This window comes from Carassius gibelio, chromosome B1, assembly GCF_023724105.1.
Source record: "Carassius gibelio isolate Cgi1373 ecotype wild population from Czech Republic chromosome B1, carGib1.2-hapl.c, whole genome shotgun sequence".
NCBI classification, from domain to species: Eukaryota; Metazoa; Chordata; class Actinopteri; order Cypriniformes; family Cyprinidae; genus Carassius; species Carassius gibelio.
In genome coordinates this window covers 26,904,027-27,192,384 of record NC_068396.1, presented here as the reverse complement: position 1 = coordinate 27,192,384, position 288,358 = coordinate 26,904,027, and the positions used below count along the sequence as shown (strand labels likewise).

General features: G+C 37.3%; 15 protein-coding genes and 2 non-coding genes across 28 annotated transcripts in view; 11 read left to right on the top strand and 6 right to left on the bottom strand.

Annotated features, from left to right (window-relative positions):
• LOC127948757 (EVI5-like protein) overlaps positions 1-21,167 on the bottom strand; it is a 44,959-nt gene extending 23,792 nt beyond the window's left edge. Inside the window, exons 1-15 of one of the 2 annotated variants that reach the window (XM_052545437.1) lie at positions 20,921-21,148; positions 10,171-10,539; positions 7,297-7,486; positions 6,940-7,164; positions 6,585-6,659; positions 6,352-6,477; positions 5,945-6,088; positions 5,419-5,508; positions 5,221-5,318; positions 5,041-5,101; positions 4,550-4,603; positions 4,056-4,088; positions 3,329-3,469; positions 412-528; positions 94-234 (exon numbers count right to left, since the gene is read on the bottom strand). In XM_052545437.1, coding sequence (XP_052401397.1) covers positions 94-234; positions 412-528; positions 3,329-3,469; positions 4,056-4,088; positions 4,550-4,603; positions 5,041-5,101; positions 5,221-5,318; positions 5,419-5,508; positions 5,945-6,088; positions 6,352-6,477; positions 6,585-6,659; positions 6,940-7,164; positions 7,297-7,486; positions 10,171-10,412 — 1,737 coding nt within the window. In that variant the 5' untranslated portion in view covers positions 10,413-10,539; positions 20,921-21,148. Of the gene's footprint in view, positions 1-93; positions 235-411; positions 529-3,328; positions 3,470-4,055; positions 4,089-4,549; positions 4,604-5,040; positions 5,102-5,220; positions 5,319-5,418; positions 5,509-5,944; positions 6,089-6,351; positions 6,478-6,584; positions 6,660-6,939; positions 7,165-7,296; positions 7,487-10,170; positions 10,540-20,920 lie in introns of both variants that reach the window. The other variant, XM_052545436.1, reaches the window with a different exon arrangement.
• A 795-nt stretch (positions 21,168-21,962) lies between these two features.
• On the top strand, positions 21,963-27,895 carry LOC127948756 (ATP-dependent RNA helicase DDX39A-like). Of its 2 annotated transcripts, none has more exons than XM_052545435.1 (10): positions 21,963-22,123; positions 22,854-23,069; positions 23,380-23,507; positions 24,101-24,377; positions 24,471-24,589; positions 24,726-24,857; positions 24,935-25,044; positions 25,129-25,273; positions 25,395-25,542; positions 27,624-27,895. In XM_052545435.1, the coding sequence occupies exons 2-10, from the start codon at positions 22,862-22,864 to the stop codon at positions 27,638-27,640; spliced, it is 1,284 nt and encodes a 427-aa protein (XP_052401395.1). In that variant the 5' UTR covers positions 21,963-22,123; positions 22,854-22,861; the 3' UTR covers positions 27,641-27,895. The 2 variants fall into 2 exon arrangements, with proteins under 2 accessions (XP_052401395.1, XP_052401394.1); XM_052545434.1 differs by having other exon boundaries at positions 22,851-23,069.
• Positions 27,896-60,081: 32,186 nt separating this feature from the next.
• Positions 60,082-63,828, top strand: LOC127948529 (uncharacterized). Its single transcript, XM_052545006.1, has 9 exons — positions 60,082-60,184; positions 60,538-60,596; positions 61,044-61,447; positions 61,671-61,729; positions 61,926-62,080; positions 62,230-62,393; positions 62,512-62,570; positions 62,727-62,887; positions 63,151-63,828. The coding sequence occupies exons 2-9, from the start codon at positions 60,557-60,559 to the stop codon at positions 63,234-63,236; spliced, it is 1,128 nt and encodes a 375-aa protein (XP_052400966.1). The 5' UTR covers positions 60,082-60,184; positions 60,538-60,556; the 3' UTR covers positions 63,237-63,828.
• Positions 63,829-75,435: 11,607 nt separating this feature from the next.
• Positions 75,436-99,575, bottom strand: LOC127948342 (UPF0687 protein C20orf27 homolog). Of its 2 annotated transcripts, XM_052544765.1 has the most exons (7): positions 99,388-99,575; positions 97,493-97,584; positions 97,097-97,230; positions 96,829-96,979; positions 95,474-95,599; positions 94,974-95,069; positions 75,436-76,364 (listed from the first exon to the last, which is right to left on the bottom strand). In XM_052544765.1, exons 2-6 carry the CDS (start codon positions 97,509-97,511, stop codon positions 94,999-95,001), a joined length of 501 nt encoding a protein of 166 aa, XP_052400725.1. In that variant the 5' UTR covers positions 97,512-97,584; positions 99,388-99,575; the 3' UTR covers positions 75,436-76,364; positions 94,974-94,998. The 2 variants fall into 2 exon arrangements, with proteins under 2 accessions (XP_052400725.1, XP_052400724.1); XM_052544764.1 differs by lacking the exon at positions 75,436-76,364 and having other exon boundaries at positions 94,335-95,069; positions 99,388-99,571.
• A 2,625-nt stretch (positions 99,576-102,200) lies between these two features.
• On the bottom strand, positions 102,201-111,845 carry LOC127948572 (E3 ubiquitin-protein ligase TRIM21-like). 2 transcript variants are annotated; one of them, XM_052545070.1, is made up of 8 exons: positions 111,776-111,845; positions 108,725-109,331; positions 108,519-108,614; positions 105,958-106,191; positions 105,647-105,794; positions 103,679-103,723; positions 103,424-103,450; positions 102,201-103,312 (listed from the first exon to the last, which is right to left on the bottom strand). In XM_052545070.1, exons 2-8 carry the CDS (start codon positions 109,322-109,324, stop codon positions 102,747-102,749), a joined length of 1,716 nt encoding a protein of 571 aa, XP_052401030.1. In that variant the 5' UTR covers positions 109,325-109,331; positions 111,776-111,845; the 3' UTR covers positions 102,201-102,746. The 2 variants fall into 2 exon arrangements, with proteins under 2 accessions (XP_052401030.1, XP_052401031.1); XM_052545071.1 differs by lacking the exon at positions 103,424-103,450.
• Positions 111,846-117,351: 5,506 nt separating this feature from the next.
• Positions 117,352-119,362, bottom strand: LOC127948482 (uncharacterized). Its single transcript, XM_052544937.1, has 2 exons — positions 119,208-119,362; positions 117,352-118,820 (listed from the first exon to the last, which is right to left on the bottom strand). The coding sequence occupies exons 1-2, from the start codon at positions 119,230-119,232 to the stop codon at positions 117,502-117,504; spliced, it is 1,344 nt and encodes a 447-aa protein (XP_052400897.1). The 5' UTR covers positions 119,233-119,362; the 3' UTR covers positions 117,352-117,501.
• Positions 119,363-119,997: 635 nt separating this feature from the next.
• On the top strand, positions 119,998-124,891 carry LOC127949150 (40S ribosomal protein S6). Its single transcript, XM_052546113.1, has 6 exons — positions 119,998-120,119; positions 120,577-120,708; positions 121,810-122,020; positions 123,673-123,819; positions 124,394-124,551; positions 124,755-124,891. Exons 1-6 carry the CDS (start codon positions 120,114-120,116, stop codon positions 124,848-124,850), a joined length of 750 nt encoding a protein of 249 aa, XP_052402073.1. The 5' UTR covers positions 119,998-120,113; the 3' UTR covers positions 124,851-124,891.
• Positions 124,892-128,112: 3,221 nt separating this feature from the next.
• LOC127948375 (WD40 repeat-containing protein SMU1-like) lies at positions 128,113-138,758 on the top strand. Its single transcript, XM_052544804.1, has 7 exons — positions 128,113-128,138; positions 128,532-128,781; positions 128,910-129,038; positions 130,185-130,246; positions 137,652-137,781; positions 137,879-138,046; positions 138,459-138,758. The coding sequence occupies exons 1-7, from the start codon at positions 128,113-128,115 to the stop codon at positions 138,660-138,662; spliced, it is 969 nt and encodes a 322-aa protein (XP_052400764.1). The 3' UTR covers positions 138,663-138,758.
• Positions 138,759-145,072: 6,314 nt separating this feature from the next.
• LOC127949359 (dnaJ homolog subfamily A member 1) lies at positions 145,073-150,706 on the bottom strand. Of its 2 annotated transcripts, XM_052546472.1 has the most exons (9): positions 150,538-150,706; positions 150,023-150,177; positions 149,648-149,828; positions 149,271-149,375; positions 148,389-148,616; positions 148,180-148,294; positions 147,184-147,299; positions 146,398-146,498; positions 145,073-145,514 (listed from the first exon to the last, which is right to left on the bottom strand). In XM_052546472.1, the coding sequence occupies exons 2-9, from the start codon at positions 150,152-150,154 to the stop codon at positions 145,290-145,292; spliced, it is 1,203 nt and encodes a 400-aa protein (XP_052402432.1). In that variant the 5' UTR covers positions 150,155-150,177; positions 150,538-150,706; the 3' UTR covers positions 145,073-145,289. The 2 variants fall into 2 exon arrangements, 1 of the variants encoding a protein (XP_052402432.1); XR_008152291.1 differs by lacking the exon at positions 147,184-147,299 and having other exon boundaries at positions 145,365-145,514.
• A 286-nt stretch (positions 150,707-150,992) lies between these two features.
• On the bottom strand, positions 150,993-151,065 carry trnak-uuu (transfer RNA lysine (anticodon UUU)). The gene has a single exon. It is a non-coding gene; the product is annotated as a tRNA-Lys (tRNA).
• A 224-nt stretch (positions 151,066-151,289) lies between these two features.
• On the top strand, positions 151,290-151,362 carry trnat-ugu (transfer RNA threonine (anticodon UGU)). The gene has a single exon. It is a non-coding gene; the product is annotated as a tRNA-Thr (tRNA).
• Positions 151,363-153,731: 2,369 nt separating this feature from the next.
• LOC127949309 (E3 ubiquitin-protein ligase DTX4) lies at positions 153,732-171,572 on the top strand. The gene is made up of 9 exons (XM_052546408.1): positions 153,732-154,039; positions 154,174-154,388; positions 161,933-162,968; positions 166,465-166,529; positions 166,638-166,799; positions 167,103-167,164; positions 168,226-168,546; positions 168,702-168,791; positions 169,775-171,572. Coding segments are annotated over exons 1-9 (2,181 nt in total). The 5' UTR covers positions 153,732-154,037; the 3' UTR covers positions 170,003-171,572.
• A 29,413-nt stretch (positions 171,573-200,985) lies between these two features.
• Positions 200,986-217,700, top strand: LOC127948374 (uncharacterized). The gene is made up of 47 exons (XM_052544803.1): positions 200,986-201,051; positions 201,143-201,204; positions 201,404-201,562; positions 201,665-201,816; positions 201,921-202,042; positions 203,138-203,199; positions 203,399-203,557; positions 203,666-203,820; positions 203,925-204,046; positions 204,138-204,199; positions 204,406-204,564; positions 204,670-204,824; positions 204,929-205,050; positions 205,142-205,203; positions 205,403-205,561; positions 205,670-205,824; positions 206,923-207,044; positions 207,135-207,196; positions 207,403-207,561; positions 207,667-207,821; positions 207,926-208,047; positions 208,139-208,200; positions 208,403-208,561; positions 208,662-208,816; positions 208,921-209,042; positions 209,134-209,195; positions 209,403-209,561; positions 209,667-209,821; positions 213,050-213,171; positions 213,281-213,342; positions 213,469-213,569; positions 213,687-213,738; positions 213,829-213,998; positions 214,162-214,283; positions 214,413-214,474; positions 214,612-214,715; positions 214,823-214,874; positions 214,965-215,134; positions 215,284-215,405; positions 215,540-215,601; positions 215,739-215,830; positions 215,943-215,994; positions 216,107-216,288; positions 216,457-216,578; positions 216,668-216,729; positions 216,886-217,126; positions 217,320-217,700. The coding sequence occupies exons 1-47, from the start codon at positions 200,986-200,988 to the stop codon at positions 217,422-217,424; spliced, it is 5,484 nt and encodes a 1,827-aa protein (XP_052400763.1). The 3' UTR covers positions 217,425-217,700.
• A 36,633-nt stretch (positions 217,701-254,333) lies between these two features.
• Positions 254,334-265,175, top strand: LOC127948373 (uncharacterized). The gene is made up of 41 exons (XM_052544802.1): positions 254,334-254,338; positions 254,648-254,806; positions 254,905-255,059; positions 255,187-255,308; positions 255,402-255,463; positions 255,624-255,782; positions 255,882-256,036; positions 256,152-256,273; positions 256,369-256,430; positions 256,578-256,736; positions 256,837-256,991; positions 257,119-257,240; positions 257,334-257,395; positions 257,558-257,716; positions 257,816-257,970; positions 258,086-258,207; positions 258,303-258,364; positions 258,512-258,670; positions 258,771-258,925; positions 259,053-259,174; positions 259,268-259,329; positions 259,494-259,652; positions 259,752-259,906; positions 260,022-260,143; positions 260,238-260,299; positions 260,465-260,623; positions 260,725-260,879; positions 260,997-261,118; positions 261,203-261,264; positions 261,400-261,500; positions 261,577-261,619; positions 261,709-261,887; positions 262,065-262,186; positions 262,311-262,375; positions 262,511-262,614; positions 263,241-263,274; positions 263,367-263,545; positions 263,791-263,906; positions 264,001-264,056; positions 264,212-264,443; positions 264,584-265,175. Exons 1-41 carry the CDS (start codon positions 254,334-254,336, stop codon positions 264,677-264,679), a joined length of 4,818 nt encoding a protein of 1,605 aa, XP_052400762.1. The 3' UTR covers positions 264,680-265,175.
• A 970-nt stretch (positions 265,176-266,145) lies between these two features.
• LOC127949250 (zinc finger and SCAN domain-containing protein 5B) lies at positions 266,146-271,984 on the top strand. Its single transcript, XM_052546299.1, has 8 exons — positions 266,146-266,554; positions 266,681-266,790; positions 267,273-267,375; positions 267,875-267,972; positions 268,883-268,985; positions 269,304-269,395; positions 269,831-269,888; positions 270,002-271,984. Exons 1-8 carry the CDS (start codon positions 266,155-266,157, stop codon positions 270,763-270,765), a joined length of 1,728 nt encoding a protein of 575 aa, XP_052402259.1. The 5' UTR covers positions 266,146-266,154; the 3' UTR covers positions 270,766-271,984.
• Positions 271,985-273,647: 1,663 nt separating this feature from the next.
• Positions 273,648-278,215, top strand: LOC127949248 (mannosyl-oligosaccharide glucosidase). 7 transcript variants are annotated; one of them, XM_052546292.1, is made up of 6 exons: positions 273,648-273,748; positions 274,118-274,287; positions 274,374-274,519; positions 274,629-274,852; positions 275,633-275,826; positions 276,137-278,215. In XM_052546292.1, the coding sequence occupies exons 2-6, from the start codon at positions 274,205-274,207 to the stop codon at positions 277,899-277,901; spliced, it is 2,412 nt and encodes an 803-aa protein (XP_052402252.1). In that variant the 5' UTR covers positions 273,648-273,748; positions 274,118-274,204; the 3' UTR covers positions 277,902-278,215. The 7 variants fall into 7 exon arrangements, with proteins under 7 accessions (XP_052402252.1, XP_052402248.1, XP_052402255.1 ...); XM_052546295.1 differs by having other exon boundaries at positions 273,665-273,735; XM_052546291.1 differs by lacking the exon at positions 273,648-273,748 and adding an exon at positions 273,817-273,849.
• Positions 278,216-284,414: 6,199 nt separating this feature from the next.
• Positions 284,415-287,953, top strand: LOC127949253 (early growth response protein 1-A-like). The gene is made up of 2 exons (XM_052546302.1): positions 284,415-285,036; positions 285,226-287,953. Exons 1-2 carry the CDS (start codon positions 284,880-284,882, stop codon positions 286,488-286,490), a joined length of 1,422 nt encoding a protein of 473 aa, XP_052402262.1. The 5' UTR covers positions 284,415-284,879; the 3' UTR covers positions 286,491-287,953.
• Positions 287,954-288,358: the final 405 nt, after the last annotated feature.

Below are 288,358 nucleotides of genomic sequence, written 5' to 3'. Positions count from 1 at the left end.
GATCCATTTTTGCCTTCTGAAATTTGAAAATGAAACTTTTTTTATGAATGCCAAAAAAATAGAGTTAGGTAGGTTTGTATAGAGCCTCTGCACCTGCCAGCAGTGGTTGAGATCAGTAACGGCCTCTTGCATCTCTCTGAAGGAGCGCAGAGTCTCCTGCTCTCTCAGTTTCACCAGCTTCAGCTCCTCCTGCAGCTGAGCTACATTGATTTCATCCGGCAGAGAGCTGTTCCTCTGTAACACACAAATAATATTCCATTAAGCACTGTTCAAAAATAAACTGTTTCATTTATCATTTGTATGTGCCCAAGCTGTATCATCACCGCTGATCTAATTATCACCACTGGGGCAAACATTTCATGTCATACTTCAACATTTCTATTGAAGAGTCAAAGACACACATGCACACACCTTTTCGAGATCAAGCACTTTGTCCTGCATTTCTTTCAGAGCACCGAGTAGTTCTGCCTCCTGTAGACGAGACTGTTCCAACTGAGTCTGCAGCCCACTCACAAACTCTTCTGTATACTGCAGAGAGACAAATTGGATAGAAACACCAGTGACTGCAGAGTAGGCTATAATGGCTACCATTACATCACATTCACTTATATCTAAACATAGTGTAACAGATATATAAGGATTAAGCACAAAAACACTGGACATTTCATTGGCCTAATAGTTTTTATATTGTACAAACCGTAATTTTCAAGCCCTAACCCTACCTTTCCCACAAAACTTCCTGCTATTTTAGATTTTATAAAAGCTTCATTTTGTATTATTTACTGTATAAGCTTGTTTCCTAATGGGGAGAAAAAAAATACCCACAAAGTAGATCAACCTATTTGCAAAATGCATTTGTTATTGAACATTGGTGTTACATTATTAATATCACTGTTTGTCACCATTCTGTTAAAGGTATAAGCCAGCCAAGGTGTAAGTGTCTAATAACAGCCCCCTGTTAATATAACTGTAACACAGTAGGCCTCTAGACCCTTACCTCCAAAAATAACAATTTCAGCCTCTTTTGCATTTCCAAAGAATTTTAAGATTATGTATGAAAAACAACAGTCATTCTGTAAGTGTCTACTCATAGCAACAGATGTGCATTTGGAAATTTATTTAGTTAATTTTAGCATTATCTATCACTGAAGCAGCAGTGTTGATGTGACTGTGCTTCTGCTGTGTTATGTGTGCATATACTGTGGCCTACCAGAGGGGGCTGTGGCCTGCCCTGGAGACTTGTGTGAACACTAGTTCCCACGGACTTTTACTTCTGTTTTTCTTACCTCCCTCCATGCTTTCCAGTCACTTCATCATACCCGTATTACTCAGATGTTTCAATCACAGAGACTCTCGCTTATTATACCTCTTTGTACTTGAAAAGTCTTAACAAAAAGACTGGACCTTTCGTGGAAATGAACCTTTCACAAGAGAAAACAAGCACTGCTAGAGATCCAGACTGCTTATGACATTTCACTAAATGCTAACAATTCTAAATTTAAATTAAATTGTGTAGGTCAGTATGTGTATATATATATATATATATATATATATATATATATATATATATATATATATGTATGTGTGTGTGTGTGTGTATATATGTATGATGTGAAATGTAGACCACAAATAACATTTCATATCAACCACAGTGAGCCCCTTTGCTCCGGTTAATGAAACCAGATTCATCAGATTTAGGTCGAATAAGCAGCATAAACACTCTTATATATACTAAATCCCTGTCGGATCTAACCTGGAGAGTGTTTTTATTTTTATTTTACAGGAAAAACCAAGAATAAATGTACAACCCTTTAAAACAGTTTAATAACTGGTATAAAAGAAGTGATGTTTGAGTATTTCAATGATGAGTACATGCAGATTTTTTCCCGATTTTTGTGAAAGTGAACTGAATGCTGCATTTTTACATCTGAAACGTGTTCGCTTTTAGTGTGTGCACACAGAAAAACACACAATACCAAACTCTGTTGCCTCTTCTTACATTTAAATGGTTGAAAATGAATTAAACTAAAATTAAAGACTTAGAAACACATGCATCAGGTCACGATGGTTAAACTAATTTATGAATCACATGCATGCTGAACCGCGGGGCCTGGTCAGTACAGATCACAGATCAACTTCAAGCCGTTGAACCCCAAGCTACATTAACACAAATATGGAATATAGGAAAAAACAGCTTACAAAAAGGTTAGCTGCACATGGTACACTAGTTCTGTTGACATCAGCATGGCTATTGGACCGTGGTCAATTTTAAGTGTAACACAGGAAACTGCATATGATGCTCTTCACAGCTCACACTCAACATGACACACACCACACCCTGACATCTTCTCACACATGCCATTGACACCTAAAAAAAAAAAAAAATTCAAAAATATCCCATTTGCAAGATATTGAGGCTTTGACATCCATTCTTTTAACTTGTAACTTGTAGGATGATGAAATAATTTAAATTATTATGATGGGTTCAAACAGTCAACTTGGTACTAACAGTCATTTTCATAAATCTTACCTTAAAAGAATCACTGACCTGTCAGTGACCCAGTTTAGGGTAATTCTGCCGTGTGAAAGCAGATCATTTGACTAAGAACAGCCTGCAGCCATGTGTACAGCAAATATAAAGATGGTTAAAAAAATAAAAACATTTATATGACATGTGACTTTGCTCAGTTTTCTGGGAAACTGCATGATCTCACATTGCATCTTTATTAGAGAGATTTTTTTCCTCGTAATCAACTGCTGTATTACTTTTCTGTTAAATAATAATTTAATAGGAGGTATCCTCAAAAGGATGAAGTCAAGCTGCAGTTGATTTTCAGCTAAAAAGTAAACGTTTTTGTCGTTTTTGGTCAAAGGATGTGATTGCTGTGTCTGTTTCACACTGCACACATAAGCAGTGATAAAGTATTACCGGAAGAGCAGGTCAACTTTGCAGTGCTTTCACGCTGACAGTTCTTCAGAGCTTACTGGGTTACTACCTTGATTATTTCACAGCTGTAACAGCCATAAATTCTTAAATGTCAAATGAGAAATAAGGTAAACCGCTTAAATCATCTATATTCAATCAGACCTGTGTGTCTGCTGGGCTTTGTGCCACATGTTCCAGATGCAGTGGCAGACGTCTTTTTCAAACGATGGGTGAGCAGTTCACTCCAGTCATTTAATGTAATTCCATAAAAGGCTATATTTAAAAAGACTTCACGAAAATGTTTGTGTGGCATTTTAGCTACATTTTCTGCTGAGGTCAGCTGAGTGCAGCAAAAATAGTCTCAGCACTGAAACCAGCTTGTAGCTATGCGTCTGCTGTTACCTTGTGTTGCTGAAGTTCACGTATGGTGTCCTGCGCCTTCTCCAGACTCTCACTGGCTGTGTAACACTGCTGCCGAACCACAGCCAGTTCACGCTTAATAACATAGTTCTCCTCTGCCTCCTGGGCTCGTGTAACCTGACCCTGAGTCAAGAGAAATAGCGTAAGTTTCTTCTTGGGAGATTTGTCTTTTCACTCACTGTTAAGGGGAGATAAGTATGACATTCCAATCAAAGTGATGAGACGGGCTACATGCAATGATAAATCTGCTTCTTTAAACCAAAGAAGAAATCTGATCAATTCAAGAATCAAAAGAATCCCACTGAAGTTTGGAATTTGATGAATTACATGATAAAATCTGAAAATGCCACCGGACCTAATACGGAGCCCTGATGCACACCTATGTATCCGCATCCCACATGCAAGGCTAAACTGCCAGTAGAGAGTGTCAGGGTTAACTTTCATTTGGAGTACCTCATAGCCATTGTTACAGCGATACAGACAAGTGAGCTGTCAAGGCAGTGATGAGAAACACAGAAAAACAAATAACCACTTTTCATGCAGCAGGCCCATTCTCAGAATTTTGTGGAGGAGGCAGCACAGGGGCAGGAAAAAAGAGTGGATTATAGGAGGAATCGTGGAAGGTCAAAGAGAAGAAGAATATGATTGAGTAATGGGAAGAGAAAAGGCAGGAAGGGATAAGTGAGCAGATGGCTTGACAGTACTGTACCTGAATCAACCTGTCTGCTAATGCAGCACTCTCCTACAACACCGTAAGAAAAGGAAGAAAAGGGAAAGAAAGGGACAGAAAGAAGAAAGAGAGGTAGGAAAAAATGGATGAGCAAAAAGGTGTGGAAAACCACACACACACGTGAAGAGAAGTAAAAGGAAACATATTTAAAAGTTGAGTAGGAAAAAATTCAAGGTGGTGAAGGATTGTAAAAGTATAAAACATATAAAAGTACAGAATGAGAGTGTGTTTGTGGTGAAAATTGTGGGGAAGTAATTTCAACAGAGGAAGGCAGATAAAAACAAAACAGATGAGACTACAAAAAAAATTACCATTAGGAAAGAGGCAATACAGCTGAGCCTCTGAAAATCTACACGCTAAAATTTTTTACATGACTCACATAATAAAGATATTTACAATGTTGACTCAAACACAAACTAATCAAGGTTTTCTATTTTAAGTTCATGCATATTGGTTTGAAGAAACCATCTCACTTTTTCCAGTGTCTCAATCCTCTGCTTCAGTAGTCTATTTTCTGTACGTAGTCTCTGTTCAAATGAAAGGGCAAGAAATATTTTTAATTTATTTTTTATTTAAAAAGCAAATGATTGAAAACATAAAAGAAACTGAATATAAAGAAAATTATGTTTTTCATCAAATGGTTATATCATTTTATTTGAGCTTTATTTAATTACCAAAAATGTTAAAATGTCAAAAACTTTAATATCTATAATAAATGATGGAGAAATGTTTTCCATTTTTATGGAATATTTATTTATAAATCAATCCCAAATGGGGCATTTAATGACAGCAAAGGTACATACATATTTTTTACAGTAAAATGTAATCCTTAATGAAGCTCAAGAGAAATATAATTGGATAAAGCCATACGTACAAACAAAATTTACATTTTAGTCACCAAACTAGCTGAACCAAGGTTTTGAGCAATATATGTGCCATTATATCTAAACGCACATATACAGACCTTAATTTCAATCTGTTCCTCCATCTCTTTGTTCTTAATAGTGGTATATTCCTTTTCTAACCTGCGGACGAAAAGACAACAACTGAATTTGGAGAAGCACTAAACTTTATTTTATTTACTGTGAATCTCCCTTTACTTTTTACTCTCAGATCGCTCAATTCAATTTTCAAGATCACTCACTTCTTCATTCTTTTGGGATTGTATTTGACTTGATAAGCCCGTAGGATCATCTTATCTGGGCAGCTATCAAACTGATGCGGAATCACCTTCTGAAAGTGCTGTGGTGAGATTGTTAAACAAACGTCAGGTGTTGCTGTTGTTGATTATGGTGCATGTATAACACATTGATGTACATAGCAGAGATGATTTTCCTCTAACCTGTGACATTCCCTCCATGTCTAGCTGTATGAGGTCTGTCTGGTTGTACTGCAATATCGCTATTCCAACTCGGAATATGATCTCCAGACCCTGAGAACACAACACATAGCATTCATACAGTCATACACTAACAACTACAACAAATGCTCACACCATAGTATATTCATTTCTCTAATAAGTTCTAACAACCTCTAGATGCATTCACACCTTTGAAAAAAAAACTGAAAACCTGCATGCAACACATACAGTAAACACAAATTCCGCACTTGATAGTCTTTATATATTATGGTGGGGACTTTCCATTGACTTTACTCTTGCCATAATATTGACTTTACCCTTTCACTTTAGCCGCACACAATATGTGTTCTTCACACATTCAGGTTGATTAGGTCATAGTGCAACTACAAAAACTACCATTTGTCCTGTAGAGTTTTTCAGATGTTGCTAACTTCCGGGAACATTTGGTCCAAAGTATGCAGTCAAGTCAGCAACATGCAAATACACACCAACTCTCTTGTGTCCATACCTCGTACATAAAGATGTCAAAGATACGTGTAGCTATTGGGAGGGGCAGGAAGGTGAGGAAGAGTGTAAGAAACCAGGACGAGGCATACATAGATGTATGGAAACTCTGAGAGCGGAAATGAATGTTCAGCTCCGGCAAATGCTCCTGATCACAGAGATAAAAACATGATAACAGTAAAACAACAACAATAAAATAAACTATACCGTGAAAGACATTCGATAAATATGCTTTTGAGAAGAAGCAAATGGATTGCCTGTTGACTGTGTCTAAGAACTATAAATCTGTTGCCTCCTTGTGGACAAACATGGCACTACTCCAGACATCTTGGCATGCAGTATGAAATATATACAAGAAACTTCTTAGCCTAATTTTTATTAGCCCGGATTCTATAAAGTACTCCTCCTTACCTGTAGCAAGTGTTCAAACTGGTAGATGCACAGACCCAGCTCAGCCATGCTGGGTTTAAACAACTCTCTAAGCCTGTACTCCTGCATTAGTCTGACAAACACACAGAAGGCCTCCTCCTCCGGCATCTACAAACACGCAATGAAAGGTGAATTTGGTGTATGCAAAGTTCGGCTCACAGACATTTCTTTATCTTACTTTAGTTCATTATGATAAGCAAAATGCAGAAGCAAACCTGCATAAGTAGCAATCCTACGATGAAGGCACTACCCTGACAATAACCAACCTCACGGTCCACAAGAGAATATGCCTGTGTGAGATCAAGAAACATATTAAAATTCTAGTATATATATATATATATATATATATATATATATATATATATATATATATATATATATATATATATATGAACTCTAGGGGAACTCTTTATTTATAGATACTTTTTTGTTATCAGTGTGAAACTTACTTTTTGCAAATTGTTCAATTTTTGTTCAATAAACCACTATTCACACTTTCTTTCATTTGCTCTACCGTGTCTCCACTTTATCTCTGATCTTTCTTTCAGCACCCATTTCTGTCTTTCTCACCTTCATGACATTAAACAGAACTTCCTGTCCCAGGCTGTCCTGGCCTTTGAAGAAGTCGTGCTCTGGATACGTGCGGGCAATATCTCTGCGTATGAGTTTTTCACAGGGTGAGGACATCTTTAAGAGTTCAGAGTACTGATTCTTTACTGGCATGTCAGTGGCATTACATAATAACTGCCAAACGATTGCTCGGAAATGATGAGGAATGCCTTTTCTTATTAGCTCCTGCAGATAGAGAGAGGGTAAGGTAGAAAATAAGAGATGAATGTACAAGTTTCAGATCCTTTGCTTAGCGTCTATGATGTGGGTTAACACATTGTCATTCAGATTCTGAATGAAAAAGAACCAATCAATCACCTTCAGAAGTTTGTCTTTCTTTCGTCTCCACTCGTCCCACTCATTGACGATCCTTCCCCACAGGATCCAAGTGTCTTCCTCCAGATGGGACAGGTTAGAAGATGCAGATGAGCTTGAGACCAGAGAGGAGCCACTATTCCTCCGAGATCCACTCATCGAGCGCATGGATTTGGAATCTGCTTCTAGCAACCTGAACGCAGCACAACACACCGAGATCAGGCTTCACAAACGCTAGTGCAGCCTCGTGGTTGAAGATCTGGGCTGCTACCCAAAAGGAAGTGGGTTCAAATTCTGTAAGGGAGGTTAAACCTATACTATTGTTCAGAGGTCCAGGGTTTATAAGATAGTATTCCAAGACACATTCAATTCAGCAAGGGCACAATAAATCAATAAAGTAAAAGTGACATACATAAAAAGCTGTACCTTTAAATGTTCTATTAATTAATAGTCATATTATAATGATTTCTGAAGGATCATTTGACACTGAAGTAGTAATGGTTGCTGAAAATTCAGCTTTGCCATCACAGGAATAATGAATACAAAATTGTTAATTTTTTTGTAATTTTTTTAATACAAAAAATTAATTAATTGCAATGATATTTCATAATATTACTGTTTTGACAGTTTAAATACTGTAAGGTGAGACTGCATCTCAAAAGTAACAAAGCACTGAGCTTATTGTGATTTATTGGATGGGATGTGCGCTACAAGTAATGTTCTGTTCAGACCTCAACTGAAAACAGCCTAGACTTGAACATTTTTGGGATTTAAGCATCGATATTGGTTCATCAAAATGAGAATCGATTAAATTCGAGAAACAATATTTTTAACCCTTGTTGCTAGGTGGTTGGAATATCAAAAGAGCCCACCACAGAGCCTCCATTATAGACGATTTCATCGGGCGCCAGGCACGTGCCTGGCCCTAAGTTAACTTTCGGTCTGTGTTGTGTATATCAGTCTGGCTAGCGGTGCCGTCTACAAACGCAGTTAAAGTCAAGGTGATGAGTAGACTGAAGTTGTGCTGTGGGATGTGTTTCCCATACATTTATTTAATTTTGGAGACTCGCCACGATTTTAAAACTGATCGATTTTCCAAAAGGCTTCATTGAATAAACATGAGTAACGTTACGTACTGCACGTTTAATAATAATAATTCCTTACATTTAAATGTTTAAATATCAAAACGAGGCACGGGTGTTTTTATATCACTATTTCTGAAGGACTTGCATGTTATATGCCTGATAACGCAGCATTTGTGAGCGTAGCTCTGCTTTGTTTACAGCTGTTACTGGGGAAACCTCTATTTGTCGCGCTTTGTGCATCTCCCGCTCGGAAATAGTCCACCTGATTTACGCAGCAAACATATTTTGTTTGTTATATAAAAAAAATCTACTCTAAAGGGACTTGGCTGTTGTTATTGATTCTATTTGGAAGTCTACCGGAAGTTAAATTAGGGCCACAAAAGCGCGCATGCACAGTAATGTTTGTTTGTGTTGTTGCCGTTGGAACCGTCTATATTCTGGCACCTAGATATGTCTTGGGTCCCTCCTTCAAATGTAGGAGCATACTCATACTGATTTCGGTCAAATTTTGCTACGCAAACAGTCTCTCGTCCACTGTCAATAGTGTAGTGATTTATAAAGCACAGCTCACACAGAAACCAAGCAGCATTCTGTTGTTCAAAACAGCGAATTCATGTGAAAAACGTGCGCAAAAATTTCCAATCCCATTGATTGCTATTGAAATGACTGGATTCCGCTTGCAAAATGTCATCATGCAACTGTAAATGTGACTTTTACTGCATGAGATATTTTTGCCTGTTTTATCATCTAGAAGGCAAACATAAATGAAAAAGTCTGATCACTCCTAAAGTATGTCAAATGTCCAAAGCCCTGTGTGGGACACAAAGTCTAAGTATGAGTAATAGTAAAAGACCACTAAGCACAACACAAATGCTTCTTTATTACACATCTGTTGACTTCCTTGGATTCAAAATACTGTATTTCAGCTAAACTATATCGGCTGAATCATAGCATGTTAATGCCTTGTGAAACCTCTAGGAATCTCGGCGATCTCTAGGACAGAAGTACAGAGGATGTTTAAACAAATTTCTACGACTGCAGCTTAAATGGCCAATTGAATTCTACATTCAGCATGGCAACTGTTGCTATTGTAGTTGCCAGGTAACCTCCACAACTGATTAATAGTGAAAGCTTATGACATATCAGCTGTTACAGGAAGAGAAGCTTCACTGCTACGAGTTTGCTACTCACAGGTCAAATGATAAACCACACACATAGCTTTCTGTCTCAAGCATGCATGGTGTTTTATGAGGCGTTGCTACCTTCAGGGATGTCAAGTATCAAAGCGCAACACACTATGCGTGTCTGCATGACATTTGCTCTGTGCAGTAACCCATTTGCTCGCCCTGATGCAGTTTCAAATGCTCACAGATTCGAAACCATTTTTTTTAATGCAAAATGTGATTTATAAAACATTTCCTGGCTGCTGCTTTTTAATATATTCAAAGTGACTGGGAACTGGGCCTATCAATCCCTGAAATTACAAAAAGGTACCATACGTGCATCAAGAAAAATATATAAAAATGATACCCTTTTGAAGTCATAGCTTTGTGTGAGTAACTTAAAAAAAAAAAAGCAAAAGAAAAAAATTAGGTTGTCATTCTTCCTTTTCTGCGAGCTGTTAACCACTGAGACCAGATCACTGAATTTTAATCAGATAAATCAGATTTGTGAACAAATCATTAAGATTAAGGAATGTTAAGAATGTATTTTTAAGAATAAAGGTAACCAAGTCATTGACTTCCAAAAAATATTCACAAACTGTTTTGTGTGTACGTTACTCTTGTGTTACCTGTTCTGCTCCTCCAGTTTAGCCAGGAGCTCGAGCTCATCTGGACTGAGGTTCTCGGAGTCAGCCGGGGAGGCTGCTGGGGCAGAGAGCGCAGCATCATGGGAACTGGAGTCTGGACTGAGCACTGGGCTGCCAGCTAAAGGAGGGTCAGTTTCCAGTCCGGGGGGCGAGCTGAGGTCCTCCAGCTGAACAGAACCCGCCATCCCTCCCTCTCTCTCTGGGCTGCTGCTAGGGCTTGACATGACGGAGGAACCCAGGACAGGAAAGGTCAAGCAGTGACGTGGGGACTTGGAAGGATACTACAGGGTTCTTGGCACCGTGGATGTAAACAGGCCTCCTTGAAGATATGTATTTTAGGACTGGGTTAATCTGTGGAAAAGAGGGACGTGAGGAAGTGTGCTCATAATACACTTAAGAAAATCTCTGAGAAAATCTGTCAACTCCACATGTCTCAAATTTGGCTTTTGCAACTAGCGCCGATTTGTCCAGACTGTTTAAAAATCTGGTCAAAAGTTGTGTAGTGTATTCCAATCTTACATCTATTCCACCTCATATTTAAATGGGAGATGACGTGCAAAGCAAACCTGTGAAGCTGTTTGAATACAACCAAGAAGAAAAATGACTGTACAGCATTTGTGATCTGTGTAAGCGTTTTGCACTGCATAACAACAACAAGCTATTTGTGCATCCTACAACAAACCACAGACACAAATGGAGCAGCCACAACCTAAGTCATTAAAGACAGAGAGGGAATGCACATTATATTTAGAGTAATGGGCGGATGACAGAGGAATAACAAGCACACATTACTAAATTACAAAAGACAGACAAATAAGTTGTGTTTTCCGCAAAGGAACATTAAACTTTAGAGTTTGGTAAGCCCTGTTTGAGTTTGGAATAGAAATAAACCGTGTTTCTCTAGTTTCACATAGTCAGACTGACTAATCAGTAACAGGTCTGGTCTACACTGAAACTTATTCTAGCCAATAACCGCCAAATAGACAGGAAAAAAACCACAGCTCGTTTTGTTTTTACGTGACATTTAGGGGCAGGGTTATCTGAAACCATAACAGAACATAACAGAATAATAGACTGACAGAGAAAAAAAATACAATAATGCTGTGGCGGTTATACAGAAACCAAAATGCTTACATATACTGAATAAATACTCATCTTTTGGTAGACAGTTTTTATAGTGGATCTTGTTAACCTTTTACCAAGTGCCTAAAAAACTTGGGGTTGGTAGAATTTTGAATTTTTTTTGTTATATATTTAGCTAGATGTATTTAATCAAAACACAGTAAAGCTGTAAAACTGTGAAATGTTATTAGAATTTTAAATAAGTGTCTTTTAAAATGTAATTTATTTCTGTAAAAGCTGATTTTACTTTACTACAGCGATTCCTCTAGTCTTCAGGGTCACATGATCCTTCAGAAATCATTCTAATATTGCTGCTCAAGAAACATTTCTTATTATTACTGTAGAAAACAGATGTGCTTAATAGTTTTTGTGGAAAAAATCCTTTTCAGGATTTCTGTATACAGCATTTATTTGAAATTTGTAACATTATAAATGTCTTCATTGTCACTTTTATCAATTTAATGTGTTCATTGTGAATGAAAGGAGTACTTTCTTTTTCTATATACAAATAAATAAATAAAAAATCTTACAAAGTCCCAAAGTTTTAAACTGTAATTTATCTTTTAAAATGATGCCATAAAGCTGCTAAACCTCTGAAAATACACTGATTACTTCATTCTCAACAGCACTCATATCTAACCAATTCCTTGCCATTCTGAACGTAATATGCACCAGAAAGTCATTAGACGTCTATAAGAGCTAGGGGTGTAATGGTTCTTTGTTAAAAGAAAAAAAAAAAAAAAGGGAAAAGAGAATAACCGGACTCGCTCCCTTAGGTTTGTATTTGTACCGTGGTTAATCTCTGATTATTTATTACTTTTGCCAAAGAAAACCAGGCATCAAATGCAAATTGTGTGTTGTTCTGCAAGCTCGACTGCTAGATGGCACAGTCGACTACAGGAACACAGCAGAGCAGATGGTGTTTGAATCTATATGTCTGGTACATATATGAAGAAGCGGCAGCAGTGTTAACAAATAGACTAACATTTATAAGCATTTATAAACGTGCTACGAACTGTACCAAAACCATGACCCCAAAACCCCAATGCAATCTATGGGGTGACACTATTACTAACTATTATTACTATTACTACTACTACGACTATTACTAACACGTTGGCTGTTTATTAGTAGGCCTACTCATAAAGCACATATTCTGCATGACCTACATCCCTAATCCTACACAATAACTAAATTACCTTTATAAACAGTAATTACCAGATGATTGAGGCAAAAGTCTTAATAGTTAGTTAATATTGAGAATTGGACCTTAAAATAAAGTGTGACCTTTGACTCCTACACATACTGATTTAAAATAAATAAATAAATAAAACAAAACCGTATACTTCGAATGCACTGTAAGTCACTTTAAATAAAAGTCTTCCAATAGCATACATGTAAATGTAAAATGCAAATGTCCAAAACTTGCCACAGGCATAGACGTCTACCTCTAACACGCGCACACATCAAACCACTTATTCTTCCAGGAGCGAGAACGCAATAGAAACAGAAAGATAACCCACAGCTTAAAATAAAGTACAAGATGAAACCTTTTTAAACAAAGTAAACACACACTGTGGACAACGGCAGCATTCATGTTAGCGGAGCAGTCCAATCAAAAGGACCATTAACAAGCGCATGAATAAAAATCCCCCCCTGATCAAGAAACACACACAGACAAACACACTCTCATCTCCAGTCAGTCGACGCAGTGCAGCCACAACCAAACACAACAGCTTCGTACTGAACCTAGCAGTAACCTCTGTGTAGGCAGCGGGAACGGAAAGACAATCAAAATATGTGGTTTGAAAATTACCTTTAATAAAACTGATGATGCAAGATCTTTATCCACATCAGAATAGAAAATTGCCATCATCACTATTGTGATTTTTGTGTGTTATATATAATAATTTGTTTTCATTTCAAATCTGAAGTGTGCATTTTTGTGTGATCTTTGCATCTTTGTAGTTGCATTTACTTTTGGTGCCAGTAGTGCCGCAGAAATGGCTCTTTTAACCAAAGAGAAAAATGCAGTGTCTGTGTAGCACAGCCACAATGCAGATCGACAGCAAGTCACAACAGTCTCCCATATTCAAAGACACTGCTATGAGAAACTCCGTCACTGTAAAATCGTAGATCAAATGCAGCTGAAGCACATAAATTCACACTCAGAAAAATTCAAATAAATGGACACTTGAAATAGAAATAATTGAACAGATGCAAAGGCCTTATCTCGGTAATGGTACAGAAAAACTGTTTGTGGTCTCTGTGTGTAAGTGTTTAGTCACTGAATACAATAATAGCACTGTGTTTTCTGCATCTGTCTCCGTCTTCTCCTGATGAGCAGCAGAAGTGTGGTTATTGTAGCTCTTAGCTCAGTGTCAATCACACACTCCCTTCCCCCACACGCTTTCAAACACAGACCTCCAAACCTCAATCTCGCTCTCTGTACAATCACCTACATTCTTCATTGACAACCTTCAACAACACCATGCAAAATGTACTTTTCGCCATTCCAGTGGCTGGGGAACATCTGCATCATTTAATATATGCACTATCATTTTAAAAATACTGTATTTAATAAAATGAATTTTTTTTATAGCTAAGTGCTATTCTTTTAAATTTTCTATTTACTAAAGAATCCTGAAAAAAACTATTGTAACAGTTATTTTCACAAAAAAATATTAAGCAGCACAACATAAGAAATGTTTCTTGAGCAGCAAAGCGGCATATTAGAATGATTTCTGAAGGATCATGTGACACTAAAGACTAGAGTAATGATTCTGAAAATTCAGCTTTCATCACAGTAATACATTTGATTTAAAAATATTTGAAAATAGGCAAGACCTAAATTAAACGGTTATAATATTTCACAGTGTAACTGTATTTTTGATCAATGCACGCTTGGGGAGCATACATGCTTCAATGAACTTGTCTTGTCAGTGTTTGTTACAAGTGTCACCTAGATCTGATGTACTTGAAGGAATTACTATAAATAGAAATGTTATATCAGCACTCTATACTGACACCTATTGGTGTGGGCACAGCAGAAAACAACAACAACAAACAACAGTATTCTGTTTCCAATGCTAAAGCAGAAATGCATTTATCACCCATGATTACTTTACTAAAAAAAATACAAGATAACTGAGTATATTCGGCAGATCATGTGATGTCAACATGGCAGGCATGTAGAGTGATGTAGAATAATGTTATGTCACTTGAGCCGTTGATTTTTTTCAAAGGAGTCATGAACTGCCTCTGCTTTTATTTTGAACTGTTTTCTGAGGTCCACTTATAATGTTACAAGATTTTTACATTAAACATAGGTCAAAAGTAGTAGGTTATTTTCTAGCCTGTTTTTGAACCTCTCATCTGAGCGCTCTGTTTGAATAGGCGTGGAGGAGTGTGGACTCGGAAGTAAACACCCACTGTTATGACTGGCTTACACTTTGACACACCACCGTTTTGCTGAGGATTTCTAAATTGCCTAAAATAACCATGTTTTAGCTGTTTGAACTGCATGGATTGATCGTTGTATGACATCACAGTACCGTGAGGATAGAGAGCCGGGGTTTTGAATCGCTGTCGCTGTGCTTTGATTGTTATTTTAGGCAATTTAGAAATCCTGGGCAGAACATGGAAGTGGAAATGGGAAGTGGCACATCTGGTCACCTTATTAAATATAAAGTTAATCCACTCTTTCAAACATTGAAATCAAAAAGAAAACCAATGCAAAGACTGCACTGCACAGTGTCTTGTTTTCTTCGGCTAATCTTTATCCTAGACCTGCGCATTCGCCTCTCTCGTAAACACTACAAGCTCGAATGGGTGGGCGGGGCTAAACAGGCAGCGCTGTAGAAGCAGGCGTTGATCTTCTGTGGAGGTGGTGTTTAGACACAATAATTACGTTTTGGCATATTGGCTTCAATATAAACTGTTTTTAGACTGTGTTTAAACTTGTACATTTTTTTTTTATAAAATACTTATACCAGTTGCACAGTTTAAATTGTGAAGTGCATGCACTAAAAAGTTGACAGAATGTACTTTCTGTACTTGTTTTGCACTGCTTCAGTTACATACAGGCCTACATGTGTTCATTTAATAAAAAGCAGTAAGTGATCGTGATCCCCTTGTCTAGAACTGCTTAAATTAGCTGTCTAATCTAAATTGTTTTTGATTTTTTTTTTTTTAATGGGCCAAAGAAAATCATGTTTTTTTTTATTATTTAAATGCAAATGCAAACATATAGAGATATATATCGAATATCATAAAAATTTTGACAATATCGAGATATAATTTTTTTTTAATATTTTGCCCAGCTAATAATTCTGTAACTAAAAACTAATTCTGTGTCAACTTAAAGTTAAGATGATCAGTAACACAGACAGACATACACACAAAAACACACCTAAATACACAAACATACACGCAGCTCCAAACAAAGACATCTTAGAACAAACCACGTCATGCATCATAGGCGTGGACCAATTGTTCTGTATGACTCAAACATCACACAATAGCTTTAGCTTCACCATGGAGCTCCAATGCCCTGTGTGACATTCCACGATCATTGAGCTCGTAGAGGCGCACATGAACACACCCTCTTCACCATAGTTGCCCTTCACAAAGACAGCAAATGACTCACACACAGACTTGACTGAAGAGCTGACATGGTAATTTAGGGTGAACAATTATTCAGTCAATCTAGGCATAAAATGGTCAATCACTGGAATAATTGGAGGAAGAATTGCATTACATGTCTGCTCTGTTGCACAAATGTTACATTGCATTAAGTGGTTTGAGAAAACAAGGAGGGACAATATTGCATAAACATAAGTACTGTAATGGCTTACCTGGTAAGACCAAAAGAGCATGAGGGCTAGCATGGCACATGGGTCCATAGAATGAGAAAACAGATTATTCATATTCAGAGACCCTGATAAAATGTCACTCTCAGGAGCCAGCTATGTTTACATGTACATTAGTTAGTATAAAGTAGGATTATTAGCATATATTCTCAAATAAAAAAAATCTTATGACAGCAATGACTTAACCATGACCATAGCTTTTCAAGGGCAGGTCTACTTGTTCCAAGTTGGAAAAGTTATTTCAAATGCAATTAATTATCACTCAGAAAACAGAAAGCACAAGCTTTTTTATCAGGTTGTTATACTGGAGCACTGAATATAAAGGTAGAATACAAAATGTACCCAAGGACACCGTAAAAAAGATTTTTAAAACTTGTATTATTGCAGAATTTCAGTCTTTGAAAAAACATTCTTGAAAAAAATGTAATTGTTACTTGACATTTCTTTGTACTCAGATGTCAAATTTACAAGCAATTTCTGAGTGCAAAATAGTTTCTACACCAATAGTTTTTTCAGTGTGTCAAGAAGTTGAACAGTCGACAATCAAATTTTCCCTGATATTTTGAGATAATAGCTAAAATGTACAAAAACATTTTTTTATATAATGTTCTGATCTCAAAACCTCCAAATTCATCATGAAATTCAGGGCTCGACAGGTGGATTTTGTGAAGGGGCAAGTGAGAGAGAATATGAATGAATCAGCCGTTTGAACGAATCAGTTGAATCAATGATTCACTCATTAAGACAGTGACTTTCCACCACCTACTGGTGGTTTAATTTCATATTTAAAATATAATTGCATTTTTTCCAACATTTCATATTTGTATGTCAAAAAAGTAAAACATTAATCTAATAACATTATTTATGCATTTGGGCAGATTCTTTCATCAATTACTCACACTCAAATTGTTCCAAACCTGTATGGATTTCTTTCTTCTGTTAAGTGCACAAGAAGATATGTTAAATAATGTTGATACTTGATGGTGGCCCTTGACTTTCATGGTATGGTATAAGTCAGTGGCTGCCGTCACGTTTGAGTAAATGAAGACAGAATTGGGGTTAGGGTAGTCTCGCGTAGCCAGACCTTCAGACTGAAGTTCTGGAATTCATGGTTGGTTTTATTGGCCAAGACCCGTCCATGAGGCCATTTGACCAACATGTCAAACAACCAATCACAATTTGTTTAGTTTATCGTCACGTTTCGAGGTGTGGCAATGTCGCCACAATAACAGACCAATCCAATGAAAACTAATATGTCCTCTTCTTATCCAGATCTATATGCTGTGTTCTGGTAATGTGTGAACTTCACATTATTCGAAGCACACTTGCTGTCCATTAATCACAAAAAGCTTTTTGATAAAGTATCAGCTTTAAAATTATGCCAAATTCATAACGTAAATCTTTTTTTTTTTTTTTTTGAGCCCTGAAACATGCTAAATAAAATCTACCACAACAATGGGGACAACCACAGTCATAAAAAACACACACACACACACACGCACACACACACACACGCACACACACACACACACACACACACACACACACATACACATACACATACACATACACATACACATACACACACACACACACAAAATATATATTAGGCTATGACACAGAAAATAAAATTAGGTTAATAAACATATTAGAGGGCAGAAAAAGAATCTGCTAAGAACTAAGAGCAGCTGCAGTGAATTTAAATTAGTATGTAAAGTAAAACCCAACAAACAGCAGCAGCCAAGCAGAGACGGATGGAAACAGGAAAACATAAGTACAGGTCCGTTATGATTGTCATGGCTGAGGAGCCGCAGCTGCTCTGAAGCAAAGTTATCATCTCTCTATTGGACACACACGAAATGTTCAAAACACATGCAGGGTTAGCCCAGCCTTCAGACTCTGGTGCTGTTTGAAATGATGACGTGGAGTCAGCCAGCAGCTATAAAAGTGTGACAAAGCCAAAACACTTAAACACAGATCCAGAAAGGAAAAGAGAGATAGAGCGAGTAAAAGAGGCTGCAGAGGGTGGCTAATGGCTTTCTCTCTGGCTCTCTTGGGCATGTGTAGCCTACTGCATAACGTCTTGTTTGTCCTGATGAAAATACAACAGCAGCCCTATCAGTTAAACATTCACATTTCACATGACCGATCTAACACACCCGTAAATATGTTTTTTTTGACGTCATAAAAAAAAGACTAAAGTGCAGCTCTTAAAATAAAAATGATGTCCACTACTTATTTATACAATGGCAAATCCAACTAGTTTTAAGTTACATGGAGAAATCTGTTAATATGTCCTTAATGACGCAGAATCCAGTGGAAGTATGTGGCTGTCTTCTGCTCATGGGTGCCAAATTCTGGAAAATTGGGCGGCAGTCACCCAAGCTGTAAATGCCATTGGACTAATTACTCTGCAGGCGCAAGACACCAGCAGAAAGGCCTAAATACTAATATATACTTGTAATAATGTCTATATTACTATCTATTGCCTCAGAGTCAGAACACACTGATTTTCAATGGCCAACAAAAGAGAAAGACACCTTTTCCCCCACAGAATGGTGCAGTATAGACAACTACCAACATGGGCTTAACCAGCCAATACTTAAACCTGGAGAGATCATATGCATTTCCAGGTAATCTCGGTTTGGACTGTAATTATTGACTGTAATATCTACCAAACTAGCCTGACTCCAAAAAGTATAGTAATTGTTAAGCTGGGACCTCAAGCAAATAACAGTCTACTCAGATGTTCACAGCTGTCAGATTGTGTAGAAGAGCAGGGCTGTAACTACCATAGACGTAATGTAACTGTGTCTCTTAACTGTGCTTGTCAATGTCAAAATGCCTGGATGGCCAATCAAATCAAAGAAGGTGGCTTCACTGTTTACAGAAGCAAAGCATGAATTCCAATGTGAGGCTTCAGTTCTAAAAGTAAATGTGAGGTTAGATTATCTAAACATTTAATTTGACAACTGTTTTAGGATAGAAATGTTAAACAACCAATAGTAATAAATCCAGTTACCCCATATACCCCAAATATTTTTTGAGTGTGAAATTTAGCAGTTTTGAACCGAAAATATAGACTGTTGTTTACAACTCATGAATTAAGTGATGAGAGAAGATTAACGGCATATTAGGCCGAATCATGAGGTCACGATTACCTCATCAGGCCTTGCTGATGTTACAGTGGTTAAGAAGTTTTGCTCTCACAGATTTTGTGACTTTGTTAACATCTGGAATGGAGCATGACATCACATTCCAAAACAAATGGATACATGAAAGGGTTAAAGGGATAGTCCGTCCAGAAATAAAAATGCTGTCATCAGTTACTCACCCTCATGCCATTCCAAACTTATATCACTTTCTTTTTTTTGTGGAACATAAAAGATGATATTTTGAAGAATGATGGCAATCAAACGGTTTCAGTTCCCTTTAACATCTATTTTAGTTTATATAACTGAAATCAATAGGAACTGAAACTCTCTGGTTACCAGTATTCTTCAGTTTATATTATTTTATGTTTCGCAGAAGACGGAAAGTCATACAGGTTTGGAATGACATGAGAAGGCATAAATGAAGACTAGAACTATCTCTTTAAGCTATAAAGCTCCAGTTTAACGCCAGCTACATAGCCAACTGCAATGACATCACTGTCAAAGAATTATCACCATATCCACTTCTTTTGGACAAAAAGTAAATAATTCGAAAAATGAATAGGCTAAACACAACATCAGCATGGGATCCACACACCTTTTTTTCTCAGCTGTTAGCAAAACCACAGTCTATTCATTAAACAGAGTCAAACAAACTCTCCTCCCTACCAAAACATGTAATCACTGTCCTTAATCATTAGTAAGCCAGGCAAGAGCCACATACTTAATCTCTTAAACTGTGATTCATGACACACCAAAATGAAAGACCATAACAGCTCATGCAAACATATTTTCCTTTGGTTGGTCCAAAATGTCCACAAAAAATACACTGTGACAAATGACAAAAAGGAAATGAGCATAATCCATGACAGTTTGATGCATGTTTTAGCTTTAATATCGAGACACTGAAAATAAAATGAAGCCATAACAGGCCATTCAGGTCTTTCAAGAAGCTAGAAGACCAAAAAGGCCTAAATTAGCAATAACCGTTGTTTCAACGAATGTAATGCAATCTCAGTAGGCTACTAGTGTATAATAAAGGCTTCAGTCTGGACTCAGCTAACCCTCATGCAAAAGTACCACCAGGGGGATGCCAGCTCTTACTATAGGTGTTACGAATCCATTATTAGCAACATATTACTTTTGCTTTTAATTTAGTTATTTTTTTGTGCAAAAATAAAAAAATAAGCTATTTTGGTTGTGCAGCGTTATGAAATTAAATTCAAAAGCCATTGCAAAGGAGGAAGGCTACGTTGTATTCAAAGAACAGTTGTATTTAAACGCACAGTGTATTTTGGTGCCTTAAATTAGGTCATAATCACATCTGTTTCCGTGTAAAATAATAAGGGTGTGGATGATGATTTTTCCCCGTGGCAACTCGCCGATGGGCAAGCAGGCAAAGAGAGATGGTCCAGAGAGATGGGAGCATGAGAGCGATGCGCTGGAATTTCCCCGCTTTTTCCTAGACTGCCTCTAATCCCGATTAGCATGGTAAAACAAACGTTGTACACAAATGGATGGGTGCACACATAATGGTCCAGCGACCACACACTGTTAGTGATGGAAAATGCATAGAGCAAAGCCCACCTGAATTTGTCTCTCATTACCCAAGCGCCTCCTGCGATCTTGCCATATTAAAGATGATCGGTCACAAAACCGCCAGCTATCGGCAATCCTTTTCTGTACGAAGCCGCTGGACCACTACGGTAAGTCGGGAAATGAATACGGAACCATTTTGGACATAGTGGATGTGGATGCTCATTTAGAGGAAAATATGAGTCGTCAGGGCGAGCTTCCTCAAGGAGAGCTGCGGTCGACGCCTACAAGAGAAAATCCCGCCCAGGTCCCGTCTGCTAGTTTGACCGTAATTTAATAGAAATGCCGGAATACATAATCATAAACTGTTCAATTATAATAAATACACGTGGAAATCAATTCATATTTGGCTATGTTTACCGATTATTTGACCCTTTCGTTCAAAATGAACCATAGTGCAATGTTCTAACGTCAGCGGATCTCTTGTGATTGACAAGCATTCGACCAATAGGATGATACACTAGAGGAACGCTCAAGATTGACAGCTCATTCCACCAATCGGTTATTTTTCTTAATCTCCGCCACAGTGGGTAGCGGGCAGGTGATGTTGCGGTGTTGATTGGAGTAATTAAAAAATTGTAACAAATTTGATTTTTTTTGTCTGGCTTACCTTCTGAAGACAGTGATAGCCGAAATTATTACACTATTTTCACCAGCTAAAAAAAAAGAAGAAGAAGAAAAAAAAAGAAGTGTGTCAGTAGGAAATATTAGTTCACATTTCCGAACATTAATTTCGACATTAATTGTAATAATACAGTGAGCTTTTTGTTGGCACGAGGAGTCTGAAGCATCTGGAGACTTTGCCACAGTTCCTCTATCCATCTTTTACGTGAGCATGTTTGTTTTCTGTGATACTTATTTTAATACTGAGGATTTCATAATTTACACATGCTGAAAAAATCAAGCTGACAATTTTACATTGACATTTTATCATCGTAGTCCTAAAATCAGAACGCATATAGTGACATCGTGTGGACACATTAGTATAAAGGCTGACGACTGGTATTTGAACAGGCCCACAACATTGACGCGGTTATCTGTTACCCAATCGCAAGCATGCTCTGTGTCTCATCCATTATTGACGTTGAATACAGCCAATAGGAAAGCTTAGTTTTTATTTCCGGGGAGCGCTCTAAACTTAAGGCCTAATCCGCACGATTCGCAAGAGCCGACGTTCATTACCAACATCGAAAGGTAATTTGTTTCGTTTGTACCTTTAATAACTCTGATTTGTTACATGTGTTATAGTCAATAGTACTCACTTCTGGTTTTAACTTCCTTTTAGTAATAAACCTTAAGTGTTTTAAAAAATAACACAGTTGTAGACTCCTCGCGTTTCTCTACGTTAGCCGCGCAGCCTGAAAGGCTCAAAGCCGACATGCAAAAACGAAAGCGAACAGAGTCGTATTTCATTCTTCACGTGTATCACAAGACTTCATAGTCATATATATTATAGGTACTTTTGAAAAAAAAAAACGTTTTGGAACGCTCGTTTAGATCAGGAGATCGGTTTCGATGAGACAGCGGATGCGGCTCTATTGTCTGAATGGTAACATTACTAAACTGGCTAAATCAATCGAAGCTTGTTTTACATCTATCGCAACTTGTATTATGTAGGTTTTTGCCCTACAGAGACCAATATTTTAAAAAGAGCAATATAAGTGATAATTTATGGATAACTTCGAGCAGTTTGGATAAAGCTTCATAATTTAATTTCCATTCATTAGTTAACGCTCATGCTGCAAAACATTGAACAGCATTTTTTTGTCCTGTAAATTTTTCTCAGTGTAAATGATTTTATATTTGCCTAATTACTGTAGATCATGTTTATATATTGATCAGTATCTTTGACGTAACTTTTATTTCTTTTTCTTTTGTTTTTAAATTATTTTATTTTACATATTTATGTTTCCCTAATCAGTAGAAGTTACCATGGCAGAGACCGATGTTGATAATGAGCTGTTGGACTATGAGGAAGACGAGGAGCCACAGACTGCCGTGGACAGTGCAGTCCCAGCAGGCAAGAAGGAGGTGAAAGGCTCCTACGTCTCCATCCACAGCTCCGGCTTCCGAGATTTCCTCCTGAAGCCGGAGCTGCTCCGTGCGATCGTCGACTGTGGCTTTGAGCATCCTTCTGAGGGTGAGGATTTATGTGACGTCTTTAAGAGTTTTAGAGTACACTGCTGTGTAAAAATCGGTCTAGTATGTCTATAATATGAGTAGCAGTGTATAGAGTTATTTAAAAGGGCTTTGTGAGCATGTATGGCCTCCATATTCAGTTACATCAAGAACATCCAAGTACCGAGTTCTTTTAAACTTAAATCCAGATTAAGGTGCAAACACAAATGTATTGATCCCGATGGGAAATCATGTTCACAATGTCTTGGTTTCATTGCAATTGTGTTAACATAATGTTATGTTTAGTATTAAAATGTATGTTCTTTCTTCAGTCCAGCATGAGTGCATTCCACAAGCCATCTTGGGTATGGATATCCTGTGCCAGGCGAAATCTGGAATGGGAAAAACTGCCGTGTTTGTGCTTGCCACACTTCAGCAGATTGAGCCAGTGGATGGGCAGGTGTGTGTTCATAAAGCTGGATCTTGGAAACTCAATATTAGGGTTTTCCTTTCTATTTGTATAAACCAAAATGACATGAGCTTTGCTAGCTTGTAAACTAACAGTCAAAAGTTTTGAAGTCATTAAATTAATTTAAACGCAAGTACAGTACAATTAAAATAAAAATAATATTGTGAAAAACTCATTTATTCCTGTGATGGCAAAGAAAAATTTTCAGCAGCCATTTCTCAAGTCTTCAGTGTCAAATGATCCTTTAGAAATCATTTTGTTCGTCTGATTCGGTGCTTAATTATTATTGGTACTCATTATTGTTATTGTTTATCATTTATAATTATAGTTATATGGTTATGCAAACCAGTAAACCTAGAATGTTTTAGGATTTTATAACATTTTCAGACTTGGTTTGACACTGATCTCCAAAACAGTTCTGTTCAGCATTAAATCGTCACACTTGAAGAACTTGAATAACCAGCAGTGGTTTCTTATGCTGTTGCAGACTTCTACTTTGGATAAAGACTATTATGAGATCTTGTTGTAGTTATGTATGTTAAGTTAACAAATTTTCAGCCGTTTTATCATTTTCTTCTCTGCAGGTTTCGGTGTTGGTTATGTGCCACACACGTGAACTGGCCTTTCAGATCAGTAAAGAGTATGAGCGCTTCTCCAAGTACATGTCCAGCGTTAAGTGTGCGGTCTTCTTCGGTGGTTTGTCCATAAAGAAGGATGAGGAAGTGTTAAAGAAGAGTTGCCCTCACATTGTAGTGGGAACACCAGGAAGAATCCTTGCCCTCATTCGCAACAAGACCTTGAACCTCAAAAATGTCAAACACTTTGTGTTGGATGAATGCGACAAGATGCTGGAGCAGCTAGGTGCGTTTGATTTTATCATGCATGAACCAGTTTACAGAGCTGGATTTTTTCCCCATTCACCAGAGGAGTAATTGTGTGTGATTTGCATATTAGATATGAGACGGGATGTCCAGGAGATTTTCAGACTGACCCCCCACGAGAAGCAGTGCATGATGTTCAGCGCCACATTAAGCAAAGAGATCAGACCGGTCTGTCGCAAATTCATGCAAGATGTGAGTCATCCTTTCTTTTTTGTTTACAGTTTTAATTTGGCTCGTGCAGCTTAATCTGTGGATGTGGCTACTTCCTTCCAAAACTGTGAACGGTGTTCTGAATTCTAAAGTGTTTATTTATTTATTTTTTTTGTAGCCAATGGAGGTGTTTGTTGATGACGAGACTAAGCTTACCCTGCATGGTCTTCAGCAATACTACGTTAAACTGAAGGACAGTGAAAAGAACCGCAAGCTATTTGATCTGCTTGACGTTCTCGAGTTCAACCAGGTAATTGTTGTTTCATCACATTTTTACAGTCCTTGACCTTGAATGTCAGCTCAACGGTTTGTTTTGATGATTTGTAGGTGGTGATATTTGTCAAGTCAGTTCCACGATGCGTGGCTCTGTCTCAGCTGTTGGTTGAACAGAACTTCCCTGCTATTGCGATCCACAGGGGAATGGCTCAGGAAGAAAGGTGAGACATTTGTTAAACCTATAATCTTGAAATGGATTGGTTGGAAAAAATGCTGAAATCATTTCTCTTTCTCTTTTCATGCAGATTGTCACGGTATCAACAGTTCAAAGATTTTCAACGGCGGATCCTGGTGGCTACGAATCTGTTTGGTCGTGGGATGGATATCGAGCGTGTTAATATTGTTTTCAACTATGACATGCCCGAAGACTCAGACACGTACCTACACAGGGTATTTATGCATGTTCTACTTTTCATCAAAACTTAGAAGTGTAATGACAACTGTCCAGGGCTGGGGTTGGAAAAATGCAAAACTCTACATTGTTAAACTCTCTTATCCTCATTCCTTTCAGGTTGCTCGTGCTGGTAGGTTTGGTACAAAAGGATTGGCCGTCACCTTTGTATCAGATGAGACGGATGCAAAGATCCTGAATGATGTGCAGGACCGTTTTGAAGTCAACGTCGCGGAGTTGCCTGAGGAAATCGACATCTCCACTTACAGTAAGAAAAACGATCTATTCTGAGTGTCAGCTTGACTTATCTCTAGTTTAAAGGATTAATTTACTCCCAAATTCAAATTTCCTGATTATTTACTTGCATCCATAACGTCCAAAATGATTTTTGAGAAAAAACACATTTCAGGATTTTTCATAGGGATGCCCCCCTACTAGTTGATTAACCGTTTGCAAGAATTGTATTAGTTTGTACCAAAATTGTATTAATCGCAGAAAAAACAAAAACAAACACACAGGCAAAGTCACGCAGATCGTTAACGGCTGGTCTATGTGTAAAGGCCTGTTCACACCAAGCACGATAACTATAAAGATAACGATAAAGATATAGTTCTAAAAATCGTTCTCAATATTAAAAAAATAGCAGAGTCTACACCACAACTATAACGATAAAGGCAAAGAGAAACGATATCGTTGGAATCACTTTCAGCACGATTTTCTTTTTCTGATGAACGATAAAAACATTGCCGACCAATCAGAATCAATCCTGCTGTACTGAGCTCGAGAATTTAAAGCAGCAGACGCGCGTCCGCTTAGAATACCCAGACAATATTGTTCGCTGGTGTGGACGCTAATATCGTTATCTTTATAGTTATTGTTCTTGGTGTGCACAGGCCTTAATACTGTACATCGGGCAGGACATCCAAACGCATTCATCAATGTCAAATATGGCTTATCATCTGAAATATGTTTGTTAGCAGTGACTTTACATGGCCGCTCAGTCTGATGTTAATCAAAAAATTTGTGTGCTGTTCAAGTGTCTCTGTGGAGTCTGAAAGATGGAGGCGCAGTCACTTGCTCTAAAAGTATTCCGTCATTTTTGCTCATACAGATAAGAGTAATGCATCTTTCAAATTTGTAAAGACTGTTTATTTTTGTGCACTCACAATAATAACATTAATAACACATTGCGCTTTTGTAAAGTAATGAAAGCAACAGATTGCGCTTTCTATCGTCTCAGTCCCTGTGAAATGGGCCGTAAACGCTATAAAAAAAAATCTATAGAGAGTGAAATGTCTATTTTCAAATAAACCAATTTAAATGGAAGACCGATATTCACAAATTATATAATCTGTATTAAACATGCATTCAGGTGCATCACTACTGCAAGAGATGACGAGTCAGTGATGCCTTTTCATCCCTTAACTGAGAACAAAGAAAGCATTAGACTAGTTTATCAATGAATTATTAAACAGTTAATGCAGCCTCAATACTGTTTTATCCGGTCACATTCATAATCATTAGGTTACTTCTGACGGTGTGCCGTGACAAGCTTTATATGTGCACTTGAGCACTTTATTAGGCTCATTATTATGATTTAAATGGTTTATTTATAAACGTGCTATAAGTCGACTACTAGACAACTAGACAAATCTTTAAGAAGGGTTGAAGGTCTCTACACAATCTTGGCCAAGGAATAAGGGTCTTATTTAGCAAAATTATTCATTTTCCAATCAAAATATGTACTCTTTAACCACAAATGCTCATCTTGCACTACCTCTGCGATGCTCGTTGGCGACTTCACACATTATGTAATCATATTGGAAAAAGTCACGTGTGGTTAAGTTTTCATCTGTTTACTGTGGTACAGAAAGGTAGAGTGGGGGGGGAACTCAATCTCATTTTCTCCTCCAACTTCAAAATGTCTAACTACATTGGTTTACCTTAACTTTTTTTTTTTTGCAAAGGACTTTGCATGCTTGCTTTCTAAACACTGAGTTTGCAGCTTTGCCTACATCATGCATCGTGATTGTAATGCTTGAAGTTCAAATACATTTTTATTTATTCTAGAAAATGACTGATTGTTTTGCTAGATAAGACCCTTATTCAAAGGGTCTTATCTAGCCATTATCTAGCTCTTATTCAGCCATTTGAAGCTGCATTGAAACCTCAATTTGTATGTTCAACCCTTTGAAGAAAAATCCTGAAATGTTTTCATTAAACCTCAGTTTGTTTTTAAATGAAGACAACTAATTTAAGAAGTCTCAAGTTTTTCTAGTTTTTATTTCTAATATAAATGTACTGTTACAGCTTGCTCCCTAATGTTTTCCTCCCTTTCTTTTTCTCCAGTTGAGCAGTCCAGATGAGCCAGATGTGTGCTGAAGGGGTGGGGGCTGTGGTCCAGCTCTCCCTATTTGTGTCTCCGTGTAGTTTTCTGTGACAGCGGGAAGAGAGAACCGCCAAGTTTTATTTTCATATGATCATGCCCAAAAAGCCTCTTCTCCGTTTGTGTACTTTATTTTATTGTTCCAGGGGATTGGTTGGGAATCCTTTTTTACCTGTCAAGTGTGTTTGTTTGAGAATTAAAAACATTTTATACTAAATAAAATGTCTGTGCAGTATTTCTGAAGTGATTCAAAGGTGAAGTTTCTTCTTTTTTTTTTTTTTTTTTTTTTTTTTTTTTGCTAAAATGCATGTTTTGATGCTATCGATGGTTTCATCAGTTAACTTCTGGTCTGTGTTTGATCATCAGTCTGTCTATGGCACTGGCTACAAATGGTGATGAGTAGACTGAAGCTGGGCTACATTTATTTGTGGCACTCGCCAAAATATCAAAACTGACTGATTTTCCAAAAGGTTTTGTTGAATAAACAGGAGCATGTACCGCACTTAAAGACATTTTTTCCTGGCACTTCTTCCTGAGAGTTCTCTGTACCTTTTTTTTTTTTTTCTCTCCAAGAACTTTTCTCTTTTTTCAAAAATGTTATTCTTTTGATAACTATTGCTAGCTAACATTAGTGTGCGGTACCAAACTCGGCCACCAGGTGCCTATGTAAACAAATGCTTCTTTGAATAATTTGCAATAATAAATACAGAAGAGTCAGGTTTAGAGTGAATTTGGGTAACATTTAATGTCTGAGTGAAATAGCATGGTTAAAGATTTTGGAAACTTGTTAAGGTTTGACACATAGACTTGATAAAAACTGGTTTGACAACACCAACATGAATTTTGGTAACTGACAATTCTGCACGAAACGTGGTCGGGTAATGGATTCTGGTAACCTTTAATTGTGCCTGTCAGATTTGGTTACCCTGGTTTCTGTGTCATGAAGTCATGCAAATAGTTCATGCCAACGCTTTTTAGCAATGCCACGGCAAAAAAAAAAAAAAAAAAAAAGGTAATAAAAAAGTTTCTGTAAACCTTCTATTCTCACACTAAAATGTGTCAATCTAGCTGTAAAAATATCAATACCGTAATATAATTGAAAATGGCAAAACCATGTGCCTAATAATGATCAAATATTTAAGTGGGGACTTCTATCCATCAAAGGCTTTATGCTCATCACAAGATGGTGCCAGAGGCCTGTTCTACCCTGCTTTTGTTAAAGACAGAGAGGGAGAGGCTGTGCTGCGATATCAATCAATCAATCACCTTTATTTATATAGTGCTTTAAACAAAATACATTGCGCCAAAGCACTGAACAACATTCATTTGGAAAACAGTGTCTCAATAATGCAAAATGATAGTTAAAGGCAGTTCATCATTGAATTCATTGATGTCATCTCTGTTCAGTTGAAATAGTGTCTGTTTTAATTTGCAATCAAGTCAACGATATCGCTGTAGATGAAGTGACCCCAACTAAGCAAGCCAGAGGCGACAGCGGCAAGGAACCGAAACTCCATCGGTGACAGAATGGAGAAAAAAACCTTGGGAGAAACCAGGCTCAGTTGGGGGGCCAGTTCTCCTCTGACCAAACGAAACCAGTAGTTCAATTCGATAGCGATAGTTTACACGTACTCACTGAGGATGCAATCTGAAGTGAAGTGAAAGTGTGAAAGTGACATACAGCCAGGTATGGTGACCCATACTCAGAATTTGTGCATTTCACTGATCTAAAGTGCACACACACACACACTGTGAACACACACCCAGAGCAGTGGGCAGCCGTTTATGCTGTGGCACCCAGGGAGCAGTTGGGGGTTCAGTGCCTTGCTCAAGGGCATCTCAGTCGTGGTATTGCCAGCCCAAGACTCAAACCCACAACCCTAGGGTTAGGAGTCAAACTCTCTAACCACTAGGCCACGACTTCCCCCATCTGTTGAGATTCACTTCACTTATCAAAAAACATTAATTTAGTCCAGTCCATCAGTTAACATCTTGTGAAGTCCAAAACAATGTTTCCACCATGTGAAAAAGCCCATGTTGTCTTCTCGCATTACAATCCATTGACAGATTTGTGTAAAATTGCACTGTATTCCCTCGCAAACAGGGCTTGATCAGTGCATGTTTCTCTCCTGATTCAGATTATATGGCTTTTTTACTGAAAAAAATCAGAGGACTCCTGTTTTTGTATGTTAGGGGCACACTTCGTATAGCTCTTGCAACATCATTCTGCCTATAGAGACCGTAGTCCAATCCAAATGTCAGTATTCAGAAATATTTGTTTTATAAAACCCCAATGTATAGCTACAATTATTTTAATTGACAAAGTAAAAGTGTCACCTGCAGAGGGAGCAAAGACATGAGATGATATAAAAGTAATGGAACCCTTAGAAATAAGGCAAGTTTTAGTTGGATGAAAGATATGGCTGTCACATGTTGTTCTGGGTTTTCCTTATTTGGTCTTTCCTGTGCCTGTCTTCTTCATGTGTATTAGTTCCCAGCTGTGTATCATTAGTTACTTTGCTCCCAGGTGTGTCCCACTGTGTATATTTAAAGTGTTCCCAGTCCTTAGTTTGCTTTGTCTGCTGTTGAATGTCAAGTTACGTAAAGGTTGAGTGTCTTCAGTTCCTGTATAGGCCTGCTGATGATTAAAGTCTATTTCTGAAGTATTCTCCTGCGTCTCCTTACTCCTTCCCGAGTGAACCGTGACAATGACGTTAGTAGGCTAATGAGTATTTTTATTATTTAAAACAATGAGCTCTATTTGCTTTTACTGGCATTTATCTATCTGAGCCTTTTCTGTATTAGACAGAAGTGAAGTACACACAATAAAAATGCTTCAACATAATTTAAAATCACCCCCCACCCCCCATACAAGTTAAATGTATGTAAGCAACAACAGTAGTTTTTATGGCCCTGGACAGGTAAAAAAAAAAAAAAAAAAAAAACAACACTTGTGCCAGATAAAAGTGGTGTTCAGCAGCTCTTGTCTATTGGTTATGACTGAGGCCAAAATAAAATCTTTTAACACGTTTGTGCTAAATTGCAAATTTGCTGTTTAATTTTTTTTCGAGGAAAAACAAAATATTGCTGACTCATTTTTTCAGTCACGAGTCTATCCAGTTTTTGCCAAATGACATCATCCTCCCTCTTTAGTCCCTCCCTCTAAAACCACCTACTACTGACTAGTAACAATAACTTGTTTGATGGGTTGACAAGGAGCTAAAGAATAATGACTGATAAGCAATGCCATGTTCCACCCTAAATGCATGCTTAAAAACCAAACAGCTCAACAGGGAAAAAACTGCACTCATGTGATTTGTTTGCATTTCTGAGGCAATGTGTCCCCCCCACAGACCTAAGAGTATAGAAATCTTGACTATGTTAATAAGTATTTTATACCTGATGTTATTAGATGTATCAGTATTTTTTGACTGTAGTTTTACAGTTTGGTGGTTAGTTACGGTTTAGTGTGCCACATCACAAACATTTCAAGCTGTTTTGACCTTTTCCCCCCAACAAATATATAAATCACAAAAAACAGTCATAAGGGTAAACTTTTTATTTATTTATTTTTTATTGAGATGTATACATCATCTAAAAGCTGAATACATTTTGTTATGATAGGAACATATTTGGCTGAGCTATCTGAAAATCTGGAATAAATAAATACAATTCTAAATATTGAGAAAATCACCTTTAAAGTTGTCCAAATGAAGTTCTTAGCAATGCATGAAAAAAACAAAAACAAAAACAAAACAAGGAGACCCGGAGGGAGGTGGAATGGTGGAGGATCAGAAAGTTCAGGGGGCCAGGGCAGTGCTGACAGAGCAGGAATCCAGGGTGGAGCAGGTGGAACTGGAGCCCACCACAGCCGAGCAGATGGGACCGAAGCCCACTAGGGCGGAGCAGAGGACCAACACAGCCAAGCCGACGAGAAAGAAGCCCACCAGGGCGGAGCCGAGGACCACCACAGCCGAGCCAATGGCACAGGAGAGCAAGTCTGGTCATATAGGACTGAAATAGAGACCATGAACAGGTTAATGGCGGCCTTGATGAGAGGGTAGATGGCCTCCAAAGGTTCTGCAAAACAACAGGCTGAGAGAACATTGCTGGGTGCAACAGACAGGATGTGACCAGGCTCTGGATGATCTGTTGTGGTATGCCGAAGCTCTGGGAGATCTACTCAGATGAGATGAAGTTCTGGAAGAACGGTAGTGATTTGACTCGGTTCATAAAGACCAACTGTGACTTGACCCGGTTCCCTGAGATCAACGGTGACTTGACTCATGAGATTTAACTGTGGTTTTACTTGACTCATGGGTGTTCATGGTGACTTGACCTGACTCTGGATGGTCAATGGTGATCTGACTAGACTCTGGACGGTCAATGGTGATCTGACTAGACTCTGGACGGTCAATGGTGATCTGACTAGACTCTGGAAAGTCAACGGGGACCTGACTCTAAACTGGAAAGTCAACGGGGACCTGACTCTAAACTGGAAAGTCAACGGGGACCTGACTCTAAACTGGAAAGTCAGCGGGGGCTTCCATTGTGCAATGACTCTGGATTGGTGGCCATCTTGTCTAGTGGAGCGGGGCTGGTGTCCATCTTGTGCAGTGGCGCGGGGCCTCATCGTTAAACCCCAGCCCTACTGCCATGGTCCAAAACACTTGAGCCAGACCACTCACTTATCTTTGACGAAGGGTGGTTAAATTTAAGACTTTCCCCCTCCGCTCCTCCATGGTGTCTGGGGAACAGATTCAAAATCCCACACCACTAGATCTGGGCATAATGGAGTCCTTCTGTCACGAGACGCACACACAAACAGGTGATCCAAAAGCAGTGTTTATTTGGGTACATCCAGAATCATAAATCCAGGTAATCAGTCCAAAACAAGAAACACGAACATAAACCAGGGAACACAAAAAAGCAGAATGACATGACACAAGGACTCCATGACAATGACAGAACAAACAGGGTATATATAGACAGGTGCACACAATGTGAGTGGGAACAGCTGTGTTCAATCAAGTGATTAGTCCAGATAAAGGCTTGTGTGAAATGCCGTCCTGAAGTGGGGAAGTGAAGCCTCTAATGGACACCCAGGGATACACAGACCAGACACTGTGACACAGGGTCACATATACATAGGCTATTTTACCTTTGTATAATTTTAGTATTCTTAGTAGTCTTTTCTGATACATCATAATTTTCTGTCATGATGAGGACAGTCACAAAGCGGAACTATATATGTTTTTTGTTTTTCTGGAAATCCCTTTCCTGGAAATTTGCAGGCCCACGTGATCTTATAAAATTTCTCTGTTCTGTGAGCCTTTCAAATTCTATTGTGTTATTTACTATCTATTTTGGTCAATGTCTTTCTAAATCAGTTAATCATGCTACTCTTATATAATTTAGAACATAACCTGCTTATAATGTGGAACCTTTGATTTCAAGGAAAACGATGAAAGATTTTTTCACTAAGATAAGTTAAAGAATGTACCTCTCAGGTACAATGTAAGAAGGAAGAAATACTTCATGTTTACCAGCACAACTGATGGTTGGAATGAGTTGTCTCATAAACAAACTTTATTAGATTATTTCAGTGACGGCTTGGCATATTTCATTTTTGTTTTAGTTTTGTTTTGTTTTCAATATTTGCATGGTTTTTGAATTTCTTAAAATCTGCAGGACCGTGTGACCTTATTACATTTCTCTGTGTTCTGTGTGTCTTTCAAATTCCATAATGTCAATTGCTCTCCATTTCGGTATCTTGGTTGGTTATGTTCGCTGAAATGTTTCAGAAAGGTTTCAAAACATTAACAGGTACATCTTGAGATGACTGCCCCAGTGACTAACTGTTACGCACATACTTTTTTTCTGACAGTGTGTCGAGATAAATGTCTTCTCTGAAGCTCGCCAGCTGCCACTGACCCAAGCCCACTGGCCACCGCAATGACAAGCTCACCATTCGCCCAGTTCACCCGTAATCAGAAGAGGAGGAAGAGGAGAAATGACTGGCTCAGGGCCCTCTTCCTCACCTGAGTGCTCACTCCAGTGTCAGCTTGAGCCCCAGAATCTAGCCCGGTGAGGGCTCCTGTTCTCAAGTTTAGCCCATGGAGGGCTCATGTTCCTATGACCTTTGTTTTGTTGGTGGTAGTAGGAGCTTCAGCCGTAGAGTCCGGGGTGAGGACTGGGCCTGCAGCATCGGAGGCTGCTCTGCCATGTATTTCTGAACTGTCTGCTGCCATGGCTCCCAAGTCCCCTGATAGTCTGCCTGATCCACCGTGGGTCCTGGAACGGGTGTCACCCGACCTTCCGTCCTGGAATCCTGCTCCTAGATGCCTCCAGAGTGCCCATACCACATTATTTCTTACAGACTCTGCATCCAAGGCATGTCCCTTTATAAACAGCACAGGCTTGGGGTTTATCTGGTTCCTAAACAAGGAGAAAATAATGTTATACTATAACAATATTTAGTAGTTAACGTGCAATTTTATATATATATATATATATATATATATATATATATATATATATATATATATATATATATAAATTAAGATTCCAAAAATAAGTCTGTAATACATCTTTGACTTTTTTTAACCTGTCACAATGTAATAGAGGCTTTGAAAAGAAAGATGAGGCAGTGTAAACTATATTTATAATATAGAAAATATGATCAAGAAGGTTGGAAGTGGTCATGAAAAACTAAATTATGCAACAATCCCTTATATTATAAGTTGACATCAGTGAAAAAAAAATGTAATTATAAATATAACAAATTGTAATCAAAAGTATATGGCCCATTAAAGGGATATTTTGTCGTCATTTACACTCCCTGATGTTGTTCCAAGCCTGTATAACTTTTTTTCTTCTGCAGAACACAAAATAAAATATTGTTAAGAATTAGAATGTTAAAGAATATCCACATGATGAAAATCACTGGGGTCCAAAACAACATGATTTTCAGTGTCATTCTTGAAAATAATTTATTTCACAGAACCAAAGAAAGTAATACAAGTTTGAAACAACATGAAGGTGAGAAAATGATGACCGAATTTTAATTTTTGTTTGACTATACCCTTTATTCATTCTTGCTGCTGTTACTGTGGAACCTGTATGGACACAAACTGTTCCATAGAATAATCCCATTATAAAAACAAATGTTTGGAAGAAATTCTAACCAAGAGAAGAACAAATCATAGATTTAGATATTATGGATACAAATACACTCACCTCACTGATGACATAAATAGATCTGTTTTCAAAATTATCTGTTTTCTTACTTTGCTGAACCTGCAACAAATGTCATTTTTTCTTCAACATTAATCAAAGGTGATCTTTCTTTTTTTTCTTTTTTTTTTTGACCAGTTAAGCCCAAATGCTATTTTGGGGATTTCCGCCTGAAATTTCCCTACCTAATTTCAAAAGCTTCACATAGCCACAAAATGCTAAAGTTTGGTATCATTTTTACAGGAAACCCTTTGAAGTTCCATAAAACACTGTTGAAATGGATAAAAATGATTTTATATGTTGTCTGTGTTATAATAAATAGGGAAAAAATAAGGCGCTTTTTATTTTTATAAACTGAAGTTTTAAATTGTATAGCTCAGGCAATGAAGGGCCTGGCAGTTTCAGAACTATTTTATGTGTTTCCTGCAGATGTAAACTAAAAGAGGAAAAAGGAAATTTCTTTCTATCATAATCTATGCAAAAGTTATTCTATTCCATCTGAAGGAAGGAATAATACCCTTTTTGTATACACTTTCCGCCTGCCCAAATTTGTGGTGTCCCAATGCTTATTAGCCATGGAATACATGCATCTTTATATCATTTTACAGAAAACACTTTGAAGTTACATAAAAAGCTGATGTTTGTGACAAATAGTATTATTTATGTTGTATCACATATGATGAACCACCTCAATACAAGCCGCTTTTTTTGTGTGTGTGTTTGTTCTAAAGTGGATAACTCAAAACTGCAAACTAGAAAACTGCTTTAAATTATAAAAAATATCTGGTCTATCACAATATAAAATGGAATCCACAATCTCCAGCTTCATATCATTTCATTTATGTCCATTCTGTATTGGTATAATGATTATGGCATCTAACCCATCTCCCCATCACTGCCTCCTTTGTTTACTCACATCTCTCTGTTTGTTTGGATGTAGAAATTCGCTCCCAGAAGCTTGTAAATGACCTTCGGAGCGTAAACAAAAATATACAGTATTGTTCAAAATAATAGCAGTACAATGTGACTAACCAGAATAATCAAGGTTTTTAGTATATTTTTTATTGCTACGTGGCAAACAAGTTACCAGTAGGTTCAGTAGATTGTCAGAAAACAAACAAGACCCAGCATTCATGATATGCACGCTCTTAAGGCTGTGCAATTGGGCAATTAGTTGAAAGGGGTGTGTTCAAAAAAATAGCAGTGTCTACCTTTGACTGTACAAACTCAAAACTATTTTGTACAAACATTTTTTTTTTCTGGGATTTAGCAATCCTGTGAATCACTAAACTAATATTTAGTTGTATGACCACAGTTTTTTAAAACTGCTTGACATCTGTGTGGCATGGAGTCAACCAACTTGTGGCACCTCTCAGCTGTTATTCCACTCCATGATTCTTTAACAACATTCCACAATTCATTCACATTTCTTGGTTTTGCTTCAGAAACAGCATTTTTGATATCACCCCACAAGTTCTCAATTGGATTAAGGTCTGGAGATTGGGCTGGCCACTCCATAACATTAATTTTGTTGGTTTGGAACCAAGACTTTGCCCGTTTACTAGTGTGTTTTGGGTCATTGTCTTGTTGAAACAACCATTTCAAGGGCATGTCCTCTTCAGCATAGGGCAACATGACCTCTTCAAGTATTTTAACATATGCAAACTGATCCATGATCCCTGGTATGCGATAAATAGGCCCAACACCATAGTAGGAGAAACATGCCCATATCATGATGCTTGCACCTCCATGCTTCACTGTCTTCACTGTGTACTGTGGCTTGAATTCAGAGTTTGGGGGTCGTCTCGCAAACTGCCTGTGGCCCTTGGACCCAAAAAGAACAATTTTACTCTCATCAGTCCACAAAATGTCCCTCCATTTCTCTTTAGGCCAGTTGATGTGTTCTTTGGCAAATTGTAACCTCTTCTGCACATGCCTTTTTTTTAACAGAGGGACTTTGCGGGGGATTCTTGAAAATAGATTAGCTTCACACAGACGTCTTCTAACTGTCACAGTACTTACAGGTAACTCCAGACTGTCTTTGATCATCCTGGAGGTGATCATTGGCTGAGCCTTTGCCATTCTGGTTATTCTTCTATCCATTTTGATGGTTGTCTTCCGTTTTCTTCCACGTCTCTCTGGTTTTGCTCTCCATTTTAAGGCATTGGAGATCATTTTAGCTGAACAGCCTATCATTTTTTGCACCTCTTTATAGGTTTTCCCCTCTCTAATCAACTTTTTAATCAAAGTACGCTGTTCTTCTGAACAATGTCTTGAACGACCCATTTTCCTCAGCTTTCAAATGCATGTTCAACAAGTGTTGGCTTCATCCTTAAATAGGGGCCACCTGATTCACACCTGTTTCTTCACAAAATTGATGACCTCAATGATTGAATGCCACACTGCTATTTTTTTGAACACATCCCTTTCAACTAATTCAACTAATTGCCCAATTGCACAGCCTTAAGAGCGTGCATATCATGAATGCTGGGTCTCATTTGTTTTCTGAGAATCTACTGAACCTACTGGTAACTTGTTTGCCACGTTGCAATAAAATAATATACGAAAAACCTTGATTATTCTGGTTAGTCACATTGTACTGCTATTATTTTGAACAATACTGTATGTTCATCCACACAGCACTGTAATAATCCATGTGTATTTACTGTACTTTCACTGAGATGCATCATGTACTGTACTTTTCTGTCAATAAACAGTTTACCATATTGTTAGCGGAGCTTCCATGCTTCAAAATAAAGATTAGAAGATATAAAAGTAACTTACACGCGTATAACCTCATCAGATGCGCATCCTGTCCTTTCCACAGCAACGGTGGTCATCCATAACTTGTAGTATGATCATTATACATTGAAAATCACCTCATCACAATCACAATGATCTACATCATCAAATTCCTGAGAATAAGAGCTTTCTTGTGATATATGATATTTTGTGAAAAATATGTTAAATACACATTCTAATGAAAAAGTATTCGCAATCGTTAGACGGAAATTTGTGTAGGAAAAATATATTTGTGTGATGTGACATTCAGCCAAGTATGGTGACCCATACTCAGAATTTGTGCTCTGCATTTAACCCATCCGAAATGCACACACACAGAGCAGTGAACACACACACACACACTGTGAGCACACACCCGGAGCAGTGGGCAGCCATTTATGCTGCAGCGCCCAGGGAGCAGTTGGGGGTTCGATGCCTTGCTCAAGGGCACCTAAGTCGTGGGATTGAAGGTGGAGAGAGGGCTGTTCATGCACTCCCCCCCACCCACAAATCCATCCGGCCCAAGACTAGAACTCACAACCCTTCGATTGGGAGTCCAACCCTCTAACGAACGTGACAACCTCTACACTACGGAAACCTGTGTAAGCTTAATTTTACTACTTTATGAGTCATAAAACCCCAAATGAATGGTATTCCCTGTAAAGAAAACACTCTAAGCTTTCAAATTAACCTATATATGAGCTGATACCATATATTTGCAAGTGAAGCACGAACATTTTGCATGCTATTTTTGGACCCGGTACCGGGTCTGCAGAGTCTTTCTCTCAAGAAGTGGTATTTGGTAACAAGGGCTGAAGACAACTTGTGTATCATTCTCTAAAATTATAAACTTACTGCATGGAAATTACCATTTATATGCGCATTTAATCAAAAAGTCCTTGAATTGTTTTTGATCTTTTCTTTTTTTTTCTACTAACAAGCAATATGTTGTCTTGAGATTGAACCAGGTGGAATATCATCAAGACGTCCTACAAAAAAGTTTGCAGAAAGGTGAATGTAAGTATGGTAAAAACAGCTCAATGAACTGCAAAGATAACAATATAGTTCGGCTAAACATATGTAGACACCTAACCTGACCATCACTCCTACCGTAATTAAATTAAATTTAAATAAAAAATCGGAATGCAATAAAGTTGCTTTGTAATAAAAACTAAATGCACTAAGTTCTTCCGTACATCCCATTAAATAATTATAATAGTTAATAAAAATTAGTAAAGGTGTCCACATATTTTTAAACACGTATAGAATAGTTACTTACTCGTGGTGTCTGTGGTCTTGCTGGCATCTCTGTATTTAGGTTTTCTTGTTATCTTATAAATTTAACTTAATCCTTCATTTTTGGGAATATTTAAGCTTTCGTAGTCTTAGTTAGGCTCATTAAAGTGTCTCCATTAATTTCAGTATCTGTTAAAACAACAGGAATCATAAAATTATATTTATAAAGTTAGAGTTAGAAAGGCAGTTATAAAGTACATACAAACAGTGTTATTATAATTCAATATACTACCTTTATAGGGAGAACGGTGTCTCTTTTGAGAATTGATGATAATAGCATCTTGCACGTAACAGATTAAGTGCTTTACGTTGCATTACACAACTTGCGTATTCAGCCCAGAAACCTTCACCCTGGTTTAAATGCATATGTTCTGGTTGTTTTTATTCTCAAAATCAAAACAATATAATGAAAATGATAGTAATAATATAAATAATAATAATAAAACAATTACTAATAAGAAAGAAAGAAAGAAAGAAAATAACCTTGCTGATGAAACCTTGCACAACAAATATAGATATTCTTCACATTTGAAGGAGTGTTACAGAATGACATAATGGTGTTCCTCAATAATATAAACATGGGCCCAAACTGATCATGTACAAAAGGTGTTTTGCAACCAGATTCATTTAAAATAATTCACTTTTGTCATTTGTCATTTTCTAAGCTGAATTAGTAGGCTCTCTGAGATTTGAAGGTTGAATGTGGTATGGGGAAAATTTAAAGGATGTACGGCTGTAAAATATCAAGATAGCCTATTGAACATAACGTTTATTTTTAGGGGTAAGCATTTCACTGAGATTCTTGTTCAATTTAGAGATATGTGAGGTGGTGATGAGTACAGACGAAACACATTGTATCAACCATGTTGCCACAACTGCATCTTCTGACATCACAATTAGTAACTGAGTAAATTAAATTAGAGTAAATAATACTGAGTGTGTAAATTTATAATTTACCAATGTAACAGTTAAGCAAATTGTCTAACTGTACTCTGTTTAGTCTTTACATTACATCTTAGAAAAGGTGGTAACACTTTACAATAACTGCACACTATTAATCATTAATTAAGCATTAGTAAACAGATAATTCATAATTTATAAAGCATTAATAGACAGTAATAAGCAGTTTATAAATACAGATATAAATGCTTTATTCTTTATTTAAAAGCATATCTATAATGTGTTTAATAATTGTATTTTCATACTTTATTCATGATCAATTTATCATTTCTCAATGAAGTATAGCATTATTTACAAACTAGTTATTTAGGAGTTGCCAGTGATTCATAAGATCACAAGAAATGTAGTAAATTCAGGTAGTTATAAATCATTTAGTAGTGGTCAGTTTACTATTTATGTGAGCTCATCTCAAGTGAGGACTAGTTATGCCTTGTAAAGCATTTATAAAGGATATTTAAAGGCTCAGTTATCTTCTAAACAAAAAACAGAAACAAACACAACACAGTGATACAGAACATAGAAATATTAAAAGCTTTACAAGGCATAAATAGTCCTCACTTTAGATGAGCTCACAAAAATAGTTAACTAACAACTACATTTGTTTTATAACTACCTGAATTAACCCTGAATTACAGAAGAAATACATGTTATAAACCATTTAATAACACTATAAGTAACTATTACTATATGTCTGAATAAAAAGATGTATGAATGCACATTTAAATAGTTTATTAATAATTTACTTACAATTTCTAAGTGATCTTATTAACCACGGACAACTCCTTAATAACTGGTGTGTAAATAATGCTATTCTTAATTTAGAAATGATAAATTGATCATTAATAAAGTATGAAAAAACAATTATTAAATACATTATAGATATACTTTTAAATCAGGTATAAAGCATTTATATCTGTATTTATAAACTGCTTATAAATGTCTATTAATGCTTTATAAATGATGAATTAACTGTTTCCTAATGCTAAACTAATGATTAATAGCATGCAGTTTTTATAAAGTGTTACCGAAAAGGTTCATGAAAGAACCTTAAATATGCTAGGTTCTTATATGAACCTTTTACCACAACAAAGGTTCTTAAAATAACTGCCAAATAACCAGTGGATCATTATAGAAACTTTAAGTTAAACTTTGAACCTTTTTGATAGCTAAAAGTTCATTTTTGCACTTAAAGGTTCTTTTTTGAACTCTAAAGGTTCAATCTCTTCTAAGAGTGTAAGGCGTGGAAGGCGCTTTCCGGGAGTGGGAGGTAATGTCAGACTATGTTACTTGTTTTGCTCCCCATGTGTTTCCATGTCCTTATTTGGTCCTTTCCTTTCCTGTCCTAATTGTTTCAAATTTGTTCAGTGCGAGTCTAGATATTATCCTTGTTTCTCTGTGTATTTAAATTTGAGTGTCTTGTTCTGGAATTATACGTCCAACCCAGTGGTTTTCAAACTGGTCCTGCAAGCACCCCCAACACTGCACAGTTTCTGTGTCTCCGTCATCTATCACGCCTGATTCATCTCATCAGCTCATTTGTAGAGACTGCAGGACCTGAAATGGGTGTGTCAGATATAAGGAGACAAACAAAATGTTTATAAATGGGGAATTAGGGGTATTTGCATAACCGGTTTGAAAACCACTGGTCTAACCCTCCTCATGTGTGTGTGTTCCTGTCTGTTCCATGTACTTCCCTTTTTGGTTAAATAAAGACTGTTGCTCATTCATCTCCTTTCTCTCTGTGTTTCCTCGTCTCCTCCACAGTTATAGCGGCCCATGACACTATCTTTGTAGCAAGGTATAACAACGTATTTATTTTCTAAGGAGCAAATAAGCAGATTCTGCTGTTGTTATTTTTGCAATCTATAATACAGAGAGTTGTGCAATGTGGAATGTGTGCATGGTATAGTTGTCTCTCTGTTCAGCTCAAAGCTCAGTTGGCTAGATCGCTATCCATTTGTTCTAAAATTGTGGGCCAAGTGCTTGTTTACAAGATCTGCATACTAACTAAATAAAATAATAATAAAAAAACGACCCTGTCAAAAAACATATGACCCAAATAATTTATTTTATGAGGAATATCAATTTTTGCCGTCAGATGGAAGGCTTGTTTTATAATCAATGCCATGTCAGTACTTTTAGCTCTTTTATTTTTTTCTCTGACAATTTTTTTTGTTGGAGTATTGTACAGCAATGGAGATAATGTTATGGTGTGTATTTGTGATGGTCTTTTGAGAGGCTAATTTGTTTTTTCTAGCACATTTCTTAATTGATTCTCAGTGGTTGTGATCATAGACTTCACAGATGAGGTGGCCTGTGTGGCCGGTCTAGTAGTGTAAGTGGTTTTATGAGGTTTATGAGGTTTTGTTTTGTATTGAACATGCCATTGTTGAGGGTGTTGTGAAATGTGTAATGTTGCTGGGGTACCTGCTTTTGAATGTGAAAAAGTATGTTTTTATTTATTTATTTTTGCCTTCCTTCTTCCTTTCAATTTAAGGAAGATGTGTTTCAACAGAGTAGGAAAATAATGTCTTACATAATGAGATTTATTGTCACTCAAAAAGTAGTATAAGTTACAGCAGTATTCCATGATCCCACCATCAATGAAGTTGCTGAATATATAACAGTAAAAGTACTGTAGTTATTGACACTGAATAGATGGAAAGGTATATGTTCAGTGTGCATATATACTACAATGTTTTTATTTTTGCATTTGTTCAAAAAGCAAAAACCACAAGAGAGAAAGCAGATTTCTGTTAATCTGGTTTAAATTCTTATATAGTGTAATATATGTATTTTACCTTGTTGGTAAATTTCTCTATTAACAGACCAGTAACAGTAACTGTGAAAGTGAAAGGAGCCAAAAGTCACTATTGTGCTCTTGAGCAAAGGCCTTAATCCCTTGTGGTTCTGGGATATTGTTATACAGTATAGCCTACTTATCAAGGGCTGTGTGGGGACCGTTGAAAAGACAATATGGGGCGAGGGAAGAACTTCATTTTCATGAATATATCCAACCTGAATGTTCTGTATTCCTAACTATGATTCACCCCACAATCATGAATAAGTGGCAAAACAAACTTTGCAGTTCACGTTTCCCATGCCAAGTGATATTTCAGGTCTGTAAAGTGATCATTTGAATGTGATTGGTGGATATGTTTTAAGGGCCTGTAGAAAAGCACAGAAAAAGGTAGTGTTTGCATTTTGTCATTTTATTCACTCATTTTAATGAATGTACAATAGATTACAGTACATTGGTGTGTAGCTCTTGCTAATTACTATTGTTTTTTTCTTAAACTTATATTCCAATAAATTTATCTGCTTGCCCTTGTGAAAAAGAAGTGCTTAAGTATACTTTTATAAAGTGTACTTATTGCAGATATAATAGACTTTCAAAGAACACACGCAAGTACAAATTAAATGAACAATTTTTTCCGCTTAAGTACATTGTATTTGTAACTCATTTCAAATGTATCACATTTTAAAGTTACATAAAATGCAATAAGTTGAAATTTTGAGTGATTCTTTAAACCACATAAGTGGGACCTTTTAGTACACCTTTATTTGTACTTTCATAAATGCTTCTTGTATCTTTAAAATATGGTTAAAATGTACTACTAATGAACTGTAATGATTAAGGTGGATCAGACACATGAGTGTTTGTCATATTTAACAGATAGTGGACAATACCGCTCCTCAGCAAGCAAAACCTGTGGTAGGGAGAACCAGGCCTCTGGTTTCCATCGTAACAAAGACACACATCAAGATAAGCATGCTTTACAAGTCAAAGGAATGTAGAGTTTTCACACCAAATTCACTTTGAAACAGACAAAGATATCCTTGCACTATCCTAATTCTATCTATCTCCCTCTATATATAACCTCTTGAGAAATGTAGGGACATGTACCCAATTCTCCCCATCTTATTATTTTTCCACTTATAGTGTTTTGCTTTTGTATTGATACAAACAGTGGTGCTTGAAAGTTTGTGAACCCTTTAGAATTGTCTTTATTTCTGCATAAATATAACCCGAAAAATCATTAGAAGTCCTGAAAGTTGACAAAGAGAACCCAATCAAAAAAATGAGATGAAGATATATAGACCTATACTTTATCATTTATTTCAGTGAATGTCAGGTCATCTGTCCGAGGACTGAATCTCAAGAGAAAGTGTGTCATGCAGCAAGACAACGACCCCAAGCACACAACAAGTTGTTCTACCAAAGAATGATTAAAGGAGGACTAAACTAATGTTTCGGAATGATTTTCAATCTTTTGCCACTGACAAATATTCAACACCAGATAATTTTTCTCAATAAATACATAAATGACTAAGTATATATTTTTGTCTCCTTTGTTTTATTGGATTCTCTTTGTCTACTTTCAGGATTTGTGTGAAAATCGAATTGTTTTGGGTCATATTTATGCAGAAATATAGAAAATTCCAATGTGTTCACAAACTTTCATGCAGCACTGTATATTTTTTTTAAAAGAGTTCAACTGTATATTGAGAACAGGCTGAGAAGATAGCTGTCTAAATAGTCTATAGAAAGAAAAGGTGTTATAAGAATGGTGAGCTACAAATCATGTTGTATTTCCAGTCCATAAGCAAAAAAAACAAACAAACAAACACATTTTTTTTTTTATAAACCTTGAGGAAACGTTGTTATTGGCTAAGAAATTTAGTTCCTCATAACTCATAATGCTTGTTCCAAACCAAAGTAGAGTTAAGATTTGGTAAACATCCTCTTCTGAAAAAAATCAACAGCTTGTTGTTTACAGAAATGCATTATGATCTGTCCATTGTTTTGATGAGGAGTCCGGCACAGCTATTCTTCACATGGCTTCTTAGCTGTTGTTTGTGTTGTAAAATCTTTAATTTTAGTTTTTGTTTTGTTTATTTATGTATTTTTTTCCTCCAATGTGACTGCTAGTAAACAGCGAAGAATGTTTTCCCCATGCCAAAATTTCAACGTCACTGAATGGTCACAAGCTTCTTTTCCATTAATAGCAGTCAGTTCTTAAATTCCCCTCAGCAATCTGATCTTTTCATTTCACAAAGTTTCATAAATGCTCTTTTTTATTTCCAAAATGTTGTCACTACTTTTTCAATTATATTTGGACTTGGGAAAACAGTGGTATTCACTTTATCACTGTTGAGTCAACTGTTGAAATGAAAAAAATAATGGGCAAGATGAGTGATTTTTAAGAGTTTCATGGCAATAAGATTATTGGTGCCATATTGTATAGCATTTCAGTAAAGACCAATTTTTATTTTGAACTGATATTTAAACATGGGAAAACCATGGTAACCACTGTATAAGTGGGGTCCCTGTGTTTTTAACTCCTATCCAATTCCATCTGGTTCTCCCCAGAGGCACCTTTATTCCTTCTGCCTTCTGTCATTTGTCACTGCCTTCTGTAACTGCTGTAAAATATGCTGATGATCTAACAATCACAAAGTTTCCTAACTCAAAAGGCCTTGTATTCAGTGGTAAAATAGGGAAAGGAAATTTTGCTAGCAATAGCCATCCACCTGTTTCTATGCACATTTTGGATTATCACATAAACACTGGATGGAAATGCCAAGGTGCGGTTAAATTCTGAGTAGGATCAACTTTTTATCTTCTAAGAAAAAAATTGCATAAACTATGATGGAAACACATTTACCGAATAAATTCCACCATGCACATTGAAAAATGTGACTTTGCGCTATGAGATGGGATAAACTTGACTAACCAGTGGACTGATCTCATTCCCAGAATATATGTGTTGTTTTGGTCGTTCTGAAATGCCTGAGGAAAATCTGTCATCAAAGTATTTCTGTATAATTACTGTCTTAAATGACTGTGTTTCCAAACAGAAGGGATCCACCTCAATAAGCAAGTCATTTATTACATATAGAAATTATTATGTGGCTTCTCCTAGTTTTCTTAGAGATATTTAGTTCCAGTTTATCAAGAAGTGACGATTGTGTTCTTTTTAACTCATTTGATGGAAACAGTGGTTTATTCGCAAATGTTTTGTGCGATATTCCTACTTGGTAATTAGTGCCAGGAAATATGATAACATCCCCTTACCTCCTTTTTCGGTCATTTTAGGACATGTAATCAGTAGACTCTCCACTTTTAAACTGCTTGGAGTTCAATCATCTGATTTGTCATGGGATGCACACTGCAAAACTAATGATTACGAGCTCACGTCCAAGAATCTTAATGCTGCAAAGACAGTGGGCCTCCCATGCAGTAATAAGGCATGAACTTTCTTTAATTCCACATGCTTTTTAAATGATCTATATGTGGTGTTTGATCATGTGCTATTTTTGATGCATTTCAGTTTGCGCCGCTAAAAAAAATGAATAATTCCTGCCTGCCTTGTCAAATTTTTAATTCATGAAAATTATTTTTGTTTCATGAAAAACATGATATCCATTGTATAATTTCTGGAATCAAACATTTATCTGTGATTTTTAAGATTTAGATAGCAATAGGGTTGTTGTTTGCTATGAAGTATCTCAGAAATTATAAATATATAATTTTCTTTAGTTTTTAGAGTCTGTAGGTCCCAGTAGGACAAGTCCTTCCAGAGAAAGGATCAGACTTTATGGCTGCCCTGCCCACAAAAAGACTCTGATGGCCTTGAGACTGTTGGTTTATCTTGACTCTGATGTCAAACATTGGCTCTGTAACACATGTGACATTTAGTATGAACTCTGGGACAGACCTGGCTGGAATGCTTAGTAGTAGGGCAGTGCTACTGTGTTAAAAAGCAGGTTGCCATTGAGAGGAATATTACAATATATTTTTAACCTAGTTTCTTCAAGGGAGTTTGACTTGCTAGTGTGCACCGCCCTTTTGAACAGAAACCCAGAATATGATCTAATCCAACTACAATGCACATGCATAGTTGTGGTTTCTGTTCAATGTCTTTATAACAAAAGTCATAAAGGAAGACCATATTAATTAGAAGGTAACCTAGAATGTATTTGCTTAGAAACCTTTTTGTAAAGCAATGTATGACACTGTTATTGTCAGAGCTCGGAAACACAATGGGGTTAAAGCTGTAAATTTGTACAAATACCTTTTCAAGTCAGAGTTCAATAGCTCTAAACCTCCAAATGAGTTTCAATACATTTTCTTATATTCCCCAATCTCCACATTTAAAAACAATTTTTATGTTGCCTTGTATCAGTCTTAGCAATATACAACTAACTCATTCTGTTGTCTTTATCTTGCATCTATTTGTTTTTTCTCTACTAACCTTTTCACTCACTTGCCCATCCACATTCCTCAGACTCCACATATTTACTCATATTTGCCATTGTTTCAAACGTCTTTCTATGTAATCTCCAAGATGTCGCATCATCTGAAAAATATTTCATACAAATGATACAAACCTCTGATAAACATCTTGTAAAAAAGATATGTACACATTCTGATTGATAAATGTCTCTAAAATGTTTCCAGGTGACTCATAGAAAGACTCTAAAAGAGTTACTAAAGTAACCTCTACAAAGAAGGCTTCTTCTAGATTAAAACACACACTAGATTGTGAACATATGAGAATCCATCAGTGTTTCTTGTGCATAATGTGCATAAGTTGCCAACTAAAACCCTTCCCATGAGAAGAGTAGACATTGGACTATTGTAATGCACTTCTATGTGGTTTTCCTGTATCCTTAATTATCAAACTAAAGGTAATCCAAAATGCAGAGTCCAGAGTCCTTACCAGGTCAAGAAAATGTGATCATATTACCCAATTTTTACAGTCTCTGCATTGGCTACCTATTAAGTGATGTACCAGTTACAAAATACTATTACTTATAAGGCCCTAAATAGTTTAGCTCCTGCTTACCTAACTAGTCTTCTACAATGCTACAACTCATGCTCCTTAAGGTAACAAAACTCAGGACTTTGGGTAATACCTATAAGTCCACTAAAGGAGGTAGAGCATTTTCACATTTGGCTCACAAACTCTGGAATAGCCTTCCTGATAACTTTCGGGGGTTCAGACACACTCTCTCTGTTTAAATCTAGTTCCTCTTCAGGGAACTCAAGCTGCGTCGAACATTTTGGGGAAATGCCTTTGGCAAGACCGAATCTGAATATTGTGTGCAATCTGTCTAATGGAAGGGTGTGACGTCAAGGGTGGGGTGACATAGCGACCAGGAAGCTATAAAGGCACGTGCCACGCAGCTGGCTTCAGCTTTGCGTCGTTCAGCAAGTGCTCTGTATGTGCATGTTTAAAGTCTGTTTTGTGAGTCTTATTTATTGTTGTCTGTCTGTAAAGAAACATTATGCCTAAAAGCAAAGCTAAGACTAGACATTTGAGGGGCGATTCCGGATCGCGCTATAGATTGTGTGTTCCTCCCTGCCCTCGCTACATTACAGGTGGGGATGCACACAGTCAATGCACGGTTTGCCTGGGATCGAAGCACGCTGAGTTGGCCCTCGAGAGACTGTCTGCATTGTGAATGATTGCCAATGTGGACGCTTCGATCCCAGAGGGCTCTCTTTGAGATGCTGGCCCTGCTTCTGCTGAAGCAGAGTCGCAGCTGCGCTCGTGAGGTTCGCAGGTGGATCTGGCAGAGAGTATGGAGATGGGCCAGTCCTTATTGCCTTGCCCATCTGACAGATCCAGCGACCAAACCCTGTCCTGGTCCGGAAGCACGCTCGTCGGTTTCTTCCCCCTAGGGCGAGGGGTCAACACTCCACCTCTCTTCGTCTGATGAGGTGGACGTGGAGACTATTTGTAGACTATCTGTCTCCCGGTACGGCATTGTCTCTAAAGGCTCCGGTGTTGCCCGCTAAGCCATTAAAAACGCAAACAGGCGCGGTGTTCTAGAGTTTCCTCCCTCGTCGCTCTAATGGGGCATCTGGGCGGGAGATGCCCATGCCATAGACCAGCTCCTCATACCGTGAGGCTCAAAAACAGAGTGTTGCCACTGGTGCTCCCCCACGTTGGGACCGAGGGTCTCAGTGACGCTCTGAGTCGGGGACTTCCAGGCCCAAATCAGATTTTCCCTTCCTCGACAAAGAAGGGACACAGAAGGCTCAGGGACACAGAGGGCAGCCCCTACTGGGGTAGAGCACGGTCCACCTCAGTATACGTTGCCCACCTTGCCTCAGTGACCTCTGAAGGCTGGCCTGCCATCCCTGCCAGAGTTTCAGGGCACAGCGGTCTCCAGGGAGCGCTACTCCCAATTATTTCCGCCCGTGAGCATAGCGGAGCTGGGACGCTCACCACCCCTTCAGGGGCCTCTTACAATAGAGGTCAGTCTCGAGAGACTGATTCCCTTAGTACATTATTTAGCAGCGTGGAAACTACTGCCAAACGTATCTCAATGGGTCTTGCGCACAGTAGGGAAAGGCTATTGCATTCAGTTCGGGCTATCCACCGCCGATGTTCAACAGGGTTACACTGACAGTAGTTGGCCCCCAGCAGGCTCTGGTGATGGAACAGGAAATGAATACCCTATTAAGGAAGGAGGCCATCGAGGTGGTACCAGCCGGTATTTCATAGTTCCAAAGAAGGATGGGGGGTTGTGTCCGATCTTAGACTTATGTCAGCTGAACCTCTCAGTTATGTAACTGTTCAAAATGCTCACCATCAAGCAGGTTGTAGCTCAAATCAGATCCGAGGACTGGTTTGTCACAATAGATCTCAAAGTTGTGTACTTTCATATCTCCATCCTTCCACAACACAGGAAGTTTCTGAGGTTCGCGTTCGGGGGCAAAGCTTACCAATATTGAGTACTTCGATCTTGCACTCTCACCCCGCACGTTTACGAAATGTGTAGATGCGGCTCTGGTTCCTCTGCGAATGCAGGGCATTCGCATTCTGAATTATATTGACGATTGCTTGATTTTTGCTCAGTCAGAGCAGATGGTAGTTCGACATCGAGATGTCGCTCTGACACACATAATAGGGAGCTGGGTTTGAGACTGAACGCCAAGAAAAGCGTACTTTCTCCAGTTCAGAGAACCACCTATCTAGTCGTAGAGTGGGATTCAACCATGATGCTGGCACCTCTGTCTCCTGCTCGGATCGAGTCGATCCTCACCTCAGTCACTCACTGTCAAACAGTTTCAGAGACTGTTAGGGCTGATGGCAGCTGCGTCCAACGTGATACCTTTTGGCCTCCTGCACATGAGACCCCTACAGTGGTGGCTCAAGTCCAAGGGTTTTTCCCCGAGGGGGAATCCATTTCGAACTATTAAGGTCACGCCGATGCCTTCCTGCCTTAGACATATGGAAGAAACCTTGGTTCTTGAATCAGGGCCCGGTAGTAGGAGCTCTTTGTCGCTGTGTAACGCTAGCGACAGAAGCATCCCTCACCGGTTGGGGTGAGGTCATGAGTGGCCACCCTGCCCGCGGTCTGTGGAGTGGACGCCATCTGACATGGCATATAAATTGTCTAGAAATGCTAGCTGTGTATCGAGCATTAAAATATTTCCTCCTAGACCTGAGAGGCCGCCATGTGTTGGTGCGCACCAACAACACTTCGGTTGTCTCTTATATCAATCACCAGGGAGGTCTGCATTCGCGCCCCTTTTACAAGTTGGCACACCAGATCCTCCTGTGGTCCCAGGGCAAAATCCTCTTTTTAAGAGCGGTATATATTCCTGGGAGATTGAATGTGGGAGCAGACATGCTGTCGAGACAGGGGTCGAGGCCCGGAGAATGGTTGCTTCACCCCGAGGTGGTGGAGCAGATATGGAAAATATTTGGCAAAGCCCAGGTGGACTTATTTGCGACTCAGGAGACATTGAAAAAAGTTTATCCAGCTCCTCTGGGACGGGACGATATGGTACAAACCTAGCTTCGTCTGTACGCCTTTCCCCCCATCGCTCTGCTCCCGGGAGTTCTGGTGAGAGTACGCCAGGACGGGGTCCATCTGTTGCTAGTAGCCCCGTTCTAGCCGGGCCGACGGCTCTCCATGGGAGATTCTGATCAGGACAGATCTACTCTCTCAGGTGCAGGGCAAGTTAATTCACCCTCGTCTGGAGTTGTGGAAGTTGTGGGTGTGGCCCCTGAGGGGGCACAGTTCATTGCATCCGGTCTCTCAACCGAGGTTGTTGAGACCCTCCTCCAATCCAGAGTTCCCTTTACTAGGAAACTGTACACCCTGAGGTGAAAACTCTTCACCTCATGGTGCAGAGACCGTCAGCTTGACCCTGTTAACTGCCCAGTTGGTACAGTTCTTGAGTTTCTCCAAGCTAGGCTCTTTGCGGGGTTAACTCACTCCACCTTAAAGGTTTACGGCCATTTCTGCTTACCATGTCCCTTTCAACGGTCAGTCAGTGGGTAGACACCACCTAATTACACATTTCCTCCACGGTGGGCTGAGGCTGAGGCCTCCAGTAGGGTCCCATGTTCCCCCCTGGGACTTGGTTGTGGTTTTAGAGGCTCCTTGTAAAGCTCAATTTGAGCCAATTCATGACATCTCAGATAAACATCTGACTCTTAAGACAGCCCTGTTGCTGGCTATCACCTCTCTAAAGAGAGTTGGAGATCTTCAGGCCCTCTCGGTGGCCCCTACCTACTTAGATTTGCCCCTGGTATTACCAAAGCATTTTTATACCCTCGAGCGGGTTATGTTCCTAAAGTTCCCTCTGTCACAGCACAACCCATAGTACTGCAGACTTTCTGCCTTCCTCCCTTTCGGGAGCCAGACCAGGAAAAGCTAAATTGTATGTGTCCAGTTTGAGCGCTGGATGCATAAGTCCACAGAGCTGTGGAGAAAATGAGACCAATTGCTTGTTTGCTATGGTCCTCCTAAAAAGGGTTTTCCTGCCTCTAAGCAGACCCTAAGTCGTTGGATAGTCTAGGCTATCAACGTATACTATGAGTCCTCTGGTCTTCCCCCTCCTTTGGGAGTCAAGGCTCACTCTACTTGTATGACGGCCTCTAAGGCCTTCTTAGCAGGTGTGTCCCTCTTGGACATCTGCAACTCTCGCCTTAGCTGTGCTCTTCGTATACACACCATACAGGGGTTTGGAAGTCTGGCAGCATGGGCACATCATTCCCCAAAGCGTTCGACGCAGGTTGAGTTCCTGAAGAGGAACATCCCAAGGTTACAAATGTAACCCTAGTTCCTCAAAGGAACGAGACACTGCGTCGTATCGCCATACTCCCGGCACCCCTGCTGGTGCTTGCTTCCCTACTCAAAGCTGAAGCCAGCTGCGCAGCATGTGCCTTTATAGCTTCCAGGTTGCTACGTCACGCCCTTCCATTGAACAGATTGCAAATGATATTCAGAGTCGGTCTTGCCAAAGGCGTTTCCCCAAATCGTTCAACGCAGAGTCTCGTTCCTTCGAGGAACTAGGGTTACATTCTTAACCTTGGGACAATCTCTTTGGCCAAGCATTCAAATAATGCATCTCATAATCTTGTACTGCTGTTATAGCTATAAGAATTACTATTAATAGTGTTCATCGTCTACTTGATTACGTCCTTAATTAATTTTTCTGTACATTTCTACAATATGTACATTAACTGACAGTCACCACTAGGGCTGTCACTTTTTATTCAATATTCGAACATGCATTTGTACATGACGTGAAATATCCGTAATTGAACTGTAAATAAAATATCCAGTTTTTAAAATGCCATGTGTGGCGCTTTTTTTACAGTCTGATTAGACCGTTTGTTTTTTATTTTATTCTTTGTCATCTTATCCAGTAGAGGGCACTCTAGACATATTGTAGCGTAGGCCCATGACCAAATCAAGCGAATAAGAGCTAGTAGCCAGGCACTAGTGGTGGAAATTATGATTCTTTCAAGAGATTCCTTCATTTTCAGTTCATTCACCAAAATTATTCGTTCAGATTTGTTCACTAATTCGTTCAGTGACCATTTCTTCATTTTACACAAAATATGCCAGTAAGTGACGAAAAAGAGTGTCTTAAGTCAATGAACGTATTCACTTGTTACAAAAACTGATTAAAATGTGTGCATACTCGCATTCAATATATACAGTTTTATATATTGTTTTATATATATTTAAGTTGTTCAAATGAACAAAGCACAAGATTTTCTTGCATAATTATAATTTTAATTGTTTGGTCAGACAGTTCATATATTAGCCTATATATTCACATTCATAAATCGGGGATTAAACTTGGAATTATGTTCTGTATGCGCGTATGTGCACAGTACCTATAACTGCGCTTTGCATTTTGCGAAATTGACGTGCTAAATGGCAAACTGACCCGTTTTACTCTCATTGATTTCATTCACGAATGAGATAAGCCATGTACCAGTTCTTTTCATTCACAAATGACATGGGTCAGTTCATTCAACTCGTTCGCGAATGACGTGTACCAGTTCAGTCATTTCGTTCACGAACGATATCTCTAGATCTCGTTCAGACTCATATGAAACTCATTCAGTGAAGGGCGTATTCATTCACTACATTCAACAAATCAGATGCAAAGCATGTCATACTTGAAGGCTATTGGGTCGAGGTTGAGTAACTCTTGAGTAAATCTTGACAGGATGAAACAGTTCACAGAGCTACCCGGTTCTGCGAGCTGCGCATGCGCTGCTAATAGCGCCACGCTGCTGTGGAGGGAGGAACTTCAGTGAATGAGAAATATGAGTCAGTGGATTACGTGAACGAGAACAATTTGTTCACCTAAAAGATTCGTTCAAAAAGAATGATTCGTTAACGAATGACACAACACTACCAGGCACGTCTGTGCACTCCGAACGTGTGTTCTCCACCATGGGTTACATTGTAAATAAAAAGAGAGCCGCACTTAATCCAGATCAAGTTGATAGACTGGTGTTTCTTGCAAACAATATTAAGAAATTAATTAGGCTAGGCTATATGCCTTACACCTGCTGCTGTTTAAGTTGTCACGTTATTGTTTGTGCCTGTTCTGAATCGTTTTTTTTTCTTTTCTTTTTTCCTTTAGCCTAGTGTTGTGGGATATGCATAGTGGCACTTCATATAAGTTGATATTCTAAGTTGATAACCTGCTGTTTCAAACATTAAGTAAAAAAATAATAATTCAGATAGTCCTCAATGTTAATACACGTGTGATTGAATCTCCATTAGGCTATGGTGTTTTTTTTTTGTGTGTTTTTTTTTAATGTGCAGGAGGTGCAATATATAAATATATTATAGAAACTTTATTTTCTGTAAAGCTGCTTTGCAACAATTTGTAATGTGAAAAGTGCTATAAAAATAAACTTGAATTGAATTGAATTGATTTATCTAAATTAACAAATATAAACAATAACTGCCTACCTGGCGATTCACACATCATGGAGAGAAATTATATATATAAAAAAACAACAGCCAGAAACACCCAATGCCTACAAGCTCAGTGATTTAATACTCCCAGATTATGAGAAATGCACAATTCTATTTACATAACATATCTGTTCAAGAAAAAGTCTGATGGTGGCTGCTTTATTTATATCTTTCTTTAGCTTTCCTCTACTTAACAATCCTTTCTGTTTTAAAATCGCATAAAAACATAAGGCCCTATTAATTGTACACAGGGGCAACATATTTGGGGGTGAAGGTTGAGATGATACTGAGTACTGAATAAGTAGAGGGCAAGGAAAAACCCATAACTTTTCCCTACGGATTTATACATTTAAAAGTAGAGTTTTTGAGATGTGATAAAGTGATCTTAAATGGAGCTTAAAATTATATTGTAGGTCAGACAAAAAAGACAATGTTGCCATTACTCACCTTACTATGTTCTGCCAAACCTGTATAAATGTATTTCTTCTGTAGAAATATAAAATAATATTTTGAGAAATATCTTGTTTTCTTCCTTTTTTTTTCTTCTGTGGAAGTCACAGTAGCTGAAACACATTAGATTTACCGTAATTGCACATTTCCAACTTTTAACATTTTTTTGTTGTTGTTGCTGTGGTCAATATCAAAGCCACACATTTATCCAGTTTGCTGTTATGAAGATTGCTTCAGAAAAAGATTATTTCTGAGTCTGAGGACATGAATATCTCAGAATCATTATATATTGGTCTGAGCCAACCGAAGGCCAAAATTCATGAATCATACCATAACATTGACAGGAGCTACAGTAGGATGTCTTTGACCTAGTTAAGGAAGGCAATAAAAGCGATGTTATTAGACTAAGGGAACATGGCAAGGTGAGACAGACACAGAGAGCCAAAGAGAAAGAAAAGGAAACACAACACACAGGACCAGTTATTGATCATTACTAACCCTAACAGTATGTTTAGTATTCATATAAAATCTGTGTCTCTGATCAGTAAAATATCTGTGATTCCATCAATAGTGTCGACTCCATGGTGTAGTTTTCTGAGAATGGGGTGTTTTTCTTGAACAAGGAAACGTAACAAACCAACATGAACTTCAAATACACAGGAAATTCTTCAAGTGTACACAGTCAAATATCTTTTAGGAGCACATGACAAACTATATCACACTGTCAAAGCACATGTCTTACTCTAACCTTACAAACCACAAAAACCCGTGAAAAACTAGTCAGTCCACATTACTGAGAGCAGTCAGTGCCATTCACTTACTGCATGCAATTGAGTGATAAGTGAGTGAACGATACATGCAAACTTGCACATGAGATTGAATTCCCCCACTTACACCGAAACTATGCAATATAATGCTGTACATGACTGGTATTTAGATATGATTGCATAAAAATCCCATTTCATTTTGTCCACTCAGGCCAGAAATGTGTTATAAGAAAAGAAAAGAAAAAATCATAATACTTTATTTTATTCACTTAATTCCTTTAATATTTGAATATTTGATTCCAAATTTGATTCCATTTGATAATTTTTTTTTTTTAATCATATTAAAATCACTATTCCTCTGCTTTAACCTGAGTCAGATTTGGTGAACTGTTACTGCAAAACTCTACACACAAATCTCTACATTTCTCAGTGCTTTCACCATGTGATCATTTAGAAAGCACTAATTCAATATTGTTCACTCAAGTCTGCAAAGTTTGAGCTCAGTTAACACACAGTTACCCAAGTGGAAACACTAGGAGTCAAATTTTATCACACATCAATCAGAACCTTCGATGAAGATAAAAGGGACAAAGTCAGTTTACAGTTTTTCTCTATGGAAATGGTGCATTTCTTAGATCAGAAATGAAATTCTCAAAACTACTTGTTTTACCCCCAATATCATCTAGTCACTTGTGAACATAATAACATTTTCCAATTCTTTTGAACAAGTTGCGATTGCTTTGTTACAATCATGCAATTAATTAAGTGCATTTGTCTGTGATTTCCTACATCATGAGTTGCTATTGTCATGCTGCTCAAAGTGTATTATATAGTTCTCTGTGCAATAGTCTTACCCCTCAAAACCTCAAGTCATTAGTTCATCGTATAAGTCATTACGGTAAATGCAAAATGGTTGATATAGTTGTCAGAAACTGTCAAGCATATTTATTACACAGTTCTATTAGACAAGTGAATCTTGACTTTTACTAATGAAGAGAATATAAAGTAGTTCAACCAATGACCAACCAGTTCTCTGAAATAGCTGAAAGTAACATGTCATGAACCTTCAATTGGAAATCATATATAGACACAGAGGACAACACAAGAGTTACAAATTCTGACAATGGACTTTCTAATATATATTTTTGCCTTTGTGGCGATATTCCTTTTTCTTTTCTATTGCACAATGACAATGTAAGGTTTTTGGTTGTTTTTTTTTTTTTTTTTTTTTTTTTTTTTGGTTATAGACCACTAATAAAAGTGTAACTGTGAATCATATCCAGTCTTTTTTTTCAATCAATATCCTACATACAGTAATATGCAGCCTTCTGCATTTCAGTACAGTTACTGGGATCCAAACTGATGCCATAGATTATAGCAGATATAGAGTGTGGTGTTATTTTGACAACATGGTTATACTTGTTTGTGAACAATGACACAAGGGCTTTACTTTCTGATGGAACTGATATGTCCATTCACAAATACTTACTTTTGACAGATGGATTTAAGATTTTAAGTAAGTTACAGGCTTTTGCAGGAAATCCATTGTTGAGAATTGTTTTGAGAAATGCAAATACTTCTTTGCAAATATTACATTAAGGATGATTCGAGAAATGCACCAAAGCAACTGAGAAAAACTGTATTCAGGGTTGAAACAATGGGCCTCATTCATGAAACATATGCAGAACTATCTTTTTTGTGTGTAAATTGTTTGTGAAGCCGTTCTGACATAAACTTCCGAATTCATGAAAATGTTCACATTTTCAAAATGTTTTTTCAAACTGATGACACTGAATTTTGATGCACTGCCATAATAATTACAAGTTCATTTGCCCTTGGCCTCATTTTGAATTTCTTATAATTTTTTATTATTATTTTGCAGCTTTAGAGTTGATAACTGTAAAAGGCAGCGCTCGTCTCTGTCACTATTTACCCGGCTGTAAATAGAGTAGGTATGGGACAAATACATAAACAACCTATTTGTACAATGACTGCCTACAATGATGGAGTCAATATTATTGGTTACTGCTTTATTATATTAAGTACAATTCTTAAAAATTAGCAGGATAATACTTTGCCATCGTTAATATTCTATACCATAGCAACTAAAGCCTCTCAGCTGGTAAAACGCTATGCTACCAACGCATTCTCAAGTGCCGCCAGCCGGTAGTTTTAAGAAATGTTTAGCTGGCTAAAAACATTTTGGTTGTCAAACATTATTGAATTATTGAATTATGATTACTGTGAATTTACTCAAGTCTATATTTATGCAAGTTTCATGAATGAGGCCCAAAAGATCCACAAAGAGGTCAAGGACAACACAGAGGAGAAGGAGTACAGAGTAGAAAAAGAAATTAAGAACAAGGAAGAGTAGGAGGTGGATGTGGAGAGGGAGTACGGAGAGGAGAAGGAGAAAGAGGAAGAAGAGGGTAGGAGGACGACAACATGGAAGAGAAAGATGCAGGGCAAGAGCAAGAAGACAAGCAGTCTCTAATACTTTAGATGATACGTGCCAGGGTTGGATCAGGCATGTGAGAAGATTTCACCCCTCTGCCTGGCCAGGGCCAATATAGTCTTTGATGTTGAATTGTTGTTGTTTGTTGTATTGTACTGTACTCTACAGTACATTAAATTAAAGAATAAAACAATTGGGGATTAGCACAAGCAACAATTATTACTGTTTTTTTTTTTTTAGTATTATTTTAAATGTATATCATCGAGTGTGTAAGACTGTGTTGTAGTGTGTTCGTTTCTGAGGGTTTGTTTGTGTGTCATGTCTGAGAGCAATTTTTGAAAGATTGAGTGGTTAAGAGTGGAGAGCTTAATTTTGACCTGAATATAGGAAGTTTGGGGAATTGAGTTAGAAGTTATGGATTTGGGTTTAGTCAAAAAAGAGGAATAATTTCAACGACACCAATCTGTGGCAGACAGAAACACTGAAGAGGGACGTCAGGAGCCTTATTGTCATGGTGTAAAGAACAGAAACTGCTCTTTGTTAATAATTAGAATCTTTTCTGTGAGGATCCTAGGCTCCTTAACATTAGATCACTCAAAGCAGTTAATGTAAATGAAGTAATCACAGATAATAGATTAGGTGTAGTCTGCTTGACTGAAACCTGGCACAAACCAAATGATTATATTGTTCTAATTGAGTCTACTCCACCAAGATACTGTTATAAGCAAGAGCCCTACCAGACTAGTCATGGCAGCGTTGTTGCAACAATATATAGTTATCTCAATGTAAATGATACAGGTTTAACAGGTTTAAATACTTCTGCTTAAAGGGTCATGAAACCCCCCATTCAGCACTGGTTAGTTCTCACCACAGTTAAAAAAAAAAAATGCTAAAAAGTGGAATTGTGAACTATTTTTGTTAAATGTGTGCCAAAATCATCTCAATTAAAAGAACCAAAGACTTAAACTATACTTCAGTCTGTGTGCATTTAATTTATTGAATACATGAGTTTCACAATTTGAGTTGAATTACTAAAATAAATGAACTTTTTCACACCATTCAAATTTATTGAGATGCACCTGCAAGAATTGCTGTTAACAGTGTTAATCGTTTGTTTATGTCATAAACTGAATTTTACAGTATATTTCTGGCCTGTAAACATCAATTTGACAAGCTAATACTAAATATATTTTAGAAACTTAATTTTCTGTAAAGCTGATTTGCAACGATGTGTATCGTGAAAACCACTATTCAAATAAACATCAATATAATATCATATATATATATATATATATATATATATATATATATATATATATATATATATATATATATATATATATATATATATATATATATATATATATATATATATCACGATTCTAGATTTTATCACAGTTCTTTGTCATGTTGTTTTTACTATTTTGCAAGTTGTCTAAGCACCACAGTCAAACTAATTTCCCTATTATAAAGATAAAGCCTTTCAAGCTAACAAAATATAATAAAAAAGGCAGATATTTAGGCCAAAGTAGGCGGAGATAAAAAAAAAAAAAGATATTTGTCAGTATTTTATATTTGTTATGATAAGAAGAAAGATATACATGACAACTACATATACAAATAAAACAAACAATGCTTTATTTTTCAGGTACAGTAGGTGTATTTAGCAGGAACATTCAACAATATAAAAATAAAACACTATATAGACTGATTCCTAATACAACTGTTTTATAGATCTTCAGTCAAGGTTAGCGAGTGATTTTTCTCTTTGTGATTTGTTGTTTTATTATTCTTAAAGGAATAGTTCACCCAAAAATAAAAACTCTGTTATCTGTCTGTGAATTCTGCCATAGTGTTTTATTTTTATACCGTCATTTACTCACTCAAAAGTTGTTTTAAACCTGAAGGAGTTTATTTCTTCTTCTAATTAACGTGAGTACATATTTCATAGTGTTAAAAGATGAAGAAAAAGATAAACTTGTTTTTTTCAACCATGATTTTTCAGTTTGCCATAATTGGTTAAAAGCTGCCAATGCATACTGTCATCATGGACGTCACGTACGTACCAGGAAACAAAGACTTATTCTGATAATGTTGTTTCTCAAGTTTGTCAACCAAGTTGAGCAATGCTCTCGTGCTCTCAGGCTCTCAAAACTCTCATTGGTCAGTTCTTCAAAAGAAAAAAAACCTGTCACACTTTAAATATCGGCTCACCTGTCTGCTAAGCTCCATTAGAGGGAACCCTTTAACTGACGACTGGAAATTGCTAAACGGATTAACCTGGATTGCCTTTTTTTTGTGGAGAAATAATCAAAAGGTAAGTTGTTTTGAAAATGTTTTCAGTTGTTGTATCTAATCAATTTGTATAAATATAAAATGTTATGAAAATGAATCTAAGTTTAAGAAGACAAAGATTATTGTGTGTGTTTTTTTTATTTTATTTTTTTATTCTTTTGTAAATCCTAAAGCAGCTTTGAAGGGTGTGTGTGAAATTTAGTACGTTTTAAGAATTCTGTAAAAACTTGGTTATTCTGTTTTTGTTTGTTACTTATGCAGCTCTTGATACCTTTTAAAATGTTGACATCAAACTCACCACCCATGTGAATTTTGATTTGATTTGATTTTTGAACTTTGGTGCATCATACTTATATGCTTCATTTTCATTTTTAGGAATATTACTAAAAGAACAATGGAGTGGAGGATTATAGTACCTGTTCTGTGTCTAATTGGTAAGAACCTAATAGTGATGCTTGTTCTAAATAAGTAGTGATAGTTAATGTTCCTAACTGCACTTAGGTTACAAAGGGATTTTATGGTCAGAAACTATTATTCGAAATAAAAACAAAATCAGGATCACAGCTAAATGAAAAAGAAAGTGACAAACGTTCTAATCAAACTTTTTTCACAACAATGCAGATGTATAAAGATCTATCCATAGCCTACAGTGATACCTGTATTATCATATTTTTTACTTTCAAACTGGAACAGTTCAGTCAAATAGGCTTTGCTGGAATAGAATCTAGCGAATCTAGAGTTTAACAATTATAATTATAATTTGTTTAATTTTAAATGTTTATTTTTTATTTTTATTAAATTAAATAAAATTTTCTTTTCTTTTGTTTTTATTTACTTTTAATTCTATCATGTCTCATTTTCCCTAATTTCACCTTAAACAGGATTCCTATCTGTGCCAGGATATGTTGCTGGCAATAACAGCACTGACACCACCAACAACAGCACCAACATCACCAACACCATCGCCACCACCCCCTCCACCAACAACAACACGAACATCACCAACACCATTGCCACCACCCTCTCCACCAACAACAACACCAACATCACCAACACCATCGCCACCACCCTCTCCACCAACAACAACACCAACATCACCAACACCATCACCACCACCCCCTCCACCAACAGCACCACCAACAGCACCACCACCAGCCCCACCAACAACAGCCCCACTACTTTTGACTTTAATATAACGTTCCACATTGATGAAACTTTCAATGCAAACTTCACAGACATGACCAATAGTGCCACAATAGCCCTTAAAAACAGAATCGTCTCTCAGGTAATATTTTTAGCCCATGAGGAATATATATATATATATTTTTCATCCTGTTATGTTGCTTGATATTGCAAACTGGTATTTCTTATCATAATGTTATAATATAATATAGTATTTAAAAATACACTGGTTTAGTTCTACCATTTATTGCACTTTGTTATCCTTAATAAAAATAAATGAAAATTAAATGTATCAAAGTCCTAACCTGTTTGTTTATCTTTTGTAGATTACACCAGCTTACACTCAAATTAAAAACTTTCAACGCTTTGATATTCTGCAATTCAGGTAAAAGAGAATGAAACAATATACAAATGTTTTTTTTTTTTTTTTTTTTTTTGTCACATCATGCTAAATTAATTTATACATGTATTAATTGTTTGGTTTGGTGCTAGAATGGTTGGTTGTATTGTTACTTTGTCTGTCAACTGACTATTCGTTCACCCAGTTCATTCGTTTATTCTTTACATGTGTGCCCTATCAGGAATGGCTCCATTGTGGTCGACGGAAAACTGATCTTTAACAACAGTGACTCCAAGCCTTCTGTGGCAAACCTGACACAAATCTTGAATAATGGAAATTTTAGCTTCAAAGTCCTGTCCAATCTCACCAGTGTTGCTGAGGTCACAACAACTGCTGGTCAGTGTGTGTTTACAGATTTATCTTTCAATCGTTAAGATTGCATTACTTTACCCCTGTTAAAAGTGCATGTATTTTAGTGTTCAGAATCCTTCAATTATTAACTATATCACTTTTTCTTTTAATTCTTCTCTAAAATGAAACAAAAGGGACAACTACAACTACTGCTTCAGCTACGACTCAAGCTGTAACAACCTCAGCAGGCACTAAACTGTACATTGTAGTCTTCAAAATAATGCAAAACTTCACAGACGACCTGTCAAACCTGACCTCTCCTGCAGCCATCAATCTGACAAACACTGTCATTTTTCAGGTAATTATTTTGTCCTTTGAATAACAGCAATACTTCAGTTGAAAAATAATCTGAACTTTTGACTAGTTCATGATCTTAAAATTAAAATCTCTCCTGAATTGTCTTTCATTTATTGTAGTTTGAAAAAGTTTTTAAAACTTTGAAGAGCTACAGGCGCATGACTATCCGGCAGTTCAGGTAAATGATATAAAATTATATATTTATATACAATCAAAATGGCAACATCGCAGATTAATTTACACACATTGGTTGATTGCTTTTTTTTGGTTTGTTTGGCTGGATTCATTGTTCAGTTTTGTATTTACTCTTTATTTGATCATTATTCCCTCTCAGGAAAGGCTCCATTGAAGTAGATTCTTCTGTTGAATTCGACAAAGCCTCTCCTCCTACTTTACAAGAAGTAGCTAAAGCCTTTACTGATGCTGTTAACAATGGAAACTTTACATTGCAAATTAATGCAACATCTATACTAGTTACAGACCCTTCAGCCCCTGGTCAGTATACATTTATTGACACAAGTTTTCATGTAATGACTCTTACATATTCTCTGTGATGGGTTTAGCAGCTAAAATAGTATTACATGATAGACCAGGCCAACACTTAAATATAAATAACATAAGAATGAAAGTAATGGGGGCAGGACGATACCCTGTTGTATATAAAATCAGCAAAGACAAACTATAAATGAATGATGTTGAAAGATGTTTTATGATGTTTTAATATGCTTTTAATATTTCTTTTCTTTTTCTTTTCACAGCTAACAAGTCTCCAGTCTTGGCTAGTATTCTCACTGCTTTCTGGATGACGCTAGCATCACTTCTGTTTTCCGCTGTGATGCACTAAGCATCACCTTCACACATAAAATCATGCGACTGCAAAATGATTGTGACATTTTGGATTATTTTGGCCACATTTAGAATCAGCAGGTCACAAATGAAAACAAGCCAAGTTATGATCTACCTGTAACATTTACTAGTCTTTCTTGCCACATATAGAGCCTGGTGATACGTGTAAGTTATGGTATTTTGGTTTCTGATTTACAAAAAAAAAAACACACTGTTTGTGCATGTGTACACTTGGCTGGAGGATTAATGAGGATTGGTTTATTGAAACCACATCTGAACATTTCTCTATGCCACAGAAATGGCACAAGTGAAAGTTACCTGTAGAGTTATTATGTTGAAATTCAAAATTGAGATCGCTTTGTGCTTTTGAAAACGGATTTAACAGTAAATACATTTACCAATGTATTAGTTTGATTTTGAAGATGTGAAATGTATGTATTTAACCTTTAAGTTAATGAAAGATGTTCTAGTAAATGCTCTGTATTATGTTTTATGAAGTACTAATGTTTAATAAAATGAAGGTGGAATCCTGTTCCGTTGTAAATTCAGTGCTGCAAAAACTTTACAAATAAAGACTTTATTCAAACAAATCAACTTTTTGATCTGTGACAGCATGAAGAACTGACATTCGGTCTGTTCCCATATCTTCAAAATTACTTTTAGAAAACATCAGATCACACAAAATTGCAGGGAGATGTGGGCAAGCGGTCAAGTGCAATATAATACAAAGTTCAACCACTTTTTTTTTTTGACTGTCCCAAACGTTGATATACATTTTTACCACATATCTGCTGCAAATGACATTAGTTTTTAATCTTAAAACTGTACAAGGAGTTTGTTACAACCTACCCTGCACTGTAAAAAAAAAAGAAAAGAAGAAGAAGAAGTTTGAATAAAACAAAGATTGGTGTTGCTTGCTGTTTCTTTGTAATTTACAAGCAGAATTTGAGTGATTTAGTTTCTTCCATTTTCCAGGGCGGGTTGGAAAAATAGGTGGGGTGGGAAACATGAAGCAACAATAAAAAAAGCAGGGCGTGTTAATACTCTTTAGTCACTATGTCAAACAGAGGCTTAAACTGATGATGTAAGAACATTCCTAGCCTCCTATATCGTATATTCTTTCCGTTTCCTGCTATTGTGTAAACCCTAATATGTGTGATCAAAAATGCACTACTGGTACCAGGGTTAATTATAGAAAGCCAAGATGAAAAAAATAACAAATAAAAATATGTACATGTCAGAATGCATTAACTTTAATATCAAATAATTTACAATATATAACAACAGGAAGCTAAATAATGTCAACTAAAGATAGTAGCTTTCAATAAGAATAAACAATTGAAGTGAAGCACCTTTATTTGTACACTTTATTCCAAACCAACATATATATTATTTTAATCTGACACAAACAAATACATTTACACAAATCCCAGATGAATAATATGTAAGTAACAATGATGTAATAAGTTATTTTATTTAGTAGTAGTTTTTAGTTAATATTAACTTTAGTATTAGTAATGTGTGGATAGTAACTTGTGGTCTGTCAATACTATAATATACATATACATACAGTACTATATAGTATTACATAGGGTATATACTATATCTATCATGCTAGAGAATATATAAATATAATATATACCCTACCAGATATTTAGTAGATTTTTTTTTTTGGTTTTTAGTTTTAGTACTTGATAGTACTAAAAAACTACAGAAAAATAGACTTCTACAACATTTGTCCATTCTTCACTAACAAAATCAGCTTAAATATTGTATTAAACAAAGTATTTTTCATTTTATATCTTTTGAGAACGTTCCTAGTACACTTTAAATTACAAACACATGACAGTTTGGGCTAATAAAACAGTAATAGCTGGAGATCAGAAATGGCCATAGCACTATCACTGCTGCTACATTAGTGACAAATGATATTATTGGGGCCTTAGATAAGAAGCAACATTCTGCTGCATTATTTGTTGATCTTTCTAAGGCATTTGATTCGGTTGATCATGGAATGTTATTGACCTAACTACATTCAGTTGGTTTTAGTGAGAAGGTGTAAGGACTGGTGAAAGGAGTGGCAGGAAGCAAGTGTGAGTTAATGGGTTTTTAATATAATGAAAGACACTGTACATGAAGACAGGAACACAGGTGATACTTGGCCAGGGATACACAGTCCGAGAAGATGCAGGTGAGTGGAGGATCCGAAGTGCTGTGATAAGTTGGCAACAGGAGAGGGTGACACAGGAACTGCGGTAAGAGGTAAGTGATGAATCCAACGGTGAGATGAGATGAGTGGACAGGGAGACAAGACAATCCAATGAAGAAACAACACAAAGAGAGCAGAACATGAGACGAGGAACTGAAACAACACTCTGACAAACACAAGATGCTAGGGAGGAGTAATGAGTGACAGTTGTTGCTGATGACAATTAGCAGAGACGCCCAACAGAAACAATCAGTGCTGACGCATAACACACAGACTTCACCCACATAGTGAAAAACCCCGAGATCACGGTTTACCAACCGTGACAGAAGGCTGTTGCATGGTTCCAGAATTATTTGGCAGATTATATTCAATGTGTTTATGCTGAAGGTTATAAATCTGATTTTCTTGAGATAACTAAAGGTGTCCCTCAAGGATCAATCTTAGTGTCATGATTCTGCCCTCGTGTCCTTGATTTTTCCTAGTCTTGAGGCAGGATCATGACAGACCCATGTTTTGTGTACAAGCGCATGGCCTTGTCTTTGGGCCATGTGCTTGTGTTGTCTCGTTCCCTTGCCCCGCCCCCTTGTTATCCCAGTCGTGTCGTGATTGTCCTATCTGTAACACCTGTCGTGTCTTGATTAGTACCCCTATTTAGATCTCCTAGTGTGCTCTGTCTTGCGTCGGTTCATTGTGATTGTACCTGTGATTGTGATTGTTCCACTCTGTGATTGTTCCTTAAAGAAGTGTTTGTATTACCGTGAGTGTTTGTTTATAGTTAGTATTTAGAGTCCTTGTTTATCTTGCTAGTCCAGTCCTGTTTTAGTTATTTAGTCTTTACCTTGCTCCGTGTTTTCCCCCTCGTGGGGTTTGTTTTCCCCTTTTTGTAATAAACTCTTTGTTTGAGAATCCCTGTCTGCACCTGAGTTCCTCCCTTACCAAACCTTGACAGAATGAACCGACCACAATGGAACTCAGCAGACAGGAGGCAATGCTGGATGGCATCAGCCGGCCAGCGAGATTGTTTTGAGGGCTCTCGCCTTGTGGTGTTCCGGGGGACCAGGGGAGGTCGTTCCGGAGCGAGCGAGCGAGAGGAGGAGCCCCAGAGGTCCCCACCTACCCAGCTGCCCACGGTCCCAGAGGGTCGTGTCCTGGCCGTGGCAACCCTGGGGGATCAGGCAAGTCCCCCCCAGAGTCCTGAGGCACCTCCCACTACCTTCAGTCTCCCCAACAAGCGAGGGAGACGGTTTTCATGGGAGTCGGCTTCAGAGTCTTCGGCGTCCGAGTCTGCCCTGTCCGAGACCAAACTCCCCCAACCCGCCTCTGACCCAGCTGTAGCCTCTGCACCGCGCCCGAGGAGGAAGAGGAAGAAGAAGGGGCCTGCCGGTCCTGTGACCCTGTCTCCTCCCGAGCCAGCAGCGGTGAGCGTGCCTGAGCCAGCAGCGGTGAGCCCTGGCGTGCCCGTGCCAGCAGCGGAGAGAGCTGGCGTGCCCGTGCCAGCAGCGGTGAGCGCTGGCGTGCCCGTGCCAGCAGCGGAGAGAGCTGGCGTGCCCGAGCCAGCAGCGGTGGGCGTGCCCGAGCCAGCAGCGGTGGGCGTGCCCGAGCCAGCAGCGGTGGGCGTGCCCGAGCCAGCAGCGGTGGGCGTGCCCGAGCCAGCAGCGGTGAGCGTGCCCGAGCCAGCAGCGGTGAGCGTGCCCGAGCCAGCAGCGGTGAGCGTGCCCGAGCCGGCAAAGAGAGCTGCAGTCGTGAGAGCGGAGGAGAGAGCCGCGGCCGACTCTGCAGCAAGGACTCTTGTACAGTCGGTCTCTTCTCATAAGGAGATGCCTATTATCCTTGCTGCTAAAGCCTTTTCTGATTATTTGTCCCGTCTTGTCCAAATCCTAGAAGTCCCCGTCAGTCCTGTTTTGTCCCCTGACCCTGTCCCCAGAAGTCCTATGTGTCCAGCCGTTGTCTCCCCGTGTCCGGTTGATGTGGCCCCGTGTCCGGTTGATGTGGCCCCGTGTCCGGTTGATGTGGCCCCGTGTCCGGTTGATGTGGCCCCGTGTCCGGTTGATGTGGCCCCGTGTCCGGTTGATGTGGCCCCGTGTCCGGTTGATGTGGCCCCGTGTCCCGTTGATGTGGCCCCGTGTCCTGTGGTCCCCCCGTGTCCAGTAGATGTTGTCCCCCCGTGTCCAGTAGATGTCGTCTCCCCGCGTCCCGTAAGTCTTGCCCCGCGTCCCGTAAGTGTTGTCCCGCGTCCCTTGTCTGGTCCTGTCATGTCCCCTGTCAGTTGTCCCGAGACCCCTCCCCGCCCCTCACCACCCAGACCTGCCCGTACCCCCCGTCGTCAGCCTTCGTCCTGTCCTCCTAGGATTCCTACCCCACCCACCCGCCCTGGTCTGTCCCCCATGAACTTTGTGGTCCCGCCCCCTCCCCTTCCCTGTTTGTTTTTTTTTATTTGTCACCCCAACCCTGCCGTTGTGTACTCATGTTTGCCTTTGTTGTTATTTGTCATGTCCTGTTGGTTTGTGTCTGTGTCCCAGTCTGTCATGTCAGTCGTGTCCCGTGTTTGTTCCCTTGAGGAGCGTCTGGAAGCCGCTCCTTAAGGGAGGGGTTCTGTCATGATTCTGCCCTCGTGTCCTTGATTTTTCCTAGTCTTGAGGCAGGATCATGACAGACCCATGTTTTGTGTACAAGCGCATGGCCTTGTCTTTGGGCCATGTGCTTGTGTTGTCTCGTTCCCTTGCCCCGCCCCCTTGTTATCCCAGTCGTGTCGTGATTGTCCTATCTGTAACACCTGTCGTGTCTTGATTAGTACCCCTATTTAGATCTCCTAGTGTGCTCTGTCTTGCGTCGGTTCATTGTGATTGTACCTGTGATTGTGATTGTTCCACTCTGTGATTGTTCCTTAAAGAAGTGTTTGTATTACCGTGAGTGTTTGTTTATAGTTAGTATTTAGAGTCCTTGTTTATCTTGCTAGTCCAGTCCTGTTTTAGTTATTTAGTCTTTACCTTGCTCCGTGTTTTCCCCCTCGTGGGGTTTGTTTTCCCCTTTTTGTAATAAACTCTTTGTTTGAGAATCCCTGTCTGCACCTGAGTTCCTCCCTTACCAAACCTTGACACTTAGGACCTATTCTGTTTTCAATTTTTATAAATGATTTGGATAGAGATGTTCAAGCCAAATTACATTTATACGCTGATGATGCAGTCGTTTACACCCAGGCTTCCACCATTTCAGTAGCAGTACAGGAACTTCAGACTGCATGTCAGGCATTGCAATACACATTATTGAGTCTAAAAATGGTTTTAAATACACAGAAAACAAAGTTTATGGTCTTATCAAAAGCTCGATTACAGCTACTTGGCATTTTGTCATTAGATAGGAAATCAATTGAGAGAGTGTCTTCATACAAGTACTTGGGGATATGGATAGATGATAAGCTATCCTTCAATGAACATATTACTGCTTTAGTTAAGAAACTTAAACTCAAGCTTGGCTTCTATTACAGAAACAAAATCTAGTGCTAGGAAGAAACTTGTGGAAGCTACTTTTCTGCGTGTAATTGATTATGGAGATATATTTTACATGCATGCTGCATTTTCCATCCTGTGTCATGTAGATTCAGTTTACCATGCATCACTATGATCCATAACAAATACAAAGTCCCTTACCCATCACTCCATTCTTTATGATTTAATTGGTTGGACATCACTTAAAATTAGTAGACAACAGCACTGGTATATCTTTATAAAGCTAAACTTGGCAAATTTCCACTCTACCTCTGTAACCTCCTCTCTGTTTGCTCTATTCAGCTACGCTCCTCAAAGTGATTGACTTATAATGTGCCACGAGTTACAACCGAATTGGGAAAAACTGCCTTTTCTTATTCAGCACCTTGGGGGTGGAATAATCTACAAAAAGAGCTAAAGTTAGAAGCCCTTATGTCCATAAATGAATTTAAAACTACCGTAAAGAGTGTTGTGATGGATACATGTTCTTGGTTTTCTTAAGAGTCACATTGTGTTTTATATATTTATTTTAATATTTTGTTTAATTTAATACTTCTTTTATCGTGAAAATGTAATTTGGTGTTTGTTATGTATGCATTTGTTGTGATTTGGCTGCTACCTTGGCCAGGTCTCTCTTGCAAAAGAGATTCTGAATCTCAATGGGACCTCCTGGTTAAATAAAGGTATAATAATAAAAATGTGGTACTCGATTTCATGGTGGAAGATTCAAAAGTTGCATTTGTATTAGGCTGGGGTGTTCTAGAAGTAACTACTTCCCCTGTAATATAAAATGTGCAGCACACATGACAACATTATGTTAATTTGTGAATTGTACTTCACACACTCACCTGCTTTGATAGTATCAAGTATGATGTCCAAAGGTATGGTACCATTCACAGCAGTCCGTTTAAGAATTTTCTCAACCTCAAATGTGCTTGGAACTGTAGAAGAATTCTCAAAGATCAAAAAGAGTCATATCAACTTTAATGGAGCCCCTCCTGAAAAAAAAAGAACAAAATAAATTATTAATTAATTAATTAATAATAATAATAACCCCAAGTATCCTATAAAAATGGGATCCAGTTATTTAAAATATCCTGGACATCTTTATGATGAATTTGAAAGATCACATCTGGCATGCTTACACGAAAGAGTTGACTTGCATCACTTGTATCCTCTGAGATTGCTTGCACTGTAAATTCTGTTTATCTGCAAGTGATGAAAATATTTTTTTTTCTATAAATAGAGTACAGCCTGAAATGTATAATAATATTATATTAATAATATGCACTCCCCTCATTTGAATAAAAATGCTTATTCGATCGTCATTTGCAGACATCTTGAACTTAGTATAACAGGAATCATGACTTTTTATGTTTAGTTGGTTGTTTATTTGTTGAGTTCCAATCCATTGACAGTTGTTTTTTGTGTTCTACCATGTACTATTTACTTTAGTCCCATTGCTCATGGTTGCTTTTACTACTCTATTAGCTAAAGGAACATTCCTCTTAAATGGAGGTGTGCCACTTCCCCTACTCACAATAGATGTATTTCACACACACACACACACACACACACACACACACACACACACACACACACTTTTTTAAAAAGTGATAAATATAACTTAATTCACACCATATTTCTGATATTATCGATCAATCTTATCAGATTAATTTTGATCGCTCAGTTTTATTTTATATCCGTGAGTGCAGTACACCTGCAAAGCGTTAGCACTCGTTAGCTTGTCATTAGCGTTTTCATTCGAAAATCCAGTTCTCGCTACAGTTTTTCACAAGTTCATCAAACAACCGCAGTAAGAATATTTAATCAAGCACGGTGAGTAATGGCTTCTCCTGCTATTGTTATTTGCACCTCTTGCCACATGTACAGTTTATCTAGCTCTGTCGCAGATGAGGGATTTACATGTGATAAATGCAGGGAAATAGTTAGGCTGACAGAGAAGATTTCAGAATTAGAGACATGCATCCAAACTTTAATTGAGGACAGTAAGAATGTTAGGGCTCTAGATACGGCTGGATGCGTCTAGCTCAGTGATTCCTGTACATTGTTCGGTTCCAGCAACAGAGCCCCTGCAGCAGGGCAACTGGGTGATGGTGAGGCAGCGTAGTCGTGGGTCAAAACATCGCTCATCTGTTCCGATCAAAACATTAAACAGGTTCTCCCCACTCAGTGATGCACCCACTGAGAAACCTAATGATTACATTATTTTAAATGAGTCCACCCCCCAAGATTACGGTTATAAACATGAGCCGCGTCTAAAAGGCAAAGGGGGAGGTGTTGCTTCAATTTATAACAACGTTTTCAGAATTTCTCAGAGAGCAGGCTTCAAGTATAACTCCTTTGAAGTAATGGTGCTTCATATAACATTATCCAGAGAAACAAAAGTTAATGATAAATCCCCTGTTATGTTTGTACTGGCTACTGTATACAGTCCACCAGGGCACCATACAGACTTTATTAAAGAGTTTGGTGATTTTACATCTGAGTTAGTTCTGGCTGCAGATAAAGTTTTAATAGTTGGTGATTTTAATATCCATGTTGATAATGAAAAAGATACTACTAGGTACTAGGTAATAAAGTACTAGGGCCGCTACTCTTCACGCTTTATATGTTACCCTTGGGAGATATCATCAGGAAACATGGTGTTAGCTTATAGTTATATTTCTTCGCGGCCTGGTGAAACACACCAATTTGAAAAACTAATGGAATGCATAGTCGATATAAAAAACTGGCTAAATTCTGAAAAAAACAGAGGTGTTAATCATAGGACCTAAAAACTCTGCTTGTAATAACCTAGAACACTGTCTAAGACTTGATGGTGGCTCTGTCAATTCTTCATCATCAGTTAGGAACCTAGGTGTGCTATTTGATAATTTGCTATTTGCAATCTTTCCTTAGAAAGCCACGTTTCTACCATTTGTAAAACTGCATTTTTCCATCTCAAAAATATATCTTAATTACGGCCTATGCTCTCAATGTCAAATGCAGAAATGCTAATCCATGCATTTAGGTTAGAGGGTTAGATTATTATCTATACCGTTATAGACACTGACTTGAAAATAATTCCTGATTCCCAAAAGGAGCTATAATAGTGTTTTGACCTGATCTCACTAGTGGAGTAGTCTTTGTGTTTGTCATGTTTGTGTGTCATCTGAGGCCAGAGTTTGATTGTGACAGAAAAAGTCTTGCCTAAAATATTTTATCTTAAATATTTGGATTCAGAAATTTGAGATTTGTACAAATTGGTGTGTAGTTTTGAGATTTTGTTTCTAGGTGTAAGAAATGGTGAATTGCTTTATGAATAGTGTGACAGTAGTCAAGAGAAACTGTTGTGATTGGTATTTATGATTGTAAATGTATGAATGATGAGTGGTTGTGATATTTATCACTGAAAGTTTCATTTAGATTGTATCTTAAGTGTATGCTTCCCTCGTCAAGGGTAGGAGGATCAGTATTTGTGCCCTCTGTTGTTGGTGCTACAGTGGTGGACACATTTGAAGTATGAACCTCTGTCACTGGCTTCCTGATGTTAGTGTTGTTGTTGTCAATATTGTTGAATATACTGTTGTAGAATTTAATACAGTAGATGAACCCTTAGCAAGTGTAGTCTTAGTTAATTCTGGTTTATTTCCAACAGTTTCTGTTGCTGTTGTCCTTGATGAAATTGCTGGCAATGTTGATGTCACTGGTACAAAGGTTGAAATATCAATGAACAGTACAGTAGATATAGAAATGAAACAGGGCTAAGTCTGGCGTGCTGCACACGGACCAAGTCCAGCTTCAGTGTCGGTAAGTTATGGCTAACTCATTTGGTCGATTCAGTCCAAAATCTGAAAGTGAGTACACAGGCATCCAGGCTGGGTGTGGCAGATGGATCGAGGCTGATTGCAAATTAAAACAGACACTATTTCAACTGAACAGAGATGACATAACTGAATTCAATGATGAACTGCCTTTAACTATCATTTTGCATTATTGAGACACTGTTTTCCAAATGAATGTTGTTCAGTGCTTTGGCGCAATGTATTTTGTTTAAAGCACTATATAAATAAAGGTGATTGATTGATTGATGGAAAATTCTCTAGCAGGTGAACATTTTTACTGAAAATGGCCCGAGGGTTTGTGCATGAGGTAGATGTAAATAGCCTATCAGCAAACGTCAGATTGGTAAGTTTTAACTAGACTTTAGCGGAGTCAGCAGTTCGCTTGACAGAAAATAATGATCTAAACCTAAAGTATCTATTGTTTTCTATTGTTGGTGGGGTGTTATTTTGGTTTCCAATCACTGAAGGAAGCTATGCAAGGTTCTTATGATGGCAGCTGCAAAACAAAAGTCACATGACTGAAACCCATGAATAGTCATCATTACATAGTTTGTCAAACCTGTTTGGGGCACTGCGTTTGTTGTTCCAGGTGCCACTGTAGACCATACAGTTGTGTCTGAAACCAGTGTCTCAGTTTTGGATGTTCTTTTAGCTGTTGTACTTTCAAAACTAACTCCCACACCTGATGTAGCTGATAGATTTGCAGATGAAATAGCAGTTGTTGTTATTTTTGGAGCGTTTGAGCCATCCTTTAAAGTTTTTGCCTGTGTACTGGTTGAAACACCCTCTGATGCTTCAGTATCCACTGGTGTCCAATTAAATGTCAATCCCAGTGTATTTCTAGTGGTTGTAGGATTTATCTTGCCTGTTAGCTGTATTGCAGTAGTTGCTGGTGTGTTCAATGGAGTGGCTGTTCCTGGAAAAACAGACATTGTGAGCTTTGATGACTTGGCTGTTAGTTGTGCTGAGGTTTCTAATGCTATGTTGTTTGAAGGGGTAGTATTTGGTAGCATTGCTGAAGTTGTAGAATGTGTAATGCTTGTTTGTTGTCTTGAGTTGGCAGTTGGTAAGACTGTAGTTTCTGAAGTGGTGATTGTTGCTAGCACTGCTGAAGTTTGAAGCTCCCTTGTGGTTTCCAATATTTGTCTTGTGGTGATCTTTTTGTTTGCTGATGTGTTGAGTTTTCCGAACATCCAAAACTGATATATAAAATATATATTAAAATACAAAATATCTGACATCAGGCTTTACACAGGGTTTAATGAAATTGTGAACATTTCTTAAATATTAATTTCTTATTACTTAATTATTACTTAATTAGTTATTTCTAAAACGGGGTACAATTTTTTTTTTTTATTATTGTTAATATATTATTTTGCATTAAGAAAAAAAATAGCCTATTAGACAAGGCAAAATATCTTAAAAGTAAAATTCAAATCAGTCACCATACAGAGCAAGAGTTCTCAAACCTTTTTGCAAAGGAGTATTTTTTTCTTCATAATTATAATAGTGACTAAGTCTACACTACAGTTTGTACTCCTAGTAGCCACTGGAGATAGGAACTTCTGGGATCAGTTTTTTTTCTGGACTCTGGTTGTATTAATTAAACTAGTAATCAAATAGAAAATAAATGAAATCATAAAACTTAAACAATTTAGCCACAATTTATTAAGTAAAAAAAAATAAAGCAGAAAGAGCCTTATAAAATCAGTTTTTTTTCCTCAAATTCATTTTTATTGTTTTCATATTAATTATTTTCCTTATTAATTTTTCTGAATTCCATTTTAAGGGTTGAAATACATTTGAATAATCTAAAACCATGTCTAATAAATTTAATTCATAAATGATAATTCGTACATATTTTTTTTCTGTATTTATAATTTAATACAACTTTATTAACATAAAAGGTGGTAATCAATATTAACATTAACAATTCAATTTTAAAATGTAATCAAATGAAAATGTAACTATTTATTTTATTTGTTGGCAAATAAAGTGATGTACAACTGAGATTTACTATTAAAATGAATAAGAAAAATAGTGTGATTACTCCTTAAAAAGTTTTTAATAATTGTATTATTATTATTTTTATTACTTTCATAAATACATTATACTGTACTAAAGTAATACATTTCTCTTAAATTTAAGTGCAGAACTCTTTTTTAAAAATTTAAATTTTAAAAATTAAAAAAATAAATTATTACACAACCTTAACAACAAAAGAAGGTGATGCTTATAAAGCAGTGTTTATGCTTATACTGATGCTGGTGATGTTATCAGATTTCTTTACTTTCAGCTCAGTTGTATTTTGTATAACCAGTCACAAAAATGTCAATGCCTTAAGGGCTGGGGAAAGTAAATTTTCTCTTTTTCTCTAGTTTGCTAGGGAGATGATGAACAAACTTGAACAGAACAAACGGGTCGAACTGGCTTTTTTTTATTTATTTTTATTTTTTTGTTATCACATGTCTTATTATGGAAGTATTATTAAAATCTTGATGTCAGCTGGTCAATGTTAGTTTCATTCAGTTTTTGATGTGCATATTCTTTTTGCATTTTTGTTCCAAAGTCCAGAGATTAAATTCTTCAATATTTTTTATATACATGTATGTAGTGAGTTCGTAGGAGGAAAGGAAGAGGACAAAGGGTCGGATGGACTGCTGACAATATTTTTAATAAATCAAAGTAATCGTTACAAACACCAATGGTGACTTTTATTTCAACACTCGCCGACTCTATCGGGAAATGCTTCCGGTTGACTCCTTCCGGTGGTAAGCAGTCCGTCTCTCTCTCTCTCGACTGCTTCTGTCTCTCCTGGCGTTTTAAACTCTCTCCACGTCAACTGCTGAAACAAGACACAGGTGTTGTCTGACGCCCCCCTCAGAGATCTCAGGACGGCCCTCAGATGCTGCATATGCCGCTACAAATCATTACTAAATATAATGATATCATCTAGGTAGGCAGCCGCATATGCAGCATGAGGTCACAGAATCTTATCCATGAGGCACTGAAAGGTGGTCGGGGCTCCGAACAACCCAAATGGAAGGGTAACAAATTGGCGTAATCCAAACGGCGTCGTTAAAGCTGTCTTTTCTTTGGATAATGGAGACAAGGGGATCTGCCAATAACCCTTCGTTAAGTCCAATGTCGAATAAAAGCGAGCCGAGCCTAGCTGATCAAGTAACTCGTCAACCTGCGGCATTGGATACGCGTCGAATTTCGACACAGCATTCACCAACTGACATTCCTCTTGGTGCAGGGCCGCGAGGGATGCGATGACATCCGCAATGGCGTGGATCATGGGCTCTGCATGGCGGCGGCACTCCTTCTTCCTTTCCCGGGTTTTGGCACCAGTGTAGTGAGTTCGTAGGAGGAAAGGAAGAGGACAAGGAGTCGGATGTACTGCTGACAATATTTTTAATAAATCAAAGTAATCGTTACAATCACCAATGGTGACTTTTATTCTGACACTCGCCGACTCTATCGGGAAACGCTTCTGGTTGACTCCTTCCGGTGGTAAGCAGTCTGTCTCTCTCTCGACTGCTTCTGTCTCCCCTGGCATTAAACTCTCTCCACGCCAATTACTGAAACAAGAGACAGGTGTTGATCGTTTCCGCCCAAACCACTCACTTAACGTTCGTCTCCTGATTCTCTCTCCTGCTGCAGAATTCGCTAAACCATGCCCCCCCCCCCCCCACCACAATGTATAAATATGATCAGACACAGACTGGTTGTAAAAAGTTGAACTATATTACTAAAAACACTCTTTTACTTACAGTTTTTCTCAGTCACTTTGGTACATTTCTCAAATCAAACTCACGATTGGCAAAAGAGTAAGTGCATTTCTCAAAACAATTTGTACAAAAAGCAAAACACCATGGATAACCTGCAAAAACCACTCTCTTACTCAAAATCCTTAGTTCATCTCTCAAAAGTAAATATCTGTGTCAATGAACATGTCAGTGCCATCAGAATGACAAGTCCTTGTGGCATTGTGTATGGATAAGACAGTCAAATTGTTTAGTCATGTTGTCATTATAACGGTTTACTCTGGAGGGATGTTCTGATGTAAACTATAGCAACATTTTGGATGAAAGTTACTGTATTGAACAGTATGCCATATGCTTATGTATGCCATATAATCATTTCAAAAGTACACATTTACACATTACTGTATGTGGGGTATTGACTGAAAGAGACTGGATTAAATTCCCAGTTACACTTTTACTAGTGGTCTGGCCAAAAAAAAGTTGTCCTCTGTCTATACAGTATAAGCTTTCCAACTGAAGATTCATGAGAATAACCTTTGAGCTATTTCAGAGAAATGGTTTATCATTGGTTTATCATCTACATTCTCTTCATTAGTAAATATCCACTTGCACAATTCATGCCAAATTGACAAAAAGTCAATAATAATAATGTGTAAAAAAAAAAAAAAGTGTGCTTGGCAGTTTATGACAACTAGATTAACCATTTTGCATTTAATGACTTATACGATGAACTAAAGACTAGATGTTTTGAGGGGTAGGACTATTGCACAGAAAACTATATAATACACTTTGAGCAACATGACATTAGCAACTGATAATGTACGAAACAACAGAAAATTGTACATAATCATTTGCATGGATGTACCAAAGCATTTGCAACTTGTTCAAAGAAATGAGAAACTGCTTTTTTGATGTTCACAAGTGACACTGATGTGATAATTGAACAGGTAGTTTTGAGAATTCCAATTCTGATCTGAGAATGTACCAGAATTGGAAGTGACTGAGCAAAATAGATATTTGTTATAGATATAGATGTTTAGGTAATAAAATGCTTACTAGAATTGTCCTGTTTATAGTATTATTAATTTTTCAGGTTTAAATTTAATCATAATGTAGCATAATTGTCAAAAGAGATATGTGATAAAGTGAGCAATACTACTATGATCAGACCAAGTTTCAGTTCTCTAAGACTTACGGTCTGGGCTGCACGATTAGTTTTACTGGCAAAGAATAATAATAATAGTAAAAAAAAATAAAAATCCTTACAATTACAATGTCTGTATAATTTAAGTGGTAGTTCTTGACTAAATGTGATTTTAAATATTCCAAAAAATATTTTTAAACTATCTGAAGTGAAACATGAGAAAATAACTATATAAGTGCTAGAATAAGGCACTGAGTCTAATTTCTAATATTTAAAGAACAGTTGGATTGTTAGCAGTGATCCTAGAGGCAAAGTTGTTCAGAATGAGAGGAAATCTATCATATGAAGATCTGGTGTCTGTGTGAATATATGAACATGTCCTACAATCTGATGTCATTTTCAATAGAAATATTGTGTTTTTGAGGCCATTTTTAACTGTTATAGTGCCACACATCGTTCAGTCTCCATGAAACTTTGCATGCTTGTTAAGAGTCATCTGACACATGTTTTCACCAAGTTTCATAAAGTTTTGAGTTTTTGTTTAGGTTTAATAGGCTTTTTTGGTATGTTTAGCCACACCCCTTTTCTAAATGACCCTGTTATAGGTAACTAAAGTACAAAATTAAATAAAAAAATCTGTAATTATTGATCTAGAGAGTCTAGAGAATCATGTTGCCATGGTTTTATCGAGACTGTGCAAAAATCCTAATTAAAGTAGGTTTTTAACATAATTGAGAATAACTAATGAACCATTTGATTGGTTCAAATCAGCCCCCCAGTGGCCGAATTCTTTAAAAATTCTTACAGACCTTCAGAGCCAGGAGTTGAACATGCCCACCACGTTTCGTTCTGGTCAACCTCTGTTAACCATGTCTAATAGGTGTTTAATCTTCTTTGGTCAATGGCGGCCTTGTTTGTCCTTATAGACACTGCATACCAATTTTCAAGTTTATTGGACAAACGGTTCAGGTCATACATGTGTACCGAAGATAGCTAAATTGAACAATTAGCTAAAATTAGCATCAAACGTTTAGGTTTTTCGTACAGTATGTGACAGCGAGTTGATATTTCAACTTTTTTATATGTCATAACTGATATTCACTGTCCGGAGAATATTTCTGCAGTCGTCGGGTTCCGGGCGAAAAACCTAGATAAGTGTTAGTGTTTTTTTACGCTGTAGCATCCCCTTTTGGCTGATTGTGCTGACAAGTGTTTGGATCTGAGTAGTGTTCAATACTACTATGATCTGACCAATTTTCAGTTCTCTTAGGACTTACGGTCTGGGCTGCACGATTAGCTTTACTGGCAAAGAATAATAATAATAGTAAAAAAAATCCATACAATTACAATAGGGTTTCAGCACTACGTGTTTGAACCCCTAAACATACATATTTTCAATTAACTAAGACACGTACACCCATTTTCCTGTTATTCTTTTTGAAATTTAGTTAGACAATCAAATGGCAACAAGGTTGCCTATGGAGATGAAGTGAATAGATTGGACAACAATTTGTCTCTTAACATCAAAAAGACAAAGGAGCTAGTAATAGACTTCAAGATACATTGAGTGTAACATCAGCCCTTGGAAATAAAGGGAGAGGAGGTGCGAAGAGTGTCCAGTTTTAAGTTCTTGGGCATCTGTGTTAGTGAGGACCTGAAGTGGACTGTTAACACTGCTGCTCTTGTAAAAAAGGCCTAACAGAGACTTTACTTTACTTGAAGAAAGGCCCATCTCTCTGCCAGACCGTAGAAGTCGTTATACCACTCTACAGCAGATAGTATACTAACATACTGCATTAAAGTCTGGTACGGAATATTATTCAATGGCTGAAAGAGCTGCACTGGAAAGGGTTATTAAAAAAGATTATCAGACTTTCACTACCCCTCTTGAAGACTTCTACAGGCTTCGCTGTCAGAGCAGAGCCTGTACTATTATCAAGGACAGCACTCACTCTTTTCACAATCTGTTTGCACTAGTGCCATCTGGAAGACACTACAGAGCTTTAAAGACTCACACCTCCAGATTCAGAAACAGCTTTTACCCAACAGCCATATTCAAACTGAATTCTTTCTTGCCCGTTTTTCTTTCTTCATAACTACAGGGCTCCAGACTGCGACCAAATGGTCGCATTTTGCGACCAAATTTTGAGAGTGTGCGACTGAATTTTACATCCAGTCGCACATGTGCGACCAGTAGATTTGCACACGCACGCACGCAAACACACACACACACTTGCACACACTCGCGTCTCATTGAGTGATGCCTGTCTGTGAGGCGGCAAATGCGTGTGAGAAGAATAGGGAATGGCCACTGTAAGTGGCTAAAATGTGTGGAGGGGGAGGGGCCTAGAGATAATTGAGCGGGCGTAAACATCTGTGGGAAGGAAACTGAGACAAATATCATCACAACCTGATATGTGCGTGCGTCTGAGCTATGAGCAAGCGAACTATTGATTCGTTCTTCCGACCTGCGGCTAGTGTACCAGTGCCAGAGCCTAGTGTCACCGTCAGATGATGATTCAGAGTCAGAGGTTGGTGTGGCTAAAAAAGTCCGCACCAGGGCCGGCCCGTGGTATAGGCAAATGCTAAGGGCGCCACTCATCCATAGGGGCGCCAGAATGAGTGAACGAGTGATTTTTTTTTTTTTTTTTTTTTTACATATTTTTTTTTATAATAGGCTACTATTTAAAAACCATTAATTCAAAACACTTCCAAATAAAGCAAAAAAAAAAAAAAAAAAAAAATCCGGCTCTTCAATCTTCCCCCGCCCATCGAGTGCTTGAAGTGTGTCAGAAACAGAGTGCGCGCACGATCAGTTGTTGGTAATTTGTTGTGTAGCGTGCCCGACGCCGCATCCAATGTATACAGCACTGCTTTTGTTAACACACAGCTCGTAGAAACGGGCCTGGCAGCTCGCGCCAGTTCTAGACACGGTGAAAGTTTCCTGATTGTGACGGAAGGCCGAATTTACATGACACATTATAAATGAGCATAGTCTGCGATAGATACAGTGCCAAAAAGAAGAGAAGAGGATAAAGACAGAGGTAAAGAGATGTAGTGAAATAGCAATTTATTGCATAGGAGTAAGAATATACTATAATTTCATGGCAGTTATTTTTACCTTAAACTTAATGTTAGCAGTTGTTCTGAGATCTGAGTCCCCAGACTGTGATTTTGTACAATCAGTTTTAAGACGCATTTTTTATTATCACTTTTTGTTTTGTTTTTTTTTTTGTTTTTTTACTTTACAGTTGTGCAGTTTTGGGGGGATACAGTACAGGCCAAAAGTTTGGAAACATTACTATTTTTAATGTTTTTGAAAGAAGTTTCTTCTGCTCATCAAGCCTGCATTTATTTGATCAAAAATACAGAAAAAATGTAATATTGTGTTATATTATTACAACTTAAAATAATTTGTTTTCAATTTATTATACTTTAAATTATCATTTATTTCTGTGATGCAAAGCTGAATTTTCAGCATCATTACTCCATTCTTCAGTGTCACATGTGACATCCAGTCTATCACATGATCCTTTAGAAATCATTCTAATATGATGATTTATTATGAGTGTTGGAAACAGTTCTGCTGTAATGTGTGTGTGTGTGTGTGTGTGTGTGTATATATGTATATATATATATATATATATATATATGCATGAGGCGCCAGGTAAAATCTTGCAAATTGGTCAGGGCCGGCCCTGGTCCACACTCACCATTTTCGAGAAGACTGGCTGTAAGAATTCAGATGGCTGAGGTACTATAATTATTAGAACTACTTTTCACCAAATACAAAAGCCAGCTCGACCTTCAAAGGAAGAATGGCTTAAAACTTAACGAAACATACAACAACGATAAAGCATGCACACAAACTTTTTTACTATGCACATTTTTTATTCTGAGTGTATGGAATTTTGTTTACTATTTGTACTGTCATGACAGCGATGGTGCTGTCAGTTTACCTTGTTGCATCTTCAAAAGTGCAGAATAAAATGTGACACTGAATTTGAAACGGCACATTGTAATTTCTGCATCTATTATTAAAGTATTTATTAGTAATACAGTGGAAATTAGTAGATTTGGTTAGCATGTTGATTTACGGTGTGCGCCCCTAAATTTTCTGGTTGTGCCCCTAAAATTTTCAGTTGGGGGCCACTGTGCTCCTAGTGTAAAAAGTTAGTCTGGAGCCCTGAACTACCTTTAAAATTATGAAAGGATGGACTGTGTCACATGACTGCAATGAAATCCACAAATCATTTTAATATTGGTTGAAATTGGAGACAGTTTTTGTGGATTGAGTGTTCTGTTTCTTCATGTTATTCCTGACAGACTGGATGATGGTGAGATCATATCTCTGTATATGCACTTGGGAGGAGCGCTCTGAGACAGCACACCATATAGGCATACCATTCATTCTGCTTTATTATCTGTGAGGCAAACTCGTGAATTCTTTTGTGGTAGCAACACCTGATAAAGATAACATGATACAATAGTAATATTGAAATACATAAGCAGTTTCATATACAAGACATGATCTCATTCAGGAAGGTAACCCTCTTAGCTTCATGGCGGAAAAACAGGTAGCACCTTGTGTGTGTATTATTAACCCAGGAGATATTAATACAATATTAATTATTATATCAATGTGACAGCTTGTGGATTTCAGAATATGGTTTTACTTTAGCTATTTGTGTTAATGGTTTTGAAAGCATTAACCTTTATTTGGAGACTATTAGGAATTCAATTGTATTGTTATTTGGGTAGTACTTTATTTTACAATCCTGTTCGACATCTACATGCTCTAGTAATGACAATACTAACCTTGAACCTACTCCTAAACCTAACCCAACTAATTACCACATATTATCTTATACTGTCTTAGGTAAGAACACTGTAATTACAGGTAAGCGCAAATAAAATTAAATCAACAAAAAAATCTATATTAATACCGAAATTGTTCGGATGATATCATGTGTAAACTATAATATAGCCTATCATGTTCTGTACTGGTCAAAGGCCAACACATCACCTCTTGTGAGACTCATACTTGTATGAATGTGCTGTCTAAATATTATTATATCCTGAAATAATATCCTCATTGCTGGGCATTTAAACCCTGTCAGCTGCATAACATGCAAAACCTGTTTTTGTGGTGCGTGCAAAGAAAATTGTCTCGATTTTGTTTTCTCTTCTGACTGAATTAGTGCTAATATTGTCAATGTCTGAATTGCTAACAGTCTTCATAATCATTCAAATCATCTACATATCATATACCAACACTACAAACCATTTATTATTCATAGAAAAATTGCTCATTGTGAGTTTCTGCCTTGAAATGCAAATAATAACATATTAACTTTAGATTGAGTTAATTAGAATGAATGCATGTGTGTTTTGAATGAGAAAATGGCTAAATCTATGCTTTATGAGGATAGATTTCTACAGCCATTTGCAGAAAACATTAAAGCAAAAGTAACAAGTAATGTTTGGACTGGCAGAATCAGATGTTTAAGCAATCAAGGACATTTTACATACCATTCTTATTATGAGCAAAGAACATTCTTTTAATGCGGAAAGACAATTCTTGTTAAAGCGGTATAATACATTGCCTGTGGGCAAAAAGATAGATGTGTTAATCACTGCAATTATGATCCAATCCTAAATTCTTAAATCTAAATGGCAACTTTTTGGCCAATCAGTGTAAAATATATAATTTATAGGCCCATTTAAATTAAAGATCGATAACTTGAAAATAGTCTGCTGAACTTCTATTTCAATAAGCAAATCTAAAATTCTAAGCTTCCCTAACAGGCAAGCTGGTTTATTTACACAATTTTTTGCCTTTGAGTGCCTTTGTTAAGACTTTGAAGTTTGTTTTCCCGACACTCGACAATGACATCTTCTAAATAAAATAAGGTGAACAAATATTTGAGGACACAAATTTTTCTTTTCTTTTCTTTTTCATTTGTTTACTAAAGAAATAATGACCAATGTGACCTAAATAGTTACTTTTTCACAGTTTCTGAACAAAGACAAGAAGCATGTTTATTCAGGTGCAGTTAGTAAAATGCCATAGTAAAGTTGACGCATAGTTGGCCTAACACATCTATTGCTTTTGAAGCAGATTAACTCATTTGTAATGTTGAAATGTTTCAGAAGAAACCAATTTAATTTGATTTCTGTTCTCTATTATGTACAATTTGCCATTTAATTTAGCTATGGCAGAATATCTAAGAGTTAAGAACAGTCCATCAGTAAATCGCTGAACTATCAAAAAGAATACTCAAATTACAAAAAAGCACTCAAATTAACTCAAATATTCACTCACATATAACTATCCAGCATATAATTTCAAAACTGTAAAATAAAAAAAATAAAAAATTAATAAATGCTCCCCCACATCTCGAAAGATCCCACTGTAGACTTTTACATTTCGTAAAGAGATTGCCAGAGGTTCAATTGCTAACGCAAAAAAGCATCGGCGATGATGGGCAGCCTAGTCTAATAAGAATGTTCAAACATAAAGCAATCAGACCTTAATTTATTAGTCTGTACTGATGACATTGGGGATGCATAAAGAAGCCTTATCCATGAAATAAATGTAGTTCTAAAACCAAACCTTGACAGGGCCGAGAAGAGATAATCCCACTCAACCCTATCAAAAGCCTTTCAGCATCCAATGAAATAAGGATTTCTGAATAAGATCTTGCGTGAGAAGAGTATATTATATCAAATAATCAGCGAATGTTGTGAACCGTCTATTTTTGATGAAACCTCTATGATCTTCATTTATTATTTTTGGGAATATATCTTCTAACCTAATTTCCAGTATTTTTGCTAATATTTTGTTGTCACCATTTAGTGAAATCACTGGCCTTTATGATGCTGGAACAAGTGGGTCCGTTCCTTTGTTATGCAGTAAAGAAATGGATGCTTGGTAAAATATGGCTGAAAGAAGATCCCATAATGTTTCAATAAAAACAAGTAGAATGATGGGGTGATGTCAGCAAGGAACATCTTGTAAAATTACTGGGAAACTTGATCCTTTGCTGTTTGCTTACAGAGTTGGGCATGGAGTTGAAGATGTCAACCTCCCTCTCTGATCTTTTAAGGATTATAAATGTGGCGAGTAAAATAATTGGTTAGAGACAAATACCTCTCACTGATCTCTATACTAGGGCATCAAAAGAAATCCTCTATTATCATCGGAGACTCTTCTCATGCCCTGCATACTTTCATCTGGCAGTATAAAGTATAAAGTGCCTTTAGTGTAAAAGGCCAATTATACAAAGACCTTTATCCCAACTACCAATGGTATTTTAAACAGGATCTTCAGATGTATTATTACAGTAAGTTGTGTTTTTATAGTGATATACAATGTTAAATGTTGCTGTTATGATAATAATAATGATAAATACTCAGGTTGCCTTTATTTTAAGTTGCATATCAGCTGAAGATCGATAAATGAATATGAATGAAATTTGATTTGAATGAAAATTTCATTTTCATATTCCTTCTAGAAGTTTTTAATGAAACATTAGAGAGGGGTCTTCTTCCAGCCATGTTTTACCAAGCATCAATTTCTTTAAATCTTTAAATTTAAATACATTTTCATTTTCATTTCAATATAATTTGCAGGACTATAATTGTGATGTATACAAAATATTCATAAACTGAAAGTATTCTAAGCATGTAATTTCAGGCTTGTGTTCAAAAATGCATGTAAATATAAAAGCAATGCTTCCTGGTCAAAATAGCTTTAGTGCAATTTAGATTTAAGAATTTAGTGTTTAGAGTTCCCATGAGTCTGTGTGTATTCAGGTTTAAGTCCCCACCAGGATATATGAAACCCACACACACACACACACACACACACACACACACACACACACACACACACACACACACACACACACACACACACACATATACAGTTCTGTTTGGAAGATTCCACTTGCAGGTAAACACTGACGCCATCTATCGCCAAAAGATACAACCTACACAAATGTAAAAAAAATAAATTTGGCTTGGTATTTTTCTTTTCTGAAGTAAATTGAGTAAATTCTCATAAAACTGTATAACAGTAAATTCTGTCATAGTGACAGATGCTGAAGGGTGCGGCGCACTTAAAGGTCAGCACTTTTACAGAAATGTAATGAATAAGAGGTGATATTAACTTGCTCTTTACTGATGTGGGAGGTTGGATAAACAGACTTAAAAAGAGTGGATAAATGTGCAAAGGTCTTACAGATAAGCTGTTGACAGACAAATACTTGTTAAGAACTAAGGTAATAAATGACACTGACAGATAAAGTTTAACTGAAACTGGTTGGATTGGTTTGTCTATGGGGTCATTTCATGTCGAATCAACCAAATTTCTAAACTTCCCCTAAAAACAACACAAGATTTTGTTTTCTGAAGAAAAACAAATATAAATAGAGAGGAAACCTCAAAATATTTAATGGCATGCATGTATATTCACGCTGAGTAAACAGAAATATAGATCAATTTGATAAATTGTTATATTTTACATTTTTCAACCCATGCAGTCGAAAACCAAATGTGCGTCACCTTGCACACAGCTAATACTAATGGAATATCTGAAGAACAAATAATACTGAAAGTAGAAATTTATCTTGTTTCCTTCTATCAAAAAAAAAAAAAATGCACAGAACATTCCTGTCTGAGTGCCACGAACACACTGAAATTGTCAGACTGAGGCACACTTACTTGCTCTCAGTAGTGCAATTATAAGATTCTATATCTGAATCTGTTTCAGTGATATTTGGAAGAAGGGATTTTGTTCAATTTAACTGATTCTGTTTTTAACCATCAATACTGTGTGCCATGTTCTACATTCCTAAAACCAAGGTTAACATTCTCATTTGGTGTGTCATCAGTCATGATTGGATAAACAAAATCTCATTCGGTTTTTAACCATTGAAAATGGGTAAAATTAAACAATTTTGACACGGAGCCTTGAGTTCTCCATATCTCTGGGGTTGAAATAAAGGGTCTTAAAAATTAAGATTCCAAAATAATATAGGAGCTAGAATATAAAATAATACTAAGATATGTCCGTTACAGGCACAGAAACTGTTGGATAAGAATATTTTTAGCACTTACACAGGTACGTTCTATGTAATCAATAAAGAGAAAAAAAAAGATACATTTCTAATTCAAACAAATTCTTCTTTATAGACGATATACACCAGATGTGTGCATGCAAACTTTGGGACTTGAATAACAGGCATGCATAGTTTGGCACTTAGACAGGTATGTTCCATGCAGTTGTTTTGATAGAGGAAAACAAAATATATACATATACATACATATACGTATATATATATATATATATATGAGCAAAGGTGGTTGGAAAAAATAAATCTGCATTGTTTATCCTTTCATTCAAAAAATTCACAAAATTCTAACCTTTCATTGAAGTAAAACAATTGAGAAAAGATCTCTGAAGTATATTCCCAATCATGTGTCTTTTTCTTTTAGTTCTTTGTTTTAGAACACCAGGGTGACTAGGAGCATGTAAATTGTCCAGCCATGACTTCATGTCTCACAGGATTATAAATATGAGGAATACAAAGGCCAAGTACCCCTTAATCATCCACCACAAGGTTTTACCTTTAGTAAAACTAAAGAATATAGTTCTGATCTGCAGAACAAGACTGTTGAGCTTCAAAAAATTTAAATAAAAATGGCTTTAAGAAAAGAGTTAAAGCATTGAAAATCTCCATTTCCACCAATTTCAGGGCAATAATTAAGAGGTTCCAATCAACTAAAGATGTTACAAATCTGCCTGGAAGAGGATGTTTGTCTATATCGTTCTAATGCAGAGTGAGGAGGAGAGGTGGAGTGGCTAAAAACTCACAGCTGGAGAATTGCAGAGATTAGGTGAGTCTTGCGGTCAGACAGCATAAAAAAATAATCAAAGAGCCACCACATGTTGTTCAGGAGGGTTTCAAGAAAAATTATCCTCGCTCATCCAAAAATTAACTCCAGCATATTAATTTGTCAGACACCATTGGAACTTAAAATAGGACTGGCTTCTATGGTCAGATGAAAAATAAAAAATAAAATAAAAAAACCTATTTGGCAGGAAGCCCCACCAGATGGCTTGGTACAAAAAGGTATAAAAAGTACCCCATGCCCACAATTTAATATACTGCTGGATCTTTAATGTTGTGGGTTTGTTTTACTGCCAGATGTTCTGGACATCTTATTCAGATACATGGCATCATTGTTCTATAAAATATCAACAGACAAAAAAATAGAAACCTGACTGCCCTTTGTTAGAAATCTTATAATGGGCCATGTTTGGATCTTCTATCAGAAGAGTATCCAAAACAAATATCAAAAGCAACACAAAAATTAGTAACTGAGCACAAAATGAAGCTTCTGCCATGGCCATCCCAATCCAGAGATTCTGCATGAATGAATGGTCTGTGATATGATATTTTATCAGGTGTTCTCCAAACTCTTTAGGCATTATAGGAGAAAACTCAGAGCTGTTACTTTGGAAAAGGATGTTGCAATATTTGGGTGCCAATAATTGAGGCCAACATTAAACTAGAGAAAGTATCCATTTCACAATAAGATTTTCCACACACTTTCAATTGTTTTACTTCTATGATAAGTCAGAATTTTGTGAATTTTTTTTGAATGAAAGATTAAAAGGATAAACAATGTAGATTTATTTTCACAGCTGCCTTTGCTCATATTTGCCAAGCATGCCAATATTAGTGGAGGGCACTGTTTAATCCTATTTGGTCAAATAACAAAAGAAAAACTACATGAGTCACTCTACACTGGATCGACCAGCAAGGAGATGCTGGAGATTTCATCAACATGAAATTTAATTCAAATACATGGAAAACACAGAAACTCACTGAAGACATACTCAAGATAGCAGATGGGAAATATGGGGCAGAGCTCACTATAAATACACAGACACTGATTGGGAACACTTGGAACCAAATTAACTACACTATTGGACACCTGGAACTGATAGAACTGAGGACAGGAACAGGAAAACCAAATAAGGGCATGGAAGCAAACATGTAGCACGTGGAGGTTAGAAAACACACACAGATATAGACCAACGCTACTTTTGCGTCATCGAAGGTTAACACCCCTTTTTGGGGGAAAACAAACGGATTCCCCTGATACAGAACTCGCTCTAATTTCTTGATAGCAAAAATGGCAGAAACATACACACTCTCTTTGCCGGCCGAGGACCGTGAGAGGTATTTAATGAAGCTACTGGATACAGTGTTTACAGAGGTTTCCCTTTGAAATGGTCGAAAACTGGATTAATAACCCCACGCAGTGGCCAAATATGGACATCTAATGTTACCATTATCTCGTGGAATCACCAAGTAACCTACTTTTGTCATTAACATACTCACAGTATGATAAACTAGACGATTAGGCCATGTCAAGAGGAGTCGGTGATTTACTTGATCATATTTCACTTGATACTCGTTAGAAATACGAAGCTGCTAGTAGCTACGTGATTAACGTTAGCTCTCATTAGCAGTGATGGGAATAACGGCGTTATAAATAACGGCGTTACTAACGGCATTACTTTTTCCAGTAACGAGTAATCTAATTGATTACTCTTCTCATCTTAATAACGCCGTTACCGTTACTGCCAAAAAATGCGGCGCGTTACTATAACTGATGATGAAGCTGTTTTTTTTTTTTTCATCAGACCAACTAGATCTCTGAGCGAGAGGCAAATACTTTTTTTTACTGTTCTTCCTTGGTTAGTGGGCAGAGCACGAGACAAGCGCATAAATGCTGACGATTGGCTGAGGTAGAGTAAAATTTCATTGTAAGCCAATCAGAGGTAGAGTTGGGCGGGTGTTCGAAAGCACGCATAGTAGTGATGGGAATTCGGCTCTTTTGACTCAGCTCACTGAAAAGAGCCGGCTCTTTGGCTCACAAACGGCTCTTTAAATGACTTTGACTATAATATTTCAATTTTTATTACATAATTATTTAATTTCTATAGGCTAAATTTGAAAAAATAGAGTTGGCTCTTCAGATATGCGAGCCAGCTCCCGAAGTTCAACTAAAAAAGCCGGCTCTTAGAGTCGGCTCATTCGCGAATCGCGAACGACTCATCAAAAGCTCATTCGCGAACGAGTCGATCCATCATCACTAACACTCATTCGCGAACGACCCATCATCGGACAGGACAGGACACACAACGAACAACACAAGCCAGTCAGTCAACGAGAGACAGGTATGGCGACGAGCCCAAATAATCCAAAAGTAGCCTTCTCTAAATGGAAGTATATACATTACTTTTTCCTTCAAGAAATTAAAGAAACAATAAAAGGAAATATCAAAAGTTCCCCAAAATCTATCGTGTTATTTGCATTGATCCACTATATAAACATAATATCTACATACATGCCATTTGATTGGAGGCTAGTCTCACTTTGTCCCACAGCAACTTTTTTTTTTTAGATGTGTGTACAATGTTTCATGTTTCTGTTAATAATGTATTGTATTAAGTGTCCATTTCATTATAATATTCAGATTTATCATAAATAATTGAACATGCACATGTATTTTAAGTTCCTTTAAAGAGGGGTAGAGGTGGGGTCACGTTTGAGCATTTAAAATTTAATTTTACTTGAAAGTAACGCAATAGTTACTTTCTTAAGTAACTAGTTACTTTAAAAATTTGTAACTGAGTTACTAATTTAGTTACTTTTTGGAAGAATTAACTAGTAACTGTAACTAATTACTTTTTAAAAGTAACTTGCCCAACACTGCTCATTAGGCATGCTACCTTGGCTGTTAACTGATTTTAAGTTTAAAATATTCGCAGGCTAGGACTAAACAATATAACTATTATACAATATCTGTTTGTAATTGTGTCTGACAGGGCTGTACACATCAGAAACAATGAAAAATAAAAGGTCCCTGGAGCGAGTTCTGTATCAGGAATCCGTTTGTTTTCCCCCAAAAAGGGGCGTTAACCTTCGATGATGCCAAAGTAGCGTTGGTATATCGAACAGAGTCTGACAACCTGATTTTAATTATTTTTATTCTTTTTTTTTAAAATACAGAGAGATTGGTAGTGGCAGTTAGAAGAGATAATTAAAGAGCCACATAGATGGGAAATCAAAAATTACCTGTATTACAGTGTATGATGTAGCTGTCCATCAGTGTAAACAATGTGCAAAGTAATTAAACCAAAAAGTACACGATTTATAAAGTTATTGGCTTCTAAAGTAAGGAGTCGACTCTGAATCGCTGAAACGATTCGTTACAAAAACGTCATTAAAATGAACTGTAACTCCGTGAATACTCAACGAAGAGACATGAGAGAGATATCTATAGAAAACTTGACATGTCTACTTTAAAACTAAACAAGTGCAACGCGAAAAACAACACGATGTCTGTTTTTCATGTCTCCCTTCGTTATATCTAATGCGACCACACCCCCGCGTTGAAAGCGCTATTCAGATTCAAACTGAAGTGCGCGGCTTGAATACACCCAGACAGAAGAAAAAGCAGCGAGACTGTTCAAGTTTTTTATTTTACCGTTTGCTTCGCGGTAAGAGGAATAAGACATAATTCACCCCAAACAGATGCTAACGCATTGTTTACCGTGAAGTTGTGTGCGGAACAACCAATCAAAACTATGTCAGTTGACCAATCAGAACACAGTAAGCAACCAAAAGGTGGGGTTTAAGGAAACTGAATCTTTTGAACAGCTTCGCGCGAACTGTTTGGGGATCTCTGAGAATTGAGGTAATTTTAAAATGATATTTTGACAAAATGACAATGTTTTTTATTGGATGGATTTAAACCTAATTTACAGGATTTATAAACAGTGATACACTGTAAAACCGAACAGTGAAATTAATCAAATGAAATTAGTTAATTGCACTCAAATAATAACGGAAGTTCATTGGACTTAATTTAAATAAGTTCTGTTAACTCAAAAATTTGTTGTAGTGAGGTGAACTTTAAATGATTGTGTTTTCTAGTTCCCAGCATGCTTTGCATGAGAAAAAATAAATTTAGAAATTAAGTGTTATTTTGTGTGTTTTTACACAAGATTAACAGAGGGACATAAGTTAATACATAAATGTTGTGTTATATTAGATTTTACAAAGGTTTATGTTATGTTGGATTTGTAGTGTTACCGTTGTGGTGAAGAGTAGAGCCTGTGGTTAGACTGAGGATGGACAGCAAAAGCCTAATTTTGAGTGTATTTCCCACATTATAGGAGTTGAAAAATAGATAAAATTATGAGTGAATTACTCCCTAATTATAAGTTCAGAAATATAATTATTTAAGATAACTCTGAGATAATTTAAGGCAACTGGAATTCAATTTTTTAAGTTTATGTAAACTTAAAACATTTAAAAACATCACTTAAATGTTTTTGTGTAATCTGTTACAAAATATTTTTTGAGTTCTGTGAGCTTATCAGGGTTTACAGTGTAGGAAGCTTAGAATTTTCATCTTATTGGCTCTTTAATTTATTGTAACTCCTATAGCAGTTGTTTAGTAGTATAGCAGTATGATACAAAGTGTAATGTCTGAAATGTACGTAATTTTTTTATTCAACCATAATGTATTTCCTTCACCAAAAAAATAAAAATAAAAAAGACGATAAAATACAAAACATTTAGACAGAGACCTCTGGTTAAGTGGACATCGAAAGACCCTATATGGAGTCTAGACACCAAAATAAACAATTTACATATTATTATTAAAACGTTTATTATTTATTATTATCTTATTATTTTTCTCCAATCAGTAATGGGAGGCACTGGCTTTTTCATTCTGTTTGTGTGTATATAGACGTGAGTTGTGTGTGTGTGTGTGTGTGTGTGTGTGTGTGTGTGTGTGTGTGTGTGTGTGTGTGTGTGTACTTAATACTTTGTGGAAATTCGTCCGAGCTATATATAAAGACAATAGAATAGAAGTCTATTCAATATTCCTAGATAGCTAGATAGCTTACGTAATCACACTTTGATTTTATCTTCCAGTCCCTCTCATGCAACGTGACTTTGAACACTTGCTTCTGACATCATCTGGGAAAGTAACAGCTAGATATTTCCAATCAGGTTTATCAGCTACCTCCTACATCCAAAACATGCGTCTGTCATGCAAGTGAGCATGATGTTCAAGCATGAAGAGCAGCAGCACAGCCAATGAGAATGATCCTGTTGCTGACTGTCAGGCGAATTGGAGGTGATTTAACTGGTTGAACTGAAGGGGATGCATTCTTTCCATTAGTCATCCTAAAAAGAGATAAACAGGTTCCTCAAGGAACTTCGAAGTAGAAGTGATGGCGGTTTTGTCATTAGAAAAGTGCTCTGTTACAAACAATATATTTAGATAATATTGTTTGTGACAATAAATAATTCAACATTATGTACAATAAGATTATTTTGAAGATTAAGGATTTTATTTAATTTTTTGTCTGCAGAACATTTTTAGTGATGCAGAACCATTTATTTTAATTATATATATATATATATATAGCAGAAACAGATTTTATAAGCTGTATTTACTGCAATACAGTGCTCAAATAACTGTAGAAAATAGCACGAATCCGAGAATGTGTGATTGTTAACCTAGGACTTAGTCAGCAAGAAGAAGCTTTTAACAATTATATTTACAATTTGCAAACCTCAAACAAAACTCAACTGCTCTGATTAATTTCATTAATTCAGTTGATGTTCCTAGCTTTTTGTTTTCTTGTGGTGGTATGTCACTTCTGCTATGCACTTCCTTATACCTTTTCTCAAGAACATTCTGAACACACGACTTCAGGTCAGTAGAGCCAGTAAATGTAATTAATTAATAGTAATTATTACTAAGTGCAGTTTTGTGATTGTGTGTGTGTGATTGTGTGTGTGTGTTTAGAGTGCCTTTTTGGTTGATTCAGATCATTTTAAGTGGTTTTCACATCAGTAAATTATGTGAATATGCACACCAGCCACTTGATTTCAAATCCCCTTTTTCTGTTGTAGAAAATCACAGGCAGCAACACCATCTAGTGTTGTTAGAGGAAGTGTTGTTATTTTTATTTTTTTTACACTTTGTGTGTGTGTGTGTGTGTGTGTGTGTGTTACTGCCCACAGCAAAAAAATGCTGTAAAGCAACTACGTTATAAAAATATACATAATAGGTTTCGGAAGCTTATTGGTCTGATAAAAGATCTCAAATTGAAAAGCTGAGAGGCATCAGATGTTAGGCTGTATTTCGATAGGCTTTCTTATAAGTATTGTTTTTTATTTATTTTGAAGTTTATCTGTTGTGTTGGTTCAAAGAGCAGCTGTGTGGTGAAGATGAATTGTATAGTAAGAGTTACAAGAATCCTCTTAAACGTACAGGAAATATGTTAGATCAAAACACTGGAATCCTAAGGAATATAACAAGGATATAAAAATTATAAATCTCTAAATTATTGAGAAGATTCTAGAAGGTTTATCGCCTAATTTCTTTTGACCACTAGATAGCACCGTCCTCAAACTGCTTCATTCTCTCTGGGTATGACAATAATGTCAGTTGCCAAGTTATGTTTGGGTAGGCCAATGCACTACAATGCATATCCCAAAATTATTTGTGCATGAAGCATTCAGCAAGTATTTTATACAGCTTACTTTTTTTTATTTATTAACAAAACACATAATATTTGAGAATTGTAACACAGAAGTTGGAATTATTGATTATGGTTAAGCAAAAGGATTACATGATTTTTATATAATCATCTATATACAGTGTATTCTAAGTACATGATTATACATACATTCCACATTTAGGCATTACGTTCAGGAAGTACTTGAAAAATAAATTAAATTCAAAAAAGTAGGTTGAGTGTTCTTAAAAGACATTCTAAATTTAATAACGACCAGCTAAGCTAAACTATTTTTCTTTGCAGTTTGTGGCATCTGAGAAGCTCAATATTTAGTGAATTAATGACTATTTCCTTCTTGTCCTTGGCCAGATGCACTAGTATTGCTTTTCTTTAAAAAAATGTTTTTGGTTCAGTTCTACTGTTATTAAACGCATAACCTTTATAATTCTGTTAAAAACTCAAGTTGAATTTGTGATGTCATTAGCAGACCTGTGATGCGTAGACTCTAGAACAATGGCTCTATTTTTGCTTTAGTGCGGGAAAAATGCAGTGATCCTCCATGGTTGTGATGTGCGTTGTTTAAATTTGGAGGCACATTCATATGTGCATTCAATCGTTTGGTTTATTTTCATCATTTACACAAGCAAACCTTTTTGATCACATCTTCTCTGTCATTATTTTCTGTGTTTTTCTTCACCAACACAATGCACTCCTTCGAGCAACATTGGTGTTCCGTGGTGACGATCTGTATAAAAAAAAGTTATTTTAGTGGAGGTGATTCTCTATTTGCATCAAAACTGCATAGTTTTTAAACAGTTTTTATCTATGCACTTGAACTATATGGACTCACAGAGATGGATTATTTTTCTAAAATTCTGTTTGTGTTCTTTAAAAAAAATAAAATAAATACAGCTGGAACAGCATGAGGGTGGATAAATGAAAAGAGATTTGAAAGGATTTCATTAAAAAAATAAATTATTTCTCCCATCCCATCTTAATATTTCTGTAAAATTGCTTTGAAACAATTGAAATGAACTGAAACGGCAGAGGCGAATATACTGGTCCAGAAACTACACACATCACTTCATGAAGGCTTTGTTATGAATAACTAGAGATCTGTCACCAGTTGGTGAGTGTACAGTATCTCACCCATGACTCTGGCCTGTAATCGAACTCGGACACTGCTGTCCCTTCTGCTTCTGTTGAGCAGGGTGAGTTCCTCTTGCACCACTCCCTCCTGCTGGGAGATGTACTCACAAACCACCCTCACTCCCCCTTAAGAGAGCACAGGAAGATGAATGGCAATGTGTGAAGTCAGTACAGATACAGTAGAGTACAAAGATAACATAATATGACAAGGGCAATAAAAAAGATGGGTAAAAGAAATAGAATAAGATTGGAAGACGGAAAACATCATAGAGAAATTATCACCTAACTGCAAAGAGCTTGCAGCTTCTTTTAGAATATAAATTGTATGCTCAGATACAGCAAACGTGCTTTGATTTCCCTAGCGATTCAACTGTGGCAAAAATGATACTACTATAAACACGTTAAGTGAGTTTCAAGCTAATGGAGAGATCGATGACAGACTGAAATATGAGTGTGACTATTGATCGTATCGTGATGTCTTGCTCTTGATGTTTTATTACCAGTCAGGTGTACAAGCATTCTTAGATCTACATTAACGGCTCTGATCGCGCTTACAATCTTGTTTAAATTGTTTTTAATTGTAATTGCTTAGTTTAAGCTATATGTATCTAGTTTTCTGAAACTTCTCATCATTTATGGAGTCAGGGAAGCCTAATGGATATTAATCTGGACTGTTTTCTTAAAGGGTTCTTGTTTAATCCCTAGCAAGACTAAGATGGTTTCAAGATCACAAGCATTGCTCATTAATCTTGTGCCCCGGAGCAGAGCACTTAACCCAGGTTCCTGTATGTAGCTTCAGTATAAAAGGTGTCTGTTCAACTAATGAACACCTTTTAATAGAGCTCATGTGAATAAATGAGAATGAGAATTCTATCGTCATTGTACAATATGGTATTTTATGGTATTTGTATTATTTTTGACAACATTCTGAGAAATAAAGTGCTCTTTGTGTTTATTAAATATAAGGAAATATCTATAAATTATTTCAAATATTGGTTAGAAATATAATCTATGTTTCGAAACATGATCTAATGTTTCTGGACATATCAAATACATTACATAAATATAATAAATGATAACATATTTATGGGTTATTTTCTGTATGCATTTTTAACATTCCTCCTACAAGTGCAACATGTATTTCGTAAAGCTTTTCATTTATTAAGGTGCTGTGAATTGTTATATATTCCATATTCTATTGTAAATGTACAGTACTATGGTATTTTGTGCATGCAAATCATTGTAAATGAAAAAAAAAGTAAATAAGTTGCATGTACAAATTTCATGTGTGTGCAACTAAACACAACGTTTCTGACATGACCATTATAAGCCATGAGAACACTATAAAAACATACCCTCAGGGCGTGGTGTAATGCGTGTTGCACGTAGTCGTGGTTTTGCAGTACTGCGGAGTGCGGGAGAAAGGCAGACATCTTTGCCTAGTGTTGGGATTTGCGGCAAAGAAAAGATGATTTCATATTTGTGATGGATCCTTAAAAATCCCACCTAGATACAGAATTTAGAGGTCAACAATTTCAGGATGCAACATCTTATATAGTTTTTTAATTTACTTATTTCATTTTTTTGTTTATTTTTTTTTTTTTGCAAAGCAATTTTTTTCACCTTAACAAGATATGCACCATCAGGTTCTAGTAGCGCTGCAATGACTTTATCCTGAAGCTTTTCATCACAGCTTTTGTTAATGGGAATGTCTTCATTGTCATCGGTGAAATGTACTCCACCTTTTGAAGTGGAGCCTGGCGAAGAGAAAACAAGGGTGGAGTTGAGAACACAGAGATGGATACTGGACCAGAAGATACATGCTGCAATGATTAATGCAGGCTGAACCCAGAGTGGGAGAGCTGTCAGAACAAACACACACTGGAAGTGTTAAAATACAATGAGAAAGGATAAATATATAATGCACATTTAGATGTTGTAAAGAAAAATCTAAATATTATTTAAAAAACAATTTATACACATTCAGATAGACGTTATGAACCCAGAAAAGACACTGACTTTTCCTTCCTGTTGCCATTTCAACATAAGGCCAGGGAAATCCAGGGATGATGATTGCGTCAATTTGATATCATCTCTAGTGAAAATGATCCCTGCAGAAGAACAGAAAATGCTGTGAATTATGTAATCTATGATCAGTTTGTAATGTTCTGTACTGTCCTATTCCCTATAGAGAGAGAGAGAGAGAGAGAGAGACAGCGAGAGAGTGAGAGTAAGAGAGATTTAAAGATATTAAGCTGCATGCAGGTTATTTCCTCAACTTCTAAATTATTAAATGGGCATCCCATGAGCATTCTTGATTTGCATTTCATTGGCTTTGCAGCATAGTCCTGCTGGGTTCAATGCCACAGGATGGAGGTCCCCCACAGTAGTAACTGAGCTTAATATGGCGAATCATCTGAGTTATCATTTATGAGGCCTGTAATTAGGTTTGGATGCTTGCTTGTTTGCCCCCAATCGGTTTTAGGCTTTATACTGACACCATTCAGCATAGGTACATGAATTGTACTTCTTTTGTTTCATATCAAATATGTTTATGTTTTATTTTATTCATTTTGAATTATGCTTCTCTCTTCCTCATACTACACAAATCCACATAATGGATTTTTTTCAAATCAGTCCCCTAACCATATGCTGCATGGAAGAAAAGATGCACATAACACATATAACATATATAAGATATAAGGTTATAGGCTATAAAGTAAACATATTATTATTGTTATTATTTAAGTGAGAACTGCAAGATACAGCTGGTCATGTGAACTCGTGATGGGTGGACCCGCTCCATGTAAAAAAAATAATAAATAAAAAACATTATTCTAGAATATATATATATATATATATATATATATATATATATATATATATATATATATATATATATATATATATATATATATAATTTTTGTCAAAATGGCTATGAATTTTAAAATGTGTGCACCTTTAAATAGCAGTTAAAATTGTTTTGGCGAATCATTGAATGGATCCCCAAAATTTTCAACTTGCAAGCTGTTTTTGTCATCACACAGCACACTGAGTTTTTGTACTATAAATGATGTAGGACTCTGTGTACTGTACAGACCTGCAGAGAGGTAAACCCTGATTTTTTCCCCCAGTAGATTTATTTGTAGATCATGCACGCAGATGGGACTCCAGGCCCATCCTGATTAATAGTGCCATAAACAACAATTTCACGTGAAAACCTTTGACTTTAATCGGTGTCATTACACCAGTTTAGTCAAGGTTATTTAAGAGATTGACACTCACATTCAAACCAAAGAGGCTTATGATACCGAGCTCATCCCGACTGACTTATTTCCATATATTCTTCCAAAGCACCCCTGCAAAATCACGTCAAACATGACGATAAGAAAAAGGCGGCTTATGCAACAATAATCGCTGAGATGGACGATGCAAGTTATAGAGATGTCTACATTAGATATAGGCAGTCCTTAGTAGTCCGCCTTTGACGGTCAAACAAACCCTTCGAAGGCAACGCCTGACGTATCGTTCATAATTTATTAAAGTATAGCGGTGTTAAAATGGGACAATATTGCGTCGCGTGCCAGTGTCCCGTTTGGCACAGCGAGAAAAAAAATCAACAATTCGACATTAAAAGCGTAAGTGGTTTGACCAAAATGTGCACATTTTGTATAATAATCATGCAGCTTATGTTTGACTTGTCGTCTAAAATCATAAATACACCTGGTGAAAAGTCTTCTGAAGACTGCTAGGCGCTTATTTTTTTTAATCACATTAAATATAAGCTTCTAGCACCCATTTAAGAAAAAAACGCCTGAAATTGTGCAGTGAGGGTAGCTTAAATGTGCACGTGGACATAGACTAGTTGAAAATCAAAATAATTTTAATAAAAAATTCACTGAAATCAAACTTACCTGTCTTACATGTACTGTAGCTACTGTACAGTGGATCAGGTTTGTGGCGTTGCCTGAAGCGCTGTGCTATCAGTCCCCTCGAACGCAGCGTGTGGAGGTCTGACGCTGCGCGCGGTCACTAAAAAGGAGCTACAGCCATTGGTTACTGTTGGTTACTTAACGTCTAGTTCTGCTTTTCTACCTCTCCATCATTGCACATGCACGAAATGTGGAGTCAAGACAAGAGGTCCGGGCCCGTGCCCCAGCTATGGCAAGCCGCTTTAACATTTAATCTATAATCCGCACTAGTATCTAATTTAACGTTACTAGTAATTATTTTTTAGATACTAGTATTTATACTATCTTTCCATTAAGTACTAATAACTACTTATCCATTAACTAGTGCTTATTCTTAAGGTACTAGTTTCTTTTGTAAAGTTTTTAGCCTTCGTTTTCATTAGATTACTATTACTTGTTACTAGTAACAGATTTAAAATTTTTGCCATTGACTTCTGGTGGTGATCCGTCATTGTGATATCAACTTTTCTGTTTTGACTAATATGTATTCCACTAGTGACTAGTACTTAATTTTTATTTACTAGTTCTCGTTAATTAGATACTAGTGCCTATTATTTAGACACTACTTATGTATTAGATACTAGTACTAGTGCCTATTAAATAGATACTACACATTTATTACATACTAGTACTTATTTCTTAATGTTACTAGTACGATTTGTTTTTAAATTGAACTGTAGCCATTTGGACTAGTCATAACTTAAGACAAGCTTTGTGTAGTAAATGTTCCTCTATTTGAACGCATGCTCGGGAATTTAGCTGCGCTCGCAGCTCTCTACCCGGACAGCACACCAAATACGCATAACCTTTATTTAATTAAAAGTAAATGTGAACTCGTGAAATAAACATGAGTCCATCTCAACCATCCAATCAGAGTCCACATGATAATTCAATACATTAATATGCAGAATTAATTAGATTGTTAAGTAAGGCTAACTGGCTTTGTATGTTAGCCTATTTGCTTATTGGTAAGCATGAAAAACAAGAAAAAATTTAAAACCTGTTGTCCAACAAAAGTATAATGATATGTTTTAGTCCAAATTCACTTCACAACAACAAGCCTTTGAAATAACGTATTATTTGTAATCTGACATGGTTTCATTAAACAGAATGTGGGAGAAATCATGCCACTTTATATTATTCTATAGAGGGATAAAGGCTATGTCGATTAGCATTGCATTATAAGTATACTTCATTCTTATAAAAATACCAGAGATGGCTTGAAGGGCACAGATAAAATCATTTATTGTTGCAATTATTGTTTATTTTCTTCATGTTCAATCAGTAAAACATCTATCTACATGTCATTCAGCTACTAGGCATCTACAGCTAAAGCTGAATGTCTTTGTCCATATAAGGGATTTGTGAAGCCCAACAAGTATAGAATTTTTTTTTTAGAATAATTATTTTTGCCCTTTTTTCTAAATAAAGAAAATATTTGTGTGAAAACCATAAGGTTTGGATTGTGTGTGCTGTACAGAACATTCATGTAAAAACATTCAATGTCTGTAGCATATATATGCAATAATAATAATAATAATAATAATAATAATAAGTTAGTGTACAGCCCTGGTATGATATTAATTGTTTTAACTGGAGGAAAACTAGGAAATCAAAGTTAATAAAATTGGTTTCTTATCTCATCCTGCCACCAGAGGTCAACAAACACATTAGGCTATTATGTTTATGAAATTACAGTATTTACAAAACTGATAAAAATATGTTTTCTATGTGCTTGTGTACAAATAAAGTACTAGTTCTATTTTCTTAACAAGAAGAGTATAATTAATTACTAGTCACTATTGGAATAAGTACTTGTATCTAATGATTAATTGTATAGAAAGACACTACTACCTAAAGAATAAGCACTACCTAAAGAATTAAGAACTAGTAGCTAAATAACAAGCAATAGTACCCAATGAATAAGTACTAGTACTTAATGGAAAAGATACTAGTATCTAAAAAATAAGTACTATTACCATGAAAATATATACTCGTACAGCTTATAGATTAAATGTTAAAATGGCTTTCCATAGCCTAGCAGAATCTCATTCTCTGACTATCATTGGCTTTTAGCAGGGCTGAGCTGTGCTGGTGACCACATTGGCCTCACCTAGCACTGCAAATGTAAAACTTATATAGATGAACGAAAATAGAATGAACAACAAAAAATGGTCAACTGGAAATCAAATATGCAATGGATAAAATGCTGTAACTGCTTTGATTATAGTGAAGTGAAGTGAAGTGACATTCAGCCAAGTATGGTGACCCATACTCAGAATTTGTGCTCTGCATTTAACCCATCCGAAATGCACACACACAGAGCAGTGAACACACACACACACACACTGTGAGCACACACCCGGAGCAGTGGGCAGCCATTTATGCTGCGGCGCCCAGGGAGCAGTTGGGGGTTCGATGCCTTGCTCAAGGGCACCTAAGTCGTGGTATTGAAGGTGGAGAGAGAGCTATTCATGCTATCACACTGCACACATACATCAGTTCAGTTTTTATAAGCCAACAAAGAAGTTGCAGTTTTTGAAATATAGCTGCCTTTACAAAAAAATATTTAGAAATGTAAAGTTGCAATTATGATAAAAGGTCAAATTATTTTATTGTTATTATAATTATTATTAGTCACAATTGCATATGTAATCTTGTCTTTCCAAACCCATTAGACCTTCGTTCATCTCTGGAAAACTAATGAAGATATTTTTTAAGAAATCTGAGAGCTTTCTGAACCTTCATGGGTGAGCTGTACCTTTAAAGCAACAGTTACTCCCTAGTGCCTAACTTACAAAAGTTGCAGTGCAAATTCTTTTAAAGACCTTTTGGTCTCTGGTTTGACTTAAAGGACCATAATCTCATAATATGGACTCAGTATTTTGTATTCACATTTATTTTTGTTTTACTATAATGTACAGAACACATATTTGAACATTATACATTTTTATGCTTGGTCAAGCTTAATACTAATGAGAGGTTATTTGTTTTACAATCAGATCTCCATCACCATCCAATCTTGTGTTCAGTGTCAAATTAAATCCCAACTTTCAAACCTTGCAAATAATTTCCCCTTTATAAGTCTTATTGTTTTAGGTATATCATAATATATTCTATAAGGTATAGTCTATAAGGATTAGCTGTTTATGTTTTGTTGAATATATATATAAAAAAACATCTAGCCAATGAATGATCTCATAGATTGTATTTAAAACCATATTACTTTTCATCCTTTGGAATTAAATAATAAAGTAAACAAACCCTGTGAGCTTTATTTTTGGTTCTATCCCAGTATTATTTCATTTTTCAGTATACCAGCTTGGGTTCGCTGGATAGGCAGGACATATGATAAGCGGGGCCTCATTTTTGCCAGATTTGTTTGTGCATGGGCTGAAAAAAGGATATAAAGTCTCTGCAAAGGAGTCTGTGAAGGTAAATATCAGTGACTTTGTATCTGCATTATAAAAGGACAATTGACCTTTTTCATAGTCCACATACACGCCAATGTGCTGTGGTTTTGGGTTTACAACTATAGGCATTGATGGTTCTGTGCGGAAGACATATTCATGCTTGTCTCGTAGACTTAGAAACCAAAATCCATTAGCTGGGTTTGCAACTATTTTTCCTTTCCTGCCGATGGAGCACCTAGCAATGCCCAAATCCCAGTCCGTCTTCTCACCCACAACAACCTCCCAGTAATGGCAGCCAGAGCTAATACCTTGGTGGCCAAGTACACACACAACACGGTCAAACCGTTCAATTGTGTCTGGCACCGTCTGGTAGCGGTCACTGCAGTGCACCTGTTTACCATCATCAGAGATAATCAGACGCGGATGGGCTGAGTCTCGATCTAGGGTCACATCCACTGAGGAGAGAAACAGGACAGAATTGAAAACAATATGTTTGCAAACATACAAATGAAAAAGGTGACATAACAAATATTTGAAATATCTAATAATGTAAAATGATCTCATACTTGCATATTCCTGCACTTTCCATACTTCTACAGGTATAAGAAAGCAGAAAAAAATATTACTTTTAAAATGAAAATAATAATAATAATAATAAATTAACAAAAATGCAGAATTAAATGGCTTTGTACAAGACTGTATAGAGTCACTCCAATCATACACAATACCAGTCAAAAGAAAAAAGCACTGTGCCCCCAGCACTGAAACTGTTGGGAAGCTAAAACTGTACTAGTCGGAAAAAAGGAGGATAAAAAACGTACTTTGTTGATATATTTCCTGTGGGTTTCCTGTGGAAGGGCGCAAACCTGACAGCAAAACAATACATACCATAAACATGACTGAGAAAACAGTGACATGTAAAGATCAAAAATCTGGTCTTACAGAGTTTTTCACAAATCTTACAAGTCTTTTACAGATTTAGTTTTAAGGTCCAATTCTCACTATTAACTAACCATTACCTTTGACTTTTGCCTCAATTAACTCCTAATTTGCTGCTTATTAATAGTTTATAAGATTGTTGTTAAGTTTAGGGTATTGGGTAGGATTGTGGATGTCATGCATTATATGTACTTTATAAGCACTAATAAACAACCAATATGTTAATAATAGGCATGCTAATAAGCAACTAGTTATTAGTGAGAATTGAAGCCTATACTAAAGTGTTACAGTTTTTTCGAGTTTTTTTTTTTTTTGGTTTTGTACTATTTTCACAAGCAGCTGTTACATTTTCAAAACTCGTAGTACTAATATCACAACAGATCATCAAAAGTGCAGTTTTTCCCCCCAAATATTTTAGCGTATTTTCAATTGTCTTAGTACAATACACACAATCACAAAATATCATTTTCACTACACAAAATAATTGTTTCATCTATATAAATGTTTAATTCATAATAACTACTTTTCATAAAGCTCTTACTATCAAACTTAATTTGCATGTCTTCTTTGTCTTTGTCTTCAGTTTAATAAATTTTTCTATTATTTAATCTGACTCATCTTAATGGTTAATCAGTGAATCATTTGGTACAGATATAGATTCAATAGATATATCTTCTAATGAACTTGTTTGCAATTTAGGTATAAAGAAATGTAATGTTTTTTTGTTTTGTTTTTTACACTATACGTGATTTATTATAGATGATAACCACTATTTTGAAAGTCTGTGTGACTGAGTGGTTCAGGTAAACCCTATGTTATTGAATGGCAATATCTGGCAATATCTGAAATCCTTGTTCTTGTGGGAGATTTTAAAATTTTCTATGAGAAAAACCCAGAATTTTTGAAGGGTAGGTTTAGGAGTAGTGTAGTGGGCTAGAATATACAGTTTGTACAGTATAAAACCCATTAGCCCTATGGAATGTCACCAGTAGCTGTTTTTGGCACAGGCGAACCGGGTAACCGCCTGGGCCAGCATTTTTTCATGATACATAGGGGGGCATCACGAACAGTTAAAAAATAAAAATAATAATGCTCTGCACCACTGCCGCGATAAAAAAAAAATCATTTTGTTTCTTATGCTCTAAACAACGTGATGACATGAAATAAAAAAACTAAATTCAAAACTTCAAAACTAAATTTAAACTTTTTTGTGTGTCTCAGGAGGATATAGTGTATAAAGACAGACATTTGGTGTGTAAGGGCATGTTACTGTAATGTAACCCTCCTATTATGCTTTAGCTGTATAAAACATAATCCTACGGTCTTTTGATTTCAATTTCAATTGCAATTGATTGTTAAAAGTACTAAATTAAAAGAAGAGTGTTGTGTTTTCGCAATTCATATCACAATTATTATGTGGAATGAAAATATGTGCAACTACAATGAAATCATGAGATCAGGTTTTAAAAGAATGACTAGTGGTATTACAAATGTGATCAGTATATAGTTTTGTACTAAGAGAATTGAAAATAGTACCAAACCAATAATAATAATAATAATAATAAATATCAAATCTCCTTGATTTTAAACAAATAATACGTATCAATACTAATACAAAAACGTTTCTGAAATGCTCTTCAGTCAAGGATGATGTCATTTTGTTTACATTTACAATTTTCAAACACATTAAAAAATAATCATTAATTTTAAGGAATATATGAAAAATAAAATTCAATTGTTATGCACTTTACAGTCTAAAGAAAAATAAAAGTCATTTGGGTTTGGAACTGCAATGAAAGTGTAGGTAAATGATCGGTTAAAGAGCAGTTTATGAAGGAACATTGTCTTACAGATCGCAGATAGTTTTCTTAATGCTTCCTGAACCTCCTCCGCCATCTGAGTGACATTTCTCAGCACTACTCCTGCACTGGGGTCAGGGGTCAAGACCACTTCTGCCCAGCTCTTTGTCTCAGGTAAAGTACTGTAGGCTGGATATGTCTAAAAAAACAGCGATACATTAATTAAATACTGTATACAGTATATTTCAGGGTAATAAATATAAAACAAACAATTGGCTTTTGACAAGTTAAGTTATTTAAGGTGAATACATGGGACAATTTCTCAAATATCAATAATTAAAACAGTTTAAGTCTGGCTTTACCTTGAAGAAGGAAACATGATCTTTGGACTGGGCCAACTGATTGATGTTGCTAAATCTATTTCTAAGTTCAGAGATCTCCATCTGCAGGTCACGTATGAAGGCCTGAGAGCGAAGTTCTGCAGCACGCTGTCCCATCTCCACCACCTCCAGAAGTTCAGCCTGGGACTTCTCAACAGCTTTCATTAACTCAGCAAACATACTCACAGTACCTGCTTTCTCTTGGTCTGCTTTTACCTTAAAGCATACAAATGAGACGATGGACAAAATATAGCAAATAATTAGGATAATTAAGGGAATGAGGAAACCACGTTTTTTCAAACCCATTTTTTCTATGGAAATAAAAGGTATGATGTGAGCAACTAAGGTGCATCTGTGGTGTGTGTGTGTGTGTCTGCAAAAGCACTCAGTCAGTCAGTATTCCTCTGTATAGAGAGCGAGAAAAATGCCAAAGTGTAAATAAAACTCAGTGGTGAGTGGACGACATTTCAAATCAATTTGTGCGTCATCTGTTTGCGAGTGAAGCATGCACAGTCGGCCCTCAAGGGAGCTTGATTGTGAGCTTGTCCTACTCCGAGTGCTCCACTCCTGCCTGGCCGCCTTTGATGAAATTGGCCAAATACGCCCTCTAGGAGATGGAATCCCACTAAGCCCGGTCTTGCTGCAGCCAAGGCACAGCAGAGGCTACTGTGAGGATCGCCAGTGGATTTAGCAGAGGGATCCGAAACGGGCTTGTCCTTTTCTCAGTCCTCACCCATTAGATCCACGGCTCCCTCCCTCAGGGCTCGGAAGCACGCAATGCGGTTTCTTCTCCCCAGAGAGAGTGCCAGGTGCTTCATCTATCTACCTACAAGGAATTTACTGTGATGAAAGTCGACACAGAGGAGACTATGGACTCGCCACCACAGTCTTTCGCATGGGAGAAGCTTGTGGAGGTTGTGACTTGCACTGTAGCCAAATTAAACTTCGAATTGCCAGCCAAGAAGCAGGACACTCATCCCAAGACCAAACTGGATGAGCGCTACATGCGGGGCCTTCTGTTTTTCCCCAATATCCACACGAATAGTAGAGATTGTGGTATAAACCATATTCATCCTGACTCTTCAGCCCGACAGCCACAAATTATTCTGAGTGGGGCTGAGTGTGAAGGGATATGGGGCGATGCCAGAAGTGGTTCTTGCCTGCCTCATTTCAATGGATCATGTCCACATTAGTGGGCACCGAGCAGGCTCTGGTATTGGAGTAAGAAGTGAACATTCTCTTGAGGAAGGAGGCCATAGAATGTGTTCCTAATCTCTCTCTCTCTCTCTCTCTCTCTATTGCTTTCTTTCAGGGGTGAAGCATACCAGTATTGGGTTCTTCCGTTCAGCCTGTCACTCTCACCCGAGAAGGTCACTCAAGGTTTACTGTCAAACCATTTCAGAGACTGTTTGGTCTGATGGCAGCTGCGTCCAACATGATACCTTTTGGCCTGCTGTACATGAAACCCTTGGAGTGGTGGTTCAGGACCAATGGATTTCCTCTAAGGGGGAACACAGATCCTCATGTGGGCCTAGGAAAAACTCCTCTCCCTGACAGCAGTGTACATCCCTGGGCACCTCAATCACGGAGCAGAAAGTCGTGACATTTACTAAGTATTGTAACCCATACATGGAATTGGTGCTTTGCATTTAACCCATCCAAGTGCACACACACAGCAGTGAGAAGTGAACAAACCATGAACACACACCCGGAGCAGTGGGCAGCTACATATCCAGCGCCTAGGGAGCAACTGGGGGTTCAGTGCATTGCTCAAGGGTACTTCAGCCATGGGTATTGAGGGTGGAAGAGAGCGCTGTTCATTTACTCCCTCCACCTACAACTCTTGGTAGCACTGAAGGTCACAGGTCCCACTCTCTAACAATTAGGCCACAGCTGCCACAGCCGTCCCCTGCAAGCCCCAGTCACCTGCTCAGTTGGGAAGTTTGGGATTTGTCATTTTCTTCTGTGTAATCTGAGCTTCTTCATACATTGCTACACTATTCAATAGAACTGTTTTGCCAATTTTGTGCATTTTGCTAAAGGGAAAAATATATATAATGGAAGTCAATGGCTAGGATCAACAGATTTGAGGGTAAGTAAATAATGCCAGAATTTTCATTTTTGGGTGAACAAAAAAATTTTTTTACCCCCCCCCCCCTTCAAATTTGTAGAGCTTAATAACAATAATAGCTGTATGAAGATTCTTCAAAAATTCCAATTAAATTCCAATTAAATTAAATTAATTTTTATTTTTATTTTGTATGAAATACCAACCCAAGCTCATGAGAAAACGTGATTTTGTATGAATTCATATACTGTGAATCATAACAGTTTATTAACATTTAAAAGTAAGCATGAAGGTCTACCGGTAACCCCAACCCTATACACTCATCAGTGGGGCTTGAAAGCCGATTGTATGAAAACATACAAATGAGATCGAATGAATTCAGTCAACTTAGCTATCAATTTACTCAAACATAAAATAGCTACTAATTATCAGGTGAGTGTGTTGGAGCTATTCCTTTAAAATGTTAAATACATACTTGAATTTCTGCAAGTGATGTTTGGATCTCCTCTATCTTCCTCTCTCTGACTGTAATCAATCCTTGTACCTCCACCTCCAAGATGCGCAACTGGGACTTAAGCAGAGATACAAATTGTTAATACAGATGCAACACATACATAAACATTTTCCTTTAGTCCTACATTGAATTTACTTCTTATTCACGTGCATTATACGTACACTAACCTTCTTAATATTCATCTCTCTTTTGGCATCTATCACAGAATGCCCATAATGTTCCTTCTCTGCACATGTTATACAAATGCATGTCTGGTCAGTCCTGCAGAGTAGCTCCAAACTATGCCCATGTATGGGACACTGTGGCCCATTGGAACCTGTTCCACTCACACTTAAGTTTTGCTTAGGTGTCTTGGCAGGAGGGAGAGAATGAGCATCATGGGTGGATGATGTACTTTGGAAGCGGGTTCTCATTTCTGGTAGGAGGCCTCTGGGCAGCTCTACCGGTCTGTTCTGCGCTAAAGGGTTCACTGCAGAAAGAGAGTTGGATGGTGAATCTGCAGGTGCGCTCATCGTAGTGTCCGCCATCCGTTTAAACTTCTCTGTGATCTCTTTGAGCGTGTGATTGATGTGGAGCTCAGGACGCTTGCGGAAGCTTTCCTTGCACATAGGACAGAAGCAGCTTTTCCCCTGACCCTCCCAATAGGACGTGATGCATGATGAGCAGAAGCTGTGGCCGCAGGGTATGGAGACAGGATTGGTGAAGACATCTAAGCAAATAGAACAGGTAAACTGCTTCTCTGACAGAAATTCACCAGGAACTGACATTGTGTATCTGAAAGGAAACAGACTGATTGAAAAACGCAAAATACACAGGTGCACTCAAACACATCAGCCACTTAACCACTATATGGATTATTATTAGTAGTATTATTAGTATTATTTATAATTTGGAATAATTGTGATTTTAAAGAATGAAAGACGTCTCTTATGTTAACCAAGACCGTAGTTATTTGATCCAAAATATCTTATATTTTAAAATGTTATTTATTCCTGTGATGGCAAAGCAGAGTTTAAAGCATCATTACTCCAGTCTTCAATGTCATATGATCCTTAAAAAAATCATTCTGATATACTGATTTGATGTTCAATTTGTATTAAATAGTATTGTAGCTATTAAAGGCCATGTTGCAGGTTAACCACCACTTTCGATTAATGGGTACATAAATCACTCAAGATATGTATATCATTTTTATAATGTCTCAAACATGGTCTTAAAAAAATTTTTTTTTAACGTTTTTGGAATTAACAGGGTTTTTTACGCAACTTGGTAATGACGTCACGTTGGGGAGAAGTGGAGGAAAGGTAGCCTCAGCCTAGTATGATGCCGCGTTCCAGCCAACCCGTAACCCGTGTTTTTCCAACCTTAAACCCGTGAAAGTGCTCTGGAACGGCAGTCAAACCCGTGACTTCCCACCCGTGACGTACACTACTGAATGTCATTTGAGCTCAGTGTTTTCAGTCTGTGTTTAAAGTCGTTTGGTACTATGCAGTGTCTAAAGAATTTATGATCAGCTATTGCCAGTCTTCCTCACAAAGATGAATTTTTAAAAGCCTATTTTATTTTATTTATTTTTTTATATATTTTTTAAATAAATGTTGTGACTGACAATGGCGATTAACTTGCACCAGTTTCCTGATTTGTAGCCCACACCAGTGCTTAATATCCTAATGATTTTTGGCATGAAAGAAGAATCGTTGATTTTGACCCATACAATGTATTGTTGGGTATTGCTAAAAATATACCCGTGCGATTTTAAGACTTGGTTTGTGGTCAAGTGACACAAATATTAAACAGTTAAAACAACATTTATACTACTGCAACTACTACTACTACTAAATGTTTCTTGAGCACCACATTTCCGATGGAACAGTGTGACACTGAAGATTGAAGTAATGACTTCTGAAAATTCAGCTTTGCCATCACAGGAATAAATAAAATTTGAAAATAGATTTTATAATCCACAGTGAGCATAAGAGACATCATTCAAAAACTATTCCCAAATTGTAACTAGTGGTGTATATAATAATTTCAAGTAAGTGAAGTGGCCAAGTATGGTGACCCATACTCAGAATTTGTATTCTGCATTTAACCCATCCAGCAGTGAACACACACACATGGAGCAGTGGGCAGCCATATTGCTGCGGCACCCTCAGAACGGTTGGGGGTTCGGTGCCTTGCTCAAAGGTCTCACTTCAGTCATGGTGGAAGAGAGTACTGTGCATTCATTCCATCCCACCTACAATTTCTGCGGACCTGTGACTCAAACCTGTGAACTTGAACTTACAAGTCTGACTCTCTATCTATTAGGCCACGACTGCCCCAGTCATGGCCTAATGCAACTATTAAAACTGGCGTTAAAAGGGAACAGTTATTCTAAACTAGTAACTACAATGTTGGAATGAAGTCAGACCAGCTACACAGATACAAAAAGCTGGTATAGGTGCAGCCTTCTTACCCTTACATAATGTAAAAAATGTTCTAAGAAAACCAAGAGCTGGAAAATACTCTGAAATCTTCTTAGTTTATCATTAAAAATTAGTTCTTCTTAAAGGAAAATTTGCAGTAAAGTACAACCACATGCTTATATTATGGGTGTATTCACACCAGGAAAGCCCACTAGTTCCCTTACTTTGGTCTGGACCAAATATTATAAATTTTTTGGGTGTGGTTCACTCTCACACAGCCCTTTTTGCAAGTGAACCAGAAACCGTAAACAAAACCACACATCCTTAAGGTGATCCATTCATTTGTTCATCCATTTAACCGTATCAGATTTTGTTTGGAAGCGGACCGAGACCACCTCTTCAGCTGGGTCTCGGTACGGTTGTGTGGTCCGCACCAGAGTGCAATTGCTGTTTTCATACCTGGCTAAAAGATCCACACCAAAGAGGGAAACGATCTCAAGTTTGATTCAGTCGAAACAAACAAGACAGGTGTGAACACACCCATAATCTTCTGACAAATGTCTCTTATAAGAAGCAAGTTATCAAAAATATGAATAGTATTAATACCACTATGTTGTGTTTATTAAAATAGCTAGAATCTCATGATCTCAGTAAATAACATGTCATCACTTCTACAGAAAGGACAGTTACATAAAGTAGATCCCAAACTTACATAAACACCTTCATATACACTCAGTACAGTATATGAGTATATGGAAATACAATCTAAAAGACAAATTCACCTACATACATACTCATTTAAAAACGAACCTCTTGTCTGTCCTTTGCTCTTCTCTTCTGTTCCACTCACGATGTGGCACATACGTTCACTATGAAGTGGAGACCTCCTGGAAACAGGTATGTTTGCATACCAACAGGCCAAGCACACCCCTGGTTGCTGATCCAACCAGTCAGTAAAGTGCAGATCTTTATTATTATTATTATTAGAGATTTTAAGGCTTTTAAGATTTTTTCACATACTTTTTTAACACATGCTGTCTCATAATATGAGTTCATTGTGTGATATCACTGTAGGTGACAAAAAAAATATGAAAATAGACAGTAATTTTTGCTTCTCATTTCTAAGAATGACTGACAAAAAAAATTAATAAGATCAGAAGTTTTTTGATTGTTTCATTCATAAGTATTGTTGAATAGTAAATGTTTGCTGTAGGACTCATATCTTTACATAAGGCAAGGCAAGGCAAGTTTATTTATATAGCACATTTCGTACACAATGGTAATTCAAAGTGCTTTACATAAAAGAAAGTAAAATAATCATGAAGAAAAATAATAACAAAAATAAAACAAGTAAAACATTTAAAAACAGTTAGAAAATGATTTTACATAAAAATAATAATAATAAAACAATAATAAAACAAAACAGTGAAAATATAGTGCAATCAGTTTGGACATTGCACCAGGGGCGTCGCTAGGCCCTTTTTAGGGGGGCTTCAGCCCCCCTAAACTTATGCCCAGCCCCCCTAAAAAATTATTTGATTAATTAGTGATCGCTTCAGTCCCCTTTAAAAACTCATTTGAGACGGTGGCAAGCTGCATCAAGTTCCGGCTCCTCCCCTTATCTGAGTCTGCACGGATTCAGCGCGTTTTTCAATCCACAGGGGCGCCGAGCAGAGCGAACATCAGAGAGTACAAAGTGTGTGTGTGTGTGTGCGTGTGCGCGTGTGTGTGTGCGTGCGTGTGTGCGTGTGTTCTCGCATCCAATACCAGTACGTCTTCGCTGCGTTCACTTTCAGCCTTTATCACAGATGTGTGACAGATGTTTTTTCTTCCAACAAAAACGAAACGATTAACACCCATGAAAACATACTTTAGAAAACGATCATGATTTATTTTAATTTACTTTTTGAAATTGAAAACATATTATTGTGTATTTCGGCATTACATTATGCAGCCACGCAAAATAAATTATTAACGACACACATCATTGTCTGAAAGTACTAAATGGCACAGAGAGAGAAACATCATGTGGAGTTATTTTGTTTTCTATTATTAAACATAATTTTGTATTAAGTAATAATTAATCATTAGTGTATCATGATACATATATTAGAGTAAGAGTAAAGGGATCTGTGATTTTTTTTTTTTTTTAAGTAATTGATTTATAGAAGTGGCAAATTGATAATGATGTTATTTTTAATAAATATAAATAAATATAGAACAGATTAAACATATTGCCAATAGACAATTACATTAATACATGTTTTGTCTATATTCTTAATGAATATTAGCTGGTTAGTTAAATGATTTGAAATGAAATAAATGTTCAGGGGCTGACTTGATGTATAACCAACCGTATTGTTGATTATAAAGGCTAAAAAGCTAAAAATTAATAATAATAATAATAATAATAATAATAATAATAAAATATAATAATTTATATTTCATTGTAGATGGATATACAACATTTTTTTTGTCGTGCGGGAGTAGGTCTGCAAATGAGCAACAGTCAGGTGAGAATAGAACAGACAGCCTCACACACACAATACCACTGTGTTCCCAAGATTCATTGCAGTCATTGAACCCTTATGTTGTTTTAATTTTCTGCCAATTTCCACGTACATTTCATAAGAAAAAGCAGTGGTATCATCAAAGGATAAACATGAATGTCCTAATACTGAATCAGGAAGTCTTTATTGTAAAAAAAATAAAAATAAAAAATAAAAAAATCTACATTCCCAATTCAAAATTTTCCAGTGACTGGTCACATCTAAAAAACTGTATTAGTTTTTTTTACAGTGTTATATATGGCTCAGTCAGTACTCCTACTCCCATATATGAAATACAGGGAATACAATGGAATAGTGGATTGCAATAAGGTTAGTAGTATACAACCCTACCCTAATAGTAAAATAATATTTTTTAATCATACCCTTATTGGAGGCTGAGCCCCCCTAAAATCAAAATCTTAGAATCGCCCCTGCATTGCACAGTGCTCATTCAACAAATGCACAGCTAAAAACATGCGTTTTGAGTCTAGATTTAAATGTGACTAGTGTTTTAGCACATCTGATCTCTTCTGGAAGCTGATTCCAACTGCGGGCAGCTTAGTAACTAAAGGCAGACTCCCCTTGTTTTGTGTGAACCCTTGGTATTTCTAACTGACTTGATCCTAATGATCTGAGTGCTCTGTTAGGTTTATATTCAGTGAACATATCTGCAATATATTTCGGTCCTAGGTCATTTAGTGACTTATATACGAGTAAAAGTACTTTAAAATCAATCCTAAATGTAACTGGAAGCCAGTGTAAGGACCTGAGGACTGGTGTGATATGCTCAGATTTTCTGGTTCTAGTCAGAATCCTGGCAGCAGCGTTCTGGATGAGCCTACAGCTGTCTAGTGGTCTTTTTGGGAAGGCCAGTGAGGAGCCCATTACAATAGTCCACCCTGCTGTTGATAAAGGCATGAACAAGTTTCTCCAAGTCTTGACTGGAAACAAAACATCTAATTCTTGCGATGTTTTTTAAATGATAGTATGCTGATTTAGTTACTGCTTTGACATGACTACTGAAACTAAGGTCTGTCTCCAGAATCATACCAAGATTCCTGACTTGATTTTTAGTTGTTTGACCCCTAGAGTCAAGGTATGCATTCACCTTGAACACTTCATCTTTGTTTCCAAATGCAATGACTTCAGTTTTTTCCTTGTTTAACTGAAGAAAGTTCTGGCACATCCAATTATTAATTTCATCAATGCATTGGCAGAGGGAGTCAATGGGGCTGTAGTCATTTGGAGATAAGGCTAGGGAAATCTGGGTATCATCAGCATAGCTGTGATAGGCAATTTGGTTCTTTCTCATTATTTGACTTAGTGGAAGCATATACAGGCTAAACAAGAGCGGTGCAAGAATTGACCCTTGTGGGACTCCGCATGTCATGGACGTCCACTTAGACTTATGCTCTCCTAGACTCACATAATAGCCTCTCCCTTCTAAGTATGATCTGAACCATTTGAGTACCATCCCAGAAAGCCCGACCCAGTTTTCCAGTCTCTCTAGTAGTATGTTATGATCGACAGTGTCAAACGCAGCACTGAGATCTAGCAATACCAGCACCGATATTTTGCCAGAGTCACATTTTAAGTGAATATCATTTATTATCTTAATGAGTGCTGTCTTTGTGCTGTGATGTGGTCGGAAACCAGATTGAAAATTGTCCAGGTATCCATTTGAGTTTAAGTATTTGTTCAGCTGATTAAAAACTACCTTTTCTAGAATTTTGCCTATAAAAGGAAGATTAGATATTGGTCTAAAATTGCTCAAAATTGTGTTATCAAGATTGGTCTTTTTCAGGAGGGGCTTTACAACTGCAGTTTTTAGGGAGTTTGGAAATGTCCCAGAGAGAAGTGAGGCATTCACCACTTCTAAGAGATCTGCTTTTAAGCAGTTAAGCACACTTTTGAAAAAAGATGTGGGGAGTGTGTCAAGTTGTGATTTTAGTTGCTGCACTATGTCTTCCAGAATTTTGCTATAAATTTTTTCAAAAATAGACATAGTATCTTTTTGATATTTTGGCCGAATCTGTCTGACCTCTGCATTACTTGAGGATGTGCTAATCGCCTTCCTGATATTTATGATCTTCTCAGAAAAGAAAGAAGCAAACTCATTGCATTTGCTGTCTGATAGCATATAAGTGGGAATCTGACTTGGGGGGTTTGTCAGTCTCTCAACAGTGGCAAAAAGAGTACGAGTGATATTTAAGTTACTGTTTATAATGTTTGAGAAGAAGTTCTGTCTAGCTGTGGCTAGTTTCACATTAAAAGCATGAAGGATGTCTTTATAGATGCTATAGTGAATTTCAAGTTTCGTCTTCCTCCACATCCGCTCAGCTTTTCTGCATTGTCTTTTCATAGTCTGAACTGCTGTTGATCTTCTCCAAACTGATTTCTGACTGTTTGTTTTCTTACTGACTATTATTGGTGCAATATCATCAATAACATTCTTAACTTTTGAGTTGAAGGAATCAAGGAGAATATCAACAGAGTCTGCAGAAATGCTTGGTGTTAAAGATATAGCCTCCATAAATAGTACACTTGTGTTCTCATTTATGCATCTCCTTCTGACAGAGACCGATCTAGATTCAGTGGTAGCAGAGATCAATATATCAAAGAAAATACAGAAGTGATCAGATAGTGCTACATCCTTAATAACAATGGATGAAATGTTTAGACCCCAACTGATGATTAGATCCAGAGTGTGTCCACCTTTGTGTCTGGGTCCATGCACATGCTGAATCAGGTCTTTGCATGTTGTAAACAGTTTTTGAACACTGGAAAATCATTCACATCTTTACACAATATTTAATGTAATTTATTAATAAGATTCGGGAGGAGCGCGTCAGATACTTAGCCTAATCAACACAGGTGGACCATAATCAAGTAATCAATCCGATAAATATCGCTGACTTACCTCTATCCATTGACAGTTTATCAGCAACCCTCCTCCACCCCATCTCCTCACTTCAAGTTCACTTTATAAATAGACGGGGGGTACTCTAGGTTCGGGCCATTCCCGAGCTCGGAGCCCTTCCCCGGACAGCACGCCAAATACGCATACCATACCTCAGCTAATTATATGTAAGCGTTAACTAGTGAAATATGCGCGATCACAAATGGCCAATAAATTATATTCAAAAGTGCATTGTAACATGGTGTCTCGTTCCTTGAATGAAAAAGTTTTGAAAGAAACGAATGAGCCAGTGATTCAATCGCCCATTTAGACGGACATTTTTCCTGCCTCCCAGTGTGCATACTATCCAGCCTATCTGCCCTAAATAGTATTGAAATTACTAATATGACATAGAATTTAGGATGGATTGTACACAATGCAAATTGGGATGCAGGCTTGTTTCGTTTATAATTGAATCAGCCATTTTAAATGAGTCGTTTAATTTGATAAATCAATAAATCATTTATCAAAACGGGCTTGCTTCCACCTACTGGTCGTTAGGCAAGGTTTTAGCACAAAAGCACATTTAGCAAAATATTGTTTAATTGTCAATATATTGACCAAAATTCCTCCATTTCAGGCCCAAGAAGGGAAAAAAGGAGCTTATAAATAATAGTTAAATTAATAAGGATACTTTTTCATTAAATAAAACTTAAAAGGGATATTATAAAGCTAATAACCACAACCCATTTATTATTATTTTCAAATATTCAACCACTATATATACAGAGAGAGAGCAGTAGTAAAGAAGTGGCTGTTGTTACTTCTAACTTGAAATTCAGTGTTTCAAAGTAGTTCAACAAAAGAAACTAAACACTGCACTTCGCAGGATTTTTTTTTTTGTATTAAACTTTTTTTAATGTTCAAATAGTCAGCCATTTTCATCTGAAGTATTTAATGTACAAATAGCATACCATGTTCATCCTAAAGAAAGTACATACACATACACACACCAAATACAAACATTTTCAATATCAGGAGGGTACCACAAATTTACACACACATTTCTCCAGGAGTCTTTTTAGCATTTAACATGCACACTTTTCTGTTTTATCTGGCCTTACAACAACACTTGGACACATGTTAACTAGAATACAACAAACATTAACTATCTTATCAAGCAGGGTAAATTCTTCATCTTTACTGGGAAGCAACAAACTAATTGGTATTGTGTTATGTATTAGTGTGTACTTACTGCGCAAGCTACCTATTATCCTTTCTATATGTATCCTAATGTGTGCTATAGCACGTGTGTCTACCTCATCCTTAATATCGAGTTGACATCTACGTTTATTGAATGGAGGAATTGTAACTTCCGCGCACATCATTCCCACACTGTCTTTAATATCAAAGCCTCTGTCCGCTAACACTACATCACCAGGCAACAGTTTGTTAAGAAGCCCACAATTTTCAGTTATGTGCTTGTCAGATGCTCGCCTCTCCCATCCCTTTGAAACAAATGAAATTAGGCCTTGGGGTGTAATTCCTATCAAATATTTAATTGTGTGTGTACCTTTGTAGTGGGAAAAGGATTGTGCACACACCATTGAATTTTGCCTCTCTGTATGTATTTCAAAACAGTCAACAATAATCGGTACACGCTTTCCAAAAGTTTCCAAAAATTTATGTGGCATTGTGGCTTGTAAACAGTGTCGCTCAGGCCAGTACAACAAGGGAGTAAGGCGTGCATACAGCACATCTATGGTGTCAGCAAAGGTAGCAGAAAGGGTGCTAGGTGACACATTAAAAATGTGTGAAAGATGCTGGATTGGAAGATCAAGCCTTAGACGAATGAGTGTCAGTAAAACCATTTGAAATTGTGACAGCTTCTTTGCAACTGGCAGGAAGGGCTTAACAGTAGTAAACATTGAAAACAAAACGGCAAAACATTGAAGTCCCGTATAATATTGTACTTTTTCTGTATTATCTTTGAAAAACTCTTCATCCATCTTCTGTTTGTTTAACTCAGACCTAAGCTCCCTATTTTCCTGCAAAAGGCGGGTTACTTCTGCACTGCTTTGCGCACAAAACTGGCATTCTGCTCTTAGTCTCTTATCTGCTGGTTTGTCTGTTTCTGTCGTTTCCCTGTATTCCTCTTCTTCCACAGCTGCCTCTGTTTGATCCCTATATCCCTCTTCTTCTGCTGCAACTCCTTGTACGTCGTCTCTCTGATCTTCGTTCATGATGTTTTGTTCATTGTGGCCTCCTCCCTCAGATTCCCTCAAATTATGTCTCTGCTGTGTTAGGGCATGCCGATCTGAAACTGTGGCTGTGTCTTCAGAGTGACCCAGGTGCAGGGCTGGAGCCCAGTCTGGATGAGACTCGTCCATCTCATATGCTGGTTTACCTTTGGGGAGACAAAATAATCCAAATTGAAAACAAAATATTGCAATCAACAGTGGGAATACTATGTACTCCAGTTCCAACTTAACTCAGTTGGCAAACATACAAGTGTTAATAGAATTTCTCGAGCTTCAGTCACCTTGATCAAAAAAAGCTCTCTAGTTCTGGATGAGTTAAGTTACACCTCAGAAATTCTGGGAGGCTCAGCTGATTGCTTTGTTTTGATCGCATTGGTTTAGCGCACTCTATTTGAACTAACGTTAGTCTAACTTAGCTTGATCACTGTGCCGCAATGTCGACAGAAAAGGAACCTAAGTATATCCCTCTCGGAAACAGAACAAAATGAGAACACATAATCATTTCCTTAGTGAATTTTTTACTCTTAACTTACCTGAATGAAAAAGATGTTTTACCATCAGCCTCCGTTGCGCTTCTTCTTCTTCTTCTTCTTCTTTTTTAAATTGGCGGTTGGCAAACAACTTTTAAGTGTGCATTACCGCCACCTTCTGAAATGGAGTGTGGATCCTAATAGCCTTCACTCACTACTCTTTAAATAAAGAAATACATAAATAAATAAAAATATAAATCCAAAAAAATAAAATTCATGAATATATGATATCTAATAAAAATATTAATTTTAATACCTTACCCTTCACATATTATTAACTCCAATATTTTAAGACAACTAAATTCATATCTTCCTAATGAGCCCTGTTTTATTCAAATAATCAAATATTGCACTATACCCCACATGCCCTGAATTCAGTTGTAAAATTTCATTCATTTCAAATCTATTTTTTTCTTTACTTAACCTTTCTTTCAGCCTCAACCTTTCCTCCTTATACCTATCACAAATTATAATTACATGTTCTATGGTTTCATTAATATTACAGACCTCACACATCCCACTTTCATGTTTCCCTATTATTTTAAGCGTACTATTTAAACCAGTATGTCCAAATCTCATTCTCGATATAATGTCCTCTTCTTTTTTATTCCTATTATTTTCTCTCATTCCTTCTACCTTCTTCTGGATATTGTAGTACATTCTCGCTTTTGTTTCCATATTCCACTTTTCCTGCCACTTCTTCCTCATTTCTTCTTTGATTATACTTTTAACCTCCGCCTTACTATAATTTATTATCATATCTATCTCTGTTTTTTTCTCCGTTGCGCTAGAGCCGTGACGTCATGCCTATCGTCTATTCTCGCGATAACCTGGAAGTCTATGTGAGACTACGAGAGGGATATCCGGTCTCTTTTCGGTGGCGGACTCCAGGCGAGAAAGTCCTCCATAATGAAGGTAGGAGGACTGGACAACGTCAAATTATAAGTTTATATTTCACATTGTGCTGGAAATACCGAAAGAGTTCAGTTTTACAGTCTCCATTCAAACCGATAAGCTTTTGGTAACCGGGTTAGGCCCAAACAGCATGAGGGATGGATGTTGATTTTGTTAGGTTAGCAGCACAGCGGTGGAAGTGAGGCAACATGGCGGCGCCCGCAACAGACATGCAGTGAACACATTAGTGAAAGAGAAAATTCATGCGAGCTGGGGGAAATAAGTCGCCATTGTCCTAGCTTGAGTTACTACTTTGGGAAACGTTCTAGCAGATCTGTGTTGAGTGTCAAACTGTCATCCGCTGCTGTAGCATTAGCGCCTGTTAGCTAGCAGATACGTGTCAAATGAAGAGGCCAGTTTTTTATATCAAACTGCAGCATGCAGCTTAATTATCTATCTCTTTTACTATTCCACCTAGCTCAATATCTCGTTCCCCGCCACTGGCTGCCAAAAGCTGATAGAAGTCGATGATGAGCGCAAACTGAGGATCTTCTATGAGAAGCGCATGGCCACAGAAGTGGCTGCAGACTCTCTGGGCGATGAGTGGAAGGTAAGTAATAGCTGCCTTAATCGTGTGTATATATCCAACACTTTAATGTTTCATGTAAAGCAGAAAGGCTTAACACTTGATTAAGTCTTGATTGTTTAGATTCCATTTTGACCAGTGCTTCAGGTTAAGACCGATTATATTAGAAAACAAGGCTAATCTAAACGATGGCTCTCACACTTTCAAGTCATTCCAAATGCATCAAATTAACATGCCAGATGAGAACTGTGCATTCCAAAATCGGCTCAAATATCAAACATGCTTGCTATGCTCTTAACTGGATGAAATCATAGACTTGAAACTAAAACAATCTGTTAATACGCTATGCAGTTTGTCAAAATCTGAAGACATGCTTGAAATTCTAAACTAGCAATGATTCAATGACACAAGTTTGTTGTGTAGTGCATTCCATCAATAAGATTGATTCAAAACATGAAACCTCTTAAAGTCGTCCAGTGTATTGAAATCACTTTATTTTTGTGGCACTTTAGCAAGTCCTTTTTGGCTGATCAGTAGCTTAAAAGGAGGGACAGTGGTGCCAAAAGCAACAGTGGAGCTGCTATCCGGATAACAACCTGTTCATATTATTAGTGGCTGGTTGTATTGCATCGCTCTGTCAAATGTTCTTCAGTGCATTGTTCAGGCTATTGGTCAAAGTTTAAGTTTTATATCATGCTCTTTTTTTTTTTTTTTTTTTTTTTTTTTATAAAATCTGTTGACTCCAAATCTGACTGACTGTTCAAAATCTGCAAACTGCCCCCACACTCCAACTCTGGCAGAAGTCGTGTAGTGTCCAGCCTTAAAATCATCTCAAAATATCAAACGTTTTTGATGTCCTCTGACTAAATGGAATGATAATCTGAAGCTCTGTGCTCCCTGTGTGATTTTCTGTGAAATTGGTGAACTCCGAATGCCCAGAATCTGCAACTTGTTCTGACTTTTGGCAACTAGCTTCATCTTCTCCAGAGTGCAATTTGGGACAAAAGTCTTGTAGTGTATTCCAGATTTAAGTGGACTTGACAATGGCAGTGTTTACAGTGCTGCACTTGTAACTTGAAAATCTTAAAACTGACCTGAACATTGGCATAACTGTGTTTGTTGTAGGGATATGTTGTCCGCATCAGTGGAGGCAATGACAAACAAGGCTTCCCCATGAAGCAGGGTGTGCTGACCCAAGGACGTGTGCGTCTCCTCCTCAGCAAGGGTCACTCCTGTTACCGCCCTCGCCGTACTGGTGAGCGTAAACGCAAGTCTGTCCGCGGCTGCATCGTTGATGCCAACCTCAGCGTTCTCAACTTGGTCATTATCAGAAAGGGTGAGTATACTCTGAGCTACTTGAAGTTCTATAGTGTAAAAATGAAAGTACTTTACCGGCCCTCATTTACAAGTCTCTATGACTGACTGACTTCAACAGAACACAATAGAAGATGTTTAGCAAGATGGTGTTTACCAAACAGTTTCGATCCCATTGACACTTAATGTATGGTGAAAAAATATAATGGAAGTCAGTGGGATCCAAACCTGGGATGAGTAATGGCAGAATTGTCATTTTAAATGTTTTTGACTCCACTAAAGTAATACAATTTTTAAAAAGTACATACAAATACCATAATATGTTTGCAGATATTTAAGAAACAAGCTTAAATTAACATGCTTGTTTATCTGAAAAACAATACTACAGTCAGTTATTCTCCTTTGAATATGAGTGTTCCTGACTGGAAAGTGGGTCTTTTATTTTGGTTTGTGAACCCAAATCGTCATTAGTATTGTCAATCTGGCAACCTATGTGTGGGTAAATTCTGATAAGGGGTGACCGGGTTTAAAAACAAATGCTCGAATATTTTAAGTTTCTACTGCAATAACCTAGTTCAACCACTTTGTATCAATCCTACGTACAGCGCGTTTAAGAACTGTTTCATTAAAAGTGCAAATGGTGGACTTATGATTCATAGATGGCACACCAGCAGACCCTTTCTGGTTGAATGGTACCTCAAAGGGGGGACAGTGTGGTGCCTACAGCAACAGTGGAGCTGCTAACGGATAACGACCTGATCATGTTCTTAGTGGCTGGTTGTACTGCATTGCTCTGCCAAAATTATTGCTTTGCATATTGTTTGTGAATAGGAGCAGAGACTACATAGAAATCATGAAACCGGTAGAGATGTAACCGTATGAAAATCTCTTAATTCGAATTATAGTGACCAAAATGGTTACGGTTATCAGTATTCTCACTTTTTTATATTTAAAATCAACCAACTGATAAAATTGTTTTTGTTTTTATAAACGCTTAATAGATTACTAATAAATTTTAACAACGGTTTATCTAATAACATCTGAGATGTTCAAAAAACTGTGAAAAGGTCTCATAAAATGGTAGAGCTTACATTTCAGCCTTTAAAGGGTTATGTCAATAAAACGGTTTAATAATAATGAATTAATCCAATTAAAGACATAGAAGCTCGTTTTTCGTCAACCGGTTGGCAGGGCATGCAAATAGTGCCCCTTTTTTTTTTTTTTTTTTTTTTTTTTTTTTTTTTTAACCAGACAAAAACCGTCTGAATTTGAATGTTACGCTCTGTAAATCCACTCTCTGACACTAGGTGGCAGTTTTGGAACAGCAGTTAATGCTGTTTCCCATAACCTCCATGGACAAAGCAGCATTGTGATTTAATAAACACTTAATTACATGGAGCGAACATGAAAACAAAATGCCATTAAATCTTTTCTGAAGACAGAAACTTTAGTTACATTTATATAATTAACTCATTCATCTATAATTCCCTTAGCACTCTTTTAAAACCTAGCTTTCTGCCATGTTTTCAAACGAAGTGTAATTACTCTGTGCACAAGTGAGACAAAGCTTTATGCTAGATGATTCTGTCCCTAGAAACTGGTTTCTTTACAGTCTACACCACAAGTGGCCTGTTCCACATCATCTGTTTGATAAATTTTCCCCCTTTCCTTCAGGTGAGAAGGACATTCCTGGGCTGACTGATAGCACTGTCCCCCGCCGCCTGGGACCCAAAAGAGCTAGCAGGATCCGTAAGCTCTTCAACCTGTCCAAAGAGGATGATGTCAGGCAGTATGTGGTCAGGAGACCTCTCACTAAAGAAGGTAATATTTCATCATGAGACTGAACCGTTTTTTTTTGTATATTTAGTCAATAGATTTATTATGGTTGTTTAAAGAGATATATATTTCGTTGTTAAAAAAAAAGAAAGGTATGCATTATTTTTGAGGCACAACTACAAGCCCTATTTGGTTAATCAGCTGCTTAAAGCAGGGGATAATGTAGTGCCAACAGCAACAGCGGCACTGCTAACCAGATAACCCCATTCATGTTATTAGTGGCTGGTCGTACTGAATTAGTCTGTCAGACTTTCTGCAGTGCATTAACAGAACTAGGATATAGTCTTTATGCAAGTGTCCTTTTGGGTTTACATTCATTAAAAGTTGTCCAAATTTATTGGAGTTAACTTTTGGTGATCCTGCTTTCTAATTCTAAATAATAAAAGCTGAAGGGAAACTTTCTAGAGTGATGTTTCGTTTGGAAATACAGGCTTTTTAGGTTTGTTGTACATAAATGCAACAATTGCTTATTTTTTGCCATTTGTACTGTCACAAGTGGCTTCTCAGCTTGTGTTCTATTTTAAGTGTATCCAGAGACTGAACATGCTCTTTCTGACAGGTAAGAAGCCCAGAACTAAGGCCCCTAAGATTCAGCGCCTGGTTACACCTCGCGTGTTGCAGCACAAGCGCAGACGTATTGCTCTCAAGAAGCAGCGCACACTGAAGAACAAGGAGGAGGCCGCAGAATACACCAAACTGCTGGCCAAGAGGATGAAGGTACGAGGCTGTTTAGTGATGATTCCAAATGAGGGTGTCTTCCTACAATTTAACCTGGCTATATGAATGAATAGTTTGTTGACTACTGAAAAAGAAATGCATCAATTGATTCCTCATTAGAGAAATAGTGTTGTGTAAATGAGAAGTGTGTTGTAAAAGCTGAATATCAATGTTCTTTTTTTTTTTCTTTGCTTTTTTTATAGGAGGCCAAAGAGAAACGTCAAGAAAAGGTTGCCAAGAGACGTCGTCTCTCCTCTCTGAGAGCCTCCACATCCAAGTCCGAGTCAAGCCAGAAGTGAGACATGTGCCTCACAAATAAAATATGATTTTGTTGAACGTTCTTAATTGTGTATTGTTTTTCCATTACTCCGTAAAGTGGTACGTTTGTAACAAGTTGAATTTTGTTAGTCTGTTTATTTTGGCCATTCTATATTTTATTTTGCAACACTAACTTTGAGGTAAGACACTGAGGTTTGGCAATCAAGATGACTTTGGTCAGCTATCTACACTTTTTAACCAGCAAGTTTAAATGAGTCCTAATTCTCAATGGGGTTTATGTGAGGATTATGATAAAGTTAGTCTAGCCTACTGATCAAAATGTAAAAAAATGCCAAACTATTAAAACTCAAACACTAAGAAACTTTCTGAATGCTCATGCATGTAGAACATTTTTCAATAATTCTGACGTATCAATACTGTAAAATGTTTATGCTTTACTGTTTTCAAGTGGGGGGCAGTGCATTCATACTAACAAATGTGGGCGCTAGAGATATGGAAGGCCATTTAACAAGTAATGCTGTATACTAACGTCCGCTGTGATTTTGCCAAGTAAGACCTGTTCCTGGATCAACATCATTGTCCAAAATTATAGACAATTTCCTAAAATCAGTGGGAAATAAGATTAACAAGGGTGTGTGTGTGTGTGTGTGTGTATATATATATATATATATAAGACACGCATGTATATGTGTACACACAGGTTGTGTTGTGTCTGGGGAAACAACTGATTCAGAGTTTCTAAAAGCTCTGTTGATACTGTTAATTGTCTTTGCTCACCTATACAGTATTGTTCAAAATAATAGCAGTACAATGTGACTAACCAGAATAATCAAGGTTTTTCGTATATTTTTTTATTGCTACGTGGCAAACAAGTTACCAGTAGGTTCAGTAGATTCTCAGAAAACAAATGAGACCCAGCATTCATGATATGCACGCTCTTAAGGCTGTGCAATTGGGCAATTAGTTGAATTAGTTGAAAGGGGTGTGTTCAAAAAAATAGCAGTGTGGCATTCAATCACTGAGGTCATCAATTTTGTGAAGAAACAGGTGTGAATCAGGTGGCCCCTATTTAAGGATGAAGCCAACACTTGTTGAACATGCATTTGAAAGCTGAGGAAAATGGGTCGTTCAAGACATTGTTCAGAAGAACAGCGTACTTTGATTAAAAAGTTGATTAGAGAGGGGAAAACCTATAAAGAGGTGCAAAAAATGATAGGCTGTTCAGCTAAAATGATCTCCAATGCCTTAAAATGGAGAGCAAAACCAGAGAGACGTGGAAGAAAACGGAAGACAACCATCAAAATGGATAGAAGAATAACCAGAATGGCAAAGGCTCAGCCAGTGATCACCTCCAGGATGATCAAAGACAGTCTGGAGTTACCTGTAAGTACTGTGACAGTTAGAAGACGTCTGTGTGAAGCTAATCTATTTTCAAGAATCCCCCGCAAAGTCCCTCTGTTAAAAAAAAGGCATGTGCAGAAGAGGTTACAATTTGCCAAAGAACACATCAACTGGCCTAAAGAGAAATGGAGGAACATTTTGTGGACTGATGAGAGTAAAATTGTTCTTTTTGGGTCCAAGGGCCACAGGCAGTTTGTGAGACGACCCCCAAACTCTGAATTCAAGCCACAGTACACAGTGAAGACAGTGAAGCATGGAGGTGCAAGCATCATGATATGGGCATGTTTCTCCTACTATGGTGTTGGGCCTATTTATCGCATACCAGGGATCATGGATCAGTTTGCATATGTTAAAATACTTGAAGAGGTCATGTTGCCCTATGCTGAAGAGGACATGCCCTTGAAATGGTTGTTTCAACAAGACAATGACCCAAAACACACTAGTAAACGGGCAAAGTCTTGGTTCCAAACCAACAAAATTAATGTTATGGAGTGGCCAGCCCAATCTCCAGACCTTAATCCAATTGAGAACTTGTGGGGTGATATCAAAAATGCTGTTTCTGAAGCAAAACCAAGAAATGTGAATGAATTGTGGAATGTTGTTAAAGAATCATGGAGTGGAATAACAGCTGAGAGGTGCCACAAGTTGGTTTACTCCATGCCACACAGATGTCAAGCAGTTTTAAAAAACTGTGGTCATACAACTAAATATTAGTTTAGTGATTCACAGGATTGCTAAATCCCAGAAAAAAAAAATGTTTGTACAAAATAGTTTTGAGTTTGTACAGTCAAAGGTAGACACTGCTATTTTTTTGAACACACCCCTTTCAACTAATTGCCCAATTGCACAGCCTTAAGAGCGTGCATATCATGAATGCTGGGTCTTGTTTGTTTTCTGACAATCTACTGAACCTACTGGTAACTTGTTTGCCACGTAGCAATAAAAAATATACTAAAAACCTTGATTATTCTGGTTAGTCACATTGTACTGCTATTATTTTGAACAATACTGTATAAATGATTCGCAGTTAGAATAGCCGTGGAAATTAAATAATCGTCCTTATGTTTTTATTAAATTGTGATCACATTAGTTAGCCTACAGTTTACGTCGTAGTAAAAATATTTCATGACATGACACATTTGGTACTTGCCTAAAAAGACTGGTTTAATTATGTGTTTCAACAGATTACACTAACATTAGGTTAATTTAAAGCCTTACTCTGGAGTTGGGTCCACCTTCGCCTATGGAGAGAGAAAAATAAGTTTTCAAAATCACACACACACTGTGTATATGTGTCTGTGTGTATATATATATATGCTAGTAGTCATAACCTTATTAATAGCACGTAGGTATTTAAGCCACTGAATTCAGTGCATGGTTATCTAGTATTTGATAATAGTGTCGCTGGTGTGTTTAATAAAACTATTAGCTAAAAGTGAGTAATCCTAAATTCTTTGGAAAAGAAACAAAAAGTAGTAACATCTACTTGAATAGATAAGACAATTGGAATAACTAGTAGCTCTAATAAATAGTTAAAGTGGAAAAAGTCATGGATTTACGTTTTATTGACTGAAAAATACGTAGGCTGTTATTAATAATAACATAACAGATAGTATGTTAATACGGCTTGCCATATCAGACCCATGCTGGGGTGCGAGCCCTCTGTATTCTGAATAGATTCCATTAATTTCTCGAGACGCGTTATTACCCCCCCCCCCCCCCCCCCCCCCCCCCCCAAAAAAAAAATCCGCAACAATTTGTGAGAGGTTTCTGTGGTTTCAGATGTGAGCAATAAATACAATAGCACGTGTATTGATTGGGCTGTCACGGCCACACGGTGTTCACGTGGCTGGGGACCAAAACAATGCGGCGTCGATTACTATGGACCCTGAAGTGGAATCCGCAGAGTAAATAAAAAGCGTTAGTCACCCCTAATGGAATGGATATAATTTTAACCTTTACTACATTTAATGATCTTATAGATCTAGAAAAAGAAACAAAATACTAATGTACTGATACATACATTCATACATACAAGGACTGATACAACTAACGAATTTTGTGTTTGGAATTATTATTTTTCAATAGCACATACTGGATCGGGAATAAAATAAACATTTGATCAGTCACTGCGCTAAACTAAAGCTTCGAGTAGAATTTAATAATTAAAACCGCTACCGGCCTCTTTTCGTCGCAGCCCCAGCAGCTTGTGAAAGTAATGTAACCCTGCAGTGAAATACAGAGAGAACGTTTTTGTGAAGTTCAGGTGACATCTCGTAGCTATTCACGTCTTTTTGCAGCGTGATTTGTCTGATCATGCAATACCTGAATGAAAATCATTTTCATCGCACTCTGGCGATGCTACAAGAGGAGACAGCAGTCTCTCTCCACACAGTCGACAGCATCGAAAGCTTCATCTCCGATATCAACAACTGGCAATGGGATATAGTGCTGCTAGCAATCCAGTATCTGAAACTTCCTGACAAGCTGCTCATTGACCTTAACGAACAGGTAAAGTTTGTCATAAAAGTGTCATTACAATTAAATACTGTCATGCATATCTTAAGTGCAGAATTTGTCTTTATGCAGACTATAATACTATTCAATTTGTGTTCATACTGCTTTCTTAACGAACTGAGTGAAGCCTGGTTGTCTGTGTAGATTGTGCTGGTGTTGAGCTGGGAGCTGCTCAGTCTTTACTAAAGCAAACTGATCCCATGATCATGCTGAAGCACACTCAACCTGAGCGCTCAGTATACTCACACCTGGAGAGCCTTCTCATAAAACCATTTTTTGAGTCAGAAGAAGTAGGTGTTTTAAATCGTATAATTCAGTAACTGAATTAATGAGAGTTTTAGATGTATAAATGGCTGGGAAATACATATTGGTGATTTACCCTCTAGTGCAGGGGTTGCCACACCTTTTGGTCAGCTGTAGCCTACCCCAAATGTAAAATATTTACTTGAATTACCCTTTGAGATTTTAAGTTATTACTTTTTTTCCCCACATCAAATCTACATACACCATAATGGAAAGCAAAAACAGAACTGTCACAACTTTGTTGTAAACTGAAATACATTGATTGCATCAGTATCCAAACCCCTTAACTCATTGCTTAGCTGAAGCACCTTTACAGTCTCAAGTGTTTGATGTGACAAGCTTTGCATGTCAGCATTTGGCAATTATCTGCTATTCTTCTCCTCGCCTCTTCATCTCTCAAGCTCTGTCAGGTTGGATGAGGGCAGACACACATTTTCAGGTTTCTCCAGAAATATATGATTGGCTTTTGCTGGGCCACTCAAGGACATTCACAGAGATGTCTATAAACCACTCCTGCTGTGTGCTTATTGTCATTGTCCTGATGGATGGTAAACCTTCTGCTCAGTCTGAGGTTCTGAATGCTTTGGACTGGTTTTTTTATTAGGGATCTTTGAATGTTTTGGTTCATTGAGCTTCTCATATACTCTGATGTGTCCCTCAGTCCATGCCACTGAAAAACAGTCTCAGAGCATGAGGCTGCTACAAGCACACTTTACTTTTGGGATGGTACTTTGCAGGTGATGAGCAGTCCTGGTTGTTTCAAACATCTTCCATTATGGATAATAGAGGCTACATGCTTCTATGAACCTTCAATGCAGCAGAATATTTTCTGAACATTTCCCCATATATGTGGTTTGATGCATTCCTGTCTCTGAGCTCTAAAGGCAGTATTTATTTATTACCTCAGGGCTTGGTCTTTGCTCTAAAGTGCGTTTTCAATGGTTAGAGCTTTTATTAAGACATGTGCCTTTCCAAATCATACCCATTTATTGAATTTGCCACAGGTTAACTTCACTCAAAGTGTGGTAACATTTACAAGCAATATATTCATTTACATTTACAAATTATATATAAGATATTATTTTTATGTAACAATGATTTAGCCTTTTATTTGTCTTGCCACTGGCCTACAGGCATATCCATTGGGCAGCAGTAAAGAGAAGCGCAGGCTGGGAACCCCAGGGGATTGCAAAGGGTTGCTCAGATGTCCATAAAAATGTATAGAATATTATTTAAACGAAATGATTAAAAACATGTATATTTACAGTGGTCTAAGTTAATGCATTCTCAAGACTGCTTTGGAACAATATTTAATATCAAACAAAAACACTTGCACAACTCAGTTGATGCTCTGTAAAAATAAACTACATCCGCTGGTCCCTTAATGCTGTTTTTTTTTGGTAATCTGTCCAGGGTTGTCTTCAGAGGTGTCAAGTAACGAAGTACAAATACTTCGTTACTGTACTTAAGTAGAAATTCGGGGTATCTATACTTTACTTGAGTAATTATTTTTCAGCCGACTTTTTACTTCTACTCCTTACATTTTCACGCAAGTATCTGTACTTTCTACTCCTTACATTTAAAAAAATAGCTTCGTTACTGCTATTTCATACCGGATTGTTATCGTTCAGAGAGAGAGAAAGAAAAAAACCCTATCCAGATAAATCGCGCCATCAGGATGGAGTGAATTTGATTGTGGTTGGATGAGAAGTATACACATATACCATTCCGACACCCTATTGGTCCATACGCGATCCATCAAACCTGCACATGACACAAGTCACATCACACTGCATAGACAGTTTTGGGTTCGTTTATCAAAAAATATATTTCTTAAAAGTAGGTTGGAACCAGTAGTATCCGATCGCCTCAGAGTCAGTCCGCTTAAATTTCATATGAAACCGGCATCAGTCCGGTCTCCTCCCGTCTTTCAGCGCGCTCTTCAATCCGCCGACCACGGTGGAGCAGCGCGAGCTCAAACAGAGACAGAGGACACAAGGTGTGTGTTTACCGATAGATTGTTAGAATATCTGTATCTGTGAAGTTCTTTGTCATAAATACAGTTTACAAAAGGTCACGATCAGTCGGTTTCTCATCTAGTGTAAAGTTTTCGCTTGTCACCGCTAATCACGAAACAGCTGTTTCCTTACACTTATTTAAATATACTTCATTTAATCATACATACATAAACTACTGTGCAAAAGTCTTAGGCAGTATTTTCACTTAAAAGAATGGTGTTCGGCCAGTTATTTATATATTTTGCTGTAGAGTGTCAGTATAAAATATCAGTTTACAATTACAAACATTCATTTTGCCATCGTCAAACTGCTTGTGCATTCAAAATCGCACTAGATTATTATTAAAATTAATGGCAAACTACTGTCCTACTGACACATTGCAGCAAAAGATATAAATAACTGGCTTAAAACCCTTTTTTGGGGTGAAAACACTATTCTTTCTTTTCCATAAGACTTTTGCACAGTACTGTATTTTAAAAACGAGATTGTTGCTACTTTATAAAGAATGAGCATACAGTCATTCACAGAACTGATTTAAGACAGTGACAGACAGCACTCATCTTAACTAAATATCAGAGTGAGTGACAGAGATACAGTAGAAACATTATGTGTACTTTTGTATTAAATAATGACCCAGATTGTGAAATACATTTATTAGCCTTAGATTAAGGGAAGCACAACTTGGGAAATGAGAGCATCCAAGGTGAAAGCTATGGATTTATTTTAAATATTTGTAATGTTCTTTAATGTTATCCATATTTTTTTTTGTAGTTCTTTTTTTTTTTTTTAAGTATCGGTTCAGGCACGTTGAGGCGCCAGTACCATTTTAAAAGTATCGAAAAGGCACTGGACCCTACTTAAAAGTTATTATTTATTTCTCACTACTGGCTCATTTGCCAAATGGGTGCTTTCTCTTCGTCCTCCACAAATTAAGCTACTGTAGGTAATTGGGTAGTGAGACGTTTTAATAAATTATCGTTTGCGATTAATGACGCAAATGACAATGTTGTGATATCTAGGCTATAGAGCATCACAGTCCCACCCACAGCTGGTGCCGGAACTAAAAATTCAATGCAATTTCTGCATTGACATTTGGGGTATAAGCCATTAAAACGTAACCATACATGGTAGACTTAAAACCAGCTACGGCTGTACTAAGCGACAGTATATGCTCATATAAACGTAAAAAGATCATGGGGGCACTAACCTTGTTTTGATCTAAATGCCTTTTATTCGCGATGTCTTGGCTAAGTACTTCATTACCCACAATCCTGAACAATCCCACAGTGATGCATCTGATTGGTGGAGCTCGTATAACCGTCTGGTTAAACCCCTCGAAGGTCCGTGAAGACTGAAGATCATTAATAAAAAAATAAAATAAAATAAAAACCTGTGTTGCGTTTTTGCACGGTAGACTTATCAGTGCAATCATGATCTCCTTGGCTGCCATTGAGAGTTTTGCAGGGAGGTTGGTAACTTTAGTTAGCATTATCGTCCACTTTAGCTAGGCTACTGTAGCCTCCATATGAAATGAGTCATATCAAGCATTTTATAATGCCACTGTCAAAACAATATTTAGCCTAGACATACCTTTTTGTGCATTTACTGAACATTTGTGTAATGGCAACGACATGTGTTGACAACTGAGCAGTGATTGCAGTCAGATACAAAGCACTGCACCATTGCTGATGTTAACGTTAACCACTTTCACACACGCACACAATATAAAATACACGATGATAAAATAAAAATCAATACACAATACATATATAAAACACTATTTATTTACACGATTAATACTGAAAGAACTGCTATTACTGCACATTCACTATAGAAAATAAAATTCACTGGAGGAAAAAGTTCGCGCGAGCGGCCGTCATCAGATTTGGATGTCGCTCAAAAGGCTCGTTGCCTCGTTCGCAGTTGTGGCTTCAGTCGAATTCAATGGGGTGCAGTGGTTTATGGGATGAGTAGTTCCTGCGCTCGAAATGAAAATATGTACACAGTCTTGTACCTTTGACTTTTTTTGGATTTTGTCTTAATTTTTTCACTTGAAATGATATGTTATATGCTTATGAGTTCAGCCGTAGCTGGTTATCCTCACACATGCTCTAAAACTCTTTAGATACGGATTTTTCCAAAAGTGAATGGGAGAAATGAATGGGAAATTTACTTCCGGCACCAGAGCTCTCTCGGGCTATGGGTGGGACTGTGAAGCTCTATATCAACTTTGTAACTCGTTACCCTCCGACCACTGGACATAGCAGACGTATGTACCGAATACAAGAAGCTATCAATCAAGAAGGTATCAGGATTATGAGTTATTTTTCATTTTTCATTTTTGAATAATCACTTAGATTAATCATTCATTTTGACAGCACTATAATGTTTATTGTAAATAGTCAACCACACAAGAGTAATTGTTTCTTAGCCTGCACCAATGTTCTTGTCCATTGCCCTCACAGAGTCCTGCAGCTAAGCTTGGATGTACATTTACATTCCATTCAAGGTTATTGATGACATGCCTCTGAAGTTTGACTTTTTGCACCATAACAATACTTATTGGCAACTAGTCATCATATCTCTAGCTCTTTAATGTATTTGCATTGTACTAAAATGAGTTCATCTTCAATGGGCATATATGTGGCTGAAACAGGTAGCCTAGTGCCTCCCAAATTTTTCAACATGAACATTTTAATATAACATTATAGTCATTATGGCCTTTAGAAAATTTTTTTTTTGAGGAGGTGGGGTAGTGCACAATAGGCCCTTGTGGCACGGCCCAAGCTTTTGTTCTTAATGGCATTTTTTTCCTTACATTACTTTTACTTTTATACTTTAAGTAGTTATTTAAACCAGTACTTTTACACTTTTACTTGAGTAAAAAGCTTGAGTTGATACTTCAACTTCTACAAAAGTCTTTTTAAACCCTAGTATCAATACTTCTATTTGAGTAATGAATGCCAATACTTTTGACACCACTGGTTGTCTTGCCCTGGCAACCAAAAATACACTTCTTTTGTGACTTTTCGCAACGCTCTCGCTCTTATCAGTGAATCGCTCTGATCAGTGAATGTCTGTTGTGCTCTCAGTGCTCTGCTATACGGGAGCGCGCGCTCTTCTGGCAGAAGTGCCCTAGGACCAGAGGTGTCAAGTAACGAAGTACAAATACTTCGTTACTGTACTTAAGTAGAAATTTGGGGTATCTATACTTTACTTGAGTAATTATTTTTCAGCCGACTTTTTACTTCTACTCCTTACATTTTCACGCAAGTATCTGTACTTTCTACTCCTTACATTTTAAAAAATAGCTTCGTTACTGCTATTTCATTCCGGATTGTTATCGTTCAGAGAGAGAGAAAGAAAAAAAACCTATCCAGATAAATCGCGCCATCAGGATGGAGTGAATTTGATTGTGGTTGGATGAGATACACATATACCATTCCGACACCCTATTGGTCCATACGCGATCCATCACATCTGCACATGACACAAATTCTTTGTCATAAATACAGTTTACAAAAGGTCACGATCAGTCGGTTTCTCATCTACTGTAAAGTTTCCTTACACTTATTTAAATATACTTAATTTAATCATACGTACTTTATACATACACTGCTGTGCAAAAGTCTTAGGCAGTATTTTCACTTAAAAGAATGGTGTTCGGCCAGTTATTTATATATTTTGCTGTAGAGTGTCAGTATAAAATATCAGTTTACATTTCCAAACATTCATTTTGCCATTGTCAAACTGCTTGATTACTGCACTAGATTATTATTAAAACTAATGGCAAACTACTGTCCTACTGACACATTGCAGCAAAAGATATAAATAACTGGCTTAAAACCCTTTTTTTGGGGTGAAAACACTATTCTTTCTTTTCCATAAGACTTTTGCACAGTACTGTATTTTAAAAACGAGATTGTTGCTACTTTATAAAGAATGAGCATACAGTCATTCACAGAACTGATTTAAGACAGTGACAGACAGCACTCATCTTAACTAAATATCAGAGTGAGTGACAGAGATACAGCAGAAACATTATGTGTGGTTTTGTATTAAATAATGACCCAGATTGTGAAATACATTTATTAGCCTTAGATTAAGGGAAGCACAACTTGGGAAATGAGAGCATCCAAGGTGAAAGCTATGGATTTATTTTAAATATTTGTAATGTTCTTTAATGTTATCCATATTTTTTTTTGTAGTTCTTTTTTTTTAAAGTATCGGTTCAGGCACGTTGAGGCGCCAGTACCATTTTAAAAGTATCGAAAAGGCACTGGACCCTACTTAAAAGTTATTATTTATTTCTCACTACTGGCTCATTTGCCAAATGGGTGCTTTCTCTTCGTCCTCCACAAATTAAGCTACTGTAGGTAATTGGGTAGTGAGACGTTTTAATAAATTATCGTTTGCGATTGATGACACAAATGACAATGTTGTGATATCTAGGCTATAGAGCATCACAGTCCCACCCACAGCTGGTGCCGGAACTAAAAATTCAATGCAATTTCTGCATTAAAATTTGGGGTATAAGCCGTTAAAATGTAACCATACATGGTAGACTTAAAACCAGCTACGGCTGTACTAAGCGACAGTATATGCTCATATAAACGTAAAAAGATCATGGGGCACTAACCTTGTTTTGATCTAAATGCCTTTTATTCGCGATGTCTTGGCTAAGTACTTCATTACCCACAATCCTGAACAATCCCACAATCCCACAGTGATGCATCTGATTGGTGGAGTTCGTATAACCGTCTGGTTAAACCCCTCGAAGGCCGTGAAGACTGAAGATCATTAATAAAAAAATAAAATAAAATAAAAACCTGTGTTGCGTTTTTGCACGGTAGACTTATCAGTGCAATCATGATCTCCTTGGCTGCCATTGACAGTTTGGCAGGGAGGTTGGTAACTTTAGTTAGCATTATCGTCCACTTTAGCTAGGCTACTGTAGCCTCCATATGAAATGAGTCATATCAAGCATTTTATAATGCCACTGTCAAAACAATATTTAGCCTAGACATACCTTTTTGTGCATTTACTGAACATTTGTGTAATGGCAACGACATGTGTTGACAACTGAGCGGTACACAGTCTTGTACCTTTGACTTTTTTTGGTTTTTGTCTTAATTTTTTCACTTGAAATGATATGTTATATGCTTATGAGTTCTGCCGTAGCTGGTTATCCTCACACATGCTCTAAAACTCTTTAGATACGGATTTTTCCGAAAGTGAATGGGAGAAATGAATGGGAAAATTACTTCCGGCACCAGAGCTCTCTCGGGCTATGGGTGGGACTGTGAACTTCTATATCAACTTTGTAACTCGTTACCCCCACGAACAATGGACATAGCAGATGTACCGAATACAAGAAGCTATCAATCAAGAAGGTATCAGGATTATGAGTTATTTTTCATTTTTAGTTTTTGATTAATCACTTAGATTAATCATTCATTTTGACAGCACTATAATGTTTATTGTAAATAGTCAACCACACAAGAGTAATTGTTTCTTAGCCTGCACCAATGTTCTTGTCCATTGCCCTCACAGAGTCCTGCAGCTAAGCTTGGATGTACATTTACATTCCATTCAAGGTTATTGATGACATGCCTCTGAAGTTTGACTTTTTGCACCATAACAATACTTACTGGCAACTAGTCATCATATCTCTAGCTCTTTAATGTATTTGCATTGTACTAAAATGAGTTAATTTTCAATGGGCATATATGTGGCTGAAACAGGTAGCCTAGTGCATCCCAAACTTTTCAACATGAACATTTTAATATAACATTATAGTCATTATGGCCTTTAGAAAAATGTTTTTTTAGGAGGTGGGGTAGTGCACAATAGGCCCCTGTGGCACGGCCCAAGCTTTTGTTCTAAATGGCATTTTTTTCCTTACATTACTTTTACTTTTATACTTTAAGTAGTTTTTTAAACCAGTACTTTTACACTTTTACTTGAGTAAAAAGCTTGAGTTGATACTTCAACTTCTACAAAAGTCTTTTTAAAACCTAGTATCTATACTTCTACTTGAGTAATGAATGCCAGTATTTTTGACACCACTGCCTAGGACCCATATAAGGAAATTCCGCTCCATCTAACGTCACACAGAGCCATACTCGAAAAAAACTTTCCGAAACTTGTGACAAACCGGAAGGAGTATTTTTGGAACAGAAATACTCCTTCAAACGTACAACTTAATTTTTGAAACTTTGTCCATGTTTAGCATGGGAATCCAACTCTTTAACAGTGTAAAAAACTCAGTATGCATGAAATAGCATTTGACCCCCTCTTTAAGGGATTTGATAAGTGCACAAAACAAATGACAGCATAGAACTATTTCAGTGAACATGCTGTATCTTTGTTTTGTTTTCTTTTGTGGACAGAGCGAGATGAGTTGGACAAAACTGAAATGAATCAAGGTCTAGGTGTTCAGAGTCGTCAGGAATATTCCATCACATGCCCAGAGTGAAAGTTTCTCCCTCTCTCTCTTTCACTCTGGGCATGTGATGGAAAATATCTTTCAAAATAATTCATTTGAATTTGTGAATTGTGGTTACATTTCTAACTCTTGGTTAGGCTTCATTGTTTGAAATCAGGAAAGATGCTAAAGGAGTTTAGAGGCCATACAGCTCATATAAATGACGTCACCTTCTCACACGATGGCCAGCATATCATCAGTGCATCAGCAGATGGCACAGTAAAGGTAAGTGTTCATACTGTGGTGAACCACATATAATAGCCTATGTATTTTTATTTTTGTGGTTTGTATTTGTGCTTCACTGTGTGTGTGTTTTTTTTAGGTCTGGAGCATGAAGACAATGGATTGCACCCACACAATAAAAACCCCTGACATTCCTGTGGGTACAGACATCACTGTTAACAACGTTGTGCTTGTCCCAAAGACTACAGAGCACTTTGTAGTGTGCAATAGGACAAACACGTTTGTTGTTACAAACATTCATGGCCAGGTGAGAACAAAAATGAACCAGCAAGATACTCTGTATACTCCTCAGGATTATTCTGAAATGCAAACACTAGAGTGAACACTACAGTAACTGGCTTTCAAATGGCACATATTAACACCATTTATGAATCAGAAACCTTGATTTAAGTCTGGATTGTGCAGCAGAAGTAAAAAAAAAAAAAAAGCAGCAAACTTCCAATGCAGTTTGTGAGGTTTGCTATAAATAGCTACGCAATTATTATTCAAACCGTCTGATGGTGTATAAGGTGTACCCTGTTCAGCCGTCTCTCCCACTCTTTTCTTGATGTACTTGATGACTCACTCTCGCATGCCTTTTGGTACTCTGAAGCATGCCTTATCCATTTCCGTTGCACTTTTTGCTCTCAATCTCTTGCCCCCTCTCTGTTCCTTCCCAGGTGATGAGGAGTTTCTCTTCAGGCACAAGAGAGGGGGTGGACTTTGTTTGCTGCACATTGTCTCCATGTGGAGAGTGGATTTATTGTGTGGGAGAAGACTATATTCTGTACTGCTTCAGCACTATCACTGGCAAGCTAGAGAGAACCCTCACAGTACGGTCCGCCCTCACAGCACATGCTGCATATCCACGAGATTTGTTTTAGTCGGGTGAAGTGTGATAGGTTTACAGCTAAAGCTGTCTTCAGAACAGCTTCCAGAACAATTGGTATTTATATTCAGAACATTGGCTGTAACTCTAATTTTTCATGAGCTAAACTCAAAGATCTAAGCCTTTTCCTATGTACACAAAAGGCCTCTTTCTCGCAAATATTGTTCACAAATCTGTCTAAATCTGTGTTAGTGAGCACTTCTCCTTTGCTGAGATAATCCATCCACTTCACAGGTGTGGCATATCAAAATGCTGATCAGACAGCATGATTATTGCACAGTGTGCTTTAGGCTGGGCCACAATAAAAGGCCACTCTAAAATGTGCAGTTTTACTGTACTGGGGATCTGAAAACCTGTCAGTATCTGGTGTGACCACCATTTGCCTCACACAGTGCAATACATGTCCTTCACATAGATTTGATCAGGTTGTTGATTGTGGACTGTGGAATGTTGGTCCATTCCTCTTCAATGGCTGTGTGAAGTTGCTGGATATTGACAGGAACCGGAACACGCTGTCGTATACGCCGATCCAGAGCATCCCAAACATGCTTAATGGGTGAAATATCTGGTGAGTATGCTGCCATGCAAGAACTGGGATGTTTTCAGCTTCCAGGAATTGTGCGCAGATCCTTGCAACATGGGGCCATGCATTATCATGCTGCAATATGAGGTGATGGTCGTGGATGAATGGCACAACAATGGGCCTCAGGATCTTGTCACGGTATCTCTGTGCATTCAAAATGACATCAATAAAATGCACAGATGTTCGTTGTCCAAAACATACGTATGCCCATACCATAAACCCACCCCCACCATGGGCAACTCAATCCACAGAGTTGACATCAGCACACCGCTCACCCAACATGACACCATATACCCTGTCTGGCATCTGTCCTGTACAGTAAAAACCAAGATTCAACCATGAAGAGATCACCTCTCCAAACTGCCAGACACCATCGAATGTGAGCATTTGCCACTCAAGTCAGTTACGATGACGAACTGCAATCAGGTCAAGACCCCAATGAGGAGGACAAGCATGCAGATGACCTTCCCTTAGGTGGTTTCTGAAACTTGTTTATTAAATTCAATGCACACAGACTGAAGTAGTTTAAGTCTTTGGTTCTTTTAATTGTGATGATTTTGGCTCACTTTCAACAAAGACCCTCCAATTCATCTCAACAAATAAAAAAACTTCATAAGTAAAAAATAAATAGTTAAGTGAATTGTTGGCATTCTGGAAAGTATGTTCATTTGCTGTACATGTACTCAATAGTTGGTAGGGGCTCCTTTTGCATTAATTGCTGCCTCAATTCGGTGTGGCATGGAGGTGATCAGTTTGTGGCACTGCTGAGGTGGTTTCTTTGACAGTGCCCTTCAGCTCATCTGCATTTTTTGGTCTTTTGTTTCTTATTTTCCTCTTGACAATAGCCCATAGATTCTCTGTGGGGTTCAGGTCTGGTGAGTTTGCTGGACAGTCAAGCACACCAACACCATGGTCTTTTAACCAACATTTGGTGCTTTTGGCAGTGTGGGCAGATGCCAGATCCTGCTGGAAAATGAAACCAGCATTTTCAAAAAGCTGGTCAGCAGAAGGAAGCATTAAGAGCTCCAAAATGTATTGGTAAATGGGTGCAGCGACTTTGGTTTTCAAAAAACACAATGGACCAACATCAGCAGATGACTGCACCCCAAATCATCACAGACTGTGGAAACTTAACACTGGACTTCAATCAACTTGGGCTATGAGCTTCTCCACCCTTCCTCCAGACTCTAGGACCTTGGTTTCCAAATGAAACACAAAAACGTGAAATAAAATCTTCTTCTCCTTAGCCCAGGTAAGACTCCTCTGACGTTGTCTGTGGTTCAGGAGGGGCTTAACAAGAGGAATAAGACAACTGTAGCCAAATTCCTTGACATGTCTGTGTGTGGAGGCTCTTGATGCCTTGACCCCAGCCTCAGTGCATTCCTTGTGAAGTTCACTCAAATTCTTGAAACAATTTTGCTTGAGAATCCTCATAAGGCTGTGGTTCTCTCGGTTGGTTGTGCATATTTTTCTTCCACACTTTTTCCTTCCATTAAATTTTCTCTTAACATGCTTGGATACAGCACTCTGTGAATAGCCAGCTTATTTGGCATGAATGTTTGTGGCTCCTTGTGAAGGGTGTCAATGATTGTCTTCTGGACAACTGTCAGATCAGCAGTCTTCCCCATGATTATGTAGCATAGTGAACCAAACTGAAGCAATTTGGAAGACTCAGAAAACCTTTGCAAGTGTTTTTAGTTGATTAGCTGGGCTTTTGTTAAATGTGAGAAAAAATCCTCACAATTAAAAGAACCAAATACTTAAACTACTTCAGTCTGTGTGCACTGAATTTGAATCACAATTTGAGTTGAATTACTGAAATAAATTGAACTTTTCCACAACATTTTCATTTATTGAGATGCACATATATGTCTCTGCCTTTATACGAATGCTAGGACATTGGTTTTCCATTTAAAGGGCTCAAAAACATTCTTGTTTCTGTTGAACCTTAGCATCATGCACTGAGATGAAGGACCTCTTCGACATCTGAAACTAACTACATCCAATTTCAAAATACTAACATTGCTCTGAAGCAGGGACGGACTGGGACTAAAAAACAGCCCTGGACTTTGACTAGGCCCGGCCCAAAGCAATCGGCGCACGTAAACTCGACAATAACAACAATAACGCATGGCATGAGTGTCACAAGACTTTAATTGTGGCTCATGATACTATACCATCCAAATTATAGCAATAGCACTGATGTTGACTAGATGTTGAGCCGGAGTGGGTGTCTTTCTCTGCTCTTGGTCTAAGCTCAACCTGAATAAACAACGATGGAATGGATTTTTTTTTTTAAAACAGGTTTTATTCCAAGATGGCAAGGAATAGTTTATATAATATCCTGTTATAACATTATATTTTACAATATATTCCATGCTGTCTTAAAATGAATTTGTTACTTAATAATCTTAATTTATGCAGTTATTAATTAATTAATCTTACTGCACAGATAATAATACCACATCTAAATGAAAATACACCATTACAAATTTAACTTCTGTATTCAAAATCTTCAAAGTTTGTAATCATTAACTGTAATGTTACCAACATTTTTAAAAGTAAAAGCACAACATATTTCTTAATATTAGCTACTTCATGTGACATTTTACATCTACAATGTTGAAGTTTAGCTCTTTTAACTACTGTGATCATTAAAAATGTAGCAACCTGAATATCACTTCTTAACATCATCCCTAGCAAGTACCTTTCTTTCTCCTCTAATGTTCCATACTTGGATCTGGATCTGCCTGTGGAACACGCTCATCTTTCTGTCCCTCATCATCATCACTGGTGGCATGTTGTGCATTGCTGTCTGGCTTACTGCACTGCTGCTAATATTTAACTGCGAGGTGCTGCTGATAGAAAATATTGCTATATATTTCAGTTCGTTTGGGAAATTTAGTGGCTTCAGTATCTAAATTCCGCTTTTTTTTTTCTCTTGCCTTCTCAGCCCCACCCTTTTCTTTCCGTTTTTTTTTTTTTTTTACCCCCGGCCGCGTTATGCATATTGTTTGTTTGTTTCTATGCTTCTTTTATCTAACGTTAACATAATTCCTTCCTACTCTTCCACTTCTTATTCTTACTTGGCGGCCACGGCCAGTGCAGCTTGCCTACAACTTAAAGGTGTATTACTGCCACCTACAGTACTGGAGTGTCAAACATTTTAGCGGGGGGGGGGTGTTGTACAGGTGATGACTGCGTGCGTGGCTGGTGGTGGGCCGGCCAGTAGGCCATCCTGGAGTACCGGCTGTTCTGTGATTCTCCAGACCACACAGATGGCCAGTCCGCCCCTGCTCTGAAGCCTCTTATGGAAAACAAGGAAAAACTGCATGGATGTACTGGTCTTTTACTATTATTAAGGGCTTTATAGGATTGTCTGTGATAATATCTGCATGCAGAGTTTTAGCCCGATCGACATTAAAGCTGCAGTCGTTAACTTTTGACGCTCTAGCGGTTAATAAACAGAACTGCTTGCGTCTTGCGGAAGAACATTGTAGCCGGAGCTACTTCTCTCTGTTTATGTCTATGAAGAATCACAAAGGTACTGGGTTACTCCGCCGCGGTACCCCCGAAGCAATCTAAAATAGTCTGAATATAAACACTTATTATAGGTGCACCCTAGTGATTCAGGACAAGCTAAAAACACGGTTTGGAAAATGGATGCATGGTGTACTTGCTTATAGTATACATTTTCTACATTTTGAACACAAACAAAGTTACGGACCACAGCTCTGATTGGTTGTTTCTTAACGGGAGCGATGTATTTTCTGCAAATGGCAATAGGACATCTGGGAGGAGCCAGAGGAGCTTGATTTTTTCACAGATTATCTGTCTCATATTCTACTGTCAGGACATAATGACAGGTTTAACAAATAAGTAAAAAATATATTTTTACAAGTTACCTACTGCAGCTTTAATGTGGTAAATGTAGTTTTTTTCCCCAGACTATTCTTTCATCATATGTGAATGTATGCAATTTCTTTGATCATTTTGGCCTAAGACACATAACTTGTGTGTGCTTGCTCATAATGTGACCTCGCACTAGCCTTGGACTCAATGAGGACATTTTCACGTTTACTTGTGTACATTTAGAATTCTTATGGTACAATATTGTGTTGATTATAATGGTTTAGTGTGTTTTAACACTCAACCAAGCACATCTACTTGTACTGCATACAGGTGAACATATTATACAGTATGAAGTAATCAGCATGATTTCTTTTCGGATAATTACATTTTATTTTTTATCGAGGATATTCAAAAATGTTTTTGAATATTGGTACAACACTGCTTTAAAGGGTCTGAGTAACTTAGTGTTGGTAAATAATGTGCTGATATTGCTGCAGTTTAATTAAAATTCAAGCATGAATCATTCATGACAATCTTTTCAAGAAGATGTGTCATTAATTTAAGATGCATCATTAACAGGTTAGATTTAGGATTGCTTGATATTTGCAGTAGATCTCCAATAAATCTGTAGTCTCATCTTGATAATCAAGATGGCTTTTCTTTTTTTCTTTTTTTGGTATAAGATTCAATCCACAAGACCACAAAAATACAAAACAGACTAAACAAATAACATTGTGAGATTTATTTTATAAATACAACTACAAATGGCAGTTATTGGTCATAATTCAAATTCCACATTTTTCAATTAATCTTTAGTTAACACAGATAATCAAATATAAGACTATCTGCTAGCAAAAATTAATAACAAATGGGATAAAAGTGCATTTGCAATATCGAAAAAAAAGTGTCTTCCAAATGTATGCGGAGTAAACATTTAATTAATTTGCAAAAAAGTTTCAGTATTGTTTCAAGAAGCTCTTAAGACTGGTTTTATGCAGAGGTATGTAGATTCAATTAATTAATCAATTAAGGCTCTTTCAATTAATTTTTTTTTTTGTTATTTAGATCAAACGAATTCCTTCTAGAAGGGATATCTTCTTCGTTCCTTAAATAGCAAACAAAAACAACGTGATTTAATTTGGATAAAATCCTTGGCTATTATTTCATAGTTACGTGAAAACAGTAACATAAAAAGTTACCAGGAACTAGACTCTAAATAATATCAGCCAATGAAGCAGCTAACTAATATCAATTTCTACAAAATAAGGCTTTTAAGAGATGGATCACAGTCTGCCATCATGAACATAAGATGTTCTTCGTTGAAATGTATTTTCAACTTCGTTATTAAAGGGATACTTCACCCTAAAATGCTAATTTTGTCATTAATCACTCCAAACCCAAATCCTTTAGCTCAATTGGTATAGCACTGCGTTATCAAGCGCAAGGTTGGGGGTTCGATTCCCCGGGAACACATGATATGTAAAAATGGATAGCCTGAATGCACTGTAAGTCGCTTTGGATAAAAGCGTCTGCTAAATGCATAAATTAATTTTTTTTAATTTAATTTAAATTTAAACCCTCGAGGTTTTCATCCAAAATATCTTAAATTGTGTTTTGAAGATGAACAGGGCTTTTATGGGTTTGGAACGACATGGTGGTGAGTGAGAAATGACAACATTTTCATTTTGGGGTGGAATAACCCTTTAACCCTCTTATTAGTTCAAAATGTACTAGAAAAAACTGGCACATACTAAATTTCCAACAATATCAAGATCAGTCTTACATGTAATCCACAATTAATTGGCAATAAACAAAACACCACAAAGATCGTAATGTCTCAAACCGATGAAGAAAAATAAATTTTCTGGGATTATGGCATAACCAACTTGAACATCCCTTCTGTTTCCACTGTAACTGCTACACAAATAGCCATAGATTCTCCCTTCAGCTCAACCTCTATGACACCAGTCTCACAGCTCATTTTACGTTTATTTCACAAATTATTCAGTCAAAATTTTGGATGAGAAGTTACTTCCAAACAAATGACACAAGAGGTCGGCACTAAAAGGTCTTATTCTTGGCACAGAACTATTTGAGAGGTTAATAACGTTTTCCCTCTTGGTCCTTTTTCTTTGTGTTCCAGCAGAGGTGGCATTTGTAGAAGGGAGGGTAAGGGAACAGGAATCTCTACGAGGTTTGGCACTGCACACCTCCAGAGGGGTAAAAATCTTCCTCCTCTATATAGTGGTAATGGTGGCGTTCATGGGTCAGATCACAGTCTTCAAGGTCAGCGTAGATATAGAGGTCATCATCCATGCTGTCAGGCTCATTATTAGCCTGTTTTTCAGGTAAGTACCTTTCTAACTCCTTGAGTTTGTTTAATGGAAGGAAGTTCTCTTCAGGGAAGACAACCTTAAGAAGAAAATGAGCACAATTAGTTTATGTAATTTATTACTGTAAGTGAGAAGAGCAAGAAAATGTAGCTCAAGTGTTTATATATTTCTCTGAAATGGATAAAAAAATTCCCATTACAAATGTCTGTATACCATATTTTCCGGACTATAAGTCACACTTTTTTCCACAGTTTGGCTGGTCCTGTGACTTATAGTCAGGTGCGACTTATCAAAATTAATTTGACATGAACCGAGAGAAATGAACCAAGAGAAAACATTACCATCTACAGCCACGAGAGGGCGCTCTATGCTGGCAGCATAGACTGACTTACACTCAGGTACGACTTATTGTCTGAAAAATACGGTACTTTTTATTAAGTTTTCATTTTAGTTTATTAGCTTTAGTCATTTGAGTTCTTCACCTTAAACTAATATATATATATATATATATATATATATATATATATATATATATTTTTTTTTTATGAAATTAAAGATTTACTGGCATTGTGACAATATATAATCTATAAAAAGGAACCGTGATCGGATTGTGAGCATTATAAAGTGTAACACTCTGATTGTGAGTACTTTTCGGAATCTGATTATGTAATCCAGATTACATGTAATCAGATCATACCCAGCTCTCTCTCTCTCTCTCTCTCTCTCTCTCTCTCTCTCTCACTCTCTCTGTGTGTGCACGCTCATAAATATGTTTTACACTTAATTTTCAGAATTACTGAGAATCCAGAAAGGTCCATATTTTGATAAAAGCCATGCTAACGTTAGTTATGACTAAAACACCTCATGTTACAGTTTCAAAATAGTTTGACGATAATCAGGAAATGTTCATGGGTAAGTGGCATCGCCACACTGAAAAGGTTTTTTCAATAATTACTACTCACGCTGAAAAGGATGATGAGTTTGCCTTTCTCAAATGGCCGACGGTGCAAAGGCATTCCCTCATTCTGAACACACTTCTTATCTCCAGGTCTGATCAACTCCCCTATTAATGCAACAAAGAAAGACATTATATTTACTTTACACATCTACAGTTTATATAAAAAATAAACTGGGAAAGTCATGGCCTAGTGGTTAGAGTGTTTAACTCCTAACCCTACAGTTGTGGGTTCAAATCTCGGGCCGGCAATACCACAACTGAGGCACTGAGCTCCCAAACTGCTCCCCGGGCGCCGCAGCATAATTAACTGCCCACTGCTCCGGGTGTGTGTTCATGGTTTGTGGGTGTTCACTGCTGTGTGTGTGCACTTTGGATGGGTTAAATACAGAGCAAGAATTCGGAGTATGGGTCACCATACTTGGCTGTATGTCACTGTCACTTTAAGAGTAATGCCAGTTCTGCTATTATTAAGATTTGATTTAATAAATAGCCAAGTTTATAATTTGTAGTTTTTACTCTATTAATGGATAATTGAGAAAGACATCAAAACCAGTTACACCAAATCCAGGTAGACCAACATAAGCCTACAAGAAATGCCTGGATGTTATATAATATCACTCCTGCCACTTTCCCTCAGCCAGATCATCATTAAGAGTTGATATACTTCAAGGTTCATGACATAAACTTCCATCAGGCTGTACACAATGACTTGCTTATCCACCAGCACTGATGGTGCTAATGTTATAGAAACCTGCATGCAGTGCTCCAATATGTATGTAGGATGGTTCACCTGGATGGGATGTGATGAGTAGAGTTCTGTTGTCCAGTGTATTAATAGGTTTTTGAAAACCACATAAGGACTCTACCAACTGTAGCTCCATGTTCATGATGAGATCCTCTCCTTGTCTGAGAGGAGAAATGCTATGTTAACCATTATGTTTCATACATAATATACATATATTCTATGTTCTGTTCCCTAATTGCCTTGAGGAAGTGTGACACTAATCCTGAAATAAATTAATCTTTACTGCCATCTCCAGCACATTATCATCAATGACCCACCTCTGAAAATAACAGCCCTGCATCTTGAAAAACGAAGCCTAATATGACTTAATGTTGATTGTGACTTAATTTATTTATTTTTTTTCAGATTATGCATTTAACAAAATGAAAGTGGTCACATATGAAGTTTAAAAATAAGTATAATTTAACTTAGAATCTGTATAGTCGAACACTTAGTTTAAAACATTCAATTTCACTCTGGTACATAAAAGTTATGTACATGATAAAGAGCTTTATAGAGACAAGGTTTTTAAATAAAGTTGCCCCCCCCCCCCATTTCAAAAAAAAGTTTTCTGTCGCTCCTCTGTGTAAAACAGACAGACGTGAACTTTGTCACTGGCCATGATTCTAACCTTGAAATCAGGAATACACATAAAATAATATCTTTAGAATCAATCATACATGTGAAAATCAGTAGAGAACTGATAAAATTGTTATAACCTGGCTCAGAGAAAGACAGGAATCGTGGCAGTTTTCATATGCAGTTTCCTGGCAGGTGACACTTATACTTAATACTTCTTCACCTTACAAATGATTTTTGAAAGCAAAAATGCTACGAAATGCAGAAAATATGATGTGCTAGGCACTATTTTAAGAATCAGTACGCCAAAAAAAAAAAAAAAAACACAAGCAATGTAATCAGCACAAACTTCAGTGTTCCCAGCATTATCTAGTCATTTTAATTCAGTTCAACTTCTTACTGATGTCTACAGAGTGGTTTTACCTGGTGAAAACCGGGTGTGCTTTCTGATCTAAGACAATGATGATGTCTCCAGGTTCAAGGCCAGGCTCCTGGTCGCCCTCCCCATGGAACACTATTTTCTGTCCATCTTTCATACCTGCAATAACACATAATCAAGCATAAACAAAAGAAACAAGCTGCAGAGTACAGATGTTTTGGACTGAACCGTGCGTTTCCTGTCACTTTCTAACCTTTATCGATGTGCACCTCAAGAATCTTTTTCTGCCGTAGTATCTTTCGTCCAGCGCATGTTTTGCAGCGGTCACGGTGACCCAGTCGCTGACCTTGGCCCTGACAGCCGGCACAGACTGTTGATATCTGCTGCACCATGCCAGGGGCTAAGTGATGTAGCCTGACCTGGACACCCACCCCATGACACAAAGGACACACTTCTATAACTCCTTTACGGCCCCCACGACCTGAAGTAAAAAATAAAATAAGATCCAACTTTTGAATCCTCCCAGAAAATTCAAAACAGTATATTAGTAGTAAAATGCTTTACTATTTAAATATTTGGGATACTTTTTAGAGAAAAAAAATCATACTATTATTCAGCAAGGATGCATTAAATTTACCAAAAGTGATAGTAAATGCTCTCTATTCATCAAAGAATCATAATATATACATACATAAAATCATTAAAAAAAGTGTATATATATATATATATATATATATATATATATATATATATATATATAGAAAACATTTTCATTATTATTTTTTTAACAAAAATATTAGGCAGTACAACTTTTATGAATTTTTAAAATTATAAGATGACTGTGATCTTAAAAAAACGGAAGGAACAGCTGATAAAAAATTTAGCTTTGCCCTCACTGGAATAAGTTACATTTTAAAATATATTGAAATAGAAAAATAGTTTTTTTTTTTTTTTTTTTTTTTTTAAAGTGTATTATTACTGTTGTAAGGCAAATAAATGAAGCCTAGGTGAGCATAAGAGAAAATGTAATTCTTATGATCCCAAATTTTTCAATAGTAGTGTAAAATATATAGCAATATAGTAAAGTTCAGAAAGGACCCCTTATGCAAATATAGACACTGCAGTCAATTATTACCTTCACACTTGTCACAGATGACATTCTTCTGGACAGCAAGTTTCCTGGTTGCTCCATTATAAAGCTCCTCCAAAGGTACAGTCAACTGATGCACCACGTTCTTTCCTGTGTAGAGCAACCACAAAATTACACTGTAAGATTTATAACAAATTTATGAATTATTCAAAGTGGAATGCATCTATGTTATCCTATTAGAACATTTGATCTACTTGAAAAGAGGTAACAAATGTTAAAGATGGGAATATCTGGAATTACTAGGTTACTAAGAGGTCGGAGTCCTTTGAAAAACAAGCTGTTCTTTGGAACATTCACAAATTGTCCAGGAACAACATGGATTATTGGGCTTTGCACAAGTTGTGCAGTCTGTAGCTACTTACCTCTCCTCTCCCTGTGCATGCGTCCCCCTCCTCCAAAGAACATGTCAAAAATGTCCATGGGGGAGCCAAAACTTGGCCCTCCATTTCCTCCCTCCTTAATCGCCTTCTCACCCCCTCTGTCATACACTTCTCTCTTCTTGGCATCTGACAGAACCTCGTATGCTTGGGAGATCTGTTTGAACTGGAAATACAGAATAGTGAAGGGGACATACAAACTAAACTCAAGGACCACACTTTGAGACCACCCAGATGATCTATAAACTTCTATATACATTTCGAAATGACAAAATCACTCAAATATATTTGTGTGAAACTATTAGGGAATTTATACTTAATACTAGACACTGATAATGTATAAAATAGTGGCAGTCTTACCCTTTCCCCCTCTGTTGGGTTTTTATCTGGGTGATATTTCAATGCCAGTTTACGATAAGCCTTCTTCAGCTCTTCAGGGCTGGCGTTAGGCTTTACACCCAGCATATCATAAAAAACTGTCTCTTTCACCATAGTTGCCCTCTCAACAGGTTTATCTAACCAAAAGAAGAAAAAAAAACAACCTTGACAGTTGGATAATTATTTCATTAGTGTTAACCGTGTTAGAATTACTCTGAAGCTTGCCCATATTTTCAGTCACATTATATAATAGCACGGTTAGTAGAAATCAATTACATTATATCATAATAAAATGCACTCAGATTTAATTAGACCAACCGTTTTAAAAACAGTTTTGTGTAAATGGATTTCAAAATAACGCTAAATTAAATATCAAGCCATACGATGTCTGTTACTAAAAGGCGGCATTTGAGATCAAAACAACCGAAAAGAAACAAAACAGAGAAAACAACCACGTGATCCTCCATAGCATTTTATTTTTATAAATCGTAAAGTACCGTGAAAGATGGTGAAATCCCTTCTCGTCTTATGACTCCGTGTACCACCAAACAAGAGACTTCCAGAATCTTCCAGCGGCGCTCTGCATCTTCTTCTTGTGGAGCGTTATTGAACTTTGACTGCAGTGCGACCTGTTTCTGCCACCTACTGTACGTAGTGACGTACGACAGGCAATGACGAGCAGCCGTTTAAGTAACGTGTTTCCGTCGACAGCAAGCTAATTTTATAAGCATTTTTTTATAATTATCCCTGGTCTACAGATCTTTCATCTGTATTACTTATATGAATCACTAGCGCTTAGTTCACAAATTAAGTTTCATATTCACTAATAATATACAAAAATAAAATTTACTTTACTGTAGTGTTGCGTGTTTCTTGAATTCATTAAAGTTATCTCATCACATTAATCCATGAAACGTAGCAACCACACTTACATAATTGCAAAAATATCGCTCGCCCGAACAGGGACTTGAACCCTGGACCCTCAGATTAAAAGTCTGATGCTCTACCGACTGAGCTATCCGGGCTTCTTTTCAGTACGCTGTTATAGCGACATCTATTGAGGAGATGGCCAAGCGACATCGATTAACGCTTATATATCCGAATTTTGATATGGAACGTTCCTAACGAGGGTGCGAAAAGCCGAAGGTTTCATGTCCGAATGAATGATTCTCAAAAGACCGTTGTATAATGTGATAATTTTTATTTTATAGTATAAATTCTAAGGCTATTCATTGTATTAATCTCGACAGGCTCCATAGCTCAGGGGTTAGAGCACTGGTCTTGTAAACCAGGGGTCGCGAGTTCAAATCTCGCTGGGGCCTTACATCACTTTTGAATAGCCGACTTTTCTGAGAGCCCATGAAATAAAAACATAATTCGTGGCAGTTAAGAATTAAATGTATACCAATTTTATGTTAATCAATTAGGTATTGCTATTTGTTTTAAGGATATCCTACCACCAATGCTTCTGGAATCTTTAATTTACATTTACATTACATTTATTCATTTAGCAGACGCTTTTATCCAAAGCGACTTTACAGATGAAGACAGTGGAAGCAATCAAAAACAACAAAAAGAGCAATGATATATAAGTGCTATAACAAGTCTCAGTTAGGTTAACACAGTACACGTAGCATGGGATTTTAACTAATATAATAAATAAAAAGAAAACAGATAGAATAAAAAAATAAAAGAATAGAGCAAGCTAGTTAGAGGTCTTTACACACACACACACATACATATACAATTGCATACTAAATGAAAAGAAAATAGAATACAAAAAGATTAGAAAGGTAGTTAGATTTTTTTAAAGAATAGAATTAGAATAGTGAGTGTTAAAGTTAGAGGGTCAAAATAAAGATGGAAGAGATGTGTTTTAAACTGATTCTTGAAGATGGCTTAGGACTCAGCTGCTCGGATTGAGTTGGGGAGTTCATTCCACCAGAAGGGAACATTTAATTTAAAAGTCTGTAAAAGTGACTTTGTGCTTCTTTGGGATGGCACAATCAAGCGACGTTCACTTGCAGAACGCAAGCTTCTAGAGGGCACATAAGTCTGAAGTAACGAATTTAGGTAAATGGGTGCAGAGCCAGTGGTAGTTTTGTAAGCAAACATCAATTCCTTGAATTTTATGCGAGCAGCTATTGGAAGCCAGTGCAAATTGATAAACAGAGGTGTGACGTGTATTCTTTTTGGCTCATTAAAAATTAATCTTGCTGCCGCGTTCTGAATTAATTGTAAAGGTTTGATAGAATTGGCTGGAAGACCTGCCAAAGAGGGCATTGCAATATAGTCCAGCCTGGACAGAACAAGAGCTTGAACAAGGAGTTGTGCAGCATGTTATTTCATAACATTTCTGTATCCTATATCCTACATCACTGTGTTATTTATTTTAATAATAATAATAATTTTCTTTTTAATAATAATTTATAATAATTGTAGGAGTTTAACAGGATCCTTTGCCGACTATTTTCAGTAGCGAAAATCCCTGGTGAGGTTGTCTATATTAACGACAGATGGCGCTACGACGTAAATGTCGACCTTCAAATCTTGAACCAAAGATCATTGTAAGCGCATAAGTTGACATCTGTATCACGTGTGAATTTAATACTTCCCTCCTGTGTTTGAAAATGTGACCATGTTCTTAACAAATAGATTCCAATATCTATTTTATTTTGTAATAACCTATTATTGTATGTAATAGATTATTTCATAGCAATTTTTTTGCTTAGAGGATTTCCAGTTTTTAATTCTCAGTTTTTTAAAACATTTACTGGGCAACAAAATACTGTACTTGTGTTTATAATAACAACAAAAAAAAAATAACAACAAAAAAAATTGATACAAAACATATTTACAAGCAGTGGTGCCACTAATCTAACTCTGGCCTGGGTTAACAATCAACGTTTTAATTTCTTTCAGTCTCTGTATAAAATGCATGTTTTGGTGATGTTCTGTGTCTTATGTTTTATTATATTTAGTGATACATAAAAATCAACAGTTTACAACCTACCAGCAAAAATGAGGTCAGCTTTCCATTTATACAGTTACTAGATAATATATATGAATTATTGCTTTTTTCGATATATTACAACACAAATCAATCATAATTCTTGCTCACCTTCAAACTAAATGAAAAAAACATGACCAACCAGACAGGTTTCCTCATCCCTCCAAATGGTCATCTGCGGTGCGTTAAAAGTTTAGCAACGTCTGATATGTTTACGAGTCGATCCTTGTTCCCGAACCAAACTGAATCGGTCCGACCGGTTCTCAATTCAACTCACCGATTTATTGGACCGAGAACCGGCTCGGTGGCTGCATGCAGCTTTCAAACTATATAACAAATTTTGAATACGATTAAGAACAATTATGCCACCATCACATTACTTCCCTGCTAACACACGACGTAACAGTTACGTAACGTACTGGTAATTTTTGGTAATTCCATGACTTACCAATTGACAACGTAACTACGACGTCGCATTCCCGTAATTTTATTACCATCACATTACCAACTCACAACGTCGTCAATTCATATTCGCATATTTAAATCACGCTGTGACGAAGTAACCAGCATACGACTGTTACTATTTTTCAAGCGGTTCTTTCAAAAGAACTGTTCGAAGGAACCGATTCAAGGAAATGAATCGGATTTCCAGTACGAGTTGGGTTTTTTTTTTCCTCACAGTGGTGTGTGTAACGCTGTGGGGAGGTGTTGGGTGTCACTTTTTCAACTCAGTTCGCTGCACTCAAAACCACGAGTGGTTCACCAGAAATCGTCTACTCGAACTCTGACGTTAATGATTTTCGAAGAAGAACATAAACCAAGGCACAGTCAATGCCGGTTGTGTTGAATAAGGAAGAAGAATATTGGTCCGTCGACTATTTGTTGACGCTCGTAAGGAGTTGGACACATCAAGCCCAGCCATGGAAGAAGTGATACGGAGATTTCTTTCCTGATGCTGCGATCTCACGCGTAAGCGTTCCCTACAAAATGTGAGTACACATGCGACTTAATATGAATGGAATCACAATATACCAGTTCAAAACACTTAACATTAGCAAATTTGTCCTCACGCCTTCTCAAAACGCTAAGTGATGCGTAACTAGTTTTTCTATTGTACTTGTAGGGACACGATGTTGCTGGCCTCCGCCGTGGTCGTCTGGGAATGGCTGAACGAGCACGGGCGCTGGCGGCCGTACAGCCCGGCCGTGTCTCACCACATCGAGGAGGTGATAAGAAGCGATCCCCGCGGCGGCAGCGTCGTTTTAGGCCGAGCTGACAGCCGCCTGTCGCCCTACATCATCGATCTGCACTCCATGCATCAGTTCAGACAGGACACCGGTAAGATGAAGATCAGCAGCGCAGCACTCTAACGTTAACTTACCTGTGGCAAGCCACTTTTACATTGATTCTTTATAACGATCTAATTGAGGATTGTGTTATGTTATTTTTATTATTATTATTATTATTATAAGTAGTATTAGTATATTTGTATCAATAGCCCAAAATACATGGTATGGGTCAAAATGATTGATTTCTCTTTTATGCCATTAGGATGTTATAAAGATCATGTTCCATAGGATAATTTGTAAATTTTCTACACTGTAAAAAAAAATCTGTAAAATATACTGAAAAAAGTAAAAAAGACAGCCATTGGTTGCCAGAGGTATACTGTAAAAAATATGGTAACTCCGTTCTAGGTTTTGCGGTTTTACCTTAAATTTACAGTCTAATACTGTAAAGTAACTGATATAATGTTAATATACCAACTTATTTAAGTACTGAAATCAGTTTTTTTGCCTTTGTAACACACTGATAACCACCAAAAGCAGGTGGTGATGGGAAAGTCACGTGATGAAACAAAGCCAATCACAGGCAGCTTTCTAATAATAAGACACATAGAAGGTGCACAGTTTCATTCACACAAAAACTAAACACCATCATGGTGAGAATCATTCAACTGAAATATGCAATAAACATTAATTTAACTAGAGGTGCTCCGATCACGATCGGCCGATCGTTATGCGCATCTCATCAGTAAAGCCGGTTCTCTAATCAGCCGTTAATTCCATTAGGTGCGTGATTTCACATAGAGCAGCTGTTACTACACAGAGCCGTTGTTAATAGAGAACATGCGCAAATCCACTTCCTTTTCAGCATTTTTTGTCGCATCTTCTCAGTTAACAACGGCTCTGTGTAGTAACAGCTGCTCTATGTGAAATCATGTGAAATCATGTGCTCTATGTGATATTTTACAGGAAATTACCATAAACCATTTAATAGGTTTGTACTGTAGCATTTTCACAGTTTTTTTTTTTTTTGTTTACCGTTAACAGTAATTTTTTACAGTATACATCAAAACTTAATTTTGTAATATGTGTTGCTAAAGACTTAATTTGGACAACTTTATAGAGTATTTGTTATGCATCCTCAGATTACAGATTTTTTAAATAGTAGTATCTCAGCCAAATTTGTCCTATCCTAAAAAAACATACTTCAATGGAAAGCTTAGTCTATGTATTCATAAATCTCAATTTCAAAAAATGGACCCTTAAGACAGATTTTGTGGTCCAGGGTCACATTTTATATACATATTTATTTATCACTAGTAAACTATTGAAATACCTTCATTAAGCATTCAATAGATATTAGTGCTTGCTAATCACTATCCCAGCATTGGCAAGTAAAAAAAACTGTTGTTATTAGTAACATTTTTAATTGAACAGTGCGTAATTATGAGTCGTCCTTGTATTTTGAATTAACCAATAAGATCCTGTAACTCTTGTTAGTAACATTTAGGAGTGGATACTAGTAGCAAGTACCAGGAAAGCTAGATTCAGTACTAATAACTATTGAAATAGTTACTAGTAACCTAACCAAGCTGTAAATATAAAAGCCTGTCTCTAACACAAAATAAAGTAAAACAAGGTAGGCTAACTGCTACTTTGTATTTGACATTTTGGATTTTGTTTCTCGCAGTTGTGAGATTTATTTATTCATATTTCTCAACGGCAATTGCTAGTTTATATCTCACAATTCAGACTTTTCTTCTAAGAATTGCAAGTTAACATCCTGACTTTTTTTAATGCAATTCTGAGTCAGAGAAAAAAGGTCAGACTTGTGAGATGTAACATCAGAACTGCAAGAACAAAGAAGTCAGAATTGTTAAATAGTCACTTTTTAAATTCCGTGGTGGAGCCAAGCTTCCATACATAAGTGATTGAATCGTATGAATATAATTTGAATAGAATCCAGCAACAGTCGTAATACATTGTTCATTTGAATCAAGTGGTAAGAATGTACTCTTTTGGAACTATGACTAGTAGCAAAGGAATCAGTGCTCGGATCTCTTGGTGAAACTAAAGAAAAGACTAGTCATTGAGTAATTTAAAATGCATGTATTAGTAAAAGATAACTGTTCATTTTATGGAATAATTGATAAAAAATCTTTAGAGTTAAGTGTCTAATAGATTTGTTGAAAACAGATAAAAAGTGAGTGACAAACATATCATTAAGGATTTATAACTCAAAAGCACATCTAAGCTCTGTAGTAAACATACTCTTGCAGTCTGCATTCAGTGGTTTTGATGTGTTGTTTTCACACCTTCACCACCATATTTTTAACACTCTTGTACGTATGCACTTATTTGAGTTTCGAAGTGTGACATTAAATAATATCCCTGTGGATAAAGTGCATTGGTGGTAATCAAGTGCAAAAGGACTCTCATAACCACACAAGCCTAATGGGAACAATGCTTTTCAGATACACACACCCAGGGAGCTCCCACAAAATTTTTTAGTTTTGAAATACAGGTTTTTCTCATGTAATTTTTGTGCTACCAAACTAAGATGAGGTTAGTGACATTTGCAACCTTAATCGCTTGTCAAGACTTGCCTTAAAAACCTGCAAAGTAACTTGCTCAGACACACGTACACAGAGAGTGAAGTTCTTTAAAGGACTACCCAGGGAAATGAGCGCACTTCCATGTGAAAGAACGAAACTATAAAGATTGATTGAGGGGGGAAGAAAAGGGGAGTGGATGTTATTGTGCAACAGGCTAGTGTGTAGTTTCATCGACTCTGGGCCCCTGGGGTGCCGTCAGTTATTCTGTTTTCCATTGCAGACTGGAGATTAGTATAACACACACACCCACACACACAGGGCAGGATTGTGTTTCTCCTTATCCAGTGACTCTCACATGGTTGAGCTGAAATAATTTCTTTCAGGCTGACCATTCTGTGAATCATTTCTGTTGGTTTCACTCCCTCCCATGAACACACGTACACATACACTACCAGTCAAATAATACCAGTAATAAAGATTTTTTTGAAAGGAGTGTCTCATGCTTACCAGTGCTGCATTTTTTGTTTAGTAATAACAGCAATGGCAACATAATATATTATTAAAAGTGTAATATTGTAAAATAAAATGTTATTTATTTCTGTGCTGACCAAAATTAATTTTCAGCAGCCATTACTTGAGTATTCAAGTAATAAATTCAGACAATTTTAAATACAGACAATCTGATACATTTTTTTCAGTTTAAAATAACAACATTTATTTTAAAAAGCAATCTTTTATAACATTAGAAATAGCTTTACTGTTATTTGTAAACAATTTAAGGCATTCTTGTTGAATAAATGTTTTTTTTTATATACCCCAAAGTTTTGAATGACAATTTATGAAGAAAAAACAAACATAATCACAAGTAATAAATTTCATTTTAAAAACCATAAAATAGAAAGCAGTTGTTTTGTTTTAAATTGTCATAATATTTCACAATATTACAGTTAAATGCAGTCTTTGTGAGCTTTTCAACATGTTTTAAAATGTGTTGAAAAGCTTTCTTTCGTAATCCCTCCCTGTCTTGCTTTTTCTAATCTGAACCATGTCTGCAACTTTGCATTTCAAACTCTTCCTGTGTTTATTTGCTCTTTATGATGAATTGTTGTTGTATTTCCTCAATTGTTAGTCGCTTTGGATAAAAGCGTTGCTAATTGATTAAATGTAAATGCAGTTCTTGAGTTTGCTTTCTGCTTGTGTTGCTTGAGCTGCAAGCAACAGTTTATCATTTTCAGTGCTGAAAATCATTTTATAAATAGTTTATGGCCTCTTTATCTACAACTCTAACTCTCTTTTTCCATTGGATTCATGCTATAAGGATCCTTTGTGTGCCTTAGTTTTGCTTAAGCCCAATGGGTTGTGGGACACCCCCTGTGGTGCGAGGTGACCCCGATTCTTTCTGTGGGCCTCCTCAAGGCATTTTGAATGTAGTAGAGTAGACATTTTTACACCACAATCACAGTTAACAATGTTCCCCATTCTAGAATATTATTTAATAATTGCATGTACCACGACGAAAACATAATGATTGTGATTGACATGAGTCTCTCTAAAGGAGGCTTTTCCAGTCTAACTGCTTTGCTGTAATACAAAGAATATATGTATATACTTAGGGCTTGGCATTAACTTTTTTGCTCACTAGCCAATGTGGCTAGTTGTTTTCCAAAGTTACTAGCCATACAACATTTATACTAGCCGCATTTTGTTGTTGTGAAATTACCTGATAAAAGTTTACTATGTCGTGCTAATTACTTGAACTAGATTTGCAACCCTTTTAAATGTAAAACCACTGTACACAACCAAATCAAGACTACATAAATGTATAACAATACAGGTCATTATCATTAGCTCTGATAAGGTTGCATGTAAAGCTCCTTTTTTAATTAAAAACAGGTATTAAGATAAAGACATAAAAAGTGTTTTCTTATTGCATGGTAAAAGTGGTGGATGCATGCACTCACTCTCTCTCTCTCTCTCTCTCTGTCTCTGCCTCTGCGTGTGTGTGAAAGAAAGCGACGGCGATTTGTGTGCCTTCACAGTTTAATACAGGTGACTGCGCATCCATTGAGATCAACTAAGAAATATCACAGTTCGCTTGACGGAGAGAGAAACTCTGAAGCCCTCAGTCAGAGTCAGTTATTTGTGAGTGAAAATATATCTGTGCTAAACTTATACTTAGCCTCCAACTCACACTGGCAATTATTCAACCCGCTAAAGTGGCTAGTTGGAATGGCAAGTGGCATGCTTCATTTTCAATGCGACACAAATAGTATATAATCACTATATAGTCAACTACATAAAACATATAGCGGGGGTTTTAAAAAATAATTTTGCATTTATAGTTCATTGCATTTATTGCGTCTTTTAAATTATTATTAGTATCCTTTTTTAAAAGAGAGGGGAATTAAGTTGTTACTTTTGAAGATGGTAGGGAAATAAAAATGGGGATCTTGATGGAGGCACTTGGCCAGCAACAATGGAGCAGATGGACAGTCCCTGTACACCTGCTGTAGGGCTTTGTGCTGCTGAAAAGGTCCTGGGGTCTTTAACCCTATGTCACAGTTAATGATCTGCTGTAGCACAGCCTTCTCCACTCACATACTAGCACAAGCTTGCACATTTTATGTGCAGGGAGTATGATTGGCATGTGAAACTGGACGTGGCCATCTGTTGCTGTACTTCAGTGCTGAGAGGAGGCACAGGACAGACTATTGAACTGAAGCATGTAGTATTAAATAGCATGATTTCAATTTGTCACGATCAGTACTGATGGAATCATTTCTTTTAATTTACTGATGTATGTGATTAGAGAGTTTTTTTTTTTGCGTTATAAGACTGGAAATATTGAACTTAAAAAAAACCTATCCATAGCATTGTAAAATGTGTCTTTGTAGAAAAATATGACAACGGTCTAGTGTCCGTTTATAATGCGTTGTGGACCGCCTTGTTGAGAGCCTTATGAGAGTGTCATGCCATGTTGCTTACAGCGCAGGTGGGGTTCAAAAACTAAAATTACATTAATAGTAGCATAATCTGATTAATTCACAAAATTTGTTACATTTCATTAAGTCCTTTTTTGGAATAAATTTGATGCAAAAGCACATGCAGATAGTTTGGGATTATTTTATTTTATTTTATTTTTTACAAGAATTTTAAATGATTATTTAACTAGGTTGCATTAAATTGATCTTAAGTGACTTTTAAGACATTTTATAATCTTATGAAAGATTTCTATTTCAAATAAATGTAGCCGTTTTTAATTTTCTATTCATCATTGAACGAATGATGAACAATTTTTTTTTTTAAGCATTTAATTAAAAGCAGTCTTTGTGAACATAAGATACTTCTTTAAAAAAAAATGTTTACACTTTTTCTAAAAGCAGCCACTGAGATACATAATTTCAGTGCCCCAGCGAGGCGTATGTGCTGCTCATATGCAGTTAAATACCACATGAACCCATAATGCATGTGTTTATCATTAGCTTGACTGTAATTCAGTGAAATGACTTCTCGTAAACAGCAACAGAAAAAAGCATGGCATTCATCTGTTATCCCAAAAGACATTGTTTCATTTAGGTACAATGGCTGAAAGGGAATGACTGTGATTGAGGCAAAGAGCTGGTTAAGTGAGTTCAGACACAATGAAGGGTGATCAAAGCATATTGATGTCTTGCTGTACTCCACCTAATTTCTGGAACGTGCCTTTTATAATTTGACTAAAGTTGCATTAGATCTGCAAAATCTTGCAATGAGTAAAACTGACATAAGATGACAGATTTTTTAAAATGTAGTATGTCTACTTGATTAGTGTTTTGCACTGTTTGAAGATCTAATCAGTGTACCTGGTTGTTAAAAAGAGAAAATGTTCTTTTACTGGTTTTATTGCTTCTTAAACTCAGTATATTCCTAGTTTTCCTCTTGTGCTGAAGTTAATGCCTCAGTGGGTCTTTTGTGTTCAGCGGCTCTTTGCTTTATGCTCCAATCTGTTTATTCAGATGGGGTTTTGCTTACTCTTTGTGTGTCCCGGCACTTTGTCATAAATTCTTAAAGGGATACTCCGCCCCAAAATGAAAATTTTGTCATTAATCACTTACCCCCATGTCGTTCCAAACACATAAAAGCTTTGTTCGTCTTTGCAACACTATTTATGATATTTTGGATGAAAACCGGGAGGCTTATGACTTTCCTATTGACTGTAAATTGCACTGTCAAGGTCCAGAAAAGTATGAAAGACATCATCAGAATAGTCCATCTGCCATCAGAGGTTCAATCTGAATTTCATGAAGCGATGAGAATACTTTTTCTATGCGAAGAAAACAAAAATAATGCATCACCATATATAGTCGTTTATTATTGTTTTCTTCGTGTACAACAAGTATTTTCGTCACTTCATAACGTAATGGTTTAACCACTGATGGCAGATGTAATATTCAAGAGGTTAAATGATTACATTTTTCATTTTGGGGTGGAGTATCCCTTTAAAAGTGTTTCCTGCATTAGTTAACTGGATGTTGCACATATTGCCCTAGTTAGATTCTTACACTAAACCCTCCAGATCCTGATCTGATCTAGAAAGAGTTTAAAACCATTTCTGTTCCGATGAATGGGTTTAAATGTAATCATGCAACAAACACAACAATAGGCATTCACTGCATATAATGGAGAATTGAATGCTTACATTGAAGACATTGTGCAATTATTATCCTCCTGTTCCCTTCTATAATACCACTTGGGTGTCTTTGATCCAGTATTGTCCTGACACTTATAAAAGAAGAAGAATTAAGGCTACTGATGATCAAATAGAAATAAAATGCATAACATGTTGACAGGCTGCCTCTCTTGTAAGAAAACACTTTATTGAAAGGGATCGCCCACTCCACCCAAAAATGAACAGTCTCTCATCAATTACTCACCCTCATGCTGTCCCAGATGTTCATGAATTTCTTTCTTAACATGAAAACAAGTACACAGTGCCTATAACTGGTTTATTACATATACTTTATTATAATTGATTCATAACCCTACCGCTTTACCTTCTCAGGTACATTAAGACCAGTTCGACGGAGTTTCTATGACCCTACCTCAGCACCAGGCCAAGGTTGGATATGGGAGTGGGAAAATGACGCAGGTTCCTGGACGACCTATGACATGGAGGTGATCATTGCCTTGCAAGTGGCATGGGATCGACAGCAACCCTGGCTGGACCTGACATCGATGGGCTTTTGCTACTTTGTGGACTTCCAGACCATGACCCAGATTAACAGGCAAACACAGCGGCAGCGGCGCATCCAGAGACGCCCAGACATGGTTTACCCACTAGTCTCTGGGCCACTGCCTAAAACCTCACAGGCTTGGGGTACAGGCTCAGGGTCTGGAGGCATTGCTCAAGGACTTGCTTCAGGTGGGGGCTCAACCGGGGCACTTCTTGGGGTAGGTGTTTCTGGATCTACCTTGAGTAGAAAAGGAAGTGCGGTTTACCCAAGCGGGACGCTTTCGATATCATCCCTTGCTCCTTCTGGACAGCCATGTGCCTGCCAGCAGTGCATGCTAGTGTTGAGTGTAAAGGCAAATGGCACCTCATCACAGACACTGGGACGTTCAACAAAGCCAAACAGTCCTAAATCCAACTTTGGGACCCTTCCATCCTCCTCTGAGTCCATGTCTGTTTTAAACTCCTATTCTACACTACCACATGGCACGTCTTTAAAATGCTCGGAAGTAGCCAAGAAATCTGCTGGTTTTGATCAGTCATTGTCTCTTCTCACATCGGGCACGGCCAATCTCTCAGTCTCCTCCAGCCGCCCACCGCCTCCAACTCTGCCATCGCCGAATCAGCAGCCTTCATCCGCTCCAAGCTCTTCGTCTTCTGCAACATTTGTGCCAACCGCCATGCTTATTAACACATCAACCAGTCCATCATCATCCACAGATTTGACATCATCTTCATCATCGTTGCCTTCTCAACGCTCTGCTGCCTGTGCTGCCCCTCTGCCAACTCGTGCCAGTCTGACAGGGCTCAGTCGTCCTGCTTTGCAGAGAATTGCAGTGGCACAATCACAGGCCCTTATTGCTTCTGGGTGAGAAAAGCCATTACACATTATAGTTTATTTTATTATGCATTATCGTTCAAAAGGTTAGGGTCAGTACATCTTTTTTTATTTATTTATTTTTTTGTTGTTGAAGAAGTTCATACTTACATTAAGCAAGAATGGATTAAACTGATCAAAAGTGACATTTCTAAAAAAAAAAAAAAAAAAAAAATAGTAGTTTCAAATAAAGGCTCTAATGAAAACAAATCTTGAAAAATCATGGTTTCCAAAAAACTTTAAGCAGCACAACCATTTTCAAGGTGGACATATAGGTTTTCAATAATAATAAGAAATGTCAACATACATCAAATCAACATATAAAAATGACTCTTGAAAATCATGTGATGCTGAAGACTGGTTTATTGCTGCTGAAATGTAGAAAATTCAGCTCTACCTCACAGAAATAAATTAAATTTTAAAATATATTTAAATACAAGTTCATATAACTTTTTCTAATTCTATTTCACATTGTTTCTGTTTTACTGTATTCTTTCAAATGTATTTTTAAATTATTATTTAGCTAGGTTGCATTAAATTGATCTTGAGTGAATTTTATGACATTTTACAAGGTTATGAAAGATTTCTATTTCAAATAAATCACTGCATTAGATAACCAAATATAAAATGTGGGTGGTGTCTAGTTTAAAGAAAGATACAAGCACAGTTTAATAAAAAACTATTTCTAATAAAACAATAAACTGTTCGTAATTAACAAATGTAGCACTTTCCAGATGCTATCGACATGTTCTACTGACAACCAGACAATAGCCAAAGAATATTAACTTGTGGTTACTTTACATGTGAACTTTAGGAAACTTACTTTGCTGACTAAAATAACCAGTATGTATAATATAGTATAGTGTTAATAGGTGTGAGTTCAGCTCATGTATTAGTGTGTTCTTGTGTTATACTCTTCCTCTGTGTGGGAGTGTGTTTCTCACATTTCTCACACTGCTAAATCATCCATGTCTGCTCTGTTTGATGACCATCTGGGGACAGAATGGTCTTATTCGTTCCCTCCTCTCCCCCTTTATGTCTATAGCTGTTTCTCTGGCTTTTCCCGCAGCTCTCAGTCGAGATTTCATGTTCTCACTGGGTTTCTGCAGCAACCTTTGTTGACAAGACATGGGCTGGTCTGTATTAGCAACACAAAGCTCTCTCACTGAATCATTCGACATAGCAGAGTGTGTGTTCATGTCTATGTTAGGAAGGATTTGGGGTGACGAGAAAAGGGTTTCGACATGGACTGTTGTAACCATTGTGTCCCATTGTTTCTTGAAGCATTAGTAGACATGACACTTGGTGATGGGGGTTTGGGATGTTGCTTGAGTGGATTGAAGTTTGAGAATAAACTGTGTGAATACAGCCAGGTGGCTAATTATGATGTTAAATGCTAAAGACAGCTGGATCATATATTATTAAAAATGGTACCAAGGCTAGATTATAAATCAAATACAAATTAAATCCTCGAACACAGGCGTTACATTCATGTGTGAGAACATGGTGTGAGTCTGGTGCTCTTTCTAATAGTTTGTTCTGTTTAAGACGTAAAGCCATCTGGAGGCATAGAGCAGCAGTTGTTGAGCATGTGTTTGAGCGAAACAAAGCAACGATTCTGTTGTAAAGGAAGGATCAAGGGTCAGTGAAGGTCAAAAGCTTCCCCACTGGCCTTACCCAAACAGTCATCTCCCCACCAATGCCAGGCACTTATATTATTTCAATGGAAAACAAAACAGGCATATAAATAACAACTACTGCTGCAGTGTTTATGATTGGCCGAAATGGTTTTAGCCAATTATAATTTGTTAGCTAATCTGTCATCATTTTGAACAAACATGCAACAAGTCCTTCCTTTACCGCTTAACCACTTCAGTATATTTGGTTCAGTTTTCTCTTTCGTGTGAATAACATCATGCTGCAAATAAAGAGTGTGGCAAACAGAACTTCTATTCTAGAGAAATAATGTGGCAGTTAACAAATTAATTTATCAGTGTCAAAAGCCTGTTTCTTTTTTCCTTTGTAGTGCCATCTTTCATAAATGGTACTGTGTGAAGTTGTTGATTTCAGATTCTCCCGTCCCTATCGTGACATCACAGTTATTTTTTTCTATGTCATCTGACATAGTATCCTTTGTTGGGATCAGCAAAGTATTGTTATTTGAGTTTCGGAAGGAAGGGAGCATGACAATGAGGAAATGTAACCATAAACGGAGGCATTTCTATTTAGGTCATCTATGCACCTGTTGACAATAAAATGTCAGAAAATGTCTAAATAGACTGTTAAACTTGAAATGTAGCATTTCTGACGTAATTCCAAATAATGCATTTAGCATTTTTATGCAAAGACGATTAATAATTTTGTGTAGAATTTGCTTCTATAGATCTTTAGCTAAAGTTTCTCTCCCGATTTCTTTTATTCTATTGTAAAGTCAAAGTGAAATGGGATTCATCGCCTGTTGACTTAGTAGTGAACCATTGACTGTTCACCTCAAAATATTTGATGTGTTCTGACAGCAGACTTTTAAAGCGTGTCTATGTGCATTTGAAAGTGTATATCAGAAACAGCTTCTATATTCATGCACATTTTTTTTAAGACTAGCAACTAACAGACTGCAGTAAAAGGAGATATAATAAGCGTGAGAAAACACTGCATAAAAGAACCTTGAGTGTGTAAAGAGGGAAGTAAAAGGGCTTTACATTAGTTGCTTTCTAATTTTTTTTTTTTTTTTTTGACAGCAGAACGAGCTGTGAGATGTGTTTGGTACTTTGTTCCTCATTTTTCACACTGATTTGACCAAAAATGTGCTTATATCATAGTAAATAGTCATTTGATACTAACCCTAAGTGTCAAAATGCATTTTCAGTTAAGTATCATATAACTGTTGATGTTGGAGGCAGAACAGTGCTTTATGTGCACATTTGTCGTTGAAAAAGAACTGCATGTCGTACTCTAGAAATTCAGTAGTTTGCTGGGAAAATTCTTGGTAATGAAGAAATTGGTGGAATATCTGTCCTAGTTTTACACAGCATTATCATCTATAGAAAGTTTAAATTTAAATAAAAGTCAAATTCATCTTTAACTTTATTTTGTGTTTTCTCTTGTACAGCCAAAGAAATACACTCAAAATATGAGTGTGTGTAAGTTTTTATTTTTAATTATTATTAAAAAAAAAAATTTATGCAGGGTGGCAATCAATAAGGCAATACTGCCACCTACTATGTTGGAGTGTCAACCAGATGCCAGTTATTTGCGCTGTACATTATCAAATGTGTAGCGTTAACACAATATCACAAGAAATATCACAGTATATTGCAACACCCATGCATTAAAAAATCTTCAGATTCAAGAGCTAAAGATATTGCAGTTTTTAAGTTTTTAGTTTCAGATATGTCAGTATAGGAGAACATTAAGTAATACATTGTGTCCATTGGCCTTATATAACTTCTTTTCTCTCTCTCTCTCTCTCTCTCTCTCTCTCTCTCAGGGTACCGACAGTACCGGTGACTCTTAATCTTAATGGCTCCAGCCCTGTCCATCCGGCTTTAGCTGGTAGGAAAATAAGACACATTCCTAATACATTTTCAGAAATGACAAATTGATTGTACCTAACATAATTCACATTCTTTATTAAAACATACGCATCATGATGCTTTGCAGGTATTACAGGTATTCTGATGAGTGCAGCAGGACTACCTGTATGTTTGACCCGTCCACCAAAACTAGTTCTCCACCCCCCTCCTGTCAGCAAGAGTGACATAACACCAATCCCTGGCATTGGGAAGTGTTGCCGCAAGTCCACCAAGAAACAAGCACGCAAAGGTAAGAATGCATGAGTATTTGTACGTATTGATGATACATGATTTTGTTTCTGAAAGTTGCTACTGCAGAAGCGATCACCAAAGTCCTTAAAGAAATTTGCACTTTATCAATTCATGCCAACTATTTACTATAGTGGCGAAAGTGGTATAACAGATTTATACTCGAGGAAACCACTCAAATATGAATGCAGCAGCCACCAATCACTACCAGCTGTCACCATCAATTGCCATTCGCCAGATTTATATACACACCAAATGAACTTTGAAATCTCTGCATACTAAACATAAGTGATTTGTTTTCCAGGCAGAACACCTGAGGAAGTGGTAAAAAGGTACTTTCAGAAGGTCAGGAATCCACCAGAAGAAGTAAGACATCGTTGTTAAATTGTTTCCTAAATCTTTATGTAATCTAAACCTGGCAGCAAATCCGAGCTGGCAGTAAAGTGTACACACAGGCCAAGTAACATTGTAGACCTGTATTAACCAATCCTATAGTCCTGGAAAACATGAAGAGACATCAAAAGTTGTTGTCTTTTTCAAATGCACATTCATTTTTTTTAAGAAATAACTTATTTTTCTTTCTACATTTCTCTCAAGTTGTATTAAATAAACATGCAATTCTGGATTTTTCTGGAGTATTTTGGTGCAAATTCATTTGTCATTGTATTGGCAATTTTCCATTTCAGTCTAGTTATGAGACATAACTCTCTTAAAAGTTTATTTTCTTGCAAGAAAAGTCATACAGTCGTTACAGTCATGGCTGCAGAGTGTGACCAGGAGAAATATGTTGACTCAGCGTTTATAGCCAAATCAAATCCAGATGCTTCTGTCCAATCATAACACATTCTCAACGTATGTGTCCATTTAAGGTATCTTACTAAGTATCTACTGTAACTATGTCCCCTGGGTGTGTTTTGAAGGATTTAATGCAAATAATTTTCTTATAAGCGAGCATGTGGGAACTTTGAAATAACACTTCTCGTCTCACTTCAGCTACACATACATTTCCTGTTGGTCTTTTAGCACATCAAAATAACTCAATCATACTGATGAAGCAGATAGTTAGATAGTTTAAAGAACACTTTTTAGTAAAGCAAATAATACATATGATAATAAAAGTTATTGATTAATACAAAATGATGTAAAATGTAACAAAATCGTTACATGATTTTCAATATTACCGGATAACAAATTAAATAACAAATGATACAACTACTATTAAGTCTATCCATCCTTACCGAGAGACAAACTATATTGCAATCTCAACAGTATATTGTTGAAAAATGGAAAATATATTATCGCTCAACAATATATTGAAAGTTAGATCTATATTACATACTACTTCACCTGCATGCATACATTATATTTATATTTTCAAAGAATTTAAATATTTTATATTGCATTAAAACTTGTGTATTTCCTTTTAGGATTGTACTATCTGTATGGAGGCTCTAGGGGGTCCCTCTGGGTATAAGGGTCCTGGTGTAGCAAGTGTTTTGCGTGCAGAGTCGGTTGGAAGACTGGCACAATGTGGGCATCTTTATCACCTGCAGTGCCTAGTGGCCATGTACAACAATGGCAACAAAGATGGCAGCCTGCAGTGTCCCACGTGCAAGACAATATATGGAGTAAAGACAGGCAACCAGCCGCCCGGTAAGATGGAGTACCATGTCATCCCGCACTCACTTCCAGGACACCCAGACTGCAAAACCATTCGCATCATCTACAACATACCGCCCGGGATACAGGTATAGATATATCATATGGTTTATGAAGTTGTGTTCTATTAAAGATGCTTAGATTCTAGTCAGCACTTTCAGCACATCTTGGTTGCGTTTACACGTGGACTCCACACAATTATTATTATATTTAATAGTGTATCTCCTCTGCTGTCTCTCTCAAGGGTCCTGAGCATCCAAATCCAGAGAAGCCTTTTACGGCAAGAGGATTTCCCCGTCACTGCTATCTTCCAGACAGTGAAAAAGGACGCAAGGTAAGTCCTCCTACCGTACAGTGCCTGTTCAAAACTACTCTAAAGTTGTTTTTTTTTTTTTTTTTTAAGTATTTTATGATCACCAAGAAATATTAGCACAAACCATTTCTACTTAATATATAAAATATATATATATATATATATATATATATATATATATTTATATTTATATATATATATATATATATATATATATATATATTTATATTTATATATATATATATATATATATATATATATATATATATATATATAGATATATATATATATTTATATTTATATATATATATATATATATATATATATATATTTATATATATATATATATATATATATATATATTTATATTTATATTTATATATATATATATATATATATATATATATATATTTATGATTTTTTTTATTGTAATGGCAAAGCTAAATTTTCAGAAGCCATTATTCTAGTCTTCAGTGTGTCACGTTTATTCAGAAATGATTCTAATATGCCAATTTTAATGGTGAAAACAGATTTGCTGTTCAATATTTTTTTTTTAGAAACCTTGATATATATACCGTATTTTATAACCGTATATATATATAACTATAAGTCACACTTTTTTCATAGTTTGGCTGGTCCTGCAACTTGTAGTCAGGTGCGACTTATTTATCAAAATTTATTTGAAATGAACCAAGAGAAAACATTACCGTCTCCAGCCGCGAGAGGGCGCTCTATGCTGCTCAGCACTCCTGTAGTCTACAATGAGCAGCATAGAGCGCCCTCTCGCGGCTGGAGACGGTAATGTTTTCTCTTGGTTCTTGGTTCTAAATAAATGCAACTTAGTCCAGTGCGATTTATATGTCTTTTCCTTGTCATGAGGTATTTTCGCAGTAATGCGACTTATAGTCCGAAAAAAAAAAAAAAAAGAAAAGAAAAAAAATGTAATGTAGTTTTAATTATTATTGTTGCAATAATAATTGATATCAATGTTATCTGTTTCTTAGGCATTAAGGCTGTTATTGGTGGCGTGGGATCGACGGCTGATCTTCTCAGTGGGCACCTCCAGCACCACAGGAGAGTCAGACACTGTCATCTGGAACGAGATCCATCACAAGACAGAATTTGGCTCCAATCTTACTGGACATGGCTATCCAGATTCTGCCTATATTGACAATTTACTAGACGAGCTTAAAGCCCAGGGCATCACTGAAGATGAGGAACAGCTACTGTGAAGAGGACGGGATGTGCTTGATGGCAGTGAAAAAAAAATGGTACTAGATGTTCTAGGAGTGCATTTGAGCTCAGAAATACATATGAATTCATATAAAAAAGGACTCTGATATAAAACAAAGTGACCAAATGGTACAAATAACTATGTGAATAAGGTAAAGTCAGCAAGTATCCTAATCTCAATACAAATTAGGGCATGAAGTAACACAACTAACATGAGAACGATATTTGGTAAAAGGAGAAAGGTAGGTTTGAAAGAAAAAGGAAAGTGTGAAAAGCAAGAACGGGAGGTGGAAAGGACTTGTGAGGTAGAACATTGAGGGAATAGAAAGACTAAGGAAATGCAGGTTATTGAAGCAGCACTGACGTGTTTTAATTGCTAAAATGATGTTGCTGTGTGAGTTTGTTTAAGTTGTGTTTAAACCGTTGTAAGTATGGGTGTATTTGGTCAACTCTGGTACCTCTAACTGGATTACTTACTCTCAATCTGTTTACTAGAACTCCAAAGTATAGTTTAGTGCATATGAATGCTTGTATTATGATTTGTATTGTCATACAACATCATTCCTTGTTTTTATGTATTGAGAATATATAATGTTTTGGTACGGATGATATCGTGTGCATAAGATTCAGAGTTTTGATTAATCAGCAGGATTTTAATATTAATTGAAAATCACTTTTATGGAAGCATCGAATTCATTTATTCTGGTTTAAATGAAGCATGAGAAAACTAACTAATTGTTCTTCCTCTGATAATTTGAGTACTTTATTTGCTCATTGAGGTAAAAGATGTCTCTAATGCATCTAATAGTTATAGATTGAAGAATATCACATTTTCACGGTACAGAAAACCAATTTGGTGGTTTAAGCTAAGAAGTGCTGCTTTACTCCACTTTCAGCATTAAATATTTTCAGTTTTAAAACAGAAGAAAGCTATAAGCAGATGCATTTAGACCGTGAGATGGAAGAAGGAATAGCAAGCACTTCATGGCTAGAAAGATGGGTAGTTTAATGATCCCTAAGGGTCAGTTTAGTAATAGTTTGCCAAAATGATTTTTGCAAACACCAGGATTTTGCATAAAAAGCTCTTTTCAACTGTTCTTTACTGTCCTTGTATCCTGTTTTTAGGCCAGTCTGTATGTTAGGTCAATTATTGACCTGTTTTATAATGTTATACTTCTAAGAATGTGCCATTGTTTGGTATGTGTGTACTGTGCATGTGTGAGCCCGTGCAACATGTGTATGTTTGCATTTGTGCTTGATTAAATATAAGAGTGTATGCTATGCATCCACAACACAGAGGTACGGTGTTACTCATCTGCATAATTGTCTTCATGCATTTCTGTTTGTATTTCTTTTTTATATTAATGTTTTCTTATATTTTCTTAGTTTATTTTGTTTCAAGAATGTTTCATACTGAGAAATGTTATACTTAAAAATGAGCCTCAACTGTTTATTGGTTTATTTTTGCCTGTCTACACAACAAATGCTATTTTAGTTCATATGAAGTTGGGTGGGTGGGGGTAGCTTTGAAGTCGACCAACTTATCAAGTAAAAAAAAAAAAAAAATTGTGATGGGGGGGGGGGGGGGGGGGGGGGGTTTGACAAATGGATAATACCTGTACATGAAAATAATAATAAAAAAGAGACAGTGAGAAATCCTTTTTGCTTCATTGCGTCATTTAATTTTCATAAAAAACTGTAGGATATTTTGTTATGGTAATCTGATTCTGCAGTTTTTTATGCATAACGAAATATGAAACTTTTTTTTGTCTTTTTTAATGAAATTGATATTCTTGCAGCAACTATTGTTTGTGTTTCAGCCTTTTAATGAAATACTTTAAATGTTTTTCATATCCATTTTTCAAATAGATGTTCACATCTCTGAATCTAAGTGCACTACAATATTTATGGTAGATAGATAGCCCAAGAAAAACTCAGTAGAGCCCTTTTTTTTTTCCTTTAGGCATGAGTTGAGTTGAAATAAATGGGGAAAAAAAGTTGTAGATCATAAATATTTAATAATAATAAACGTATTAAGTGCCTGTTTAGTCAAAAATGGTTCTTCAGCATAAAAGTGATTTAAATAAGCTTTTGCCATTGCAGTAAATTCCCACTCATGCAAACGTATGAAAGTGGAGTAACTTCTAAACTCTTAAGAAGAAGAATAGGGTTCATGTTATGGCTCTACACAATTGGGAAAAGGTACTGTATATCTATGAAAATATGAATGTATATACAATTATTTATATTTTTACAAATGCATGCCAACCATTAAAATGCGTGTTGATCTGATGCATAAGGCAAAACGACTGAAAGCAGTGAAGTACCCTGTATGTCAAAAAAAAAAAAAAAAAAAATTATATATATATATATATATATATATATATATATATATATATATATATATATATATATATATATATACACACTAATAATAAGTGACACTAAAGGGTTACCCTGAGTGCTAAAAAGTTGTCCTGACCAAGCGTCAAAATGTGACGAGTTGGAAGTAAGAACTTGGCTGTATAAAACTTAAAGTAGGGGGAGAGCGAGGTAAGTTGTCACATGGGTAAGTGGTTACACTGTTCATAACTCCAACACTAGAGGCTCTATCTCAAAAATCAAATAGCCACTTTGTGTGACTTCTTCTATAGTCAATTTCCTGTTCATATTGGCTCAAGATCGCTCTAATCTGAGGTTAGAACAATTTTCTTATTTTTGTGTCTTAAAAAGTAAAAAAATGTGCACTTTTAATGCAATACAATTTTGTTAGGTATGAATGTTAAAAAATTATTATTTTGTACAAAATAGAGGAGACAATAACGTTTCTTTTGATACCTGATGTGCTATGTTAAGCTAACCTGGAGATTTTGCCAACATTAGCACACATGTCATTTCGGGGAAAGTTATTTCAATGATTTTGGGGCAAGTGGTCACGTGTGACAATTTGCCCCAGTACAAATAAACACATTGTTTGGATTGAAATAATCTACACATTCCACATTGTTTGGATTGAAATAATTGTTTTTCCAAATTCTCTAGACATGATTGTTTATATTGCCTGATCTGATTGTCACAAGTGCACATTTTCTCTTCAACAGTCTACAGCTCGGTAATTAGATAAAATATGAAAATGAAACGAATACAACTGAGCATGTATGGTGCTCACTAAATGTTAGACAGTTTGAAAAGTTTGACAATTTACCCAGCTCTACCCCACTTGTATTGTCACTTTTTTTCCACCAGATAGAGCTGTTCAGTCAGTTCTGAAACTGACAGGTGTCTGTGTGTGTGTGTGTGTGTGTGTGTGTGTGTGTGTCCAAATTTATTTTTTATTTATTTATTTAAACCATTGACATAGTTGCTCAGCCCAGGCCTGGCTACAGAATCAAATTACTGAGGGTGCTTCTTAAATTAATGAGGGTGCTCTAACTGTATATATATGTTATTTTCAATAGCCAAGTAAAAATATTTAAAATTTTTACTGTTTTGGTGTACTTTGGATCAAATAAATGCATGCTTGGTAAACAGAAGAGACTTCTTTAAAAAACATTGACAAACTTTTGACTGGTACTGTATATTTTATACTGCAACTTTAATTATTCTGTAATTTCTAGCTTTTAATTACCTTTTTTTATTAGCACTGCATTGTTCATATACTTTATTTATTACCTGTTGGAAATTACTTGGAAAAACACAAATAAAGAATATATTGTCGCAATTGTATGTGTAAAATCATCTTGGTTACTATGTAACCACGGTTCCCTGAATAGGAAATGAGATGCTGTGGTGACTTCACTGTATGGGAACACCTTTCGGTGTGATTAATGTCTGAAGACCTATACCATTCCGCCAATTTTATTGGCCAAATACCCTACACATGCGTATGCATAGTATACCAGTATTTCTCTCAGATTTCATGAACTGAAGAAAAACGCTATTAAGGTACGGAATGGCCAGGACTGCAGCATCTTGTTCCCTATTCAGGGAACCATGGTTACATACTTAACCGAGATGTTCCCTTTCATAGGTCACTTTGAAGCTGCAGTGACATCACCGTATGGGAACCCTATACCATAACGCCTGACGTACCTGAGATGGCTGGGATCCAAGGAAAGCAGGAGCTTGATTTTTTCACAGATTATCTGTCTCATATTGTACTGTCAGGACATAATGACAGGTTTAACAAATATGTAAAAAAATAAATTTTTACAAAAGTTACCTACTGCAGCTTTAACTCACGCCACTCCCCACACCCCACCAGAGCCCACAGCTTCCATAGATCTGGCCTTGGGTGCCAAATCATTCCTCGTGCTTGCGATACTAATTCCTGTCTGAGGGGAATCTCCCACTGAGAGCCCGTTAGCCAATTGGCTAGTTCTGCAAACCGCGGTTGAGTGGGCCACCACGGAGCCACCAACAGCAGCTGCTCCACTCTGTCCAGCCATATTCTGGACAGCATTGCTAGAATTAGTCGAATTGGAGGAAAAGCATATAATCTGGTCCTGGGCCAATCCTCCTTGATGATTCACGACACAACCGTTATGTTGTCTGACCTGATTAATACATGATGGCCGATCAGCAAATTTGAGAAATACTGGAAAGCTAGAAAAACTGCCAGCAATTCCAACCTGTTTTTTATTCCAGCCACGCTGTCTGGCCGTCCATACTCTGTGAGCTGGGTGTCCCTGACAAACAGCTCCCCAACTGGTCAAAAATGCGTCCGTTGAGACAGTCTCGCGGGAAACACAAATACTCAACTGAACTCCAGTTCGAAAGAATTTGGCTGACATCCAAGGTTTTATTGACATACACCTCCATGTCACCAAAGTACTCTGATGCAGAAAACAACGGGGTGAAATCTTTGGCTTTTTGTCCACCACTGAAATGGGCGCATGTGAAGCAATCCCAGATGGATTGTAGGGGATGCTGCGGCCATTAGACCCAAAAGTCTGAGGCACAAACTCACTGTCAATGAGCGACCTGTTTTGAAGTGGCGCAGGCATGACGCGACTGAACGCGCGGGAGAGACAATCTTGCTGTCATCTTGCAAGAGTCCAAGTCTATTCCCAGAAAGATTATCCATTGAGAAGGAATTAAAATACTCTTCTAGAAATTTGTATGTAAGCCCAGGCTGTTTAGATTATTCAGCACAAGATCCCAATGAGAGTGTGCTTAAGTCTGTGATTGTGCTAACACCAGCCGATCGTCATCATTTCCACGATGAACCCACAAATGCCCTGGAGCCAAATGGGCCAGAACTGTGTCCATGCATTTTGTAAATGTTCGAGGAGCCAAGGCTATTCTGAAGGGAACAACACGTATTGATATGCTTTGCCCTCTAAAGCGAATCTGAGGAACTTCCTGTGTCTGTTGATGCTCTGAATATGAAAATAAGCATTCTTCAGATCGATCATGACAAATTGTTTGGTTGAATCTGAGACAGAATAGACTTTAACGTTAACATCTTGAATTTGCTCGTCCTGAGTACAAGATTCAAACAGTGTAAATTCAATTTCTGTCGTAAACCGCCACCTTTTTTTTGCTCAACAAAATAGCAGCTGCAAAAACCTGACTCCATCAGAGAGGGATGTATTTCTTCTATAGCCACTTTCCTCAGCAGAGATGACATCTCTTGCCACACCACCACGATTTCCTTTGGCTTAACAACCATGGGAAGAATTCCGTGGAAAGGAGGAAACACCCATAACACCCATTGTGAAATGCCAGGCAAGCATTCCAAAACATGGCACGCATCCAAGGCACTGTGTTTCTTTGTGTATAATCCTGAAGCATGTCCACGGCAGGAATTAATCCAAAAAGATGAACATCGGGCCCACGTCGCTAGTGAAAACGTGGCAGTTGTGTGAGCTGTCAGAAACGGGCCGTCTTTGCCAGAACCTTAGGCTGTCCCTCGAACTCTGAAGGCTGGATTGCGCAGAGTGTCTAGGGGATGCTCGAAGTGGTAGCTCGATCCAATGCTGCTCGAGGTGCCTCTCTCCGCAGCTCTTTCACAGCCTCAGGTATGATTCAATTCAATTCAAGTTTTCAGTTCAAATTTATTTGTATAGCGCTTTTTACAATACAAATCGTTACAAAGCAACTTTACAGAAAATTATGTTTCTGCAATATTTAGTAGTAGCTTATGGTGGTGAATGTCAGTTTGTGCACGTTTGACAGGATTTTTAGAAAAATTAATACAAGACGTAGTCAGCTAGACAATGATTTTAATTATTATTAATATTATTAATTAATAGTTATTATATGATGCAGTCACACATGTAGCAATAATTGTTAGTTCTGTTTGTTGATTCAGGGTTAGCATCATCTGAGGTCCTCTGAGGGTCAGCATCATCTCTTCTCAGGTGTTCTGGATCCAGACTGGAGCTTGTGTAAATCCTAGTGGCAAAACATAGAAACAAAATAGAGGCATCATTAGCATAGCAGCTGATCCAACAAAGTAAAATTAGTTTAACCCAAGCTAATGAATAAAAATGCACATTTGATCAGATACGACTACATACATTCGAATGCTTGGCAAAAGAGATGCATTTTTAATCAAGATTTAAACAGAGTGTGTCTGAACCCCGAACATTATCAGGAAGGCTATTCCAGAGTTTGGGAGCCAAATGTGAGAAAGCTCTACCTCCTTTAGTGGACTTTGCTATCCTAGGAACTACCAAAAGTCCAGTGTTTTGTGACCTTAGGGTGCGTGATGGGTTGTAGTGTGGTAGAAGGCTAGTTAGGTACGCAGGAGCTAAACCATTTATGGCCTTATAGGTAAGTAATGATAATTTGTAACTGATACGGAACTTAATAGGTAGCCAGTGCAGAGACTGTAAAATTGGGGTAATATGATCATATTTTCTTGACCTCGTAAGGACTCTAGCTGCTGCATTTTGGACTGCCTGTAGCTTGTTTATTGACGAAGCAGGACAACCACCTAGAAGTGCATTACAATAGTCCAGTCTAGAGGTCATAAATGCATGAACTAGTTTTTCTGCATCAGAAACAGATAACATGTTTCTGAAGAATGCAGTTTTTGTAATATTGGAAATATGATTTTCAAAAGACAAATTGCTGTCTAATATAACACCCAGATTTCTGAGTGTAGAGGAAGTAACAGTACATCCGTCTAGTTGCAGATTGTAATCTACAAGATTCTGTGTAGTGTTTTTTGGTCCAATAATTTGTATCTCTGTCTTATCCGAATTTAATTGGAGAAAGTTATTTGTCATCCAATCTTTTACATTTTTAACACACTCTGTTAGCTTAGATAATTGAGAAGTTTCATCTGGTCTCATTGAGATATATAGCTGAGTATCATCAGCATAACAGTGGAAGCTAATTCCGTATTTTCTAATAATATTACCAAGGGGCAACATGTATTTTGAAAATAGAAGGGGACCTAGGACGGATCCTTGTGGCACTCCATATTTTACTGATGATAAATGAGATGACACCCCATTTAAGTAAATGAAATGGTAGCGGTCGGACAGGTAGGATCTAAACCATTTTAGAGTCTGCCCTTGAATACCTGTATAGTTTTGTAATCTATCTATGAGTATGTCATGATCTATGGTGTCGAACGCAGCACTAAGATCAAGTACGACTAGAAATGAGATGCAGCCTTGATCTGACGCAATGAGCAGGTCATTTGTAATTTTAACAATTGTAGTTTCTGTGCTCTGATGGGGCTTGAAACCTGACTGAAATTCTTCATACAGATCATTTTTATGCAGGAAGGTGCCCAATTGAGCAGACACAACTTTTTCTAAAATTTTAGACATAAATGGAAGATTTGAAATAGGCCTATAATTTGCCAGTACACTAGGATCTAGTTTTGGTTTCTTAATAAGAGGCTTGATAACCGCCAGCTTGAATGGTTTTGGGACGTGACCTAAAGATAACGACGAGTTAATGATATTGAGAAGCGGTTCTTCGGCTACAGGTAACAACTCTTTCAGTAATTTAGTGGGTACAGGATCTAATAAACATGTTGTTGGTTTAGATATAGTGATAAGTTTATTTAGCTCTTCCTGTCCTATAGTTGTAAAGCGATGGATGAAACGGAAGTGTTTTAGACGCTGTAGAATCTACATTCGCTATTGTATTTCTAATGTTATCTATTTTATCAGTGAAGAAATTCATAAAGTCATTACTATTTAACGTTGGTGGAATATATGAATCGGGTGGCGTCTGGTAATTTGTTAATTTAGCCAATGTGCTAAATAAAAACCTTGGATTGTTTTGGTTATTTTCAATGAGTTTGTGTATATGATCTGCCCTAGCAGTTTTTAGAGCCCGTCTATAGCTGGACATACTGTTTTTCCATGCAATTCTAAAAACTTCCAAGTTAGTTTTTCTCCATTTGCGTTCAAGACTACGAGTTTCTTTCTTGAGAGAGTGAGTATCTGCCATCTCCCTCATCGAGTTCCCTTAAGAGTTACGCTTGGAAGGCTTGAAGAACCGCCATCAAGTGGAGCGAGGCGGCCGCCTGACCTGCAGCCAGATAGGATTTACCAAGACTGGACGTGACTCGACACACCTTTGAAGGAAGTACTGATACTGCTCTCCTTAGAGTTACAAATGACCTGCTCTTATCATCTGATCATGGTTATATCTCTCTATTAGTTCTATTGGATATTAGTGCTGACCATTCTTTTGCATAGACTTGAACACTTTTTTGGCATTAATGGGAGTGCATTAGCATGGTTTAAATCATACTTATATGACCTTCATCAATTCGTAGCAATGAACTAAGAGGTATCACAAGTTCAGTATTGAGTACCTCAAGGCTCAGTACTAGGGCCGCTACTCTTCACGCTTTATATGTTACCCTTGGGAGATATCTTCAGGAAACATGGTGTTAGCTTTCACTGTTATGCTGATGATTCTCAGCTCTATATTTCTTTGTGGCCCCGTGAAACACACCAATTTGAAAAACTAATGGAATGCGTAGTCGATATAAAAAACTGGATGACGAGTAATTTCTTACTGCTTAATTCTGAGAAAACAGAGGTGTTAATTATAGGACCTAAAACTCTGCATGTTATAACCTAGAACATTGTCTAAGACTTCATGGCTACTCTGTCAATTCTCGTCATCAGTTAGGAACCTAGGTGTGCTATTTGATAGCAATCTTTCCTTAGAAAGCCACGTTTCTAGCATTTGTAAAACTGCATTTTTCCATCTGAAAAATATATCTAAATTACAGCCTATGCTCTCAATGTCAATTGCAGAAATGTTAGAAAGGGTCTCTACATCCCTGAAAGACAGCGGAGACCAGGACAACTAGAGCCCCAGATACAGATCCCCTGTAAAGACCTTGTCTCAGATGACCACCAGGACAAGACCACAGGAAACAGATGATTCTTTTGCACAATCTGACTTTGCTGCAGCCTGGAATTAAACTGCTGGTTTCATCTGGTCAGAGGAGTTTTGGTTTCTTGCCGCTGTCGCCTACTGCTTGTTTAGTTGGGGTCACTTCATCTACAGCGATATCGTTGACTTGATTGCATATAAATGCACAGACACTATTTAAACTGAACAGAGCCTCCGGGGTGGGCTGTAAATCCTCATTTGCAAAAACGATGGGTTCCACAAAGTTTTGTGCATTTCCTACACTCAAGTCGGGGAGAGTGAGCGACCATGTCACACATGTCTCCCCATGCCATCGCCTACTGTGGTGCCTCGGCAGCCGCAGAAGTGACATGGAGGGGGTTGGATGCGGGGGCGACCTTCGAGCGCAGTATTTTAAGCCACAGAATATCACAATGAGGGCAAGAAGAAAGGCCACTAAGCACTGCCTGTGCATGATTAAGGCCCAAGCACACTACGCACCTTTCAAGAGTATCTCCCCGCGTGATGAACCGGCTCCTTACACTTCCAAAAACTCATCGCGTCCAAGAGGAGGAGTTAAACACTATTTGATGAGAAGTCGCTGAGAACACGAGAGGGTTTCCTTCAACAGCGTCGCCGCAGCATCGAAGTGACCTATGAAAGGGAAGCTCATGTGTCCAAAAATTTCCGGGGTTCCCCTTTTTTTTGTGTGAAAACAACTGTTTTTATGCAGCGATAACTTGACACTGTTGCCCATATTAGGAATTTCCTGGTTTGACTTTCTGCACGAGAGTAACCTCGGGCTCCGAGTATGAAATGAAACACACACTACAGTGTTTTTTATTCACACCGGCTTTTGAAAACCTCAATTTGAAAACACTTGCCCGAAAAAGCGAGTGATTTACACCCCTGTAATGAGATGATTTTTGCTGAACACTATACCTGAAAAAAAAAAACCCTCTGGCGATTTGAGCGGTGAGTGGATTCTAACTTAAGCGCCTCTGATTCAAGATGTCAACAGATCTCCATGTCTGTGATTGGCTACATTGCTCAACATAGCAAAAACAAGTTTGAAACAGAAATCGATCTCCTAAGCACAAACCATGACGAACTGGATAGTTTGCCATATCTGCAATAAAAACAAGCTTTAAGTGAGGGTGCTTTTGATTTTGTTTGAGGGTGTATTTAACACATTTATCTCCTTCAGTTTAATTTTTTCATTATTATATAAAATCTGTGATTCTTATTGTCTTCTCACTACATCTAAAATGAGCCTACTTGGTTCTTCTGCACAGAAATGTTACTGTTATTAGTTTTATAATTATTTGAGTTTTTACACCTTGTCTATTACCACAACTACACCTGTTTCAACAAGAGCCACCTTTTTCCTCCACAGTGCAGTTCTACAATCACAAATAACAGCACTAGAGCAGCATGGCTTGTGGCCATCATTGTCCCTTGTGCTATTGCCATCATCCTTGTACCTCGCTGGATTCTTCTTTGTGTAAGTTGTGTAAAGATTTAATAACAGATATGCATATTAAAATTGAAGTGATTAGTGATAACAAGAATATGATATGTATTTGATAGTAATAACTTAGCCGAAACCTATGAATGTCACAAAGGTTAACTACAGTCTAACTAGACTCTCGCTGTTCCCAATGTTTGCTCTGTGGTTGCTGTACAGCATTAAGAAGACTGTAGTCATGAAGACATACATACAACACACCACTCCAAACAGCATTTTCTAGAGAACTCGAGACACATCAGAAACATTTTCTAACACTAATGACTAATCACTTATATTACTAATCCCAATTGTGATGGTGGTTCTTTAAAGTTTACATTTAACTTCCCATTATGATTATAGAGCTTTTATAACACACTAGACTGGACAGACAGGATCTTATATTGTGATTAAATTTAATCAAAAGAGTTTGGAATGCTTTCTTGAAACAGTCAGTCCAGGCTTTCAGCTGTGTGTGTGTGTGTGAGAGAGAGAGAGAGATCAGATGATAGGCTAGATATCATATAATATGTGGTTTGAAGCAGTTTTAAATCTAAAGTATATAAACTCAAAGTTCGAAGGTTCTAAGATTCTCAGACTCATATAGATGCAGCTGTGTTCTGGCTGGTTCTCAATGGTTGCAATAGTTCTGAACACATCTATAGGCCTATAGGTGCAGTTCTTCAAAGTAGCTATTTCATTATTGTTTACATGCATTAATATGAAAAATAATAAGCAAAATATATATAATAACTTAACGAGGCTATAACACTAGCTTCTCATCTTTTTGTATTCCATTTGTAGTCTTTTTATTATAACAATTAAAATGACCTCTAACACTAGCTAGCTCTATTCTTATTATATTATATCAGTTTTCTTATTATTTATTATATAATAATAATAATAATGCAAATAAACCTCGCTACGTGTACTGCTCTGAGCTAACTGAAGACTTGTTATAGTACTTCATATCATTGCTCTTTTGTTGATTGCTTCAATTGTCCTCATTTGTGAGTGGCTTCGGATAAAAGCGTCTGCTAAATGACGAAATGTAAATGTATCACAGATCTTCATTATCTTGCTTGTGTAAACACATGAGCGTCTGCGGAGCACTATGAATACGTGCTGCGGTGTTTTAATTGATAAACAGCGAGCTGCTGAGATTAGTTCACGTGAGATTGATCCGCGACAGAGCAGCATTGCGCGAAGTCTTTGGCGCGCTGTTTTGACCAATTTGTATTTTTTTTTTTTTTTGCAGCAGGTTTTTTCTTTCTTTCTTTCTTTCTTTCTTTCTTTCTTTGGTGTGCATGGCTTCCGTAACGTTATGGTGAGTATTGATCACTGAAATAATTCTCTTAAGGTTTTGCTTTGGGAACTGGTAGCAATTTGAAGAATCGCAAGTTCATGTGGTTTCATGGTAGGCCTACTGTTTTTCCCGGTTACCCCATTATTGCAGTTTATCATCTGCTGGTAGCCTAAACTGGGCACATATGCGCAAAACTCTAATGAGACAAGTGAGACCAATAAGAGATAGGTTGTTTTATTGTTTATTTAGATGTGGGCTATGTAAATATATCAAGATCTGAACAGCTTAAAATTACTGAGACGAGCAAAATGAAATAAATGGATGAATGGATGAAATTCAGGAGGCGCTTTCAATGCTTATCAAGTAGAATAATTTGTGTTCTTTACTTAATTGTCAAATGTGATGCACGGAAACTTTCATGTTAGTTTTTTTTATTTTATTTATTTTATGATTAGGTTTTCAACTTAAACAGTGCTTGAACAGTTTCTTCATCAAGGCATCGTGTTGCAGAAGATCTCTTACATGTATTCTGGTATTTTTACTAGCCTAATTTATTTTTAATAAGTGAAGTGATAAAATGTCAACTCAGTTGTCTGTGTTTTGTATTTTGTTTAGGTCTAAGGTGTTTATGTATTAATAAACAGTGAGAAATCAACAATTGCTATGAGCCTATAATTTAGAATATTTAATTTCTAACAACACTGTTTGATAATTGTTCCACCATTGGCTCAGCATGTTGTTTCTGATATGTTAACAGACTGCTGTCACTGATACAGATCAGTTCACAGAAATTAATTTAGACCAACTGAACAATTGAGACATAATCAGTCACAAGAAAAGTTACTTAGATGATAAATCAGAGCCTTGACACTCAATGTGAACACCCTCCATGTGTCCAGTTCACATCGTGATCATCTACCAGTAACTTATGCTCTCTCACCCAATCTGAAACAAACAGAAAGCAACTTTACATGATCATGAATATATGTGGAAACATCACAAAAGCAAAACAAAGCCATATTATGACGATTACATATCCTGTGTCCTAGTTTAAAAAGAATATTCTTGAAGTAGCTGCTAAACCGTGTCCAAGAAGAGTGTGCCATCAGAACAGTCCTTTGCACTGTGCAATCAATTATTATTATTATAATGACTACAAGATTAAGTAAACATTATCCTCCGTAAGTTTGAAGCTAGACAAAAACTGGTTATACAAGAAATTATGAATAACAGAATACTACACCTGGCGAGATTATGTAAATTTTTTTAGCCAGATAGCATAGGTTAGTCACTCATTGTTTGCACTGCTGTAATCAATATAATACATACCTGTAATATATCATGCAAAACGGGTTATCATTATTTTTGTTTATCATATTATACAAACTATGCATTGTTTTGATAATGCTGAAATTATTGCTTAACATTGAAACTTCATCAACTTTTTTAAATAATACATTAATCAAGTTGCGATTTTAGGAACTTGTGCTCATATTTCAGTTCCATTCGTTTGTCTCGCTGGAACAGTTTGTCACAAGAACTGAATATTACATAACAGTAGTCGAGAACGAAAGGCTGTTCTTTGTGTTCTTTGGAATTGTGAAACAGCTCAAGAATGTTGATATCTGTTATTCAATGTGAAGTTGAAATGTTTAAGGTTTTCTTTCAGTGAGAAACAACTCAACAATTCTGAGCTTTTGCTTTCTCAGCTACGCCTTCTCAAATTACTCTCCTTTAACTTTAAAAAATATTTTTTCTTTCTTTGTTTTTAAACACATTACCTCCTGATGTACTCTAATCAAAGTAAATTATTCTCACTGTTGTTGTCATGTTGGTATAGGCCTAATGTTGTTTATTCTGTAGGTATATAGCTATCATGAAATGCTATCAATAAAAGTATTTGAGAATATTTGGTATTACCAAGGCTGAGTGGCAACCCGTGGTGGTTTAAAGGACTTGCTAATTTTTTTTATATGACCTTTTCAAAGTGGACACTGTTTACTCATTTTATTATTGTTCACTCATTTTTAAGTATAGGCGAGTCTCATTGTCAGTTTGTAACCAAGTCACATTGTCAACTTGTAATTAATGTTGACAGCAATTCACTCTTGATTCATAGCCTGTTCTTCTTCAGCTCTTCAGCATTGTCCTGCATTCATAGCAGTCAATGCCAAAACCACAAAAGCTTGTCAGACTCGTTTCATTTATTGAGAACTTAAAAAACAAAACAAAAACATCACTCAATCAGTCTTCACTCAATAGGAGCTGCATCCTCATTTAGTTTTTGAGTCAGTGTCTTTATTATAGTTTTATATATGATTTAATAAAATGATATTACTTATAACATGCATTAATAAACAGTTATAAAATTAAGTAACAAAAAGGAAAAAAACCCACCCAAATTTACAGAGGTTTGAGCTATAATTAGAACTGAACCAGCAACTATTTCTTCACACTATATGACCCATCCCAAGTGAGATATGTCTACCCAGTGCAGTCCATGCTCTATATGTCAAGAGCTAGGCAAAGTTTTCGAATTTGATATCATAGGTAAAATATCTTGTTTTATGTCATTATTACTATTATTTATTTATTTATTTATTTATTATTATTTTTGTTATTAGACCATAATAGTTGAATGGTGTGAACATTAAACAGTAATAACATGTGAACTGAATGATCAGTCTGCATATGCTCAAACAGTGAACCAGCAGTGAAATAAGTGGATGTACACCTTATATAGAACTAAAAAGTATATGTGACACTAACTTATGTTTAGATTGTAGAAAATTATTTTGTATTGAATTGTCGCACAAGAACTACTGTACGTTTTCATGCTGCAATATCCTGTAGTCTAAAATTAACAAATAAAACCTAAGTTACTCATTTTCTTATGGTTTCTCAATTAAATAATATTGCATATAGTTGTTTGTGTTTTATATTATAGCCATTATGTTGAATCACTTTGAAAATTTGAAAGATACGGCACACCAAGCTTATAAAAGCCTTTCCTATTTGAAAGGAATTCATTTTCGGGACAAATATCCTGTGACCAAATAAGTGTTATTGACGTCAGTAATGTCAGTTCAAACTAATTAAAAAAATTTGCATGAGATAAGGCATCACAGGGATGGGTGTGCCAGCCTTTAGCCTATATTTAGAAGTTCCCTCACGGCAAACTGCCTGCATATAAAATAATAATAATAATAATATTTATGCAATTAGTTACGTGTGATGTATTAAACATGAACATGGATCAAAATACAACTCAGAATTGGCAATTCTATATTTGGCACTGGCTTTTACTGACATATCAGTAATGGGTTTATTTTTTTCATTTTATAGACATTTCATACAGTAGATAGTTATTACAAGACGCTGTACTGAGATGGTCGATTTGAAAGTGATTAAAGTTACAGATAAGTAATTAATAGTAATTCGGTAATTAATCTTGTGCTAAAAAACTAACCGTGAATAGGGCTTTGGGTTAGAAGTCAGATGAGATATGATCTTGTATTGTTGAAAAAGCTGCATAGCCTAAATTAAGATTGTAGTGATTCATTCTGAATAACCTCAAAAGGTTTGTCTACGTAAGCTGCTGCGTATTGTCATTATTTTGTACGTTGCTGAACATTCCAAAACACACCCAATACCAGTATGACAATAAAACATTAGAGCGAACACATTCTTATGTGATGGACATTATTCATGCACATGCATCAAAGAGATTTTGTGACATTAAGCTTCACACCCTAAATCTATTATAATAAGAAAAAATACTCAGATTAGTTTAAGTATTTTGCTGTGCAGCTTTTTCACACTATCAGCATATAGGCTATGTGCACACAATGCATTTAATTTACTAGCCTAATAAGGATTTTGACTGGAGAGCATATTATAGTCAAAATCATGATTTCATTGAACGTTTGATGATTATCACGTCACCAAATGTCACTTCCTCTCTACTATTAATTCTGAGATTTCAAGATGATAAGTTTGTTCAGAGAAGGTTGTCGGTTGGCAGAGAAAAGGGGATGGGATCCCAGATCCTGTGATAACATACAGTAACGAAACATTTGCTGTAGAAACAGTTTTCACACAATTAGAAAGAAACAGCAAGTAACACATTGAATTAAACATAAAAAACTGTATTTTCTTATTAAACATACTCTAATAATATCTTAAAAAACTTCACAACTTATAAAATAATAGTTATAGTATTACCATGAATTTACTAATCAAATCAAATATTAATAATAAATTGTAATTAAATAATTCTAAATGTACATTGTATAATGTTACTGACAACACAGCTTTAAAAAACAACAACAACAACTGAGCAAGTTTTGAAACATGAAATGATTGTGGGCTAATTTAAATTAGATAGGCCTTTTGACTATGAATGTAAATTTATTCTATTGCTTATCTATTTCATTAAGTCTTTTATAAGGCTAGTTTTAGTTGACCTTTTATTTCTTTATGCTTTATCAAAATAGGCACATTGTTGTCACCAAAGCACCTTTTATTGTTCTGTCAAAATTTAATTCTTGACATTCATGTTAGCAGTAATCAGCATTGTATTTACACCCTTCATTGTGGATAGGAAATAATACCTTGCCATAATACATGCTTCAGTTTTGCGTACTTCAGGGTTCGGTCGCTGAACTACACTTTTTACCACACCCTACACGTCAACATACCTTTGATATAGTATCTCACAAAATTACTTTTTTCAGTGTGTTACTTTTGAACCAAGAAGACAAATCACACAGAGCTTTGCATTACCGTTTGGTGTACATGGTTATGACTTTAAACAGCAGAACGAGGTAAGTGAATAATTACATATAAAATGATTGAAATCAAACAGCATATAACACTAAATAAATAACACTATAGCACTAAACAATACATAATATTAATTACAACAACATTTATATTATGTATAAATGTTCTATGTTTAAAATAGCCCCTGTGTCTGCTTTTGTGATTTGTTGTAAACAGATTTTATTAAGACTTATTATTAAGAATTATTAAAATTGCAAACATTTTAATTTGCACCCCTTTACTTAAATTCATTACTTTCTTTATTGTGCAATCTCAAAGAGGCACAAAATCACTTTCACAGACTTTTAAATAAAATATTCTCTCCTGGAGGAATAACCTGCCCAACTCAATATGAGTTCTTAGCCATCTTCAAGAATTGGCTAAAAACACATCTCTTCCATCTTTATTTGACCCTCTAACTCTAGCACTCTTAATTCTAATTTTATTCTTTAAAAAAGCATGCCACTTTTAGACTTTCAGTCTATTTATTTACTGACAGCCTGTTTTCTTTAAAAATAAACATTAGCTTGCTCTATTATTTTCCTATTCTATCTTTATTTATTTATTTATTATATGATAAAGAAAAACTTGCTACATGTACTGCATTAACCTAACTGAGACTTGTTATAGGATTTGCATATATCTTTGCTCTTTTTGTTGATTTTGATTGCTTCCATTGTCCTCATTTCTAAGTCGCTTTGGATAAAAATCGTCTGCTAAAGGACTAAATGTAAATGTAATGTAAATTACAATTAAATTCTTAAAGTTGAATTTCAAATGAGGTACCAAGTAAGATAGTATAATTAAACTGAATTAAAAGTAAATCAGTAATTTTCATCTAGATGAAAAGTATTTCATTTGATGAAAAGTAGAGTAAAAAATTGAGAAACAGACAGATAGATAGATAGAGAGATAGATAGATAGATATAATTTATGCCAATTGGATTCAATTAAAAGTCCATCTTGCAAATTGAAGAAACCCAGTTATTAAATTTGAAATTATGTCAAACTCATTTTGAGCTTTAATAGATAATAATTAAACCAGTAATTTTTAATAATTACTGGTGACATCGCATTCATACATTGGTGAGCTAATGCTGTATAGGTTGCTGGGTAGTACACTTAATAGATGGCTACATATTCAGTCACTAGCGGGTGCTCATGAGCAGACTTTTGAAATCTAAAATTAAAATAAATGAAATTAATTTTAATTGATGACAAATAGGATACCCTATGGCAGTGGTTCCAAATCCTGGCCCTGGAGACCCCCCAATACTGCATATTTTAAATGTGTCCCTAATCAAACACACCTGATTGAACTTATCAGTTAATTGGTATAAACTCCAAGACTTCAAATGTGTGTTAGATAAGAGAGACATCAAAACATGCAGTGTTGGGGGTTCTCTAGGACCAGGATTGGGAACCACTGCCCTATAATGTTGTGGACTTCACAGGCATTAGCATGTGGCGGTCATAGTAAAACCATGAATACACATCAGATGTTTCATGAGCATTGATTAGAGGTGATAAAACTGCAAATTCATGACAAAAGAAAGTTACAAAACAATTCACAGTCATCTGGATCAGCATTTTCCACTGTATTAATCAGGAGCAGCTTTCATCTAACCTTAAAGAACACTGTAAATAAATGACCATGAATTTAACAGTTAAAGACCTACGTAAAAGTAAAACCCTGTTTAAAGGTTCCCCTACAATATATGATGAAAAACTGAATTGGATATTACATGTAATTTTACAGTAGTATACCATTTTTGTAAGTGAGAAAAAAGAATGTGTAATTTACAGTGAATAACCATAAATTGACATTCCCAGAATTCCCTGTGTTATATTTCAAATTTGAAATTTCTTCTTAGTTTCTTCATATCAGTTTTGTACATAAGGGTTGTATGTTACATCTAATGTTGTTAAATTAATGTTTATTCCATTATTTCAGTTTCACGTGTGTTACCATGATGTTCTTTAGTGTTTGTGTGAATGACACTGTGCACAAGTTTGATTCCTAGGGAATGATAGATGATAGAAATGTATATACCTTGAATGCAGCGTCCAGCTGATCTCTAACATATAATGTAAACTGGAATGACTGAGAGCTTTGTCAACAATGCTTCTTCATATAATTATACTCCTTATATACAATTACAGTCTTGGTTTAACAAACACAATACAATGATTTAGTAGTTGCTTTCAGTAGCATGAATACATGAATGTTTTGTAATTTATTAAAGACATAATATAAATTATTTATCTTCTATTTTAGGTGGTGTTTCATTCCAAAATATGAGGCCAAATCGACCGTATTCCTCACCATATGTACGTATACTCTTAATCTGGATATTATGTGTTGAGAAATTGTTCAATAAAAATGTGACGTAATCAAATGCTATGAAAATGTTCAAGCAATTTAATAATATTCTAATCTGAATTAAAAATGATCAAAAGTTAATACAGTAATGATTTTTTTTCTTAACAGTTTATGTATGGTGCATTGTTTGTGGAGGTACATCCTCCATAACACCAACAACACCAATTTCAACAGCCAGTGAAGTTTGTGTAGTAAGAACTAAAGCATCAATTACCACAGCTATGACCCTCAAACAAAATACATGCATAACTGTGACTTTCACACCTACATCTCCAACAACTACTTATTCAATATCAAATGCAACAACTGAGGCTTCTACAGAAGATGTACCTTCAACAACAGCTACAAGTCAAACAGCAATGTCATCTTCAATGACATCAGAAACCGAAGCTTCCACAACAATAGAGGTGACCCCCACAATCACCCTCATATACTCACCAAGTACATTTGCACCTTCAACAGAAACAAATGCTTCCTCAACAATAACAGCACCATCAACAGAAACCGAAGCTTCCACAAACATAGATGTGACCCCCACAACCACACTCGTAACCTCACCAAGTGAAACAACAACAGAACCATCAACAGAAACTGAAGCTTTCACAAACATGGATGTGACCCCCACAACCACACTCGTATCCTCACCAAGTGAAGCAACAACAGAACCATCAACAGAAACCGAAGCTTCCACAAACATGGATGTGACCCCCACAAACACACTCATATCCTCACCAAATGCAACAACAACAGAACCATCAACAGAAACCGAAGCTTCCACAAACATGGATGTGACGCCCACAACCACACTCATATCCTCACCAAGTGCAACAACAACAGAACCATCAACAGAAACTGAAGCTTCCACAAACATAGATGTGACCCCCACAACCAAACTCATATCCTCACCAAGTACAACTTCACCTTCAACAGAAACAAATGCTTCTTCAACAATAACAGCACCATCAACAGAAACCGAAGCTTCCACAAACATAGATGTGACCCCCACAACCAAATTCATATCCTCACCAAGTGAAACAACAACAGAACCATCAACAGAAACCGAAGCTTCCACAAACATAGATGTGACCCCCACAACCACACTCATATCCTCACCAAGTGAAACAACAACAGAACCATCAACAGAAACCGAAGCTTCCACAAACATAGATGTGACCCCCACAACCACACTCATATCTTCACCAAGTGAAACAACAACAGAACCATCAACAGAAACTGAAGCTTCCACAAACATAGATGTGACCCCCACAACCACACTCGTATCCTCACCAAGTGAAGCAACAACAGAACCATCAACAGAAACCGAAGCTTCCACAAACATAGATGTGACCCTCACAACCACACTCATATCTTCACCAAGTACATTTGCACCTTCAACAGAAACAAATGCTTCTTCAACAATAACAGCACCATCAACAGAAACTGAAGCTTCCACAAACATAGATGTGACCCCCACAACCACACTCGTATCCTCACCAAGTGCAACAACAACAGAACCATCAACGGAAACTGAAGCTTCCACAAACATAGATGTGACCCGCACAACCACATTCGTATCCTCACCAAGTGAAACAACAACAGAACCATCAACAGAAACTGAAGCTTTCACAAACATGGATGTGACCCCCACAACCACACTCGTATCCTCACCAAGTGAAGCAACAACAGAACCATCAACAGAAACCGAAGCTTCCACAAACATGGATGTGACCCCCACAAACACACTCATATCCTCACCAAATGCAACAACAACAGAACCATCAACAGAAACCGAAGCTTCCACAAACATGGATGTGACGCCCACAACCACACTCATATCCTCACCAAGTGAAACAACAACAGAACCATCAACAGAAACCGAAGCTTCCACAAACATGGATGTGACCCCCACAACCACACTCGTATCCTCACCAAATGCAACAACAACAGAACCATCAACTGAAACCGAAGCTTCCACAAACATGGATGTGACCCCCACAACCACACTCGTATCCTCACCAAATGCAACAACAACAGAACCATCAACAGAAACCGAAGCTTCCACAAACATGGATGTGACCCCCACAACCACACTCATATCCTCACCAAATGCAACAACAACAGAACCATCAACAGAAACCGAAGCTTCCACAAACATGGATGTGACCCCCACAACCACACTCATATCCTCACCAAATGCAACAACAACAGAACCATCAACAGAAACCGAAGCTTCCACAAACATGGATGTGACGCCCACAACCACACTCATATCCTCACCAAGTGAAACAACAACAGAACCATCAACAGAAACCGAAGCTTCCACAAACACGGATGTGACCCCCACAACCAAACTCGTATCCTCACCAAATGCAACAACAACCGAACCATCAACCGAAACCGAAGCTTCCACAAACATGGATGTGACCCCCACAACCACACTCGTATCCTCACCAAGTGAAGCAACAACAGAACCATCAACAGAAACCGAAGCTTCCACAAACATGGATGTGACCCCCACAACCACACTCATATCCTCACCAAATGCAACAACAACAGAACCATCAACAGAAACCGAAGCTTCCACAAACATGGATGTGACCCCCACAACCACACTCATATCCTCACCAAGTGAAACAACAACAGAACCATCAACAGAAACCGAAGCTTCCACAAACATGGATGTGACCCCCACAACCACACTCGTATCCTCACCAAGTGAAGCAACAACAGAACCATCAACAGAAACCGAAGCTTTCACAAACATGGATGTGACCCCCACAACCACACTCGTATCCTCACCAAGTGAAACATCAACAGAACCATCAACCGAAACCGAAGCTTCCACAAACATGGATGTGACCCCCACAACCACAATCATATCTTCACCAAGTGAAACATCAACAGAACCATCAACAGAAACCGAAGCTTCCACAAACATAGATGTGACCCCCACAACCACATTCGTATCCTCACCAAGTGAAACAACAACAGAACCATCAACAGAAACTGAAGCTTTCACAAACATGGATGTGACCCCCACAACCACACTCGTATCCTCACCAAGTGAAGCAACAACAGAACCATCAACAGAAACCGAAGCTTCCACAAACATGGATGTGACCCCCACAAACACACTCATATCCTCACCAAATGCAACAACAACAGAACCATCAACAGAAACCGAAGCTTCCACAAACATGGATGTGACGCCCACAACCACACTCATATCCTCACCAAGTGAAACAACAACAGAACCATCAACAGAAACCGAAGCTTCCACAAACATGGATGTGACCCCCACAACCACACTCGTATCCTCACCAAATGCAACAACAACAGAACCATCAACTGAAACCGAAGCTTCCACAAACATGGATGTGACCCCCACAACCACACTCGTATCCTCACCAAGTGAAACAACAACAGAACCATCAACAGAAACCGAAGCTTCCACAAACATGGATGTGACCCCCACAACCACACTCATATCTTCACCAAGTGAAACATCAACAGAACCATCAACCGAAACCGAAGCTTCCACAAACATGGATGTGACCCCCACAACCACACTCGTATCCTCACCAAGTGAAGCAACAACAGAACCATCAACAGAAACTGAAGCTTCCACAAACATGGATGTGACCCCCACAACCACACTCATACCCTCACCAAGTGCAACAACAACAGAACCATCAACAGAAACCGAAGCTTCCACAAACATAGATGTGACCCCCACAACCACACTCGTATCCTCACCAAGTGAAGCAACAACAGAACCATCAACAGAAACCGAAGCTTCCACAAACATAGATGTGACCCTCACAACCACACTCATATCTTCACCAAGTACATTTGCACCTTCAACAGAAACAAATGCTTCTTCAACAATAACAGCACCATCAACAGAAACTGAAGCTTCCACAAACATAGATTTGACCCCCACAACCACACTCATATCTTCACCAAGTGAAACAACAACAGAACCATCAACGGAAACTGAAGCTTCCACAAACATAGATGTGACCCCCACAACCACACTCGTATCCTCACCAAGTGCAACAACAACAGAACCATCAACGGAAACTGAAGCTTCCACAAACATAGATGTGACCCCCACAACCACACTCGTATCCTCACCAAGTGAAGCAACAACAGAACCATCAACAGAAACCGAAGCTTCCACAAACATGGATGTGACCCCCACAACCACACTCATATCCTCACCAAATGCAACAACAACAGAACCATCAACAGAAACCGAAGCTTCCACAAACATGGATGTGACCCCCACAACCACACTCATATCTTCACCAAGTGAAACAAAAACAGAACCATCAACTGAAACCGAAGCTTCCACAAACATGGATGTGACCCCCACAACCACACTCATATCCTCACCAAATGCAACAACAACAGAACCATCAACAGAAACCGAAGCTTCCACAAACATGGATGTGACCCCCACAACCACACTCATATCCTCACCAAATGCAACAACAACAGAACCATCAACAGAAACCGAAGCTTCCACAAACATGGATGTGACGCCCACAACCACACTCATATCTTCACCAAGTGAAACAACAACAGAACCATCAACAGAAACCGAAGCTTTCACAAACATGGATGTGACCCCCACAACCACACTCATATCCTCACCAAATGCAACAACAACAGAACCATCAACAGAAACCGAAGCTTCCACAAACATGGATGTGACCCCCACAACCACACTTATATCCTCACCAAGTGAAACATCAACAGAACCATCAACAGAAACCGAAGCTTCCACAAACATAGATGTGACCCCCACAACCACACTCGTATCCTCACCAAGTGAAGCAACATCAGAACCATCAACAGAAACCAAAGCTTCCACAAGCATAGATGTGACCCTCACAACCACACTCATATCTTCACCAAGTAAATTTGCACCTTCAACAGAAACAAATGCTTCTTCAACAATAACAGCACCATCAATAGAAACTGAAGCTTCCACAAACATAGATGTGACCTCCACAACCACACTCGTATCCTCACCAAGTGAAGCAACAACAGAACCATCAACAGAAACTGAAGCTTTCACAAACATGGATGTGACCCCCACAACCACACTCATATCTTCACCAAGTGTAACAACAACAGAACCATCAACAGAAACCGAAGCTTCCACAAACATGGATGTGACCCCCACAACCACACTCATATCTTCACCAAGTGTAACAACAACAGAACCATCAACAGAAACCGAAGCTTCCACAGACATGGATGTGACCCCCACAACCACACTCATATCCTCACCAAATGCAACAACAACAGAACCATCAACAGAAACCGAAGCTTCCACAAACATGGATGTGACCCCCACAACCACACTCGTAACTTCACCAAGTGAAACATCAACAGAACCATCAACAGAAACCGAAGCTTCCACAAACATAGATGTGACCCCCACAACCACACTCGTATCCTCACCAAATGCAACAACAACAGAACCATCAACAGAAACCGAAGCTTCCACAAGCATGGATGTGACCCCCACAAGCACACTCATATTTTCACCAAGTACATTTGCACCTTCAACAGAAACAAATGCTTCTTCAACAATAACAGCACCATCAACAGAAACCGAAGCTTCCACAAACATAGATGTGACCCCCACAACCACACTCATATCCTCACCAAGTGGAACAACAACAGAACCATCAACAGAAACCGAAGCTTCCACAAACATAGATGTGACCCCCACAACCACACTCGTATCCTCACCAAGTGAAGCAACAACAGAACCATCAACAGAAACCGAAGCTTCCACAAACATGGATGTGACCCCCACAACCACACTCATATCCTCACCAAGTGCAACAACAACAGAACAATCAACAGAAACCGAAGCTTCCACAAACATAGATGTGACCCTCACAACCACACTCATATCTTCACCAAGTACATTTGCACCTTCAACAGAAACAAATGCTTCTTCAACAATAACAGCACCATCAACAGAAACTGAAGCTTCCACAAACATAGATGTGACCCCCACAACCACACTCATATCTTCACCAAGTGAAACAACAACAGAACCATCAACAGAAACCGAAGCTTCCACAAACATGGATGTGACCCCCACAACCACACTCATATCCTCACCAAGTGCAACAACAACAGAACCATCAACAGAAACTGAAGCTTCCACAAACATAGATGTGACCCCCACAGCCACACTCATATCTTCACCAAGTACATTTGCACCTTCAACAGAAACAAATGCTTCTTCAACAATAACAGCACCATCAACAGAAACCGAAGCTTCCACAAACATACATGTGACCCCTACAACCACACTCATATCTTCACCAAGTGAAACAACAACAGAACCATCAACGGAATCTGAAGCTTCCACAAACATAGATGTGACCCCCACAACCACACTCGTATCTTCACCAAATGCAACAACAACAGAACCATCAACGGAAACTGAAGCTTCCACAAACATGGATGTGACCCCCACAACCACACTCGTATCCTCACCAAGTGAAGCAACAACAGAACCATCAACAGAAACCGAAGCTTCCACAAACATGGATGTGACCCCCACAACCACACTCATATCTTCACCAAGTGAAACATCAACAGAACCATCAACAGAAACCGAAGCTTCCACAAACATAGATATGACCCCCACAACCACACTCGTATTCTCACCAAGTGAAGCAACAACAGAACCATCAACAGAAACCGAAGCTTCCACAAACATGGAGGTGACCCCCACAACCACACTCATATCCTCACCAAGTGCAACAACAACAGAACCATCAACAGAAACCGAAGCTTCCACAAACATGGAGGTGACCCCCACAACCACACTCATATCCTCACCAAGTGAAGCAACAACAGAACCATCAACAGAAACCGAAGCTTCCACAAACATAGATGTGACCCTCACAACCACACTCATATCTTCACCAAGTACATTTGCACCTTCAACAGAAACAAATGCTTCTTCAACAATAACAGCACCATCAACAGAAACTGAAGCTTCCACAAACATAGATGTGACCCCCACAACCACACTCGTATCCTCACCAAGTGAAACAACAACAGAACCATCAACGGAAACTGAAGCTTCCACAAACATAGATGTGACCCCCACAACCACACTCGTATCCTCACCAAGTGAAACAACAACAGAACCATCAACGGAAACTGATACTTCCACAAACATGGATGTGACCCCCACAACCACACTCGTATCCTCACCAAGTGAAGCAACAACAGAACCATCAACAGAAACTGAAGCTTCCACAAACATAGATGTGACCCCTACAACCACACTCATATCTTCACCAAGTACATTTGCACCTTCAACAGAAACAAATGCTTCTTCAACAATAACAGCACCATCAACCGAAACCGAAGCTTCCACAAACATAGATGTGACCTCCACAACCACACTCATATCTTTACCAAGTGCAACAACAACAGAACCATCAACGGAAACTGAAGCTTCCACAAACATAGATGTGACCCCCACAACCACACTCATATCCTCAACAAGTATAACTTCACCTTCAGCAGAAACAAATGCTTCTTCAACAACAACAGAACCATCAACAGAAACCGAAGCTTCCACAAACATAGATGTGACCCCCACAACCACACTCATATCCTCACCAAGTACATTTGCAACTTCAACAGAAACAAATGCTTCTTCAACAATAACAGCACCATCAACAGAAACCGAAGCTTCCACAAACATAGATGTGACCCCCACAACCACACTCATATCCTCACCAAGTGAAACAACAACAGAACCATCAACAGAAACTGAAGCTTCCACAAACATAGATGTGACCCCCTCAACCACACTCATATCCTCACCAAGTACATTTGCACCTTCAACAGAAACAAATGCTTCTTCAACAATAACAGCACCATCAACAGAAACCGAAGCTTCCACAAACATAGATGTGACCCCCACAACCACACTCATATCCTCACCAAGTACAACTGCATCTTTAACAGCAACAACTACAACACCACCTTTAACAACTGAAGTTTCAACAACTGCAGATCTGAACCCCACAACTATATCTGTATTCTCTGCATCTACAGCAACAGATGAGTCCCCCACAAACACTCTTATATCCTCAGTAACTGCACCTAGAACAACAACTGCTGCTCCAACACTATCCCCAACCACTGAAGGTTATACAACCACAGCTGTGACCTCCACAACCACAGAAAATGCTGCTCCAACAAAGACACCATCTTCAGCAATAACAAGTGAAGCTTATACTACCACAACTGAGAACCCCACAACCATGCCTGTATTCTCTGCACCTCCATCAACAGAAAATGCTGCTCCAACAACAACTCCATTGTCTCTGACAACTAAAGCTTCTGCTACCCAAGCTGTGAATCCCACAACCACTCAGATATCATCAGAAACGTTGTCATCAACAAATAAAACTTTAACAACCGAAGCAATAAACCCCACAACCATGCCTGTATTCTCTGCTCCTCCAGCAACAGAAAACGTAGCTCTAGCAACAACAGCACAGTTTTCAACAACTGAAGCTTCTACAACCACAGCTGTGAATCCTACAACCATGCCTGTATTTCCAGAACCTCCAACAAATACTGCACCACCAAAAACAGCAGTAACTTCAACAACTGACGCTTCTACAATAACAGATGTGAACCCCACATCCACACCTTTCTCCTCAGCAAATACAAGTTCACCTATAACAACAACAAGCGCTGCTCCAACACCATCTTCAGTCACTAAAGGCTATACAACCACAACTGTGACACCCACACCCTTGCTTGTTTTCTCAGGACCTACTATTGCCCCTCCAGCAACAGAAAATGCTGTTCTTACCTCAACACTTCCTTCAGAATCTTCAACTTCTCTTGTATCACCAAGCACAACAACCATATCTCCAACCACAATACCACTTTTCACAAAAACCAGAACTGTTGCAGCAACAACATTTGTGACGCCCACAACCATGCCAATGTTATCAGAATTTACAAAATCATTTCTAACAACCTCATCTTTGCTAAATGCAACAACAAATGCAGTGACTCTGACTAGTCTTTCAGAAACAGAAAGTCCAGCTCCAACTGCATTTGTATCTCAAAGCACAAAAATGGTGTCTTTAGCAACCACTGAAACCACTGCACCAATCATAATGACTGGAACTCAAGAAACCACTATGCCATTGTCAATGTCAGCTACTGGTGCTTCATCAAATACAAGTTTGACTCCAGTGACTACATCTGAAGCTACAACTATAATTCCTATAAACTCAGCTGCTACAGTTGCATCAACTCAAACAGCAGTGGTGGCAAGCAAACTGCTATTTAACTCCTCATTTCCAGTCTTCAGTGAATCTCAGGTCCTCAGTGCTATCAATACTCTCCTGAAATCCAGACAGTCACAGCTCAGTGAATCAGTGAAGGTCGTGAATTATACCTATGAGAGTAAGTGTAATGATTTTCATATATAAAAAAAAAAAAAAAAAAAAAATGAAATAAATACCCTGCAGGATCTTTGGCAAATCTAAAATGTAACATTTCTCTCTAAACAGAAATCTCTGAAACTTCATATGCTGTATTCTTCACAATTTACGTGGTTAACATCAGCATGCCAGAAGAACCTGATTTTAGAGGCGACACCTACCAGCAAGTGAAGGATATCATCAATTATGCGGTAAACATTAAATATGAACAGTATAAAAAGCATTAGGCATTTTTCCCCAGGAGTTAATGAGATGTTTGATTTTTCTCCTGCAGCTGAACATTCTTCTGAATGAACCTGACAATAAAGTTTTTGAACCCAAGTCCTCCAATTTTACGTAAGTTGTGATCTGATTTATTACTATGATTAATACTTTTCATCCTCAATGTTTATTTAGTGCCTCATGACTTTCCAGGACATTAAAACCAGCCATTATGAAAAAACAGAACAAAACATAAAAACAATATATATATATATATATATATATATATATATATATATATATATATATATATATACATACAGTACAGACCAAAAGTTTGGAAGAAAGAAGTTTCTTCTGCTTATCAAGCCTGCATTTATTTAATCAGAAATACAGATTTTTTTAAAATATTGTGATATATTATTACAATTTAAAATAATTGTTTTTACATTTATTATACTTCAAATTATCATTTATTTATGTGATGCAAAGCTGGATTTTTAGGATCATTATCACATGACCCTTTAGAAATCATTCTAATATGATGATTCTTTATCATAGTTGGAAACAGAACATATGATACTTCATTAGGATACTTTGATGAAAAAAGTAAAAAAAAAAAAAAAAAAAGAAACTATGTTTTAACATATAAATATTAAGTAATAACAATATACACTACTGGTCAGTAATTTGGGGTCATTAATTTTCTTTTCTTTCTATTTTTTTTTATAAAATCAATACTTTTATTCAGCAAGGATGTGTTAAATTGATAAAAAGTGATAGTAAAGAAAATATATTATTAGAATATATATTATTATATAGAAAAAAGATTTTGAATAAATGCAGTTCTTTTTAATCTTTTATTCATCAAATATATTAGACAGCAGAACTGTTTCCAACACTCATAATAAATCAGAATATTAGAATGATTTCTAAATGATCATGTGATAGACTGGATGCTACATGTGACACTGAAGGCTGGAGTCATGATGCTGAAAATTCAGCTTTGCATCACAGGAATAATTTTTTTTTTTTTTAAGTATATTCAAATAGAAAACTATTATTTTAAGTTTTAATAATATTTCACAATATTACTGTTTTTTTCCTGTATTTTTGATCAAATAAATGCAGGCTTGATGAGAAGAATAAACTTCTTTCAAAAACATTAAAAATAATAATGTTTCCAAACTTTTGGTCTGTACTATATATATAGAAAAGAAATAGAAAAAATCCAAAACTCTCAATAAAGCTATATTACACAAAGGAATTTAATCAACTTTCAAATAAAGTATATTTTCTGGTTTTCCTGTAGGAGCTCTTCAAACCAGATTGAAGGCAGCATGGACTACAGCTTCCAGGATGGAGATACCATACAACCAGTCAGCTTCCTAAATGAACTACGTCGGCCAACCACGACAACATTGCTTCCAGAAACAACAACTGGTTTCTCTGTGACCCCTTCAAATCTCATGTAAGTGTCGGATTACCAATTATTAGAACAATCAAAAAATGGAAAAGGAATTTTTTTTTTTTACAAACCTTTGATGTAAATTAAACCAAATGTGTTTTATTTACAGATCTGGTTCAGCAGTGGTCACAAGCAAGCTGGTGTTCAACTCCTCATCTCCAGTCCCCAGTGAAGCTCTGGTCCTCAGCGCTATCAACACTCTCCGTAATTCCAGAGAGTCACAGCTGAATGAATCAGTGAAGGTGGTGAATGCCAGCTATGAGAGTAAGTCTCGTGATTTAAGGTTTAAAATGTTATGAAACGGAAATGAGTAAAACTGATATGAATGACAATATTTAGTCAAATTAAAAATGTACACGTTTCCACAGAAATCTCAGAAACCTCCTATGCTGTGGTCATTACATTTAACCTGGTTAATATCAGCATGCCAGAGGATCCTGAAAACAGAGGCAACACCAAACAGCAAGTGCAGGACAATATCAATAATGCGGTAAACATGAAAAATTAACAGTGTAAATAGCTTAAGGTCAAATGCCATTCTTCCCCAGAGGCTGATGAATGGTTTGATTTTTCTCCTGCAGCTGAACTATCTTCTGAATGAACCTGGCAAGACATTTTTTGAACCCAAGTCCTCCAATTTTACGTGAGTTGCAATCTAATTTATCACTATGAATCATACTTTTCATCCACAATGTTTATTTAGTGCCTCATGACTTTCCAGGACATTAAACCAACCAATATAAAAAAATAAAAATAAAATTCCTAAAATCTCATTAATGCTGTATTACACAAATGAATTTAAGCAACTTTCAAATAAAGTATATTTTCTGTTTTTCCTGTAGGAGCTCTTCAAACCAGATTGAAGGCAGCATGGACTACAGCTTCCAGGATGGAGATACCATACAACCAGTCAGCTTCCTAAATGAACTACGTCGGCCAACCACGACAACATTGCTTCCAGAAACAACAACTGGTTTCTCTGTGACCCCTTCAAATCTCATGTAAGTGTCGGATTTCCAATTTTAAGGACAGTCAAAATGGAAAAATTATTTGATTGCAAATATATGATGTAAATTAAACCAAATGTGTTTTATTTACAGATCTGGTTCAGCAGTGGTCACAAGCAAGCTGGTGTTCAACTCCTCATCTCCAGTCCCCAGTGAAGCTCTGGTCCTCAGCGCTATCAACACTCTCCGTAATTCCAGAGAGTCACAGCTGAATGAATCAGTGAAGGTGGTGAATGTCAGCTATGAGAGTAAGTCTCGTGATTTAAGGTTTAAAATGTTATGAAATGGAAATGGGTAAAACTGATATGAATGACAATATTTAGTCAAATTAAAAATGTAAACATTTCCACAGAAATCTCAGAAACCTCCTATGCTGTGGTCATTACATTTAACCTGGTTAATATCAGCATGCCAGAGGATCCTGAAAACAGAGGCAACACCAAACAGCAAGTGCAGGACAATATCAATAATGCGGTAAACATGAAAAATTAACAGTATAAATAGCTTAAGGTCCAATGCCATTCTTCCCCAGAGGCTGATGAATGGTTTGATTTTTTTCCTGCAGCTGAACTATCTTCTGAATGAACCTGGCAAGACATTTTTTGAACCCAAGTCCTCCAATTTTAGGTGAGTTGCAATCTAATTTATCACTATGAATCATACTTTTCATCCACAATGTTTATTTAGTGCCTCTTGACTTTTTCAGGACATTAAACCAACCAATATTACAAAAAAACATCAACAAAAAAAATCCAAAAATCTCAATAATGCTGTATTAGACAAAGGAATTTAAGCAACTTTCAAATAAAGTATATTTTCTGTTTTTCCAGTAGGAGCTCTTCAAATCAGATTGAAGGCAGCATGGACTACAGCTTCCAGGATGGAGATACCATACAACCAGTCAGCTTCCTAAATGAACTACGTCGGCCAACCACGACAACATTGCTTCCAGAAACAACAACTGGTTTCTCTGTGACCCCTTCAAATCTCATGTAAGTGTCGGATTACCAATTATTAGAACAATCAAAAAATGGAAAAGGAATTTTTTTTTTTACAAACCTTTGATGTAAATTAAACCAAATGTGTTTTATTTACAGATCTGGTTCAGCAGTGGTCACAAGCAAGCTGGTGTTCAACTCCTCATCTCCAGTCCCCAGTGAAGCTCTGGTCCTCAGCGCTATCAACACTCTCCGTAATTCCAGAGAGTCACAGCTGAATGAATCAGTGAAGGTGGTGAATGTCAGCTATGAGAGTAAGTCTCGTGATTTAAGGTTTAAAATGTTATGAAATGGAAATGGGTAAAACTGATATGAATGACAATATTTAGTCAAATTAAAAATGTAAACATTTCCACAGAAATCTCAGAAACCTCCTATGCTGTGGTCATTACATTTAACCTGGTTAATATCAGCATGCCAGAGGATCCTGACAACAGAATCAACACCAAACAGCAAGTGCAGGACAATATCAATAATGCGGTAAACATGAAAAATTAACAGTGTAAATAGCTTAAGGTCAAATGCCATTCTTCCCCAGAGGCTGATGAATGGTTTGATTTTTCTCCTGCAGCTGAACTATCTTCTGAATGAACCTGGCAAGACATTTTTTGAACCCAAGTCCTCCAATTTTACGTGAGTTGCAATCTAATTTATCACTATGAATCATACTTTTCATCCACAATGTTTATTTAGTGCCTCATGACTTTCCAGGACATTAAACCAACCAATATAAAAAAATAAAAATAAAAATCCTAAAATCTCATTAATGCTGTATTACACAAATGAATTTAAGCAACTTTCAAATAAAGTATATTTTCTGTTTTTCCTGTAGGAGCTCTTCAAACCAGATTGAAGGCAGCATGGACTACAGCTTCCAGGATGGAGATACCATACAACCAGTCAGCTTCCTAAATGAACTACGTCGGCCAACCACGACAACATTGCTTCCAGAAACAACAACTGGTTTCTCTGTGACCCCTTCAAATCTCATGTAAGTGTCGGATTACCAATTATTAGAACAATCAAAAAATGGAAAAGGATTTTTTTTTTTTTTTACAAACCTTTGATATAAATTAAACCAAATGTGTTTTATTTACAGATCTGGTTCAGCAGTGGTCACAAGCAAGCTGGTGTTCAACTCCTCATCTCCAGTCCCCAGTGAAGCTCTGGTCCTCAGCGCTATCAACACTCTCCGTAATTCCAGAGAGTCACAGCTGAATGAATCAGTGAAGGTGGTGAATGTCAGCTATGAGAGTAAGTCTCGTGATTTAAGGTTTAAAATGTTATGAAATGGAAATGGGTAAAACTGATATGAATGACAATATTTAGTCAAATTAAAAATGTAAACATTTCCACAGAAATCTCAGAAACCTCCTATGCTGTGGTCATTACATTTAACCTGGTTAATATCAGCATGCCAGAGGATCCTGAAAACAGAGGCAACACCAAACAGCAAGTGCAGGACAATATCAATAATGCGGTAAACATGAAAAATTAACAGTATAAATAGCTTAAGGTCCAATGCCATTCTTCCCCAGAGGCTGATGAATGGTTTGATTTTTCTCCTGCAGCTGAACTATCTTCTGAATGAACCTGGCAAGACATTTTTTGAACCCAAGTCCTCCAATTTTAGGTGAGTTGCAATCTAATTTATCACTATGAATCATACTTTTCATCCACAATGTTTATTTAGTGCCTCTTGACTTTTTCAGGACATTAAACCAACCAATATTACAAAAAAACATCAACAAAAAAAATCCAAAAATCTCAATAATGCTGTATTAGACAAAGGAATTTAAGCAACTTTCAAATAAAGTATATTTTCTGTTTTTCCAGTAGGAGCTCTTCAAATCAGATTGAAGGCAGCATGGACTACAGCTTCCAGGATGGAGATACCATACAACCAGTCAGCTTCCTAAATGAACTACGTCGGCCAACCACGACAACATTGCTTCCAGAAACAACAACTGGTTTCTCTGTGACCCCTTCAAATCTCATGTAAGTGTCGGATTACCAATTATTAGAACAATCAAAAAATGGAAAAGGAATTTTTTTTTTTACAAACCTTTGATGTAAATTAAACCAAATGTGTTTTATTTACAGATCTGGTTCAGCAGTGGTCACAAGCAAGCTGGTGTTCAACTCCTCATCTCCAGTCCCCAGTGAAGCTCTGGTCCTCAGCGCTATCAACACTCTCCGTAATTCCAGAGAGTCACAGCTGAATGAATCAGTGAAGGTGGTGAATGTCAGCTATGAGAGTAAGTCTCGTGATTTAAGGTTTAAAATGTTATGAAATGGAAATGGGTAAAACTGATATGAATGACAATATTTAGTCAAATTAAAAATGTAAACATTTCCACAGAAATCTCAGAAACCTCCTATGCTGTGGTCATTACATTTAACCTGGTTAATATCAGCATGCCAGAGGATCCTGACAACAGAATCAACACCAAACAGCAAGTGCAGGACAATATCAATAATGCGGTAAACATGAAAAATTAACAGTGTAAATAGCTTAAGGTCAAATGCCATTCTTCCCCAGAGGCTGATGAATGGTTTGATTTTTCTCCTGCAGCTGAACTATCTTCTGAATGAACCTGGCAAGACATTTTTTGAACCCAAGTCCTCCAATTTTACGTGAGTTGCAATCTAATTTATCACTATGAATCATACTTTTCATCCACAATGTTTATTTAGTGCCTCATGACTTTCCAGGACATTAAACCAACCAATATAAAAAAATAAAAATAAAAATCCTAAAATCTCATTAATGCTGTATTACACAAATGAATTTAAGCAACTTTCAAATAAAGTATATTTTCTGTTTTTCCTGTAGGAGCTCTTCAAACCAGATTGAAGGCAGCATGGACTACAGCTTCCAGGATGGAGATACCATACAACCAGTCAGCTTCCTAAATGAACTACGTCGGCCAACCACGACAACATTGCTTCCAGAAACAACAACTGGTTTCTCTGTGACCCCTTCAAATCTCATGTAAGTGTCGGATTACCAATTATTAGAACAATCAAAAAATGGAAAAGGATTTTTTTTTTTTTTTACAAACCTTTGATATAAATTAAACCAAATGTGTTTTATTTACAGATCTGGTTCAGCAGTGGTCACAAGCAAGCTGGTGTTCAACTCCTCATCTCCAGTCCCCAGTGAAGCTCTGGTCCTCAGCGCTATCAACACTCTCCGTAATTCCAGAGAGTCACAGCTGAATGAATCAGTGAAGGTGGTGAATGTCAGCTATGAGAGTAAGTCTCGTGATTTAAGGTTTAAAATGTTATGAAATGGAAATGGGTAAAACTGATATGAATGACAATATTTAGTCAAATTAAAAATGTAAACATTTCCACAGAAATCTCAGAAACCTCCTATGCTGTGGTCATTACATTTAACCTGGTTAATATCAGCATGCCAGAGGATCCTGAAAACAGAGGCAACACCAAACAGCAAGTGCAGGACAAGATCAATAATGCGGTAAACATGAAAAATTAACAGTATAAATAGCTTAAGGTCCAATGCCATTCTTCCCCAGAGGCTGATGAATGGTTTGATTTTTCTCCTGCAGCTGAACTATCTTCTGAATGAACCTGGCAAGACATTTTTTGAACCCAAGTCCTCCAATTTTAGGTGAGTTGCAATCTAATTTATCACTATGAATCATACTTTTCATCCACAATGTTTATTTAGTGCCTCATGACTTTCCAGGACATTAAACCAACCAATATAAAAAAATAAATAAAAAAAAAATCCTAAAATCTCATTAATGCTGTATTACACAAAGGAATTTAAGCAACTTTCAAATAAAGTATATTTTCTGTTTTTCCTGTAGGAGCTCTTCAAACCAGATTGAAGGCAGCATGGACTACAGCTTCCAGGATGGAGATACCATACAACCAGTCAGCTTCCTAAATGAACTACGTCGGCCAACCACGACAACATTGCTTCCAGAAACAACAACTGGTTTCTCTGTGACCCCTTCAAATCTCATGTAAGTGTCGGATTTCCAATTTTAAGGACAGTCAAAATGGAAAAATTATTTGATTGCAAATATATGATGTAAATTAAACCAAATGTGTTTTATTTACAGATCTGGTTCAGCAGTGGTCACAAGCAAGCTGGTGTTCAACTCCTCATCTCCAGTCCCCAGTGAAGCTCTGGTCCTCAGCGCTATCAACACTCTCCGTAATTCCAGAGAGTCACAGCTGAATGAATCAGTGAAGGTGGTGAATGTCAGCTATGAGAGTAAGTCTCGTGATTTAAGGTTTAAAATGTTATGAAATGGAAATGGGTAAAACTGATATGAATGACAATATTTAGTCAAATTAAAAATGTAAACATTTCCACAGAAATCTCAGAAACCTCCTATGCTGTGGTCATTACATTTAACCTGGTTAATATCAGCATGCCAGAGGATCCTGAAAACAGAGGCAACACCAAACAGCAAGTGCAGGACAATATCAATAATGCGGTAAACATGAAAAATTAACAGTATAAATAGCTTAAGGTCCAATGCCATTCTTCCCAGAGGCTGATGAATGGTTTGATTTTTCTCCTGCAGCTGAACTATCTTCTGAATGAACCTGGCAAGACATTTTTTGAACCCAAGTCCTCCAATTTTAGGTGAGTTGCAGTCTAATTTATCACTATGAATCATACTTTTCATCCACAATGTTTATTTAGTGCCTCATGACTTTCCAGGACATTAAACCAACCAATATAAAAAAAAAAAAAAAAAAAAAAAAATTCCTAAAATCTCATTAATGCTGTATTACACAAAGGAATTTAATCAACTTTCAAATAAAGTATATTTTCTGGTTTTCCTGTAGGAGCTCTTCAAACCAGATTGAAGGCAGCATGGACTACAGCTTCCAGGATGGAGATACCATACAACCAGTCAGCTTCCTAAATGAACTACGTCGGCCAACCACGACAACATTGCTTCCAGAAACAACAACTGGTTTCTCTGTGACCCCTTCAAATCTCATGTAAGTGTCGGATTACCAATTATTAGAACAATCAAAAAATGGAAAAGGAATTTTTTTTTTTACAAACCTTTGATGTAAATTAAACCAAATGTGTTTTATTTACAGATCTGGTTCAGCAGTGGTCACAAGCAAGCTGGTGTTCAACTCCTCATCTCCAGTCCCCAGTGAAGCTCTGGTCCTCAGCGCTATCAACACTCTCCGTAATTCCAGAGAGTCACAGCTGAATGAATCAGTGAAGGTGGTGAATGTCAGCTATGAGAGTAAGTCTCGTGATTTAAGGTTTAAAATCTAATGAAACGGAAATGAGTAAAACTGATATGAATGACAATATTTAGTCAAATTAAAAATGTACACGTTTCCACAGAAATCTCAGAAACCTCCTATGCTGTGGTCATTACATTTAACCTGGTTAATATCAGCATGCCAGAGGATCCTGACAACAGAATCAACACCAAACAGCAAGTGCAGGACAATATCAATAATGCGGTAAACATGAAAAATTAACAGTGTAAATAGCTTAAGGTCCAATGCCATTCTTCCCCAGAGGCTGATGAATGGTTTGATTTTTCTCCTGCAGCTGAACTATCTTCTGAATGAACCTGGCAAGACATTTTTTGAACCCAAGTCCTCCAATTTTAGGTGAGTTGCAGTCTAATTTATCACTATGAATCATACTTTTCATCCACAATGTTTATTTAGTGCCTCATGACTTTCCAGGACATTAAACCAACCAATATAAAAAAAAAAAAAAAAAAAAATTCCTAAAATCTCATTAATGCTGTATTACACAAATGAATTTAAGCAACTTTCAAATAAAGTATATTTTCTGGTTTTCCTGTAGGAGCTCTTCAAACCAGATTGAAGGCAGCATGGACTACAGCTTCCAGGATGGAGATACCATACAACCAGTCAGCTTCCTAAATGAACTACTTCGGCCAACCACGACAACATTGCTTCCAGAAACAACAACTGGTTTCTCTGTGACCCCTTCAAATCTCATGTAAGTGTCGGATTACCAATTTTAAGGACAGTCAAAAATGGAAAAATTATTTGATTGCAAATATATGATGTAAATTAAACCAAATGTGTTTTATTTACAGATCTGGTTCAGCAGTGGTCACAAGCAAGCTGGTGTTCAACTCCTCATCTCCAGTCCCCAGTGAAGCTCTGGTCCTCAACGCTATCAACACTCTCCGTAATTCCAGAGAGTCACAGCTGAATGAATCAGTGAAGGTGGTGAATGTCAGCTATGAGAGTAAGTCTCGTGATTTAAGGTTTAAAATGTTATGAAATGGAAATGGGTAAAACTGATATGAATGACAATATTTAGTCAAATTAAAAATGTACACGTTTCCACAGAAATCTCAGAAACCTCCTATGCTGTGGTCATTACATTTAACCTGGTTAATATCAGCATGCCAGAGGATCCTGAGAACAGAGGGAACACCAAACAGCAAGTGCAGGACAATATCAATAATGCGGTAAACATGAAAAATTAACAGTGTAAATAGCTTAAGGTCCAATGCCATTCTTCCTCAGAGGCTGATGAATGGTTTGATTTTTCTCCTGCAGCTGAACTATCTTCTGAATGAACCTGGCGAGACATTTTTTGAACCCAAGTCCTCCAATTTTAGGTGAGTTGCAGTCTAATTTATCACTATGAATCATACTTTTCATCCACAATGTTTATTTAGTGCCTCATGACTTTCCAGGACATTAAACCAACCAATATAAAAAAAAATAAATAAAAAAAAAAAAATCCTAAAATCTCATTAATGCTGTATTACACAAAGGAATTTAATCAACTTTCAAATAAAGTATATTTTCTGTTTTTCCTGTAGGAGCTCTTCAAACCAGATTGAAGGCAGCATGGACTACAGCTTCCAGGATGGAGATACCATACAACCAGTCAGCTTCCTAAATGAACTACGTCGGCCAACCACGACAACATTGCTTCCAGAAACAACAACTGGTTTCTCTGTGACCCCTTCAAATCTCATGTAAGTGTCGGATTACCAATTATTAGAACAATCAAAAAATGGAAAAGGAATTTTTTTTTTTACAAACCTTTGATGTAAATTAAACCAAATGTGTTTTATTTACAGATCTGGTTCAGCAGTGGTCACAAGCAAGCTGGTGTTCAACTCCTCATCTCCAGTCCCCAGTGAAGCTCTGGTCCTCAGCGCTATCAACACTCTCCGTAATTCCAGAGAGTCACAGCTGAATGAATCAGTGAAGGTGGTGAATGTCAGCTATGAGAGTAAGTTTCATGATTTAAGGTTTAAAATATTATGAAATGGAAATGGGTAAAACTGATATGAATGACAATATTTAGTCAAATTAAAAATGTAAACATTTCCACAGAAATCTCAGAAACCTCCTATGCTGTGGTCATTACATTTAACCTGGTTAATATCAGCATGCCAGAGGATCCTGACAACAGAGGCAACACCAAACAGAAAGTGCAGGACAATATCAATAATGCGGTAAACATGAAAAATTAACAGTGTAAATAGCTTAAAGTCCAATGCCATTCTTCCCCAGAGGCTGATGAATGGTTTGATTTTTCTCCTGCAGCTGAACTATCTTCTGAATGAACCTGGCAAGACATTTTTTGAACCCAAGTCCTCCAATTTTAGGTGAGTTGCAATCTAATTTATCACTATGAATCATACTTTTCATCCACAATGTTTATTTAGTGCCTCTTGACTTTTTCAGGACATTAAACCAACCAATATTACAAAAAAAACATCAACAAAAAAAATCCAAAAATCTCAATAATGCTGTATTAGACAAAGGAATTTAAGCAACTTTCAAATAAAGTATATTTTCTGTTTTTCCAGTAGGAGCTCTTCAAATCAGATTGAAGGCAGCATGGACTACAGCTTCCAGGATGGAGATACCATACAACCAGTCAGCTTCCTAAATGAACTACTTCTGACAACCACGACAACATTGCTTCCAGAAACAACAACTGGTTTCTCTGTGACCCCTTCAAATCTCATGTAAGTGTCGGATTACCAATTATTAGAACAATCAAAAAATGGAAAAGGATTTTTTTTTTTTTTACAAACCTTTGATATAAATTAAACCAAATGTGTTTTATTTACAGATCTGGTTCAGCAGTGGTCACAAGCAAGCTGGTGTTCAACTCCTCATCTCCAGTCCCCAGTGAAGCTCTGGTCCTCAGCGCTATCAACACTCTCCGTAATTCCAGAGAGTCACAGCTGAATGAATCAGTGAAGGTGGTGAATGCCAGCTATGAGAGTAAGTCTCGTGATTTAAGGTTTAAAATGTTATGAAACGATAATGGGTAAAACTGATATGAAGGACAATATTTTGTCAAATAAAAATGTACACGTTTCCACAGAAATCTCAGAAACTTCCTATGCTGTGGTCATTACATTTAACCTGGTTAATATCAGCATGCCAGAGGATCCTGAGAACAGAGGCAACACCAAACAGAAAGTGCAGGGCATCATCAATAACGCGGTAAACATGAAAAATTAACAGTGTAAATAGCTTAAAGTCCAATGCCATTCTTCCCCAGAGGCTGATGAATGGTTTGATTTTTCTCCTGCAGCTGAACTATCTTCTGAATGAACCTGGCAAGACATTTTTTGAACCCAAGTCCTCCAATTTTAGGTGAGTTGCAATCTAATTTATCACTATGAATCATACTTTTCATCCACAATGTTTATTTAGTGCCTCATGACTTTCCAGGACATTAAACCAACCAATATAAAAAATAAAAAAAAATTCCTAAAATCTCATTAATGCTGTATTACACAAATGAATTTAAGCAACTTTCAAATAAAGTATATTTTCTGTTTTTCCTGTAGGAGCTCTTCAAACCAGATTGAAGGCAGCATGGACTACAGCTTCCAGGATGGAGATACCATACAACCAGTCAGCTTCCTAAATGAACTACTTCGGCCAACCACGACAACATTGCTTCCAGAAACAACAACTGGTTTCTCTGTGACCCCTTCAAATCTCATGTAAGTGTCGGATTTCCAATTTTAAGGACAGTCAAAAATGGAAAAATTATTTGATTGCAAATATATGATGTAAATTAAACCAAATGTGTTTTATTTACAGATCTGGTTCAGCAGTGGTCACAAGCAAGCTGGTGTTCAACTCCTCATCTCCAGTCCCCAGTGAAGCTCTGGTCCTCAGCGCTATCAACACTCTCCGTAATTCCAGAGAGTCACAGCTGAATGAATCAGTGAAGGTGGTGAATGTCAGCTATGAGAGTAAGTCTCGTGATTTAAGGTTTAAAATGTTATGAAATGGAAATGGGTAAAACTGATATGAATGACAATATTTTGTCAAATAAAAATGTACACGTTTCCACAGAAATCTCAGAAACCTCCTATGCTGTGGTCATTACATTTAACCTGGTTAATATCAGCATGCCAGAGGATCCTGAGAACAGAGGCAACACCAAACAGAAAGTGCAGGGCATCATCAATAACGCGGTAATAATATCTAATTATCAGTCCAAAAAGGTTTACATCCAATGCCATTCTTCCCCAGAGGTTAATGAATGGTTTTGATTTTTCTCCTGCAGCTGAACTATCTTCTGAATGAACCTGGCAAGACATTTTTTGAACCCAAGTCCTCCAATTTTAGGTGAGTTGCAATCTAATTTATCACTATGAATCATACTTTTCATGTTTATTTGTACCTCATGATTTTCAAGGACATTAAAACCTGCCAATATATATATATATATATATATATATATATATATATATATATATATATATATATATATATAAAAATTAATCCAAAGGTCTCAATAAAGCTGTTTCATCCAAAGTTATTTAAGCATTTCGCAAATACATGTTCTCTTCTGTTTTTCCTGTAGGAGCTCTTCAAACCAGATTGAAGGCAGCATGGACTACAGCTTCCAGGATGGAGATACCATCCAACCAGTCAGCTTCCTAAAAGAGCTTCGTTCTCAGTCTGGTATGTTAGTACTGACATACATCTATACAAACTGAAAAACAACTTTTCCTCAAAATCTAAATATTATTGTATGTTACTCCTTTTAATTGCAGAACTGACCCATACTACAATGTTTCCAGACACAATAACCAATTTCCCTTTGACTGCTTCAAGTCTAATGCAAGTATTGAGATTCCATTTAAATGCAGAGAGTTATGGCTGTAATTTTAGCACAAAAAGTGAACCACGTTAATCAAAATTTATAATCTTTACAGATCTGGTTCAGCAGTGGTCACGAGCAAGCTGGTGTTCAACTCCTCATCTCCAGTCCCCAGTGAAGCTCTGGTCCTCAGCGCTATCAACACTCTCCGTAATTCCAGAGAGTCACAGCTGAATGAATCAGTGAAGGTGGTGAATGTCAGCTATGAAAGTAAGTCTCGTGATTTTCAGTTTAGAATCTTTTTAAAAGAATACGAGCAAAACAGCAATGAATGTCAAATTTTCACCCAATCAACAATAATTTCTTTCTAAACAGAAATTTCCGAATCTTCCTATGCTGTGATTTTTAAATTTAATATGAGTGACATCAACATGCCAAGGGACTCTGGACTCAGAGACAACATCTACCTGCAAGTACAGGATACTATCAATAAAGCGGTAAGCATTCAGCAATAACCCATTTAAATTTCTAACCCCCAAGCAAATATTCACTGAGGGATCCAGTATTCAGTTCAGTTTGATTCATTATTTGTATTTTTACCTGCAGCTTAACACTCTTCTGAATGAACCAAACAGTCCAGCTTTAAAACCCACCCCATCCAACTTTAGGTAAGATGCAGTCTGTCATGATCTGTGTTTTTTTTGTTTTGTTCCCAAATTTGATTTTTTTGTGCATATGCATTGATGTCTTTATATTGTATGCAACAGATACTGTATATTGTTGTTTTTCTCTAGGAGTACATTAAATAAGATTGAGGGCAGTATGGAGTACAACTTCCAAAATACAGATGTCATAAAACCAGTCAGCTTCTTACAGACACTTAGTTCACTGACAGGTTCGTTAAAACTGAAAATCAAACATTACTTAAGATTTAGTTTTAAATGTGTTGCTCCACCAACACCAAATACTGTAAATGCAGTTCTTCTCGACTAATCATTACTTTATTTTACAGTCTTAACAACAGCCAGTACTCTGACAACAAGCATAACTTCTCCACCAACCTTGTAAGAGCCATGATTCCAGTGTCATTTTGTAAAAGCCAGTTATTTTCTGAATCTGTCTTTACATTCCTGTTATTTTATCATCTTTGGTAGGTTCGGGAAAGCTTATATAAAAATCCTATTGGTGTTTCACACACTGGGCCCAGTACCTAGTAAGGATTACATTCTAAACGTGGCCAACTCCTTGCTCAACCCACGTTACAAAACTAAAGTAGACATAACTCCAACCCAGAGTACGAGCTTTGTGGATATCATCTATGAAAGTGAGTTTTTCTGTCCTCTTTAAGCTCCTGAATCATTCTGAATATGCCATTTGAATACAAATGATGTTTATTGTGTAGAGCTGTAGTAGCTTGCATTTACAGAACATTTTATCACTCACATATAATGACACAACTAATCAATTTTTTTGTTCTGTGTTTTAAGAACTTAATGAGACCTCCTATGCTCTCACATTTGAGTTTGAAATCAGTAATATATCCATGTCTGAGAAACGTGAACTAAGGAATGAAACCTACACTTCAATCAAAAGAACTATGAATACATTGGTAAGATTTAGACACTTAGATTTAATGGTTTCTAACAAAACCTTCCTGTGATGAATGCCTAATTCTAATCACAGCAACTTTAACATTAATAAACACATTAATCTCTGTATTTATTACTCCACTCTACAGCTTGGCAACATCCTGAATGATCCATCAGCTTCTCAGTTTGATCTGCAAAATGTGAAATTCGAGTAAGTTCTGAATCTGGAGAAATGTCTTAATGATTGTGCCAAATCTGCTTTAAACATGGATTCATTTTTAGTATGTGGAGATGATGTTTTTAGACATCTACTTCTGTTCCTAATTGCACATTTGAATCTCCACACAGTGATAACAGCACAGTGATTAATGCCAGTGTTCAGTATGTCTACTCACAAAGTGACTTGAACATAAACAGCACCTTTGTCAAGGAAATATTCAGTGCTAAGGAAGGTAATACCTTTACATCCACACATGCAATGTCACATTTTATATGCTCCGAAAGCACTGATTCCTTTAAAGCATGAATATTCTCCACTAATCATTACTTTATTTTACAGTCTTAACAACAGCCAGTACTCTGACAACAAGCATAACTTCTCCACCAACCTTGTAAGAGCAATGATTCCAGTGTCATTTTGTAAAAGCCAGTTATTTTCTGAATCTGTCTTTACATTCCTGTTATTTTATCATCTTTGGTAGGTTCGGGAAGGCTTATATAAAAATCCTATTGGTGTTTCACACACTGGGCCCAGTACCTAGCAAGGATTACATTCTAAGCCTGGCCAACATTAAGCTCAGCCCACGTTACAAAACTAGAGTAGACACAATTCCAACCCAGAGTACGAGCCTTGTGGATATCGGCTATGAAAGTGAGTTTCTCTCTTCTTTAAGCTCCTATTTGTTCTGAATATGTCATTTGATGTTTATTGTGTAGAGCTGTAGCAGCTTGCATTTTAAGAGCATCTTATCACTCACATATACTGACACAACTAATCATTTTTTTGTTCTGTGTTTTAAGAACTTAATGAGACCTCCTATGCTCTCACATTTGAATTTGAAATCAGTAATATATCCATGTCTGAGAAACGTGAACTAAGGAATGAAACCTACACTTCAATCAAAAAAACGATTAATACATTGGTGAGATTGAGACACTTCGATTTAATGGTTTCTAACAAAACCTTACAGTGAAAATAAATATAACTTATTCTGATCACATTAACTTTAACATTAATAAACACATTAATCTATCTATTTATTACTCCACTCTACAGCTTGTCGACATCCTGAATGATCCATCAGCTTCTCAGTTTGATCTGCAAAACGTTAAATTCGAGTAAGTTCTGAATCTGGAGAAATGTCTTAATGATTGTGCCAAATCTGCTTTAAACATTGATTCATTTTTAGTATAAGGAGATGATGTTTTTAGACTTCTACTTCTGTTCCTCATTGCACATTTGAATCTCCACACAGTGATAACAGCACAGTGATTAATGCCAGTGTTCAGTATGTCTACTCACAAAGTGACTTGAACACAAACAGCATCTATTTCAGTGCTAAGGAAGGTAATACCTTTACATCCACACATGCAATGTCACATTTTATATGCTCCATAAGCACTGAATAATTTAATTTAAAGCACAATTATTCTCTACTAATCATTATTTTATTTTACAGTGTTAACTACAGCCAGTACTCTGACAACAAGCATAACCTCTCCACCAACCTTGTAAGAGCAATGATTAATTTTAACTTTGCATTCCGCTATATTTCCATATTTTGAAAATAGATGGTAACATGGAACTAACCTTCCAAAAAAATAAATGCACCATCTTTTGCAGGTTTGGGAAGGTGATCATATATATCACCCTTTTGTTTAAAACAAAGGGTACTATCCCAAGTGAGGGTAACGTTGTAAATGTGGCTAACGGCCTGTTGACCGGAATGAAACTCAGAGTTAAACGATCCATCACAGCAAAAGATCTGGCTGAGCTTGTGAACTTTGTGAATGTCACCTATACAAGTGAGTTTTTCTCTCCAGCCTTTTTTTAATGTGCACATAACATTTGAATGCACATGTAGTAAGCTTTTCCTTTGAAAGAAAATGTTTAAATCAGTATGTGGATAGCGAAATTTTAACATCCACATTGAACCACCCCGCAACTAATTGTTTTGTTTATGTATTTATTAGAAATCAATGACAACTCCTTCTCTCTGAACTTTGGATTTGAAATCAGCAATATATCCATGTCTGAAAAAATTGAATTCAGGAATGAGACCTACACAGTGATCCAGGACTACATAAATAAATTTGTGAGTTTCGGTTACTGAGAAATTGCTTTATTTTAGTCACATTAAACCATAAACAAATGTATAAATACAAATTTATTTCTGCTTTTTAGGTGTCCACGATCCTGAATAGGACAACAACTACTAACTTTAATTTCAATCAGATCGTTTTCAAGTAAGTTCTGGCTAAGTATTTTTTATTTTTAACTTTTTTTTAAAGCGGGGTTTTTAATGATTTCAAGAGATCTGCTGTCATCCTTGAGTAGTTTCGGGTGAGGAACAATCACTTTATTTATTTTGCTTCATTTCTCATTGTGCATTTTCTCCACAGGGGTAACTCCACCGTGATAGAGGCCAATGTACAGTATGTTTTCACAGACAGTGACATCGGCACTTTCGGCTTGGTCAGCACTTTGCTCGGACCTACTGTAACAGCTGCTCCAACCACCTATTACCCCACAGTCCTGACCACTGCAATGTTAAACAACAGTACAAATGCAGCATGGATTGTGGCTATCATTGTCCCCTGCGCTATTGTCATCGGCCTCGTACCTTGCTGGATTCTTCTTTGCGTAAGTATTATGTCGACTGAATGTCAAATTTGTGCATTTGAAGTAAATGGATTAATGACAACATACAAGTGTTACTCTTTTGTCTTAAAAATAGATTTAAATTTAAATTATATATAATGTTTATAATGTACAGCTGTGTAAAAGTGTTCCCTTCCATGATGCTAACTCTCACTGTGTCTGTTTCTGTGTTCAGTGTTTGCTGTGTGGTTGTTGTGGCGCAATCAGGAGACGTTGGCACAGAAGACGGTCGTACAATGTACAGTACGCACAGTACGCACCTCGAAACAGCATCTTCTAGAGATATTCAAAAAAATCCTTTGATGCTTTAAATATGAATTTTCCTGTATTGCTGGGCATACAGAACCTCTCTTAATGTGATACAACTGTGATTTAAAACAACAACAACAACAGCAACTACTATTTAAGGAATGATTTTATTTATTTAAAAAAAACTGCTATGTAAAGTAATGAGAATCTTGTTTTTTAAATGAAAGATTTATTTGGTAGTATGTATTTAATGTTAAGGGGAAAAAATCTAGAATGTGTTGATCACTTCTTTATTCACACATGTACTTTATCTAAAATAACATACTGCATCTTGATGTCATATTTATGTAAAAATCCACAATTAATGTTTTAAGACTGTGTAGTTCAATTCTATAATTTAATAAAACAATTCAATATCAATATGAGAACATTATTGTAGCCTAACCATAATTGTTGGTATATACAATACAGTGCTTTACAGCTTTAATATGTTGAAATAATTCATCTGGGCTCATCATACCAGTCCTAACTGTCTAATAAATGCAAAGACACAATGGTTATTATGATGATTGATAAAACATCTTCAACCCAGACTAATACTCCATATCCGATACATTAAATGGAGTGTCAGACATTTTGTAGTGCTGTCTGACTTCTTTGTGAACAGTTTAACAGACACACCTTTGAAAACAATCAACATTTGTTTCTATTGTTCACATACAGGTGGAATGTTTCTGAATTAAGCTCTGGTAGAAATTCATGCATGGTTAACATCGCAGCACCTTTAAATATGTGGATCTAACATAATCGAGTCAAAAAGTTATTCATTTAAATATATAATAATTATATTACATGCAGAGGGAATTTGACTTGGTAACAAGAGCATAGAGTAGGCATACAGTAGGCATACAGTACATAGGCTACATACAGCAGAGGTCCTCAGCGTGCAATGTTTCACTTTACTTCACGTACCAGCCATCCCCAGTTATTTGATAAAGTATACTGCCATACAAAGCAAAAAGGCAGTAACTGCAGTTTTGGTCAAAAATTAGTTATTGTCATTTTCATGACATTCAAGGCATCCTTTGTTATGTGACAACACATCTTGTCTGAAATGTGTGTCGTTTTGGAGAAAAATGGTAGTTGTTTGTACAGTAACTACTTAGGCTGGATGACAGGATAACTTTTAAGTCATTTTTCTTAGTTCTGCACTCTGCGTAGTTACTGCCTTCTTGCTTTGTAGGGCAGTATAGGAGTGTAAATAACATATAATATTTTTGTCCTATTAAAGATTTATGGTAGAACGCATGTGAGTTATAAGAAGTTATAGGAAAGAATCAGAATGATAATGTGTATTGAAGGTTGAGCTGCACGCACGATTAGTTAAACCACGCTGTAGTGTATGCTGCCCGCGCTTTATTCCTTTTGAGATTATGAATATAATATACAAGTTTCACTTTTTGAATGGAATTAGTGAAATAAATACACTTTTGATGATATTCTAATTATATGACCAGTACCTGTATAAAATGATGTGTCAGCATACCTGATTAGTGCATTTAGAACTGAATGAAAAAAAAAACGTTGTGGACTGTTTTGGAATTTACAGTTAAAATAATAATAATAATAATAATCTAAGGACAGACCATCAAAACCAGTCAATGCTTTTGAAAGCTGTGTGCATTTACCTTATTGATTAATTTATTTATTACTGTGTATGTGTCTAGCAAAGCGATTTACTACTGCCTTTGGCACCTCTGAAAGACATTTCGTTCTTTTTCTGAGGACTCATCTGACATCTCATTATAGGAAACCCGCCCCTAACCTGTTACACAGGATCATGTCCACATTCACCACAGCTTCTCGGAATATGTCTCTGTGAAACTTAAACACCTCTAAATGTTCAACAGAAATTTCTATGAATAGCTATTATGCTCAACGCTTTAAAACACATTTGTATTATGTATTGACTGTAAGCTACTTTTGTCTATATTATATGAGGAAATGGATGTTATATATAGGCTGGCTTCAGTGACGTGTTCACAGGGGCTCAACAAGGTCCCCTTTTTGTTGTTAACTAAAGGCCTTTGAAGCAAAGCCTTTATCACCAAGAAAAGTAGGTGTAACTACAGTAAATAACAGCGTTTCAGCATGTTAGCACCAAAGCATTAAATATATGAATGTCACAAAATCACTTTGTTCCTTTGAAATGGAGCAGAACGCTGCAATCTGACCATTCCAAGTTTTGCCAGGTATTATGTTTATTGTCTGCTAGTGGGGTATTACCAAAATTATTCCTTATATAATTGTTTAAACCAAATTGCAGGGTGAAATCAACCCCATAAGACTGAATTAACTTACAATTACAGCAGATTAACAATTAAATAATTGCACAAAAGCTTTTATTTTATTTCATTTATTTTTATTTTTTCAAAACTCAAACTTGGCTAGGCTAAAAATAAATAAATGGTCTATGTAGTACAGATTTATTGAAAGTTGCGTTTCTCAGATTTGACGCATATGATGTGGGTTGGGCCGTGGCACAACTGGGTTTACCAGTTCTGCTCTGTGACAGTTCATCAGATATGTGCAACTTCAAAACAAACAACAGACATAAAAAAAAAGAAAAAAGTCATCATGTTTACAAAGCACAAACCTCAATTGCTAAACCACATTTCTGATTACTTGTTAATCTGTGCAGCAAATTCATATGGTCTTTATGTTGCTTCTTGTTCACCTGCTAGATCACCTATAAACATTTTATGAAATACATACCTTTTTTTTCTGTCTCGGATTTATTCATACCACTAAAAACAGTGAAAGGGTCTGCCAACTTTTATCTCTTGTCTTTCTGATGCTTCATGGTTCTCACAGACCATGATGCGTGTTTATTTTAAGATAATCCCCTTTGTTCTAATTGGTCTGCTACATGTATGCCTTCTTTGCAGCTGGGTATTGTTGGAGCATGGTGAAAGAGATGAAGGGAATGTAATAGGATAGTGACAGTAATAGGCAGTGTGGTTGCCATTGAATATAGGATTCATGCATTAAATGTTAAAGTGAAAGCAACAACAAAATAAATAATATTATACAAAAATAGCCTCTCATTTCATTAATGTTTTTTTTTCATTCAGTTCTAAATGCACTAATCAGGTATGCTGACACATCATTTTATACAGGTACTGGTCATATAATTCATATAAATATCATCAAAAGTGTATTTATTTCACTAATTCCATTCAAAAAGTGAAACTTGTATATTATATTCATTCATTACACACAGACTGATATATTTCAAATGTTTATTTATTTTAATTTTGATGTTTAATTTTGATGTTCAACTAAGGAAAATCCGAAATTCAGTATCTCAGAAAATTAGAATATTGTGAAAAGGTTCAATATTGAAGACACCTGGTGCCACACTCTAATCAGTTAATTATCTCAAAACACACTTGCAAAGGCCTTTAAATGGTCTCTCAGTCTAGTTCTCAGGCTATACAATCATGGGGAAGATTACTGACTTGACAGTTGTCCAAAAGATGACCATTGACACCTTGCACAAGTAGAGCAAGACACAAAAGGTCATTGCAAAAGAGGCTGGCTGTTCACAGAGCTGGTAAAGAGAAGGAAAAGATGTGGTAGAAAAAAAGTGTACAGTACAAACAATAGGGATAACCACACCCTGGAGAGGAATGTGAAACAAACCCATTCAAAAATGTATCCTCGCCAAGTGTTACAAATCAAATTAAACCTCTGCTCAAAGAAAAAAATGAGCTAAGTTATTTGTAACCGGTGACAGGAATCCGCTTAAAAAGATCCCTGGAGTCCCAGCTCTTCCTCCCAAGGATTTACAACCACAAAACACAATAAAAGTGCAAGAAAAGGAGATTTATTAAATAAAAATAAAGAAAGAACAACATAAACTTCAGGAGGGGTAAATGCCAAAGCAAATTACAATAAACAAAACCACCTACTGATTACAAACTAACCTAGAAAATAGATTACAAATAGGGTACAACAGGGCTTAAGGCACACCCTAAGAAAATAAGTGCTCACTGTGAAAATAAGTGCTCACACTTACTGTGCCCAAGGTGTATTGTTGCAGAAAAAATAAAAAAAATAAATAAATATATATATATATATATATATATATATATATATATATATATATATATATATATATATATATATATATATATATATATATATATATATATATATATATACGTTTGTATTGAACGTTTATGGAGCAACAGATTTTGTGTAAAAATGTCCTCAAAACCAACCAGACAATCTTGTAAAGAAACTTACTCTGGTTAAATCATTTGTCATTGTCATTGACCCAAAATCAGCATATTGTCAATTTGTTGAGTAAAAATAGGTTGCTGAGCCAACTAAATTGACTTAAACATAATGAATTCAGGTAAAATTGGGACACTTAACCAGAATTCCCCCCTATAACTGTAAACAAGTCAAACATTTTTATTTAGGAGTTTAATTAGATTTTATTGTTAGAGATCAACATTTTAGACTGATTAAAGTGGCTGTACCTGGAATTGTAAAAAACATTTTGTTGCATCACTTTCAAATTGCTCTCTGCTTTTTCATCAAAGCAGGAATCCTTGTACTTTACACATTTCAGCTTATCCAAATTTAAATCTTTGTAAAACCAACACCTTTTTGGCCATTCTTGGTCTCCTACTCATTACACAAATTATTGAAATTATTGAAATTATTCCAATTATTTTGTTACACATTCTGATTTAAATCCTGTATCAGATAAATCTTCCGGGTTGAACATATTTAAGTGAAGCAGGACTAATGTCATATATCAAAAGGAATTCAGCTAAACTGGAAAAAAAGAGCATTATTCAGTGAACAAATTATATAGGCCTACTATATATGAGATATTTGATAAAATAAAACTATGTTGAAATAATAGCCTTTACTCTATGAAACTAATTATAATAGAAATAAAATTTAAATCCATATTATAATACAAATTACCTTGTTGTTAAACCACAATTACCACTTATCAATTTATTTAATTGCTTTTTACATACTTTTTTACATGCTAATTTCTAGGTGAAATATTCTATTAATGTATTATCTGTAAAAGCCTTGCATCTAAAATTTTCTTTAAAAAAAATAATTATAGAAAAATACAGACTGTATATGTGATATTCTTGCCTATATTAGGAACAGCACATACTTTAGTAATGAATGACATGCTTTGGAAACTATGTTGTTCAAAAAGGATCCCGCCTTTCCCCTGTTCTTTCTATAATTATTGCCTTTAAGTGATTTGTCTGCAATGGAATTTCTAGTGTGTCACCTCTATCACTTTAAACATATAATTTTTATTTATAGCCTGAAAATCTCAAGGAAATGAAAATAAGAGAATAGGTGAATCATATTATATTTTACCAAAGAACCCAAATGTATTTTGCCTCTTCACCTCAGTTAATCTATATAACAATGTCAAATTCCAGAAAAAGACAAACTACAAACTACTTAATAAGAAAATAAATACAACAAATGGTAAAAGTGCAGTGCACACATGTTATTTGAGATAACCATAGGTGACATATCAGGTTAAATTAGGTAATTAAAAATGCCAGTGAACAACTATCAAAATAAAAGGTGGAGCTTTAGCAGATTTCAATCATAAAGCTTAAAGATCAGGTATCATCAAAACATTCAGATGAATAAATGTGGTTTGGCAGGCCAATTAAAATCTGTTGTAATAACTCAACCATTTGTCATGCTTTTCAATATTCATGCGTATATTTTCCCATATGCGTATTCTGTATTTGCGTATATGAGAGTCTGAGTCATGGATCTGTTTGTGTTATATGTCACACTAGAAGTTTCACATATTAATCTTTTTCAACAGCAGTATTTCCCTACCTTATAGGCCTACCTTCCTGCATTAATACATAATTTGCAGCGTCCTAAACTAAGGGTTCACTTAGACATTTCTAGTCAATTTTAGCAGAAAGAGTGTAGGACACAGAAAAGGTGTGTGAATGTAACATCTGTCAGGTTGCACGTATGTGTTTCTAGAGACATATTATAAAAGGTGTGTCTGTGTGTACATTTGTGTCCATCAATGTGTCAGAGACGTTGATGTGATAAGAGTTTGTGCGTGTTTGTGCTTGATTGTAACATTCCACACCCAAGAGGAAACGATTAAAAAAACAATATGATGTTGAACACGGGACAATATGTTTGTTTGTTAGATAACTTTGTGTGTGAGCATAACAGGTTCTGAATGTGCTCACACCCTGAAACAAATGGACTGAAAGAATGACAGAGAATAAAGAAATATATTTTAAACCAAAATCACTGAAGAGAGATATTTTTAGGTTTGTTTTAATAATAATAATAATAATAATAATAATAATAATTACATAACAATTATTGTTAGAGTACCCTGTTAGAATAACTATAACATAGAATCTGCACACCAAATCAAATTGCACTTTTAAAAATAAGTAGGGTTTATGATTGTGTCAAAAAAAATCCTGTCTTTGGGACACCAGAAATTTATGAAACTGATTAAGTGATTATGACTTATGGTTAAACAGGTCTTTGGAATAAATTATCATTTTTTTCACATGAACACATCAAATATTATGTGTCATTATACCTTAATGGTGTGTTTTTACCCTTGTTAGACATATTTGGGCCAAGGTGTGCCATCTGTGACGTGTCTATTGAGAAATCTCTTCCTCTTTCTTTCACATATACTTCCACATTTTTTTATTTATAATAATACACAATTTTATGCACAAATTATTAATAACATTTTTCTCAATACAGTATTTTTTTTTTTTTACCAAAAGCCTTTTATATAGATTTTAGAGTATAGACAATCACATATGTCCTACCTCATGGCAGCTGTAATCAAAAATATGAGAAGACTGTAGTACAAATGCAAGTTTTTCTGAAGATTCAGGACTTTATAAAAAATGTATCTAAAAGTTAACCTGTTAACTGTCACTCACATTTTCAAATTAAAAGATTTGTCTTAAAAACATTTAGAAACTCAGTTAGAAGACAGAATTAGCTTGAGCTGTTACAGATAATTTAGCCCATGCATTTGCTGATGTTGAATAGCAAATATAACAAGTCAACAGAGCTCTCACAAAAGCTATAGAGAAGCTAGTGAAAAGTTGATCACAGCAACTGAGGAAAAACCTGCAATGTACTGCCAAAGACTTGGAAGATGACCCAATAAAAGGGGGAAAACATTTCAGTGCAGAGTATAAGAAGAGCTCAAGGCAAGTATGGCCTTTATGTAGGGGGAAATGAACTTGAACATGCTTAAATTCATTTGGAATGACCTGTGTAGTTCTGGAAGAATGTTTTATGGAGTGATGTGACCCAACAACTACTTTTTGACCAATTATATATCACTGGAATGTCTGGTCCTAAAAAAGGCAAAGCTAATGAGCAGGACATAATGGATGCTTTGACGTATCAGGCTCTTTTGAAATGTGATACCATTGGTGCAAAGACAGAAGATGATGATCAGTGGACTTTCCTGTATGGACAATCATCCCAAAGTATACATTCAAATCTGCTTATGATTCTAAGCAGTGTTTGGTGGTTTTAAACAATAAAAGACACTGCATGACTTTTGGGAGCTGGATCATTTTGAACATGAATGTTTAGAGCCAACTTGAAATTCTTTACCTTTAGAATTACTTACCTTTAGAACTTTACCTTTTTTAGAATCACTCAAATATGAATTAATAAACTTTCTCTAATGCTAAATTGCTAAATTGTTTTCATAACATTTTATTTCGCTTTGCAACAATGTCTTGCAGGTCAAGGGGGATGTATAATTTTGATTGCAACTGTAACATTGCGAATGTCCTTCAAAAATTTTATTTTCCATTTGCTTAAGCAAGTATCCTGCGGGCAGGATTTCAGTCATTTGCTGCATTTGCATACTCACTGGATCACTTGGTAGGTCTGAAACCCTCAGAGCCATAGCTGTGGTATGCGGGGCCCAGATGCAGGTTGTACCTAAGGGCCCTGGTGAAAATTGCGTTCCAAGGGCGAGTCCCACAGTCAAAATCACATTTTGAGAATGGGGGGAGGGGATTGAAGCAGCTTGGGGCCCTTAGAAGCATCACCACCTCTCTCCCAGATAGTGACAGCCCTGAAAAAACTGCCAAACCAAAGTCAAGTCTGTAGTGGGGCTCGGATGTAGCCTGGGATGACTTGGCATTCTGAAGCCTGTGAAACAGATGTGGGACCAGTCTTCTTCACTGCAGCTATGGTGGATTTCATTAATTCATAGCAACCTACAGTTGTTTCCATGACACAAGTGGATGCATAAATTGGATCAAATTATTTTTAAATGAATGAATTAATGAATAAGGGATTTTACAATAACACTTTTATTGTATATTGCTGTACACCCAAAGTTCATTACAATAATACGAGGGGGTCTCTCCTCAACCACCATCAGTCTGCATTTGCATGATGTGACGGCAGCCATCGTACTATGGTACCAGTGCGCTCACCACAGACTAGCTACAGGTGGAGTGGAGAGAGAGTGATAGAACCAGTTCAGAGTTTACTGATATTGTGGGATTTTAATCTATATGTCATGTCTTGCAATTCCATTCAGCTCATTTTCTTTATTTCTAAAAAAAAACAAGGTTTAAGTTATCCAGTTTAAGGTACCGATTTTGAGGTTTCTGAAACAGACTTAATTTTCCACCAGCTAAAATGCATAAAGATGTCTGAAATGGCAGCCACTGCCATACACTGCTTCAAATGGAGGAGAGGAAGGTGAAAGGAGATGTTCATTTGGGCTTCTTCTTTAACGTTGTCTTTGGCTTAGCTCCCTAAAATTAAGTACATATGCCACTCTACTGCTGAGGGCCTTTTCTGTAAAGGAGAAGGTGTGTACGTTTTGATTACTGAGGAGTGCTAGTTATAATTATAAGATCTGTAAGTTGTTCCAACAACTGAGATTTTCCAGCTTGGTAAGTTTTGTGTCATAGTAAGACTGCATATCTAGGCTGCCATCAGGCTTTGTCGAAGGTCATCTCAATTGAAGGATCCTTTGAAGGCAGTCTTTGTTTTGCAGGCTTTATTTAGTCTGTTTTGTAGAATGCATTAGGTGCATCCCTTGCATCCTCCTGTCACCCACAACCCTTTGCACATATTTCAAATTACGAAAAATAATTAGCTATAAATTAATCAGCACTGAGCTTATCAAATTTCATTTTGTCACACAAGACAAAAAAATATTATTGAGATGAAGGCATCATGCGTTCTTTTGTTTTGTTGTAAATTAATCACATGATACTAAAATGTACGTAATGTAAAACACTGGGAGATCACTGTTTGTCATTGCCTATATGGCATTTATAGAAAGTCAGTTTTTAATATAAAGTATTCAACAAATTATAATTTTTATATTATTATTGTGGAAATGTGTATGAGGTATCCATATGTGCTTACTAGACCATCTTTAATACTGGGCAGGACTGAGTGGGGAAGGACATTAAGATGCAGCCTTCCATCTGAGAAGCACCCCTTGACTAGCTGCAGGCATGTTTGATTGCGACTGCAGCTGAAATCTGGGTTGCCTGTCGACTGGAGGCTTTTTCGAGCACTTTAATAACTTAGAAGTCAAAAGTTGAATGTTTAAACTTGTATTAGAGACATCATGATCAACAGATTCAAATATGGCTCCAACAACTCCAACCCTGGCTAGTTTAAGTCTAAAGCCAAACTTCTTGGGGTTTGTCTAAAAGTGTTACTGTTAGAAAGGGAGGTAAGTTGTTTGGTCACATTCCTTTGGCATAACAGGTGGGATACTATCTGGCCTATAATTGTTTAGTTCTAATGGATCCTAAACTTTGCAGATATCTGATATGATAAGCCTTGAATTGATAGACCTATTTAAAGATATTTTGATTTGCAATAGAGAAACACTAAACATTTTTGGTAACTCTGTGGAGCTCTCTTTTACTGACTGTTTATCAGATCTGCAATATGTGAGATTAGAAATATACAACTGATTGTAAATTCTGAGTTAAGTTATACTGACATCATTTCATGATATAAATTTGCTTTATTCTGCAATAATATTTTATAATTCTAATAATCTGTTCCTTCACTCCAACAAGATTCTCAACAGCATGTATGACATCTGATGATGTTTGCCTGAAGCAAACTAATCTAGTTTATAACCTGCTTCACAACAGGCTATGTTCTTTGAGAAAGCTGCTATCGTTGCTAACGTATCGTTAGAATTACCCAGTGTTTTTAGAATAGAGGGTTAGCAGAATGGGTTACTAAGACCTTTCTATACTATACTACACTGTACTTACTATACTATAACATCTGACAATGAAAAAATGAATAAAAAAATATATAATTTGCTATAGTGGATTACTTCTGTATTTGAGAATTTCTCACAGTTGGTTGCATTTGTTTTTGTATAAATGTAGTTCCTCTTTAGGAACTGGAGCTGCGTTGACCACTATGGGGAATGCCCTCTGCGTGACCACGCTCTGTGGTCATATGTACCACCATGTGTGTGTCAACATGTGTAATCAGCCCAATGGAAAGGCAAGATGTCATAGGTGGGTGACGTCATCGACCAGGTAGCTTAAAAGCACATGCGGCAGTGCCAGCATCAGCCTTCAGCTGTGTTGTCAGTCTCAATCTGTGATGTGAGTCTTATTTACTGTTGTCTGTCCAGTTACACTACCATTATAAGCTCCATCATGCCCAGGGCAAAAGAAAGGATAAAGAGGAGGTTGAGACCGAGTCGAGTTATAAATTGTGTGTTCCTCCCTGTTCCCGCTACATCACGAGCGGCGATACACACAGTCTATGCGTGGCTTGTTTGGGAGCAGAGCATGCACAGTTGGCTCTCGAGGGGGCTGACTGCCCGCATTGCGAGCGTCTCCCACTGCAGTTGCTTCATTCCCAGGAATGCTCTCTTTGAGCCTTCACCAGCGTTCCTCGCTGTGCTGGTCCTGTTTCTGTCGAGGTGAAGTGGTGGCTGCATTTGTGGTGTTCACAGTTATATCTGCTGGAGGCAATGGAGACAGGCACATCCCTATCTCCTTCCTCACCCACCTTCTCGGCTACTTCCTCCTGGGGTGTAGGCTTGATGCTTCACCTGTCTTTCTCTGAGGAGGTTGACATGGAGTCAAGTCTTTATTTTGCCAGAATATGACCCACATCGCCTGGAATTCACTTTGGTGAATTGGCTCACACAAGACAGTACAACATAACATATTATAAACTAAAAACATGAAATCTAAACAGAAAACAAATACTTAAATTACTGCTAATAATTAGTAATAAAGCTAATCAGACAAAGTGCTAGTGCATTTAGTAACCCTAAGAAGGAGGGCATAGCTGTGTCTGTAAAAGGAAAGTAGATAGAGATTGTTGTTGTGAGTTGAGAGCCCTCACAGCCTGCTGGTAGGTGCTATTAGAAAAATGGGTGTTTTTGGATCTTATGCTTCCTAACCTTCTGCCTGATGGCAGAGGGATGAAACGGGAATTAGCAGGGTGTAATGAATCCTTGAGTATTTTCAGACCAGTTTTGAGTAGACGGATGTTATAGATGTCACAAATCCTAAGGTGGTCCAACCCAATTATTCTTGACGCAGTGCTAACTACCCTGTTCAATGCATACTTATCCTCCGCCGAGCAGCTACCCCACCATACAGTGATGGAGAAAGTGAGAATGCTCTCTATCACAGCCCTGTAAAAGTGGAGCATTCCAGCCTTGGACACTTTAAATTTTCTAAGTTGTCTCAAAAAGAAAAGTCGCTGCTGAGCTTTTTTAACAATCTGGCTGACATTGAGGTTCCATTTAAGATTGGAGGATATGGTGTTCCCAAGGAACCTGTAACTTTCCACCCACTCTACAGTTTTGTCAGACCATGCATTTCTCCAGGCAGGATTACCCCTAGGACAGGTTTGTGAAGGGCCAGTTCAAGTCGTGCAGATCCAAGATTGGTCTTAACCCAACACCTTTCTTGGGTATAATGAAGTAAGGGCTGATTTCTCACCACCTCCTCCAGTGGAGTCAGATGCATCTGAGGTTGCTTCATGCCATTCACATACTGGGCTTGCACGATGAGCTGTGAGACTTCTCACTGCTAGTTGTTTTAATACCTGACCGAAAGAACACTCAGCACAGACGCATTGGAACCCAGCTGACCACGTGGACTTCGCAAGTTTGTCTTTCCCCCAGCGAGACTTCTCACACAGACACTGTGAAAGATCAGGGAGGATGAGGAGCAGGTCCTGCTCCTGGCACCTTATTGCCCTACTCAGACATGGTTCCCAGAAACTATGCTCTTTGTGACAGCTCCTTTTTGACAAATTCCTCTGAGAAAGGATCTACTGATTCAGAGATGGGCACCCTGTGGCACCCACATCAGTCCAGACCTCTGGAAACGTAACATCTGGACCCTGGATGGGTTGTGGTGGTTCTAAGGGACCTACTTCAGGAGGTATTTGACACCATCACTTCGGCGAGAGTACTGTCTATGAGACATACTTATTGTCTATATTGCTGCGATTGATGCTAACCACAACCCTGTGGAAGGGAAGTTGGTTGGGAAGCATGACCTGGTCATCAGGTTCCTTAGGGGGGTGAGAAGGTTAAATACTCCACAGCCTCTCTCTATACCCTCTTGGGACCTGTCTCTAGTGATCAAAGCACTACAACAGGGCCCATTTGAGCCTTTGCAGGCAGTTTGGCTGAAGTTTATATCAATAAAGTACTGAAGTACTGGCCTCAATCAAGAGGGTAGGGGATCCTGCATGCATTCTCTGTCAACAAATCATGCCTAGACTCGGGCTGGCTGACTTCCAGGTAATCCTGAGTCCCCGATCCGGCTATGTGCCATTGTTCCCACTACTTCCTTCAGGGATCAGGAGGTGAGCCTGCAAGCGCTGCCCACAGAGGAAGCAGACCCAGCCCTAACTTTGCTTTGTCCAGTCTGAGCCTTGAGATGCTATGTAGACTGGACACAAAGCTTAAGGACATTGGACCAGCTCTTTGTCTGCCACAGAGGCCGGCAGAAGGGGAACGCCATCTTTAAGCAGAGGATGTCCCACTGGATAAAGGATGCCATCACCCTGGTTTATCAGGCACAGGGTGTGCCCTGCCCGTTCAGTTACATTTCTGGAGATGGACAGTATACCATACAAACATTTTCAATGGAGGGACAGAAAACTCTCAGACTAAATCTAAAATATCTTAAATGTGTTCCGAAGATGAACGGAGGTCTTAAAGGTTTGGAACGACATAAGGGTGATTAATTAAGTTTACATTTTTGGATGAACTAACCCTTTAACATAATTTTAGTACTGATCATCATCAAACTGATTAAAATAATGTTAGAAAAAAATTAAATTGACATCAACCAAAAATCATAAGATTTAACAACATGTCATGTTGGACTAATTTAGACACTTTCATGGCAGGTCATGACATGATTATAATACATTATCATAATGCATTAATTATGCATGGCACACACAGTTAAAATATTTTTGCCATTTATGTGCTCTTAAAGTATAATTTCTAAAAAATGAGTGAAAAAATAAAATGATCAGGGGCACAAGGCAGTAAGCGATGAAAAAAAAATCCATATAGAGATAAAAATCACAAGTTTGCGGCTGTGAATAGCCCGTGACGTTTATGTACTATTTTGAAATAGACTTTTTAGATCATCCTAACTGACAAGCTTGTGTAATGTTGTTTTGATATCAGTTACATAGCCTGCTGCTTGCTTTTAATTCACCAAAAATTGTCTAAAAGTCTTTTGAAAAAGACCATGACAAGGATTATATTCTAGACTTCATAAAATGATATGAAATTATATAATTAAGTATGTCATTTTCCACTGTGCCTATGCATACAATTTAAATGAAAGGTATGGATATTCTAATTAGAGTAAAAAATAAATCAGCATTTTCAGATTTTTTTTAGTGGGGTTATGGGGGGGGGGGTCTAAAATCTCACCAAGGGGCACCAACAAAGCCTGGACCTGCCCTTCTGTGGATATTTATATAATTTTGAAATGTGTGCAAGAGCCCACAACCTCATGCCCAAGAGCAATCTAGCCACTAACTGGCAGTATACTTTCACTGGCCTTTGAATTAGTTCTTCTTAATTTACTACACAACCAGGGTTGATTGCTCAGCAGCAGCATCACATATTTGTGTAAATCAGTTAAACGTTTTCCCCTTAAGTTTTAGCACATTTTAGACGTATTTTATTGTAGGCTATTTATTTTTTATTGTATTATTTTTTTTATTTTAATAATAGCCTAATGAGCCACAAACTAAGAATTCGTTTAAAAAAATACAAAAAAACATTTTTTATTTATATGTATTACAACGCGGGTATAGGTTATCTTACTCGTTCTGCAGCCTACATTAAAGTTCTGTGTTTAATATAAGCGACTTTGTCATCGTAGTAGGCTATTCCTGGTAGCCTATTGGTTGTGGGCTTTCTTTTCATTAAGAGTAATCGATCTTAAGCATTAATTTCGTTACAAGAATAGGAAAGATCTAACATTAAACACCAAAATAAGCTGTACAGTCCGATAATTCGATATTACTTGCTGCTGAAGACTGTCGCTCTTTATCTGCCGTCTCTTTGCAATGGTTGTAGAAATGGTCGTTAATTCTTAGTATGGGTACGGCACATATGTTACAGGTAATAATTTGATCAGAAATTCATGGTACCAAATGATGTTTAAGTCTGTTAATAAGCTGAAACTGAAACTTAAAGAGTCAATATCATTAAGCTTAACTCTTGCTTATTACTCTTAGTAGGCTACTTTTTCAATGAATTTTAATGAATATGCTACACAAATGAATAATAAATTTGTATTTATTTTTAGTTGTAAAATTGTAATTTATTTATTTTCAAGACCACAATACCCAGCCCCCCCCCCCTTTTTTTTTTTTTTTTTACCTCAGGCTACTCGACAGGGGGTGCTGCAGCACCCTCAGCACCCCTTATTCCCGCGGTACTGTAAGCGAGGAGCTATTTTTCACATTTCTTTCTCCAGTTAATTTTTTCATGAAAGGTTTGTTTTTGAAAGTCAACTTTTCTATGTGGACTCATAGCCTACCTGAATAGCTGCAGATACAATTTTAAGTTACAAACAAAACAATTAGCCTACACCATTGCTCTGGCCAACAAGCAGCCGAGGCATATTTTAATTAATGTAAATTATATAGATTTATAATAGCTAGGTACAGAAGTTATTTTGGAGGGCTAGGACATTTTATTTATTTATTTATTTATTTATTTTTGCAATTCGATCTCGGTAACATATTTGCCTTTTGTTATTTATATTTGCGGGTTCATTTTCTACTTTCAGATCTAAGTTTACTGTAGCTAATTGCCCTGTGAGGTAAGTAAAACGTCACCACAATTCTTTCACGACATAAAGACATTTTTAACGTAACTTGCTGGGTACACCCATTATTGTTGACAGAGTAAGACCGTAAATCTGATGCTGTAGTGAACACTACAGAGATTCGTCACCAAAATTACACCTGTTAGACTACCACACCTTGCCTTACAAGCGTCAACACACCTTATATTTACTGGCCCAATTTTTGTCTTGTCAGTTTGCAAACTTTGAACGAAACGGCATCACATAGAGCACTGAAAGGACTTTTGTAAGGAATATTGTTCGTTATTCACGGTTATGACTTTGAAGAGCGGGAGAAGGTAAGTCACTGAATTCATGAAATATTAATTTATTTAAAAAAAAAAAGAGCTTATATTGGTTGGATATTGTGTCAAGAGTTAGCTAGTAGGCATAAGCATACACATTTATATGCTATACATTTTAATTTACATTAGGCTACAGTAAAACATATATAGTTTTTATTTTCTAGGTAAAAAAATGTTTTCTATTAGAAAACAAACAACAACAACAACAACAATTTATGCAAATTTAACTGAAAAAAAAAGTATAATACTAATTCATCTGATTTTGCGAAGTAACGTTATCCAGGATCTCCTAAAGCGCGCATAAAGTTCCTGGACAATGGACATAACGAGAGCCTCGACCGCTCGCTAATCTATTTCATGCATCTATATAAATGCATTTAGTATTTAATTATAAATTTAAAAAATATTGGCTTTGCAATAATAATAATAATAATAATAATAATAATAATAATAATTAAAACATTCATATATTTTATTTTGTACCGTTGTTTTTGACAAATTGAGCAATGATGTACTCTAAAGATGTAAATTATTCATGTAAAATGTTCTAATGCTAATTGTGGGGTCACGTTTTCTTGTAAATGTGAAATAAAATTAATTGTTTTTCTGCCTTTAAACCAATACACAGCAATCTGTTAATGCCATCATTAAGATTACAGATATAGCATTTTTTAGCCTATTTTAATTAAATAAATAAATAAATAACTGTTGTACAGTAGTTAAGTACATAGTGATAATTATATTAAAATAACAAGAGAATGTGACCCCAAAAGTATTATCACATTTATTGTCTCATTTTAGATGCCCTTTCAGATATAGGCCTGTTTAATTATAAAATCCTAATCTATAATAACATTAAACGTATTGCATATTTCCTCTAAACCAATGTTATGAGGCCTGCGCATTCCACAGACTATCTGATTGGAGATAATTAGATTGTGACTACCTGTGGAATTCTGGCCAAATTAAAGATACATTGTGTAGATATCTGCACATGTGATCATGTAAGCATAATTATTGACCCTTTGTGTTTGATAAAAAAGGGAGAATGAGCACTTTTGCTCTTAACTTAACTTAAACTTATAACTTATATATATTAGGAGCAGAGTCAAAAATATACAGTAATTGGTATTCCGTATACACTGTTAAATGAGACTCAGAAGTAGCATGAATTTAATTACATTTTAATTCAATCAAAAGAGCTGATTCATGCATGAACAAACTCTCTCATAAACATTGAAAAACCGTCCCTCATCTCAGTTCATCTCACAAACTTCTGTTACAGCACTGTATACTGCACAATGAATCTTTTACTGTAAAAAATGACTGTGATTTTAACTGTAAAATGTGAAAATGCTATAGTGTAAACCTGTTAAATGGTTAATGATAATTTCCTGTAAAATGTAACCATGAACTGACGTTCCAAGAATTCTCTGTGTTGCATTCCAATTTTATTTATTTATTTATTTTTTAAATAACTGTTTCTTCTTAATTTTTTCTTATCTGTTATGTTTATTAGGGTTGTATGTTTCATATAATGTTGTCAAATTAATGTTAATTGCATATTTCAGTTTAATTCTCACCATGATGGTGTTTAGTACTTGTGTGAATGACACTGTGCACCTTCTATGGGTCTTATTATTTAAAAGCTGCTTGTGATGGGCTTTGTTTCTTGATATGACTTTCTCATCACCACCTGCTTTTGGTGGTTACCAGTATATTACAAAGGTACAAAACAAATTTCAGTACTTCAATAAGTTGGCATATTAACATTATATCAGTTAAATTACGGTATTAAAATGTAAATTTAAGGAACAAAACATAAAACCTAAAACGGTGTTACAGAATTGTTCACGGTATAACCACAGCTGCCCTTTTTTACCATATATTTTACAGAATTTTTTTTGTGTCTACTGATTGCAACTCAGCATTAAAAAACTGAGTGATTCAAATGGCTTTGATTGGCCTCGCATTCAAGAAATAAACAGATATGTCTGTTAATGGTAGACTGCTCAATGTTGCTAGAACACGTTGTAAATTGAAAACTTTGATGCTCTCCAGAGCGCAAACACACCAAAGACTCGCATGTATGTCTTAATTACTGTGTGCGTTTCTGGATCTGTTGTGTGCTTGTGCAAGTGTGGTCAGTTATGATATTATGTTCAATCTATTTGCATCTCATTAATGGAAATTCCAGGTAATTTTGGGCTAGACTACATTATTTACAGACAGAGTTTACATTAAAACCTGGAACATTTCAGGTATTCTAACAGCTTTATACATTTAACATCTTCTTTTATTGCATCTGTTAGAGTTACAGGAGATGTAAAAGTAAGGTGTTCAGATATTATCCTAGATAAATCTACCGAAAGCAGTCTGATTTTACAATCTGTTCTTTATGGAGTAGGATGCACACCTTTAGAGCAGCATTTTCATTGGCTGCAATCACAAAAGTATTATGGCCGATCACAAAAGTCAACATTGCTCAGCTATAGATAATGTACATAGCCTGCTACGTTTTTCGTTATATATTGTGCCACATTATGTGCGTAACTCAAACTGCTGATCAGAAAGTTTTCTCATTTATAGATATTATTTTATGAATGGTAAAATTATTGATTGTACAACAATTAAAATAATATCTAATGTCTTGTATCTCTTTCGGCAGTTTTTTTCTTTCTAAGCAGTATGGAACAAGGAAAATTGTATTCACCCTGTGTAAGTATTATAAATGTAAAATGTGCATAATTTATCATATTAATTGAATATGCATATGGAATATAAAATGTGTTCTACAGTTTGTTCTGGAATTATTTTTTGGCTAAACAATAACAAAAATTATTGAAAGATTTTACAGGAATTTGTTTCTCTTTACAGTGTGTATGTGGTGTACTATTCATTCTACAACTAGAGTTGGGTAAGTGATTTTTTACATTTCAATTTTGTGTCATGCTTTTTTTTAATCTAATACAAAAATGTTTTGTAAAATATTTTAAAAGGTATAAAAGGTGTAATAATTTTCTTTTTTTTTTAAATCCAGTGCTTCAACAACGGACACTACAATTCCAGGAAATACAGCTTCAGAAACAACAAATGTACTTGTCACTTCAAACTCAGCAACATCAGCTCCAACCTCATCTGATTATACACCTTCATCAACCACATCAACAGCAACAAAAGATCCAACAACATCAGCAGCTGTAACTTCTGAATCCACAACTCTTCCTTCAACCACTATGTCTACATCTTCTGAAACCTCTGCACCTGTAACAACATCAGTAACTACAGCATCCACAACTAGTGAAATTCCAACCACCACCAAATATGTGAGTACAGAAACCACAACTACTACTTCAACAACACTGCCTACAACTTCAGAGAGTACAACAGCAGAAACCACAGCTACAGCTTCATCAACCACATCTTCGACAACTAACAATCCAACAACATCAGCAGCTGTAACTTCAGAATCCACAACTCTTTCTTCAACAACAATGTCTACAGCTTCAGAAACAACTGCACCTGTAACAACATCAGTAACTACAGCATCCCCAACTACTGACATTCCCACTACTACAGTTGTGAGTACACAAACCACACCTATTACTTCAACAACATTGCCTACAACTTCAGAAAGTACAACAGCAGGGTCCACAACTACAGCCTCATCATCCACACCTACGACAACAAACAGTCCAACAACATCAGCAGCTGTAACTTCAGAATCCACAACTCTTTCTTTAACAACAATGTCTACATCTTCAGAAACAACTGCACCTGTAACAACATCAGTAACTACAGCATCCTCAACTACTGACATTCCCACTACTACAGTTGTGAGTACACAAACCACACCTATTACTTCAACAACATTGCCTACAACTTCAGAAAGTACAATGGCAGCGTCCACAACTACAGCCTCATCAACCACATCTACGACAACAAACAATCCAACAACATCAGCAGCTGTAACTTCAGATTCCACAACTCTTTCTTCAACAACAATGTCTACATCTTCAGAAACAACTGCACCTGTAACAACATCAGTAACTACAGCATCCTCAACTACTGACATTCCCACTACTACAGTTGTGAGTACACAAACCACACCTATTACTTCAACAACATTGCCTACAACCTCAGAAAGTACAACAGCAGGGTCCACAACTACAGCCTCATCATCCACATCTACGATAACAAACAGTCCAACAACATCAGCAGCTGTAACTTCAGAATCCACAACTCTTTCTTCAACAACAATGTCTACATCTTCAGAAACAACTGCACCTGTAACAACATCAGTGACTACAGCATCCTCAACTACTGACATTCCCACTACTACAGATTTGAGTACACAAACCACACCTATTACTTCAACAACATTGCCTACAACTTCAGAAAGTACAATGGCAGCGTCCACAACTACAGCCTCATCAACCACATCTACGACAACAAACAATCCAACAACATCAGCAGCTGTAACTTCAGAATCCACAACTCTTTCTTCAACAACAATGTCTACATCTTCAGAAACAACTGCACCTGTAACAACATCAGTAACTACAGCATCCTCAACTACTGACATTCCCACTACTACAGTTGTGAGTACACAAACCACACCTATTACTTCAACAACATTGCCTACAACTTCAGAAAGTACAACAGCAGGGTCCACAACTACAGCCTCATCATCTACGACAACAAACAGTCCAACAACATCAGCAGCTGTAACTTCAGAATCCACAACTCTTTCTTCTACAACAATGTCTACATCTTCAGAAACAACTGCACCTATAACAACATCAGTAACTACAGCATCTTCAACTACTAACATCCCCACTAGTACACAAACCACACCTATTACTTCAACAACATTGCCTACAACTTCAGAAAGTACAACAGCAGGGTCCACAACTACAGCCTCATCAACCACATCTACAACAACAAACAGTCCAACAACATCAGCAGCTGTAACTTCAGAATCCACAACTGTTTCTTCAACAACAATGTCTACATCTTCAGAAACAACTGCACCTGTAACAACATCAGTAACTACAGCATCCTCCACTACTGACATTCCCACTACTACAGTTGTGAGTACACAAACCACACCTATTACTTCAACAACATTGCCTACAACTTCAGAAAGTACAACAGCAGGGTCCACAACTACAGCCTCATCATCCACATCTACGACAACAAACAGTCCAACAACATCAGCAGCTGTAACTTCAGAATCCACAACTCTTTCTTCTACAACAATGTCTACATCTTCAGAAACAACTGCACCTGTAACAACATCAGTAACTACAGCATCTTCAACTACTAACATCCCCACTAGTACACAAACCACACCTATTACTTCAACAGCATTGCCTACAACTTCAGAAAGTACAATGGCAGCGTCCACAACTACAGCTTCATCAACCACATCTACGACAACAAACAGTCCAACAACATCAGCAGCTGTAACTTCAGAATCCACAACTCTTTCTTCAACAACAATGTCTACATCTTCAGAAACAACTGCACCTGTAACAGCATCAGTAACTACAGCATTTTCAACTACTAACATCCCCACTAGTACACAAACCACACCTATTACTTCAACAACATTGCCTACAACTTCAGAAAGTACAACAGCAGGGTCCACAACTACAGCCTCATCAACCACATCTACGACAACAAACAGTCCAACAACATCAGCAGCTGTAACTTCAGAATCCACAACTGTTTCTTCAACAACAATGTCTACATCTTCAGAAACAACTGCACCTGTAACAACATCAGTAACTACAGCATCCTCAACTACTGACATTCCCACTACTACAGTTGTGAGTACACAAACCACACCTATTACTTCAACAACATTGCCTACAACTTCAGAAAGTACAATGGCAGCGTCCACAACTACAGCCTCATCAACCACATCTACGACAACAAACAATCCAACAACATCAGCAGCTGTAACTTCAGAATCCACAACTCTTTCTTCAACAACAATGTCTACATCTTCAGAAACAACTGCACCTGTAACAACATCAGTAACTACAGCATCCTCAACTACTGACATTCCCACTACTACAGTTGTGAGTACACAAACCACACCTATTACTTCAACAACATTGCCTACAACCTCAGAAAGTACAACAGCAGGGTCCACAACTACAGCCTCATCATCCACATCTACGATAACAAACAGTCCAACAACATCAGCAGCTGTAACTTCAGAATCCACAACTCTTTCTTCAACAACAATGTCTACATCTTCAGAAACAACTGCACCTGTAACAACATCAGTGACTACAGCATCCTCAACTACTGACATTCCCACTACTACAGTTGTAAGTACACAAACCACACCTATTACTTCAACAACATTGCCTACAACTTCAGAAAGTACAACAGCAGGGTCCACAACTACAGCCTCATCATCCACATCTACGACAACAAACAGTCCAACAACATCAGCAGCTGTAACTTCAGAATCCACAACTCTTTCTTCTACAACAATGTCTACATCTTCAGAAACAACTGCACCTGTAACAACATCAGTAACTACAGCATCTTCAACTACTAACATCCCCACTAGTACACAAACCACACCTATTACTTCAACAACATTGCCTACAACTTCAGAAAGTACAACAGCAGGGTCCACAACTACAGCCTCATCAACCACATCTACAACAACAAACAGTCCAACAACATCAGCAGCTGTAACTTCAGAATCCACAACTGTTTCTTCAACAACAATGTCTACATCTTCAGAAACAACTGCACCTGTAACAACATCAGTAACTACAGCATCCTCCACTACTGACATGCCCACTACTACAGTTGTGAGTACACAAACCACACCTATTACTTCAACAACATTGCCTACAACTTCAGAAAGTACAACAGCAGGGTCCACAACTACAGCCTCATCATCCACATCTACGACAACAAACAGTCCAACAACATCAGCAGCTGTAACTTCAGAATCCACAACTGTTTCTTCAACAACAATGTCTACATCTTCAGAAACAACTGCACCTGTAACAACATCAGTAACTACAGCATCTTCAACTACTAACATCCCCACTAGTACACAAACCACACCTATTACTTCAACAACATTGCCTACAACTTCAGAAAGTACAATGGCAGCGTCCACAACTACAGCTTCATCAACCACATCTACGACAACAAACAGTCCAACAACATCAGCAGCTGTAACTTCAGAATCCACAACTCTTTCTTCAACAACAATGTCTACATCTTCAGAAACAACTGCACCTGTAACAGCAACAGTAACTACAGCATCTTCAACTACTAACATCCCCACTAGTACACAAACCACACCTATTACTTCAACAACATTGCCTACAACTTCAGAAAGTACAACAGCAGGGTCCACAACTACAGCCTCATCATCCACATCTACGACAACAAACAGTCCAACAACATCAGCAGCTGTAACTTCAGAATCCACAACTCTTTCTTCTACAACAATGTCTACATCTTCAGAAACAACTGCACCTGTAACAACATCAGTAACTACAGCATCTTCAACTACTAACATCCCCACTAGTACACAAACCACACCTATTACTTCAACAACATTGCCTACAACTTCAGAAAGTACAACAGCAGGGTCCACAACTACAGCCTCATCAACCACATCTACCACAACAAAGAATCCAACAACATCAGCAGCTGTAACTTCAGAATCCACAACTCTTTCTTCAACAACAATGTCTACATCTTCAGAAACAACTGCACCTGTAACAACATCAGTAACTACAGCATCCTCAACTACTGACATTCCCACTACTACAGTTGTGAGTACACAAACCACACCTATTACTTCAACAACATTGCCTACAACTTTAGAAAGTACAATGGCAGCGCCCACAACTACAGCCTCATCAACCACATCTACGACAACAAACAGTCCAACAACATCAGCAGCTGTAACTTCAGAATCCACAACTCTTTCTTCAACAACAATGTCTACATCTTCAGAAACAACTGCACCTGTAACAACATCCGTAACTACAGCATCCTCAACTACTGACATTCCCACTACTACAGATTTGAGTACACAAACCACATCTATTACTTCAACAACATTGCCTACAACTTCAGAAATTACAACAGCAGGGTCCACAACTACAGCCTCATCATCCACATCTACGACAACAAACAGTCCAACAACATCAGCAGCTGTAACTTCAGAATCCACAACTGTTTCTTCAACAACAATGTCTACATCTTCAGAAACAACTGCACCTGTAACAACATCAGTAACTACAGCATCCTCCACTACTGACATGCCCACTACTACAGTTGTGAGTACACAAACCACACCTATTACTTCAACAACATTGCCTACAACTTCAGAAAGTACAACAGCAGGGTCCACAACTACAGCCTCATCATCCACATCTACGACAACAAACAGTCCAACAACATCAGCAGCTGTAACTTCAGAATCCACAACTGTTTCTTCAACAACAATGTCTACATCTTCAGAAACAACTGCACCTGTAACAACATCAGTAACTACAGCATCTTCAACTACTAACATCCCCACTAGTACACAAACCACACCTATTACTTCAACAACATTGCCTACAACTTCAGAAAGTACAATGGCAGCGTCCACAACTACAGCTTCATCAACCACATCTACGACAACAAACAGTCCAACAACATCAGCAGCTGTAACTTCAGAATCCACAACTCTTTCTTCAACAACAATGTCTACATCTTCAGAAACAACTGCACCTGTAACAGCAACAGTAACTACAGCATCTTCAACTACTAACATCCCCACTAGTACACAAACCACACCTATTACTTCAACAACATTGCCTACAACTTCAGAAAGTACAACAGCAGGGTCCACAACTACAGCCTCATCATCCACATCTACGACAACAAACAGTCCAACAACATCAGCAGCTGTAACTTCAGAATCCACAACTCTTTCTTCTACAACAATGTCTACATCTTCAGAAACAACTGCACCTGTAACAACATCAGTAACTACAGCATCTTCAACTACTAACATCCCCACTAGTACACAAACCACACCTATTACTTCAACAACATTGCCTACAACTTCAGAAAGTACAACAGCAGGGTCCACAACTACAGCCTCATCAACCACATCTACCACAACAAAGAATCCAACAACATCAGCAGCTGTAACTTCAGAATCCACAACTCTTTCTTCAACAACAATGTCTACATCTTCAGAAACAACTGCACCTGTAACAACATCAGTAACTACAGCATCCTCAACTACTGACATTCCCACTACTACAGTTGTGAGTACACAAACCACACCTATTACTTCAACAACATTGCCTACAACTTTAGAAAGTACAATGGCAGCGCCCACAACTACAGCCTCATCAACCACATCTACGACAACAAACAGTCCAACAACATCAGCAGCTGTAACTTCAGAATCCACAACTCTTTCTTCAACAACAATGTCTACATCTTCAGAAACAACTGCACCTGTAACAACATCCGTAACTACAGCATCCTCAACTACTGACATTCCCACTACTACAGATTTGAGTACACAAACCACATCTATTACTTCAACAACATTGCCTACAACTTCAGAAATTACAACAGCAGGGTCCACAACTACAGCCTCATCATCCACATCTACGACAACAAACAGTCCAACAACATCAGCAGCTGTGACTTCAGAATCCACAACTCTTTCTTCAACAACAATGTCTACATCTTCAGAAACAACTGCACCTGTAACAACATCAGTAACTACAGCATCTTCAACTACTAACATCCCCACTAGTACACAAACCACACCTATTACTTCAACAACATTGCCTACAACTTCAGAAAGTACAACAGCAGGGTCCACAACTACAGCCTCATCAACTACATCTACGACAACAAAGAATCCAACAACATCAGCAGCTGTAACTTCAGAATCCACAACTCTTTCTTCAACAACAATGTCTACATCTTCAGAAACAACTGCACCTGTAACAACATCAGTAACTACAGCATCTTCAACTACTAACATCCCCACTAGTACACAAACCACACCTATTACTTCAACAACATTGCCTACAACTTCAGAAAGTACAACAGCAGGGTCCACAACTACAGCCTCATCATCCACATCTACGACAGCAAACAGTCCAACAACATCAGCAGCTGTAACTTCAGAATCCACAACTCTTTCTTCAATAACAATGTCTACATCTTCAGAAACAACTCCACCTGTAACAACATCAGTTACTACAGCATCTTCAACTACTAACATCCCCACTAGTACACAAACCACACCTATTACTTCAACAACATTGACTACAACTTCAGAAAGTACAACAGCAGGGTCCACAACTACAGCCTCATCAACCACATCTACGACAACAAACAATCCAACAACAACATCAGCAGCTGTAACTTCAGAATCCACAACTCTTTCATCAACAACAATGTCTACATCTTCAGAAACAACTGCACCTGTAAAAACATCAGTAACTACAGCATCTTCAACTACTAACATCCCCACTAGTACACAAACCACACCTATTACTTCAACAACATTGCCTACAACTTCAGAAAGTACAACAGCAGGGTCCACAACTACAGCCTCACCATCCACATCTACGACGACAAACAGTCCAACAACATCAGCAGCTGTAACTTCAGAATCCACAACTCTTTCTTCAACAACAATGTCTACATCTTCAGAAACAACTGCACCTGTAACAACATCAGTAACTACAGCATCTTCAACTACTAACATCCCCACGAGTACACAAACCACACCTATTACTTCAACAACATTGCCTACAACTTCAGAAAGTACAACAGCAGGGTCCACAACTACAGCCTCATCAACCACATCTACGACAACAAACAATCCAACAACATCAGCAGCTGTAACTTCAGAATCCACAACTGTTTCTTCAACAAAAATGTCTACATCTTCAGAAACAACTGCACCAGTAACAACATCAGTAACTACAGCATCCTCAACTACTGACATTCCCACTACTACAGTTGTGAGTACACAAACCACACCTATTTCTTCAACAACATTGCCTACAACTTCAGAAAGTACAACAGCAGGGTCCACAACTACAGCGTCATCATCCACATCTACGACAACAAACAGTCCAACAACATCAGCAGCTGTAACTTCAGAATCCACAACTCTTTCTTCAACAACAATGTCTACATCTTCAGAAACAACTGCACCAGTAACAACATCAGTAACTACAGCATCCTCCACTACTGACATTCCCACTACTACAGTTGTGAGTACACAAACCACACCTATTACTTCAACAACATTGCCTACGACTTCAGAAAGTACTACAGCAGGGTCCACAACTACAGCGTCATCATCCACATCTACGACAACAAACAGTCCAACAACATCAGCAGCTGTAACTTCAGAATCCACAACTGTTTCTTCAACAACAATGTCTACATCTTCAGAAACAACTGCACCTGTAACAACATCAGTAACTACAGCATCCTCAACTACTGATATTCCCACTACTACAGTTGTGAGTACACAAACCACACCTATTACTTCAACAACATTGCCTACAACTTCAGAAAGTACAATGGCAGCGTCCACAACTAAAGCCTCATCAACCACATCTACGACAACAAACAATCCAACAACATCAGCAGCTGTAACTTCAGAATCCACAACTCTTTCTTCAACAGCAATGTCTACATCTTCAGAAACAACTGCACCAGTAACAACATCAGTAATTACAGCATCCTCAACTACTGACATTCCCACTACTACAGTTGTGAGTACACAAACCACACCTATTACTTCAACAACATTGCCTACAACTTCAGAAAGTACAACAGCAGGGTCCACAACTACAGCGTCATCATCCACATCTACGACAACAAACAGTCCAACTACATCGGCAGCTGTAACTTCAGAATCCACAACTCTTTCATCAACAACAATGTCTACATCTTCAGAAACAACTGCACCTGTAACAACATCAGTAACTACAGCATCTTCAACTACTAACATCCCCACGAGTACACAAACCACACCTATTACTTCAACAACATTGCCTACAACTTCAGAAAGTACAACAGCAGGGTCCACAACTACAGCCTCATCATCCACATCTACAACAACAAAAAATCCAACAACATCAGTAGCTGTAACTTCAGAATCCACAACTCTTTCTTCAACAACAATGTCTACATCTTCAGAAACAACTGCACCTGTAACAACATCAGTAACTACAGCATCCTCAACTACTAACATCCCCACTAGTACACAAACCACACCTATTACTTCAACAACATTGCCTACAACTTCAGAAAGTACGACAGCAGGGTCCACAACTACAGCCTCATCAACCACATCTCCGACAACAAACAATCCAACAACATCAGCAGCTGTAACTTCAGTATCCACAACTCTTTCTTCAACAACAATGTCTACATCTTCAGAAACAACTGCACCTGTAACAACAACAGTAGCTACAGCATCTTCAACTACTAACATCCCCACTAGTACACAAACCATACCTATTACTTCAACAACATTGCCTACAACTTCAGAAAGTACAACAGCAGGGTCCACAACTACAGCCTCATCAACCACATCTACAACAACAAACAATCCAACAACATCAGCAGCTGTAACTTCAGAATCCACAACTCTTTCTTCAACAACAATGTCTACATCTTCAGAAACAACTGCACCTGTAACAACATCAGTAACTACAGCATCCTCAACTACTAACATCCCCACGAGTACACAAACCACACCTATTACTTCAACAACATTGCCTACAACTTCAGAAAGTACAACAGCAGGGTCCACAACTCTAGCCTCATCAACCACATCTCCGACAACAAACAATCCAACAACATCAGCAGCTGTAACTTCAGAATCCACAACTCTTTCTTCAACAACAATGTCTACATCTTCAGAAACAACTGCACCTGTAACAACATCAGTAACTACAGCATCCTCAACTACTAACATCCCCACTAGTACACAAACCACACCTATTACTTCAACAACATTGTCTACAACTTCAGAAAGTACAACAGCAGGGTCCACAACTACAGCCTCATCAATCACATCTCCGACAACAAACAATCCAACAACATCAGCAGCTGTAACTTCAGAATCCACAACTCTTTCTTCAACAACAATGTCTACATCTTCAGAAACAACTGCACCTGTAACAACAACAGTAGCTACAGCATCTTCAACTACTAACATCCCCACTAGTACACAAACCACACCTATTACTTCAACAACATTGCCTACAACTTCAGAAAGTACAACAGCAAGGTCCACAACTACAGCCTCATCAACCACATCTACAACAACAAACAATCCAACAACATCAGCAGCTGTAACTTCAGAATCCACAACTCTTTCTTCAACAACAATGTCTACATCTTCAGAAACAACTGCACCTGTAACAACATCAGTAACTACAGCATCCTCAACTACTAACATCCCCACGAGTACACAAACCACACCTATTACTTCAACAACATTGCTTACAACTTCAGAAAGTACAACAGCAGGGTCCACAACTCTAGCCTCATCAACCACATCTCCGACAACAAACAATCCAACAACATCAGCAGCTGTAACTTCAGAATCCACAACTCTTTCTTCAACAACAATGTCTACATCTTCAGAAACAACTGCACCTGTAACAACATCAGTAGCTACAGCATCTTCAACTACTACCATCCCCACTAGTTCACAAACCACACCTATTACTTCAACAACATTGCATACAACTTCAGAAAGTACAACAGCAGGGTCCACAACTACAGCCTCATCAACCACATCTACGACAAGAAACAGTCCAACAACCTCAGCAGCTGTAACTTCAGAATCCACAACTCTTTCTTCAACAACAATGTCTACATCTTCAGAAACAACTGCACCTGTAACAACATCAGTAACTACAGCATCCTCAACTACTGACAATCCCACTACTACAGTTGTGAGTACACAAACCACACCTATTACTTCAACAACATTGCCTACAACTTCAGAAAGTACAACGGCAGCGTCCAGAACAACAGCCTCATCAACCACATCTACGACAACAAACAATCCAACAACATCAGCAGCTGTAACTTCAGAATCCACAACTCTTTCTTCAACAACAATGTCTACATCTTCAGAAACAACTGCACCAGTAACAACATCAGTAACTACAGCATCCTCAACTACTGACATTCCCACTACTACAGTTGTGAGTACACAAACCACACCTATTACTTCAACAACATTGCCTACAACTTCAGAAAGTACAACAGCAGGGTCCACAACTACAGCGTCATCATCCACATCTACGATAACAAACAGTCCAACAACATCAGCAGCTGTAACTTCAGAATCCACAACTCTTTCTTCAACAACAATGTCTACATTTTCAGAAACTACTGCACCTGTAACAACATCAGTAACTACAGCATCTTCAACTACTAACATCCCCACGAGTACACAAACCACACCTATTACTTCAACAACATTGCCTACAACTTCAGAAAGTACAACAACAGGGTCCACAACTACAGTCTCATCATCCACATCTACAACAACAAACAATCCAACAACATCAGCAGCTGTAACTTCAGAATCCACAACTCTTTCTTCAACAACAATGTCTACATCTTCAGAAACAACTTCACCTGTAACAACATCAGTAACTACAGCATCCTCAACTACTAACATCCCCACTAGTACACAAACCACACCTATTACTTCAACAACATTGCCTACAACTTCAGAAAGTACAACAGCAGGGTCCACAACTACAGCCTCATCAACCACATCTCCGACAACAAACAATCCAACAACATCAGCAGCTGTAACTTCAGAATCCACAACTCTTTCTTCAACAACAATGTCTACATCTTCAGAAACAACTGCACCTGTAACAACAACAGTAGCTACAGCATCTTCAACTACTAACATCCCCACTAGTACAAAAACCACACCTATTACTTCAACAACATTGCCTACAACTTCAGAAAGTACAACAGCAGGGTCCACAACTACAGCCTCATCAACCACATCTCCGACAACAAACAATCCAACAACATCAGCAGCTGTAACTTCAGAATCCACAACTCTTTCTTCAACAACAATGTCTACATCTTCAGAAACAACTGCACCTGTAACAACATCAGTAGCTACAGCATCTTCAACTACTACCATCCCCACTAGTTCACAAACCACACCTATTACTTCAACAACATTGCATACAACTTCAGAAAGTACAACAGCAGGGTCCACAACTACAGCCTCATCATCCACATCTACGACAACAAACAGTCCAACACCATCAGCAGCTGTAATTTCAGAATCCACAATTCTTTCTTCAACAACAATGTCTACATCTTCAGAAACGACTGCACCTGTAACAACATCAGTAACTACAGCATCCTCAACTACTAACATCCCCACTAGTACACAAACCACACCTATTACTTCAACAACATTGCCTACACCTTCAGAAAGTACAATAGCAGGGTCCACAACTACAGCCTCACCAACCACATCTACAACAACAACAAAAAATCCAACAACATCAGCAGCTGTAACTTCAGAATCCACAACTCTTTCTTCAACAACAATGTCTGTATCTTCAGAAACAACTGCACCTGTAACAACATCAGTAACGACAGCATCTTCAACTACTAACATCCCCACTAGTACACAAACCACACCTATTACTTCAACAACATTGCCTACAACTTCAGAAAGTACAACAGCAGGGTCCACAACTACAGCCTCACCAAGCACATCTACAACAACAAACAATCCAACAACATCAGCAGCAGTAACTTCAGAAGCCACAACTCTTTCTTCAACAACAATGTCTACATCTTCAGAAACAACTGCACCTGTAACAACATCAGTAACTACAGCATCTTCAACTACTAACATCCCCACTAGTACACAAACCACACCTATTACTTCAACAACATTGACTACAACTTCAGAAAGTACAACAGCAGGGTCCACAACTACAGCCTCATCATCCACATCTACAACAACAAACAATCCAACAACATCAGCAGCTGTAACTTCAGAATCCACAACTCTTTTTTCAACAACAATGTCTACATCTTCAGAAACAACTGCACCTGTAACAACAGTAACTACAGCATCTTCAACTACTAACATCCCTACTAGTACACAAACCACACCTATTACTTCAACAACATTGCCTACAACTTCAGAAAGTACAACAGCAGGGTCCACAACTACAGCCTCATCAACCACATCTACAACAACAAACAATCCAACAACATCAGCAGCTGTAACTTCAAAATCCACAACTCTTTCTTCAACAACAATGTCTACATCTTCAGAAACAACTGCACCTGTAACAACATCAGTAACTACAGCATCCTCAACTACTAACATCCCCACTAGTACACAAACCACACCTATTACTTCAACAACATTGCCTACAACTTCAGAAAGTACAACAGGAGGGTCCACAACTACAGCCTCATCAACCACTTCTACGACAACAAACAATCCAACAACATCAGCAGCTGTAACTTCAGAATCCACAACTCTTTCTTCAACAACAATGTCTACATCTTCAGAAACAACTGCACCTGTAACAACATCAGTAGCTACAGCATCTTCAACTACAAACATCCCCACTAGTACACAAACCACACCTATTACTTCAACAACATTGCCTACAACTTCAGAAAGTACAACAGCAGGGTCCACAACTACAGCCTCGTCATCCACATCTCCGACAACAAACAGCCCAAAAACATCAGCAGCTGTAACTTCAGAATCCAAAATTCTTTCTTCAACAACAATGTCTACATCTTCAGAAATTACCACACCTGTAACAACATCAGTAACTACAGCATCCTCAACTACTAACATCCCCACTAGTACACAAACCACACCTATTACTTCAACAACATTGCCTACAACTTCAGAAAGTACAACAGCAGGGTCCACAACTACAGCCTCACCAACCACATCTACAACAACAAACAATCCAACAACATCAGCAGCTGTAACTTCAGAATCTACAACTCTTTCTTCAACAACAATGTCTACATCTTCAGAAACAACTGCACCTGTAACAACATCAGTAACTACAGCATTCTCAACAACTAACATCCCCACTAGTACACAAACCACACATATTACTTCAACAACATTGCCTACAACTTCAGAAAGTACAACAGCAGGGTCCACAACTACAGCCTCATCATCCACATCTACAATAACAAACAATCCAACAACATCAGCAGCTGTAACTTCCGAATCCACAACTCTTTCTTCAACAACAAAGTCTACATCTTCAGAAACAACTGCACCTGTAACAACATCAGTAACTACAGCATCTTCAACTACTAACATCCCCACTAGTACACAAACCACACCTATTACTTCAACAACATTGCCTACAACTTCAGAAAGTACAACAGTAGGGTCCACAACTACAGCCTCATCAACCACATCTACAACAACAAACAATCCAACAACATCAGCAGCTGTAACTTCAGAATCCACAACTCTTTCTTCAACAACAATGTCTACATCTTCAGAAACAACTGCACCTGTAACAACATCAGTAACTACAGCATCCTCAACTACTAACATCCCCACTAGTACGCAAACCACACCTATTACTTCAACAACATTGCCTACAACTTCAGAAAGTACAACAGCAGGGTCCACAACTACAGCCTCACCAACCACATCTACAACAACAAACAATCCAACAACATCAGCAGCTGTAACTTCAGAATCCACAACTCTTTCTTCAACAACAATGTCTACATCTTCAGAATCAATTGCACCTGTAACAACATCAGTAACTACAGCATCTTCCACTACTAACATCCCCACTAGTACACAAACCACACCTATTACTTCAACAACATTGCCTACAACTTCAGAAAGTACAACAGCAGGGTCCACAACTACAGCCTCATCAACCACATCTACGACAACGAACAATCCAACAAAATCAGCAGTTGTAACTTCAGAATCCACAACTCTTTCTTCAACAACAATGTCTACATCTTCAGATACAACTGCACCTGTAAAAACATCAATAACTACCGCAACCTCAACTACTAACATTCCCACTAGTACACAAACCACACCTATTACTTCAACAACGTTGCCTACAACTTCAGAAAGTACAACAGCAGGGTCAACAACTACAGCCTCATCAAGCACATCCACGACAACAAACAATCCAACAACATCAGCAGCTGTAACTTCAGAATCCACAATAATTACTTCAACAACGATGTCTACATCTTCAGAAACAACTGCACCTGTAACAACATCGGTAACTACAGCATCTTCAACTATAGAAATTCCCACCACCAAAGCCGTGAGTACAAAGACCACACCTATTACTTCAACAACATTGCCTACAACTTCAGAAAGTACAACAGCAGGGTCCACAACTACAGCCTCATCAACCACATCTATGACAACAACATCAGCAGCTGTAACTTCAGAATCCACAACTCTTTCTTCAACAACAATGTCTACATCTTCAGAAACAACTGCACCTGTAAAAACATCAATAACTACAGCATCCTCAACTACTAGCATTCCCACTAGTACACAAACCACACCCATTACTTCAACAACATTGCCTACAACTTCAGAAAGTACAACATTAAGTTCCACAACTACAGCCTCATCAACCACATCTACGACAACAAACAATCCAACAACATCAGCAGCTGTAACTTCAGAATCCACAACTCTTTCTTCAACAACGTCTACATCTTCAGATACAACTGCACCTGTAAAAACATCAATAACTACAGCATCTTCAACTACTAACATCCCCACGAGTACACAAACCACACCTATTACTTCAACAACATTGCCTACAACTTCAGAAAGTACAACAGCAGGGTCCACAACTACAGCCTCATCATCCACATCTACGACAACAAACAATCCAACAATATCAGCAGCTGTAACTTCAGAATCCAAAACCCTTACCTCAACAACTATGCCTACATCTTCAGAAACCACTGCACCTGTAACAACATCGGTAACTACAGCATCTTCAACTACAGAAATTCCCACCACCAAAACCGTTAGTACACAGGCCACACCTATTACTTCAACAACATTGCCTACAACTTCAGAAAGTACAACAGTAGGGTCCACAACTACAGCTTCATCATCCACATCTACGACAACAAACAATCCAACAACATCAGCAGCTGTAACTTCAGAATCCACAACTCTTTCTTCAACAACAATGTCTACATCTTCAGAAACAACTGCACCTGTAACAACATCAGTAACTACAGCATCTTCAACTACTAACATCCCCACTAGTACACAAACCACACCTATTACTTCAACAACATTGCCTACAACTTCAGAAAGTACAACAGCAGGGTCCACAACTACAGCCTCACCAACCACATCTACAACAACAAACAATCCAACAACATCAGCAGCTGTAACTTCAGAATCCACAACTCTTTCTTCAACAACAATGTCTACATCTTCAGAAACAACTGCACCTGTAAAAACATCAATAACTACAGCATCTTCAACTACTGATTTTCCCATCACCAAAGTTGTGAGTACAGAAACCACAACTGTTACTTCAACAAAACTGCCTTCAACTTCAGAAAGTACAACAGCAGAAACCACATCTAAAACAACTGTCAATCCATCATCAACAGCTGTAACTTCAGAATCCACAACGCTTACTTCAACAACTATGCCTACATCTTCATCACTTACACCATCAGAAATTAAAACTATGCCTACAGCAAGCACAACTGCAGCTTCCACAACCACAGTGGGGCCTTCCACTACTGTGGCTTCAACTTCCAAAACTACAACTGCATCCTCAACATCTATGGCTTCCTCAGCTGTGATTGTGCCTTCTTCTACTAGTTCATCTCCAACCTCATCTGAATCTCCACTTCAATCCTCATCAACAGTTTTCAATCCGGTTCCAATAAGGTCTACAACTTCAGAAAGTACAACTGCACATACAACATCCGCCTCAGCTACCACATTGGTACCTTCAACCATTAAATCAGCTGCAACCTCATCTGAAGCTCCAAGTACAAAAACAGGTGAAACCACAATGACATTTGCAGCCACAACTTCTAAAACCACAACTCCACCAACAATATCTACAACTTCAGAAAGTACTCCTGCCCTGGTAACAACTATGCCTGTCTCCTCATCACATGTAACTATATTACCAACTTTAACTCCAACAAAAACAACTGAATCTCCAAGAACCCCAACTGTACCCATTACAACCACAATCACAACAACTGCCACCCCTCCAAGCTCAACTGCAGCTCAAACAACAACTCAGTTTCAAGAAACATCAGGAGATCTTTTAAAAACAACTGTTGCGTTTACCAGTACATCTTCTGCTCCAGCCACACTTGCACTTTCAACCAAAACAACTTCAAGCCCAAACATGGATTCAGAAACTACAACTGCATTAACAACTACCACTGGAATTATTACAGGTTTCACTAATACACCAGAATTTCCACTAGTTAAACCAATAACATCAAGTCCAAACACAAATACGTCAACATCACCAGCATCTACAATTCCAGGTCACACATCCATAAAAACAATACCAGCTGAAACTCTTACTAGCAATACTACACCTCTGAACAATACAACAAAAGCAGATGCAACACTTCAAAGTACTTCAAGTTTGCAACCAGAAACTTCAAACATACTCAAAACATTTCCAACAAATGTGTCCGGTGCAGCAACAGTCACAACCAGATTGACATTCTCATCCTTGTCATCCCTGCCCACTGAAACTTTGGTCCTAGGTGCTGTTAGTAATCTTCTTAAATCAAGAGAATCCCAGCTCAATGAATCACTGAAGATTTCCAATTTTACCTATCAGAGTAAGTTTCTTTATTATGAATGTAATTTCAATTAGGAAATTTTCAACAAGTGAAAAATGTCAAATTTAAACTGATCAAAATTGGATGTTTCTTTCCAAACAGAAATATCTGAAACTTCTTATGCTGTCATTTTGAATATTATGTTGAATAATATCAGCATCCCTGAGGATCCTCAGCTAAGAAACAGCAGTTATGTGCAAGTGCAGTATGTTGTCAATAATGCGGTAAGAAACTAGCATTAACACATTAGCGAAAACTGTGACCAGTGTAAATCTTCACCGGAGGTTGATAAATGGCTTTATTTTTTATTATTATTTTTTTTCATGCAGCTGAACACACTATTGAATGAACCTGGCAAGCAGGTTTTTGAACCCAAGTCCTCAAACTTCACGTAAGATGCGAACTCACTTCAAAATCTTTATTTCATGTGTTCTCTCATTTTAGCTGGGAAGCCATGGAAAATAATAATTGGTGAAAATTTTTTGAGGATATGAATTGAAGTCCCTTACAGATATCTTCTGCTTGTTCTGTAGGAGCACTCCAAACCAGTTTGATGGCAGGATGGACTACAGCTTCCAGGATGGAGATACCATACAACCAGTCAGCTTCCTAAAAGAGCTACTTCTGACAACCACAACAACAGTGCTTCCACAAACAACTACCGGTTTCTCTGTGACACCTCCAAACCTAGTGTAAGTTTTGCTTTTCCAGTTTTTAGAAAAAAAAAATGGAAAAGTAATTTTATTCCAAATATTCGACGTACAATAAACCAAAGGGGTTTTATTTACAGATCTGGTTCAGCAGTGGTCACAAGCAAGCTGGTGTTCAACTCCTCATCTCCAGTCCCCAGTGAAGCTCTGGTCCTCAGCGCTATCAACACTCTCCGTAATTCCAGAGAGTCACAGCTGAATGAATCAGTGAAGGTGGTGAATGCCAGCTATGAGAGTAAGTGTCATCCTATAAGGTTGTAAAGCAATTGAATAGTAATCAGATAAACAATTATGAACGGAAAGCTTTGAACATTTTTTAAACAAAAAAACAAAAAAATTATTAACATTTTCTTTCCACACAGAAATCTCAGAAACCTCCTATGCTGTGGTCTTTACATTTAAACTGGTTAACATCAGCATGCCAGAGGACCCTGCTCTCAGAAACAATACCTACCCGCAAGTGCAGGATGTCGTCAATAAAGCGGTAACAATTTTAAAATGAACAGTATGAAAAAGGTTTTAGTTCATTGCTAGTTTTCAGCAGAAGTTTCTGAATGGTTTGATATTTTTTCTGCAGCTGAACACTCTTCTGAATGAACCTGGCCAGCAAGTTTTCAAACCAAACTCCTTCAACTTCACGTAAGATGCCAACTCACTTCACAATCTTTATTGCACATGTTCTCTCATTTTAGCTGGGAAGCCATGGAAAATAAGAATTGGTGAACAAAAACAAAACAAAAAAAACATTTTGAAGATGTGGACAGAAGCCCCTTACAGATATCTTCTGCTTGTTCTGTAGGAGCACTCCAAACCAGATTGATGGCAGGATGGACTACAGCTTCCAGGATGGAGATACCATACAACCAGTCAGCTTCCTAAAAGAGCTACTTCTGACAACCACTACAACAGTGCTTCCACAAACAACAATCAGTTTTTCCATGACTCCTTCAAACTCCATGTATGTGTTGGTCTTCAAATGTGAGAATAATCAAAAATGGAGAAGTAATTTTACGGCAAACATTTGATGTAAATTAAACAAAATGTGTTTCATTTACAGATCTGGTTCAGCAGTGGTCACAAGCAAGCTGGTGTTCAACTCCTCATCTCCAGTCCCCAGTGAAGCTCTGGTCCTCAGCGCTATCAACACTCTCCGTAATTCCAGAGAGTCACAGCTGAATGAATCAGTGAAGGTGGTGAATGCCAGCTATGAGAGTAAGTGTCATCCTATAAGGTTGTAAAGCAATTGAATGGTAATCAGATAAACAATTATGAACGTAAAGCTTTGAACAAAAAAAATTACAATTATTCACATTTTCTTTCCACACAGAAATCTCAGAAACCTCCTATGCTGTGGTCTTTACATTTAAACTGGTTAACATCAGCATTACAGAGGACCCTGTTCTCACAAACAATACCTACCCGCAAGTGCAGGATGTCGTCAATAAAGCGGTAACAATTTTAAAATGAACAGTATGAAAAAGGTTTTAGTCCATTGCTAGTGTTCAGCAGAAGTTTCTAAATGGTTTGGCATTTTTTTTCTGCAGCTGAACACTCTTCTGAATGAACCTGGCCAGCAAGTTTTTAAACCAAACTCCTTCAACTTCACGTAAGATGCCAACTCACTTCACAATCTTTATTGCACATGTTCTCTCATTTTAACTTGGAACCCATGGAAAATAAGAATTGGTGAAAAAAAAACATTTTGAAGATGTGAATTGAAGTCCCTTACAGATATCTTCTGCTTCTTCTGTAGGAGCACTCCAAACCAGATTGATGGCAGGATGGACTACAGCTTCCAGGATGGAGATACCATACAACCAGTCAGCTTCCTAAAAGAGCTACTTCTGACAACCACTACAACAGTGCTTCCACAAACAACTACCGGTTTCTCTGTGACACCTTCAAACCTAGTGTAAGTTTTGCTTTTCCAGTTTTTAGAAAAAAAAAAAATGGAAAAGTAATTTTATTCCAAATATTTGACGTACAATAAACCAAATGTGTTTTATTTACAGATCTGGTTCAGCAGTGGTCACAAGCAAGCTGGTGTTCAACTCCTCATCTCCAGTCCCCAGTGAAGCTCTGGTCCTCAGCGCTATCAACACTCTCCGTAATTCCAGAGAGTCACAGCTGAATGAATCAGTGAAGGTGGTGAATGCCAGCTATGAGAGTAAGTGTCATCCTATAAGGTTGTGAAGCAATTGAATAGTAATCAGATAAACAATTATGAACGGAAAGCTTTGAACATTTTTTGAACAAAAAAACAAAAAAAATATTAAAATTTTCTTTCCACACAGAAATCTCAGAAACCTCCTATGCTGTGGTCTTTACATTTAAACTGGTTAACATCAGCATGCCAGAGGACCCTGCTCTCAGAAACAATACCTACCCGCAAGTGCAGGATGTCATCAATAAAGCGGTAACAATTTTAAAATGAACAGTATGAAAAAGGTTTTAGTTCATTGCTAGTTTTCAGCAGAAGTTTCTGAATGGTTTGATATTTTTTCTGCAGCTGAACACTCTTCTGAATGAACCTGGCCAGCAAGTTTTCAAACCAAACTCCTTCAACTTCACGTAAGATGCCAACTCACTTCACAATCTTTATTGCACATGTTCTCTCATTTTAGCTGGGAAGCCATGGAAAATAAGAATTGGTGAACAAAAACAAAACAAAAAAAAAACATTTTGAAGATGTGGACAGAAGCCCCTGACAGATATCTTCTGCTTGTTCTGTAGGAGCACTCCAAACCAGATTGATGGCAGGATGGACTACAGCTTCCAGGATGGAGATGCCATACAACCAGTCAGCTTCCTAAAAGAGCTACTTCTGACAACCACTACAACAGTGCTTCCACAAACAACAATCAGTTTTTCCATGACTCCTTCAAACTCCATGTATGTGTTGGTCTTCAAATGTGAGAATAATCAAAAATGGAGAAGTAATTTTACTGCAAACATTTGATGTAAATTAAACCAAATGTGTTTTATTTACAGATCTGGTTCAGCAGTGGTCACAAGCAAGCTGGTGTTCAACTCCTCATCTCCAGTCCCCAGTGAAGCTCTGGTCCTCAGCGCTATCAACACTCTCCGTAATTCCAGAGAATCACAGCTGAATGAATCAGTGAAGGTGGTGAATGCCAGCTATGAGAGTAAGTGTCATCCTATAAGGTTGTAAAGCAATTGAATGGTAATCAGATAAACAATTATGAACGTAAAGCTTTGAACAAAAAAAATTACAATTATTCATATTTTCTTTCCACACAGAAATCTCAGAAACCTCCTATGCTGTGGTCTTTACATTTAAACTGGTTAACATCAGCATTACAGAGGACCCTGTTCTCACAAACAATACCTACCCGCAAGTGCAGGATGTCGTCAATAAAGCGGTAACAATTTTAAAATGAACAGTATGAAAAAGGTTTTAGTCCATTGCTAGTGTTCAGCAGAAGTTTCTAAATGGTTTGGCATTTTTTTTCTGCAGCTGAACACTCTTCTGAATGAACCTGGCCAGCAAGTTTTTAAACCAAACTCCTTCAACTTCACGTAAGATGCCAACTCATTTCACAATCTTTATTGCACATGTTCTCTCATTTTAACTTGGAACCCATGGAAAATAAGAATTGGTGAAAAAAAAACATTTTGAAGATGTGAATTGAAGTCCCTTACAGATATCTTCTGCTTGTTCTGTAGGAGCACTCCAAACCAGATTGATGGCAGGATGGACTACAGCTTCCAGGATGGAGATACCATACAACCAGTCAGCTTCCTAAAAGAGCTACTTCTGACAACCACTACAACAGTGCTTCCACAAACAACTACCGGTTTCTCTGTGACACCTCCAAACCTAGTGTAAGTTTTGCTTTTCCAGTTTTTAGAAAAAAAAAAAATGGAAAAGTAATTTTATTCCAAATATTTGACGTACAATAAACCAAATGTGTTTTATTTACAGATCTGGTTCAGCAGTGGTCACAAGCAAGCTGGTGTTCAACTCCTCATCTCCAGTCCCCAGTGAAGCTCTGGTCCTCAGCGCTATCAACACTCTCCGTAATTCCAGAGAGTCACAGCTGAATGAATCAGTGAAGGTGGTGAATGCCAGCTATGAGAGTAAGTGTCATCCTATAAGGTTGTGAAGCAATTGAATAGTAATCAGATAAACAATTATGAACGGAAAGCTTTGAACATTTTTTGAACAAAAAAACAAAAAAAATATTAAAATTTTCTTTCCACACAGAAATCTCAGAAACCTCCTATGCTGTGGTCTTTACATTTAAACTGGTTAACATCAGCATGCCAGAGGACCCTGCTCTCAGAAACAATACCTACCCGCAAGTGCAGGATGTCATCAATAAAGCGGTAACAATTTTAAAATGAACAGTATGAAAAAGGTTTTAGTTCATTGCTAGTTTTCAGCAGAAGTTTCTGAATGGTTTGATATTTTTTCTGCAGCTGAACACTCTTCTGAATGAACCTGGCCAGCAAGTTTTCAAACCAAACTCCTTCAACTTCACGTAAGATGCCAACTCACTTCACAATCTTTATTGCACATGTTCTCTCATTTTAGCTGGGAAGCCATGGAAAATAAGAATTGGTGAAAAAAAACAAAAACAAAAAAAAAAACATTTTGAAGATGTGGACAGAAGCCCCTGACAGATATCTTCTGCTTGTTCTGTAGGAGCACTCCAAACCAGATTGATGGCAGGATGGACTACAGCTTCCAGGATGGAGATACCATACAACCAGTCAGCTTCCTAAAAGAGCTACTTCTGACAACCACTACAACAGTGCTTCCACAAACAACAATCAGTTTTTCCATGACTCCTTCAAACTCCATGTATGTGTTGGTTTTCAAATGTGAGAATAATCAAAAATGGAGAAGTAATTTTACTGCAAACATTTGATGTAAATTAAAGCAAATGTGTTTTATTTACAGATCTGGTTCAGCAGTGGTCACAAGCAAGCTGGTGTTCAACTCCTCATCTCCAGTCCCCAGTGAAGCTCTGGTCCTCAGCGCTATCAACACTCTCCGTAATTCCAGAGAGTCACAGCTGAATGAATCAGTGAAGGTGGTGAATGCCAGCTATGAGAGTAAGTGTCATCCTATAAGGTTGTAAAGCAATTGAATGGTAATCAGATAAACAATTATGAACGGAAAGCTTTGAACAAAAAAAATTACAATTATTCACATTTTCTTTCCACACAGAAATCTCAGAAACCTCCTATGCTGTGGTCTTTACATTTAAACTGGTTAACATCAGCATTACAGAGGACCCTGCTCTCAGAAACAATACCTACCCGCAAGTGCAGGATGTTGTCAATAAAGCGGTAACAATTTTAAAATGAACAGTATGAAAAAGGTTTTAGTCCATTGCTAGTGTTCAGCAGAAGTTTCTAAATGGTATGGCATTTTTTTCTGCAGCTGAACACTCTTCTGAATGAACCTGGCCAGCAAGTTTTCAAACCAAACTCCTTCAACTTCACGTAAGATGCCAACTCACTTCACAATCTTTATTGCACATGTTCTCTCATTTTAGCTGGGAAGCCATGGAAAATAAGAATTGGTGAAAAAAACAACAACAACAAAAAAAAAACATTTTGAAGATGTGGACAGAAGCCCCTGACAGATATCTTCTGCTTCTTCTGTAGGAGCACTCCAAACCAGATTGATGGCAGGATGGACTACAGCTTCCAGGATGGAGATAACATACAACCAGTCAGCTTCCTAAAAGAGCTACTTCTGACAACCACTACAACATTGCTTCCACAAACAACTACCGGTTTCTCTGTGACACCTCCAAACCTAGTGTAAGTTTTGCTTTTCCAGTTTTTAGAAAAAAAAAAAAATGGAAAAGTAATTTTATTCCAAATATTCGACGTACAATAAACCAAATGTGTTTTATTTACAGATCTGGTTCAGCAGTGGTCACAAGCAAGCTGGTGTTCAACTCCTCATCTCCAGTCCCCAGTGAAGCTCTGGTCCTCAGCGCTATCAACACTCTCCGTAATTCCAGAGAGTCACAGCTGAATGAATCAGTGAAGGTGGTGAATGTCAGCTATGAGAGTAAGTGTCATCATTTTCACCTGAAAAGCTTTTGAAATATTAAAGTGTCAAATTTGGATTATATAAAATAATAATAATAATAATATTTCTATATATTTTTTTTTTATATCCAAATAGAAATCACAGCAACCTCATATGCTGTCATCTTTAAGCTTAATTTGAGTAATATCAGCATGTCAAAAGATCCTGAGCTAAGAAATGGCACATACCTACATGCTCAGGGTGTCGCCAATAATGCGGTAAGCATAAATCATTCACTGAGTACAATTTTTAGGTCCAATGTAATTGTTGAGTTTCATGAATGTTTGATTTTTCTTCTGCAGTTGAACAGTCTTCTGAATGAACCTGGCAGAACAACTTTAAATCCCAAGTCGGCCAACTTCATGTAAGATGCAAACAGAAATAATTTATATAATGTGTCACTTTCTACATTATTAAATGCATTTATTAAAAAAATAAAAATAAATAAAAACCTTTGCACATACTGATGCTTAACAGATATATTTTGTCTTTCCTCCAGAAGCACATCGAACCAGATTGAAGGCAGCATTGTCTACAGCTTCCAGGATGGAGATGCTATACAACCAGTCAGCTTCCTAAATGAGCTTCGTTCACTGACAGGTTTGTCAAAACTGAAAATGTATTGCAAATGTTGTTACTGCAAGCTTCCGCCATTAATCATTACTTTCTTTTACAGTCTCAACAACAACCAGTACTCTGACAACTACTCCACAGATAGTGTAAGAGCAGTGATTTCAGTCTGATATTTACTTTTTTTACTTTAATTTTCCTTTCCTACATTAATGTGTATTATTTATTGTCTTTATAGGCTTGGCAGAGCACTTATATTCATTCGCCTCGTGTTTGTCACACTGGGCCCCCTGCCAAATCCAGATAAGGTTCTTGAGGTGGCCAACACTCTGCTGAAAACACGTATCACAACTAAGCAAGACCCCACAACACAAGACCTGAGTGATCCTGTGAGCTTTGTCAATGTCACTTATACAAGTGAGTTTTACTCTCCTGGTTTGGCTTCTGAATATGTTATTTAAAGTCTAATGTTGTAGATCTGTAGCTTTTAAGGTATAATAACAAATAAATAATATTAAGGAATGCATTAGTGAAATTTCACCACCCACATATAACCACGCAACTAATTAATTTTATATTTTATATATTTTTAAGAAATAAATGAGACAGCCTATGCTCTCAACTTTGGATTTGAAATCAGCAATATAACCATGAATGAGAAACTTGAACTCAGGAATGGTACCCACCTGTTAATACAAGACTCTGTAAACACATTGGTGAGTTCAGTACAGTAGTCTTTTACAAACACTTTTTTTCTTCTTTACCTTCTTCTTCTTCTTCTCTCATTTACAACATTAACCTCAACATATTTCTAAACAAATTAATAATTTTTTTTTTCAGCTGAGCAAGATCCTCCTCAGTAACTCCTCAGCTCCTGTCATTAAGTTCAATGCAGCTGATTTCACGTAAGTTTTGACTCACTTTGATTTGAGCAAATATGTCCTGATGATTGGTGTTCGTTTTTATACATGGCTTGTGACTAAAAATAATGTTTAGTTATTGACTATAGTTTCTCATTACACATGTTAATCTCCCCACAGGGGTAATTCCACTATGATTCAGGCCAAAGTAGAGTATGTTTTCTCACCAAGTGACATCACGCAACCCAGCGTCTTTGTTCAGGAACTTCTTCAACTCAATGAAGGTATTACCATGTCTACACCTGCTGCACTGTCCACCATCTGTTACCCCACAGTTTATATGTCCAAACTGACAATCACATGTTAAACTTCCATTTCTTAAGTTGTCATGATTTATGCCTTGCCAGAGCCGATCCTCCCTACATGCAAAATACGCAAACTGGGTAGGGCCCCTGAAACACCAGGGGACCTCCTTGCTCCCAAAGATTATTTCATTTTAGTTTTTTTTTTATTTGGCCAGCGGTTATTAAAAGATGAATGATCATTTCTTTTAAAGCGTTGCACAGTCACTCTTTCTACGTAAAAATCAGTCATATCAAGTGATGTGAATGTCGTACAGTCGTGCACGAGATGAGTAAAAAAACGCGTTGAAAGCTTAACAAATCGCGGAAGTGACACTGTCAAGTGCTTTCTCCGAGTGTGATTTAATACTGAGTGAAACACTGGACACATGTGATTCATTCATTCGTTCATAAACACTCATATATACCCTTCCTCCACCCCCCCGCTTACACAATTTTACACAGGGCCCCCAGAAGTCTGGGATCGGCGCTGTGTATTGCTTTAAAAATACGAAATGCTGTAATTGAATGTCTGATTCTCCTTCATTAATTCATAATTTCTTTTACAGCGACCACTCAGACAACAACTTCACCACCAATCTTGTAAGACCAATTAGTGATTTCAATTTATTTATTTTTTTTAAAGATAGTTGTTTTAATATTCCAGTAAATTATCATCTTTTTTGTCTGTACAGGAGTAGGAGGGCAATCATTAGGATTCGTCTCGAGTTTATCACACTGGGCCCAAGACCAAGTGAGAATAGTGTTCTAGATGTGGTTAAATCAGTAGTGGCCACAAATCTCACATCTACATTAAGTGCCAAAACAGTGAGCGTGAGTGAACCTGTGACCTTGGCAAATGTCAACTATTTGGGTGAGTTTTCCTCTAATTTCATGCTCCATTTTTGTTGTGAATATAACATATGTATGCAAATGGTGTGTGAATATAACATTCGTATGCAAATGGTGTATCTGTTGTAATCATGTAGTCCTTATTCATGACTTTCTTTGAAGTAAAATAATAATTAAAAAGCAGTCAATAATTATGCATAATGAAAATGGATAACAAAATACCATACACAAATACACAACTGATTATTTTTGTCTTATATTTTAAAGGAATTAATGACACTGCCTACGCACTCATCTTTGCTTTTGAAATCAGCAAAGTATCACTGACAGAGTCAAAAAGGAATGAAACCTATCAAGAAATCCAAAAGAAGATAAATAACTTGGTGAGTTTGAGAGGCTTGGATATTGTTGTACTGAAATTGCCCAATTTTAAGCATTAACCTATTGTTTTTTTTTTTTAATTGATGCACTCTACAGGTGATCCAGATCCTAAAGGACCCCTCAATTAATCTACTCATTCCAGCCAATTTCAAGTGAGTTCTGATCCACTGCTTTGTACTTTGTCTTTAGAAGAACTGTCTAAATGAACTGAAGAAAACGGCTTTTATGATACATCGGTGAATGCATGTTAAGATCATTTTTAGATATTTACTTTTGTTTCTCATTGTACGTTTTAATCTTTCAACAGGGATGATTCCACCATGATTGAGGCCAATGTTACGTATGTTTTCTCACAACGTGAAAGCAACACGGCTGCCGGTTTCTTGGTCGGTACCCTATTCACGGTTTTTACCACACCAGTTCCAACCACCATAAACACTACAATCTCAAACAACGCTACAAACGTAGCATGGATTGTGGCTATCATTGTCCCCTGCGCTATTATCATCGGCCTCATACCTTGCTGGATTCTTCTTTGCGTAAGTATTATGAAGACTGAATATCTTCAACTTATGGTTATTAAGTTTCTATTTAAATGTGGTATATAATTGTGTATGTATAGCTGTATAAAATTCCCTTCTGTGAGCCTAACTCTCACTGTGTCTGTTTCTGTGTTCAGTGTTTGCTATGTGGTTGCTGTGCAGCAATCAGGAGACGTTGGCACAGAAGAAGGTCGTACAATGTACAGTACACAACCCGAAACAGCCTCTTCTAGAGAGTTCAGAGATATTTGACAAAACAGGACTGAACACCAATGAAAACATAAAAATCATGGATTTTGGATATTCAGTATGCAATTCAATGCTGCCTAATTAATAATGAAAGTACTATGTTAATGCTTATTTTAAAAATTATTTATTGTATTATTCTTGTATTGCTAGACAAACAGATTCTCTATAAAATGTTCATAAATGTGATATTTTAATTCTTCCTATTGCGTATAATAATATTGTGTTGCTATTATTTATTTGTATTTATTGTGATAGTCTGTTTACATTAGTCTGCTTGACATAACACAGTTTCAGTTAAAGGGACAAAGGTAGAGCTTTGGAAATACAGCTATTATTTATTCATGCTCTATGCACTTTATAATGTTAAGTAAAGGCAAAGCAAGTTCATGATGTAAAGAAATTGTAAAGCAGATTTGTGCAATGTATGGATATGTTAAACTGCAAAAATGTAATAAAATAATAAAGAATGCAGAACAATTACAGATAGTTGTTTTCTCTTTTTAATGTAAATATAAAGGTTACTCATGTTTTTTTTTTTATTAGGTGGAAATATATGCAAACATGTACAATTTATTCAAGATGTATTTAACTAATGAAAGTTCCACAACTAATGAATTTCTTCTGAGCCACTGTTGATTTGTTGAGGTTATGCTTAATTTCAAAGCTCAGATCAAGTCCAGGTTTAATCTCAGATGTGCAACAACATTGCAGACAGTAATCTTAACATAAAGTAAATAATAATAATAATAATAATAATAATAATAATAATAATAATAATAATAATAATAATAATAAAATTGGTTGCTTTGCAATAATAATCATTTAAAAAAAACATAGCGGTAATGACAGTGGAAAGATAAAAAGCAACCATAAATGGATATTATAAGTTTTAATAATTCTTAAATGTAAAACATTTCCAGATTATAAAACTGATTATTGATAAAGCCAGTTCAAAAATATTTTTTTACATACTTGAAATAATTATTAATAATTATTAATTAATTAATAATTATTTATTAACTATTTATGATTAATAATTAGAACATCCTCTCAACATATAGAAAAAAATACAATTGTTTTTTACCTTTTCAGAAATAAATAATTAGAAAAAAATTAATCATTTTAAAACATTCATTATTTGGGGGGTGGCATGTCATAGTATTAGACACAGTACAAACAGATAAACTGCAATGAAATAAAGACATGTTATATCAGTGAATAAATTATGTTTTTCCTTTAGTGTCTTCATTTATTTAATTGGTTGGTTGGTTAGTCACTGTGTCTATTCCTCATTAACTTCTCAGTCGTACCAGTATTTAACATCCGAAATATTCCAAATGAACCGCTATGTTCACTAGTTCGTGATACTTTGCAGAAGTAAAAGGGAACTAATGTTTATGGGAACGTGAAAATTGCTTGGTAGCATCATGAGAGCTTTTATTTTAAAAAGTACAAGCGGATGTTGTCGACTCGTTGGCTAGCTTCGCGTTTGAAGAGAGCTCGAGACCCGTTACACCCGTGTGTTTACTCTTTTGGAAGGGTTTATTGTTTATGGACGGATCCACTGCAATTAAAGGAGCTCAATTCCAACGCAATGGCAAATATAATAACGTTTCAGACGGAAATCGCTTCAATTATGGAAGTGCTCGCAAACGCCGCTGTGGCAGAAATCTGCAAACTTGTTGAGGACAGCTATACTGAATTACAGCTTGAAATATCTCAAACACAGAAGGAGAATAACCTCCTTAAAAAGAAACTGAGAGTGCTAGAAATCCGAGATTCGTTTTACAGAAGAGCCCGCAAACAGAGAAACCAATCAACTGCCTTGACAAAAACAGGTGTTCACGAAAAAGCATCAGGTAAAGATATGATCATGGTCATGCTCATTTACACAATAGTGATGTCGGACTGATTCCATTAACTTATATTAAAAGTCACTATTTGAACTATATTTACTTATGGAGAAGATATATGCTTGTGTCCAGGGCGAATTAGTGTCAAAATTGCTTCCCTGTGTAACGAGGGAAGGGATGAAGATGAAGATGAAACTCGATCCGGTCAGGTCTCGCATCTTCAACCCGAAAGACTAGACCAGGTTTGCATAAACAGTGAAATGAGTGTATCTTATACATTTTTACTCCTTTTTTTTCTTGTCCTGTTGTTTTATACACTACAAACTGTAATCCTCTGTTATCTGTTCAATTTGTTAGTTCCGCCTTTTTCTTTGTTCAGTATCTTGCAGCAATCAAAACGGACTTCCTCAATATTTTTTGTGGAAGGTTTACTGTAAATGTCACTGTCATTTTTTTTTTTCAGTTCAATGCATGTTTGCTCAATAAAAGTATTGATTTATTTGAATTAAACTCAAATAAATGTAAATTAAATGATTAATTATATGATTTATTTTTAACTTTATTGTATATGCCAATTCTACATTTCTGGATATACAGTACTGGCATAGGCCATTGAAAAAATCCATGTCAGCTGACCACTAATTGCTACTGGTTAGAAAAAGATTTTTTCCATAAACCTATGCTCTCAAGAGTCATACGGTAACAACATTGTGCTTTTTATCAGTCTGTAGGGGATAACGAACCAGATGTTGTTCTTATCAAAGAAGAGAGACCCGGCAATGTGAGGTGTGAAAACTCAGAAAGTGAAACAGAGACTACTGAAAACCGTGAGTATGGTGTATTCATTTTAGGGAATAAGTGCATTACCTAGTGGTCAGATCTGTGATTAGTTGATGTCAACAGAATGAGAAAAAAAAGATAAAAGGCTTTTAAGGAGAAATAACACTTTATTTTAAGTGTTCTTGTTACACGTTACATATACTTACTGTTAAAATAAAAATAAACAATTATTAAATAAAAAATATAAAAATGATGCAGAATAACATTCAAGTAACCCTAATCATAACCCTAACCTTATAGTAAGTACATGTAGTTAATCAATATTACTCAGTACTTAAATGTATGATTACACTGTAACAAGGACACCTTAAAATAAAGTGTAACTGAATGTAAAATTCACGAATAAACAAATATGAGAATTATGCAGAGTGAAGCATTTTGTTACATATTATGTCTTTGTGATATTATGTAGCATTTTTTAGCGTGTGTGTGTGTGTGTGTGTGTGTGTGTGTGTGTGTGTATCTATTGATACATCCATGCTGCAGGTAAAGATGACAACCAGTACAGGAGTGCAAGAGTATTTGCAACAGTCCACAGAGAAAAATTCACAGACCAGAACACAGTCCAGCACTGCCATCAAGAGGTAAGAAACTGTTATTCTCAATCAGTGAGCTCCGTAAGCCGCTAATAGGCCAAGTTCACACAGCAGCAGAATACAATTGTCTGTCCTGTTTTGGAGTCCTTAATACAGTTAAGTTCACACACTGTCCACACACCCGCATTCTGTAACTGAACTTACACCCGCATTCTTGGAACACATGTGTTGTGCGAACGGAACAGAACTGGACAACTAGTTTTCTGTCACATGATCATACAGTGCACAAGAGAGTCGCTCTGCCGCACATACTTGTGTCTACCGTATGTTATGTGTTTTCATGTGTGTTTTCGGTAACTTAAAGGAACGGGAGAAATGAGCTGCCCGCATAGGCGGAGGGTGAACCAACTCCAGGGAAAATGTTAAAAGCAGCCAAATCTATCAACTACAAACATTATAAACCTGTCTTTTTTTAGGCAAGAACCAGACATGTCATGTAGGCTAATAAATATGTTTAAAGGAACTGAATTTGCATTTAATGTAGTATGATTATAATTGGATTAAAACAGTAGAGATTGATAAATATATAGGCCTACTGTTTCCTTCCCACGATTATTCAAACGACTTATAATTTAAGGCCTATGTACAGAACTGACATTATCACTAAATTTGATCTATCGCACACTTAAAAAAACAAAAGTATCGTTATAATCACTGAAACTGTAAACACTGCGAAATGAATCCCTTACATTGTACGTTACTGGTAAGGAATACGGGCTTGACTTCTGTTGCACGTTCATACAGGAAGTATTCTAAACACAACTGTAAGCTGCTGTGTGAATGGGACATTTCAAGACTCACACCTGTAAAGAAAATGTGTTTGTCAATCCCAAAAACTGACAGTGTGAACGTAGCCATAATTTATCAGGAATCATGCAAGCATTATGCTTTTTATCAGTCTGTAGAAGACGACGAGCCAGATGTTCTCATTATTAAAGAGGAGAGACCTGACAGCATGAGGTGTGAACAATCAGAAAGAGAAACCGAGACTAATGAAAACTGTAAGTGTATGTACAGATTCATCCAGATAAGTGATTAGACTTTAAATAATTGGTAATATGCAACATTACTAATTATTTGAATTCTAATTATCTGGTAACATATGGTGGAATAGATTCATAAGTGCTACGATACATGTAAAAATTATTAGTTAGTACAATTAATAAGTGTTATTTATCTTATCTATTTTGTGTTTATTTTATATTTATTTTCCAGAGAAAATATTTAAACATGACAAACTTTTGAGTGAATATTGAGATTATAATTTTAATTCATCCTTGTTTTCCATTTGTTATTTCTACTTTTGCATTCTTGGTAAGATGACACTAGGTACAGGAGTGCAGGAGTTTTCGTAACAGTCCACAGAGATAACTTCATAGACCAGGACACGGTCCAGCACTGCCATCAAGAAGTTAGTATGAGACATGCATTTGCACGTACCTGTATTTGTTTACAAATCAGGCTCATGACAGACTCATACCACTTCCCTTTCCCCACCTTACACACTGCTTCTTCTTTTTTTGTTAACACAATTAATATTGTTACCTATTCCTAGTAAGAATTTTAGTTATTCCAGTTTAACATGAGCTGACCATGAGCTGAGTGAAATTGATTTTCAAAGCTTTTTTTTTCCAGGGTATTCTGTTATTGCGTCTAATGGATCTAAGCTAACTTGAACCATTTTGTTTTTATTAACTAACATGTAACCGTTTTACTTGATGCATTAACTAATATTAACATATTCAATTAGTGTACTTCATGGTACAGCGATAGTAAGTCTAGAATACAGAAACAGTTGTTTTCAAAAAAATAAAATTAACCTTCAGTGATCTGTTCCTCCTGACAGTCCAGTGGAATGCAACCTGATCTCCTTGAGGACGAAAACCCAGAAATGAATGATATAGGTGAAGATACACATTTACTAAGTTCTTGTTGTAATTGACACAATTACAGTACAGTATTTTCTCTTTTTTTTAATTGCTTAGTTTCCATTTAAGCATATTGTATTTCTAAACAGGTGAAGATGCAGGGACTAACCTGCAGCCTGTCCCTTCCTATCCTTCATTGGTTTCCAGGAAATTTGACAGGACCACGAATCATACCTCCTATACTGAATCTGAATTCAATGGAGGACCTTCTTTGAATCAGTTTTTGATGTATAGAGGGAGCGCAGATCCCACGTGTTCCTATGCAGCTCCAATGGACTCTAATGGCTTGTCTATGCCTGATATGGAAGGGCATTTAGCACATGGCGATAAAGTTAACATCATTTCTCAATCTGAACGGCCCCCTTTCACCCCGTGCTTTTCTTTCAAACAGTCCGATTCGTCTCAGATGCAAAGGAAAGACAAGTTTTTGTGTAAACATTGTGGAAAAGCATTCTCTCAACCCAGCACTCTCCTCTTGCATCAAAAACTTCATAACAGGGAGAGGCTTCACCACTGTACACTCTGTGGTAAGCGATTTAGTCAAGCGTCTAGTCTTAAAAGACACCAGAGCATCCACAGAGGTGAAAAACCATTCAGGTGCGTGCACTGTGGCAAGCAGTTCGCAGATCAAAGTAACCTCAAAAAACACGTGACTGTTCACACAGGTGAAAAGCCTTATGGCTGTAACCTTTGTGGGAAAATGTTCAACCAGTCTTCAAACCTCAAAACACACATGAGGATCCACACACGTGAGAAGCCTTTTGGTTGTGATCGATGTGGACAGATGTTTGCACACAAGTACATTTTGGTGAAACACCAACAGAGAATGTGTGTTTCTACTGGACAATTCTAGACTCCACAAGGTAGAGAATACTCACTTTGGTAACTATAATTAATTGAAACATTCATTTACATAGATTCTAATAATACTGTGCTCATGTGGCTGATTACACTGGAATGGAAGATGTATTGGTGCACAAAGTTTTTTTTTCAAGTGATACAATGGGAACGGTTTCGTTTTTGGTGGTTAAGATTTAGTACCTGCAAACCACCTGGTTCCTTTCTGAAATGCCCACTTTTGATGATCCAAGCAATTCCTATTACAGGTGCTGGTCATATAATTAGAATATCAAACAAAAGTTGATTTCACTAATTCCATTCAAAAAGTGAAACTTGTATATTATATTCATTCATTACACACAGACTGATATATTTCAAATGTTTATTTCTTTTAATTTTGATGATTATAACTGACAACTAAGGAAAATCCCAAATTCAGTATCTCAGAAAATTAGAATATTGTGAAAAGGTTCAATATTGAAAACACACTTGCAAAGGCCTTTAAATGGTCTCTCAGTCTAGTTCTGTAGGCTACACAATCATGGGGAAGACTGCTGACTTCATGTTGTCTAAAAAGCGACCATTGACATCTTGCACAAGGAGGGCAAGACACAAAAGGTCATTGCAAAAGAGGCTGGCTGTTCACAGAGCTCTGTGATCAAGCACATTAATAGAGAGGCGAAGGGAAGGAAAAGAGCCCCAACTAAGTATTGAGTGCTGTACATGTTCATACTTTTCAGTTGGCCAAGATTTCTAAAAATCCTTTCTTTGTATTGGTCTTCAGTAATATAAAAATTTTCTGAGATACTGAATTTGGGATTTCCTTAGTTGTCAGTTATAATAATCAAAATTAAAAGAAATAAACATTTGAAATATATCAGTCTGTGTGTAATGAATGAATATAATATGCAATTTTCACTTTTTGAATGGAATTAGTGAAATCAACTTTTGTTTGATATTCTAGTTATATGACCAGCACCTTATTTTGTTTCGATGGGAAATGTATCAGATTGAAGAACAATGGGTTGCAATTAATTTTGTTGCAGTTTTTTCTTAGCTATGTTGCAATGTAGCCTACAGTAGATGACACATAAGATGAAATATAAGCGTTTAAAAAATGATATGTTAATTGGAAGAAATGTGAAAGAACTTTGTACACATTTAACTTTGATAAATCCACTTATGTAACATCAGTAACATTAATGTTAATAAATTCATGCACCTTCAGCAAAGTATCCTTACCTAGAAAATGACAAGTGGTTCTCAAATATTATTCTAGCATAGGTTAATTTATCTGCATTAAGACCCCTATTTACTTTCTGTTTTAAAGTTGTCCATTTATGGTGAATAATAGTTTTTAAATTGTATTATTCTATTCTGTTATTTATAGAAACTGTGATTGCTTAAGGTTGGTTAAAGATTTTGTTCTGTGGAGTTTGAAAAGACATGTTCAACCCACATGTCAGCATGAGAAATTAATGACTTTTATCTTCACTACAACAATAATTCCAAACCCATTATAAGCAATACTGAATATACTACATTTAAAATAATTGTCATTGTGAATCTATAAATCACAAGAAAACTGCCCCTTTTCATAAATATAATTGAATACGAATGCCCCTTTTCATTTGTATTAAAACTTTCAGTAAGTTATAACACTATCATTTGTTTGTTCAAAAAAACAATCTATTTAATCCGGCAACTTAAATTCAGATTTGAAATTTAGATTATTTTAGGAATACATATAAAAACATCAAGTACTCATAAAAATTTTGTCAAACCACAGACTCTGTTGCTCATTTCAAAAATGTTTGGCAGGGGTGATAGAATGTTAGTATAAAGTTAATAATAAAACGTTTAAAACCGTAATACATGGAAAAGCAGTATGTTCCCACACTAACTCCAAAACTGATAGATGGATAAAAAGGGTGTCCAGCACTGTCAGTTGTGGCATTAGTGGAGAGAGAGGAAGTCATAGTAGTTTTTGCCACCACTGTTGTCATTGCTGTTGTTGCTGCCAATCATTATCTAACATGCATATTAGGTGAGATAGTGTCAAGAAATTATAAGATGATATTCTTTTGAGATGCGGGAATTCAGTTTGTTTAATTGGCAAAATATATATCCATGGCCATAAATTCAGAATAGATTATGTCCATAATCACGATGTCCATGATTTTGTGCTTTACCACAGATGAGTTAAACAACACTGTGTTAGCACTGATTGAAAGCACAAAATGTCACTTTCACTTTCCACTTTCAAATGCTCACATTTGATGGCATCTGGCACTTTGGAGAGGTGTTCTCTTCACGGATGGATCCTGGCTTTCACTGTAGGCCTACAGGGCAGTTGGCAGACCGCGTATGGCGTCTTGTGGGTGAGCTTTGTGGATTGAGTGGTACATGGTGACATTACCCCCCACCCCCCCAAACGGATAATAAGGTAATGTAAATAAGGTAATGTTTCCACACATAATCACTAGTGGTTTATATTCTTGAGTTTAGGTTTTGTAATTTTGTAATAGTTTTAGAGCTTAGATTATCCTAAAAAGGATGAATGATTTAATTACTATTATTGACATATAAGTGTTAGTCTATAGAAATAGTAAATGTGTAGTTTACCCCCCAAAATGAAAATTCTAACTTTTCTAGACTTGTAATTCCAGTGATCCTGTGTCATACTTTTGTAGAACGCAAAAGAAGATGTGAAATCAATCACTGTATGGTTAAAAACACATAAAATATTTTATTTTGTGTCAACTAAAGAAAGAAAGCTATTTAGGTTTTGAACCTGTGATTAGTAATTGCTGACAGCGCTTTCACTTGTAATTTTTTATTGAATGCGTCTGCAGCAAAACAAAAGCCGCTGAAGGACTTTTATTTTGAATAACAGTGAACATGAATCTACTATTGCCGTCAGCTTCACTAAGAAATGCGGAAGTGCCCTTACTGCTGATTAAGTTCAGTAGAGTACTGACACGTACGTACATAAGGTAACATACGGTAAAATATAAATCATGCGTGACTTGTTTTATTTGATTTGTCCATTGCATCGTTCACATTTATTAGAGAAATAATGCTAACTGCAGACGTGGTAAATAGACGCTGACGAGCTGAATCTCATTCATTCATTCATTCATTCATCAGTTATTTCGCCCGCTCGTTTATTCATTTCCTCATTCTTTTGTTCAGCTAGCCAGCTGTTTTTGCAGTTTGCAGTATCTTGTACACAGACAGGGTAACACTGTAGTCCTGTTGTAGGGGCTTATATTCCCGTTAATGCATTACTATAGGACAAAGAGCTTCTTATGCTGCAATCAGTGTGCTGTCGTCAAAACCTCTTGACTTGTGGTGATTTGCAGGTGCAATTGAATGACCGTTGTCCCCAGACCAGCTTGCTCAGGTCAAAAGAAAGATGGGTAGGCGAAGGAAGAGGGTTGCAACAGGTGATGGTGTACCAAACCCAAGAAAGGAGGAAAAAACACCAGCTCCCCCACGCAAGGAGAAGAAGAAGAAAACTGACATTGGGAAGGTGTTTATCAATATATCTATCGGTTTGTGTATCTTCAGTCTTATCTGGTTCTTCTATGCCCTTTATATGCGCTCATCCTTGGCCAGGAGGGTTGTGACCATGCACCCCTCTCCACGGGTCTTGGATGCTAATAGCTCAAGTCCTGCTGTGTCTCCTGAAAGATATTGGGGTACCTATCGGCCCCAGGTGTACTTTGGGATGAAAACAAGAAGTCCCAGATCTGTTGTGACAGGTGGGGTGATTCCGATGCACACTTTATGCACCATTTCTATATTTTTACTTGCCTTTGTGATGATTTGAGGTTATTACAAGCCTGCATTTTTTTTCATTGATTTGATTAGGTTTAATGTGGATGCGTCAGTTTGCTGAAATGGATGGAAATATTAGGCACACTTGCGAACAAGGGGACCATTTGCTGGGCTACGGCTGGCTTATGCATGACGGAGTCTCTTTTGGAGTCCAGGAGGTCCATGACCGTGAGTTCACCCTGACCACAGAGTTTGTGAAGCGTATGGGTGGAGATCATGGTGGAGACTGGACTTGGAGGATTACTGCAAAACAACATGTAAGCAAAAAGTAATCCTCTAAGAGTTTGTGTTTAACAGCCAGCACTAACTGATTTATTATTTTAATATTGTCAAATACAAGGATATTTAAATTCTAATATAATAGGAGTAAATTAGCACAAAGGTATAAGTTGTTTTCAATCCACTTAGCCAGGGGATGTCAGGGTTTTCACAGTCATGAAAAACCCGGAAATATCAGTGAATTTAAAAAAGATTTTAACAAAAAAAAAAAAAAAGTAATGGAGCTATATATATATATATATATATATATACACACACATACATATATATACACACATACATATATGTATATATATGTATATGTGTAGGTAGGTGTATGTATTTTACTGTCAAATATTCCATTGCAAGAAATTGCTCCTTATTAGGACAATCTCTAATATATTTATCCATTAAGCTGAAATGACTTCAAACGTCATGAAAATTAATTAAAACATTGTGGCAACGTTGATATGTGAACAGGTTTAGGTATTTAAGAGGGTCACATATCAAAGGCCAATCGACTACAAAATTAATTCAATTAAATTTAGAAAATATACAATCTGCATGATTTTCTAAAGGTCAGACACTGTGTAAAGTATGGTAGAAGACGTAGTCTAGCAGATCCACATAACATCACTGCTTTCTGCTAGTACCATTAATATGACATAAAATGGTTAGTTCTGATAAACAAAAAATCATACAAATGTTTAGATTTATAGTTTATCTTCGTATCGAATTTGCTTCATCACATCAAGCATGTCTTTGCTTCTGATTGGCAGAGCACTGCTTCCTCAGCTCCTGTGATCTCGCTGATGTTCTACGCTGCTACAGATGTTCAAGGTTCTTTGCAGGCCCATGTAGAAGAGAAAAATCGCTTGAGTTCTGTGACCGGAACATCTGAGGAGCTTGGCAACTTCAAGATTACGTTTGGCAAACCCACTGCAGGGGAAGGTGCTAGTGGCAAATATGCCAGGTATCTTACATTTCTTGTGCACTACAAGCTTTTTGTAGTACGTAGGATTATTAACAATAAGAAATAGAGAGGACTGTAGGTTTTTAGCAATAATAAATAATATAACAGTTACAAAAAATGTAAGCAATATTTACTATAGCATTTTATTATTAATAGTTGCTGATATTCGTTAATAATATATATTATTTACTGATTTATTTTTTTTTAAATCTATTTACTGATTCTCACATGAGGAAAAACAATTATAATTAAATAAGGTTTTCTGCCATATTTAATGAATTACTGAATTTTTTACTAATTTTCTTTCCAGATATAATTACTTGCAAACTAAGAGCCCTGGTCTTGATAAGCTAACCGATATAGTGAAGAACAGCCTAAGTCACAAGTTTACTTTCAGTCCTTCCAAAGGTGAAAAAAGAGCATATTTTGCCGTGGATTCTTACAAAGTCACTAACCACCAGAACCAACAGAACGATCCCAAGATGGAGAGTGATTTTGTGGTGCATCAAGTAACCGTACAAACCCCTTTCCAGATTGAAGTTTTGTTTGAATCCGGGAGCTTCCGAGAACGACCGAATCAGCTTGTGGGCTCGGTTCTCACAGACGAGCTGGAGAAGCGTAAGGTGGCATTTGATGAGAAGTTTGAGAGGTCATTTGGCCTCCAAGCTAAAGGGTTCACATCTTCACAGATCGAATTTGCCAAGGCAGCTTTAAGCAACATGCTTGGTGGCATGGGATATTTCTTCGGACAGTCGGTTGTCCAGTCGGCTTACAACGAGCACCCTGTGCTTTACCCTGAGGGTCCGCTGTTTACAGCAGTACCATCTCGCTCTTTCTTTCCAAGGGGCTTTCTTTGGGACGAAGGATTTCATCAGCTTCTCGTCAGCAAATGGGACACTTCGTTAACACAGGAGGTCATTGCGCACTGGCTTGATCTCATCAATGTAGAGGGCTGGATTCCACGCGAACAAATCTTGGATGATGAAGCTCGTGGCAAAGTACCATCTGAGTTTATCGTGCAGCACAACGAAAACGCTAACCCGCCCACGCTCTTCCTGGCCCTACAGGAGTTACTGGAACAGCTGGATGCTCAACCAGAGTTGTCGTCCTCTCAAACCATGATTCCTTTCCTGAGAAGGTTGTACCCAAGACTGCAGATTTGGTTTGAGTGGTTTAACACCACACAAGCTGGACCAATTGCCAACTCCTACCGCTGGCGAGGCCGGGACAAAGACACCAACCTTTTCCTAAATCCCAAGACCTTGACCTCTGGCCTGGACGACTACCCACGGGCTTCCCACCCATCTGCTGATGAGAGGCATGTGGACTTGTATTGCTGGATGACCCTGGCCTCTGGCATCATGGCAAATGTGGCACGGATACTTGGGGAACCCCACCAGGTGTATGAAAACACCCATCGTGCTCTCAGCAATAATGATCTGTTAAACAAACTGCATTGGTCTGATAATCTGCACGCATTCAGTGATTATGGAAATCACACTCAGGCGGTCTCGCTTCAGCAGGAAAAAGTGTTCGTGCCTCCTGGACAGCCACGGCACCAGTTCCCAGTCGCACGGCTGGTTCGCTCTGTTCGTAAAGCCCCTAAGCTCCAGTACGTGAATGCATTAGGCTATGTTAGCCTTTTTCCGTTCTTGCTACAAATTCTGACACCAGACTCGCCAAAAATTGATCATATTTTGCGGGACATTCAAGATCCTGATCGCCTTTGGACACCCTATGGCCTGCGCTCACTCGCGCGCTCGGATCCCCTCTACATGAAGAGGAACACGGAACATGATGCCCCCTACTGGCGAGGAGCGATCTGGATCAACATCAACTACCTGGCAGTTAGAGCACTGCATCACTATGGCAGCACAGAAGGGCCATACAAAGAGAAGGCAGCTACCCTATATCAAGAGCTCAGGACTAACCTCATCAATAATGTTTACAAGCAGTATGTGGACACTGGATACATCTGGGAACAGTACAGTGATAGCACGGGCAGGGGGCAGGGTAGCCACCCCTTTACTGGCTGGTCGGCTCTGACAGTACTGATAATGGCTGAAGAGTATTGAATATTAGTAGCAGGTCAGAATCAGAATGCTTAATTAAGATGCTCAACTGGTGCCATATGTTTGTTAAAACAAAGTGTAATTCATTTTTACATAATTTATACAGCTGGTGGACTTTTTATTTGTTCATTTAAATAATATTGAAGAGTCCTGATATAATATTTCAGTTTTACATCCAGTTTAATGTGATTATATCCTCAGGTTTGAATCAGACATAACAATATCTTCTCTGTGAACCAGGAGGAGACCGTGCACTTATTCTGGACCATTGCTGTTTGGCTTCACTTAACAGAATAAATTAAAAACTTCTTATAAAATCGTTCTTCAGTTGAATTGAATCCTATACTTTATACTCAATATCTGTTTATGGATTTTTATTTTTAAGTGTTATTTAATTTACTCTGATTATAAACTAGGATTAGATATTTACTCTCTCTGTTCTGCATGTAATTCATGTGTTAGAATTTGAACTGAATTGGTTCAGTCGGTTCCAAACCCGTAAGACCTCCAATCATCTTTAACACAAATTAAGATATTTTTTATGAATTCCGAGAGCTCTCTGACTCTCCCATAGACAGCAATGTCAAAAAACTTTAGTTTAGTTTTTTTTTTTTTTTTTTTTTAATATTAGTTAGATGTGTCAAAACATTTGAAGAAATGTTCATACAGCAAAGAATTAATAAAACAAATATAATGGTTGCTTTGATATTGTTTTGCACTATATTCTTTGTCTGTACATGTAATTTGTCAAATGAAGACAAGTGGCTCTTCTGTGCATAGTTTACATTGATAGTAAGGAGAAGTGCCATATTTAACAGGTTTCAACAAGATGATCAACTGACTCTTTTCCCGTGTGAGAGCGTTTCTGTCCAGTCGAATGAACACTTGACCTTTCCAGCCAGTTCTGTGTTGGCACTGAAAACTTTGCGCTCATTCATCTTGTACATCCATGTTTTTATGGCTTAAATTGTAAGAATGTATGGTTTATATTGTCAAAAATGACCTGTTGTAGCCATTGAAGTATAAGCAAGTATATGCCAAACTACAAACCCTTCTGTTATTTTTTTTTTTTAGCAGGTTTAGCTTGTAATTGTAATCGTTTTAAGTGTGGTGTTGATGATGATCGGAGGGAAAGTTCAAAAGTGTTGACATCCCTCCGTTTACACACTACTGGTTGCGTCAGCAGTGTTTTGGAGACTTAAGCCTGTAGATGAGTCATGCTGTATTTGAGATTTTTATTTATTACAATTTTTATTTCATCTTTCCACACAATGAAAGAACCATGTGGCAACGTGAGCAACATGACGAATCATGCGAGAGAAGATAAACACACATCTTCCACTATATTTTCATTCCCCTTGGGCTATTGCAATTTGAAATGCATCTCCCAGCCTTTGTAGTTTTTGGTTGTTCGGTGTGACTAAAACACTCCATGCGCAATCCCCCTCCCTCTCCTCAGATGCACTGTAGCTACAATGGGATAATGGGCAAAACAGCATTAGTGATGTAACGCACGGGCATAAATAGATGAGTCAGAGTTCCTCCATTTGCGCATTGATGAGATCCCGAGCCTCTGTTTGCATCCATTGTTAAGAGTGGTTGGGGTATATTTACATGAGTCACACTTTCTTTTGCCCCATAATGGGACAATTATTGCATTACATTCTCAAAGCTTCCTGTTTTATGAAGTGTGAGAGTTTAATTTGCTGATTATATCAACTGATGGATAACAATGAAGCAGTTCATTCACACCTTGTTCAGTCAAGCTCTAAAGAATCAATATTATAGCTCGGAGAGTGTAATAACTGGGTACGACTGCTAGGGGGAGACATTTAGTCACACTCCTTGTGCCAAACAAATGTATTTTGTGACACTAGGACCGACAGTGCTGTCCTTCAAACAAGCTACTGTATCGACTTGTCCAAATCCTTTTAATAAACCAGTTTACATCCACACTCTCCCTCAATCATTCCACTTTTATTAGCCAAACAGACTGTGACGTTATCGTCTCAGGCCCTCAGCTGTGTTCTCTTGGTTTTGTGTGGAATGAAGGGAGAGTGCTCACAGTGCCAGTGGGTAACGTCTTGTGTGTTATCCCTGACAGCGTTCTTTCCATCTGTCATAAGCACTTGTTACCTCAGTGAATCGAGTGTTGATGTAATCGTTGATACAGTGACGTTCAATGGCGAACATCTCCCACCACCACAGGCTGATATGTGTCCCATGGGAGCTTGTGTTGCTGATCAACAAACCCATGTATGCTGAGCTTTGCCAAGCGTTCACCCTTTAGCAGTGCAACCATCAAATCTCTCTCAGTTCAAACTCTTTCTTTCTCACTACTCCCCCTCCTGTAGCCTTTATGCTTGCTCACAATCTTTAGTGTAACCTCCAGACACTAATCTCGCGCATTCAATTCTAGGGCCGGTGCCCTAGTGCCACCCCAAAACCCAACCTCCCTTGGCCAGCGCTGGTCTGTGTGGAGATTATGTAAGCCTGCCTCTATAAATAGTGGCGCCCGGGATCTTTTGTCTTTACCTGCTCGCTCTTAGCCCAACAGTTTTATTTCTGGAGAGCTTGTGGAAGCAGTGCCATGCAGAGCGCCTGTTACCATAGTTACTTATGTTAGCGAGGAAAGAGTGAGAGAGAGATGCTACATTCTTATTTGGTTTCCTCATAGCAGCAGTGCAATCTGTTTGAATAGACTCATTCCTTTTCAGTCTGTAGTTGTCCCTCAGAAAAGGTGATGAATTCTTTTATAGGCTTTTACTGAATCACCTTGATGGGGTCAGTCGTTGTGAAGTCTACCTCCTGACAGAATACGCAGTGCTAGCTGCTCGAATTACACAGTTGGAAGAGGACCGCCATGCAAGTGCACAATGAGCTTGTTGATTTCTCCAAATGGCTCAGGTGGCAGCTGGGGAGTTGAGGAAGAAGTTAAGGGCCTTGTCCCTGTAACAAGCAAGAGTGCTACAAGATGGAGCACCCTGCTGTGTAACAAGAAGGAGCCATGTCGCCGTGGTGCTAAGCTAATGTATCCTCATTTATCGTGATTAGATAACTCCAGGTAGCTGGAGGAGAGCCAGATTGGCCTGCTGGTATGCTCTGTAGCTGTGGCTCAGAGTAGAGAAGAGGTTGCTGGGAATGTGGGGGTGTCAGTCAGAGCGGGCGGGGAACTGCTGGAACCCTCCGCAGTCACGATCAGGAAGAAAGCCTAAGCTCCAGCCCCTCCCAGCCTGAAAGGCGAGGATGGATGTCCGGGGACAAGGGTGGGCGAGTACAAGGGTGTATTTCTGGAACTGCGAGGGAAACCTGCAGCTCGCCGAGTAGGGTTTCAGTTCGGCAATCGGGCTTTCCTAACCCCACTCCCACACTCCGTAGACGGAGGAAAGTGATAAGTTGCCGTTTCATAAGATCCGTGCCTTCTAAAAGGGGTTCAAGCACTGGAGCATAATCATGCATGGGATTGTGAGTGAAAGCGAAAAGAAAGCTAAATAATTTGGCAGCGTGATGCAAGCTTGCATTGAGTCGTGTTTCCGGTCGTGGAATCTCTGATGTTAGCTCTCCCAATCCCTTTTTTCGATTTCTCATTGTTGCTATGGTTTGAGGAAGATGAGCCTTCATCCGGTGCCGTTGGGGGTTTGTAATGTGGGACAAACTGCAGAAATGTGATGTGGAGGGCGTATGATTCCTCTGCCTCTTGAAAACCTACCAGACATTCTTGAAAGTACTCCAAAGCCTCTCTTTTCAGAACGTCTTGATGCATTTCAAGCCCATAACCTTTGAACCTAAGCTTTTTGCAATAGTAACCAAGTTATTTTATTGTAATATTTTACATGATTCTTTGTTGCTCCTTTATATTGCTCTGTACTGTAAGATATTGCATTATTTTCCAACTTTCTCTTTTGCAGTGCTGCTTCTTCCCTCAGCTCAATCATTGCCTTGGGAATTAGTCAAATTATGTGTGGAGACGATTATGCCATTTGATATTGGTGTTGTTGAGCTTTCTGCAAAATGCTGCATGAACAGATGGATCACAAGCATGAAAAAAAATAAGTGAAGACATAGTAGAGACACGATATTCATTTTATTTTCAAAAGCATTGCACTGGCAGGAGCTTATACTGACAAACCAATATTATCTATAGACATCTATTTTGTCATTCAATGCTATTTAAAGACTGAATGGGCTTGAGATACCTGTAGATATTGCAGTGCGAGCTCAGATCATACGATGTTACCTTTCAAACAAACTTTTAAGAAAATACTGACAGATCCATGGTCTCATTACACTTTTACCTTCATTGCATTTCTTTGGTATAATAATCTTGGTAAGTGCAGGAATTACATAAATCCATTACTGAGCTCCGTGGCATTTTGCAGAGGCGAGAGGTGAGCGCTACTCGGCAGTTATCACAACAGCGTCTCAGTGTTATGAACTCTTTAAAAGGAGAGCTTTTTAATAGGTTTAGGTCAACTGGGAGAGACCACTGGAGGGGGGGTGGTATTAGGGGCTCGAATGGGGAAAGTAGTGAGATGCGAACGGTTACCTCCAGAAAATGTCAAACGCGTTGTTAAGTGCGATTTTGTATCATCATAATAAGAGGAATATTTTGTGCACCACTAAAGCCAATTCCATCGTGCATATGACTGCTTCTTTGTCATTGTGCATATGTATTTATGGAAACCTCGCCTAAACGGGTTACATGGCCAATCTTTTTTACTCAAGGCGGTTCCAAAATAAATGAAATATACTGCAACTGCCAATATTTTCAACTATTGTAAGCACATGCTGTTCAATAATAAAAAAAAGCTATAGAATAAAATTAAAAAATACAGAAATAGGTTTGGTGAACAAAGGATACTTGAGTAGGCATGTGCTAAATGAGTGCCTCGCTTTTTTCAGCCCACTGCTCAACATATTCTTCCTTGTCTCTTTTTGTCCTCCACTGGTGCTCCAGTGGCCTATGCAAAGTAATATTGCACAAGAGTGTCAGTCACAGCTATTACTGCTCAGTTGAATGGGGCAAACCACAGTTCTCAAGTGATTTTAAAGCCACCTGAACTTCTCATAAAGTTTCCACCTACCTATAACAGGACAAGTGGACATCATTGTCCCCAGTGAGTTTTTAACAGAGGTTTTGCAAACCATGCCATAAAATACTGCTTAAGCTTGAGGCTGTGTTTTGGCTCTGATCATTAGCTGGCAGACAATCTTGAACCACAGCTCAAGATGTATTTTGAGCTAATATGTTCCAAGGCACAGTTTCTAGATTAAACTGGATTTTGCAACAGGGAATTGCAGTTGTAGAGAGTGTAGCCACCAGTGTAGGAGTTTCCTTGTGCTACTGTTGCAATGTTTAGAACATTTGGCTAAAAAGCCTGAAAACATAACTTTATTTTATTAATCTTAAATCTAGTCTACTTTTTAGTTTTTCTGAAATGCCTTCTTAAAAAAATGTTTAAATATTGTTCAATAACAAATCAATATTATCGTTCAATACGTCCAATATTGCTGTAATTCCTTGGTGAAATAGCTAAATCCTAGAAATTGGGATAGATTTGACTGCAGTACATGGGTCAATAACAAATAAAGATGTCCAAAATCAAGACATACATTTTATCTTACGGAGATGTTCCATAAAAAGTTCAAAATCTCATTTTATTTTCTCTTAGAAAATGTAGTGACCTTTACACATCCTTTTAAAATTGCGACTCTTCATGACTTTTCATTCAGAATTAAAGACATGATCATGATATTTTGTATTCTTTGTAAAAAGGCAAAGGAAGAAGGGAACCGTTTTCATTTCGACTGTTACATTAGGCCAAAAGCGAGAATGTCACTGATATAGCAACGTACACAGACAGACTGCTTGCCGTGAACTATAATTGTAGAATGGAGTAGCCTGCTATTTCAAGAGGCGCTCTCCATGGTGCTGGACAACAGAGCACTTTTACCGTCAGGTTTGCGTGATAGGATGGCAGAGAATGTTGTATTAAAAATTAGTTTTCTGTTCGATAATTTTATGATGTTCTATGAAGTGTATTTTGTCTGTATCAAAGTATATCAAGTCTAAAAGCATACGAGCTCATGTTTTGGAAAATTTACATTTTAGGAATGCAAATTACAAAAAATTAATGAGGTGAAAAAGTTAATAAGGTAATAATATAACTTCAGCTCAAAAAACGGGAGAGTTGCTTTCCACGGTTTATGATACATGTTGTATCGTACTTCAATGCCTTTGTACCATATAACTTATTGCATGCCCAAACGAACTATTTCTTACATCGCAATGCACAACAGCATGTCGTCCAAGTTTGTGATGTTTGTTAAATATATAGTAGTTAATTAGTTCAGTTTTACAAGTCGTTCATAAAACTAAATTAAAGCAAACAGGCTGCAATTCGACGTCGAATTTATATATAAATATTTAACACTTTCTGTTCATTTTCGGTTGGAGCGCATTCAGATGTATATAAGAAAATGCAGCCTAATGCATAGTGCTTTAGTTTTAATTATCTAAGAAACATTCATAGCTCAAACCTTGCTCTCCGTCGTTCCCGTACATTTAACGACAATCTCGTTGAAGCGTCATAACCGTAACTCTCCTTTTTTGGGGAAGCCCGTCATATCCTCTTTCCATATATGGTCACGAAGATGACACGCAGCGGGGAATCCTCTCACTGGAGACAATGAATGGGGAGGAGGGCAGATCGGTGAGACGGAGTGTATAAAAGCCGAGCGAAGGGAAGCCGTTGGTGTGAGAATCAACAGATCTGCGCATCTACAGATAGCTGGAGAGCTATACTACCTTGACGCAGATCTTAAAAAGAGGGAACTCCAAAGTATTTATATTTCTTTTTTGGACGAACGCCTTCACGGACTTAATTGTCGGATCGGTTTTTGCTCTTTCTTGTATTTGCAATACCCCCTTATCAATAACCTGCTCGGACTGACAGCCACTGGAAAGCCATTCACGGAAAGATGCTTAACAACATGGATTTGAACGCTCAAGATTCCTTCTACTCCCAGTTTGAAAACTGTAACAGTTCTGCGACAGGGATGGAAACTCACGGCTCCAAAGACACCCAGGATGTTTTCATGGATTCTAGAAGGACAGCACCTGCCCAGTTTGCACACGGTGAGTTTCTGACAGATCTTTAAAAATCTTAGTGCTTTTTGTTATACATCAGATTTCAGTACTGCTGCATGAAAAATTATATAGTGCAAGTTCATTTAAGCCACGCATGAAACTATGTAGTTATATAACTGATTGCACATTTCACTTAAGGCACTGACGCATGCCTGTTTTTTTTCTTCTCCATCCTAGGGGCGCCTATTACCCCCAAAACGGAGCCCACGAGTACAGATCAGTATAACTCTTGTCAGGGTCCGAAAGAAAGCTACACGAACTCCCTAGCTTACTCAGGCAGCTTCTATGTGGAAACATCTCAAGGAACACCTTGCAGCACGGAAACACTGCTCAACATGATCACCGAAATCGTTGGCATCTCAACGACCCCTGTGTCGGATGCGCATCAGTGTGCAGACGGAACGATGAACGCAAGCCGTAGCAGCTTCGGCGACGAGGGGGTCCAGACGCAGGCCTCCACCTGCACCACCCCTCCACTGTATTCCCCGGGACAGCCAGGCCACAGCTACCCGGACTCCCAGACCGCCATACAGGCCCAAGACTCTGCTGTGGCGCATTTAAACTTTGCCTCCTCAGCACAAGATGCGGAGCCGCTGTCTGAGAGCGCGACTTTCCCGGTGGTTATCAAAAATGAATTCGACAGCAGCTGCTACGAGTGGGGGACCTTCAATAAATCGTACTTGGATGCAGGCTTCCAGTCAGAGCCTTTCTCCATGTCGAATGGTTTTCAAACTGATCAACAACAGGTGGACGTGAAAGAACTTTTAGACTCTTATTCTCCTATTTGCACAAACCCAGAGATCGAATTCAAAGTGGAGAGTACCCTTAAACAGGAGCAGTGCTTTGGAGATACTTGCACACAGGGCTTCAGCGCTCCCATGTTTAACTACTCCACTCCAGTTATGGATATCCCACCCACCAGTCTTTTAAAACCGACCATTTTTCCAAATATTGAACTCCAGTCAAGTTGCGACACAACCTACTCGACTTCCACAATAGACTCGGTACTGTATTCATCATTATTGCCGGAGTCTTTCGGTCAAACTTATACACGGGCTCAGAAGCCAAATCGTGCAAGAAAGAGCCCCGCTTCCTCTACTGGACCGGCCAAGGAGAAACCCTTCACGTGTCCGATGGAGACCTGCGACCGGCGCTTCTCACGTTCGGATGAGCTCAACAGGCACATCCGCATCCACACGGGACACAAACCTTTCCAGTGCCGCATCTGTTTGCGGAGCTTCAGCAGAAGCGACCATCTGACCACGCACACCCGCACTCACACCGGCGAGAAACCCTTTTCTTGCGACGTGTGCGGCAAACGCTTTGCCAGGAGCGACGAAAGGAAACGGCACGGTCGGGTGCATCTCAAACAAAAAGGAAAGATGGAGTTGAAGCCACAAGTTGTCAACGCGTGGCCGTTCACTCTGCCCGAGGCCATTTAAGCGACAGGTGTGGAAGGCGTAATGAGCGCTCGTTGTGCGTGATGTCAAATCTTACCGTCTTGGAAGATTCAAGCTTACTAAAACAGTTGCTTAGGCTACAGATTACAACTCCAAAGCTCAAGTGAACGTCGTGGCAACTGATTCAATTGACCCGAATGAGCGTAAAGGTCCACTGAGGTGACATATCCCCTTTTCGCGAAATAGGGAATAGATAGAAATATGAAACTGGAGCTCCCACATTGAACCTTACGTGCAGCTTGGGGTGTGTGCAGCAAGCGCATAAACTTAAATCAAGTGTTTTTTATTTATAATTTGTCCTCGACCATCATATTTCTCAATCGAGGAGCGTGTTTTGCAGAACACATGAACTGCAGTTCAGCACTTTCACTATGGAACAGCTCCAACCTCGACCTTGCATTGTAATGCGGCAGTAAAACGCACAGCTGGAATGTATTGCACTTATCTCCACTTTCGAACTTAAAAATGGTTTTAAATCGTGCTTTTGGTCTCTTCTATTCTAACGCTGTCACCTGTTTAAGAATTCTTTAAAAATGCATGTAAATGTTTACGTGATATTAATAATCACTGATAGATGCTTCATAGCACAAGTCAGATTTACCTCGTTTTACAACATGGTGGCATTATTGATTCATTTGTGCCAAGGTTTTTACAACGTATTTTCCCCTTTATATGTTTAATTTTGTTGCTATGCTCTATCAATTAGTAATTGTGTTGTAAAAATAAAACAATCCAGTTCTACTGTTGTCAAATTTACACAGCGAGTGGGAAGAAATAAATACATTTATATGCCAATGATCATTTGTATTTTTCTAACAAGTGCTACTTTTTACATTTTATTTTGAACTGAGAGACTATTTATATATTTTATTTTCATCGCGTCCCTTGTGTTATGGAAAACACAGGGCATGCATAAGATGTCTTGAATTTCTTCAGTCCATAATTGGAATGTATTAAGCCGTTTTTAATACCATTGTCTGCCCTAGGTATCTGCTATTCAATAACAGGTACTCTCGTTTTTTTTTACCAGACCACAATTGTGTGTTATTGTGTGACCATGTGACCCTAATTCATGAAATATGAATTATCCAGTTCACATGGTTCCTATATTTTGTGATGTGTTGAGAAAAAAAGTAGAATAGCAATGGGTTCGACCCTGCGGTTGAGTGATTAGAAAAGCATACGTTGCTGCAGTTTTCAATAGTTCTTTCACATGATACTAGAACAGTTTCAACATGCCTTTCAGTCTAAAAGCTTTTGCATTGTACTAGCTGAATTATTCAATAGAGGTAATGGGGAAAATGTAGAAAATGTGAACTTGCCTTAAGTTATAATAATTATACTGCAGAAATGATTTTGTACATATCAAGACCGTTTATACGCAATACTATGGATGAACATTGATGTTTGTTATTTTTATGACGAATATTTATGAATAAAACAATTTCTTGAGGTGTTTAAGGAGAACGCTTTTCACTGAGAATTGTCATTCAAATGGTACGGCAAGAAAGATTTGCTTTAAATGTTATTTTGTATATACTCCTCCCATCTGTCCTGCCCTTCTCATGCAGACATATACACTGGCTCTGAGATCTTGCAATCTGTCGCCAAGTGCTAAGCAGCAGCGATAGGGACTCCTCAGCATGTAGTCTGTCCTGTGCACATGACGCGTCCCCCTGGCAGTACATCACTGGCTCCCACTCCGATGCGTAAGAGCCTGTGCTGTCTTCATGATACTCTAGCTACTGTCAGTGATCAGCGTGTGATGGAACGTAAAAAGCGTTACATTACACTGTAATGTACACCGTAATGTATCATACTGTGGCATAGATCTCTTCTGATGCCATCAC

Excerpts from the sequence above, each read along its gene's own strand:
- LOC127948756 (XM_052545435.1), top strand. The coding sequence starts at position 22,862 with ATGGCAGAGACCGATGTTGATAATGAGCTGTTGGACTATGAGGAAGAC. Across the intron at positions 23,070-23,379 it reads CTTTGAGCATCCTTCTGAGG|TCCAGCATGAGTGCATTCCA; the intron begins GTGAGGATTTAT and ends TTCTTTCTTCAG. Across the intron at positions 24,858-24,934 it reads ACGTTCTCGAGTTCAACCAG|GTGGTGATATTTGTCAAGTC; the intron begins GTAATTGTTGTT and ends GATGATTTGTAG.
- LOC127948529 (XM_052545006.1), top strand. The coding sequence starts at position 60,557 with ATGGAGTGGAGGATTATAGTACCTGTTCTGTGTCTAATTG. Across the intron at positions 61,448-61,670 it reads AAAACAGAATCGTCTCTCAG|ATTACACCAGCTTACACTCA; the intron begins GTAATATTTTTA and ends TATCTTTTGTAG. Across the intron at positions 62,081-62,229 it reads TGAGGTCACAACAACTGCTG|GGACAACTACAACTACTGCT; the intron begins GTCAGTGTGTGT and ends ATGAAACAAAAG.
- LOC127948342 (XM_052544765.1), bottom strand. Across the intron at positions 95,600-96,828 it reads CATTACACCACGCCCTGAGG|GGGGAGTGAGGGTGGTTTGT; the intron begins GTATGTTTTTAT and ends TGCTCTCTTAAG. Across the intron at positions 95,070-95,473 it reads ATTACAGGCCAGAGTCATGG|ATCGTCACCACGGAACACCA; the intron begins GTGAGATACTGT and ends TTTTTTATACAG.
- LOC127948572 (XM_052545070.1), bottom strand. The coding sequence starts at position 109,324 with ATGTCAGTTCCTGGTGAATTTCTGTCAGAGAAGCAGTTTACCTGTTCT. Across the intron at positions 106,192-108,518 it reads CATCACTTGCAGAAATTCAA|GTAAAAGCAGACCAAGAGAA; the intron begins GTATGTATTTAA and ends GTATGCTTTAAG. Across the intron at positions 105,795-105,957 it reads ATCATGTTTCCTTCTTCAAG|ACATATCCAGCCTACAGTAC; the intron begins GTAAAGCCAGAC and ends CTGTTTTTTTAG.
- LOC127948482 (XM_052544937.1), bottom strand. The coding sequence starts at position 119,232 with ATGGTAAAACATCTTTTTCATTCAG. Across the intron at positions 118,821-119,207 it reads AAAACATCTTTTTCATTCAG|GTAAACCAGCATATGAGATG; the intron begins GTAAGTTAAGAG and ends GTCTCCCCAAAG.
- LOC127949150 (XM_052546113.1), top strand. Across the intron at positions 120,709-121,809 it reads CTCTGGGCGATGAGTGGAAG|GGATATGTTGTCCGCATCAG; the intron begins GTAAGTAATAGC and ends TGTTTGTTGTAG. Across the intron at positions 124,552-124,754 it reads TGCTGGCCAAGAGGATGAAG|GAGGCCAAAGAGAAACGTCA; the intron begins GTACGAGGCTGT and ends CTTTTTTTATAG.
- LOC127948375 (XM_052544804.1), top strand. The coding sequence starts at position 128,113 with ATGGACCCTGAAGTGGAATCCGCAGA. Across the intron at positions 128,782-128,909 it reads TGTCATTACAATTAAATACT|CTGGGAGCTGCTCAGTCTTT; the intron begins GTCATGCATATC and ends GCTGGTGTTGAG. Across the intron at positions 130,247-137,651 it reads ACCCCAGGGGATTGCAAAGG|TAGGCTTCATTGTTTGAAAT; the intron begins GTTGCTCAGATG and ends CTAACTCTTGGT.
- LOC127949359 (XM_052546472.1), bottom strand. The coding sequence starts at position 150,154 with ATGGTGAAAGAGACAGTTTTTTATGATATGCTGGGTGTAAAGCCTAAC. Across the intron at positions 149,829-150,022 it reads ACCCAACAGAGGGGGAAAGG|TTCAAACAGATCTCCCAAGC; the intron begins GTAAGACTGCCA and ends CTGTATTTCCAG. Across the intron at positions 146,499-147,183 it reads ACTCATCACATCCCATCCAG|GGGAGTTGATCAGACCTGGA; the intron begins GTGAACCATCCT and ends TTGCATTAATAG.
- LOC127949309 (XM_052546408.1), top strand. Across the intron at positions 154,389-161,932 it reads TCAGTTCAGACAGGACACCG|GTACATTAAGACCAGTTCGA; the intron begins GTAAGATGAAGA and ends TTACCTTCTCAG. Across the intron at positions 166,530-166,637 it reads TGTCCATCCGGCTTTAGCTG|GTATTACAGGTATTCTGATG; the intron begins GTAGGAAAATAA and ends GATGCTTTGCAG.
- LOC127948374 (XM_052544803.1), top strand. The coding sequence starts at position 200,986 with ATGCCAGAGGATCCTGAAAACAGAGGCAACACCAAACAGCAAGTGCAG. Across the intron at positions 216,579-216,667 it reads AGGACTACATAAATAAATTT|GTGTCCACGATCCTGAATAG; the intron begins GTGAGTTTCGGT and ends TCTGCTTTTTAG. Across the intron at positions 216,730-216,885 it reads TTCAATCAGATCGTTTTCAA|GGGTAACTCCACCGTGATAG; the intron begins GTAAGTTCTGGC and ends TTTTCTCCACAG.
- LOC127948373 (XM_052544802.1), top strand. Across the intron at positions 259,653-259,751 it reads ATGACTCCTTCAAACTCCAT|ATCTGGTTCAGCAGTGGTCA; the intron begins GTATGTGTTGGT and ends TTTTATTTACAG. Across the intron at positions 260,624-260,724 it reads GTGACACCTCCAAACCTAGT|ATCTGGTTCAGCAGTGGTCA; the intron begins GTAAGTTTTGCT and ends TTTTATTTACAG.
- LOC127949250 (XM_052546299.1), top strand. The coding sequence starts at position 266,155 with ATGTTGTCGACTCGTTGGCTAGCTTCGCGTTTGAAGAGAGCTCGAGAC. Across the intron at positions 268,986-269,303 it reads AACCGAGACTAATGAAAACT|ATGACACTAGGTACAGGAGT; the intron begins GTAAGTGTATGT and ends ATTCTTGGTAAG. Across the intron at positions 269,396-269,830 it reads TCCAGCACTGCCATCAAGAA|TCCAGTGGAATGCAACCTGA; the intron begins GTTAGTATGAGA and ends TCCTCCTGACAG.
- LOC127949248 (XM_052546288.1), top strand. The coding sequence starts at position 274,171 with ATGGGTAGGCGAAGGAAGAGGGTTGCAACAGGTGATGGTGTACCAAAC. Across the intron at positions 274,520-274,628 it reads TCCCAGATCTGTTGTGACAG|GTTTAATGTGGATGCGTCAG; the intron begins GTGGGGTGATTC and ends TGATTTGATTAG. Across the intron at positions 274,853-275,632 it reads GGATTACTGCAAAACAACAT|AGCACTGCTTCCTCAGCTCC; the intron begins GTAAGCAAAAAG and ends TCTGATTGGCAG.
- LOC127949253 (XM_052546302.1), top strand. The coding sequence starts at position 284,880 with ATGCTTAACAACATGGATTTGAACGCTCAAGATTCCTTCTACTCCCAG. Across the intron at positions 285,037-285,225 it reads ACCTGCCCAGTTTGCACACG|GGGCGCCTATTACCCCCAAA; the intron begins GTGAGTTTCTGA and ends TCTCCATCCTAG.